This window comes from Sturnira hondurensis, unplaced genomic scaffold, assembly GCF_014824575.4.
Source record: "Sturnira hondurensis isolate 20B ecotype Veracruz unplaced genomic scaffold, ASM1482457v3 Scaffold0014384, whole genome shotgun sequence".
NCBI classification, from domain to species: domain Eukaryota; kingdom Metazoa; phylum Chordata; class Mammalia; order Chiroptera; family Phyllostomidae; genus Sturnira; species Sturnira hondurensis.
In genome coordinates, this window is record NW_028087015.1 from 5,864,017 (window position 1) to 6,152,374 (window position 288,358).

The 288,358-nt window shown below is 40.5% G+C and overlaps 1 protein-coding gene and 1 pseudogene across 1 annotated transcript; one reads left to right on the forward strand and one right to left on the reverse strand.

Annotated features, from left to right (window-relative positions):
* Positions 1 to 30,476: 30,476 nt before the first annotated feature.
* Positions 30,477 to 218,294, reverse strand: ZSWIM6 (zinc finger SWIM-type containing 6). The gene is made up of 14 exons (XM_037062888.1): positions 217,664 to 218,294; positions 102,910 to 103,266; positions 85,316 to 85,464; positions 82,335 to 82,485; positions 57,914 to 58,093; positions 53,956 to 54,132; positions 53,546 to 53,692; positions 49,888 to 50,034; positions 48,678 to 48,938; positions 40,620 to 40,755; positions 37,554 to 37,711; positions 36,765 to 36,928; positions 34,736 to 34,817; positions 30,477 to 33,190 (listed from the first exon to the last, which is right to left on the reverse strand). The coding sequence occupies exons 1-14, from the start codon at positions 218,286 to 218,288 to the stop codon at positions 32,328 to 32,330; spliced, it is 3,597 nt and encodes a 1,198-aa protein (XP_036918783.1). The 5' UTR covers positions 218,289 to 218,294; the 3' UTR covers positions 30,477 to 32,327.
* Positions 218,295 to 266,475: 48,181 nt separating this feature from the next.
* On the forward strand, positions 266,476 to 267,335 carry LOC118998840 (60S ribosomal protein L5-like; annotated as a pseudogene).
* Positions 267,336 to 288,358: the final 21,023 nt, after the last annotated feature.

Consider the following 288,358-nt stretch of genomic DNA (forward strand, 5'->3'; position numbering starts at 1 on the left):
CCGAAGTTAATGTGCCTCCAGCTAGAACCCGAGCACATCCCTCCTATGGACAAGTACTCACTGCCATGGTGAACCACAGAGTCCTCCATTGAAACAGAGAATCATAGCTGACATCAGAGTGAAAATGTGACCATGACCAGCTTACTGTCATTTCTGCTCCAATGGCGTTACCAAACCCAGTGCTGGGGAATCGTGGGACTATTCTTTGACAGAGTTTGTTCACTGACACAAATCCTTTGGCCTGAACCATTTTTAGAAGAGACCCTTACCCTTCTCTCTGCTCTCAAAGGACATCAAACGTGAGACCGTGTCCATAGAAGACATGTTAAAAACCCGTTCAAGTGTAATTTCCCGGTCATCTAGAGCAGAGCTAAATGAAGGAAACTTCTGATCTAGAAGCTAGTTCTTTGTATGTACATTTAATAGATTTACCTCTGGATTTCCCACCATAGGAGAGTCTGAAGTTTGGTTATTCTTGTCACCTGCCCCTCCATTTCCTCAACTAGTCACTGCAGGCAGAGGAGAGTGCATAACCACGCTGCCTCACAAAACTGGCCGCCTCACCCCCATCTCTTCATACCAGTGCTTGGGGGGGAAATGCCCCTGTCCTTATTTGTCTCGTGATATTCTGGCCACCTATGTTTCCCTCTGTACAGAGGGGGCTGGAGACCTGCAAACATTCCCCAGGTCAGTCGCCATTCCAGCTGGCTTCCAGTTAGGTGCTGCCAGTGGTAGGAGACTGGAAGGAGGGAAGAAGGAGAAGGCACCGGTTCTTCTCTTACTGGTGGCCTCATCAGTGCAGTGGCTGCAGTGGCAAGGGAGCACTCATTCCTGGCTTTTTGGCAACAGGGGCAGCAGCTCTGGTAGCTCAGTGCTTATGGGCTGTAGCCCTGCAGCAGCACTGCCAGGGTGGTGGTATTGATGTTCCTAGGCTCTCACAGTGTCACTAAGGGCGCAGGCTCCTGGCTTCCTGCGAGGTGGCAGCGGCAGCAGCAGGTATACCAGTAGTCCAGAAGTCCAGCCATCCTGAGCCGAGGGTAACATCGTGTTTCCTCTTGCAGCTGCCAGCTAAGAGTGGTAATTACTTTCTACAGTTCCTCATGCCTGGTTAACCTTACTTTCCTCTTTTTTCTCTCTTGGCCACTCTAACCTTCTTGTTCAACAACTGAATCCCTGCATTGAATTCCCCGTATTTGACATACCTGGAGTGGTTTTTATTTCCTTTACTAGACTCTGCGGCTACTCAGTAGCGTAAGCACCTACAGAAGACACTGGTCGTTGCCTACCCACTGCCCCTTCTTCCTGTCTTTCCTACAAATGGAACTCCAATTTTTATCCAATCAGCAAAGTTCCCAGATAAATGCCTACTTTCCCAGTTTCCGTTGGAACCAGGGGTGACCATACGGCCACTTGGCCAATGTAATATAAAGGGTCTTCCGGGAAACACATGCTTCCTGATAAGATGATACAGACAAGACCGTGGCGCCTCCCCATGCCTCCCTCTGCATTAAGTGTGGATGTGATGTTCGGACCTGCAGCAGCCCTCTCGCATCCAGGAGTCGACAAACATGAGGGATAAGGGGGTGGAAAGATGGCAAGACCCTGAGCCTCTGCTGGCACTGTGAGCAGCTAAACCCACCCGAGCTCTTGGGTCCCAACCTATGACAGTCCTGAGTTCTGAACTTTCCTCGTGAGTTCCAGTTCTCTTCAGTAACTCCTGCCTTCATCTGACAACATAGGAACACTGGAAAACAGTTCCCAGCTTCTGATTACATAGACACTCATATGGGGCTTCTTCAAAGAGGGAATAAGAGCAAAACTCAGAAAACTTGAAAGAAAGGAGCACTCCCACAAACAGGAGAGCCGGTGAGAGGGGCGTCTGGGCGGCAATCTGCCCAGAGACGCCCACGCAGTATGTGACCTCCCCGTCCTCATTTGAATTGCCCTTTACAAAAACTCACCACGCAATTCTCACTAGACCATCTGTGATAGCTAGAGTAGGTCAGAGGTAGATTATTTGGGTCATGGCCAATAATACAATATCACAAATCCTTTCCTCTCACCCCATTTTTTCCTTTTTCTTTCTTTCTTTTTAAATTTTACCCAAATTGGCTTTGAAGCGCCATCTTGCTGGGGAGGCAAGCTGGTGGTCCCTGCTGACCACAGTTTCTCTTGGCAGTAGGTCTAGTTTGATCAGTACCCAGCACTGCAGGGACTCTCTTCCTGGGAGACACCACCGCCCGACCAGGCTCTAATTAAGTGGACGTCTCGTTCCCGTGGAGGGGGTGCAGCTGCTGGGTTCTGCTGGTATCTTGAAGCCAAATTAGAAATTTTTTTAATCCTTAGTTTTATTTGCCGAGTTCCCTGGAAACTGCATCCCTCGCCACCCACCTTCCCACCTCCCCAGTAGCCGTTGGTCTTTAGAAAGGGTGGCCAAGGGACAGGGGGAGGGGCCCCCCTAGAACTGGTCACTGGCCATGTGCTCATGTCATGTTAATGAGTGAAGAAAGGGAGGGAATGAGGAGAAACCTTATTTCTCTCCTTCGATTTGTTTTTTAATCAAATCAAATTCTTAATTACATTTGGCTGGAATGAAATTATGCCTCTGAAGAGCTTCCATATGGAAGTAGGAAAGTGGCTTTAGCTGCACTCAGCAGCCATTCGGTCAGTAGGAATCACTCGCTACTGAAGGGCTGCCAGCCTGGCCATTTTGCTCTGAGGGACAAGGCGCACCTCTGCCCCATCCCTCCCCCCAAATGTTGCTTAGGGATGTCTTACCTGGCCGGGCTAAGGGACTTCTAAGCGTAGGGTTTTCCTGACAAGCCAGCAGAATGGAAGCTCTGAAAGGCTGTCTGGTGAAGACCTTGTAGGGCATCACCTAACAGGCAGGAGCCAAATGCTGACCTGGCCCTCACCAGTGTGATGCTAGACACTGTGTGCACCACTGCTCTGAGCCTCAGTTTCCCCTGTCGATTTTTCTTACATCACATGATTATTATGAAGATTAGATCACATGCTTTGTGTTTAGCATTTAATTCCTTCTCTTCCCTTGCTCTTCACCTATTTCCTCAGAAACAGGCTGTCCAACACAATTGAAATGAGATCTAAGATGCTGGTTTACATGAAGAGCCTCTGGTTTATGAGCCACCGTTTGCAGGACTTCATGCAATGGGTGGGTGAACAGGATGCCAGTTATTTTAGATCCGGCACCTTCATCTCCAACGGAACCCTGCGCCCCACGTCCTGAGGTCCTGTTCTCCTCAGCCACATGGTGGGGCTTCTGCTGCCTGAGCATTCTCTCTCCTCTCTCTGGTTTCCTATCCATCACCATCTCCTAGAATTTCATTATTTTAATTCAGCAAACCCAATCCAGTGAAAGGAAGACAACGGGTAGTGCAGCCTTTGGGAGCACAGGAGTGATGCTCAGGAATTCCTCCCGGCTTCATTCTGAGCCCCCTAGGCAGGTGGAGGGGAGGGAAGGCAGGAGCAGAGCAGACCTGTCATGTGGAACAGAGGAAACTCAGTTTTAACCATTTGTTCCCTGGATGTGAGGACTTACCCACCTAATCCCAAATGCAGGCTGCCCAGCTGCACAATCAGGCACCCCCAGCACGCATGCAGACCAGGGAAGACGGCCTGGCACCTGGGGCTGAAACCTGCAGAGCAGGGTGGCCCACGCCTCCGTGCTCACATCAGTCAATCTGTTTCCATGGCACATGTCACCATGAGCATACACAAAACCTGCACAGAGGATTTGCACTGAAATGAACTTTTATGACAGTCCATTTTAGATTTTTTTTGAGGGCTCAGGCCAAACCACCCTGAGGGGGCTTCTCTGTTTCTCTCTCGGCCCAGGGATTACCGCCAGGAGGAGCGAAAGTCAAAAGCAGTTCCATTTTCTCAGGGAAAGAAGAGTTTCTGCTCTTTCACACGTTCCCGTCATTGTCGGCACTTTCTAGCTCTAAGTCGAGCTGAAATATTATGAAATATGCTTCTTAATCAGACATTATGAAAATTCCCATTGAGATATGATTGTATGCCTAGCATTGCTGCTCTTGGGTCAGCTATCAATCTCTGGGTTTAATTCACTGGCTTATTAAAAACGGTGTGTACGTCTGAGTTCTTGCACTTCAAAAATTCCAGATGCTTTCCCCGAGCGCTCACTTGGCACCCACTGCAGCACCTTCCTCACCTTTCTCTAGACAGAGGCTGACGGTGGAGATACTCCATTTCCCCAGCCACCTTCCAGCCAGGAAGAGCCACGTTCTGGCCCAGGAGAACTGCATGGAAACCACAGGGAAGCACTTCCGTGTTCAGGTAAAAAGATGAAGCCTCTCAAGGAGGCAGCTTTTGGCTTTCCCCCTTCTTCCTGCCTGGGAGCAGTCTCGCAAACGGCAAGCATAGAGCCGTGTGCTAAGAGTGATGGGAACGAAAGATACAAAGGAACCAATGGCACCCTGAGCCGCTGTCCCCAACCTAGACCGTCCCACTCCAGACTCCCTGTCGTACGAAGGAAATCCCGTGCAACCCAGTGGTTTGAGACTCTTTGAGTTTTCTGTTATTTGTCAATAAAACAAATAACACAACACTGATCCCTCAATTATACAAGGATGACCCCACACAGGTACAGAAGATTCTATATATTTCTCTCCTTCTGACCCTCAAAAAAATCACAGATTAAAGCATTCACACTTGTTTAGATGGGATGGGGAAAGGAACAAAGAGGAAGGGTTCAAAATCGCCCGCTGTCTCAGAACGACACCCAGAGCTGCTGGACACCCAGAGCTGCTGGCGCGGTGGGGTTTGATTACAGACGTCCTCTTCCTTTGTACTGGGGGATTTTTGAAAATTTGGTGTTTAGAATCCTGGATGAGACTCAAGTCTCCTGACACCAAAACATGAATGGTTTCATTTCTCAAACATTTCAGTTGAATGTTTGCCAAAGTTTTTATCTCAGGGAAACTATTTGCTGAGGTTCTAATGTTATGTAAAATACTGAAGCAAGCCTTCCCGCCCTGGGATTATATTACTATTTAGTTTTATATTTCTTCTGATGCCTCCAATAAATCATGAACATCTTCAGAGATGTCAGAGGGCAGCCTGTCTCTCCGACTGCAAATGACAAGCCATGAATAATGCACACAGGTCTGTCTCCCAGAGAGACTCCCACCCCACAGCCTTGGGGCGCTGGCCTGCCCGCAGACGCCCCGCCTCCACAGAGCCTGGTTCCTGCCTGGCGTCAGGTGATCTCTGTGCTGGCCAATCACTAGGGATCCTCAGCCACAGTCTCAGGGCACAGGACTCCTGGGGTCAAGCACAGCACCAGGGAAGCTGGAGGACAAAGAGAATGCTGCAACTCCTAAAAGAATAAAATTAGCAAACTCTAGAGAAGGCAGCCAGTGTGTTCTAACGTTTTCGACCAGACTAATAACTCCTCACTGGCAGTGCTGCTTCCCTACAATTCCAAAAGTAGTGCCTGGGCCCTAATGGTGGCCCAATTAGTATTTATTGTTTGCAAGGATGAATGTATGGATGGATGGAAGGACAGATGGGTAGATGGATGGGGATAGGTGGACTTCCATAGGAGCTGCTGGAAAAATGGGAGAAATAGGACAAATACATAAAATCATAAGCAGTGTAGACAGTGATGAATAAAAGCTTGTTCTTCAAATATCAGGTCAGGAGAAACTTCATTCAATCAACTCTCATGAGCCAGTAATTCCTGGTTCCAGCACACCACTGAGTATCTCTGACATTCCTGCCTCTCAGCACGTTCTAGAATTGAGAGCTTCATGCCCTCAGAATACAACCCCTCGGCATGAAAGGCCCTCACTTCAGCCGAATCAACTGACCCTGGGGTCTTTCTGTTAGCTAAAAAAAAAATCACCCTATTTCAAGATCAAACATCTCTCCAATGTTGCCATAAATCAATTTGTAATCTAGTATACATTATAAGAAACTTACAAGACAGACTTGAAAAGGACTCATAAAGAACAGAGGAAAAGAAATCCTTTTTAGCATGAAAGAGTACAATTTTGGTCTGAATTTGGTAGACAGGCAGTACAAGAGGAAAAGAGGCAATTCCAGGCAGGAAGACTAGATTGAGACCCTGGGGTGGGGAAGACTGGTGTGTTTGGGAGCAGAAGAGTCAAGTAACTGGAATGTAGGCAGGTATGGATGGGTAGAGGGGGGAGTGTAAAAAAGCCAGTGGGGTCAGCCTCGGGTGTGCCATCCGTTGTTTTGCCACCTTCTCTAGCTGCAAGGGGACTTTGTCAGATGCGAGCCTGATGGGGATGACTCTGGAAGCAGTGTAGCCTTTGGATGGGGTGGCAGGACTGTGCATGTGAGTGTGAATGTGTGTGTACTTAATGTGTTAGGGAAATGATGAGGGTGAAAGTGAGAAGAATGTCGGCAAAGACACAATACGGAAATGTGTGACTTTGGGTTTGAGGGAGGTAGCGGATGGAATGGGGGGAAAGCAACGGTTAAGAGACTTCAGTCACCATCAAGATGGCGGCACAGGCAGACATGGCTCACCTCTTCACACAACCACGTCAAAATGACAACAAAAATGCAGAACAACCATCACTCGGAACCATGAGAAATCAAGTTGACTGGAAGTCTGACAACTATGGAATTAAAGAAACCATGTCATCCAGACTGGTAGGAGGGGCAGACACAGGAAAGGCTGATCCCATACCCACATGTGGTGGATAAAAATTCAGGAGGGATAGCTTGGGAGTGAGGAGTCCCAGACCCACATCAGGCCCCCCAGCCCAGGGTTCCAGTGCCAGGAGAATAAGTCCCCACAAATTCGGGCTGCAAAAACCAGCAGCGATTGAGTCAGTGGAAGAAACTTTTGGGCCTCAAGCAGTTCCTCTTAAGGAACCCACACACAGACTCACCTACTCAGGACTCACTCCCTCTGAGCTCCAACACCAGGGTAGCAGCTTGAAAGGCACCAGTGGCACACTGGCAGAAACTGAAGTGTCTGGCTTCAAGGCGAGCAGAGGTCATTGTCCCTTTTCTAAACCCTCCCTCCACAGAGCCACAGAGCAGGCAAGCTAGTGCTATATCTGACACTCCATCAACCTGGGTAACACTGTTTGACCCACCTTGAGTCCTCTCCCCACCCAATTTATGGGCCCACCCAAGCTCCTTTTCCATGCTTCACGACTTCTAAGGCCTTTCAAACAAGCAGTAGCTGACCTCAGTGAGCCCCAGGCCTGGTACTAGCAGCAGCCAGCCTAGATTCACGGCTTGGCTTTGCCTGGGAATTTCAAAGCCTAGCATAAAGAACAGCCATCTCAGATTGCCTTATAGCTCAGGCAGGGTGGCCCCAGGAAAAACACAGGTGGGGGCTGACTTTGGCCTGCACCACCCAGGAAGCCCCAGGGCCAGCGCAACTGGTGGACAGCTACAGATGACAGTGCAGCACCACCATCCTGCCCCTGCACAGCTGATCCTCCACAGAAGGCAGAGGTTGGTGGTAAGTAGTCACAGCCAATCTTTGCAGCTGGCTGGCCTGGATAAATCCCTCCCATAGATCTGCCAATGGCAGCCAAGGCTCAGCTACAAGAGGCCCACACAAAGGGTGTACCTCAAGTGCCCAGTGTGTGTTATAGAGGAGACTGTGCCATGGGACCCTACAAGGGTATTTACTACATTAGGCCACACTACCAAGACACAGAATGAAAACAACTCTACCTAATACATAGAAACAAACATAGAGAGGCTGCCAAAATGAGGAAACAAAGACACATGGCCCAAATGAAAGAACAGATCAAAACTCCAGAAAAAAAGAGCTAAATGAAATGGAGATAAGAAAACTATCAGATGCAGAGTTCAAAACACTGGTTATGAGGATGCTCCAGAAACTTAGTGAGGACCTCAACAGCACAAAAAAGATCTAGTCAGAAATGAAGGATACAGTACTTGAAATAAAGAACAATTTACAGGGAAACAAGAGTACAGTGGATGAAGCTGAGAATCAAATCAATGATTTGCAACATAAGGAAGCAAAAAACAACCAATCAGAACAACAAGAAGAAAAGAGAATCTAAAAAATGAAGATACTATAAGCAGCCTCTGACACAACTTCAAGAGATCCCACATTCACATCATAGGGGTGCCAGAAGGAGAAGAGAACGTGCAAGAAATTAGAACTCTATTTGAAAAAAATAAGGATAGAAATCTTCCCTAATTTGGTGAAGGGAATACACATGCAAGTCCAGGAAGCACAGAGAGTCCCAAATAAGATGGATGCAAAGAGGCCCACTCCAAGACACATCAAAATTAAAATGCCAAAGGTCAAAGATAAAGTGAGAATCTTAGAAACAGTGAGAGAAAAGCAATGAGTTGCCTACAGGGGAATTCCCATGAGCCGTCAGCTGATTTCTCAAAAGAAACTTTGCAGATAGAGAGGACTGACAACAAATATCCAAAGTCATGAAAAGCAGGGACCTACAGCTGAGATTACTCTACCCAGCAGCTATTGGCTAGAATCAAAGGGCAGATAAAGAGCTTCCCAGGCCAGGAAAAACTGAAGGAGGTCGTCATCACCAAACATTTATTATATGAAATGTTCAAGAGACTTATTTAAGAAAAAGAAGATCAAAACTATGAACAATAAAGTGGCAAATATATATATCTATCAGCAGTTGAATCTAAAAATTAACAAGCTAAGCGAACAAGAAGAACAGAGACAGAATCATGGGTACAGAGAGTGTTTTGATGGTTGCCAGATGGGAGAGGGGTGTGGGGGAGTGGGTGAAGAGGTGAGGGGATTAAGAAGTACAAAAAGTAGTTACAGAGTAGCCATGGGGCTATAAAGTACAGTAGAGGAAATGGAGTAGCAAAAAAATGTATACAAATGACCCATGAACATGAACAATGGGGTGGAGATTTCCTGAGGGAGTGGGGGGTGCTGGGTGGAGAGGGGCAAAGGGAGAAAAATCAGGACAACTGGTATAGCATGATCAATAAAATACAATTAAAAGAAAAAAAAGAGGCTTCAGTCAAACTAAGAGATAACTGATTAAGGTTATACCAAGGATGGGAAACTCTGCAAACACTCCTCATACATGATTGTCTGTGTGGGGTACAGGTAGGAACTCACCAGGTGTGGGTCAGAGGTGGGAGTGAAGTGTTTACTGCATTGCTTTTCATACTGCTGGATTATGAACAATACAAATGTATACAAATGTATGCCCAATCTAAAAAACTGAACTAGACATTTTAAAATAAATGCATAAAGCTGGAGTATGAGAGGAAGAAGTATCTAATCAAGTTTCCAAGTTGGTTCAAAAAAGCTCAAGATGTGTCTGAAACATCCCTGGATAGGAAGCTTTTACACACACGAGTCATCAGGGCCCAGGTTGGCCTCTTCAAACAGGTGCAGTGACTATAACATGTGTGCTCGGGAGCCAGGGGAAGGGCGGGGGAAGAAGCAACAGGGGCATGCGTCTGTGAGGGGTGCTCCTTGACTCATCTATGGAAAATCAGAATAGGGTGTCCAAGAGGACTTATGTCTTTCCCTGACACCTCCCTTTAAATCCTCAGTCTCATTGCATTTTCTTTATTATCTGGCAGGGTCCCTTTGTAGCTAGAGAAGCCTGTGAAGCACGAGTGGCCCACCCCAGGCTGACCCCGCTGACTTTCTTTGTGCTCACCCCTCCACCAGCTGCACCTGCCCACGCTCCTGCCACTTGACTCTGCTGCTTCCAAACGCAGCCCATCTCCCCACCTCAGCAGCCCCATCTAGCCCTACTGCCCCGAATTTCCTGTCTACTGAATTCCAGCGGTTTCCTGCCGGCAGGGATTTTCTTTCCTTTATTCTTCACTTCAAAGTCTGCCTTGCACTTTTCTCATAAAGTATACTAGATTGCAGAGTCCTGAAATTAAATGTATCTACTGTGAGTGAACCCCATCTTGTTTCTTCTGACTCAGCACCTCCTTAGCGTCTTGAACATCTGGTGTGTAAGACAAACTGCTATCTGCCCCCTCCAATCCCATCTCTGCTTCTGTCTTCCAGTAACAGAAGGGCTGCCTTTTAATTGCGCACATGTCCACCTAGAATAAAGATCGCATTTCTAACCTCCTGTATGTTAGTGTTTACCCCGTGCCCAAGTCCTGGCCAAAGGGACGTGTACCAAAGTCATGTGCAGTTTCTGGAGTTTGCCCTGGAAAGGAAGGAGTACGCTCTCCTCTTTCCCTGCCCCGCTTCTCCGTGGCTGGAACACAGAGGCTCTGACCAGCCATGTTGGTCCAAGAAGACATGAGTATAGCTCCCAGTAACAGGAGACAAGAAAGAGGGAGCCCAGACTGGATCTCACGGGGCCACCTTCCTAGCTAACTGCGCAACTTGTGCACAGCCAGTTACGCAGAACAAAAACGCTTTCCATGGCATGTAAGCCATGGTTATTTGGGTTCTCCTGGAAACAGCCTCATTCATAATCTATACAAGGTGCTTAATGCATGTTGACTGCATTAAATTATTGGATGATAGATTCTAGGTTTGCACAGAAAATAAGGAATTTGAAGGGCTCTTGCTTCACGTGTCTAGATTTTAAGCAACCAGACCTTGCAGGACTCAGCCTGCGATGCCTCTATCAATGAGAACACTCATTAGAAACCGAACTAGCTCTGCACTTACTTTATTGATTAAAGGCACTTATGCTAAGATCAAACACACCCCAATTGTGCCAGAAATTACCCTGGTGGGAGGCCTGGCTGAGCAAGGCAATTCTGTGTGCCTGGGAGGTTTTGCCACATTGGCGAAGCCAAAATAAACAAGATGGTCACCAGAACAGTGTGACCTGGTGCGGCTTCTTATCATGGCCCCGGCAAGTAGCCTTGCCCAAACTCCTGAAACACAGAGGGTCCTCTGACTTTCTTCGGCGTTCAATCTCTCAGTTTTCTCAAGTGACGGTCTCCCGAGGAGTCAGAGCATCACACCGATGAACAGACGTTTCTGCCTCTGTTAATTCTGCCACTGTTAACCTGCCCCAGGCTGGAGCTGATCCTCCACTGCTCACAGACGAACTCCCACCCACGGAGGATCCTGGGCACGGGATGAGACACCAGGGATGGGACGCGTCCTGTCATTTAGCGGAAGTCACCTAGGCCTCCCTACCCCTGACCACCAGGCTTGCATCATGTTATTTACAGGAATCGAGCACCACATGTCGAGTGAAATAGGAGATACAGGAAATGAGCCGGATTCCTGGGCTTGAGGGAGGGCTCATTGTTCACCAGAGGGGACAGAACAAGGGCAGCCACACATGGCATTCCAAACCCTTGGCACACTGCACAAAGGAAGCCTGTATCCGCCCATTCTAAAGGCAGTCTAAAGCTTGGAGTCTGGAGAGCTAACTGTGTTTCTTTTTCCCTAGTCAAGAAACAGTGAAAATTCAAAGTTGTTTCTCTGTGTGCGTGCATTTCAAACATAGCCGTGGATCAAACAGACTGAAGGTTCTGTAGACATTTAAGAGACCAAGTGGGCTCCCAGCAGACAAAACCAGTTCTGGAAAGAAGTCCGAACGTGAGGTCTGGGAAGTGCCCTTGACTCAGCTATTCAAACCACGTCCCCCGCCCAGCCCTTTCGGAGCCTTATTTGTGGCATTTAAAATTGGGGCGACGGGATCCCTAAGGAATCTGAACATCTAGGTCGGGGGTTTCCCACATAACCTCATCCTCTCCTTCCTCCTCCTCAAACCTGAATCACTGCCCCTTGGGCCCAATTGGCTTAACATCTCTTATTTTCTCCAGTGGTTTCTTCATGACTCTGTGCTCTTTCATCCTCTTTCCCCAAAGCCGTGCGCATGCAGAGCCTCAGCCCCTCCAACAGCACGGGGTTCCCGGTGGCGGGATCTGCGCCATCTCTTTCCTTTCTCACTCCACACTGTGTTGCATGAGGCCTAAGCTGAGCAACTCAACTATTTGATCTGCTGGTTTGTTTTTCTGTGAAAGGGTCCCCCAAGGCAAGGTAATAATGGTGTCCGGTCACCCCACTCTCAGACCCAGAAGGCGCTGGTTAGTATTGGCTCCTGTCCTCAATCATCGGACCACAGGGCAGAGAAACGCCCACACTGAGGTCCCCTCTGTGTGGTCCGAAGCAAACCGCCTTCCCCTCTTTCTCTCCAAATACTCTGCTCCTGGGAGAGAGCCAGAGAACAACCCAGTGAGTATTACCAAGTGTTGTAACAATTACAAGGGAAATTAAATGGTATAAATTACTTCTTCCCCTGTGCTGATAGAAGCTCCGACACAGGAGCACCATCATTACCCAAGCATAGCCGATGGAGACCGATGCCTGGAGTGGGTTGAGCCAGGCCTGCTCTCTCTCCTGGAGAGGCCGGGAACGGGCCGGAGCTCCGGTCACCTCCTCTGGGTGGGTTGAGGGGACCCAGTGGGGGACAGGGACTTCTTCCTACAGGGAGGAAGCCTGGCTGTGCACACAAAATAGCTTCCTACCAGAGCCAGAAGTCTAGCAGCCTTTTGCCTGGTGACACCCGAGTAACATGGACCTTTTTGCTTTTCCGCAGCAGGCAGAGAAGGCATCATCAGCCCCCAAAACTCCAGGAAGTCAAGCCACCTGTCCAGCATGTGAGAGGTGAGCAGCCTGTTTCCTCAGCACAGGTTTCCCTTCGCTGGCAGCAGGGGAGACCAGGGCCCCCATGTAGACGGGGAACACGTCTCCAATTGCCTGCCTCTACCCTCCCGATTGCTCCCTCCTCTGCAGTCACTGCAGGACCCTGCAGGTTCTCAAACAAGACAGGCTTGTCCCAGCCTCAGGGCCCCTGCACTCTGTCCCCATCACACTCCAGCCCCTCATCCAATTCTGTTTAAACATCGCCTACAGAGGGCTCCTTCCTGCAAATTTCTCCCCAGCCCCTTTCAGCGAGGCTTGTCCCTCTTTCTAGTCTCATTCCTCCCTGCCACGCTCACCACCGCCTGCCACGCTGCCACGCATGCACACTGCCTCCTTTCCCCTTTCGGAGCCTGAGTTCTCTGAGGGCTGGGTTGGTCTCTGCTGTATCCTCAGCACCTTCGTCAGTGCCAGATAAATAGGGGATGCTCAAATGTACTTTAAGAATATTTATTAATAATGAAGGAATTATCATCATTGTCATTGTGACCGGTTTGGGGCACAAGTCACCCTTGACATCAGGAGGATTGATAATCCGCACAGGAGCTCACCTACTAGAGAGCAGTGTGACACCCTGGGTCACTGTGTTAGCAAGCTAGGACTGCCATGACATAGGACCACAGGCTGGGCAGCTTTGACAACAGAAATATCTTGTCCTGCCACTCTGAAAGGTAGAAGCCTAAGACAGAGGTGCCAGCAGAGTTGGGCCCTTCGGAGGCCTGTGAGAGAGAGCCCATCTCGTGCCCTCTCCCCAGCTTCTCAGGTGTGCTGGCCACAGCTGGTGGCCCTCTGCTTGCAGATGCATCACCTGGACCTCCACCTGCGTCTTCACTTGGCTTCTCCCTGTCTGTGTGTCTGTATCCACATCTCTTTCTTATAAGGACACCTGTCATTTGGGACTAGGGCCTACCCTAATGGCCTCGTCTTAACTGATGACATCTGCAACAACCCTATTTCCAGAGAAGGCCACATGCTGGGGTACTGGGAAATGGGGCTTCAATCTATGAATTTGGAAGGGGACACACAGTTCAAGTCATGACCCTCCCCATCTTATTGGGAGAAAAAAAGATCACCTTCTGGGCAACATCATCTCTTCACGCCCCTCACAGCTTCTCAAGGGAGGGAACAAGGATGTCAGACGGGGTTGGCTCAAGACCAGCCTATAGTCTGTGTCCCCTTCCTCGGGCCTTCCTCTAAGATGACCATTGTCCAGGCAGGGGGCACCCGCTGAACCGAGATTCCCTGCAGCCGAGAGAGGCACTGTCCTTTGGCATACTGTGGACTCACTGATGTTCCGGCCCTTCAGCTAGACTGTCCCAGGAGAGGCAACTGGAGGCCTATCAGTCCAAGCCCAGCCCCTCACCCATGGCAACAAGTCAGCGCCCAATGCAGACTGGACTCCCACAATGCTCCTTAGGAGCATGTGGATGAAAGCATCCACCCTGAAAAGCCAGACATAGGAAACTGGCTCGGATGACTACTTCCAGCCAGTGGGGGCTTGTGGAAGGTGGGCTCAGGCAGCACGGACCCATCCACAGCTGGGGATAGGCTGGGGACATTCCCAGATAAAGTTACCAGGGCCTGACTAGGAGTCCATGTGCACAGTGTCTGATACAAACGCTTTGAGAAAGGAAAATGACAAAATTTACCCTAAGCTCTAAACAAACAGCACATAGATCTTTGAAAGCCATGGTGGGGGCTATTCTGGAGCTGCTCATTAGCACCAGCGCACAAAAGCTGGTATCAGAGTCTCCGTCACAGCCTGGACCTGGGTATCTTACAGCCCATAGTCCACCGGTGGGATGGGCCCTCGAGAGCCTCACCCAGGTTTTAATTCATATGCATTTGCCCCAGAAAGGGCACCAAAGAACACGAGGATGCTTTAGGTTTTGCAGCCTGTGACATTCTGGTTTACCAGAAGTGGAATGGAACAATTGCAACGCAATGAGGTCAGCCCGGACGCGTGACCTCAGTAAAGCCTGAGCCCCAATTTCCAAATCACACTTCCTTCACACTGTGGCCAGGATTTAGATGAGATCACTTCAGTGCCATGCACATAGTAGGCACTCAATAAATGCAAAGAGATACTGTGCTGAAGAAGGAAAATCTTCCAGCCTTGTGTAGGAGCAGCGAGAAGCACAGTGGGCTATTTCCCCCTCTGGTAGCTGGCAGCCAAGGGTGACTGCCGCAGCCGGAGGCAAGAGACCAGCGGGAGTCAGGGGCGCCAGCATTCCCAGGTGGCAGGGTTCTTCTGTGGCACCTTTCCTCCCACCCAGATTTAAATTAAAGTACAGAATTTGCATTCAATCCCCCCAGGGCCTGCCTCAGTGACCTAAGCTTCAGGTTTGAAATACTCCTGCTCCGGAGAACTGCAGGATCAAATCCCAAGAGGGTTTCTGCTAGGCCTGGCATCCTTCTGAGGCAGATCATTTGAATAAATGCAATTTAGTGAAGGCACACCTTTCAGAGAAGGCCTCTGGAGAGGGTGATGGAGGCCTTGTGCAAGGGGATGAAGGGTCAGAGTTTTATCCCGGTTTCCCCCACATCCTTGCCAAATGTTTAATGTGCGCTTCAGACTTTGGGGAAATCGGAAAAGCTCACAGAGGATCCTGTTCAAAGCCCAGCCCCTAACTGTCTTACCTGTGAGTCCTCTGTTATGAGCTTTCTTCCCACCTCTCTCTGGCCTGCAAGTGGGCGCTTTTAAGCAAAGAAGTACATCTGCCTGAACTCTTTCCCTGATGTGGAGGCCAGTCTCACCCCTTCCAAGCCAGAGCCAGCAGGACAGGTGCTTTTGAAAAATCACTCATACCCAACACGATAAATCTCTCATTCACAGATCCAACTGCTATATGAAGGCAAATATTCTGTTTCTTTCCATGAGCACCCACCACGGACATACAGAACATCTGTTCGTGGATCGGACATACGTTGCCTTTGTGTCTTCTGCCAAGCTGTTCCCTGGATATCGAGGTTTTCAGTCTTCCTAAGAGTCTCACATGTATAACAATGGTGAGCATTCCTATCCTTGGTCTTTGCCCCGAGAGATGAGGAAGGGTGCACAGAACAAGGAGGCATTGGGGTGGATCTGGAAGTCTCTTATTCCAGGCTGGGGGGGTGGGGTGCGGGTAGGGCAGATGAGGACCCGGGACTCAGAAGGCTCAGTGTATTTGGCAGAAGCTTGTCATATGGCTGAGTGCTGATTCTTAACTGGGGACAGTTGCTCCCCAGGGGACAGTGGCAGTGTCTAAAGACATTTTTCATGTCTTTAAATAGCTGCAAGTACTACTGACTGGCATGTAGTAGGTTGAGGCCAGTACTGCTGCTAACCATTTTACAACTCACAGGACAGCCCCTACAATAAAAAATTAACTGGTCGAAATTTTGATAGCTCTGAGGTTGAGAAAACCTGCACTAGGGCTTAGGACGAGGGGAGGGGTGGTAAGTGAGCAAACTGGAACCAGACTCTGAAGGGCCGAGCTGTGAGGTTTCATATCTTCCTATTACCTGCAGGATTTCAGAGCCTAGATTTGGTCAGAAAATTAAAGAATGATCTAGAGTAAGCAGAATCTAATATCAGGGAGACTGCCTGGAAACTGTTGGGACTGGCCATTCATTCATTCTTTTACTCATGACTTATTAAAGACTTAATGAGCATCTGTTATGTACTAGGCTCCGTGTTCATCACTGAGACATAATTATGAGTAAAACAAACCCAGTCGCCTGCCCTCGGGGGTTTATAGTCTGAGGGAAAAAGAGAGATGCTATTTTAATAATCCTGCAAATATGTAAGCACACATTAGCGGGTACAGTGAGGACCAATCAAGGAATTTACCAGAAAGATGAAAGATCCAGGCAAGAGATGACATGAATCTTTTCTGGGCAAATCAAAAGAGAAAATGAGCCCTGGCTGGTGTAGCTCAGTGGATTAAGCACGGGCCTGCAAACCAGAGGATGGAGGTTCGATTCCCAATCAGGGCACATGCCTGGATTGCAGGCCAGTTCCCACGCACGAGAGGCAACCATACATTGATATTTCTCTCCCTCTCTCCTTCCCTTCCCCTCTAAAGATAAATAAATAAAATATCAAAAAAAAGAGAAGATGAGCTGATTCCAGATAAATGTTGGAGGCAGAACCCTTGAGACTTTGCAGGACTTGCTGTCATGGGTGAGCTGGCAAAAGTCAGGGCCCTGCCCAGGTGCCAGGCACTGTGTCAGTGATGGTGGCTGAGGCAGTGTGGGAATGCTGGAGGAAGAGCACACAGGGACTCAGTGGTACCCTCAGGCCTGATGAGAGACAACTGTCTGACACGTGTTGGTTACCGGCTCCCTTTGGGCCCACGACACACTGAAGTGATCCTGTGACGAGCTGCATTCCCACTCCTGTCCATCTTGTTGCTGGAAGAGCCCTTACATGAGGCCCAACTCTGTCACAGGTGAAGCCCCTAAGGCCAGAGGGGCTCAGCGATTTTGCAAAGGTCCCCCAGCTGGTCGGTGGTTTGGCCAAAGCTAATCTTGAGACCACAAGAGAGAAAACACAGAGCCCTACCTCCCATCTTCCCCTCAAAATTTCACATTCCCCAAACTGAGAGACCCTTGGTTAGCTTTGTGGCCAGGGCAGCTTGGACTTGATTGATTTGGAAGCATTTCAGCCTCACTTTGCCTTTTCTCCCACAGTGAGGTCTCTTAGGGAGGCTGACGTGCACCCAGAAAGCAGAGAAAAACTGGGGATGAGGCCTGGAAATGCCACCTGGGAGAGGCGCAGGCAGCCTGCCAGCCCTTCAGACCCGGACACGCAGGCTGACATTGCAGGTGACACAGAGTCCCACTGGGCGTTTGCTTGTCTAACCAGTTGTTAAACAGGACTCTTCCTGTCTCTGAGTAATGCCTGAGGCACCTCAAACTAAGAACAATAGATGCTCAGACCCCACCCTCTGAGTGAGGCCTTGCATCGTCTAGCAAATTAGCCTTCTCTTTTTCTTAGCCTGGAGGTGGTGACGGTAGGGTGCCCACAGAACCGGTTTGGAGTTCAGGGAATGAAGAGGCTGGTAGGAAGGATTTCTCTGCAGTGATCGGACTGTCAGACTGTCAGACTGTCAAACTGTGTCAGAGGTGCTCCACCGGTGGGTGGAGGGCCGGTGAGGAGGTGAGTGAGGCTGTCCTCAAGGAAATGACTCTAAAGAGGAGTTCGATTCATGTCTCCTGGAATTAGGGCGAATGTAGAGACTGACTCCTGACTCAAAAGTGGAGGGCAGTGCTGTGAGTAGAAGGCAGTGCTGTGGCCGACAGAGGTGATGCCTACATCCAGGCCAGGCGCCAGCTTGAGGAGAAGGAAAGAAGGGAGGAGGGGAAGCCAAGAGAGTGATGGGAAAACAGGACGTGTAAGCACTGCCCAGAGCGGGTTGCTAAATGGGAGGTCCCTAGGGATGGAGTTTCCCAAGAATCTGCAAAGGCATCCCACATTTGGGGTAGCCCACAGTGCCCTGACTCCCAACTGTTACCTCGTCATCCAGATTCTGTGTGCTTTTTCTCTGGTGCCCCCTTTCCCATGGCTGGACCCTGAAAGGCCAAAAGAACAGCAACACGGTGAGAGGAGGCAGAAGAAGGGAGAGAGACCTTCCCACTGCAGGCCTCTGAGACCAAACGGGGCCAAGAAGGGGTGTGTGTCTGTGTGTGGTTATAGGGGGCAGGGGGGGGGGCAAAGATTTGAAATACATGAGTGAGTAGAGCTTTGGTTTAGATTGACTACATTTTTTAATATTTGTGGATGCACCACAATAACTAAACTAGTTTGGATGATGAAGCTGAGCTTGAGTGGGAGAGTCAGGCGACAATCCAGAGCTGTGGAAGGAAGCACCAGGGTATAGCACAGATCGATAGCTCGTCCATAAACTGATTACTTTCATTCAAAGACATCCAGAGCCTCCTTCTGGGCTGGATGTGCTCTGAGCAGGGTTAGGGTTAGGGGTAGGGGTAGGGGTAGGGGTAGGGTTTGGGCCAGGCACTGGAGGGAAGGCCAACCCAGTATCAGAAGGAACAAGTGCCAAGTCCTAGAACGCATTGTGGCCAGTAGGTACCGGGGAGCCCGCCTGGAATCCAGGTCACTGCGCCTTTTGGGAATGAAGGCTGGGGTCTCCAGAAAGGAAATCAGGCCCCATAAAGGAGCCAAAGGCCCTGTAGCCGCAGCTCAGCCCAGCCACCAGGAGACCCGTCCCTCTGTTCACACTCTGCACAGGATGTTTGCCTCTCTTCTCTTCCCACATTCCACATGGATAGCTGAGTGGAAATGGCCTTTCTTCCCCCTCTGCTGATGAGAATGTGTTGGCAGCGAGCCTTTTCTGTATGCACTTCCTTCCCAGGGAAGCTGATGCCTTCACAAATGAATTCCTTGCCCTGACACACAGAATAGCTGCTGCGTGCCTCCCCTCATGGAGGCCCTCCATTCTGGGTTCTGTGAGAACAATGCCTGGGGCCACTTCTGTCCCAACAAAGCAGGGACCGGCCAGTGTAGTCCTCGGGGAATGGCCTGGGTTGGAATCCCCCTCTGTCCCTGCAGAACTACTGTGGCACCACCTGGAGAAGGGCTGGGATTGGGGAGGGAGGTCGGATGCAGAGAGGAGGGACTGGGGAAAAATGATACATCATTTACAGATACATCCAGATACATCAGCTCAGATACATCCAGGCCATCAGCTGTGGCCTGCACTGAAAGTGAAAAATGAGTCTATATTGACCAGCAGGGTGATTGTGGAAAAGTGACTTCACATTTCTGAATCTCAATCTCTTCATCCTTAAAGTAAGAATAACAGCATGAACCCCAGGGAGTGGCTGGGACGGTTAAGCAAGAAGTATGGAGATAGCCAAGGGTAGGCAGGGCAGGCACGCAGAAGGGACACAGCAGCAATGCCAACTGAAAAATCAAACCCCACGTGCCTTGGGCAGCTTTCCTTGTTTGCCGCCTCTTATGTCGATGTGCCCAGCAGCTTAACATCCCACTGGCCATTCTCCAACGGCCATGGTGGGTCGGGGAGATGGAAAGACAACCTGGGACCAGGCTGCTGGCTACCCAGCCACCAACAGACCCGCAGTCCTGGATGATGTCCTTCAAGCCTATGATCAGCATCCTGTAGTCATACATCCTGTGGTCCTTCTCAGTGATGGTGACTTAAGCCAGGTATAGGCACAGAGGTGGAAGAGGAAGCGGTGGCCCTTCACAATATCCAGGGTGCTCACAATGCCCTGTCCCAGATGCTGATGTCCCTGGTTCTGGGGCTCTCTCTCCTCTCGGCAGGGGAGCCGCACGGCCCACTCTTCCGAAGGGTGCCCATCTTTCTCAGTTTCCTTGCAGACTGGTCCCCCCTTGGGCCTCCGTCGAGTGTGTTAATAGCACTGATTAAGCCACTGGGAAGCAGATGCAGCTACAGGCCTGGGGAGACCTCAGCACCCTCTCATTATGGGTTGACTTAATTAGTGTGGCTTCCCCAGCCCCCAGCCGACTGAGTGCAGAGGAAAGCCGGATGTGGTCCCCGTCTCCTGAGGCCTCGGATCATCCCTGCCGTCAGCCCCTCAGGAAGCCTCTGCGCAGAGATGGTCTCAGCCAACTGGAAGGGGCCACTCTGGGCTCTGAGTCAGGATGACCGCAGCGCCATGTCAGTGTGTGAGGAAACACACCTCTGGCTCTGTCTAAGCCATTAATTATTCCACAGGTGCCATAGACAAGGCACGACTCAGAGCAAGAATCCTGGGACCAGGGAGCCGCTGCCTCAGATCGAAGGAACGATGAGAGCTCAGATCAGATGCTGTCCGAGTGTGAAGCTGGGTGCAGGCGTGGGGCTGAACTCCACGCTGGAAATGAAGTGTGCTTTTTGCCAAATTGCAGCCATAACCCAGTTCTGTGCCCTGAGTCACTTCATGTTTTCATTGTTAAATCTGGGGTCTGTGGGTAGGAATCCCAACTGCCAGCCCTCACTCCCACCCGGCTCCCCGTGGACAGAGGCTCTGGCACTGGGCCTGGGGCACAGCACCAATCGGCTGCTGCTTCACAACAGAACCCCAGCAGGTAGGGTCCTCCACACCTAGCTCAGACAGAAGGGACTGTGGTGATGCATGGCATGCCCCGACAGTTCAGGGGAATGGTTTGGGGAGCCACTCCCAGTGAGTAAAACTGAACCCTCTCAGGCCTCACACACTGTTTTCTTCCTTCCAGTTTTAGAGCCGGGGTCTCTGAGCAGCAGTGATTCACATCACGTGCCCCTGAGTCACGAGACCTGAGAACGTGAGCTGCCACGTGCTTCACGTTTTACAGCTCACGTGGACATTTAGGAAGTAACAGTTTCCACAACTGCTTCAACTTTGCTGTATGTTTGAGCCTTGCAGAGTAAAAACTTGGGGAAAGAAAACAAGAAAAATAAAAGTAGGGAGGAAGAGGGGCCATTATTCCTTTATCTGACTTTTAAGCAACATAAGATTCTCTGGAACATATAAAGTATTAAACTTTCCCAAAAGGCCACATAGAGTAAGAGTCAAAATATTTATAAGGCAGTTAGTATATATTTGTAAGGCTGTATGTATTTATAAGGCTGCCTGTCAGTAGGTTACTATTGTTCCACACACTGGGGCCCATGCAGAGTCTCAGTGGAGGAGAAAGACCAAAGCAGCCTAGACGCCATGAGAGAGAGAAAAAACTGGACTTTGAGCTACCTCAAGTTCTGACAATCTCTGGGTCCCAGTCTAGGTGGACCCAAACAATAAACACTTCTTCCCAGGTAACTAAGGTGTCTCCATTTCTTGATATGGGAGGAACCCTCATTAAACCATCTTCAGCCAAAGATGTAATGGAGCACACAACAGCTTCTCGTGGCTGTTGCAGTATGAGCTGTTGCCCTCTGTCCAGAATAGGTGAATCTGTAGAGACAAAAAGTGGATTAGTGGGTACCTAGGACAGAGGGTGGGGAGAATTGGGAGGGACTGTTAACAGGTATGGGGTTTCTTTTTGGAACGATGAAAATATTCAAAATCAAAATGATGTTGATAGTTGCACAGCAGCGCAAAATATACTAAAACCATTGAATTGTACACTCTAAATGGATGAATGAATTTTATGGCATGTGAATTTTATCTCAATAAAACTGCTTTAAAAAATACCACGGAGGGTTGAAGCCTACTGGATGCCTATTTGAATGCAATGTTTAGGACTGCTTTCTCGGGAGAGGGGACCGGTTTGACGTACGTGTTGTGGCAGAAAGCACAGGGCTCTGATGACTGGTAGATCTGGACTTACATGACCTTGAGCAAACTGCTTAGTCCTTCTGTGCCCATTTTTAAGACTTTTATGAAGGTGAAATGGGATAGTATCTGTCACAGCTGTTGTACAGATTTGTGGTTGATGTTATATTAACTGTACCCTCCCATTTCCTAGCAGAAGAACAAGTCAGGGTCTCAGCCTTGAAAAGGGAAGACAGTGTGAGTCACAAGACCACAAGGGCAGCTTAGGAACAGGAGTAAAGCTGAAGCCTGTAGCAGCTTCTGCGGCCCAATGTGAGAACTCAGGCCCAGTACCTGTAAAATTCAAGACTTGGGTCCAACCAGCAAACAGACAGTATCACTGAGCCCCAGGCTATGGGCCCGGGGGATTGAACACTTTTTTCCCTGGTTGTGCTTGGTTTGCAATTCACAGGCGGCCTGGGGAGGCAGCGGAGGCTCCAGCTACAGGGAGTAAGGACTTGAGAAGTGCTTTCTATTTGCCCATCCGTCGCCCTGGAACACCTAAAATTTAAAGGGCCCTGTCAATAATACACTCAATATTCAATAGTTCTAGTTATTTACAATTAAATGCATTTATATTATTGTCACCTGCCTGCTTTACAAAGTATCATTTGACCTCCAGCTCTCTAAAAATGTTTGAAAATCAGTGTGCTTTCTTTCTTATTTCCAGCCAGACAGAGCCTTGGTAAAATATATTATTTCCACATTAAAATGATGTGTGAAACTTACTATTTATATTACAACCATAATTTCCACAGATACTGGAGCTTGGTCCAACAGTGGTATGGATTTCATGCTCGCTCCCATCCCTTTTGCCAAGATTTCTCCACTGACCTCTGTCTCGTTGACCAAAAGTTGCCTTTTTGTAGTTTCTTCCAAGGGTGGTCAATGGAGTTGCTGGTCTCACCTAAGTGAAAACACTTTCTGCTTTTATGCTTCTCAACATGTTTGCTGGGTATGAAATTCTTAGGCTCCCCACATTTTCTTTCCACACTTGAAAAAATGTCACCCACTGCCGGGAAGAAGCTTCGTATCAGTTCCCCCTGACAGTTCCCCTCTGCCGAGACTTTGCCTGTTGGTTAGAACGCTCGTGGGATTCTCCGTCTTTGAAGTCTAGCTGCATTACTATGATTTGATGCTCAGTGCATTGATTTTTCTCAGGATACGGTATACGGCCTCTTATAGTAGAAATAAGTCTTTCATTTCTACAAATATTCTTGAATACTATCTTTGATTTTTTTTATTTTCTGTTTGTCTGCTTCCTTTATGGAAATACTACTTAGAGATCTCATTGGACTGATGTCATGTTATTCCTGTCAGCTCTTTTCATGTCTAATTCAGTTTGCTTGCTTTTTAATCCTTTTCTTTGTGTTTTTCTTGTCCTTTCATCTGTGTTTATTTTTTTTGTTGTTCTTATTCCAATGTGTGTTTCCTTTCCCTGGCCTCCCTGGCTCCTGGGCTGTCCACCATAGTGGTTACCAGTGAGGACTGTGAAGCCAGGGGTTGATTCCCCTTATCGGAACATACCTCTGGTTAAGTTGCTTTGGTACGTTTTCCTTAATTTCAGTAAAATGAGAGCATCTGCTTTACAGGGCTGTTGTAAGAATTGATGAGTTAATACATAAAAGCAACCTAAACCATTATGGACACATTTTACATTTTGTTTGTGAATTCAAAAAAGGAGATGACGACAATGACGACGACGACGACGGTAATGACGATGACGACGGTGATGACGATAACAATAACACTACAGTAACCACAGCTGTTCCCTTCCCTGAGCTCCAAGCCTCTACTCTGAGGTCTTAGATCAACTTAACCTTTTTTTGCATTCAAGGTGATATGGTCACAATTTTTATCTATTTGATGGCCACATTTTTCTGGTGCCTGTTTCTTATCACTTGTTTTTCTTACATCCTTCCTCGTGTTTTTTTCTTGTAACCTTTTTTTTATAGATCATGTAGTAATTCTTTTTTTTAAACTTATTACTTATATTTCAACAAGGCTCATTCTTCCAGGACCAGCTTTTGGCAGGAAAGCCCCCTGTGCAGGCCAGCCTGGGTTCCAGACCAGCAGAAATAGTCCACCTGACCACAGAGTTGTGTGAGTGAATATTTTTAAATACCTCCTTAAAAAAAAAAAAAACTTCGGAGAACTTGTCTGGTTTCCTCTTTACTGCACTTGAACAGGGTCAGACAGGGACTCTTGAGTCCCTACGTCAGCAGGGGCACCTGCTACCCGGTGTGAAATACTGCTGATTGGAAAAGCCTTGCAAACACAGGAAGCCACTTTCTCCACAGAGGTGGCTGTGCACAGTGAGACCAAGTCCCAGCAGAAAGGCCTCAGTGGAAACTAACCACTGCCTCAGACACCTCGCCTTTATAAACTGTGTGGTGGAGCTTCGAGGCTGTCAGACCAACTGCTCACTGAGAGAGGCACTTGAGAAGGTCATCAAGATAAAGAGAAATGCACTGTCCTCATTTCAGTTTCACCCGAACCACGGGCAGGAAATTCATGAAAACCCATGGGACCTGAAGGGCAAGGAGACCTTGAGTGTGAATGCTCTGCTGGCAATTTAAAGAAATGTTTTCTACACATGATCATCTGTTTTAAGTCCCCCAAATCTCCTAGAGTGACAGCAATCAAAATTGATTTGGGGAATTTCATCCACAAATTCAATTTCCGTGTTCCCGGTATGGAAGCTCAACGGCTTGGTCTCACTGCTAGTGAGGGGGCCTGAGGATTTGAGGCACAACCTGTAGAAGACCAGAGGCATTGGATCATCTGGCACAGTCCAGTGGGAAAGGAGACACAGGCCCAGCCCCGGCTCTGGGAGTCTGAGCTGCCCGGGCCGTCTGAATGGTCTACCTACTTAGTGTGGTGTTAGGAAGGCTCCCGTCTTCCAAGTTGACTGCCTCGTCTTCTCCAGGCTCACTTGGGTCCTTCTGGGTGCCGTGCATAGGGCCTAATAATGTACTGATTGCCACTGGAAGCCATCCCTACGATTTTGTTTCAAGAGAGCTCTTTTGTTGTTTTCTGACCTCCCAGTTTTCACCTAGAGAAGCTCACCCAGCATCTAGTCACCAAGGTATTGTCTTTGTTGCATGTCCCACCTGCGTGTGGCAGCGCTCCCTGACCATGACAACAAATGCTGTTTCTCTGGGTGACACATGGCAATCACAACGAGAGCAGTGCTCCTACGGAAGTGCTGGCAGAGAAGAGAGCCAGGTGCCGATGTCTGGGGGATGGTCTGGCGTGGCTCTTTCTAGTCCATCTTGTTTCAGAATCCACCCTTTAAGGAGATCTGGAAATGCTGAAGGCAAAAAAAAAAAAAATCTTTAAAGCTGAGCTTCCTTATAGAGACTCCGGTGTCCACCTACTAAGAGGGTCAAGATCAGTGGGTGTGGATTGGGGCCCAGCAGTTAGCAGAGTCTGACAGCCCTCAGGTGGGTCTAGGTAGGCGGCCCATGAACCATGTTGTAATAAACACTGCTATATAAGATGATTCAGATTAAGGAGAATAAAAGGTATTTATCATCATGAAAAAAAAATGAATGGGCTTATACTCCCCCTCCACTATCTGCTCCTAACCCAACCAAGATAGCAGAATCACGATTAGTGGACTTGGACCCAGAGGTGGAAAATGAGGACCATTACGTGCGCTAATAAGCTTCAGTCTTGGTTTCAAACACAAATGTCACACATGCACATACAATTGTACTTCCTGGCTCAGACGAAGGCAAAATTGAGCATGTCATATTGCTCTACTGAGTGGAAATTCAAGATAGTGGTTGAAGAGTTCTACCTGGCTTCATCCATTTTAAAATGTGTTGTGCCATTTTTTCTTGAGGACCAGAACTATGCCTTGTATTTCTTTGGCCCTCCACGGTGCTCAGACCATGGCCTGTGCTCGGTGACCAATTCCATGAGCAGCAACAGAGCCCGTTGCTAACGAGTGTGACTTTGGAGCCAGCTGTCTGGGAGCCCATTGCACTGATCCAAACTGGGAGCAGTGTTCAAACTGTCCCGAAGGATATTTCATCTCTGCTGCATTTACATCATCACTCAAAGGAACATATTTACAAGGCAGTGGCCCATTTCTAATTCCTGAAAGGAATTATCAAGGCCCAAAATACATCCCTGGAGGAAAAGCGTAACTCCTTTGTACGTGGTTATGTCAGAAGGTCCCACCCACATCCTTCAAGTTAGGGTTTATTAGCAGAGCCGAACACTTTTAAAAATTGTTAATACACACAGTGAAATAAAGCAATTTATTCCAGAGAGCAGATCTTTCCTCTTTCCCCTCCTTCTTCGCAGTCCTCCCTACCTGGAGTAGGAGGATGTTTCCAGGGTGGTACTGACGCAGAATGAAGAGGAAAGAGGCTGTTTTCTTCCTTCCAGTTTTAGAGCCGGGGTCTCTGAGCAGCAGTGATTCACATCACGTGCCCCTGAGTCACGAGACCTGAGAATGTGAGCTGCCACGTGCTTCACGTTTTACAGCTCACGTGGACATTTAGGAAGTAACAGTTTCCACAACTGCTTCAACTTTGCTGTATGTTTGAGCCTTGCAGAGTAAAAACTTGGGGAAAGAAAACAAGAAAAATAAAAGTAGGGAGGAAGAGGGGCCATTATTCCTTTATCTGACTTTTAAGCAACATAAGATTCTCCGGAACATATAAAGTATTAAACTTTCCCAAAAGGCCACATAGAGTAAGAGTCAAAATATTTATAAGGCAGTTAGTATATATTTGTAAGGCTGTATGTATTTATAAGGCTGCCTGTCAGTAGGTTACTATTGTTCCCAGCATAGAAAACAGCAAAAATGATGACTGCACTGTTGAAATTCCTCCTCCCTGGAATCACACATACCAGAAATAGGACCCCTGCTGAGTCATTCCTGCATCCTGACTCCCCGCTACATCAGAGGCCAAGCCGTGATGGGGTCTTCCTTGGGGTTTTCCAAACTGTAACTAAGAGAATTATTTGTCTCTGGTAGAGAACTGTAAAGACCAGGGGCTTGTTTTCTATCTTCAGTAAAACAATTTTAAGAGAATAAAATCCAGATGCAGACAAAAAAAAAATGAGTTCAGAGGACTGACTGACTGCTAGCAGCAGATGCACGTACAGGCCGGGAAGGTGAGGGTAGTAGTAGGCTGGCAAAGATCTGTCACAGAAACAGTTCAACCAGGGAAATGGTCATTCTCAGGACTCTGTTTTGGATCAAACTATCTTCATTTACTCCTTCATGGTTACGGCTAACATTTTAAAACTGTAAGAGACTCCCACACTTTTATGCCAAACCCTATCTCTTCTAAACTAATTCCTACTTGAAAACTCCGCTTCGATGTCTGAGAAGCAGCTCAGATTGTGAATTCCTAATCTTCCCCTAAAAACCTTGTTCCCGGCATCTCCTCCTTTTGGTTGCTGGCAACATCTTCCTTCCAGTTGGTCAAGTTTAAAAGTTTGGTGTCTTTTGATGTCTTTCTCACATGTCCGATATAACATCAGGAAATGCCTTACCCTTATCAGGTATGCAAACTCTAGCCATTTGTCTCTATCTCCCCTGACCCCACAGGGTCCAAGCTCCACTGGTTTTTTTTTTTTTTTGCCAGATTATCCCAGCAGCCTCCATGTTTGCCTCGATTCCCTCTTGCCCTCCTAACCACAGAGCAGCCCCCTGAATGTCTTCGCATCTCACTTTTAATTCAGGTCATGACTCTTCCATTTGGATCCTTCAAGTACAGAGTAAAACGTCTTTACTATTCCCTATAATAGGAATACAACTAAAAAAAATTATTCAACTCAACTCCCCTCCTCTTTCACCTTACCTCCACCCACCTCACCATCTCCCACCCCTTCTAGTCCCTTTCCTTTGCTGATCAGAGACCAGGCAGCACGTGCTCACACTTCTACCCCGGGGCCTTTGCACTTGCTCTTCCCCCTCTACCTCAAACTCACACCTGCCAGACAGCAGCATGGCCAGCTCCCTCCCCCACTTCCTTCAGGCACCTGTTCATATTTCACATCTAAGGAGTCTTCCCTCACCATTCCACCTAAAATAGCACCTTTTCCTTGCTCTTCCTTAATATACATTATTTATGGCTTTCTCCCACTTAGAATTCATGCTCCATGAGAATATACATTTGTTGTTTATTACTTGTCTTCTTAGCACCTAGAACCATGCCTATCATGTGGTAGGCAGGAACGAACCCCTCAGAACTCTTCCGATGTATCTCACACTTTGACCCCTTTTACCAACATTGGCTTGGATTGGTCCTCACACTGTTGTAGAACAGTTCATCTGAAGTTTTACCTCAGTCACATTTCATAATGTATCAGGTTACTTAATGTTTCTTTCTACATCTTGTTTTCTCACTGACCACTTATTAATTCCTGAAATAGCTATTTAACAGCTTTTCCAGTGTTTAGTAAAAGCTCAGTTCTCCTTTGCTACTATATTATTATAATACTGTGACTACAATAACTTCAATAATTTTTATTCAACTGATTTAGTATTTGAAAGTCATGACACATTCACTTCCACCCTGAAACTACAGCCTCCAATCTGAAATGAAGTCACCCATCAGGAGCAGTGAAATGCAGAATTCTATAGTCGATTAGAAGTACTTCCTTTCACCTTGGAATTACCCAAGTTTGTCACTTCCGCCACTTCTCGTTCCTGCTGTTCGAATGTTAACAATCTGAGTTTTTTCTAGCACTGGCCCATTGGCAGGTAAGAAATCACGTATACATCAAATTAGTTTATATACTTGACCAGAGTCATAACCAAAAAGCAGATCATGGTGGTCCAAAAATGTTGGCTGAAGTTTAATACTTTCTGCATTTTGGAGATTCTTATGTTGCTTAAGTCAGATAAAGGAATAATGGTCCCTCTTCCTCCCTACTTTTATTTTCCTTGTTTTCTTGCCCAGACTTTTTATTCTGCAAATTTCAAATATACAAAAAAGTTGAAGCAGTTGTGAAACCTGTTACTTCCTAAATGTCCACATTGAGCTGTTAAAACTCGAAGCTGTTTGTGAAGCTCACGTTCACGGGCCCTGTGACTCAGTGTGACGTGAGTTCGTTTGTTCCCCTTGGACATCTGTATTCCACGGGCCCAAGGTAACTAAGATCGCTCTGGAAGGACGGTCAGGGGACACAAAACGATTTCCCACCAGGTAAGATCTCACAGTCCCGGCGACTCCAAGTTGCCTTTGCTCTTCCGTCGATGCCACCCCTCCAGACTTGCTGGCAGTCTAGTTCACTATGAAAAACGTCCCAGGGGTCCTAGTGGACCCACATGAATGTATACTTACCTGAGGCAGCACTATCAAAACACTAAGACTGTCAAGTTGCAAAAAGAAAGAATTAATCCTCACATTATTTTGTAGTTTTGATTTTTATTTCTACTTGGCATTAATGGGATTTTAAAATGTCACCAAGGACTCATTGTTTTTCAATTTCTATTTTTTGACCTAACCTCTTGACATCTGAAATCTACTGTTAAGACTACATGTCAAAGATAATTTTAAAAATATTTCAAGGGATTAAATTCTGCAAACTGTAGCTTTAAAAAAACCTATAAAAACAACTGTCAATGTTATTTCTGGGTCTGTATCTGTAAGAATTGAGAGTACTGAAGAGACATTTGCACGTCCACGTTCACAGCAGCACTATTCACAACAGCCTCTTGGTGGATGCAACCTGAATGCCCATCGACAGATGAATAAACGGAACACGGAACACACACACAATGGAAGACTATGCATCTTTAAGAAGGACATCCTATTGCATGCTGCCTGGATGGACTTTGAGGACACTACGCTAAAGCGAAATCAGTCAGTCACAAAAGGACAGATACTGTGATTTTACATGAGGCCCATAAAGAAATTCATAGAAGAAATCCAAATTCAAATTAAATTCATAGAAACGGTAAGTAAGGGTGGTGTCCAGGGCTTGGGGGAAGGGCCCGAGGAGCAGCTACGTGGTTCTGCACGATGCGGGAGTCTTGGAGCTCTGTTTCTCAACAATGGCAATACACCTAACACCACTGAGCGGTACACGTAAAAATGGTTAAGATGATAGATAAACTTTGTGTTTTTTCCACACACAAAAAGGAAAACATATTTGCATTGTTTGCATGTGGATGTCTGACAAAGATGGGGCAGGACAGCGGCTTGTAGCGCATGTGTAGTGTCTACACTTAGAACATAATTTCCTTTTAAAACACAAACCAAACTTAGCACTCATTAAATACATCTAGTACTGTGCATCCTAAATTACAGTTTATTAATTAGGGAGGAATAACTAAGCGTACAGACTGAAGAGAAACTAGCTATTCTATTTTATCTTTGTGGTTATCTGATTTATGTCTGTCTTCTTCACTAAGCAGACAAGCTCTGGTGTTTAGTTTTGTTCATCATGTTATCTCCAGGGCCTAGAAAGCACTACATATTTACTAGATGAATGAACACAGTGTTAAACATTTGAGGATGTAGTTATGTCCAGATCTGTAATCACCAAATTCCAGTGTAGTATGAGATATACTATTAAGAAGGCAGAATCAACTTTCAAAAAACTAATTTTAATCAAAACAAAAATTGTTGATCATTAACAAGTTTATAAAACAGTGATTTAGTTACATAAATAAATTGATATCAGTGTATCAAATCTTAATTACTTTCAACTTCATGAGCATGTTTACATGGGTGATGAAGTACAACCTTTTTTTTTCTTTTTACCTATTATAATAAATAAAATGGAGCGCATGGAATAGTTCTAAACGAAAATACCTACAAACATACCTCTAGCATGTTCTCTAATGAAGGGAACAGGAGACACTGGACAACTTTTGCACCAAAACATAAAAACTACTTTAAAAAGCACAAGGTTACAGAACCATCAGCTAAAGGAAAGACACTACACTGTAACCAAAGTTGGTATTTAATAATATAATGAACAGTTTGGTAGTTAGATCTCCAGTTTGGTTATTTTAAAGCATTAAGGACAAGGCAAGATAGAAGGCTGCTTTTGTTTTGAGTAATTCTAGAGAAAATAAAATATATTTTTTTAAAAAAAGAAAGAAAACTGAAAAGTAGAACAGTCAGACCTACACAACTTTCTGTCCTGCACAAAGTCAAAATACCTATGCAGAATAGACATATAATATATATAATGTTATTTGTGCACAAAGGTTAGCTTATTAGCTCACTGCAAAGGCGTTATGTATCATATGTCAATTGTTTTGGAAAACATTTTGCGTTTGTGTCAAAAGGATATTTCCTTTAAGTTTCCCAGGCTAGGAGGCAGGCGCCCCGGTTCCGGCATACTGTATATTCTTAATGCTAAGGCTTGCTGCTCTGGCTGTGTACTTGTTGTCTCTCTTTCTTCTAGTGCCTGTTACAAGCATGTGTGGTGTAGTGGTTGTTTTTGTTGGTGGTACGTGTGTCTGGTGTTTGTGTGTATACATATATATGTATATATAAGTTGTGTAAGTATATATACATATATAACTTCTCCCAACAGATCTCAGTCCAACCATGCGATCCGAAAGGTGGCTCTGCATAGATGCCCGGCATGAAGTTCGCCACCTGAGCCCACCCTGAAGCAAGGCGCACTTTTAGTCCTTCTGATAGGTTTTCTCAGTTTTTTTTTGTTTTTGTTTAAAACCAAGCTACTGCAGCTTCAAGTATTTTGCATTACATAGAATATTTTTATAAATTAGTTAATGTTATATTTTCAATATTCAGACATATACTATAATATATATACAGTACAATAAATGCTCTCATTCTTTTTTTAATTTTTTTGATAAATCCCTGAGAATGTATGTTGACAGTCGCTAAGTCTCCACATGCACAAGCATCGTGTGCCATGCTTCTGGACGAACAGCACTGCAAAGCCACGTGGGTCAGCCTTTTAACTATTAGCATTTCATTGTGTTGGTTTGTTTAAATATGCTGAAAATGTAAAGATGAGTTACACAGAAGTAAAGCTGAATCCATTCGAGGTACTTATCACAGGATGGAGGTGTTCTGTTTGGTTTTTAAAGCCATTTCAATTCCTTTTTTTGAGGCTGTGAACGCATACAGAAAACAGGAGAGCTATGTGGACTTTCGCCACTTGACAACATATACTCAGTGTAAACCAAACCTTGTTAACCTCTCTCGCATACAAAATTAAAAAAAGAAAAGAATTGAAAAAATAATAAAATAAAAGGAAATAGAAGAGAAAGGGAAGAAAATTAAGAACACACAAACTTTCACATGACAATTTAGTCTGCAAACGCAATAGAACTATACACATATAATACCGGTGTGGCTCTGTTCTTTAAGTTAAAAAGGGTACAAAGGCAGGCTCAAGTAAAAACAAACCGTCCCTCCCCTCCCCACCCCCACCCCCACTCATACAAGTTCTATCAACCAAACCTCTCCCGAACCAACATCATCAGTTTCTTTTTGCCTTTGTAGATTTGTTTCAGGTTGTCAATAAACTGTGTAAACTGAATGTGTCCGTCATGTGCCATTAAGAAGGTCTCTCGGGCCTTGCTGAGGAACTCGATAAACTCACTATAGTGCCGGGGACTGATGTGTGTGAGTCGTGAGTGCGTCGTGTTGATGTAGGCCCCGATCGTGGCATCCAGAAGCTGCCTCAAGGGGGCTTTGTCCAGTGACATGAGCTTACCGGAGTTCCTCCTTCCATGAAGTCCCACCATGCCAGGGGTGGTCAGAGTGCACCTGCGCAAAATGTCTGACAGTACCGTTGCACACTTGACACTCTTGACCACCAGAGGTATTATAGCTGCAAGCTCATTTTTGCCGAGGGAGTGGCTGAGCGCACAGGCCCACAAAACGTCATTAATGGCAGGGTGCGTGTCCTGATTGTAGCTCAGGTTGAGATGGGTCATGGCCAGGGTGGCCAGCTTGTAGGCCCTCATGGGGTACCCACGGTGCTCCATGTACCGTGCTATTGTGAAGAGCTGGGTGTAGCTCATGCCGGTGGTAGCAGCGTCAAGCACAATTTGGTACGCAGTCTCAAAAGCTATGTGGTCCTTTTCACACAGGGTCAGCGCAGAGAGGGCACAGTTCTGAGGGTCCTTCATGGCACACTGCAAAGCAAGTGTCCGGGCACTGCTGGCCAGCTTTTCCTGCTGATGGCAGTCCAGGTGGAGGCGGACGATGGTGCTGTTGGACATCACGGTGGTGGCAACTATACTTGTGGCCTCAGTGGGAGTGAAGAGTGTAAACCAGCTCTGCATGATGCTGTCCAGGGCATAGACACCTGCAAGCGACACAGAGAATCCCAGTTACTGACAAGGATGCTGCTTATCTTGCCTTATTTCCACTGTATAATCAATGCTTACATTGTAACCATCACAGGACATGAGCTAGGCCAGAAAATCCTGTAAGGTAATGTGCCTGGGAGCAACCTTGTAGAATAAGGTCATTATAGACCGTTACTCAGTAAAGGCCTGAAAGGAACATGAACTTCCTGTAATACAGAAATACAGAACTAATCCTCTCAGTTGCACTGCACTGCTTGCCACTTCAGACAACGGCTTTTTGCTAATGAGTTCACTGGGGCTTCCTGTCAGCTTCCCACTACAGAATCTAAGTCAGGAAAACTATAACCCTCACCACAATAGGTAGTTTTTATGTGGTGTATGTGTTAGTGTGTAGTTTTAAAGCACACAGGACATAAAATGACTAAGACACACGAAGCGGCAGGAAAACGCTCGAGAGAAGAGAGTCAACAGAAGCAGACGTGCAGATGACTCAGATGTCGGAAATGCTGACAACGACTTCAAATGACCGTTTTGAGTACACAGACGTGTCGTGTCTCAGCTGCAGGGAAACCCTACAGGTGAATGAGTTACAGCGGAGACACGACACTGCAGAGGGGAATTAGGCCTGCACCTTGGTGCTGGGCAAGGGGAACTGCATGGCAGCTTCTGGAGGGGATTTGTTCATGGTGTTCCACAGCATCACATCAATAATCTAAATGTCGCTGTTCTGTTGAGACCAAATTCCCATTTTCCAAAATAAACCATTACAGATTAATGAAAGAAAAATAACAAGAAAGACTTTACAGTATCTGCTGTGTCAGTATTCAAACACTGGGGCGGCAGTGACTCTTAGCAAGAGGTTATGTGTGTCCTTCTCTGATGCCAAAGAGGCAGAAAGGCAGCAGCCCCCACGTGTTTGGGCCGGCATGCCCGCTGGGCAGGCGGCTGATGGGTCTCCCAAACTGCAGCTTACAGGCAACCAGGAGTCTCCTCAAGGCTGGCTAGTTTCTCACCCACCTGAGAGCTCAGCTAAACCACAACCGGTGGTCAGCCCTCTGCTGGACACCATGACATGTGCCCTAAGATGATCAGTAAAACACCAGGACATCTATGCAACTTTATATTACATTCATTGAAATGGCCTGAGCCACTAATCCAGTCTCAAGTTAGTTTCAAAGGTGGGCTCCAATCATGCAAGGATTCACTCCGATACCCTTTAATACAAAATGGTAAACTGGATGATCACAAAGTTACTAAAAGCACCTTAATAATGACAGAACAAATGGATAAAAAGTGTTTGCTCGCTTACTTATTCCACTGATAAGAGTTTGGAGCCCTACATACTTGACAGTTTGGAATAGGAACAATGCCAAGTTTGTATAACTGAAGGTTTGAGCGAAGGGAGTCCCTGCAGGTTCCTGGAAAGGGCAGAAGCCTTCCAGAAGTCAAGGGCAAAGACCGAAACTGTGCTTGTGTCTGCCCAGGGGCAGTTAAGCCGACACGAGGCAGCTGGGAAGGCTGCTCCTCCAGAGTGTACCTACCCACTTCAGTAGCACATGTTACCAGCCACCTGACCATCTCCCGCCGTCGCCAATTTAGGGTGGACAGTGTCATTCGCATAACCTATAAAGAAAGAGGATTAATGAAATGTTTTGGAAGATGATCCCAGGTCACTGGAAATACAAAACAAGTCACTCCACAGTATAAACCACAGGGCGCACTACCCTACTAGTGTGGAGGATGGAGAGCCACAGCTAGTGCAAGCGCTGCTGAAGAACTGGACTTGTCCCCAGCTACCCTAGCTGGCCCTGTCCCAGCCACAGAGACTGCAGGTCCGCCTTCTCCTCCTCCTCCTGGTGGATTCGTTGACCAAACAAGGCATCCTGGGCAAGTCACTCCTTCAATCACTTCTCTCACCTGCGAAATCAGGCCTGGACTGAGAGGCATTAAACACAGTCTATGCCCTCTACTCCTCCCCAGCTTCACATTCTATGGTTTTAGATTTCTGAGGCTCCTCTGAACTCATTCTGATTAGAAACCCTCAGATAGCAAAGAGGTTATTTTAAGAATTTTTAAAATTTGATTTAAGAAGGGAACAAGAACGTGAGGAGGGAGAGGAAGAGAGAGAGAGAGAGAGAAACATCGAATTGTTGTTCCACTTGTTTATGCATCATTGGTTGATTCCTGTATGTGTCCTGACTGGGGATTGAACCCACAACCTTGGTGTAGTAGGATGACACCCTGACCAACTGAGCTACCTGTTCAGAGCTGTAAATTATTTTAAAATAATTATTTCTTATTTTTTTTCAATCTCTGGTTGCTCTTGCCTGGAAAGAAATCATCTTTGGCATAATCAGAGATCTGACTGTGTTTTCCACTCTCTAGTAAGAGACCTGGAGATACAATACCCCTCTGTCCCTGCTTCCCCCATTCTCTAAGATTCAGCCAGTCTGGGTATGTAACCCCTGAAACCTTGAGAGCCCCTCTGGGGTTGATTCCCAGGTCCCAGAAGGAATGGGGCAGGGAATAAGTTCTCAGCAATCTGCCATTTATCCAAAATTATTTGCCAGAATTCCAAATAACCAGAAAACTTGTATTAGTAGTATTTTTCCTTCATCATGCTTTTAAAAGGCAAAAAAATGAAAATAAGCCAAATAACATAATTTCTAAAAAGAAACTTCTGAAATGTCATTTTAATGCTTAAATGCCATCAATCTCCTATGCCCTCTACTTCTACCATACTATATACAGTGCATTTTCTTATAATCCAGTTCTTTGTGTAAATTTCATTAATCGCTGTAAGGAGAATCCACAACTATAAAACCAGATTAATTATCTAACCAGGCATTCTACTTCCCATACTTTTAGTAACTAGGGGATAACAATTTCTTCACTTTTCATGGGGGAGGAAAAAAAGCAAATGTAAATAGAGATTCCTTGAGAAAAGTAGAAATATAAACTTTTCAGTTCCTGGTTTGCAATAAGTAATCTTTTCAGAAACTGTCAGGAAGCAAACCCCTACCCGCGTCACTAATGGAAAACGTCCCTGGTGGTGTCTAAGCAGGCCGGAACCCCGGCACTGCACCCTGGCCCCACCCCTCCTTCTTCACTGAGTTTCCTCAGGTTTATAGAAAGGAGCTAGAACCACCCATCTATTATGAAAATGAAATGTCAATAAAAATTCATCCTTCCTCTAAAAATTTACCTCTAACAACAGAATCTTTATTATACACAACAGCTTTATTTAAGTCCCTTATGAGCAATAATTCCTCTCCCTTCATTAAAGGAGAAATGGTGACCTTAAGGCTATAATTAAGAAAAGGAATTTTTAAAATGTGATAGACACAATCAAGCTTCTAAATGTAAATCTGGTCCCTGAGGTAGCAGCTGGTTCAGCTGGGTTTGACCTCACCTCTGAAGCACAGTGCTCTCCTGAAAGTCTGGTAGATCTATGCACTAAACTCATTTACCTGCACTAAAAAAAATCCAAATAAACAGACAGAAACAACCCCAAGATGGTACATGTACTTAGCAGTCCTTGGTACCCCAGGGAGACCACCAGTCGCGTACCTGCAGGCCCAGCTCCAGAGACACTTTCAAAAGCGTGATGTCTGGCAAACTGTCCATGAGCGTTGCTATTTTAAATGCATCTTGGGCAAGCTTGAAGATGTGGGATGAGGAGTGGATGTTTTTCTGAATGGATTCTAATACTGTTTCCAGCCTTCGAACATCGCCTGCAACAAACAAGGACAAACCAAACCAAATCAAATCAAAGCAAAACAAACAAATCATACCAAACCACACACACGCACACACACAGACACACAGGAAGGTAAAAAGGGAAACAAAATAAAACAAAGCACAAGTGAATTTAATGGAAATGGTCACAGCGGGCACAGATGTAACTAAGTAGCTCCAGAGTGACTGATTTATGTATGAATTTCAGCTCCACAAAAAAAGAAACACTGAGACATGCCCTCAATGTTTAAAAACACATGTGACCCAGAACCAATAGGAGATAACAGATAGCTCTCCTAGTTTCTACTTAAGTATTTTTGCTGAATATTTCATGGAGTTAAAAAAAAAAGTAACCTAACTTTTTAATGTGATTCTGAATCTCAACCACCACTGACACGGCGTCGTAACTAAACCTGAACTCTGCCAGCAGCAAGTTTAAGGATGCAGCTAAGTGAGTGAAATGCCAGGCTCAAATGAGTAACACCTGTTTTGCCTCATAAGCTAACACCTAACACCCTACAACCCGATATTAGCACTACCATTGAGAATTTCATAGCAAACATGACCCTTAAAAAAAGCAAACTAACAAAATAATCATGAGGCCCCAGGGCATTCCAGTACCTTTGGCTGCAGTTAGCATGGTGGATGCCAGCTCACACTGCTGGGATTCTATGTGGCTCAGAGTGAACCAACGAGGGTATCGGTTGGGAACAACTGATGCAATGTGGTGGGGGCGGGTAAGGTCTCCCGTTGGAGCAGTAGATTCCAATACTAGCAACCTGTAATGAGAAGAGACAGGACAGGTGGCTCCTAGTTATTACGTGTCTATCACCTTAGCCACAGGGACTGGCCAGTAGCCAGAGGAGTGGGTAGATGCTGGGAGAGATGCTCAGGTCCTCGGTGCAGGAGAGCTGGTACAGGGAGGGCTGGTACAGCTACTCTCAGCTGTCTGATGCCAAAGTCGCCTCATTAATTGCTCATTACCCAACCCTAAGAAATCTCCTTTCTTTAACATCATTCAGAAAATTGCAAAATTCAAGGAAATTAAAATATGTAATAATGACTTTTGAAACTCAGTCTTGATGTTTACCTACTTTAAAATTTTAAAATCTTACCACTCATTAAAAAAATACAAGTCAATAGAAAATGGACAGTGAAGTGAATATTAAGACTGAGATGGTAACAATCAGGGATCAATGGATGGCCAAGATACATAAGCTTACCTTATTAAAATACAAAATAAAAGAAGTAAAATAAAAATGACTTCCTTTCCATTATTCATACTTTCTAAAAAGTTCCTTATGACTTCAGGAATCTGTAGTTAGAAAATGTTCTATGGATCATATCAGAAGTGCAAATGATTCAAGTATTTGTCCCTTGACTGTCTTATAATAAATTCAGTGTGATTTCTCATTTCAATCAATCTTTGATTATGTTGACAAATAAAGAATAATTATTAAAAACCAAGCATATGCTTAGTGATCTCCAAATGTAAATACCAAAGAGATTAGTACAGTAGCTACAACTGAAAGAATTCTTTTATAATCATCACAAAATACTGACCTCCACTCAAATAAGAGCTGGGGATGGAGAGGAGTAAGCAGGGTAAGGGTGTGAGGCTAGCCTTGGGGCCCCACCCAAGAGCAGTTACTGCACTGGTGAGCCAAATGCCTCCTTTTCTTTCCCGTTTTTACTATGGACAGACATGTCAGCATTAGAGGGTGGCAGGGAGGCAATTAAGTAATAATTTTGGTGGGGTTGCTATTTAGCTTGAAAAAAATCAGAATATCCCTATAGTTATCAGGCAGATCTTTTCCAGAGTAGTTGTAGTAAAAACAAGTGAACACCCCTGGGAAGATGAGAAAATGAGTGCTGCAAACACCCTTCCCCAGACCACCACCCCTGCTTCCACAAGGACGAAGAAGCAAGTAAGCTGCAAGCGTCTCCGTCCTGTTCCCCTGGCTGCCCTGAGATGCTCCGCCTCCTCCCACCACCTCCCACGGCAGTCCTTTGGCTGCGGCCGTTGTGGCAGGCAAGAGAGGAAAGGTGGCAAAGCACTTCTCCTGTGCCCTGCTACTATCCCACCAACAAAAACTGTGGGTGGCGAGCAAGGGCAAACATAAGGGAGTTTCTGAGGGTGATAACAGCAAGCCTTTCTACCTGACAGATGGCTTCACGTTAGCCAGACCCAAAGAGAAATGTTATTTTACTCTTAAACTTGACAGTGGTCATAGCGATAGCACCTTGTGGCATAACATTAGCATCCTTCCCTTTATACTGGAGCAGAATTCTTAGATTTGACTAAGTTAGAGCTGAGCATCTGTCTTCATCTGACAATTTCTATTTCAGCTTCCAAAAGTGGGAATAAAAATATAATTGTGTTTTAAAATACAAACCAAGTGGTATAAAATCATTTGGTGGGGAACTTTTGCTTATGTTAGTTTTTAGTTTAGCTTTTGGTATTTTAAAAATAGATAAGAGGTAACTTACAAGGTTTCTCTGATAGGTAAATGAGATTTTATGTTGCCAAGGAAAAGCATGTCAAATAAAAAGGTGTCAGCCTCAAAATACACCGACTCACAGGAACACACACACACACACACACACACACACCCATCACCGCGTAAAAGATCTTCTGAGAGACAAGCTACACACATAAAAAGGCAAGAATTTGTTTTTGAAGCTGTTATCCTGGTTGCAGACATGCGTAACCTTTGATGGAAAGCTTCTATAGAATCAAACTATTCTCCAGAACCTCAAGTTTTTAGGTATGTTCACCATTTGTCTGTAGGTGGCTACAATGGGGTTTGTTTAATCTGCACTCTAACATAGAAGTGTTTTGATTTCTTAAAGGAAAAAGTTCCTGTTTTAAGAAAGGTGGATATTCCTTCCATGCCCCTAGAGTTTAATATGCTACAACTAAGACTAACAAATACAACGTTGAAGTCACTAAAATATTACTCACCGAGAACAAATTCATGATACACATTGTAATTTGGTGAACTGACTTCTAAGAGGAAGTAAGAATCAGATGGCCAGTGGCAGAGACAACGTGCTCTAGTCGCTGCTACTGAAAAGGAAGGACCGAGGGGGCGTGGAGGCAGCCAGCGCGGAGGTGAGCAGGCCCCGGGAGACTGTGTAACAGTGGGGCTGTCAATACTCGACACAGGTTCCATCTCCTGGCACCCTTCACTGGAGCCCAAGGGCAAGTGGGTGACACAGTGGCCTTCCTGCACTACTGATGGAATGTGAAGTCACAGAAGGTGTGGAGGGATCCCTCAATTATTACATGCAGTCAAGTACACTTATTTACTACTGTTTCAAAAATCTAATTTTTCCAAAATAACCCATTATTTAGGAAGATTTCAACTGTTGCTGCCATATGGTTAAACTGGGCCTGAAATTGTTCTCTACTCCCAAATTCTAGCTCCAAGAAAAAGCAGCAAAAAGCCACCATGAGCATGAACACGACATGACAGTCAAGGGCACCATTCTTCTTCACTTTACAACAGGAGCCAAATAAGGCAGCAACCTAACCTCTAGACAATCCAAGGAGTATAAAACTAAGTCGGTTCTTTAGATTTTCTGCTGCCTGCAGGAAACATGAATGAACAAGAACCAGTTAACAGCATCTGTCCCAGTGGGGAATTTGCATTGCATCTGCCCTGCTGGGCTGTGAATACGTACCGCATTGCTCTCAGTGCAATTCTGTATGCCAATTCAGCATCATGAGGTAGGAGGGAGGTGAAGAGATACTTGGCAAATGTGTGCATTGGAACGCTCTCGCGGTGGATTATTTCGCCTAAACCACTATATGGTCCGGCTGTGGGAAGAGAGCATACACATTTCAAATTCCTAAAAAAGGAACTAAGACTTCTTGTAGTGTATATCTTAAAATTGTTATGCAAAATTGTAACATATACAAGCTAATCTAGTTAAGAATGTAATCTAAGTGACGTAGTAGAAAGGAATACAAATTCTTAGCAAAAAATGTTTCTACAGGATATAGTGTCCAATATCAAATTTACTTCAGCAACAACCCCCAACTGTACCACAGTTAAAATGATCCACAGAACTAAGGGGCAGATCCTTTTCACATTCTAATTGCTTCAGAGAAAGAAACCTTCCAACGCACAAAACCTCACTGAACTCAAGAAACATCCTGTCAATGTGTCAGAGCACCCAGATTTCACATGCACTGATGACTCTGTAGCTTTAACGCCGGAACCCGCTGCCAGACCAAGTCAAGCCTTAGGGGTATGGACAAGTTGGGTTTCCAGAAAAGAGTGCTCTGATGGGATGGGGGAGAGTTCTGAATCACAAATCCCAGTACAAGACTTTAAACGCTGTTGCTTCTAGTAAGCAGAAATAAATACTGACTCTCAGAAAGTGATTAATAAATAAAAGGGTAAGTTTACCCATCTGATACTCACCAAAGGCAAAAAAAAATATTTAAGTAACTGGAAATTTACCACTTTTTGGGCTCCCAAAGACCAATTTAAAAGGAAAATTACATTTAAGCTGTCAAAATTCATTCTTTAGTAAGTTATGACAAGGATAGAGAGGCAAAGCTGACTTCCCCTGTGTGCTCTGAATGCTGCCCTAAGAAGGGTGATAACAGACTTTTAAAATAAATTTTGAAAGGAAACCACAGTGGTTAGTTCAACTACTTTCCACTTACGCACCTAGAGGTTTAGTTACTGTAAGGTGTTTAATAAATTAGTTTCCATGTCACCTTTGGGTAAAATCTGTTTACAATTATGAACCATAATACTACTGCTCAGAGGATATAATACGTTTGTTTTCCATGAGAAAAATCAGTTTGGTGAAGAGCTTAGAATGCAAGAAGTGCAGTTCAGAAGAAATGGTGAGAGGAGTTACTGAATTGGGTGTGGGGTAAGAGCATTACATATTATAGATCATTTTAATAGGGGTCATTTTTAAATTTTATTGTTTTATTTTTGGTATTTTTTAATTGTTCATTATTTAAGTACTTGGAAAATCATATACTAGACAACCGATTTTTTTTTTACGTAGGCAAACTAAAATCCTTCCTAGATTTCTAATTTTACCAAGCCTATTATTAATCTGTTTCTTTTAAGATTTTAAAATGTTTTAATGATTTGATATTCTTCAAAAGTTAATACAACAATATAGTTCCACCTTTAGTTCATATAATGAGGCCAAATTATTTAGTTATAGTTATGAACTGATGCATCTTCCACCCCAACTCAGTATGTTCAAAGCCCCAACTCCCAGTGCAACTGCATTTGCAGAAAGGGGCCTTCAGGAAAGGAATGAAGGTTGAAGGGTGGGGGGAGAGCTGATCCAACAGGGTTATAGTGTCCTTATAAGAGACATCTGAGCGCGCTCTCTCTCTCTCTCTCTCTCTCTCTCTCTCTCTGGCAGCTACCCCTAAGCCAGGAGGAGGGACATCACCAGCAAATGAATTGGCCAGCACCTGGCCTTAAACTTCCCAGCCTCCAGAACTGTGAGAAATAAATTTCTCTTTTTTAAGCCACACAGTCTAGGCATTTTGTTATGGCAGCCTCAGCAGACTAAGACACTAACTCTATTCTGCTTAAGGACTAAATACAGCAATTTATAGATTTTCTTCCTTCCTCTCCCATTTCATTCCAATGTTTCCCTTAAACCACCACACCACTTTTTTTTTACTCCACAGAGAAAGTCAGCATACACAATCAACACTTGTTATGACATCTCTGGACAAGCAAAATATTCAGTCAGGTATCACAGAATTATTTTTGAATTAATAATCAGTGTAATTCCAGAACGTTAGTGTACTGAATAATGAAAGACTGAAATTTGGTACTAAGTTCCCCAGAAGTCCTTTTCCAGCATGCCAAGATTGAGGCCAGAAGTGATTAACACTCAGCGACAATACAGGGCTATTGCTTCCTCTTTTTTCAGATACCTGAGGCTGCTATGTTGTCCCTGAAATTCTCAGAGTATAAGTACATGAAGAACTAGGTGCCTGCGTGTAGTCAACTCAACACTTCATGACTGAGTGGACTGCACTTATCTTCTGGAATTTACAGGAATGGACTCCCCCCTTGAACTGTTTCCTGTCCTGCACTGCCTACTCTGTGAGGACCTAACAAGGTCAGGCAAGGAGAGAAAGGTGGGATGAGTCAACCACACTTCTTAGCAGGCACAGTGCTTACAAAAATGTTTAATGGGAAGGTATGAACTAATCAAAGATGAGACACTTAAACATTATTCATGAGTAATGAACATGAAGAACATTTAAAAAGGTAAATGATAAAGAGGTATCAGGCCCCATCAGCACTGAAAAGTACACACCCTCTTCCTATTCTCCAATATAATAAAAATCAAAACTCAGTTACTAGGAGCCAGTGGCAACATAAAAAAAGGTTGTGGCTTATGATTTTGATTATTTCAACAGAGGAAAGTAAAAGAAAACAGTAATGAAAAAACCAAGATCACTTAAAATTTGCCAAGATAGGCTTTTATGTCTAGAAGAAAAAAAAAACATTAGGTGAGTGCTTCAAAAAGTTAATAATAGGAATTTTTACAAAAATGAAGCATACTATTAAATACATTTAAAATGCACTTCTACCCCTGACCAGTGTGGCTCAGTTGGTTGGACATTGCCCCACAAAGTAAAAGGTCACCACTTCAATTCCCCATGTGGGCACATGCCTGGTTTGCAGGTTTGGACCCTGGTCAGGGTGCGTACAAGAAGCAACCAAGAGGACTTCCGCCAAGATGGAGGCATAGGTGGAAACACTGTGCCTTCTCCCGCAACCAAGTTTGAACACAACAAAGGTTTGGAGAACTAGGGCACACCCAAAGACCAGAAAACTGAATTATACGGAAGTCCGAAAACTACGAACCGTTCAAGAGGGACGGTAAGAGAGGCGGAGCCAGCAGCGGAGCTGGGTCGGGCAGGACAGATCCCCCGACCTAGGCACGCAAGCAGCCCGGAACCAGTCGGGATGTGGGGCAGACTGACCTCGGTCCCACATTTGTGCACAGTGAGACGGACCACACAGGCCCCAGGGGGCGAACCGAGTGGTGGAGGGCTGACGGCGGTGGCACACTCGCGTGCAATGGAATGAAACGTGTGGGCCTGGTGACGGTGGTGGCTGCAGCACCGGGGCCAAGGCGGCAGGCGGCAGACTGGAAGCCATTGTCCCTCTTTGACCCCGCCCCCACATACAAGGTCACAACCCAGCGACTTAGCTGCCCTGTTCTAGTGAACACTTTAGGGCTCTGATCCTGCTACGGAACAGGCACAAACAGCCCAAAAGATGGTGCAAGAAGAACTCAAAGTCCCAGAGCCAATAACTCTAAGCGACCGAGAAAATGTCAGCCTCTCAGAAGCACAATTCAAGACACTATTTATCAGGATGCTCACAGAAGTGGTAGAGTATAGTCACAAATTAGAGGAACATAGTCACAAATTAGAGGAACATATGAAGGCTAAACTAATTGAAATGAAGGGAGATGCACAGGAAACCAATAGCGATGGAAAGGAAACTGGGACTCAAATCAATGGAATGGACCAGAAGGAAGAACAAAACATCTCACCAGAAAGGAATGAAGAAATGAGAATTCAAAAAAATGAGGAGAGGCTTAGGAACCTCCAGGACATCTTTAAACGTTCCAACATCCGAATTATAGGGGTACCAGAAGGGGGAAAGAAACAGCCACGAGTGGAAAACATATTTGAACAAATAATAAAGGAGAACTTCCCCAGTCTGGCAAAGGAAATAGACTTCCAGGAAATCCAGGAAGCTCAGAGAGTGCCAAAGAAGTTGGACCCAAGAAGGAACACACCAAGGCACATCATAATTACATTAGCCAAGACCAAAATGAAGGAGAGAATCCTAGAAGCAGCAAGGGATAAGGGGACAGTCACCTACAAAGGAGTACCCATCAGACTGTCAGCGGATTTCTCAAAAGAGACCTTACAGGCAAGAAGGGGCTGGAAAGAAGTATTCCAAGTCATGAAATCCAAAGACCTACAGCCAAGATTGCTTTATCCAGCAAAACTTTCATTTAGAATGGAAGGACAGATAAAGTGCTTCTCAGATAAGGTCAAGTTCAAGGAGTTCATCATCACCAAGCCCTTATTATATGAAATGCTAAAGGGACTTATATAAGAAAAAGAAGATGAAAAATATGAACAGTGAAAGGACAGCAAACACACAGTTATTAACAACCACACCTAAAACAAAAGCAAACCAAGAGGACAGCTAGATCAGGAGTGGAACCATAGAAATGAAGAACACATGTCGAGTTAGCAACAGGGGAGTGGGAGGAGGAGAAGCAGGGAGAAGGCACAGAAAATAGCATAGAGGGTAGGTAGAAAATGGATAGGGGGAGGGCAAGAATGGTGGGGGAAATATAGAATCTAAAGAACTTGAGACACGTGGTTATAAACGAAGGGGGGGAGAATGGTGGGGGAGGGAGTGTGTGGGTGGAGGGGAATGAAGGGGGGGGAATAGAAAAACTGTAATGGTATAATCAATAAAATAAATAAATACATAAATAAATAAATATTTTCAAAAACAGAAAAAAAAAAAACCCCAAGAAGCAACCAATCAATGTTTCTCTATCAGATTGATGTTTCTCTCTTCTTCTCCCTCTTGCCCCCTCTCTCTAAAAATAAATAAAAACTTTAATGCATTTCTAAAAGATACAAATGTATCCCTGGATGGTGTGGCTTTGTGGATTGAGTGCCAGCCTGTGAACCAAAGGGTCGCTGGTTCAGGCACATGCCTGGGTTGTAGCCCAGGTGCTGAGTAGAGAGTGTGTAAGAGGTAACCATACCACCCGCTTCTCCTTCTTCATCCTTTCCCATCTCTAAAAATTAATAAAATCTTTTAAATAATAAATAAATGTATAATGTGTTTGGTGAAATTCTTTCAAATAGATCTTTAGCTTTGGACACATAAAAGAGGTTTCGAGGACTTCCGGCTAAGATGGAGGGGTAGGTAGATACACTTTGCTTCTTTGCACAACCAAAAGAATAACAACAACCAATTTAAAAACAAAAAACAACCAGAACTGCCAGAAAATTGAGCTGTATGGAAGTCCCACAACTAAGGAGTTAAAGAGGAAACATTCATCCAGACCAGACCAGCAGAAGGGGCCTAGATGGGCAGCTAGGGTGGAGAGGACATGCAGCAAGGCAGCTGCTGGCAGACAGGGCAGTCCCACATTCGCATGCACATAAACTGGGAGGAACAACTGGAGAGCAAGATAGACTATGCAACTTGGGGTTCCAGTACAGGGAAATAAAGCTTCAAAACCTCTGGCTGTTAAAATCTGTGTGTGTGTGTGGGTGGGGGGGGGGAGGGGGGATTACAGCAATGTAAAAAACTCCTAGTCTCACAGTAGAGTCTGCTGGAGGGACTCACAGGGTCCTAGAACCTACACAAACCCACCCCACCCAGGAATGAACACCTCAAAGGTGCAATTTGCTTGAGGGCAGCATGGGAAGTGACTGAAAGCAGGGTGAGAGCTGACCAAGCAGCTCTATGACCCCTCCCCCACATATAGTGCCACAACACAGCAATGGCATGGATTGTCCTGCCCTGATAAATACCTAAGGCTCTACCCCTTACTACGTAACAGGTGTGCTGAGACAAAGAAATATGGTCCAAATGAAAGAACAGATCAAAAATCCAGAAAAAGAATTAAGCGACATTGAGACAGACAACCTATCAGATGCAGAGTTCAAAACACTGGCAATCAGGATGCTCAGAAATGACTGAGTATGTTGGCAAAATAAAGGAAGAAGTGAAGGCTATACAAAGTGAAATAAAAAAATACACAGGGAACGAACAGTGAAAGGAAGGAAAACAGACTCAAGTCAACAATCTGGAACAGAAGGAATTAATAAACATTCAACCAGAACAGAATGAAGAAACAAAAATTCAAAAAAAATGAACAGAAGCTTAGGAACTTTAGGACAACTTTAAATGTCCCAACATCCAAATCATAGGGGTGCCAAAAGGAGGAGAGAAAGAGCAAGAAATGGAAAACTTATTTGAAAAAATAATGAAGAGAACTTCCCTAATCTGGCAAAGGAAATAGACATGCAAGTCCATGAAGCTCAAAGAGTCCCCAAAAAGTTGGACCCAGGGAAGCACACACCAAGACACATCATAATTACATCACCCAAAATTAAAGATGAGGAGAGAATCTTAAAAGCAGCAAGAGAAAAGGAGATAGTTACCTACAAAGGAGTTCTCATAAGACTATCAGCTGATTTCTCAAAAGAAACCTTAGAGACAAGAAAGGGCTAGAAAGAAGTATTCGAAATCATGAAAGGCAAGAACCTACATCCAAGATCACTCTTTTGAGCAAAGCTCATTTAGAATGGAAGGGCAGATAAAGTGCTTCCCAGATAAGGCATAGCTAAAGGAGTTCATCATCACTAAACCCTTATTACATGAAATGTTAGAGGGACTTATCTGAGAAAAAGAAGACCAAAACTACGAACAGTAAAATGACAACAAACTCAACAACTATCAATAACTGAACCTAAAAACAAAACCAAAAACAAACTAAGCAACAGGAACAAACTAGAACAGGAACAGAATCACAGAACTGGAGATCACATGGAGAGTTATCAGTTAGGAGGGGTAGGAGGAAAATGAGGGAAAAGTACAGGGAATAAGAAGCATAATTGGAAGGTACAAAATAGACAGCAGGAGGTTAAGAACAGTACAGGAAAGGGAGAAGCCAAAGAACTTATATGCACAACCAAAGAACATGAACTAAGGTGGGGGGATTGCTGAAGGGGTTAGGGGTACTAGGCAGAGGCAGTCAAAGGTGGAAAAACTGGGACAACTGTAATAGCATAATCAATAAAATATCTATATTTTAAAAATTGTTTTTGAAATGCTATTTTCTCTAAATCCTTTCCCTATAAGTAACAGTTCTGAATATAAGATGAAGATATCACACTATATAAAGCCTATCAGTCATAGAGAATTCCATAATAACAGCAAACATATATTAGACAGAAGTAATTTTATCAATTAGAAATCACTTAAATTTACACAAAAGATTAGGATACCATACTTATTACACTTAAGTCTTTTTGATAAAGAAAAAAAAATTTAAAAACATGCCAGCCAAAATGAGTTTGGCCCTTTAGCTCTTAACCTTATAAAAAGAAGAAAATTATGCGTTGCCTTAGAGAGGCTATGAAACTTTCACTTGCTAAATCTACACCTAATGAAGTCTCTGAAACAATGACCACTCACTCCTGCAGCTTTGAAGTCCTTTGTTAGCTCGTGCAAATGACATATTCAAAACCCAGACATCATGTAAGAGCCAATTCAGACGAATGCCAATCAACTTCCGTTTTATTATTTAATTGATCCAGCAAAGAGGAACATGGCTACCAACAATAGCTTACTAAATATCAAATTTGTATTTATCTCAGAAACAACACAGCCAAAATGAAGTCCTTTTCAGAGCTTGTGGCATTAAATGGGCCTGCTCATTTCTAATAGACCACCCTACGTGACCACCCAAGTCAAATGATATAAATGTAAACATCTGTGTTTTTTTATTAAGTGATACTATATTTAGATAATAAACATGCCTATGACATTCACTGACCATACTGACCAACCAAAATAACTACCATATTAAAAACATTCACACAGTACTCCCAACTTAAAGTCTAGTGCCTAAATAAAACTGGTTAACAAAGTGGAAAGCTCTTTATTAAACTACCTTCTAATAGGAAGACTGCTTGCTTGCGAAAAATTTTCACCAGTGTGTCATCCAATTCAATTTCCTGAAGCTTGGAAATGAGCTGCTCCTCATTGCGGCAAACCTTCTCTTGTGTGTACAGCCCATCGGGCATGATGCGCTGCTGCCCCAGCCCTATCAGGGCTGCTTCCACCGCTAGTGTTAAATAGGATTCCCCTTCTTCTAAGAATTTGTGTGCAGGCAGATGCTGGTATTCCAGAGCTCGGCACTGTCCCATGTGCTCTGTAAAACGTCACAAAAGAAATCAGAGTTCAGAAACTACCTTTTTAGGTACATATATTTATTTTACCTGGTATCGTTAATGAATTATTAGCTTAATTCCAAGGTCAGAAAACAAGTGCATAGTTTTCCAATATCTTTTTTAAAATGTCCTTGAATGACTAAATGTGTATGTTTTAGAAAATAAAAAACTGTAAATCTAAGAAGAGATACTAAGAATACTTTAGAGTCGAGAAATTTTTTAATTAAACAGATTTAAAATTATACAACTGCAAATAGTTACCAATTCTTAAAAGCCTGGCATTAAAAAGAAGTGTGCATACTTTTATCACAGTGTTAAAATTTATAATGAAAACAGTAGAGAACACATGTAACCCAGGTCCTTTTTCATTGTCAAAAAGTCATCAGTTATCACAAGAGTAATGAATGATTCTTTGAACATTCTCTTATCTGTTGTCTCTGTCGGAAATTTTAACAAACTTTAACCACTGAACTCCCAAGGAAAGCACATTCATAGTCATACCCTTCACCCTCCTGATAGAGTCCGGGTCACCCATAATCCATGAGGGCAACCACCACAGGAGAACACATGGAGGGAAGATAACTAACCCTCTGAGCTCACCCAGCCATGGGAGCAGCAAAGGGACAGGCCTTCTTCCCTCCCATTACGAGGCACATCCTCTTTTAATATCTTTATGCTAGAAAATAGTCATAAATGCAGGCAAATTCTTAGATTCACAACCACGGACTAGAGACAATAAATATTCGGAAGGTTCTTTATACATGTTATCAACTGAATCTAAGCCTGAAAAGAGTTGAGAGTGCACTTGCTTGCTAATGGCAGGTGTTGTTAACTGCATGGAGTCATAAAATAAACTGAAGAAAAATAATGACCAATGTCATTCAGAATTTAGGAAAAAAAGGCACACGAGACAAATGTCAATAGTTTTACCGGTGAAATCAGAGAATCCAGGAAAGTTTTCATCATCCATGCGGCAGGCTTCCATAAGGCTGCCAAAAAGAGTGCCCACAGGGTCCAGAGGGTGTCCAACCCAGCCCTCCAGATTGGTTATCGAGGTGATGCTTTTATGGGGTAGCTCTGTGTAAGAAAAGGGAAATGAGAGATGGAAAGAAGTAAAGGGAAGAGAGACTTTACCATTTAATAGCAACATCCTGACGAATTAACACTGAATCCGATGAAAAAATGAAAGTATATATAAACCCCAACTTGTGAACTATTTTGACTTTTAAAGATTCACCTGTAAATCAATATAAATGATTTTATATAAACTCCTAGGACAGCTCTCAAACAATTCATGCGTCCAGAGTAGTGGGTTAACTTTAGAACTTACACTATTAGAGTATGTCACATGAGGAAAAATCAATTCCAAATTTTGACCTAGGGACAATTCCCCTCACTTCCTCGGACTGACGTTAGAGAGGACTAAGACGTCCCCCCAGAATCACCACTGGATGACTCTACAACCGTATCCTGAAGAGACTCTCAGAGTCAGTGCTCACTGGACCCTCTAAAATGGAGGCTAGAGAGCGGCGGTAGCCTGGGTGGGCCTTGGACTCCCCGTGACTACTGTTTCATCACTTTCCTACCACTTTATGAAAGTGTTCCATATCACGGATCAGTAGCCACTTAAGGGAGGACCTTTGCCACAAACAGGAACTTTGGCAAAAGATAACATATAATTTGGATGAAACATCCTTTTCACTTTTTCACAGAATGTTAGCACTTTCAAGTTCTTAAATTACAGACTGCTGATAAAAAGCTGCAAATATTTTAAGACATTCCATTATAAATAATGCAGTATTTTACATATAAGCATTTACTAAAATAATAAATGGAAGTAGCTCCTTCTTAAACTATAATAAAATCTATATACAATATAAAATATATAAGGAAAAAAGGCTTGTAAATTGCTATAGAGCCATTCCATGAATCTAATATTCCTTTAGAAGTCTTCTGGTGTTGGACTATCAACTATCAATACATAAAAATAAAGCGGGGCCTGGCACAATGTATAAAAATATATAAAAGCAGGGTCCCAGATTCCTTGGAAAGGCGTTTCCCTTTGGTTTCTGTTGTTGGCTTTCATATACATAAACCAGCATGAGAGAAATAGGAGCCTTACTCATGGGAAGAACCAAATATACACTTGGCAGAGGAAAAAAAATATGTATGGTGAAAGGAAGTATACTTACACAAACAAATCTACCTTCAAGTGATGAAAATGGAAACTGAGGATAAAATCTTACAAACTATTTTCTCTTTGTAAAGTATTTCTTCTATGTCCTCTTTCTTTTCACACAAAAATTAGTGGGGGAAAAATATAAAAAATGGAAAAAATAAAATAAAAAAAGAAGTGTAGTTTTTAAATCTAGAAATTGAACTAAGTGAAATAAGTCAGAGAAAGATAAGACATGATCTCACTGATATGTGAATTATTTAAAAAACATTAGTCCCCAGATACAGAGATGGGTGAACCAGGTGAAACTAGTCAAAAGGTACAAAATTTCAGTTATAAAATAAGTAAGTCATGAGGCTACTAACTGCAGTTAATAATATGTATTGCATATTTGAAAGGTACTGAGAGAACTGATTTTAAAGTGTCTTCATCACAAGAAAATATTTTATAACTATATGTACTTATGATGTTAACTGACTTATTGTGGTGATTATTTTGAAATATATAAATACTGAATCATTATGTTATACAACTGAAACTAATATGTAACTTTTACATGTAAAAGCTGACATATAGTACCATACAGTATTAAAAGTAAACAAGATTAATGTATTTACCGATCTTGTCCATATAACAAGTAACTGTTACGGCAATGTAAAACTTACTGTAAATAGTTAAAAAAAACATATTCTTTAAAAATGGACAAAAAAAGGTAGGGAAAGATATAGGTATAGATATATAATCCCAGTAATATAATACTTGAGAATAGTCTAAAATAAAGGTTTTCATTGCTCCCAAAAGAGAAATGTGTTTCAAGTGGTCTCAAAAATAACCAAGGGAGTCTAACTTAACATGTATTCTAATTTACCGGCATGAACTAACATTTCCACACTCTGCATTTCTTAGACATTGCAACACTTTTACTAAACTCATTTGAAACCATTTCTTAGTAAAGGTTATGATAAGACTTTTAAAGATCAGACAATCAGGAGTTAGCTCTCTTTTTCTAGTATAAAATGTGCTGCACTCCCTCTTAGGTTAAATATTACTCTTTTCACTTTTCAGAAGTAAACATCTTTTGGTCATATATGATGTATATTTAGGGGAAGGAGGATTTCAGAAAAATTTTTCAAAGGGCCAAGCAGCAATTCTGCAAACACATCTGGTAACTAGTGACGACACGAAGAACATGAAAAACTGAATATCAGGGGTGTTCTAATCCAATCCTAAGTGAGCTCCTCTTTCTTTAGTTCAAACTGTGCCTTTCAAAGTTTCTTCCATCATATAAATGATAATGCTAACATTTATAATACTTTCAATATAGAGGGTATTAAAAGTACAAAAAACTCAATCTTAACTCTTCAGCCTGTTTCAACAACTTCTGATAATTTTTAGCTGTATCCAATATAGGTGTGTGTACAATCACCCATGAATTAAAAACAAAAAAACACAAACAAACAAACAAATCTACCAAATCTACCCAAAAAAAACCCATAGCAACTAAAACTATCTTTCTGAATAAGAAATTAAATTCCAGAGTAAATACAACCCTGCCAAAGAAGCATAAAGTGATTTACACCTACAGAAGGAAAAAGAAGTGCAGAAATTATGCAGACAAAGCATATATATTACTTTTTCTGATCAGGCCCTCATGCTGTAATAGAACCCTCTGCAGTTACTCGTACTCAGTAATGGTTATGTAAAATTTAAAACATGAATAAACTGAGATGAAGAGAAGTTAAGTGGGTTCTGTCTTAATTTCTTATATAAATTCTATACATAACACAAAGGTGATATATAGAATTTTTAACAATCCAAGAATTTCTCTGTGATTACCACTTTAAATAAATATCATGCCCTTATGTACAAATTATCAGCATTTTAGAGTGCTTATACAGTATGCCGGGCCCTGCTTTAGTGCTCTGCAGGATTAATAATCTCCTCGAGAACTCGGATGGTCCTCAACTGAGGCCCTTTCACACATGAGGAATCTAAATCACAGAGAGGGCAGGTCACTGCACAAGGTCTCCCAGCTAGAACCAACTGCTAGGATCAAAACACAGGCACTCTAGCTTCTAGATCCCTTACTGTTAGAATTAAAATGCATTTTCATAAAATACCAAAATTGGCTAACTTGCATTTCAGATAATTCAGACATATTAGTCACTCAAACAAAAATAGTAATAAAAATTCTCCTCCCTAAAAAATCAACTAACCTACTTAAAAATCTCATTTTTTATAATAGTCAACCAAGAAAAAAATACCTAAAATTTCTCACTGAACAGCTATTAAATATTTCAAGTGAGTGGGAACTACAGCTATCCCCATCCATCTCTCCCAGAAGAGCACAAAACCAAGTGATGTCATCATCAAGAATCCCAGTCCAAAGGAAACAAACTCCTTCACATTCACCTTTTTTCTGAGTTCGGAACATTTCCAACTGTTTCTGTTGCTGTCGTCTTAGCGTGTTAACAATAGCTATCGCCAGTCTCAGTGCTTCTCTGGGGTACCCATGAGAACGTAACGCATCCACTCTTGCACAGGCTGTAGGAACATGTTCTAAAACAGAAAGGTAAGGGGGAAAGCTGCCATTGTCAGATATATCCATAAAATAGGATTAATAGATGTTTTTCCCCCAAATACTATTAGGCACAAGAAGCCATTTCTGAACTTGGATTTGAATGAGAAACTCAGCTCCTATTGCCAAGCATTCATCCATCTCCCATTGAATCCCTCAGCTCTCCTCCTCCCACTCCAATAATGCTATAGAAACTAAACAAAGAAGTAAGTCATGGAAATGTCTTTCCGGTTTGGCCACTTACCATGCCAGAGGGGCCACCCGCGGGAGTCAAAGAGGGAGTTTTCAGTGTCGTCATGGTAACAGTAGTTGGTGTATAGGTCACTGCTGATGATGTGCTGCAAGTGGCTGTCCTGCCAGTGGAGATCACATGCCTCGATGGCCCGAGTGAACACTGTCCGATGTGGCCTGTTCGGTGAATCTGTTTTTTCCACAATTCAGAAAGCCGTGTCAGCTATTATTCACATGTAAATGCACCAGTCATACCACTCTGTGGCCAGATGTTCATGAGCACACCCACACACATTGTTCTGCACCCCCTAAGGAGAAGGATGAAGGGTGAATACTCTCATGTCCTAAGTACTAGGAAGCAAGTCAGCCCAAAGAGCCACATTCACTCGTTTTATCAAACACAAACACTCTGCAGCCATCAAAGCTAAGGTTAAAGACATCCTGCAAAAAAGAATCATCAGGTCTAGTTTCCATGCCAAATACCCTCAAAGGAGGCATTTGGCACAAAAATCGCATGAAAACTCACTGCTCCCCACCTCAGAGGTGCTGTGGTGGGCTGTCCTGGTGGGACCCACAGCTCTCACAAGCACTATGCAAGATATGCGACACCAGCCATGGAACCTTTCAGAAGATGCAACCAGCTTTTCAAGATATGCATAAGGGTTGTGCTTTTGGTTATATTTTTTAACTATATTGTGCGGTTTTGCACAATTAAAACTATTATGCTTCTTGGGATATAACAATTAAATGCCACTTTATATCCCAAAGGGCATAAACGCATATATTTAACATTTCACAAAGCCACACAACATAGCTACAAAACAAACCAGCGCACTTACCTTGCCCCTACAGGCTGCCTCCTGACTCCTGTGCAGGTTCCATGACTGGTGTGATGTCCCAGCATAGTGAATGCCGGGGCATCACCAAAGAGCAGAAGCATACACTCCGAAGAGGGTTCAAGTTTCAGGACCTGACAGAGAGAAGAAATGTTTGGGGAATAAAGGATATTTTCACCCCAACTCCTGGGACTACTTAGTTTTTCTGAATGACACGGTTCAAATTCTACCTGCACCCCCACCCCCACTCCAGACTTACCTTCAACTATGGCACAAACCTTAGCCTCAACTGAAACCCAGGGAGACAAACTGGTTTTATTTATGTGTAGTTTACTTATCTCACCCTCACTTTACACAGTTATCACCCTCACTGTTCTGAGGTTTAATTCAATGAGAAGCAAAACTTGGAGCTTCCTGGGTTGATACTGTTTAATCTTCCTATCACTGGAGCTTTGTTAAGTACAGACATAAAGGAAATCATAGAATCAAAAAAGAACTGAATCAATAAGAAGGGCTCCGAAAACTCATCCAGTCCAGCCCCTCTATTCTGCTGTCGAAACCAAAATCGAGAGAAGTAAAGTGACTTGCCAAGGTCCCACAGTCAGGCAGTGGCGACCAAGGTTAAACACAGATATCCTCTCTCCAAATTCAGCTTTCAGCCGTGCTTCAGGCTTCTGACAGGTCTTTAACAGAGAAAGACACTACTTTGGCTCTGCCTCAGGTCAACTTAGGTATCTGTATTTATGTGGCAGACCTACCAAAATGCATAAATGACATCAGAGAGGCGTAAACACTGATGTATGTGTTATGGTCCTTGCCCAGACTCCTTGCTAGCAGTAGCTTTAATTGTACACTGTATATATGGAAAGAGTGGGCCTTATGACTATGTCAGGGCTTTTGTTGAGCAGAATAAATACACTCCTACCCAGTAAGAAACTGGTTTCATCACCTCTCCTAGCCAATCAATCAAATATTCCAAAGCCCAAATCTCACACATTTTTAAGTGGCTTTGTCATTTCATTTATTTTGTTTAGCTCAAATCGAAGAAGTATATTTAAAACTAAAAGAACTTTAAACAAGCACCGATGTTATGTATGTGTTAAAAGAATGAGAGTTCTACCTGTTGATTTGGCTCAGTGCTTTTCTTGATAATAAAAGCAAGCTATAGACTAGGATTCCATTTAAAAAATATTTAAATGAAAGTGAGCAAGACAGAAAGCTCTATACTGACATGGGACACATTTTGAGAAGGTCAAAGAAACCACTACCCTTTCGAAGGGTGTAGATTTTAATGTTCTTACTCTTATTGTTAATTAAGTCTAGTAATTAATCTCAGCAAAGACAGGGCTCGATTTGCCCTTCACATTAACTTCAATATACCAACACATACAATTCTGCCCATCATCTGTACTAAGTGTACACTCTACACCCAGCTGCAATGGCATGGCTGCTGGGCTCTGCTGGCCACAGCAGGCTCTCTGCTAGCAACCTGCTCAACTCTCTTCTGACAGCCCTCTGGAGGATGTGAATATTATGCTAAAAGCAGGAGCCTGGTGCCTTTAGGCACAACAGCTATAAATATTGCCTTCAGAAACTAGGTCCTGACTTCATGCCCCTAGGCCAAACCATAAATAAAATGAACTGTTTCATCTGGAAGCTGGACCACTGGTCAGGGGATGTTCTACAGCCAATGGAATATTCCTGTTTAACCAAGGGGAAAGTAACCAAATGGAAAGTAAAGTGCAAAATGTTGTAATGGTGCTCCCAAAAAGCAGGTGGGGAGTGAAAGAGAAAACCCTACAAATACAAAAAAATGAAAGATTGAAGATATCACCTATGTAAATGTAGACATACCCTTTCCTAGCAGTGGAAAAGAACAAAAACTGATTGCTAAACTTGAGAATTCTGAGTTTCTGGAAAAGAATACGGGGTATAAGTGGTACATTTATTTTCTTTAAAGTTATTAAATAAAATCATCATGGGCAATCAAGATATGACAGATCTCAAATATTGAATTCCCAAGACAAATATCTCTAGACAAACCAGAGCCAGACAATCATCTTTCTCAAGTCCTAAAACTTCCTTTTTATTGGACAAGTCCCTATGGAGTGATACATATAATTTTCTTTCTTTATCAAGACTGAGAACACTGCGCTAACTCACATTCACACTCAGCACACCGTCCAGCTCTTTCCAGGAGTATCAACTCATACAGGGCTGGCACATACAGAACGATAATCTTCATTCTGGATCCTTCTGGTTTAACAGTCACCTTGCATCTATCACAACAACTTTAAGTCTTTCAATTTTTCTCAAAAACAGTGTCATAAACTAGTGAATGAAATTTTGATTTGCAACTGCTAACTTCTTTAAGGATTTGATTCTGAAAGAGAGGAGAAATGCTGCAGTAGCTGGGGAAAAAATGAGGCCAAAGAAGATTAAAGAAAAGATGAGATGCCCTGGAGCTAAATGGTGGGTCCAAGAGAGAAACTGAAAAATAAAGCAAACAAATGGCTGTATGCATTTCTTAGTAGTCCCACAGACTGGAGGGCACTGCCAGCCTGCAGTAGGTAGTAGGAAGTATGCTAGGTGATCTTTCACAATAAAGTCTTTTCCTAGTCCAAATGCCAACCACACCTCATGCCCTTCTAGCCCAGTCATAAAATGTTTACTTGCTACATTCTAAAACTAAGAATTTTTAACTGATTAAATTACAAAGTAGCCCAAATATGTATTGACCAAGAGATAAAAACACAAAGCCACTCAAGTCTCTTAATATTTTGTTTTATAAAATGTGACCAACCTATTCCATGATTTATTAAATTTAAAATAGTCAAATTAAATAGTTAACTAGCAACTCTGTATCACATTTAATTTTATAGATTTTAAATAACCCATAGTAATAAGTATAAGTATTACACCCATGTGAATTCTGAGAATATGAAAAAAGCACACAACAGTCTCAGGTAAAAATTAAAACACACACACACAGCCAAAGCATATTAAAATCCTTGAGTTACAGTAAGTTCTGACATGGAGAAAATTATTTTCCCACATACATTGTAAGTTACTGTTATAAACATATATGCACAATTAAGCAGCTATAAAGTGAGAAGAATTTTGCTGTGGACTCACCTTGGTTGGCATTTGCACCCTGAGGCAGAGCATTGGTTAAGTTGGGTAATTCACCGCCGTGATTCCCATCTTCCCATGGGCAGACATCAACACTGTTCCACTTTTTCAGCTGTTTCAGCCAACTGGCCTTCTGCTCCAACTTGCAGTGGGGATTTAAAACTATGCACATCCACAGAGCACCTAATCGAAAGGAAGAGAAGGAAGTAAACTTTAAATAATTATAAAAATATGCAATTCTAATCACTAATAATAAACTATTTTATTCATTTATTTTAAAATTTTTTAGAGAGGGGGAAGGGAGGGAGAAAGAGAGAGAGAGAAACTTCAGCGTACGAGAGCATCATCGATCTGTTGCCTCTCACATTCTCCCGGGGACCTGGCCGGCAACCCAGGCGTGTGCCCTGACTGTGAATCAAACCAGCAACCCTTTGGTTCGCAGGCCAGCACTCAATCCACTGAGCCACAACAGCCAGGGTGCTAATGATAAATTTTAGACTATTTGAAAAATGAGTCCAAATCTGCTATTTTTATAACATAATTATCTCCTTAATCCAAGCCACAAATCTCATGCAGAGTTTAACGGAAGAAGGAAACAGAGTCTGAATTTGAACCAAAGATCCAAACAAACACTGTCATATATGAAGATGAAAGACATTATCAAATGTTAATTGTTAATTATCTTCCCATTTATGTGACATTTTGGACAAAAAAAGTCTATAAAGAAGGTCTACGGTTGTCCACAAGGTCCAATTTGCTACTTTAATTTACAAACAGACCTGCAACAACAAACCCCTCTAAATAATTCCTTTGTGTAAAAATTAAATTTCCTTCTAAGATTACCTTTATACAATAAAATCATAAAGGCATACAATGACCATGAATAGATAATTTTCTAGTTTCATTATTGGCATTTCAAACTTTATTACGTTTATTAATTAGTATATTTATCTATTATGTCAATAATCTTCTAAAAAGAAAATTCACTTAAACATATTTCCCTAAATGATTTAACCAGGAACGAATCTTTATATAACTGAAGTCACTAAATTTGTCATTATGTGAATGAAATCACTAAACTTTCATCAAATTTCATTTTTTCCAAAGGAAAAGCCAAAATAAATTTAGAAGACGTAATTTGAATTAAGGTACTGATAAAATATATTATTCTTTTCTATATTCTTTAAAGAGGTAGCTAATTCAAGCAACTATTCCACAAAATTTTAAAGTTCAAATTTCTGTTTACTACTTTCAAAACAAGCTAGATATCAGTACTCAAAGCCATTCACAATACTTTTTCTTTGAAAAGATAGGTGTGTGTGTATTTTAAACAGTTGTGCTAAATGAATAATAAAGATAGAAACGCCCATGTTTTGTTTGTCCAAACAGATGCTTTACCTTCTTCCACATTTAAAAGTACCCAGCAAAAACAGGAAGAAAGATCCACAGACATGGACAACAGTGTGGTGACTGGGGGGGTGGGGTTGACAAGGGGACTAAATAGTAATGGAAAAAAATACAAATAATTTTTTCTTAAAAGTAGCAAGCTTCCTCAATTACAAAATCTGACATTTTAAATATCAAGTAACTTCTACCACCAGAAAATAACAGTGGCCACAATCTATCGAATATCATTGTAAATATCTAATCTACAGATATTTACAATGAATATTTCCATATTTTTTAAATGCCAACTGAAAACAAAATGTGATCAAACTAGAGTAAGCCCTCTATGGCTTATAACCAAAAAACTCGGAACAAAATAGAAAAGCAGCAATGTAAGGACTCTGAAAAGTAAACAACATCAAGCAGACAGGAAAACAAAACTAGAAGATTCAAGCCATATTAAAGTGATTTCCATTATTTTTCCCTATTGACTTGGGTATAAAATTAACCCACTTGGAGAAATTTTGTAGAGGGCACATTCAGCAAAAACTTTAAAGAAATCTAATCAGGGCGAAAGGACTGGGAAAGGGGACCCCACCCTTCACTCAGGAGATGCAGTGAGGGGACCCTGGTTACTGTGTACAAAGAGGCACAAGTCCAGGTAACATCTCATTTACATAAAACAGATTTTAGGAATCACAGTCAAGGCCTGGAAACTTTACTGACATTATCACCTGTGGAAGGTAAAACAGACCTTATGTTCTGAATCTACGCTGGTTGACTGTATACTGGAAAAAACTAGATTGTATACTTGAAAAAAACAATTAACTCTTCAGGAAGTTTTAATGGGACTCAGACTCTCACAACAGAATATTCCAAAATTACTTAGCTTACAAAGAAACAGGAAAATGTGATCAATTCTGAATGGAAAAGCAACCAGCAGATGCCAATCAAAATGAACCACATGTTAGAACGGCCAGTCAGAGACTTTAGAGCAACTATTTAATGGTGTTCCATGAGATAAAGGTAAAACTATTGACAGAAGGAAAATACACACTATAAAAAAGAACTAAGTGGAAATTTTAGAACTGAAGAAACAGTACTTGAAATTAAAAAAAAAATCACTGTGTGGAATAAAGAGCAGAATAGGTATGACAAAAGGCAAAGTCAGTGAACTTGAAGACAGAAACCTCATCCAAAGAAAAGAGAGTAAAAATCAGAAAATAAACAGAGGCTTTTAAACACAGTCGGGGAAAACAGCAAAATATCTAACATTTGTGTCACTGGAGTCCCAGAAGAAAAGAAACAGATACAGACAAATGTGGAAAAAATGCTGTCTTAACAATTTCCAAATTTGGAGGAAGATGCACTTACAGGTTCAAGAAGCTCGTCTAACCCCAGAAAGGATAAACTCAAGAAAAACCACAACTAAACACACCATAATCGAATCACTAAAAACCAAAGATAAACTCTTGAAAGCAGTCAGAGAAAAATGAAATAGCGTATACAGCAGACTGACCCAAATAATTAGACACTTCTCATCAGAAGTTATTTATGACAGAAGACAGTAGACCATTATCTTTAAAGTGTTAAAATGAAGTGTCAACCCGGAATTCTACATCCAGCAAAAACATCCTTCAAAAATGTTGAAATAAAGGCATTCGCCGATGAGGAAAAACAGAGAGCATTCACTGCCAACAGACCTGGCCGAGAAAAAGTGCTACAGGAAGCTTCTTTGGGCTGAAGGGAAATAATATCCGAGGGAAACTTGGAACTACAGGAATAAAGGAAGATCTATAGAAGTAATACATACCTGAGTAAAGGAAACAGACTATTTTTGTACTTTTAAAGTTTTTTAAAATAAGTACGGCTATTGAAAATAATCTTTGAACACCTGCCTTGTGGCATTTTAAATGTATGTAGATGAAATACACATGAAAAATACATGGTTGTTAAGACTCTATATCCTATTGTGCAAAATATTAATACAATTTAGACTGTTTAAGGTTAGATGTTCTTTTGTAATACTGAAAACATTTAAAAATACAAGGAGATTCAAACAAAAAGAACAATAAATCAAAGTGAAATAATTCAAATAATTAAAAGAAGGAAAAGGTGAGACAGTGAACAGAGAAATAAAAACAGAGAAGACAAATAGAAAACAAATGATTAAATGGTAGACCTAAAAAACTCAACTGCATCAATAATTATATTAAATACAAATGGTCTAAATATACCAATTAACAGATGGTAAATTCAAACTTAAAAACAAGGTCTGACTTTACGCTGTGTGTAAGGAAGATTCTTTAAATATAATGGCACAGATTAAAGGGAAAGAGATATAATTAGCAGACACTTTGAAAATAATGCTCAAGTGGCCACATTAGTATCAGACAAAGTAGAGTTTAAGAAATACTACACAAGGAATTGAGTGAAATATAACATGATAAAGAGGTCAGTTTCCCCAAAAGACATGAGTCCTAAACGAATACTTCACCTAATGTCCAGACTTCAAAATACATGAAGCAAAAACTGGCTGAGCTGAAATGAAAAACAGACAAATCCACAATGATTTTGGAGACTTCAATACTCCAGGTAGATGAAAATACAGCACAGATGAATATGTAAACACCACTATCATCCAACTTAACCTAAGAGACAGGTACAGAACACTCCACCTAACATTAGTAGACAAAAGCTACACAAAATCCTACTCTTTTGAAAATTTACAAAGAGCATTCATTAACACAGTACATATTTTGGGCCATAAAGCAAACTTCTATAACTTTGAAAGCAGTAGCATCATAGAGAGTACATTCTCTAAAAATCAGTAACAAGAAGATATCTGGAAAATCCCCCAATATCTCGGAATTAAACAACAAACTTCTAAATAACTCATGAGTAAAATGACACAAGGGAAACCAAAAAGTATTTTGTACCCAAAGAAAATGCAAACAAAATACTATAATTTGTGGTCTACAGCTACAGAGTTTAGAGGGAAATATATAGTGTTAAATGCTTATACTGGAAAAAAAGATTCAAATCAATAATCTAAGTATCCACCTTAAGCAACTAGAAAAAGACAAGAAATCAAAGCCAAAGCAAGCAGAAGGATGGCAGTAACAGATCGCAAATCACTTAAATTAAAAACCAGCCAAAGGGAAAAAAATCAAACAAAAACCTGGTTCTTTAAAAAAATTAATAAAATCAATAAAACTATAATCAGAATGGAAAAAGAATAGACAAACTGGAAATTTCAGTTTGTAATAAAAGGGCACATCATTACAGGTCTGAGAGCAGCAATTTTCAACTGGTGTGCCACAAGAATTTTTAAAACACGCCCTATCTGACTCTTTAGTCAGGGGCATGGACCTCTTTTTCCTTATGTTGTCAAATTAAAAAAATGACAGCACAACAACAGTCATTTGGTGTGAATCAATCAAAATTATACCTATTTTTTGTCAGATCAGCAGAAAGTGTAATATATTTTTTGGTGTGCTGCAGAATCTTTGTAATTAGTTTACATGTGCCATGAGATGAAAAATTTTACAAATCAGATGAAATAAACAAAGTCCTCCAAAAAAATGCAAACTACCAAAGTTCCCTCACAAAGAAATAACCTGAACAGTTGCAAATTTATCTAAAAAATGGAATTGGTAGTTAAAAATCTCTAACAATGCAGGTTGTTTCCCTGGAAAATGTCACCAAACATTTACAAAAGAATGAACACCAATTCTACACATCTAACATAAAACAGAAGAAAAGGGAATGGTTCCCAACTCATTTTATAAGCCCAGCCTTGCCCCGATATCGAAACCAGAGAAAGACACTGTAAGTAAATACAATTACGAATCAATATTCCTCATGAACAACAGTGTAGTGACTGCAGGGTGCGGGGGGAGGGGTGAAGGTAGGACAGGGTGCAAGGGTATGGATAAATGGTCATGGGAAAAAAGACTACAAAATAAAATATATATATAAAAAGGAAAGTACACCACAACCAAATATAGTTTATCACAGTACTGCAAGGCTGAGGCAACTTTAAAAATCAATCAGGCCCTGTCCAGCAGCTCAGTTGCTTGGAATGCCATCCCATACACCAAAAGGTTGTGGATTCTACACCCAGTCAGGGTGCACGTGGCAGGCAATCGATTGACGTTTCTCTCTCTCAAACATATCCACAGGTGAGAAGTAAAAGAAAAAAATCAATTAGTATAACTCACTACACTAACAAAATAAGGAAGAAACATCATATGACCAATTCAATGGATGCAGAAAAACCAACAAAATTCAACAACCCTTCATAATAAATAAAGCAGTCAATAAACTAGAAAATGACTTGAACTTGTAAAGGGCATCTGAAAAAAAAAACACAAAGCCCTACAGTTAGTTAATATCATAAAGGCAAAAGACAGAATGTATTTCCCTTAAGATCAGAACAAGGCAAAAGTATCTGGACTTGCCATTCCTAGTCAACATCATGCTCAAGTTCTAGCTGGGCTAATAAAGCAAAAAAAAAGGAGGCTAATGGCAAAGATCAGAGAGTAAAAAACAAAATAGCCTCTATCTGTGTACAATTAACCTACAAAAAAACTCCTAGAACTAATTAAGTTCAGCAAGGTCATGTGATAAAGTTCAAAGCAAAAAAATTAACTGCACTTCTATATGCTAAAATGTTATCGAACAATTAGAGATCAAAATTTACCAAGAGCCAAAATTACCTCAAAATAGTTGTAAAATCTAACAAAACATGTACAGTCTCTATGCTAAAAACTGTAACACTGACAAAAGAAGTAAAAGGCAATCTTAAAAAGCAGAAAGTTACTAAATTCATAGATTGAAAATCTCAACAGTGTTATGATGTCAATTCTTCCTCAAATGAATCTATATATTCAATACAACCCCATTCAAAACCCTAGCAGGTATCTATGTACATATTGACAAGGAAAGATATAAAATAGCCAAGACAATTTTAAATAAGAAGGACGAAACTGAAGGCTGAGATTTTTGATCTTCCCATGAAGTTACAGTAATTAAGACAATGAACAAGGGGTGGAAAAACAGGCACAGAGATCAATGGTAGAGATTTAAACGCTCAGAAATAAACCTAAACAAATACCGTCTATTCAAGGTACAAAGTCAATTGAAAGAAGAAAAGTTAAGTTATCTTTTAAATAACTGCATCCGGAACAATTAGACACTCATGTGAAAAAATGAACTAAATCTGTATCACACAATTTATTAAAAAATAATTCAATAAATTTCCTAAAAACTAATTCAAAATGGATCATAGACCTAAATATAAAACAAAACATAAAACTTCTAGAAAAACATATTTGTATCCTTGGATGAAGCAAAGATAAAGTTAGATACAATAGCAAAAATATGATCCATGGAAGATAAAACTAATGAAAGTGGATTTTATCAAAATTAAAAATTTTTGCTTTACAAAAGACACTGTTCAGGAAATGAAAATACAATACACAGACTGGGAAAAAATATGTGTAAACCATACATCCGACAAAGACTTACATCCGGAATATGTAAAGCCCTCTTAAAATTCATCCAGAAAATGTACAACCATATAAAAAATTGGGCAAAAAATTTGTAAAGACACTTCACCAAAGAAGATATACAGATAGCAGCATGCAGATGAAAAACATGCTTGGCATCATTAATCACGAGGAAAATGCAAATAAAAAACCACACAAAATACCACTACACACCTATTATAATAGTTAAAATTAGAAAAAGAAAATTTTTAAATCGCTTTATTGTTGTTCAATTACAGTTGTTGCATTTTCTCCCCACGATCCCAGCCAAACCCACCTCCCTCCCTTGCTTCCGCCCTCCCCCTTGGCTTTGTCCATGTGTCTAGAAAAAGAAATTTAAAACCTAACAATGCCAACTGCTGTCAAGGATATGGAGCAACTGGAATGCTGGTAACTGCTGCTTAGTGTGCAAAAAATATGCCATTTTGGAAAACAGTTCAGCAGTTTCTCATGAAACAAAAATATAGTTTACCTTATAACCCATCAATCCCACCTCTAGGGATTTGCCCAAGATAAATGAAAAATTATGTTAACATGAAAAGTTGTACAAAAATCTTTACTGAATCTTTGTTCATAAATGCAAAAGGTCTAGAAACAACCTGAATGCCCTTCAAATGGTGAATGGATAAACGAACAGTGGTACATCCACACAAAGGAATACTACTCAGCAAAAAAAAAAAAAACCCTAACAGATAAAGTGATACAGTTATTTTCAATGTGTCCATTTCATAATTTGGAATTCTGTATTTCAGTCCATGCCTTTGCGAACTATAATTTATTGTGAAAATTAACTTAAAAAGCACCACCATGCTAAATGAAAGTCAAGATTGTTGGCATAAAGTGAACTTTAAATTAAATGTAGGTTTGAAAAATAGAATTAATCCTCCATGGTCAGAATTAACATTNGAATGGATAAACAAACAGTGGTACATCCACACAAAGGAATACTACTCAGCAAAAAAAAAAAAAACCCTAATAGATAAAGTGATATAGTTATTTTCAATGTGTCCATTTCATAATTTGGAATTCTGTATTTCAGTCCATGCCTTTGCGAACTATAATTTATTGTGAAAATTAACTTAAAAAGCACCACCATGCTAAATGAAAGTCAAGATTGTTGGCATAAAGTGAACTTTAAATTAAATGTAGGTTTGAAAAATAGAATTAATCCTCCATGGTCAGAATTAACATTTCCATGTTAAAGATGAGACCATTAAATCTCAAAGAGATAACAGTCCTTAAAAGCAAGATACTACATATTCTAGGAAACTTTAAACAATGATTTCTATGACTTGAAAAAAATTCATAAAACTCACCTTAGATTTTCATATTTATATTTCCCTAATTAGAGAACTTCTATTTTGCCAAGTGAGAATATATTTAAAAACCCAAGACTTTTATTAAATTGCCTGTAACATCCTTTTATTGCTCACCTTCCTAAGAGTGGTTTCATCATGAAAGAATGTTCTTCATGTTAGATTCAAGTTCAGAGGTATAATAGATATGGCCTTTTATCTTAACAGTCACAATACAAAAGATGTAATTAGCCTTAAAAACCAAGTTAACCAAACTGAGTAAGTCATTCTCCAAATTTTATTAATTCAGAGTCCCACTTTGGGCATTGATTTCCTTCCCCTCCAACACATGCTTGAAACACTTGCGGCTTTAAAAATAAAACTCTTTGATGATCAAACACTTCATTCTGCTGTCTCTTGGAAATATTAACCCCTTTAAGGGCTCAACCGAATACACCAGAATTCAGTGAGCACTTCCTATTTCTAGCACCTAGCAGAGGAGGTAGCAACTAAAAGGTATTACCGGTTCTTTCACAAAGGACACTTAATTATTTGCTATGAGTTACAGTGAAACAAATTCAATACTTTTAAATTGCCTTCCTAGCTTCAATGCCTCAAAATATATAAAGGCAATTATCAAGTCACTGGTGCGTGCATCAGTTTCTGAATTATCCATGGCACATTTCAGCTCTCAACTAGCTTTTCTCCACCATCCAGCATGCTTTTCCTCTCCTTTCCACTATTCTCCCTGATCTGCACTCAGAGGTTTCAGCAAAATGATGCACTGTAACATACAACCCACAGCAAAACAAAACTAGAAAAGAAACTTCCCTGGGAAGATGAAAAAAGGCATTCCTTGCACATGGTTAATGTTTCTAATCCACTGGATAGTCTTATACCTGTTCACTTTCTATACCTGACCAAAGTACTCAGAGAATGTGGATAGAATCACACTAAGGCAGAAGACAAAAAATCATCACAAAGGCCTTCTAGTTACTTCTGCACTACACCAGTAACAATGTCAGTGGACAACCACCCACACTTTCAGCAACTGTAGGTAACAAAATTAACAAATTCCACATGCCCTGAAGTCCTGTCTTTCCCGACAAACATTTAGATGGACAAATCACCACCACCACTTCACCCCACCTCACATACCCACTGTCTTACATTTCCAACTAAAATAAACATCTGAGCAACAAGCTCTGATGTGGAAAGGGCAAGATACAGATTACCAGCTGCAAGAATTTGGGCAAGCCCACTTAATTTCTCTGTAGCAGCAACTCCCTATTTAAACAATAGGGATAATAATTCCTACCTACCTCATAGGGCTGTGTAGACTTAAATAAGATAATACAGGCAGAAAGTGTTTTGAAACAGTCGAGTTCACCCAGGTTCAAAGAGTGCACTTCTCCAAGTCCCTTTGTGTAGACTTCTGTGTGGAGGAAATTGAGTCTCAAAGGTTAAAATAGGTTTGGAGGGCTTGGGTTGCAAGTGATTCTCTGATTTTAACTAGAAACATCTTTTAGTCTCCCCCTTTTCTCGATTTCGAGGATAAGTTTTTAAATGTTTTGTCTTCTCACAGACATTGTTCTATCCAGCCTGCCAGGCTCTACCCCAGGCTCACAGTCACTCAGAGGCCTGAGAGGCCTTGGGTAATTTTATCCCTACCTACTCTCGTGGAGGAGGCCTTTCTCTAACTCATCCCCAACCTACAAGGCTGTGTAACATTTCTGTCCACGCTAAAGGTGGACTGAGATGGCAGTGCTGAAGCCTGTGCAGACTCTCCCTCCAGCCTCCTCCCCCAACCCCCCAGCATCTCTGTCAACACTTCTGGTCTACCATCCATGTTGCCTCCCTTTTAAGAAGCAATGCCCAGGCGCCCACTGTCTTCTATAGAAATTCAAGTTATCAGAACCCAAATCTCTAATTTGGGGGGGGGGGAATGCCAGAAGTCAACCAAGTAAATTGGGCATAGGGAAAATATGAAGGTGAGGACAAATCACTGTTGAACAAAAAATTATTAAAAATGGAGATATAGAATGTTCTAGGGCCACGCTGCGCTATTCCCTAATAATATAGGTTCAATTTTGACAACTTACCCCTTTGTCCAACGTAAGGGATAAAGTTAACTGAAATAACAGCATTTCATTTTCACATATCATCATATTCAACTGTGCTAGAGACATCTGACATTTGGAAAATAACCGTCAGAAGCAGCGTGAAGTATTGTCAAGTGTCAATCACTGTCTTGGTTATCCATTACTACATACAAAACAACCCTGACTCACTAATGGCTTACTACAACAATGTACTGCTGTATCTCGTGATACTGTAGCTCAAAACTCTCTCTTCTCCCTACTCTTCCCCTGCCCCCATGTCTTCTCCATGCAGACAGCACGGGCTTTCTCACAGCATATCTTTTAGCTAGAAGCATCTCCTACCCTGCCTCAGGAGAGCTAGACTTCTGACCTGGAAACTCAGTGCCCCAGGATGGGACCCCCCAAGAGACAGGAAGTGGATGCTGCCAGTCACTTAAAGGCTTGTGCCCAGAAAGTGGCCCAGCATCGGCTCTGCCATTTTCTGTTAGTCACACATCTATAAAGATTGCCCAGATGCAAGAGGACAGAACACACATCCCTACATCTAATGACAACAGCGAAGAATCTGTGGCCATTTTAAATCTGTCAAAATTAGTAGAAAAAAATATAAATTGTCATACAGTTTCCAATCTTTAAATGATTATAAACTGTTAGATTATAAAATAGAAAGCTGAGGTATTCACCAATGAACATGAGAATGTTAGTTAAAATAATCAAATCTAAAGAAACCACTCAACTTATGAGAAGAGCTGCAAATCAAACAAAAAACCAGACAAGTCATTATGAAAACCTAACAGCACAAAAGGCATCCTAACACATGCTGCAGTATTAGGTGCTGGTCTGTATACTAATTTTCAAATCCTAGCATCATCAGGTCACACATGTTAGGTTTCTAATTAGAGTCTACATTTGAAGTTCTAAAATTCTGTCTTTAAGGCCCAAAGATAATTCCACACAGTTCGACTGACATATTTCTAAAAGTGAATGGCACCTTCACTTATCTACTTGACAATAATAGCTGCCATTTATGGAATATTTACCTCTATTAACCCTGTGCAAAGTTACACATACACTATCTCATTTCACCCCCACGAAAAGACTCACTTCACAGTTAAGGAAACTGAGATTCAGAAGTGAAAAGTTGCATTGCTATTAAAAGAAGGGAGCCAGAATTTGTTACCACACTCATGTTCCCCCAAAGCCAATATTCTTAGGCACTATGTTGTTTAGTCTTCTGCCAAGATATATGGTCCGAAATACTTCTGTAAGTTAGAATTTGTACATGCAGCTGTGCATACACGATTTCCAAGATTAATGATTTTAGTCTGTTGACAGAATCATCATTCCCTTCCTCATATTTTAGCAGTATAATACAAGTGACATATTAGTGCCTTAAACTATGAAGTAGCCTTAAATACACAGCTAATAAATCTTGTACTTCAACCATGTATTTTTATATACTCAGAATGACTCTCACATATATAGAAAGCACATTCAACAAAAACCCACACAGGTACATCTAAAAAAAGCCTAATTAAACAAAAGAAAAACTGCATTTTTTCAGGGCGGACAGGCATAGCAAATTAAGTAATTTCACTGTAGATTAAAACAGCTGATAAACAATGCAAAGGCTCAACTTACAATTCAAGAATGATTATTCAAGTCAGAAGAAACCTGTTTTCTCTGAAAATATGACAATGTACTTTGAGGTCTAGTAGAGAGGAGCTACGTCAGCATTTCTGGGCTAACGCACATGAGTGTACTCTGAGGGTTAATGTGAGGAAATATGCCTGCTGGGTGGACCAGTACGATGTGTGACTGAATAAGTCAGCTGGCCATTCTCTATCTGTTGCTACCCCACACAGCCAATAAAACTTGTTTTTAAAGTTCCTTCTACTCCCCAGTTTTTTTGTTAACATACAAATCAATTCAATGGTTAAAATTAAAGCTACACATTTTCAATAAAATCACTTTGAAATTTTTGATCAATGTTGCTCTTTCCCCTATTTGCTAGAAGATAAAACGTGTATAAGGCCACTGAAGAGAGGTGAACATGGGCATCGGCAAGGGGAGGCACAGGAACAGGGCAACCAACATCACCTTTTATTTTCTTAATTTTTCAATTATAGTTCACATTCAATATTATTCTGAATTAGTTTCAGATGTACTGCATAGTCATTAGACAACCATGTACTTTCACCTCCTTTAAAGCTGGGAATAAAAAAGGTCATTGAGTCTTTTTCCTGTTTCAAAGAAGAATGAAGACTTATATGTATGCAAAGTTCAATTTATACTTTTTAATATCATATTTATTTTTATGAAATAGCAGCACTCAAAGTAAAATAATCACTTTTGACATTTCCCAGGGTTCCATGGTTATAAAACAATTCATAGTATTTATCATATTTATTTTTGTTCTCAGAGGCTATTATAAGAGACCAGAATTTCATGCATGATCCAATTAACTAATTATACTTATTTAGAGTCCATGAAATGCCTAATTGCAGTCACAAATAGGAGATCACTGGCATAATTAATTGTGCTAGCAAAACTGTAGTTAAAATTTTTCTTGGGTCAGACCACACAAAAACTGTGACCCTAATCACAGTATTGTCTTCAGTACAACTCAGTCTTAATATGTTAGTCACCCACATTTGAAAAATAAATTCAACTGCTAAAAACGTCTCCTTACTTTAAATTTATTATGCTGTCTTCTAATTCACTGAAACATCTATGGGAAAATTTCAAAATAAAACCTCAGGGATACTGTAAAGATCACTTAGGTCAAACAGGGCTAAAAACCTCAGCAAAAAAGAATACAATCAATTATTTAAGCAAACTCTGAGAAGAGACTGAAGTAAAATAACCATGTTTTTGTTGTCAGGAAAGAAAAGAAGCCACATACACTCTGAAGTGGTTCACTGGTATCCTGGGCGATGTTCCTTTTGGACAAACCTGTGGCCCTCATCGGATGTGCAGTCTTCCTATCCCATTTGTCAGTGCTTTCGTGTCAACGAGCAACAGTCACCACAACAGCCTGACCCCACTAGGAACCTGGTTCTACAAAAAATGACCAGCCAGCTCCTCCACCACTCACCACCCTTCTCCTTTTTGAAGGAGGAAGGAAGGAGAAAAAGACACAGTAACAAACAACGTCTTATTTTGAAATATAAAAAGGGCAGTCAACAGTGAGGAGAAGGAATGGAAACTGGCAATCTACAAAAATATTTTCCATGTGCTCTGCACTGGCTGCTTAACTAGGCTGTCTTCATAAACAGTTCCATGGTTCACCCAACAGTCCTGCCTCCAAGAAATAAATAAATAAATTATATATATATCTGCAAGTACTCTAGCTCTTCAGGATGATTCTTCTCCATTGGAGCCACTATCCTAACATAGACAAAAGACTCTTGGAATGAGAAAGTGGTCTGTATTATTTAAATTACCTTATTTTGGCCTCAAGAATCACTATCATGCTCATTTTACAGATCAGGAAAGTAAGGTTCTAGCTAAGCTAAGGGACATGGGCAGGACTTCACAATAAATATGAGAATCCTCACTTACACTCACAAAGAATGTCTGGCTCCAATCACCCTGTTCTTTACATTCCAGTTGTAGACTGAAAACTGAAAACAGTCCTATGAGCTAGTATCCATTCACCCCTTTGAAAAAAAAGCATGCTTGGTTAAGTGTGACAAAGAATTACTTTTGAATATGTATTACAAAATGATACAGAATAGTGACTTATAATATTAAATGTATTAGATTTATCCTCAAAATTTTCTGAAACACATCGTACCTTATATAACCTCAATTCTTTGGTTGCTTTAGTCTGTCTTGGGCTGCTTTTTACTTTTCACTTACTCATTCTGCTTTCTAACTAGACTGTAAGCTCCCCAATAGCTGTGCCTACTACGGGGCACTGTAAACAACAGGTTCTTACTGACTCATTTGCTGTTCTGGTAGGGCACTCTACTGTATTTATGGGTGTATTTATGGGTGAGTGTTTCCGCCAACTATATTTATGGGTGAGTGTTTCCCTGAGCCACTCACCATAAATACGGTTGGTGGACAGTAGAGTCCACTTACCTGTGAATATGGCTGGTGCACAGTAGAGTGCACTTACCGTAAAAATGGCTGGTGCACAGTAGAGTGCTAGTATAGCAACTTTCCTTTTACTTACCATGGGGAATCAGCTAAGGACAAAAATTAACCAGGAGCCTCACCCAAAGTAATCAAATTCACCAATGGTTATGACTATAAAATATTTTAGCCCTATGGTTGTATGAAAATAGCAAGGAGAGGGGTTTACAGTATGCTGTCCTATTGAAGGTGCAATTTTATTCATAAAACAATTTCTAATGCTCCGACTTTTCTATGGAGTTCACAAAGAACCTGTGATGGGTACTGAGTTTCTTGGAGAACAGAATGTTTCATTTTGCTCTAATTCATCCTATTACTGAATTAAACTTTGATGTATTGGTCTTGACAAGTGCTTCACGCTGATTGTATTGTGTATGATAGTATAATCACTCCCCATGCATTTCCCACTGGCTGGCTGATTAATGCAATAGATTAGCTGCAGCACTGATGGCAAGAGGGGAATCACTGCCTTTCTGTACTCTAAACTATTTGTAGTTTAGTGTGCATGTGTGTGCACATGTGTTTTTCACATGTACACAGGCACCCATTAAGATCTATCTATACACAGGTGGAGGAGACAGGACAAACCAGAAGAAGAGGATGGAAAGAAAAGTGAGGACATAGTGAATATTAATGACTTTCCATCATTATTTTTAGCACATCAAAAATACTCTCTTCTTAAAGCTTCCAAATAGGTGTCTAGCATGCATTCACTTTTTTATTCACAAATATTTACTGGGTACCAACTCTAGCCAGAAACAATTCTTTTCTCACCTTTAAAGGAAAACTTCAAAAAAATGTGTCACGTTCTGTGTTCTAATTGGTGGACAGGAAGGATAAAAGGGGGAGGAATTTTCAAATGGACACCTACACAGGGGTGAAAAAGTACAGATACACAACTCCTTTAAATGTCCCAATAAAGACAAACTATACAGTAAGTAGTTTAGTGGTTTAAAGAACAAAGAAAAATCTCTTGGATTACTCAGTCTTGGAGATCAGACTTTTGTGCCCTTGGTGGCATTTTGAAAGCATTCCTTGTTAGGGAACTTTTCTCCCAGTTCCAGGCTTATATTTGACCCAAGTGCCCTGTTAGGCTCCTCCCATCCAAACCCCTTAGCCCCTGCTCATCCACAAAAGAAGACCGTGACTTCCAATCTAAAGCATTTCAAGACGCTGATCACTTAAAGTCTGCCTATTTTATGATTTTCTAGCAATCTCCTCTCCTCCAGGTCTAATGAAGCAATTTTTAAAATTTACTAGAATAATCCAAAAGAAAAAGGACTGGGAAGCATGACTTCGAGTCAACAAGGTCTAGCTTGGTCACAGCTCAAAATTACAGAGATTTGAATTTCTATTTTGAAAGTTATCTTTGCAACAGAAGGCACAGAGTAGCCACATTCTGGAAAACTACTATCACTATTCCTTTAGCTCAGAGTCTGAGAAAATAGCCCCAAGATCAGTTAATTAAGCCAAGCAATTTAATGTCAGAAGGCACATGTATTTTACTAGAGTCCTGTTCTTACTTCATTTTGGAGTTTTTAAATAAAACACTAAAACAATGTCACACAGACAAGCTTGCAGTAGCTTCACAAAAGTTCATCTGCTGCAAATCATTTACCAGCCTGCCTTCCACCCAAAATATTTAAGAGAAAGTAATTTATATGAATAAAAAAGTTATTCTTTAGTATATCTCTAAGAATAGCTATTTAAGTCTATGAAGATTACTATCAAACATGCATCTTTAATCTCAGAATCCTCTGTTCTAGAAAAACCTTAATGGAAAGCAGAGTGTATAAAGTGGTGAAAGTCACTTTGCTGGACCTGAGAAGGACCTGCTCCCTCCCTCTGCACTTTCCTCCTCCCCACTCCCACCTCACCAGCTCTGTGACAGAGCGTCTAAGGGACAACTGTTATCAATCACTCCCTTGGGCTCTCCCCCCCCCCCCATCATTAACCTACCTAACCTTTAATGAACTGTGATAACATTGCCAGAGCACCTTGTGTGGCACTGGCACACAGAGACCAGTGCATATGTGGCCGTTCCAGTCCTGGGCTTCCACTTCTCTCATTCTAGCCCCTGGCATCCCTGATTCCCTGTGAGGCCCCTGGGAATCTCAGATGGCTTCAAATGAGGCTTCTCAGCCCTTGTTAATTTTTGTATGCTGCCACCTCAGGGTAAGAAACAGTGCAAAGAATCATCCCCAGCCTGTCTCTCTTCATTTTCGCTCTCAGCGCCCCACCTACACTCTACTGTGACAAAACCCTCTTGAGACCCACAATCCAGCCAGGAGACTCCTCCAGCCAGATTTCCCTTTGGTGGCAGTTTCTTGAAGACAAGTGCAATGCTAACTCATTGGAAGTGGAAAAAGTAAGGAGAGAAGTTGCAAAAAAAAAACTGCTGTGAGGAACAACAGGACACATTTTGTCCAGGCTCTGACATTCCTATTAGCCACTAATGTGAGAATAAATATCTACTACTAATGGATTCATGTTATAAAAAGATAACATAAGAAAGTAACTGGAACCCATTCTTGGTACAGATAATGCTATCGGTACAATACATATATAATATAGAACACTAAAGTATACAATGAATCACAAGGCATCTTAACTCCTAATTAAATCTCCATGGTACTTAGAATAGAATTTTATAAAAATATACAAGGGGGTGACCTCAAGTGTTGTTATAAATTATTCAAAAGTACACCTAATACGTTAGATGACTATCATTAAGAATCTCCAACTGGTTAGATGATAGAATTAAAAGATCTGTAAGGATCTCTTTTAATCCTGAGACTACTATTTTCTATTAATACGTACTTAAATTGTCTTCTCTTTATTTCCACTCTTTCCCATACAGGGTACAGAATGGATATTAAACCTTAGCAGCTGCAGTCAAGAGAAGCAGAGCTGATAGCATTATACAGGAAGTATTTATCATAGATTTGCTCATTTCACAGAAATACACATTCTCTTTTGGATACCTTCTGACCCAAACTAGAAATTATTCTGCCTACTCAGAAGCAGAGAGTAAACCTCTCCTTCCCATCCCCACAGAAGAGCAGAATCCAGAGGCCTCTGACACAAGGACACAGAGGTCTCAGTTTTAAGAGACAAAAAGCAGTGAGACCATACAACAGAGAAATAAACCAGGCCCCAGTAATGAGGACCCGGCAGCAGACAGGCATTCTGAGAACAGTGCTAGAGGGAAGCAAAGCCTCCTGAGCAATACAATTGACAAAGCCTCTGTGTATTTAGAGGGAGCTCTGAATAATGAGGGGGGAAGCAGAGACGGAGAGAAGAACGCACAACCCCCATTCCAGAGCGAGACAGCCCAGCCCAGCCAGCCCCTGTGCAGGAAGGGTCTGCAGAGTCTACCAGGTAAATCCGTGCTGACAACCATGTTATCACTAGGGCCTGTGTAGGCTAGGGCAAAGATCGTGACGTAGGGGGCCTCACTGGCTCCTTCGAAAAGGAGACTGAAAAATGAGATCAAACTTCACTGTATCCCATCTGCAATGTGTAATATGTGTTTTACAATAAGCCTGAGTTTACTATATGATAGTTATCAATCCATGGCATAGGTTTGGCTACTCTACATGAATGTGTTTTGTTTTTTAGAGTCTGAAATTAGAGAGTCTGGAAACACAGAGGGGCAACTAGACTAGCTAAGCCCTGCTGACTACTGCAATCAGGACTCTGGGGCCACGGCTACGCAGACCAAGCCAGACATCCTTTACAGCATGGTTTTACCACCACTTAGGTGAGCTTCATTTGGTCCCTGCTCTGTACTTAGCAGAGAGACTGCCCAACAGAGAGGCATTTTACAGTCTTTTAAAATAAGCTGAGGACAGTGTCTAGTTCAGTGGTTAAGTCTTTGAAGTCACTGACACCTGGGATCAAAACTCCTGCTCTGCTGCTGTGACCTCAGGCAAGTTATGTAGTCTCTTTAAGCCTCAGTCTTCTCAGCTATAAAATTAGGGCTAATAACTACTTAAGAATTAAATAAAATAATGCATGAATTGAGTGCTTAGCTTAGTGCCTGATAATTAAGTACTGGAATCTGTGTTATCTTTAGTAGTTGGATCAAAATGGGAAATAAAACAAAGCAAAAATCTAGATCCTCTTTCCCTCTTCCAAGTTAACAGGGAAGAAGAACAAGGGTGAATTGAAGGCAACAGTTTTGATGATGGGTATGAACCCTTTATACCCTCCTTTAATTGAACTCATCCCTGTCTTTGTTCCCGTTATTCCTTCTTTCTGGAGTTTTCTCACTACTTCTTCCCTACAAATCACCTCCATGAACATCTGGTGAAACCATGTTAAGTTCAATCTGCATACATATTTGTATTACTATGTGAATAAATGACCCTATCGAAGTGCTCCTCAGTTCATTCATGCCTGTTCTAATTTCTCATGTTTCCTGATGGCCACAGCTCTCTAATCCAACCTTATTACCAGCACCATCATCACAACGAAATTAAGTATTTCACACTTCTTTTCCACTGAACATACTAAGTGCTTAATATGGCACTGGCCAAAAGACCGTTTTTCTTCCTGTAAGTTGGCTCTTGTAGTGCTTAGCTGTCTTTAACTTAATCCGAAAACAGTTCTGTTAGATTGTATTGTGACAGCTGTCATATAAGTGTGTATTTAAAAAAAGTATCAAAATTGGTGAATTTGTGTAGTCATTTTAATACTGAAGATGGAAGAAAATATGCAACATTCTTCATATATTATGCTTTATTATTTCAAGAAAGGTAAAACTCAACCAAAATGCAAAAAATGATTTTTGCAGTGTACAGAGAAGATGCTGTGACTGATTGAACCTGTCAAAAGTGGTTTGCATAGTTTCATACCGAAGATTTCTCACTGGACAATGTTCTGTGGTCTGGTAGACCAGCTGAAGTTGAACGCGATCAAATCAAAACATTGAGAACAATCAATGTTATACCACATGGGAGATAGCTGACATATTCAAAATATCCAAATCTACTAAAAAAGTTATTGATGAAAATGAAAAATGTATCCTATTTTATAAACTAAACAAACTTTTTGGCCAACCCAATAGACACTGATAGAGAAACTATAATAGGATTCTGGAAAGCAGGCACCTAAGCAGGGTAAGTGGTAAAGCTGTGTGTTCTCCTTACACCCAGGGAAGACAGACTGGGAGGTGACAAGCAACCCCTAATAATGTGGTTCATTGGGATTATATTCTGCAGTCACAGCTTCATAGAAGTTTCCAAGTCTCTACTGACATCTTTTTGCTGCAAGGGGGCTCTGGGAATTGCTGTTTTTCCCATGGCACTAGTAAGGAGGTAACTACTTTAAGACAAACCACATTGGAATGCTTTTTAGTTCGCAATGAGAAGCAATTACTCCTTAGCCCTTCACTAACCAACATCAACTTCAAAATCTGGAGCGCCTGAGTTTGAATTTACCACAGAAACTAAGTAAGGGGCTCAAAACAGTGTGTGTACAGGGACTGGGGGCAGACTTATTAAGCCTGCTACTTTCAGAAATGTAAGAGAGCATTTCCTAGACACTTTCCCATAATTACCTCCAAAGCAGAGCCTTTAGAATCTTATTTCTGGCTGTGCACAAAAGGTCTCCAAATTATTTAGTGTATCCTTTTGAATGTATAACTTTAAGTACACATTTTCTTCCTTATTCAAGAATTACGTGGGTAAGTGCAGACAGAATAGGACCAGAGATGACTACCTGTATCTGCGAATGCGAAAAAACCTTCTCCAGGTTCGTGGAATAAGTAACTTTTACTATTTTAAATATATGTGGTCCCAATATGTGAGCTAATTTCTCTAGTGCTAAACAGATTTATGCTGATTCCAAGTGTTCTGAATCCATACCCACTCAATCTATCTAGCAATATTATAGCTGTTGGTTAATAACAGTGGTCAACCTAACCTTATAATGAAATTCAAACTAGAACCAGAAAACTAATTATGGTTATTTCTGCTCACACAGAGTTGGGCATCCAAATAAAAGGCTTTGAAAATCTCTCTGAGAGGTACCATCTTGTTCATGCGAACTGAGCAAGCACAGCTCAGAGTCACATGGCTCTTGCAATGACATCTCCCTGAGAAAATGCATGCTAAAAAGCAAAACACGTGCCTCAGCTCAGATGGAAGGTTAAGTGTTTAAAATCTGGAGGAAAAATATTAGATAATACTTGAAAATAAAAATTTAAGAATTTTCCCCTGTGATAAAACTGTAATTAAATCTTATTTAACTGTTTCCTCTAATGACATCTATTTTAAGTGGGTTTTAATAGACGGGCAGCCACAACTTATAGTTTCAGGAAGCAAAGTAAAACTACAGTCTAGGAAGACATCTAACGAAAAGAAACCCACCAACACAGATGAGAGCTTACAAAATATCCCACCTCATCCCTAAAGACCCCCACGGTAATTAAGTGCACTGAACAGAGAGCCATTAGGGCTAAGAGTAGGTATGCTCACCACCAATCTGCACTGGGTTTATTCCATGAAATCCAAGTTGTATCTGTGACGCACTTTCCAGAAAATCTGCATGTCAGAGAATAATGAATGCAATTGAAGAGGTGTGTGTTCTACAGCTGTACTAAGTGTCTTGCCTCTAATCAATGCACAGCCTCTCCCACCGCAATGGGCTTTCTGTTCTAAGATTTTAATACACACATTTTCTTATAGCTGATCATGACACAACACCCATCTTGAGAAGACTGCCATATGTTTAAGAAAATAAACACCAGGTAAAGAAAGTAACATTCATATATGAAAAACTTACTGACATAAGATAAATGTATCTGCAAATGAGATGCATAAACAAGAGCATAATAGCATGCATTTGTACTTATTTCATACTACATTATGAAAATCCGAGAGTAAATCACAAAAATCAATGCAGACCAAATGAATATCATAGGCACTTTTAGAAGAGAAAAACTGAGCAAAATTAGTTCCTTAATTAGCCTGTGGATGGGGAAAGAAATTGGGCCTGCTGCTACCTCAGTTTACACGTATTTACTTGAAAAAGAGAAACAGTTACATGAATGTTTATTTTCAATACAAATTTTAAGTCAACATTTAATTTTACTAAGTCACATATACTCAGAATATTGTAAATCTTGGGGAGGGAGCGGTATCTGATAGTATGAACAAAATTAAATTCTGTAATCTGGACAACAATCTGATGCCTCCAATCCCTTCTGCCATGAAGTAGAGTTACTTCGCCAAGATACTCTTACTTTTACACTTTCATTATACTAAAGCTTTCATGCCAGGAAACCTTCCCCCCCCTCCCACACCGTGCTGGTATTGGCCACTGCCAGAAACAGACCCATCGAATCCACTGGTGCTGAGGAGTTAAGCATCTGAGATTTAATTTAACAGTTTTGGCTTTATTAAGCTGTCACAGAGCGGCCCCACTCTGATAGCAGTAGCTGCTCCAATTATGGCTTGGTTTAGGGTTGACAAGTATAATGATTCATTCGTGGCACATGAGAAGTAATAAAAGGTTGTTTTGCATTATAGCTTTAAAAACGTGGGCACTTTTTTCATTTAATTTGTCACTTAGCTTTTGCTAAGAGGACATTTAAATTGCAGTAAAAGGCAAATGGGGCTTTTAGTTTAAATGTAATCCCCATATTTAAATGATCTGTAATGGCGCAGTGTTGGAGTGGGAACACTATTGTCTCACAGTGGGTCCTGATGGTGACATGTGACATTTGTATTCAGGTCCTGTATTATCCATGTGGCTAAAGGGCTTCCAATTTCATTTCACAGCCAGAAGCCTGCAGAAAACACCAATTAACTCGCAGATCCCATTTGCCGACAAAACTCAGCCTCTTCTCAATGTCTGGCATCTGGCAGTGCTCAGCATTTAATTCCAAAGCGGAGCCTTGAAGCAATGTGAGCCCTGTGCAGGGGCACAAAGTCACATTCCCCCATTTTATTAAGAACCAAAATCCTTTCCTTTTGTAGTCCAGAAGCAACTTTTAGTTAATTTTTGGTGAATGGATATTAAGATGTGATAGCTATTGTTACTTCTACATGGAATTCTTCACAGAACTTAGGCCCCCATTAAAATGGCAAGTGACCTTTGTTCAACATCAGAATACATAGGAGAATTTACAGCAATCTAGTAATTATTTGCGGGAGGGGGTGTAAAAAAGGAAAACACAGGGCAAGAATATGTATTCTTTATCCTGGACTGAAATAAACTGGTCCATAATTAGAAGGTCATCGGAAGGTATAACCAGAATCAGCTGGTGGAAACTTCTACCTAATGATAATTTATCCTTTTGAGTAAGGGTTGAGGTACATAATTTTCACAACCAACTCAGAAAAGGTAAATGTGAACTACACAAAGTTTGACTATGCCACTTGTATTTTTTGATAAACAAGAAATTTAGTTGGTTATCAAAGTTGGTATTATCTTCCTAATTAGTCATTTGTAATTCTAAGCTTCTCTAAAGTACCAAAGTTCTTTAAGTTATTTCTTTAATATTAATCCAATAATTTTTCCTTAAGTGGTTCCCTTCCTTATAGCTTTTTAATCCTAGTCGCTTTTTCCATCATAAACCAACTACTCAATTCAACATTTACTGTAACAAAATTGAAGACAGTTTGCTTGGAAAAGCAAAACACTAAGTATTCTACCAAAAGTTGTTTAAACTATGCACTATACTTACGTTTTCCAACTACCACAGCATGTCCCCAAATATCCTTCCAATACATTGGAACTATCTACTGAAGTTCAATTAATTAGAGAGAAAGGCCACTGCTCTTATTTCAGGTGACCCAAGGAAAATACCAAGATTAAGTTGGCAGGTAGGCAGACAGACACACACACACACACACACACACACACACACATGACTTACAACCCACAGCCAAGTTCCTGAACACACATCCATTAATGAGAAGAAGGAAACCTGGATGTCAAATTCTTCACCAACTTGCTGCATAACCCCACATCACACAACACTGTCTTGCAGAAGTCTCCTAACTTCTCCAGGCTTTAGTTTCCTTATCTGTAAAAGAGATCATCTCAGAAAGCCCTTCTAATTACTACACTCATGTGGTATCTTCACGAGCAACAGTTTCCCTTGCTCTAGAACTGACATGGGATCAATTACCATGATGTGTTCTATCATTAGCAAAGACAAAGACAGGTCTGAAAAGATGAAGAGTTCTACTACTCAAATGCATTGAGACTAGGATCTTTTGGTAAATATATTGAGCATATAATTAATGCAAGCACTGATAAGTTATTTGTTAAAAATTCCATTTGTCACATAGATTTCTTAATAGAAAGACAAAATAATAAGCGCATTATTAATTCCCTAGCAATGAGCATTAGGTAACAAGAATTTCCCAATGAACATCCCCCCAAATTTCCCGGTGAACATGACTAGTTGGTTTCTCATTTTTTCAACCACCTGCTGTTAATTAATATCTTTACCACCAAGGATTTGGAAAGCAAGACAAATTAAGAGTTTGCTGTATTTACAATCAACAGTACATCTGAATCTCTAACAGTCAAAATATAAAATGAATATTCAAACTACTTTTGATATTTTTAATGTAGGTAAAAGGAGAAAACAACTAAATATTAGCTGAACTATTCACAATATTACTCTAGAAATAGGTAACTGCTCTTTACAAAATACCTATTTAAAAATTATATAGCTTTTTCCCAAATATTTAAAGACAGACTTCTGTGTTCCCTTTCCTTAAGATCAGGCAATTCCCTCCAAACTCTGCCAAGACTGTTTCCTGCAAAGTCCCTATTCTCCCTATTCTTCTAACCAGTGTACAATGGTGGTAAGTTCATATACGAGCAGTTCTTCCTCAGCAATATCAGACCATGCTGTTTAAACATTCAACGTGGCCTTTATCCATACAACTCAATGGCAATCTGTCAGGAAACTTGTATTTACCCAGCTCATCCCAGAGCTGCCTGTATTTGTCAGTCATCGCAGTGCCTTGTTGCCTCCAAAGTGACAGGCGAGGGTCAGCCATGAATTGCTCTGTTATCAAGGTCAACATGCGGGCCCCATTAGAGTCCCTCATCTTCAACATCTCCCGAACCTAGTGGGGAAAAAACAGACCTTTAGAAAAATGTTCAAAACAAACAGCAATACAGAGACAGAACACATTACTTTTTTCTTGGGAAGGCAGGTAAGTCTGAACAACGACTCTCTTAAGCAAAGTTTATAAACTGGCTTCTATCCTAAATGGTAATGAATCAAAGAACTGACCAATACTTTTTAAAAATAATGTTTTAGAATCCACACAATGAAAGAAATTTGGCTAACTTCTGGATTAAAAAAATTCTGCCAGCCCACAGAAAAATAGTACCAAAACAAACGAGACAATCATTTGGCACCTCCCTACCTCTCCAACTGACTGCACTTACCCCCAGAAGAGCAGAGCCTAAAAAGCAGTCGACTGAGAACTCTTTGGGGATCTTCCTAATTGATCTGATGAAGTTAATAATGACATCTGTCCTTCAGTTTTTTAAAAACAGCTTTCTTGAGACAAAATTCACACACCATACAATTCACCAATTGAAACTGTACAATTCAATGGTATTTAGTATGGTCAGAAAGTTGTGCAAGTCCTCGGTTTTTGAAGTAAATTGGTAATTTCATTAAATTCTCTTTTGCTGAAGTTTTTGACAAAAAGAGCAGTATCTTAAAGGAAATGAACAAGGCTGTAGGTTCAAAAACTGTCTTGGTTCTAAATGAGCAATCCATGAAGCAGGATCATGGCCAGTGACCTAGGAAGTTAACTCAGCATCCACGCTGGAACTTCAAGCTCTGTCCATTTACTCTTGTGCTACATTCCCCAAATTAAAAAAAAAGAAGAAGAAGGAAAAAAAGAAACACAAGGCTAATAGGAAACCCTAAACGAATCCATCCATCCAAAAGTGTATAGCTATGTGTTCTACAGGTAAGAGTCCCAGATGAACACTAGTTCTTCCTATAGAAAATTACTGGAGCAAATTCATGAGCAGTGGGAACAGAGAGGTGGGTCCTTTAATTCAAGACTCTTTCTTGGTGAAAGTCAAGGGGAGGAAATGGCAGACCTTCAATAAAGCAACCTAAATCTCCAAGTCAGAAGAACCTGTGTCAGGCATATACCCTGAAAAGTGGTGGCACCCTCTCATAGGCTTTAGAATTTGAGCCTTGTAAACACAAAAGCATTTCTACAGTAAATCACAAGGGTTGTGCTTTCATGATGGTTATTTCAGTAATCTTATAAAGGAATTTATTAATCTTTTTTCACAAAAAGACGAAGACAGGGAGAAAGAGAGGGACTTGTTATTTACTGGACATTGTGCTTCAGTTTCGTATTTATACTTCCCATGTAATCTTTATACAAAGATTTATACCATACAAAGTATGCCAGATTATAACCCCCATTTATGAATTATAAAATCATGACTCAGAAAAGTTAAGTAACTTGCCTAAAGGACAACAGTAGTAAAGGGGTCAAATACACAATGATGGAAGGAAATTTAAAAGAATCAGAACCCAGACCTGTCTTAACTCTACTTAACCCTAAAAATAATGCCATTTCCTAGATTAGAAGCTGATGTGATTTATATGGCATATATAATGTATACATCATATAGAGAGATAAAAATCGCAGATGTAGGCCTCTCTCACACTGCTTCTATTAGGCTATAGTATACTGTGCTGACATGAGTATGAAATTTGTCCTGTGTGTCTAAATATACTAATCCTTGAATAGTTACCACTGTTATCGAATTTGATTTAATGTCTACCTTTCTAATAAATGTCTGACCTATTGATCAGAGGTAACACTAAAAATAAATACTATTAAGCATATAAAGCAGAAATATCAACCAACACTCAATGGCAGTTCATTTTTAGACTGTTGACTCTGAGGTGTTACAGGAGTTTGAAGTGCCCATGAGTTACTAAAGAATTATTAAATCATGTGTGGAATAGTTTTATAGTTAAATGTACTCCATCGTAAATCTAATTTTCAGAAAATTGGCAATCTATGTACAGTATATGGAATAAATATTAAGAGAGTCTGATGAATCAGAATATACTATTTTCTGGCCACAACCAGTAACAGAGTTTACTCCACTTCTTCTGAACTAAATAAACTTTTAATTATTCTGAATATTAGAGAAGTTATTTTTAAAAATATCAATGAACAGTTATCTGTTCCCTTAAAATCAATCTGAACATATTACCCATAATGATGGCTATGGCCTGAATGAAAAGACACTAATTTAATATTACTAAAAAAAGCATTCTATCCAGTATTTTGATTTGTGTTTATGGTAGTGAAAGTTCTGTATACTGCAACAGGTACAGCTTCTGTTCACACAAAACTTATAACGAAGATAACTTTGTTTCTTAGGTTATCAAGTTCTGGTGATGAAAACTAACATTTACCAAAGGCTAATTACATGTTAGACACTGTTATTATTTAACACTATGACCACGACTTGGGGAGATATGCTCTCATTAGCTAATTTTACGGAGGAGGAAGGGAACTGACATAAAGCACCTTTTAAGGACTGTATTCAAGTTACTGGGTAAAACAATTAAAAGAAGAAAAATTTGAAAAGATGGCATTTAAAATAACACTAAGATATTTATTTTTGGTTTCAGCATTGGAAAGTTTCTCAAATTTGTATAAATTGTTACCATTTCATTAATAAGAACTGAGAGAGAAAAAAAAGGTTCCACACCTTGTCTAAAGACACCTAACACAATATTTGCGTTAAAGCACAGAAGCTTCTGATTAACACAGACTCTACTCTTTAAAAATTTTAGTATGAGAAGTTTTATTACCCTATTGTAAACATGATCATATAAAGACACTTTCTATATGTATGTATTTAGAGTATTTCTATAAAAATAAAAAACCATACCTTTGCAAAGAGCAAATTAAGCTGCTTCCCTGATCCATGGTACCCGCCCTGGGAAAGGAACAGTTTAACCTGTTCTTGAACCTGCTCTTCATCTAAGTGCCAGCAGTTTTCATCATCTATACTAGCACCTGCTGTTGGATCAGGAGCACCTAGAAATAAAAAGAAAAAATAACACATATGCTAGGTAAAAACTGCTAAAAGGCTCTGATAATAAACTTTAAAAGAATTAAGATTATGTGCTTTTGCCTAAACACTTTTTAATTCAATCTGAATTCAATTAATACACAAGAGGCATTCTTGTATTTCCAGGATTTTGCTGATTTTGCTAAGCCAAAATGCTAGATTACTTCAGAACTAAAATATTTCCATTTTTTAAGATCAAAGACTATTTGGAGGTAAGTTTGAAGTTCTTTAGAGAATAAAAGTCACGAAAGCATCTCATTGTAAATATGTGATGTTTATAAAGCTCTACTGAGTAGGACATATTAAGGAAATGTTTTTTAAAGACATGAGAAAAATATGAAACCAAGTAAATTCAGCAGAGTATTTCTCTCTTTACTATGCTAATTCAAGAAGCACTCACCGTTATCTGTTGCTCTATAAACTACATGCTGACAAAACTGAAGATTAAAAAGGGAAACCAAGCCACGCGGGAACAGGCAGTGCAGCTGTTGTACTAACCCAGGCTGTAGTATCATCTTGCCAAACTGCGTAAATATTTTATTGCTGAAGTGCACACAAAAGATAACGGCTATGTAATAAGCCCTGTTCATAGACTGCCTTAGCAATGTTTCATTATTTATTAAGAAAATAAAATAAATGGTATTCAAGGCCTACAGTTGATAATACCAAAAAATGTAAATCTGAATACCTTTCATCAATGTTTCATCCCTTAAAAAGATGTATTTGTAAGTATTGTTTCATATTACTTTTTTTTCCCTTCTAATGCTCTAGTGAGAACTCAATTGGCCAAGGAAATAATCACTAACATCTGCTTAGAACTGGGGTCCATTAGTCCCAAGGACAGTAAGCGGGTCTGTAAACCTCCCTGAAAAGAGGCGCTTTCATTCATTCATTCAGCCAGCATATTTACTGAGTGCCCTGTGCTACATTTGGGTATGCAGTAGTTTACAAAATACACAGAGTTCCTATCCTCACAGAATTTATCATCTACTGGGTTGCCCAAAAAGTCTGTTTACTGTTTTCCATAAAATAAATGACCCATTTCTCATTCTCAGCAATAATTTTACTGATTTGGATATTTTGAGTATGTTAGCTATCTCCCATTATTGGCTTTTAGTGAGTACAGGCCCAGGGTGCTGCTAAACATTTTCCAATGCATAAGACAGCCCCACAGCAAAGAACTTTTTGGCCAAAATGTCAATAGTAGCAAGAAACTTCACAAACCACTTCTGACACATTTGATTACTCACAGCACCTTCTCCATACACTGCAGAAATTTTTTTTAATGCATTTCAGTTGCCTTACCTTTCTTGAAATAATAAAACCTAATACGCTGAAAATGTTGTGTATCATCTTCCATCTTAAATATTCAAATGGCTGCCCAAAAATTCATCAGTTTTTTTTTTAATTTTCAACTTTAAAAAATATATTTTATTTATTTATCTTTAGAGGGGAAGGGAAGGAGGAAGGAAGAGAAATCAATGTATGGTTGCTTCTCATGCATCCCCTGCTAGGAACTGGCCTGCAACCCAGGCATGTGCCCTGACTGGGAATTGAACAGCGATCGTGTGGTTCACAGGCCTGCGCGGTTCACAGGCCCACGCTCAATCCACTGAGCTACACTAGCCAGGGCATATTGGTTTTTTTTAAATGCACACTGATAGCCCTGGCTGGTGTAGCTCAGTGGATTGAGCACAGGCCTTTGAACCACAGGATCGCAATTCGATTCCCAGTCAGGCAGGGCACATGCCTGGGTTGCAGGCCACTTCCCAGCAGGGGACTCATGAGAGGCAACCATACATTGATATTTCTCTCCTTCTCTCCTTCTCTTCCCCTCTAAAGATAAGTAAATAAAATCTTTAAAAAAATGCACACTGATATGACAGCTGTCACGAGACAATTTAACAAAATTGTTTCAAGTGAAGGTAAAGACAACAAAGCACTACTAGAGCCATCGTATGGAAAAAAACTAAGTGAATTTTTTGGCCAATCCAATAGTTCAATGGCTTTCAAACTTTTTTTGACTAAGACCCACAATAAGAAACATAATTTACATCATGTCCAATATATCCATACATCTGAGTGCTTACGTGATCACATCTATCAGTTTATTAATAAGAACCACCGTATAATGAAAAAAAGCCACCCTTACTATAATAAAGATGTCTGACATTTTCTATTCCAGTTCCTTTAAGAGCTTGTCCTAATTTTTAAAACTAATTTCATACCCACAATGGGTTTCGAGCCACTATGTAAAGAGAAACCTTTTTAGTGTGAGATAAATAACAATCTTATAATCACACATAAATTATAATAATATAGTGGAAATAATTGGAAATAAAGAGGTCATGGTCCCAGAGGAGACTATCAGAGGCCCTGGCCTGGCCAGGTAAGGAAACCTTGAGGAAATGGAATTTGAGCTAAGATTTGCTTTAAGTAGATTAGGAGTTAACTAAAGGCAGGAAAAGGAAGAAATGGGTCTGCATATGAGACTAAGACTTTGTGCAAGGTCTCAAGAGAGAAGGGACATGACAGAACATGGATGAAATTAAGAGATTATTCACATCCATGCAACAACAGAGAATGGGGGGGAAGCCATAAAAGACACCCCCGGAGAAGAGAAAGGACCCTGAGAACCCTGGCAAATGAGCTTAGTTTTTCCCCCCTAAGAGTAATAAATGGAATGCATGGCAAAATTACCCAAAGTGAAGGAACAGAATAGTCTAGACAGTCAAAGATGTTTTGTGCTGGTGTACATCAGTTTCAACATTCCTACCATGAACTACTAGGCAGCCATAAAAGTAAATGTGAAGATTCTCTACGTTACAATGAAAAGATATCCAAGATACACTGTTGACAGAAAAAAAGGGGCAAAGAAAAGTAAACATGTATATCACCTTATAAATAGTGAAGTTGTAAAAAATAGCTTAAGTGTTAGTATTTCCTTACATATGCATTAAATATCTTAAAGGAATGTGAGTAACCTAGTTACAGGAGGTAAGAAGACTTCACTGAATACCTTTTCATACTTTTAAAATTTTGGAACCACATGAACATAATTCTATAGCTACAAAATATCTAAAGTATGGATAATGGATTGGGGAGCAAAACTATATGAGAACAGTGAGGATGACATTCTGACGGTCTATACAAAAGATGATGAAAAATGGCAGTAAGAACAGAAATGGAGAACTGGACAGGAATTTAGGACACAAATCAATGGGACATGGAGAAGAAGTGAGTAGTAGGTAAGGTGTGGGAGATCAAGGGTTGAGAGGAACAGGGGTTTCTAGATTTAAACTGAACAAGATACTGGAAACTCCCTGACACAGACCATCAGAGCAGGACCAGGTGTTGGGGTGGGAGGGGCAGTGTTTATCTTAGGTCAGGAGTTCAGATGAGGTAAATTGTGACACACCTTTGAGACAGCCAAGTGAGAGGACAGGATATCAAGTAGGGAGTGGGACATACCGTGACAGTCAGTACAGGGTAAAAAGACCATCTAGGACGGAGCTCTAATGAAAGCCAACATTTAAAGTCGAGGAAAAGAGAATGAGCAAGGGTGGCAACGGAATGTATGGCTTATTAAGAATAGGAGAGACAGACTTCCAGCCAAGATGGAGGCGTAGGGGGAAACACTGTGCCTCCTCGCAAAACCAAGTTTAAAGACAACAAAGTTTTAGTAACAAAAAGGCAACCAAAACACAGAAAATTGAACTGTATACGGAAGTCCAACAACCACAAACCATTCATCCAGGCGGGTAAGAGGGGCGGAGTCAGCGGCTGGCAAAGCAGGGTCAGGCAGGAAAAAGTGACCAGACTGACCCAGGCACGCACAGGCAGAGGTTGGCAGATCCCAGGTGTGGGGTGGCAACAGGCGGACCCAGTGGGGCACAAGGCGGCAGGCTGACCATGGTCACACATTCAGCGCAGATAAACCAGGCGAAGAAGCAAGCAGTGGGACAAACCACGCAGGCTAGGGCCCCAGTGTCGGGAATTAAAGCCTAAAAGCACCAAATGGAAAAACCTTTGGGGTCAAGGTGCCAGGAGAAGCTCCCAGGCTCACAGAGAGTTTGTTGGAGAGACTCACAGGGTCCTGGAGGGTACACAGGCCCACACACCCGGGAGCCGGCAGCAGGGGGGCCTGGTTTGCTTGTGTGAAGTGGCAGAGGGGACAGAAATCCTAGAGAGAGCAGAACAAACACCACTGCCGCTCTCTCACCCTGCCCCCACATATAGCGTCACAACCCAGAGACTGGGTTGCCCCACCCTGTAAACACCTAAGGCTTCGCCCCTCATACATAACAAGCAGAAACAGACCAAGACCTGGCTCAAGACCAGCTCAAAGCCCCAGAGCCAATACCTCTAAGTGACCAAATGATAGCCAACCTATCAGATCAGATGCACAGTTCAAAACACTGGTGATCAGGATGCTCACAGAACTGGTTGATTTTAGTCACAAATTAAATGAACAGATGAAGGCTAAACTAAGTGAAATGAAGGGAAAGGCACAGGGAACCAACCAAGAGTGATGGAAAGGAAACTGGGTCTCAAATCAATGGAGTGGACCAGAAGGAAGAAAGAAACATTCAACCAGAATAGAATGAAGAAACAAGAATTGAAAAAAAAATGAGGAGAGGCTTAGGAACCTCCAGGACATCTTTAAATGTCCCAATATCCGAATTATAGGGGTACCAGAAGGGGAAGAGGAACAGCCACAATTGGAAAACTTATTTGAACAGATAATAAAGGAGAACTTCCCCAGTCTGGCAAAGGAAATAGACTTCCAGGAAATCCAGGAAGCTCAGAGAGTCCCAAAGAAGGTGGACCCAAGGAGGAACACACCAAGGCACATCATAATTACATTGGCCAAGATAAAAATGAAGGAGAGAATCCTAGAAGCAGCAAGAGATAAGGGGGCAGTCACCTACAAAGGAATACCCATCAGACTGTCAGCTGGTTTCTCAAAAGAGACCTTACAGGCAAGAAGGGGGTGGAAAGAAGTATTCCAAGTCATGTAAGACAAGGACCTACATCCAAGACTGCTCTATCCAGCAAAGCTTTCATTTAGAATGGAAGCGCAGATAAAGCGCTTCTCAGATAAGGTCAAATTCAAGGAATTCATCATCACCAAGCCCTTATTATATGAAATGTTAAAGGGACTTATCTAAGAAGAAGAAGAAAAAAATACGAACAGTGAAAGGACAGCAAAATCAGTTATTAATAACCACACCTAAAACAAAAGCAAACTAAGAGGACAGCTAGATCAGGAGTGGAACCATAGAAATGGAGATCACATGGAGGGTTAGCAACAGGGGAGTGGGGGAGGAGAAGGGGGAAGACGGTTCAGAGAATCAGTAGCATAGATGGTAGGTAGAAAATAGACAGGGGGGAGGGCAAGAATAGTATGGGAAATATAGAATCTAAAGGACTTGGGACACATGGACATAAAATAAAGGGGGGGTGGAATGGTGGGGGAGGGGGTGTGCAGGGTCGAGGGGAGTGAAGGGGGGGGAATGGGACAACTGTAATGACATAATCAATAAAATATATTTTAGAAAAAAGAATGGAAGAGACTTTTGGAAGTAAGGCAAAGAAAGCTGTTCCTAGTAGGAACCCAGGCAAGTAATTAGTTAAGCTCCCAGAAAGGAAGGATTTATCTGCCATGCTCACCACTGATTCCTAATACATAAGTCAGTGTTTGTCACTATCAGGCAATCAGGTACTGGAAGGAAGGAGGAAAAGAGGGAGGGAGAAAGGCATGCACACATCCCCTCACCACCAAAAAACAATTGCTGTGTAAAAGGAACCACTGCTAAAGTGGCCTCACACACATTATCTCATTATCTGATTTTCTCCTCATAATGGTCCCCGAAGGTGAGTTCAGATCATGATCCCTATTCTACTGGGGGAGAAACCAGTTCGAAGTGGTTATGACTTATCCACAGTCCCGCTGCCAAATCCAGTTTCCTGATTCTCTCCCCTACAGAAGAATACTCATCGTATATCCCAGGACCTTGGAGCTACAGTTTGAATCCTAGAGGCACCAAGGCAAGGGCTGAACCTTAAATCAAAGGTTCAACCCTAAAGTGTGGATGATGAACCCTAAATCAAAGGTAAATTCAAGGAACGCCACTAGGATGTCTGTAGGCATTTGTAAGAATGATTCTCTTGTAAAGAAAGATTTAAGGACACGACAATGATGTGAAAAGTTTAGCAGGGCTACACCTGTATCCTACAGGGATTCAGAGTCCTTAATCCAACCAACTGCTCTGATTCCAGGAACAGAGAGACAACAGATGGACACATGCATGCACAGACAACTGTTGATTCTTTACCTAAATGCATCAGAAGAGACTTTCAAAACACAACTACAAAGTCTCACCTTTTATATTTCAGTTCTTCCCAGTATCTTCCTAAAATCCTCCCGGGGGGGATCTGGCCTGTCCTTCTTTATCCTCTTAGGGAAAACTCTGACAAAGACTAAATATGCACTCTCCAGTGTTCCTTCTGATAAATGAGCTAATTCCACCTTTAATCATTACAATGGATATCTCCCCCAACTTTAATGATTTTTAAGTTGTTTTCTAATGGTACTTACTGAAGGCCAAAACCTACAAGGAGTCCTGACCCCCTGGGACATGGATGGGGGCTGACCATCCTATGGTATGACGGAGGCAAGCTAACCTTTTGCTGCTTGGGCACAGCCCTGTGAGGCTTGGAGTTTCCATCTTCCACAGAAATATCCAGATATTTTACACAGATTTGAATTTGGTTTGGAGAAAATACCAGTCTTCTCCTTGGCCTGAAGTGGCAAAGGAATGGACACTCAAATACTCTCCCTAAACATCAGGGTGTACTCAACTCTTGTATTTCTCATACTAAGACAAGTACTAGGAAGAATAATCAGGAATCACTTTTATCTGACCTGAACTACACAATAAATGTTTCCTTAAAATCTAGTAAGCTTTAAAACACTATCGTATTTTTAAAATCTATCACAGATTTAAATGTCTTTAATGGATTATTTAATTTACATATATACGGATATTTATCCTTGTCCAGCTTGAAAGATATCTAATAGCAAATGTTTAAACATATGAATTATGTTTCTCAAGTTTTTTTTAAAAAGTAAAGCTATAGTTTTTACTTGAGGGGGCAGGTATGAACTACTATTTAGAATTAACTTAATTCTTGAGCATATGGGAAAGGGAGGAGGCAAAGCAGAGGGAAACTGGCCCACAAATACAATTTTACTGAATATAAGCTAATAAAGTCTCCATACACATTCTAATCCTGGCTTCGAATTCGGAATACTTCAGTTCTAGGCACATTTAGGAAAACTGTCCTCCAGCAAATCACTCAACTTCCTCGGGCCTCCAGTCCCTCGATCTGAAAATTCTGTAATATAGGAACAAAAAAGTAACTGGGTAATAAAAATCAGAAATCGTCACGTGGCTCTGCAGAAAACATTCTCACTTAGTCATAGCAATGCAAACAGAGAAAACTAGTCCGTAAATAAACTTACTCTAAAACTCCTCAATATTTTAGGGATAAGACATATATATTATATATCATAGATCAGAAAATTAAATGTCTGAAATGATAATCTCCCTAAAACAATAAGTTTATGTACTAAACTTTAATGCTAGAGTTTAATAAAAAAAAAGTCTTGACTCCATGCATTAAAGTGCTGCCTAAGCCTTGTATAAAATATGCAGATTAGCAAAATTCATTTCTACTTGTTAATGGCTGTCTATAATCAAAGCAACCCTCTCAGCATTTAGCTTTGAGAAAGGTATGCAGAGAGAAACATTATTCATGTACTTATACACTGGCTATTACACAGTTCCCCCAATGGGCAGGAACCAGAATGTGTGTATATAAATTAAATGGTCCATTTGAAGTATTTTAAAACATACCATATTTTTACTCTTATTTATAATTATAAATACTATAACTTTTATAACTGTATAATTAATCCTTGTGAGCATTTTATTCTTCAAGTTTCAAGCCTTCAGGGAAAGTGAAATCATCTGTTGAAAATAGTGAAACTGTTTAACTGTCTCTCATTTCCAGCTAGAGAGTGTGAATTTGATTTACCCTCCTCCTTAGGTTATGTAATACCATAGGAGGAATGCAAAGGAGGATTCACGGACATGAAAAACCACTGTCAAATCTTATGGCTTCCCCTGTCTCCTACCTGATTTAGTTTGATTTATCCCAACATCAAAACTCCCTTACCCCACAGGTTCTCAAAATTAGGAGCGTATCAAAATTCCTGAGGCACGCTGTGAAAAAAAATGCTTAGGTACCACCTCAGACCAAAGATTCTGAACCAGAATCTTTGCGGGATAAAAGTAGGAGGGTAGAAGTGGAGGGACAACTCTGTATTTGGAAAGAATGTTAAACATGGTGGTATACTGTGGATCTTCGTATTGAAAAGTGTTCGAGGTCCTGACACATCAGAGGCCTCTCCTGTTTACTAAACGAGGCTTATCTGAGACATACTGAATGAAGTATGTCTCCCATCACGGAAACAGTTGATTCGAAGAATTAGGGAAAGACCAATCATTCTGCAAAGTTTAAACTGAGGTATTAAGACATGTTCACAAGTGGCTTATGCTGTGTTTGGTATGTGGCATTATCTACAATATTGGGTTTTAACAGAAAACTTCATGCTTTTTCTTCTCCTCTTTCTCTCCTGGGAAACAAATTCAAAAAAAGAAGTGAAAAGCTTTTAGCTTACATCTTAATCTTAACTATGACCTATCTGCTTTAGTAATTCTGTTGTCCAAATAATGCTTTAACTATTTATATTTATGTAATGGTGTTCTTTCTTGTTAAAATTAAGTCGTCAAACTGAGGCTATATGGGCAGAATGCAGGCAGCAGGTGTCTAGACTGCAGAAGTGATCAAGTCTCTTTTGGGGAGCCTACAGAAGAATGCCATCTCCTCCAGTTCTTACACCCGCTGTTAAAAGTAGGAAACATAGAAGGTCTGTGGCTTATAAAGGCATGGGGACACCTGTCTTATGAGCTGAAGTCAAAATCCTGACATTAACCATTGGCACCTAGATGGAAGCAAGGCAGCAAACTTCAGTGATTTAGACTCAGAAAAGTCTTTCTTTAGAGAGGATAAGAGCTAAAAGACCACTGAAAAATCATGTGCACTGAATTTTATTCTTAATTAAATCCTCACTTCAAAGTAGTGACTAATGCTTTCATTTCAATTTACAATTCTGTGGTAGCTGAAACAGACAGATCCTTCAATAACTTCTATTCTCAATAGTCAGTCCATGTAGTTCTGCCGTGATACAGTGTGGTACCCCCTCCAGGACCCATCTGAAGACCGCCTTTTTCCTTTATCATGGAGGCTGACAGAAGGAGCCCTGGCATGCTCCAGGCTCTGCTCCCTAAACAAGCCACCTTCCCTTCAGCTAAATGCCAAGGAAGTAAAATAAATAATCAGCATATGAAACTCAAATAGGCCAATCAGGGTTTACAGCCCTGATTATTATCTTTCTCTCATCTGACTTTATTACTTATCTCTTATTTTCATTTAATTTACTTCAGAAGTTCAAAAATATACTTAAAACAAGTACAGATATAATCATGTATTTTATACAGATAAAAAGCAATAAAGTAGGTATACATTCTCCAATGCTCATTAAAAAATGCAGACTATAAATGGAGTACATAACAGGTAAGTCATTTTCCATTCATTAGCTAATACATGGTACACAAATATAAATATTTAAAAGGAGGGCTCTGAGAAAGTCTCAATTTTACCTAACCCAACTCTTTCATTAAAAGAGATCTACAATGTCTGTAGTCTTCAACAATAATTTGCTCAGATTATTTCAGAAGATATTTTTAGGTCCTGGCTTGTGTAGCTCAGTGGATTGAGTGCTGACCTGTGAACCAACGGGTGGCCGGTTCAATTCCCAGTCAGGGCATATGCCTGTGTTGCAGTCCAGGCCCCCAGTAAGGGGTGCACAAGAGGCAACCACACACTGATGTTTCTCTCCCTTCCCCTCTCTCTAAAAATAAACAAATAAAATCTTTAAAATTTTAAAATATTTTTAAAAACTGGTTCACAAATATTTTCTTCAAGTATCTAACAGTCTATGAAGACATAGCAAATGCCACATCACAAAGACGGTGTGGTAAGAGCTACTCATATCTACTCTTGGTGATGCTCCTGTCCTGACCTTATGAAACAGGCATTCTTTATTGTCTATGTTTTGTGAAACAGGCACTCTTCATTGTCCACAGTTTACAAATTAGAAAACTGTCAGAGAGGGTGTTATTTGCCTCCCAAAACAGAGCTGAAATCAAATGGGCAGGTATTCTAACTTAGGCTGTCTAACTTCTAAGCTCTTCAACACTCTGAACAGTCTTAGAGTGGGAGGTATAAGAAACACATGTGTGGAGAAGATAGAATAATAAGCCCATCTAGCCAACTCAGAGAGACTTAGGGTCAGTTAAAGCAGAATAGGATGGTGAGGAAACTGATCACAGCTGGTAGCAATCCTCTGTAAATCATGCACGTTGGGGCAATTTCAGAGACGACTATAGGATGTAAGAAAAGGAAAGATTTGGAAGTGAAAAGAAAAGGAGGAAGAGTGCTGGGCTAAAAGTAACTTGGCTGTCTCTGCATCTCCTTAGCAAATTCCTCTTGAGTTAAAGATGTGAATCCTCCAAATTAAGAGACATATCTGTGAGTTCTGATTCTACTTCTCTTTTGGTAATAATAATAATAATATATATATATATTTAGAAAGATTTTATTCATTTATCTTAGAGGGAAAGGGAAGGAGAGAGAGAGAGAAATATCAATGTATTGTTGTCTCTCGTGTGTCCCCTGTCGGGAACCGGGAACCGGCCTGCAACCCAGGCATGTGCCCTGACTGGGAATCGAACCGCGATCGTGTGGTTTGCAGGCCTGCGCTCAAAAATATATATTTTTTACGTGAAGGAAATAATATCACTTGTATGTGATTATATTCCATTGATTTTATTAAAAAGAAAAAACACATTTAAATCATATTATGAAAACACTGTTTCAGTTAAAATTTTAACTGAAATGATTAAAATGTTAACAGTTAAGAGTAAAACTGGCAATTTTTGGAGGAAAATTGGGTAGTAATTACAAAACTCAAAATGCATATACCACTTGCTCTGGCATTTCTACTACTACTATTATTCAAAATTACTTGCACAAACACATACATACACACGTAAACAGGGTGGTCTCAGCAGCACTGTATATAATAGGAAAAAATGGCAACAACTGAAAAATCATTCAGCAAGTTAATGGTTAACTATATCTGTATTATGGAATATTACACAAAATTTACAACAATTAATAGACCTATTTGTACTAACAAAGATATTCACACAATATATCAAGGAAAAGCAAAGTACAGAAAAAATTTTTCAACTGTTTTAAAAAAAATACATACACACGTGCATGAAGAAAACGGCCTCAATGAACATAAACCACACTGTCAACAATGGCTGCCTTGGGGGAGTAGGAGCTATTGAAGACTAAGGGAGGAAGCTATTGGGAGTAGGGAGCCAATGAGGACTTAATCTTTTCACGTTCCCACACTTCTAGACTACCACACATTTTTCCAACATGTGGTCTTATTTTTTTAAGTTTCACACTACTGCACTTTGAGATAACATTTAAAGCAATTTTATTCTCTCCTACAGAATATATTTGCTGATTATATCGACCACCAGCTATTCATACCTTTGTTTCACCAATTGTCAGTGCCAGAATGTTCTACAAGAGAAAAGTATATGCTTGCAATAACTGGATTATCTCTGTAGTATACTTGTAAAAACGGATTGCTAATATAAGCCCAATTACAATGAACATGACCATCCACAAGAAACAAAAGGAAGAAAGATGTGACAAGAGGCCTCGATCAAATGACTGCAACTGTCACTCACTACTTGATTTGGAACATGTATGTGTATAAGAATAAATCTCCAAGTTCCTACTAAGAACAAAACGAACTGAAAAAATAAGTGTTACTTTTTTTTTAAACAAATTTCTTGTGCCAATTACTTCTTAAGTATTTTCCTTAAGGAGGCTACTGAGATACACGGGTCATAGTTTTGCCCTTGGTGGAGCTTATAATCAAGTACACATAAGCCACACAACGAACAAGGGACTGCTGAGTAGGTTTTTGCTTGTGTGGTAATATCTGGGGGAGCCTGAATGGACGGATATATATGTAAGACACAGAGGGGAGACACAGAGGCATTCAGAGGCTACACTTACTGGACAGGCAGGCATCAATGGAGTTTATGTTGTTGGTTTAATAAGAACCATGCTCAAACAAGTTGAAATATCTGATTGAAGAAAAATATACAAGCACACATAGTTAGAAGTATAAGAGGTACACCTTTGCAGTATGGATACTAAATGCCTCCTGAATTTCTGCAGAAATGTCACAAAGAGTCACAGAATTAGAGATTCTGTGTCGTGTGAAGAGATTTAGATGCCATGTGTCAACCTTCATGGACATGTGAATACATCCTTTCTACCTCTGGCTGACTGGGATGGTATCTCTAAAGAATGTGGGCACATGGCAGTAAGGGATGAGTCTAGCCTACTTTTGGAATTGGCCAGGCCTTGGAGTAAAAGGGCCACTGAAACGACCCCCCTTTCCCACTGTTTCAAGTTGGGACCAGTATCACAGCTTTTCCAGTCTCCCCTCTTTGTTGCAGTCTGCCCAAGAGACACTAGCTCATAAAGAGGTTGCTGAAAGAAGAGCACAAGAGACAAAGCAGAAAAGGACATGTGCCAGAAAGTCAGGGAAAAGCAAGCTGACCTCCAACTCTAGTATCATCCACCCCCCACCCCCAACTGTTTTCCTCTCTCTTCTTACCAGGAGTACTTACAGAAATCCTAACAAGAGGTAAGCTCAGTTATATTATTATTATTATTATTATTATACATGTATATGTGATATCATTAAAATTTTTCCAACACTGTTGGAGAAGATAATGATCACTGTAAGTATGAGGAAAAAATCAATCTTACCCAAGATCACATAGGTAATATATAGCAAAGACAATCCTGGACCCTATGCCTCCAGATTAAATTCTATGTTCTGTCCTCACACCACAATTTACTAATCTATAATAAATCTCCTTTAACAGGATGCATAAAGAACCAGAAAAGGCTGAGATGAATTAACTAAGAGAGTGGGTTAGCACTTGGAGATCAGTAAATTTTTAAGTTAATACTTAGCAAAGACACCAGCCTCTTTGTTAAGAGTATGAAAGCTGGAAAGTTATATTAGAATATAAAACCAAGAGCAAACAATTTCACTTAAAAAATGCAAAACTGTAACTGGCAATCTCCTTGAAGGGCCATTAACTAGCTTATAGCCACTATTTAGCATACAGCAGCTAATTTAATAACCTAATCAAAGTTACATAGAAAATGTTATAAAAACACAATCAAATGTAAAAAAGTCTCATGACAAGGACTGAACTATTATGGTAACTAAATATATACTCCAACTACTTTTGTTGAATCTGTGACTTTGGATAAGTCACTCACCCATTCTTGGTTTCTTCATCTAGAAAACTACTGCAATTACAAATTCCCAATGTCTACCTTTAAAGGAAATTGTGAGGAACATGTGCCTGAAATAGACTTGAAGAAGTTTTTAATTCCTTGGGATAAAGTTCTTTTAAAAATAAAATATCAAAATAATGAAAAGCAATTCTGAAAAGCATTAGGATAAATTCACTAGGAAAAAGAAAAACCTACTATCAACACAGTTTGTATTCACTTATAAAATATGACTTTTTCTAAAACAGATTTTGGATAAGCTAAACCTCATTGTCTTTAAGATACCTACTAAGATGCTCAAATCTAAATCCTATCCTAATATTTATCTAGCAAAGTGAAAGTGACGCTTTTCCTTAGAGAAAAATTAACTCTTCCTAACATTCATAGTCAAGACATATTTCTTAAAGAAAAAAATACACCAACAAAACCATACAAAGAAGTACTGCTTTTAAAAGTGGTTTAAACAATGCTTTATATATCAGATGTTTGAAGGCAGGTGGGACCACGTAGTCAAAGAACTGAAAGACATTTTTAATCCCACCCCCTACCAAGTCATTAATCTAACAGTTAAAATAAGACCCTCCAGGGAGCAGATTTCCCATTTTGTCAATTAAGGTCATGGCCTGCTTCCTGCCTCTCCTTTTTTTCTTTTTTACCACTTGTCACTAGAATGAAGGGAAGGAAGGCAGCTCCATGTAATTGGCCCATTTCCAGGCTGGGAGCAAATCTGAAGACAGATTAAGTGCAGAGAAAGCTGACGGGATAAACTGCTCAAGTTCACTGCTCTAGTGAAGCTGTTCTCATACAAATGTTATTTGAAAAATCACGTTCAGTCTAAAGCTAACCTGCATTCTGTCCTTGATATTTACTTAAATATATTTTTCTTCCAACATAATGTTATGTGAACACATCCTGTACCCCCAAATTTAGTTTACAGTGTTTTATGAGTCCCATTATTTCAACACAGAAACAGATTTTAAAAGCTTTAAGATAGGAAATTGGGGGGGCTACTATCCTTCGAAACAAGACAAATACAGAAAAAATGACTGACTGTTGATGTAGACCTCTAGTTAAACTAAAACTCAGAAAAGAAAGTGACCCTAATAAATTAAGGGGGGAAAAAGAGAATGCATGGAAGTTTGAAGAAATGGTACATCCTATTCTTCTGCCTCCACGGAACAACGCTGAACAATTTAGCAGGGAGCCACAAAGGCTCGTGAGAAATCTCTACAATGATTGTTAGCTGGCCTGACTTTTTACAAGGCAACAGGACTGAGACCGAGGATACCACAGAGCAGCAGGCCTACTTGCAGAAGTCCTTGCGCACGTGTGCTTTGGGTGGGTTCAAGGTACTTCTGCGGCAGAGTTGTTTACAATCCTGTTGCTCAACACTGGCAGACTCGACCAAGTAAAATGCTTTACACACCTGAAGTTAGCTACTTCAATAAAGCTGAGCGTGATATGAGGAACATTAGAAGAAATGTGCCTATGTGGATTTTCTGACATAAAAACCATGTTTCAAATATCTTTTGGCATCAGGAGACTTGTAAAAGAATCCTCAAAGCAGCTCTATTCAAAACAAGGCTCATTAACAGTGGAATGGACGAATAAATAGTGTTGTTCTCATACCTAGAATACCCTAGAGCTGTGCTGTCCAAGAAAGCAGTCACCATCCACATGTGGCTATTAAGAACTTGCAATGTGGCTATAGTGTGACTTGAGCTGTGCTGTAAGTGTAAAACAGACATTAAATTTCAAAGACTTATTAATAATAAAAAAGGGTAAACGGTATCAATATTTACGTTTAATTGATATTTATTAATATTGTGATATAAATATGAAGTTAAACCAGTATTTTGGATATATTGAGGTAAATGAAACCTGTATTAAAATTAGTTTTACTTGTTTCTTTTAAAATAAGGCTATTAGAATAATTTTAATTATACATGTGGCTCTTACTGTATTTCTAACTGGACAGTGCTGAGAGTAGTCTATTTGTTGGCCTGGGTTTTGGTTTGCTTTCTTAATCTGCAAATTCACTTTTATGTACTTTTCTGTGTGTTATATCTCACAATTTAATAAGTTTTTAAGAAATGATCTCCACCCCTGGCTGGTGTGGCTCAGTGGACTGAGTGCCAGCCAGTGAACTGAAAGGCTGCCAGTTCAATTCCCAGTCAGGGCATGTGCCTGCGTTGTAGGCCAGGCCCACAGTTGGGGGGACGCTAGGAGGCAACCAATCCATATTTCTCTCTGTCTCCCTCCCTTCCCCTCTCCCTAAAAATAAATAAAATCTTTAAAAAAACCATCTCCAGGCTTGCTCTCCCCCTTGGGAGCACGCCGACACCTTTCCGTTCTCCCTCTCCTTCCCCCACAGGCGGTACCTCCTAAACTCTAAGGGATCCTATGAACTTGCAACCAGAGGAGGAATGGGCATCAGCAGCTCGTCCTGATCCTGTCCCCAAGGCCCCCTTTCTCTGATTCTCCAGTGAGCTCAGAGCTGCCCTGCCTGGGCTCACTTATGTCCTGTCAGGTTTCTAGAGAGCCAAAGCAGCCCCACCTAGACTCTCTCCTGTTCTTCTATCCTAAGCCCTTCCTTGTTTCACTAGCCCCAGCTTTAAAAAAGAGAGAGAGAAATAAAATAATTTCCAACTGCTTTCCTTCAACATTTACATTTGCTATACTAACAAATGAATTTGAAGAAAACCTAAAACAATAGGAATGAGTACTGACTGGCCCTGTATCTCAAATCAATACAACTAAAGGAAAGTAAAAAAATGTTAGGCCCCTGAGCTGCTTGGTCAAGATTGTCACATTCTTCAACATATTTTTAAAAATTAAAAAAATTATGTCTAAATGTTTTAAAAACACAGTAACCTATAATTTAACAATATAGTTTATCCTATAGTAATGTACTATGTGAAATAGGTGATGTGTCCATTTCTGAAAATTTGCACATATTTTCTTGCTAGTCAACATATTTGCAATGCATAGTTGATGAATGTGTTTACAACTAAATGAGATAATGTGTTCAATGTATGAAAGATTTAGAAGAAAACCTTTAGGGATTTCTTATACACAATGCTAATCTCTCTAAACAAGTTGTAATTTTTCTAAGAATAATTTTTCTTTTTTTAAGCATTTACTTACTTTAAATTTATTCTAAAAATTCTAAAAATTTATTTATTGGTATCAGAGAGAGAGAGAGACACACACATAGACAGACAGACAGACAGACAGACGATGCTCTGTTGTTCGGTCCATTCACCCACCCAATGGCTGTGTCCTCCATGTGCCTTGAGCGAGGACTGAACTCGCAACCTTCATGTACTGTATAGGGACAATGCCCTAACCAACTGAGCGTGCTGTGCTGGCCAAGACTAGAATAGTTTATTTTCTTAATTTGAGGTATGCTGTCACAAACTTCCTGCCTTGGAAAATAATTTTTAAAGAAAAAATTTTTAAAATTCTGATTACACACAAGTTAGTTTACTGATAACAGCTGACATGGGTGAATTAACTAACAAAGTGTTTCCCATATGCAATAAAATTTTACTAAATATAAAAGTATAGGGGACAAGTTTTAACAAATGAGAGCTTTTTATAAGCATGAAAGGCACAGTAGCTAGAATGCATGTAGCACTTCTTAAGAAATGTTTATGAACAGAAAACAAAACTTAGTACTCCCTCGGCTACCTAAGAGCAACGCTGATCACCTGATTCACATTGAATTCACTTTTATGAAGAGTTAAACTTATAAACAAAAAAGAATCCAGACAAAATCTATAGAATGAATGGATGTCTATACTCACCATGAACTTGGTTAATTTCTGAATTCTGGGATAAAATTTCATCTGCTAATTTTTGAGCAGTTGGCAAAACTTCTGTGTGGTGTACTGTGATCAAATACTGTACAAACTTTTGTAGTTGGTCTCTGTTCATTTGAAAGAGAGTCTCTGAAATGGGAAGATGCAATTTGACCTGATCTGGCTTGCGGATGCGGTATAAAGACAGTGCCACAACATGAGCACAATAAAATATGTCCTTGTTTCCACAGCTGCAGGTCACTGAGGTAATCTTGCAACGATCAAAGCTGATGGCCACGTTGCAAACAGTTTCTGGCTCCGATTGTATTGCAGGTTCTGTCACTGTGCCACTCAAGTGGAAACCTAAATGAAAGAAAGAGAGGAGAGAGTTTAGCCTTTGCATTCAGATGGTATGAAATATTCTAATTTGTTGAAATGTGAAGTACTTGACAGCACCAAGAAAAAATATGACAGCTTTTATTTTCAAGTAAAAACATTCAGGCCACTCAAACCCCACCCCATTACCCTACAGCTAAAAAAACACCCAAATGGTATTCAACAGACATCTGAAGTATTTTACAGAGCTGTATGAAAACACTTATTGCATATACCACCACCACCATTCCTATAAGAAATTGTCAGGCTCCAACACTAACAAGCCATCATTACCAGGTAGCCATTAGTTTCCTTCAATGAACTCTAACTCCGAGGAGTCTCCCTTTCACAAACATTGACCAGAAAAAAGTTTTAATTAATAATACTTTCTTTAACATGTGTAACATACCCCTAATACAGCAACATGGTTGAGCAGTGTCTGCCGATGGAACTGCAAAGCCTACCAAATCTCATGTATACCATACCACATCTAAGTAACTGACAATGACTATTTTCTTTCATGCTATATAAAGTTAAAGCTGGTACAGATGTAGGCTTTTAAATATTCACATGCACAGGCACACAAAATCACCAAGTGACAATGGGCCTTAGAGGCCTCATAGCATCAACTGAGAACCACACAGGAATCCTACACAACCTCCCTGACTGATGGCCTTGTGGGCACTGCTAATAATGGTCCAAAGACGACACATTCACCCCACACAGACAACAACTCTCCTTCGGAGAGCACGAGCTACAGCATACAGCCAACAAAAAACTGCCTTTTACCACCACCATCACCAGTCAGTCTGGCCTGTTGGGCCAGGGGGCAAATCCTCCTCACAAACCTCTAAATGCATCCGGAAGGTTATCCTAAATTTTCTTTTGGCACACCCACTTCAATTGCAGTTCCAGCTTCCCTCCCTGAAAGCCACATTCAGAGCCCATGGATACACCTTAAGGGGATCTGTATGGGAACCTTCAGGACACATTCCCTAAAAGTCTCAAGTGCCTGACAGAAACCTGAAACTATAAAATAAAGCCTTTGGCTTGCTCTCAGCCTTCCACTACATATACTACTTAAATAAATTTCATCAAGCTCACCACTGTTTCTCCAGTTTCTCCTTCATTCACAAAAGATCTTCAACCATGCGGGAACTCTGCAAAGTTGCAGAGATAGGAAATGAAAATGATGGCTAGATGACACCGGAATTCAAATGTGGGGCATCTGAACCCCACGGACTTCCTGTCTTCTTCAATGGAGGGTGATCAGGTCAGAGAGTTGGGAGAAATACTATTCAACTTACGAAAAATCTTTCAGAGTAATGTAACTTGATCTTGTTAATTCATATTCAACATTTAGTGGGAAAGTGCTATAATAATTATTACCAAGTTAATCAATTTTAAAAGTAATTCCTAAGAACACGTTACTATTATTGCATCACAATAAGAAATTTTGAAAATTATAGTATGATGGAAAACCTTTGCTTTTCTTTTTTCTTTTTTTAAAATTCAAGTATTTTTTATTTTTTTATTTACTGATTTGGGAGAAGAAGGGAGAAAGAGTAAGAGAGAAACATCAATCTGTTGTTCTACTTATTTATGCACTCATTGGATGATTCTCGTATGGGCCCTCCTAACTGGATATCAAACATGCAACCTCCGCATATCAGGACAATGCTCTGAAGAACTGTGCAACCCAGGGCTCAGGACTTAAGTTTTCTTCCAGAGTTTCAGAATGAATATTCCAGTCTCCTTCACCTCCTTGGGTCACGAAGTTTTTTTTTTAAAAACCACAATTAAAGAAAAGATATATAGCAAATATAATCATATATAAAAAGATTTCAAATATATTTTCCTGTGAGGAAAAGTCTAAATACCCAAGACTATTTACTAAAAAGTAAATACCCAAGAAAATTTAAAAAATTAAGAATAAGGTCAGTCCTGCCTTACTATATACCAGAGGTACTGTATGTCTACAATAACTAAAAATATGTGGGACAAGCACAGATTAAGACAAAAAAATCAATGGATCATAAAAGAGTCCAGAAAACTCCCAAGGATACATACTGTACATTTCAATGCAAGGAATCTGTTTTCTACCTGTCACATAATAATGTGTACAAAGAAATCAGTTATTACTGTAGAAAAACAGTTATTATAAACTGCCCATTTATAAAATTGATCCCGCTCAAGTTAACACTATCATGTCTCTTCTTGATCACCAAGTCAACATCTTCGTCCCTCTATGAAAGTGACATTGGAGAACTTCCCCAATCACACGGAGGCAAAGCCAAGACAATGAGGATCCAAGAGTTAAACTACTTAGTATTTAAACAGTCACTAAGGCTGTAACTTAATTGGTACTTTAAGTACCTATTTCACTACCAAAGAAGAGGCCCTTAGGAAAACTGATGAAGTCCTCAAAAAGTTCTGCAAAAATTACTTCTTCATTCATATGATCTGTACAAGAAAGGAGGAAGTATATTGAATTTGATACCACATACAATTTATTATCCAATTTCATTACATTAAGCATTTACTACCCTCGTAAAATTTCTTAAAGAGCAAAGCAAACTATAAAATATTTTGACTGCCAAACAGTTTAAAAAATATATGAGGACACAAATAAACATATACATGTCTTACAGAGTAACACTTCATTAATCTGCTATCATCAACCATTAAGGCATTTCATAAATATTCATTTTCCAAGTAATTCTAGATTATCTTTTATGTACCCAAACTCCTTTAAGAATTCCAACCATTTTTTGGAAATATTTCTGTGTTGTATGTTCTACCTTCCTGCCCTACTTAGCTGACCATGTAGGGCAGGGGTGTCAAACTCATTTTCACTGAGGGCCACATCAGCCTTGCAGTTGCCTTCAAGGGTGAAATGTAATTTTAGGACTGCACAAATGTAACTACTCATTAACTAGAGGCAAGGAGCTCTACATTCAGCCCTTGGAAGACAACCTCAAAGGCTGATGTAGCCCCGGTGAGAATGAGTTTGACACCCCCGATTCAGTATGTCCCAAGTGAGTGGAGCAGCGCTCCCTGTCACAGACCACTACAGGTAGCAGTAATCTCTATGTGCGCCTTTGTGCTACTCTTCTTCATCATTAGCTGGCACAATGGCTCCTCTCCTATACTGCTAGCCTTTTTCACAGCAAATTCTTTACCCGTAGGGTCAGCTGCATCTCTAATTTGACTAGCTTCGTGACAGGGAATTAAAACTTAGACCTATTTGGGGTTTTTTGAGGGGGGACCTGTCCCCCTTGCTTTTAGGTTGGGATGACTGATGTTCCTAGAGATGAACAGCTTTGTTCTAAATACAGGAAAATTACATACAGACTTATAGGACAGCTGGTATGTTACTTTTTGAGACTATGAAATATTGAGTCAATATTTCATTAATTCCATTAAGCCTTACTTCAAGATGGTATAATAATATATTTTGGCTTCTCCAATTTGAGAAATTTTTGAAATTCCACCAATTCACTCCCTGTGGGTCCTAACTCATACCAGAGCACGCACAGGAGAACCGAGGAGAATATTTCTCCTTCAACAACCCCTAAAGGGCTGAAAGACATCTTTCCCCTACATCCCACTCTCCACTACTGGCTAGTCTTATCTCCTAGGTACTACTAGGTAACATGAAACATAATAATGTTCCTGAGCAAGGATTTAGCCTTCCTGGAGTTCTGACAAACAATGACGATCAGCTGTTTTAGGCATAGTCTCCCCTGGGATAGTCAGGCGTTGTATATGACAGAAGTGAGGACATAAAAAGAAGCAATATTCCACTTTATGATAAAACATGCATAATTAACTGTTTTCCTTTCAAAGAACTAAAACTGGAGAAATTATCTAAACCTTTTCTTATAATTATTTGACTTTACAAAATATAATGTCAAAGGTAATCCTGTAAGCACAAATTATTGTATCATCATGTCACCCCAGAACCCAATAAAACCTTATATTCACATTATCAATCTGCAGGAGCTCAAGAAAAACCAAGCAGACACCAAGGCACAGCACTGGACAGGCCCTGGTAATAGAGAGACTTTGACTGGGTTCAGGTTCTGTCACTTAAATACTGAGTGTTCTGGACATGCTAGTATTTTACATCTCTAAGTCTCGCTCTACTTGTGTGCAAAGTGTGGGTAGAAATACCTCTTAGGGTTGTTCTGGGATTAAAATAAAATAACATATGTAAAGCACCTGGCACATAGTAAAAGTGCTCATTAAATTTTATTTCCCTTTCCTTCCCTTCCCAGCTGGAGAAGTAGGGGAGGGGTACTGGGTAAATTCCCTTCATCCATAGCACTTTATTTTTCTATGCTACTGAAATTTTGGGAAGAGGGTCTCTCACTTGTGAGGTGACTTGGGAAATAAGTGTGACCCCTGGGGATGTCTGCAGGGAGAAGGGTGGCATGGAAGGGTAACGGGTGTTTGCTAGTAAAACTGAACGACGTTTGTCAGTTACTCCTCTGCTCAATACAGTTCTTTCTCAATTTTCAGAGTAAGCTCTGCCAACACACAAATAGTTAATTTTGTTGAAGTGTTACTTTCATACATAGGTAAACCAGAAAATGTAAACCAGAAAATATAAGAGACGTTTTTTAGTAACCATTTTATTATTTCTGAAGTGTTATAATGTAAGATTCTCAAAGTGTGGTTAGGGACACCCAGAGATCTCTGAGACCCTTTCAGGATATCCAGAAGATCAAACTTGATTTTCACAATTATACCTAGACATTACTGACCTTTTAAATTCTCTCTCATGAGTGTACATTTAGTAAGCAAAAGGACTGTGGGGTCCTCAATAATTAAGAGTGTGATCAGAAAGATGAAAAACTGCTATTTATAATTCACTGCTAAGAAAGGGAAGAAATAGCTGTTTTTCACTGAATCACCTTTGAAAGGACATTATTTGCACTTGGATCTCACAGTGGGTCAGGAGTTAAGAAGACTCAGCAGAGAAACGCTGAAGGGGCAAATTTCTCACACGTAGCACGTACTCAAATCATCTACATTAATGAGGATTAATTAAGGTTTCTGGAAAGCAAGTATTTCTTCACTGATATTCTGAAATAAGCTTTCCTTGAAAGCTGATTTTCCATATCCAAGTTTAGATTTTAGCTGCATTTTAAAGAGACGTGTATCAGACTGGAAAGATATTGTTTTTAAAATACACAAAGAATTTCTAAAGGTTGGTCATTTTGTGCATTTATGTGTATGTGCGCAGTTAACTGAAAAATGGTTACAAACTCAAAGCATGAGAAAACGTTTAGGCTAAAATAAACTGGTAGACATGAAATTAATATACAGTAAAACCTACTGCTTTCAGGACACATTCTTTTCAGGAAAATATGCACCCTGTGCATGAAGTACTCAAGTAACATATTCTTTGTTGAAAAAGAATTTAACAGAAGCACTGGTGTAGTACCTACACAAATATATATCTTACCCTTTTCTTAAATAAAAAGAACCCCCAGGGAAATTAAAGACAGAAACTAAGGCAATGTAATGTTATGCCTGAAAGGGTGGCAAGGGTTGAGAGGTTTTTTTTTTTTTAAAGCTAAGTCTAAAAAATGCAAAAGTGTTAATATTAACACTCTCATAACAAAGTATATTCATTGGTTAACCAAACCCACTATACAGGCTAAATGTACAGTAACTACTAACTGATTTGCGTCCCTGCTAAAACAGATGAGTTAATCATTGACACCCCCTCAAAATGTAACTTTTACTTTTCCTAACTCTGAAAACTATAGCACACAAAATCCAATTCACTGTGCTGCAATCATCAATTTAAAAAAACTATTTTAATTAAGATTGTGCTTAATTAGCAGTACTGACGTGTTAAGGGTCCAAGGCAGAAGCGATAAACTCAACTCAAAAAAACAACTTGTCTAAAATATGATATTCCTTCCCAACTACATCATTTTCTCAAAAGGAAATCCTAAATTAAAGACTGCATCCTGTGAGCTGGTTAATTAAATCCTCTAGCCCTAATTTCTAATACTAAGCTTAAACAGCTTATAGGAAGACATTAGGAGATTTCACTGGCAATCACTAATGAAGTGGTTTCCGTCTTTCAGAAAATTATTTTTTAAAGGAAAAGCTTTAAGTGTGCCTTAAAAATGCCCATTTGGAATAGAATCACTCCTACACTTCATTAATATTTGAGAGAAAGACAACGGCAAATTAATGCAAAGACCGGACTGTAAACCACAGCACACCATATAAACAACATAAAAATTTACGGAGCATGCACTGGATGGGCCCAGCCAAGAGTTCCCGGGGGCATTCTACTCAGTATCAGTTTTGTTCTCGTTAATGTAGATTCTTGCACCATTTCATATGAGGATCTGTATGATCAGAGTTACTGTTAGATATGAATGGTATTAGATGGCTACTTAAAATTATTTCTGAAAAAAAGACATTTATCCACTAATTTTGCTATCTGCAATCAACACCTAGAAGGGGCACTAGAGTTTAAATGGGATGTGCTAGATTTTGTTTTTAATCACATCACTTCATTTCATCCCAAATTCTAAAGCACTAAGGGTTCCCCACCACTACCATTGCCATCAAGTAATTTGCTAGAACTGAGGGAAATAACCATTGCCCAATCTCAGATTTCGAGTGGATAGACAACGAAGTAATAAACAAGTTAGGTAGAATTTGAGTTACTTTAACAACTGTAAAAGCTGCAAAGTGCTTAAGATATTAAATGATTTGCCCAATCTTTAAAATTCCACATTATTCCACCTTCTATGATGCCAACATGTTCTAATACAAGCAAGGCAGTTCCAGTCCTCTGCCCTTCTCTAAGGACAGCCCAACGCCCCCACCCTTTGTTGTCTGGACGGTCCCAATGCGGCCCCTTCAGTACTCGCTCTCTTTCTTCTCTCTCAGCAGCACTTCTACACACCTTTGTCTTACTTCCCAGGGCCCAGGTCTAATGGGGGGGGGGGGAGAGTTAGAAAAAAATTCCTTTTACCAGTTCATTTATTATTCCTTACAGCAAAACAATCTTCAGAAATGCTTGGCTGTTTGGTTTAGGAGTGGAGGTGAAGGAGAAACTCTGGAGACTTAATTCTCTTCACCAGAACCAAAAGATAAGGAGAAAAGTGTGCTCAGACTGGGAAGGTAGAATGCAAGCCTCAGTAAACAAATTCTGCCACTTATACTCTTGAGTTTTAGCGTGACCCCCAATAGGAGCCCCCACATTTTGGCCCTAACAGATTCCTAAAAAGCCTTACCCAATTCCCAAGCTTTAATAGACTTAATTCTGCAAAGTAGGCATCACTCTCCCCTCTTTATACGTGTCCTTGGAGAGGGTAGAACACATCTGGATTAAGCAGGCCTCTGAAGGACTGGAAGGAACATGGGTTTTCTAAAATCCAAATGATAAATTTGTACAAATAAATCTTTGCATACCACCATATAAATGATTTTAAAGGATATGGCAAATGAACAGATCTAGACACTTGAGTAAACACTGCTAAATCTTAGGACCCTTGAAGGAAGGGAACCTTTTATCTCTGTAACCCAAGGATCCAGCACAGCCCTTGGAATAACAAGTCAGGCCCTTGTAAACTATGTCAAATGAAGGAACTCATGGCTTCTTCCAAGCAATGCTGCCCTGTACTGTAGGAGTCACAAGTGACTCAATGTTTTGACTTCAAGCCCAAGATACTTTAAAATTAAGTAAAAACCATTACTGTGAGTCCACTCCTCTCTTACACAGAGGACTGTGACACCATAGGAGATGGCCAAAGTCTGCAGGTAGCATCGTTACACAGGACTGTCCTGGAGGAAACACTCAAGAGGCACTTGTTATATGGAAAGACATACATATACACAGACCCCTTTTATACTCTTGGTATATGGAACATACAGACTTGTGCTTCTCAAACTAGACTGTGCATCAGAAGCACCAGGAGGTATTGTTGTAACAGATTACTGGGCCCTGTGCCATCATCCCAAGTGATACTGTGGCTGCTGGTCTAGGGACCACTGACCTAGGGATTAGAATTACAGCCCTAACAAGGTTTTTCTAGTCGAAATATTCTCAACTAACCACAGTTAATAGAATAGTAAAGAATATATAACTTGTGATATAAAGAATATATATAATTTCTAGCTTATTATATAACCTAAATGTTCCCTTCCCCATTCCAAGAAGTTAGGAATGGTATGTTAAACTGGTCTGAGATTTAAGAAAAACAAAATTAAAAAATTTTGTAGTAACAAAAATATATTACTATTAAGTAAAACCTTAAAAATCATTAAAAATCTAATAAAATATTAAAAATGATTTAGCAGAGAGTATTTACAAAGAGATTAGTTTATGAGCCCCATAGGATTTCTCATAATTGAGGATTCTTTGTGTATCCAAAATGATTCAATTAATGAATAAATAAATATATTGGCAACAATTTTAATAACATTCTTTTGCATTAGGCCAAGTATATCCTGTAAGAAAGTCACAGGCAACAGAATATGTAGGATAGTACAAGGTGAGGCTGCATTTTAGAGAGAATTAAAACCTAAAATAAGATTGTTTTTCCAACTGCAACATGTGTCTCAGTTCAATGACCTCAGGCAAGTAGCTCAGCCTCAATTTCCATATCTACAAAAAGGAATTAGTAATACCTATCTTGCAGGACATCCCCTAGGATTAGAATTGACAATGTATGTAAACCACAAGAACTCCTTTTATGGAATGCATGCTACCATCATTACTGTGTAAGAAATGCCCTGGCTGGTGTGGCTCAGTGGATTGAGTGTTGGTCTGCGAACCAAAGGGTTGCCAGTTTGATTCCCAGGAAGGGCACAGGCCTGGGCTGTGAGCCAGGTCCTCAGTAGGGGGCCCAAGAGAGGCAACCACACACACATTCATGTTTCTTCCCCCTCTCTAAAAATAAATAAGTAAATAATCTTAAAAAAAAAAAAAAAAGAAATACTGCATGCTTTTGGAAGTTTGGCATTTCCAACAAGTGCACTAAAACCCCAGCCTGTTAGTATGAGTACATATGCTGTTAGAAATGCCAAACTCAAGAGAGCATGCTAGCATTTCTATCACAATAATGGACAAGGGTTTCTTGTTGCTATGATTATATTCTAATATAATCATATTCCCAAATATATAACTTGTGATATAAAGAATATATATAATTTCTAGCTTATTATATAATCTAAATGCTCCAGAGTTCCATTGAACTTCTATCACTTTTTCATCTGTTTCTAATTTACATAGCACATTCCTAAAATGTGATTTGATTCAAAACAGAAAAGACAGGGTCCTAGAAGACTTAATTTTGTCTCAAAATAACTTTTATTTCAATAAGCAACAATTTTTCACTCCTCACTTTGATGATCTTGCTCCTAAAATGTAAAACACCTTTTTCATCCCTAATGTTTGCCTTCCATGACAAGGTATGTAGAATTATTTTTACAGCCCAAGTCCATCTTGTCACTGAGCAGGAGACTAACTGAAAGTTGGATGTGCCATCAAGGAAACTTGCACTTCTTGTGGAAAGAGAAATGCCCCCAGTTTTTCATTTTCAGTAATTTACGGCCTGACAGGCAGAGTGAAGTCAGAATTGCTGCTCTCCTAGAAGAATGCCAAGGATGCCAAGGAACCGCTAGCTGTAGGGCTGTGGGTATCATTATTTCCTGTCTGTGACATCCAGCTGAGAAAATCCTTCCTGCTGTGTGTGTGTCTTTAAGATCAGTGAGATAGACATATACCTTGGTTATGTGGCACATTTTTTCCTGTAAGTAATGGTGAGAAAAGAAAGGCAGAGACAGGGGATCTGTTCAAAATATGGATAAAATTTAGTAAGACATTCCCCATCCATACCTTGGAGCAGTGTGATTACAGGTGACTTTTTCTTTTCCTTATTTTGGTTGATGTGGGGGAAGTGCTTTTTTCTAAAATTTCTACAATGAACACAAATTGCTTAAAAGAATAAAGTACAGTGCTCAAATCTTCTTGAGTGAAGATCTCACCACATAAATGATGTCCAGCACATGTTCTGGGAGCCTGGCAATGAGCATACACCAAGTACAAGCAATGATGTCATCAATGTGGTCACTGCAATACTAACCGGCCCAACTTACTCTGGCCAACGGACATGTCCAAGCTCTCCTTAACCCATGTATGCTCAGTCCTCCTTAAGGCTCCAGCCACACTCCAGAGAAAAAGAGGAAGTATAACACTCACAGTAAGGCAAGGCAGAAAGAGACTGGGCAACTTGTTCTAATTTCATCATTACATCTATTTCCCGTTTCTTCTTCTTTTCTCATGTATTAAGTAAGGGAAATAAAATAGATTGTATTAGATGATTTCTAAAAAGAATTATGGCAGTACCCACCACTAGTGGAGAAATACCTAAGGCAAGATAAAGAATGGTAGTTACCACACTGACTCACACAAGACCTCTCTGACCTGCCATGGCTGCTACAAAGTTTGAGAAATGGTCATTTCAAAGCACTTGGAAGCTATGGCTCAGGGAAGGGGACAAAAAAAGGGTAAAGACTGCTGTAGTTGCAGTCATGTATCTGTCACTGGCATGTGGAAAAAATTATTCAAAGCTTTTGAATTCAATATAAAAGGTAAATATTTAATTTCTATCTACATAATCTTTAACCATCTATAACTGAGATTCTTAAGGCATGATATCTTTTTGCTGTATTCTATAAGTTAAAAATCTCAGATAAATACAGGTACAGTTTATATCTATGCAAAATGTATAACATATAGAGTAACATGGAAACAAAGAATAAAGTCCATCATAAATGACATGAAACAAATGAATCGGATCACCTTGTCTGCCTTCACTACTCAAAAAAAGGCTATTTTCTTTCCCTTACCATCCATTAAGTATTATAAACATGAGCTCATACCACTCAACAACCACTTCCCTAATCCTCTAACTTGGTAAAAGGCAATGTACAAGTCTCCAGGGAAGCATCCCTGAATAACACAGGGTTCCAGTTCAGAGAAGTCTGGTTGGATTACTGGGCAACTGATAGCTAAGAAGTCAGATCAGAGTTGGATTCAGAAGTAAGTAAGAGAAACAGTACAGGCCCCATTTTCCAATTGTGTTCTATGTATGTTAACAGATACTCATCAAAGAGTGGGAAGTCTCTTAAGGTCATTTAAGTTTGGATTAAGTTGCATCTAGCACCACCCTTTTGGAAATTCAGAATGAACATCAGAATGGTACATACAGAAGTCAAAGAACTCATATAGTAAAGGGGGTCCTGTTGAACTCTATTTATCAGAAGTTTAAAGTTTTACTAACGTTTATCAGAATGTTAGTAAAAGGTAAAAGGTCTGGAACAGCTACAGAAAATGCAGTTCAAGATGAGCAGCAGGGCCTGGCTGGTGTAGCTCAGTAGATTGAGCACGGGCCTGTGAACCAGAGGATCGCAGTTCTATTCCCAGTTAGGGCACATGCCTGGGTTGCAGGCCAGTTCCCTGCAGGCCAACTCCCAGCAGGGGACGCACGAAAGGCAACCATACATTGATGTTTCTCTACCTCTCCTTCCCTTCTGAAGATAAATAAATAAATAAATAATAAAATCTTAAAAAAAAAAAAAAAAAAGATGAGCAGCAGGGTTGCTAAACAGAACGAAAAGCTCAACTGATAGTTTAGAAATCAAATCAGCATGAGTCGAATTACAGGAGCTTTTGTGACTTTCCTGCAGGAGTTTTAAGCCCACCTAGACATGTGTGATTTAAAAGCTGGAGATACTTCATTATCAGTGTCCTCCATTTACAGTTAAAGGACCCCTTATTAATTGGAAAAAGTAAGCCTGTTGTTGGAAGTCAATTTTCTTATAATCCAATCCAAAAGAAAACACATAATATTGTCATTTACACCACAATTACAGTTAAAAGTTCACCTGGCATTCCCTTAACTAAAAATAACTTAATATTTGATTCACCAGATTACCACATACTCTTTCCCCATAAAGGGCAAAGAAAGGTGTTTATGATATTTTACCTCCAAATCCTTGAAACATGAATGGCAAGGCTCAAATATCTGTTTGCAAGTCTAACCTGCAAATCCTGTATGAGAGTTTATTCCATAATACAGAGAGAGAGACAGCCTCTCCTGCCCTGCAGAGAGAGCCTGTTCAGGTCCTGAGAACACTGAGAAGTACCTAGAACAGTGCCCGGTATATGATACATGCTCAATATTTATTAAGTGAACAAAGAAAAGGAATAAAAACATAAAAATTTTATTTAGTTCAGCACTTAAATGAAATCCAAATACTCTACTGTAAAGGTGCTCTAGTGTAAGAAATTGGAAGATAGACATGACTGAAAACCAATGACATATATGCCCTAACCAGGAAGCATATGTGAAAGAGAAGTGAGAAACTCACTGATGACAATAACCCTGTTTAAGTGTGACTTTTTCAAAAATCTCACAAGAGTACCACTAATAATAAACACTGCATTAAATAACAACTTGGTTTGATAATATTTATTCCTTCTGAAAACAAAGTGTTTATAATGTTAAATGAACAGATAGATATATTCCATTTTAGCCTTGGAGAGCATTTCTGTTGGATGTGATGATAGTACCATATAGAAAGAAAAAGGAAAGACAGGACTCTAACCACAATTTGTCTTTTAATATCAAATAACTTAAATAAAGCTGTCTATTAATAATAATGATACAGTGATACCAAATTTAGGATTAAAAAAAATTTAATAATGTAAAATAAGAGAACTCCTGTGCCAAATTTGACTACTATTCATTTTAAACAAGAAATGTAAATCCAAATGGCTTCAAATGTAAGAGTGCTAATTAAGTAGCAGTTATACACAGTGACTTAATGTGTGTTTCGGAATCAAAATCTAGATCTGAGGACTGTCAGTATAATGAAATGAGAACTGACCTGGGAGAGGGACTTGTTTTAATCCCAGCTCTGCTACTAATTAGCTGTTTGACCTTGAGTCTTTGGCCTCATTTTCATATCTGGTCCCTTACCTTTTCTTTGCTGTGGGGGGTCATAGGTCCCTAGAGAATCTGAAATGGGGAAACCCCCCAAAATAGGTACAAAATTAATCAGAGTACTCAGAATTTAGGATGTTATCTATTTATTTAGGTTGAAGATTTCCTCCCAGATACTCTTAACTCTATAAACTTTTTAGATTCTAAAGAAGTGAAAATCAACACATATATCTTGGTTAAAATACATGATGAAAACCTAGACTTTTGCCTTAAATTATTATTTTGCTTTGATTTATAATGAACTTTCAAGGACTTTTAAAAAAGAATTAATTTTATTATAGTTAAAATGTATGTTTTGTTTATTTCTAAGACATTTAGAGGCAACTGAAATACCTGCCTAAGTATCCACATTCATAAAGGCAACCACACTTATTCAAGCTTAAGAGACTCTATTATCATCCATTTTTGAGAATAGGGAGATTATTTAAATATAGCTCACATAACCCTGGCATCAAATGATGAAAACAAGAGCAATTCCAGAATATGATTTTTAATGAGAATTGAAGGGGAAAAAATGATAAATAACTAGCATTGTATAATATGACCCAAAGAACTATTTCACCCTAAACTAAAAATACCAGACATATTAGATGCAGACAGAAATACACTTCAGCCCTGGCCAGTGGGGCTCAGTTGGTTGGAGTGTCATCCAGTAACCAAGAGGCTATGTGTCTGATTTCAGGTCAGGGCACACGCCTAGGGTGCAGGTTCAATCCCAGTCTGGGATATGATCCCAGGTCAGGGAGAGAACGCAATCGATGCTTCTCTCTCGAGCATTATTTCTCTCTCCCTTCCTCTCTCCACAAAAGGCAATTAAGAAGTGTCCTTGGGTGGGGATTAAAAAACAAAACAAAACATAGCACTTCAATAATGTAAGAAACCAGTCAAAAGATAAGTGATTTGCATTTTTTAAAATATATTTTATTGATTATGTTTTACAGTTGTCCCATTTCCTCCCTTCACTCCCCTCCACCCTTCACACCCCATCCCTCCCACATCCCCCCCTTTAGTTCATGTCCATGTGTCTTAAGTTCTTTAGCTTTTACATTTCCCGTACTATTCTTGCCCTCTCCCTATTTTCTGCCTGCCATCTATGCTACTTATTCTCTGTACCTTCTCCCCCGTCTCCTCCTCCCACTCTCCGGTTGCTAACCCTCCATGTGATCTCCATTTCTGTGGTTCTGCTCCTGTTCTAGTTGTTTCCTTAGTTTGCTTTTTTTTAGGTGTGGTTGTTAATAACTGTGAGTTTGCTGTCCTTTCACTGTTCCTATTTTTTACATTCTTTTTCTTAGATAAGTCTCTTTAACATTTCATAAAATAAGGGCTTGGTGATGATGAACTCCTTCGACTTGATCTTATCTGGGAAGCACTTTATCTGCCCTTCCATTCTAAATGAAAGCTTTGCTGGATAGAGCAATCTTGGATGTAGGTCCTTGTCTTTCATGACTTGGAATACTTCTTTCCAGCCCCTCTTGCCTGTAAGGTCTCTTTTGAGAGATCAGCTGACAGTCTGATGGGAACTCTTTTGTAGTTCACTGTCTCCTTATTTCTTGCTGCTTCTAGGATTCTCTCCTTCATTTTTAATCTTGGCTAATGTAATGATGATGTGTTTTGGTGTGTTCCTCCTTGGGTCCAACTTCTTAGGGACTCTCTGAGCTTCCTGGATTTCCTGGAAGTCTATTTCCTTTGCCAGATTGGGGAAGTTCTCCTTTATTATTTGTTAAAATAAGTTTTCCACTTGTGGCTGTTTCTTTCCCCCCTCTGGTATCCCTATAATTCGGATGTTGGAACGTTTAAAGATGTCCTGGAGGTTCCTGGAGGTTCTCCTCACTTTTTTTCAATTCTTGTTTCTTCATTCTATTCTAGTTGAATGTTTCTTTCTTCCTTCTGGTCCACTCCATTGATTTGAGACCCAGTTTCCTTCCCATCACTATTGGTTTCCTGTGCATTTCCCTCCATTTCACTTAGTTTAGCCTTCATCTGTTCATTTAATTTGTGACTAAAATCAACCAATTCTGTGAGCATCCTGATCACCAGTATTTTGAACTGTGCATCTGATACCTTGGCTATCTCTTTGTCACTTAGAAGTATTGGCTCTGGGGCTCTGAGCTGTTTTTCTGCTCGAGCCATAAGGTTTTGGTCTGTTCTTGCCTGTTACATATGAGGGGCAAAGCCTTAGGTGTTCACCAGGGCGGGGCGACCCAGTGGCTGGGTTGTGATGCTGTATGTGGGGGTGGGGTCTGAGAAGGGAAAAAATGGAGATTTGCTTTGCTCTCTGTTGCACCCCAGTCTCTCCCACTGCTTCCCCCAAGCAAATTGGGCCTTTCTGATGCTGATTCCCAGGTGGGTGGGCTTGTGTGCATTCTAGGACCCTGTGGGTTTCTCCAACAAACTTTCCTGTAAAGTGGGAGTCTCTCCCTGCGCCTCAATCCCCACAAGTGTTTTCAATCAGTGTTTTGAGGCTTTATTTCCTGGTGCTAGGACCCTTGGTGCACGATCTATCTCGTTTCCCAGTTACCTGTGCGTGAATGTGGGACCACTGCCTGGTCAGCCAGCCAGCCACCTTGCACACAGTGCCCCGCTTCTCAATCACCGCTTCACTGGGTCTGCCCGTTGCCACCTTGCGCACCCAGTGCCACCTTGTGTGCCCCGGGGGTGCCTTGAGTGCCCAATGTCACCGCTTCCCATGCCATGACCCCTCTCCACTCAGCCACAGGACTGCGCCTCGCCTACCAGTCTGGATGAATGTGTCTATTTTAACTCCTTCATTGTCTCACTTCCATACAGTTTAATTTTCTTTCAGTTTTGGTTGTTACTTTGTTTCTGAATTGTAGTTGTCCTTATTTTAGTCGTTCCAGGAGGCAGAGTGTGTTTATCTATGCCTCCATCTTGGCGGAAGTCCCGGTTTGCATTTTTAATCAATCAGAATTGTTATGTTTAAAAAGCTGCTTTCATTGCCTAAAATACAAATATATTGAATGTATATAGTCAAGGAAAATTCCATCATTTAAAACAATCAATCAAACAAACAAAACCTCTGAGAAGTTCACCCTGTGGAACTAGTTTCCAGGCTCCAGAATTTTGAGGGAAAGGCAAATGGCCATACATTTATTAATCAAACACATTAACTTAACAAATTTTCATCGCAATTCAAACTAGTTTCTCCTGCAGACTATGAACCCTGCTACTTGAGGCTGAAATAAATGTCTCTTTTAAATATAAAGATGGTCAGAAATTGGAGGTCTCATCTCCAACAGAAATTTATTTCCCTGCTTTAGAAAACTGACAGATGTTAGGATTGTAAAATACAGCAGAGAGAGGGAAAGACATGATAAACAACAGTCACGGCGTATCTTTTACTGGTCCAACTGGTCCTTCCTTTTCATTTCTCTCCCTTTCCTAACATTCGTTCTTGCAAAGTCTTTACATACTTTCAACCTTCACTAAACACTTTTGTACCTTGCCTCATTCCCTTATCTTTTATTAAGAGCATCTTTTCTGTGGCAGCTATCTTCCCCAGCAATTCCAAACTCCACCATGGACCACTTATAAGCTGAGGACATCTGCAGTTACTCTGAGCCCATAATAGCTTTTTTCTTTGTAGGAAGCTAGCTCTATAGGTCTACTAGGATCACAAGTAGAAGTTTACAGATTTCTTTTTTTACATATCAAAAATCGGCATTTTGTTAAAGTGGAAATCCTGGGCAGGCCAGAGAAATAATATCCCTAAAATATTTTCTAAAAAGCTAGGAAATCCCCACTTTACTCACTTTGATTCTCCCTCAAACAAATTTTGTTTTTTTTCTAAGCAAATATATAAAAATTACATTTACACATTCTTTTTGAGAAGGTCTCTGACACATTACATCTTTCAGTGAAATTGAATTCTCCTAGTGTTACAACATCCACACTAGTGAAATCATTTTTAAAAGAGAAAATAAGAAAGATTGATATCTTAAAGAAAGACTAAGCTGGCAGTAATCAGATTAAATGAGGATCTGATTTTCATGATCATGATCCTATTAAGAACAGTAGTACTTACTATATGCGCAAAAACTTTTGTCTCTTAGTAATTCTTTAGAATAAAAGGTTCTGCCTGAAAAACTAAAGAAAAATTTATTCCTGAAACCAGTATATTCATTTTACCAGTTTGTCAAAATCTTACAAAAATGTATCAAAACTTCTCTACATTCCAAAAAATCTAATTTAGCAGTTGCTTGATGGCTCACGGTTCTCATTATGAATATTTACTGTACTGTGTCCTCCCAGGAATGCCCTCGTGGCCTCCCTTGGCTGGGTTACTGGCCCTTCAGCTACAGAGCTCTGCACCACCCTGCTGGCCCAGTGCCCAGTCTGCTTGCTCTTGCCCTCCTTCTTTGCAGATGTCAGGTGCCCCCCTCCTCAGGCTGACAAAAATTTTGCTTAGTAGTTACATCCCCTCTAGTTTCTTCTAAAATGCTAGTTTACATCTTCTAGGAGTTTGGAAACTAGATAACCATTGTTGTTAAGGATGTATGTAAAGAAGAATAAACTAGGTCTGAGTTTAGGCCTGAGGTTTTCTTCGATAAATTAAATACTTAAGCTTTAGTATGGGGATATTGGTGGATTTAGCTTGGCAGCTTCAGTGGCCTTTTTGTCCTCACTTCATTGTCCTCAATTATATACCAGATAGAAAACAGTAATTTGAGAAAATAAATACACTTCTTTTCCAGTTTTTCACAAAAGTGCCATGAACTCAAATACGTAAATTCTGAAATTATTTCTAGTTACTAGAAATATGTGATGCAGTAACATGTCTGATTATTTTAATCACTACTGCTAATGTTAACAAGTGAAAAAAAGTGAACTTTTTTTTTTTACCTGTCACCATATAAATCTTTCTTTCAGAAAAAAAATGACTTTCAGGATAAAACATTTGTAAATCCAACATAAGAATGCTCTCAGGTTTTCATGACAAACACCTGTGTTTAAAAAAAAAAAACCCAAAACCAATCTTGGTTTCTAAATATCACTCTCTTTAAAAACAACCACCACCTCCCAAAGCTTCTGGAATAAATGGCTGTTTCTAAGGCAGGAAATACTGATAGTGCCAGGAAGAAGTGTGTTAAAAAATACTGCCTTTGGCTAGAGGATACAACTGTCTGAGCAACAAAATACATAAGATTATAATAGGAGTACAACTCAAAGAATAGTTATCTCTGAGCCTATACTTAAACAAACAAATAAAATGGAGATGGGACACATTTCTTACAGAAGACTGTCAATTAATAAACGTTTATACCATGAAGGTAAAAATCATCATGAGAACCACCACAGAAATATTTTCTACAGGCAAGATACACTAACAAATGACAAAAATAGTGGGTGAAACTTACAGGTGTCCAGCCCATGGCCCAGGACAGCTAAGAATTGTCCAAAACAAAAACAAAATCATAAACTTACTTAAAACATTATGAGATTTTCTTTTGCTTAACTGTCTACGTATCACATAATCACAAAATCACAATGGCCCAAGACAACTCTTCTTCCAGTGTGGCCCAGAGAGGGGCCACAGACTTCACACAGACTCAAAGGATCTCCCCACCAGATATCTAACTATGGTGGTTGTAGCACATATCCACAAATTCTTTGATATCCCTCCCTCTAGTAGATAGAACTTAATTCTCCTCCCCTTGAGTATGGGCTGGACTTTTGTGACTCGGGTCTAATGAAAAGCCAAACAGTAGCGGAGATGCTTTCTAGTGCAGACGCCTGTCAGATACCACCCTAAGCAAGTGATCAAGATTAGGATAACCAATAAAAGTCATGGTGATATCATGTAACCCCAGAATGATGCAAGAAGTGTACGACATTAATTCTGTGACATTCCTGCAAAAAATGCACAAGTCAATCTAAGCATGAGGAAAACATCAAATAACTATAGTTGAGGACCATCTACAAAAATACCTGCCTATTATTATTCACAAGTGTCAAGGTCATGAAGGACAAGGAAAGTCCAATATACTGCCACGGATTAGAGGACAATAAAGAAATGTGATGACTATATGTAATATGGTATCCTGGAATGGATCTTCAAAGAGGAAAAGGACTCTAGTAGAAACACTGAAGAAATCCAAAATAAAGTATACAGTTTAGTTAATAGCAGCATACAAATATTTATTTTTTAGTTCTGACAACAGAACCATGGTTATGTAAAAGGTTAAATTAGGGGAGGCTAGATAAAAATCAGGTGGAGTGTGCTATGTTATCTTTACAGCTTTTCTATAATTCTAGAATTATTTCAAAATTTTAGAAGTTTTTAAAAGAAAGTGATATAGTTTTTTAGTTACTTAGTATGGTTATTAGACCTCAGCACAAGTCAGCAAATATCAGACTACGATTCTGTGGGCCACATTAAGGTAAACTCCTAATATTTCCATTTAAAGATGAAGAGGGTTTTTCATGCCAAGAGGAGTGGCTGGGGGGCCCTACTGAAATGCTTGCACATAGGCACCATTAGACACATGAAATGACATTCAAAATAGTGTTTGAATATGAAACTGGAAACCCAAATATCCCTCACCAGCAGACTATGTTGTGACATACTCATATGACAGAATACTGAGAGCTGTGAAAATGGACTACAATCCCATCTCTTTTTTAATTAAGGTATAATTGACTATATTACTTTTGGGTATACAATATAATTTTAGTTTTGTATACCTTGAGAAATGATCACCACAATAAGTCTAGTTAATATCTGTCATCACACATATGTACTGTTGGCCCAAAAGTTCACTTAATTTTTTCTGTAAGATGGCTCTACTAGTGCTTAGCTGTTTTTAACTTCATTAGAAATAATTTTGTTAGACTGTATCATGACAGTTATCATATCAGCATGCATTTAAAAAAACATCAGAATTAGTGGATTTTTGTACAGTTATTTTAATATTGAAGCTGGAAGAAAATACACAACATTTTTGTCATATTATGCTTTATTATTTCAAGAAAAGTAAAAATACAACTGAAACACAAGAACAGAGTTGTGCAGTGTATGGAGAAGGGCTGCAAATAATCAAACATGTCAAAAGTAGTTTGCAAAGTTTCAAAGTAGTTTGCAAAATGGTACTACTAATATTTTGGCCAAATAACTGGCCTCTCCTACTACGAACTAACAGTGGGGGATAGCTGACATACTCAAAATACCCACATCAATGAAGTTACTGGTGAAAATGAAAAACGTGTCTTTAATTTTACGGAGGGGGGCCGACAGGACACTGAAGGGACTTTTTGGCCAACCCAATAGTTAGATTTTTCTTGCATTTGAAATTTATACCTCTTAACCCCCCTCCCCCCAATCCATTTTACCCACTCCCAACTCCCCACCTCTGTCAACCACCAATATATTTTCTGTGTCTATGAGTTTGGGTTTTGTTTGACTGTTTTTTTGGTTTTTTAGATTCCACATATAAGTATATGGAATTACCCAGTATTTCTTTCTCTGATTTATTTCACTTAACCTAATGACCTCAAAGTCCACCCATGTTGTCGCAAATGGCAAGATCCCATTTTTCATGGCTGAGTAATATTCCACTGTGTACACACACCCACATCCATTTTCTTTATCCATTCATTTATCAATGGACTCCTGGGTAGCTTCCATATCTTGGCTATCATAAATAATGCTACAAGGAACATGGGAGTGATATATCTTTTCAAATTAGTGCTTTTGTTTTCTTTGGATAAACACCCAGAAGGGGAATTGTCAGATCACATGGCAGTTCTATTTTTAGGTTTTTTGAAGAACATCCATACTCTTTTCCATATAAATATAGTGGCTACACCAATTTATAGTTCCACCAACAGTGCATGAGAGTTCTCTTTTGCCACATCTTCACCAACATTTGCCTTTTTTATAATAGTCATTCTAAAAGGAATGAAGTAGTATCTCACTGTAGTTTTGATTTGCATTTCCCAGACGATTAGTAATGGTCAACACCTTTTCATGTACCTGTTGGCCAACTGTATATGTTCTCTGGGAGTAAATATCTATTTGGATCTGCCAATTTTTTAAATGTTTTTGCTACTGGATTGAATGACTTCTTTATATAACTTATATATTAACCCCTGATCAGATGTATGATTTACAAATATTTTCTCCTATTGAGTAGGCTGCTTTTTCATTTGGCAATGATTTCCTTTGCTGTGCATAGGAGCTTTCGTTTCATTTTGATGGTAATCCCACTTATTTATTTTTGCTTTTGTTTCCTTTTCTTTTGATGTCAGATTCAAGAAACATTTCAAAAACCAATGTCAAGGAGCTTACCGCCATGTTTTCTTCTAGGAGCTTATGGTTTCAGTTTGTACCTTCAAGTCATTGACCCATTTTGAGTTAATTTTTACTTGTGGTCTAAGACAGTGGTCCAGTTTCATTCTTTTGCATGAGGCTGTCCAGTTTTTCTAACACCATTTATTGAAGAGACTGTCTTTTCCCCATTATATATTCTTGGCTCCTTTGTCATAAATTATTGACCATATAGATATAGATTTATTCCTGGGGTTTCTCTTCTGTTCCACTGTTCTCGTTGTCTATTTTTATGCCAATACCATATTGTTTTGATTGCCATAGCCTTGTAATATATCAACAGTTTGAGATTAAGCATGATAATGCCATCTTCATTTTCCTTTCTCAAGATTGCTTTGACTATTTGGGGTTCTTCTTGGTTCCATGTATATTTTAGAATTGTCTGTTCTATTTCTGTGGAAAATGCAATCACACTTGTTTTGATGAATCTCGAAATACATTATTTAGAAGGGGAAAAACTGAAAAAAAAAGGCAGATTATTTAATGGAAAAATTCTTTTAAAGGTAAGGACATGATTAATACAAACCTCAAGGTGTTGGTGACTTCTACGGAGGGTGAGAAGCAGGAAGTAAGGGGAAAGGGCATACAGAGGGCTCTGAAGTATGGTAATGTTACCTTTCTTTTTAAGGTGAGCAATAGGTTCACAAGTGTAGTGTTTCGCTGTATAACTCATATACATATTATTATATTCTTTTGTATCTACTATACATTGATTTCTAATTATAAAAGGGATAAGGAAGAAGTTTACCTTTTAACAGACACCAGATCCTGCCAACTAAATACAGTTTATTAGGTACTAAATTTTTTTCAATGTCTAGAAAATCCAAACTTAAAAGGTTACATTCATCTTTTTTGAAACAGAAAATGGCCATTTCCAAAAACTGCTGCAAAAAGTATGTCACCAACTCAGGATCTACAATGTAAAGCAAGTTTAGTTAATTAAGTCTGATGTTACATTGAGAAATCTACCGTCTCCCATTTTAAAAGAAAGAACTTTTCCATATTTCTGTTGCCATCCTGGAATAAAGTATCTTCCCTCCACAAAAGCAAGAATTCTGTGTATGCTGAGAAAGATAATAAGGAGAAACCCACTTAAGCTGTAGTCACAAAATTCTGAATTCTAGACCAAAGTTGGCTCAGCCCTCTGATGAAAATGCCTTAGATTTTGAAGTATTTTATTGCATCTCATTTTTCAAAAGCCACAAGTTATTCATAAAACACCCTCAAAATTAAACATCAGGATTTTTTGTTTTGGGATTTCTAATACAGTAGTCAAAAAAGTCAAGGTAAAGCTACTTGCTTAAACTTTTAAATGTATCTCCATGATTGGTAATAATAAAAACAGCAAGTTTTTTCTGAACACAAAACATTAAACTGGCCCTATGCTCAATACCCACACCAAAAACAGTATTGCCAAGACAGAAGATTGACCAAAATCCATCATTATAAGACTGAGCTATGGGATATCAAAAATATGCTTATAAAATGGTCAGTGTTAAACTATTTTTTTAAATTTAACTCACCCTTAATTCACTATGTCCTTACTCAATGAGAAATACTTAAATCCACATGAAAATAATCATTTACTTAATGATGCTTTCTAGTCAAGTTCCGATTTCAAGAAAAAATATTCCCAAACACCCAGAGGATACAAAAGTAAATAACCAAGGTAAAGCTTAAAGATCACATTTCCTTTTGGGGTGAGAGGGGAGATTATTTGCAATGTAAATTTTGCTTTTGAAAACTATAAAATTGAGAAATTAAGATTGCTGGAGAAATCAAAAGAAAATAAAAACTACTTATTAAAAGGTTGTATTACTTCCTACAGGTGTCTTAAATTAAGCAATGTAATTAATAGGATTTTAAGTTAAAAAGGGTTTAGATATTTAAAAAATAAAACTAATGCAGTTAGCCTGTTAATCTAAATTACTGTGACATTTGTACCCAGACTTACTGAATCTAACTAACTAAAGCCTTCCTGCCACGATGCCAGCCAGCTTCCTAGTCAGGCTTCCGGAAAGGACTGAAGAAGCTCAAGTTCCTCCAGTTGAACAGGAGCCAAAGCAGCCACCACTGCAGTTGTTAAGCAGTTAACACTCAGGATGAATCACTCCAAAATCAGTCTTCATCGATCACAATGTCTACCACCACACTAGCCAGATGGTCCGTCTTCAGGAGTCAGGACATACTTTTAAGGTAACAGGAGCTTCAAACTATAGTCCCTGGAAACAGACTTCTTGGAACAACATTACCCTTAAATAAATAAAATGCAATTGAATGAAGTAAAATTACAGATAGCTCTAACAAATGCAATTGACTACGTAAGTGTTCCCAAAATGACCAATGGGAAATGTTCCTGGGGTTCCTCCTCCCTGTCCTCATTTGTTTCTCCCTTGAGTGCAAACTCGTCCCTGCCCCAAGCTTCACCTTCATGAATCACTTTGCTTAGTTCATAAAGTAAGGGTAGTATTTGCTTTGTATACTGTTGTTTACTACTTTGAAGTCCTGCATATACTTGGTAACAATAACAATCAACTGATTATGCAGGTCAAGCATTCATAGTTCAGAGAAGTATAACCATTAGAGCCCAAGGAAGTGATAAAATCTCCAACAGTGGCCTTTACCTACGAGAGGACTTCATTAACCCACTTTAGGAAAGATGTGTTAAGGTGGTAATTCAATAGAGTACATACTTTTTAGCAGCCCTTATTTGGTGTAATACATGATTTTTTTAAATAAATCATACAAAGGAGAAATCATTTAAAGCAGAGTGAGTACAGGAGTCTCTGGGATGCATTCTCATTTAGTCCCACCGCTTCCTGGCAGAATAAATGGGAAGGCTGATGGGTTCAAATCAAACTATCTACAGACAACCATTTTCACTGCCGTCAGGAATACCCATTTCACATGTGGGGCAAAAAAGAATCTGAACAGATCATCATTTTTTCTCCCACATTCCCCTGCTACTACCAGACTGACTAAGGGGAAAATCGAGCAGAAAAGATAATCCAAGAGGAGGGGCAGGAAGAAAGGAGGGGAAGAAAGGAGGGAAAGAAAGGGGCTGAAGATATCAGAAGACAGAAGGCTCCTGGGTGGCTAGTAGGTTCAGCGTTTCTACAAAGCACTAAAGGTATATCAATTTAGACAGCATGTTTTTAAAGTAGAAGCTGTTCTTTCATTGCATCGAAGTATTTAGCAGAGTCATTCCAAACTGTCTGGCACCCTAGGCCATTTCTGTGTGCCTTTCTGGTTAAGCTGGCAGTGAGGTGACTGACTATTCATACTTCAGTCAACCTTCCTTCTTAGTTACTGCCTGAATCACACCTGGAGATCAATCGGGGGACAGGTGTTTCACTGAGACTGACCTCCTATCTGCTTCACACCTGTTCCTGTCCTAAAATAGCCACACTTAACAAGCAGAGAGAGGGAAAGTATGATAGGGATGGAGTGGGTTCAGCACATAGCTTTGTACAGTCAGCATCACTGTTCATCCCAGCTATGCTGGGAATGTAACTCTTAGAACTACGACAACAAAATCCCAGTACAACTAATAAACACCTTCTGAGGTGCAGACTGATGTACTTTAATTAGAGGAGAGTTGTGGGATAGTATATATGGCCTTACTCAAACCTAGGCTATTAAAAACAATCAAATTCTTAGAGGATGGCCAAAGGTATTCAAAGAGGGAAAGAAGAGTGTTTACAAGGGCTTTCAAGGTTAGCATTTTGTGAGGTTTCCCAGCATATTCTCCTTGTAGGAGACATTTTAAGTAGATAATATCAAAATGTCCTGTATATACCAATTACTCTCTATTTCTAGTGGTACTGTGATTTTCTCAGACTACTTCAGTCGAGGCTAGTCTTACTCAACCTCCACTCCCAACTATGCCTTATCTTTTCTCTTTATTGCTAAAATACGCTTGCTTTTGACTTCCACATGACAAATAAGTCTCCTTACCATAACCCCCTATACTTCTCGGTTCAATGTTTTTATTTTACTCTCTGTTAGTCCATCAGATCAGAGTCAGCAGGTCTCTCTGAGGTTGCAAATTCCTTGAACAGTTTCTTTCAGAATGCCTAACCAACACCTCTAATGTCCTTCCTCCCCCAAACAGAATATACACTCTCTCATTCACTAGGGAACCATGGGATTTAGTTAACACAAATATCAAGTTCTCTAACCATTTTAATAAGTAATATTGCCATTCAACAAGTTAATTATGGGGGAGAGAATGAAATAGTGGAGGGAAGGAAACTGATTTAATAGACTATGTTCATTTGTACACAATATGAAACTTTCAAAAGTGATGTCTATGATCTCATTTGATCCACACACTCACTTATACAAAAAGAAAAGGCACTGGGAGCAATAAGAGCCAAACACTGATAAGAGTTTTTACATTTCAAAGTTTTACCACTCAATATGTATTATTTTCCCCCATGTTCCAGGTAGGGAGAAGGAAGCTATGATCTATGATGTTACTGTGCTACTACTAAGTGGCAGTTCATGTGATTCTGGCCATACCATGTTGCCTTCAATCTAGCTTAATCAGATTAAGTCTTCTAAACCATAATTGCAACAAATACAAGAAGAATGATCTACATAATACTCAAACCCTAGGCATACAGAAACTATGGGTCTTAACCAAACGAAAAAAACTGGGCCTAGGCAGTCAGAGAACCTGATCCTTACATACCCCCATCTCCTCATCATGCCCCACCCTACTGGGCTATACAGACTTGGACAGGTAATTCACCCAATGAGGCCCTTAGTTTCCTACATATAAAATGTGAGAGGCAGATTAGGTCATTTTTAAGGTTATGTCCACCACTATTTTATTTCTCTGTGAGAATATTCAACTCTACAGAGTTTTTTTCTTTAATAAATGTGTGAAACATAGGGAGAGGGTTGAAAATCTCCAACTTATAAAACAAGGAGTAAATTTATCTAAGCTTTCCTTATAGTCTCCTGAACACAGATGATTTGCATTTAAGCATTTAATAAGTAGCTCTCAGTGATGAAAGATAAAGTGACTAGAGGCTACCCATGAAGCTATCTTTACATCCAGGAGGAGTTTGAGATGAGTTTGCATAATTTCTAAACTCTGGGTGAGGGAATGGATGAGGGAATGTTATGAGAATGTGTATTTTTAGTGATAAAAAATAGGAAAGGCTAACAATTTCAAACTTGGAATCAGTCCCTATATACGGTGAAGTTTTAACTTTTACTTACAGTATAATCTCATGTACATTATCCATAACCTAGATTAACAAATCCACTAGCTCATGCAATTTCCTCTGCCAAATATGCCCTTTTCTCCCCCTCTAGTCACATGCATGACCTATTTTCTTATGTGCAGAGATGTTTTCATACTGCCAACATTTGAAAAGCAATCTAAATAGCCAATTATGTTGTATGAGTGTTTGGTATCTATGACCTATATTAAATCCATCATTCATACAGTGAAAGACCACTACTACCTGCAACCTTGCCACCCATCACACATACAAAAAACATTTTTGTTCTCCCTTTCATGCACCAAAGTACTTTCTGCGGATTGTTATTACAGTCTCTGAGCATAGAGCACTGCGGTGTATTTTTTTTATGCCTGTCTCTCCCAGGGGACTATAAGCTGTTTTATTCACCCTTGTGTCTCCAGTACCTACTGGGTCAGGCACATGGTTGGCATACATAAAATGCTCACTGAATTGAACAGAACAAAAAATTTCCCATTCACTCAACTAGCATGGCTTTGGGCCTGAACATCCCAAACATTCATGCTCAGACGTATTTTTTGCTATACTGGATGGCAAAAGCAAAGTCCAAGTATCATGTAAACTTCAGTTCCCAGAGAGAACCTGTGGGGAAAAGGTATTTTAAAAAAGCTTGCATACCCATGGAACAGAAGGGCAAAAGCTCTCTTTACCTTGATTATCAGAGTCAAAGCAGGGCTTCACAACTCAGGAGCGGGGGAAAAGTCTTCACATTTCTTATAGATCTGAAGGCCAAGAAAAGTGGAATATTACCAGTACCTTTAAAGTAATGTTCTGATTATTGTTCTTTTATTGCTGATACTCTTTCTCCTTTCTGGGAAGGTAAGAGGAGCTGATTATGTGAAATACTCACTATCTCCTATTACCCACCCCTCAACACATGAAGAGGTAGCACCTGTCCCTCTCTATGAAGAGTTCCTAGGAGACTGCCATTTTTCACACAAAATATGAAGAGATCTGGGCCTCATGCCAAAGGATTGTCAATTTTTCAAAGAAGATTACCCTACCAAATCAGACATCTTTCTTCTTCCATTAGAAAAGAGATTAAAATAGAATTACACTTCAAAATGTGAGCTCGACATTTTAAAACTGCTAAACTTTCTGTAACCTTAATATACTCTAGCTTTTCCCCCCACCTTTTCTTCACAGCATTAAACAAAACTGTAGCATGATTTCCAGTCTCAAAGATCTCTCCTGTCTTCCCCAATTTGTCACAGACTATTTTAATTGCCAGAGTAAAGCACTAAGTCATAATCTAGCACTTCAAGCATATTCCTGCAATCCAGGTTAGGTAGAAAGGACAACTGAACTATATGTTAGGTACATATAACTAACCCCACCACATTCTCGTACGGTGAGAAAACCAAATTCTATGAGAAAATATTTGTCTCTTAAAAAACCACCAATGTGCAAAGTCCTTCAAAAGTCTTTTTACACTGGAACAAATCATTTGGAAGTAATAGTTTGTCCTTATTTCAGTCTAACGCTCTCCCAATTGAGCTATTTTAGCCAGAGGTTTGTCCTTATTTCAGAAAGTTAAAACTACATAACACTAAATAAGTGTGTGTACACATATACAAAAAACACATCATCCAGAACCTTCCTAACATCATTGTCGATAATACCCCAAAACTGGAAGCAACCCAAATGTCCAAAAGTAGGATGGATACACAAAGCATGGTGGAGATAAAAATGTATTACTATACAGCAAAATGAATGCTACAAGTAACCACACAGATAAATTTTTAAAAAGTTAAATAAAAAAGCAAGCAAAAAAAATAAAGTATAATTCCATAACTATCTTTTCAAATGTAGGCATATGTTTTATGTACTATTATGTATTTTATACTTCACAATAAAAAAGCAATCTTTTAGCTTAAAAACTCTATAGTCTTCACACACAAAATCCTTATTTTCATTTCAGTTATAGCACTTGTAAAGTCTGTTTTTCCACCAGCCTATAAAATTTGCTTGAGAGTACAGATTGATTTTATTCATTTTTGGGATCCTAGAACATCATGGTATACAACCGATGCTCAACAAATATTGACTGGATAGATGAATGACTGAATGATGAACACAGGGAAACCTCAAATGGCAAGGAAATCTCCATGAGGCAGAAGAATAAAAGTCACTCACTCTTCTTTTCCCGTATATAGGCAAAGACCAGTTCTTAAAAGTCAGCCTCAAATTTCAACTAGTTAAATACATTCTCAAATGCCTGTTTCTAATAAACGGTTCCATTTTGACACAGTATAGTTTTAGTATGTATTTTATCAAAAATGCAAGATAATTTCTGAGCTCACGGTTCAGTCACCAAATTCTGATTTCCCCTTTTGCAATACAGCTGCCAGATCTGTGGCTGTCTAACTGTATTAATAATTCCTTAATTTAAATACAAAGCACATTCTCAACCCTCTTTATGAATTTACCCCCAAGAGTTCTAAAATGTTTCTCCATTAAAAAGCACATCTCAGCACACATCCTGCTGTTCTTAAAGTTGGAATGCTTTCCTCCCCCCAGTTCCCCAGTCAGTCTCCCATGGACCACAGGACTGAAATTAGCTATTCATTATATGTGAAGGAGCACTGGCTGGAGCGAAGCCCTGCAGAGAAAAACTGCTACTTTACATGTCAATTTCAGAACCAAAGCATCTGCTACCTTACTAATATGTATATTTAATGTCTCTGCATAACGTGCAGAATTATATGCTTTTCACTGCCTATTTGCTCTGATATTAGGTACTCTTAAGTAGCATTATTCTAAATTGTTCTTTTTGAAAAACATGGAACTTTTTATTAGGTCTCTTCTTGGGTGTTGCCTGTAACAGAAGACCCAAAAGAACAGCACAGAGAGTTCTGAAGACCAAAATATCATGACTCAGAGTAAGGTAACTAAATATGACAAGCTTTTGGCCTGTAAATACTAAATTACTAATACTTTACTTTGTATTCTAGGCTCCTTACTCCTGGATAAAGTTTCAAACTGCCATGGTGGGGAGAGGGGGGATTAGATTTTTAATAGCTGTTGGTAAAACCAGAATATTGGAAAATCCGTACACTTATATGTCATATTTCTAGCATCTCTCTCTTACCAACAATTCATTCCAAAGAGACACAATTTTTTCTGTGAATTGTGGTGACACATGTCCACAAATAAGCCTCGTAATGGGGTAGAAGTAGAGAGAGTAGATTTAAGCTATTAAACTATATAATCCTTGCATATAGATTAGAATTGCTTTTGTTCATTAACCTTCATTCTCAGCAGGAAGCTGAGAATGTTCGATATTTAAGAATCACCCTGAACATCACTGTTACACTAGTCAAACCTAAGTGATGCTAGATCTACAGTGAAGACCTAATGGATATGTTAACAGAATTCGAAGTGCCACACTGGCACAATAATCTAGATTGCTTTATCACAGTTACTACTGCTGTGATTAATGACTTGCTCAGATTAATAAATAAGATTATTTTAGCTTTATAAATCTATCACATTTGTTAGTGAATACTCTCTTTGGTTACAGAAAGCAACTAGTAGATCTTGTTTTTGTATGTAGTTGAACACTAGATATAGGCTCTTGGGTTTGGCCTAAAAATTTGGCCTAAACTTTAAAAGATTAATCTATTTTTTTTCTTATAGGTTTAGATTCCAGTATTCCAAGAAAAAAGATCTGCAAGTGTTTGGCCATTGCCACCCAATCCCACACTATCTTTTATAAGCTGCCAAGCAAGCCCAGGGCCTGCCTCCACTTGCCCTTTTTTTTTTTTGCTTGATTTTTGTGGGACTTTACACCAGCTAATGTATTTGGAGTGTGCATTTTGAGGCAGATGTTCATATTCTCTGCAAGGAGGTAGGCAGGGCAAGATCTGGTTATTGGCAAAACAGATGTTAGAAGGTGGGCAGTCGAAATGAGTACAGGTTTCTACAATTAAAACCATTAAGAATATTTCGGGCTGGAAATCATTGTAACCTGGAAAGATGGGCCAAGTTACACTATTTTTATAACGATGAAGAGAACTACCTCTATTTCTGAGGCGCATAAATCACTACTTAAGGTGACTCACCTTTCTGGCACTTTATCACAACAGCAACTTCATATTTATTTGTTATATATTTAACAATTATCTTCCCATTTGAAGAGAATTATGTTCCTATGCTCCAGAGAACCAGAGTCACCTATTTGTCTCAGTACAATGCCTGATACTTAGTAATGGTGACTCAATAAATATCTGTTGTGGATGCATGTGAGCATATATGCTAGAAATAAGTAATAGAATGAGGAAGAACTATAATACGAACCCACTGAATAGAGAGATCCTACCATCAAACCAGGAAAAGAGTAGGTAGTGACCAGGACTTCCATGATTAAGGAGATCCACAGTCTGATGGCAAGATCTGAGGCTACAGAAGCTTTATATGTTTAATAAATAATATGGCACCGACCTAGCAAAGATTTTAACAAATAAATCATAACAACATATATGTAGGAGGAGAAACTAAAACTAAAAACAATATTCTCTAACACTATTAACCTATAAAATTTAAGATTAAGTTTACTACTACTGTATTGTTCAAAGCATGGGTCAGTGAGATGATATCCAAATTACTACTAACATGTCTTTTGGTGATGATTAAATAGTGACTAAAGTTTTTAAAATAAAATATATAGTTGCAGACAACTGTAATTGGACAATAATAAAGTAATTAAAATATATATATTAATATACACATACATACATACACACACATATATATATAGTTGCCCACATCAGCTATACATTTTGGACCACAGATTAGAATATAACTGATGATATCCCATCTTTAATCAGAAGTTTAAAAAAATTTAAGTTCATTGTCATCTAAACAATCACCATAAACCAACAACCTTAGAAAATATAATAAATCAGTTTCTTATTTAATCAACAATGTAAAAATGTAATACTTAACAGTTGTTTAAAATATGCATAACTAGGTTTGCAATAGTTATCCTGATTTAAAGCAAAGCACATCTGTTTATGAGTAAGTAAATAAAGTCTGACAGCAATTTGGAACATCTATCAGAAGGAAATCAACTGCAAGCTTAATAAGCATTATTTGTATTCTGCATAATACTCTATTTGTTCTTTCTAGCCACTGCAGTAATAAAACACACTCAAACTCATTTAGAGTATACTAAATCCAACGTACCTAGGCAAAACACTGAAAATTCCATTTGGATGGTTCCCAGTCCATATAGTCTAACTTTTTAAAGTATTACTACCATCTGGTTACTAGTCTGTGTTTACCAAAACAGTAGCTGCGCACACATTTCTCTAACAGCTGTGTTCAAAAACTTTAAATCAATCCATTTGGCTAAATGAAAACTTCAAGGGAAAAATATATAGTATCTTGAATATATACTTAAAATAGGTTCATTATATTTAATAACATTCCCCAATGACAAAAACACTAAGATTGCAAATGGTATTTGAGATGTCTTAATTATTTACATTTTCAATTATTCACCAAATGATAGAGGTCCTACAGAAGTCAAGTGAATTGCCCAAGGTCAAACACTGGTTAGTAGTTGGACTCCGTCCACATTATCTCCTGGCTCCCAGTATGAGAACCAGTTCCCAGTCTTTTCACAAAATTGTTCCAACCTAATACTGAGATCCTAGGAATAGAACTGTGTCAAGGGAATATACTGTTTAATAAAAGAAGATTAAAATTATTTTAAGTGCATGGAATTTCATAAAATATAACCCCCATCATTAACTATAAAACCTGACTTGTATTTGTTTCGTAACTATGGTAAGAGCTTACACTAGCCTGTGAAATTCACAAGAATTTGAATTTCACAAACCCTTCCCTTTCTTTCTTTTTCATATCCTCCTCCCGAATCCTCCCATAAAAATTAAGTCTACATCCCCAGTCAGGGCACATGCCTGGGTTGCAAGCCAGTTCCCAGGAGGGGACTCATGAGAGGCAACCATACATTGATATTTCTCTCCTTCTCTCCTTCCCTTCCTCTCTAAAGATAAATAAATAAAATATTTAAAAAATAAATAAATAAATAAAAGTAAGTTAGACGTGAAAAAAGAAGAAATTTAAAAAAAATTTTTTTAAATTAAGTCTACAAACCAATCCTATTACCCTGGTCAAAAGGCTAAGCTATTACTTTAGACTCAAAGAGAATTTCTTACCTCCTACACACATCTTAATGTTTCCCATTTTACTATATGCCATGCTGCATGCTTTCTTGTAAAAAACAATGTCTTTTTCTAATTAAAACTATCAAACTTTCAAATGATCCCTTCCCCCACAAGAACAAACCCAATCCCCAAATAGTTAATACAGAAATTTTCTATACCTTTCTAAGAGGAGGAAATTAAAGGCAATAAGCCAAATGTACTTCAATCTTCTGTTGTTAAAAGTATTAACAATTTCTCTAGTAATATATAAGAAAGACAAATTTTCAGAACGTACTGGGGACTACTGTAAGCTTACTTGGGTTAATGAGTCACTAACCTTGCTTTGAGAAAGAAAATTGTTTCCTTCCTTCTTCCTTTTTCATGATACCCAAGAAGAAAAAAATAAACTAACAACCCAACAAACAAAACATGTATAATGTTCAACTTTCAAAGGAAATAACTGGACATTAAATTATTTGGAGGAAAGGATATACAGAAGGGGTGGTTTCTATTTATAGGTGAACTGGTTTTTTTGTTGTTGTTGTTGGCTTCCTGATCCCTGGTCATTTACTTTAGAAAATGAGAACCCAATGAAAAAATCCAAACTCAAAACTTTTATTCTTTTCCTTATATCATATCATGCCCAGGAAAAGAAGTGTTGGTGTCAGCAGACAACAGCTAAAACAGATTAGGGCTAAGTTAACAACACGATTATTGAGACAAATGTACATCCATCACATTATAGGTGCCTCTCATCAAATATCCTTGTACATCCTGTTAATGAAACAGGACAAGCAGTATTATTTCCATTTGACAGATATAGCAGTGATATTTACACTACGCAAGGTCTGGAAGCAGCCAAAGTGCCCATTGGTGGATGAGTGGCTAAAAAACTCATCTCATGTGCTACACTTACAAAATGGAATACTACTCAGCCACAAAAAAAAGAAATCTTACCTTTTGGAGACATCAGGATCTGGAGAGTATTATGCTACATGAAATTAGCCAGTCAGAACAAGACAAGTACCATATGATTTCACTTATATGTGGAATCTAATGAACAAAACAACCCAACAAAATAGAAACAGACTCACAGATACAGAGACATACTGACTGCAATTAGAGGGGAGAGGGGTTGGGAGGCTGGGTGAAAAGGTGAAGGGATTAAGCAAAAGAAAAAACTCAGATACAGACAACAGTATGGTGATTACCAGAGGAAAACTGGGATTTGGGGGTGGGGGTGGGGGGGAAGATAAGGATAAAGAGGGATAAATGGGGATGGAAAGACTTGGGGTGGTGAACATACAATACAATGTACAGATGATGTATTATTATGGCATTGTACCCCTGAAGCTTATATAATTTTATTAACCAATGTCATCACAATGAATTCAATTTTAAAAAAAAGAAACTCACGGAGGTTAGATGACTGCCTCAGCGTTCAAGGGTAGTTAAGTTAGCTGCAGTACCAAAAGCAGTAGTCATTTCACACACCACCTTAGTCCACTTCACTACTTTCTATCAATTTGCAACAAAAAAAAATACAAAGCCATGTACAGTGCCTCACTCTGCTCGCCTACAGTTTTTGGTCTTCCTTTCTCTCTTCCAACATTCTGTGAACTCTATGGCTTAGCTTTGTTTGACCCCAATACCGGGCTGAGAAGCCAGGCATGCACCCCTACACACACTGCAGACTCTACAACCAAAGCCTGTGATGGTTCATTTTGCACAGGTGGTCAGTATTCCATTTCACTACTTCTGTGTATACAACTCTTTCTAAATTCAAACCTAGCACAGGCTGAAATTTAATTCAATGTTTTAGAGAATAGGGAAGCAAAATTGTTTTGAAATTCTCTGTGAAAAACAGCCTGTTGTATTAGAACAAACAGTAGCTTGTTCCTATCATTCCTTTGTTTGACAAGTCTGGGCTGGCTAGAAAGGTCATTTATGCCTCAAAGCATCAAATTAACATTTGAAGACATGAATTTAAAAAATGGGTATTTGCTTCTGTTCTGTGAATGGCTAACATGGTTCAAAAAAGTGTCAGGAGAAAAACCCACTACAGTCTTAACCAAGTCCCCCAAAAAGAATAAAAAACAATAACAAAACAACAGAAAAAGGAAACCCCCAACTTTCCTTAGGCAAAGTGAGCACTGACTTTACGACAACACATGCTGACTATGTCTTAATTAACCCTCATTCTTTAAAACAGAAGAATTAAGAAGGCAGTTTAATGGTTCAACTTTTAAGCAATGGGGGTGGGGGGGTCCACTAATTATTGTAAGATGACTTTTTGACAAATCCCAAAGTTCTTTCCTCTCATCCATAACCCTCTGCTCTCAACACCAGTAATGACTATATAAAATAAAATCCCAATTTATTTAGTACTGTCTTGGTTCAAACACAGTATTTTTTTCCTTAAGTGCCTATATAATTTTCCCAGCATAGATCTAAGTTCCTAAATATCTGAAATATAAGCCATCATTACTAAATACAACCTTTATAAACTATACATTCAAGATCAGAAAATACTTTGGTTTCATTGGAGGGATCAGGGATACGATGTTTGAAATTCACTGTAGTTAAAGAACAATGCAACTCAAAATAATCTCTAAAATGCAAGAGTATTCTTAAATAATTACCTCAACCACAAATAGTCTATGTTATGAAGTTAGTTCACAAAACCATAATCTCAGTAATGCTGCTTCTTCAAGTCACTCTCCTACCCATCCTCTTCTCCCTGCTTAACCCCTTGCTATTTAGCTTCCATTGCAAATATCTCATGGTCAAGGTTCTCTTGGGAGTAATTAATGACCTCATAAATACAAAGGTCTCCTCTCTCAGGCCTTTTGCTCCTTGACCTCTCTGCGATATCTGACACTACTCCCTAACATCCTTTGACTTGGCTTCTGTAACACTGCACTGGAATGACTCTCCATCAAGCTCCCAAAGCACCCCTTCTCAGTACCTTTCTTTCACTTACCATTCAGAATCTAAATGACCCTAAATTTGAGTGCCCTTTGTGCAGATCTGTCCCACTGCACAAATCCTGGGACTCCATTCACAACAATGACAGTGTGATTGATATCCACTGGAGTTGAGCAATGGAATGGCCCTGTCCTCGAATTGTTCTCAGGGTTTACCACAGATAATTCATTCTCTTCCTGAACAACAGCATCCATTTCTACATCTTCTACCACAAAAGACCCCCTGCCCCAACACACACACACATACACCTGGCTCCCTAATCTCTATTTTCTTCTGATGACCAGTCCTCCCTGCCCAAATGGTAGCTATCTCCATGGGGACACCATATTCATATCCAGGAGTACCCGACTCAACCCATCTAACAAAACCGGCACCACTTCCATGCCACCCCAGGCTTCTTCATTTCCCTCATCTTGGCCACCGCAAATCTTGCCAAGGCTTTCTCTACATTCTCGCTCACCTCCGTTGCTTCACCTTTCACTCCTAAATCAGGCTTCATCTCTCACCTTAACAGATGAGCCCCTACCTCCCCGCATCTTGACACTACAATCTAAATTAAAGCACAGTTAGATGCTATGCCAGAATTGTTACTGTATTCTATAAAAAAAAATTAAGGGCTTTGAAAATAGTGACCCCACCTCTCTTCCACTCTCCTACCTCTTTACATTTTCCAACTCAAGTTCTATTCCCTCCATTTTATAAATGTTATCATTGTCTATAATAAATCTAGAAAACTAAAATTTTCCTTGATTTGATCCCACATTAAAAAACATTATAACATGGCCACATGAAACAGATCAGCATTGATATATAGTATTAACCATGCCATTGTGGTCAATGTAAACATTCCCAATCGAAATCAGGTGATTAGTTCAACTGTTTATTTCTAGGTCTGTTTTTTAAAAATAAATTTTAAAAGATAATCATGTCACCTGATTAGGGCTAGCACATCATCAAACTCTCTGTAACAAACCCTACCCCCTTGTGTAAGTTGTGCTTCATGCAAAGTAGACAGTAAACGGCTTAGAATCTGAACGGCAAATTAGTGGGAACACTCAACAGTCCCTCTCACACACAAACCTCTGTTAAAAACAGAGGTTTCACTCCCATCTCAAAACAAAATGGTAAAGGTATAACAAAACCAAGAAATGAAGTAATTTTTTTCCAAGTTATTGAGAATTGGTTTTATAATGGTAACAATGGACCTGTAATAAATCATTCAGTGTTTCCTCTTCCCCTCCTCATAACTAAGAGTAACACAGCCTGCCAAAGTGAGGCACAGGTCAAAGTCATTAAAAAGCAGAAACTACCCAGAAAGCTCATCACAGAGAGCAGATCCAAAAGAAATTTTAAAAAAAAACCTAGAAGCTGGAGCAAGAGGTTTCAACAACATGGAGATATCTAAAGAACTATGATCATGTTCCCCATCCTTTCAAGTATTTCTGGCATCCCTGTAATTTTGAAAAATAAACTAGCCTAAGAGACCTACCCAAATGGCTTTTACAAGTCAGGAAAATGACTAGGGCACTAATTTCAGTTAGGAGAATCAAACTAGGTCAAATGCCTCAGTTCGCTGTAGCATTCATGCCTATGTTTTACCCCCTTTTTAAGTGGCTTGCCTGAATCTAAAAAATTAAGGAAGTTCTATATAAAGCAGAACTTCCTTAGATACTGTCCTTTAGATATAATGTTTCCTGTGGCCCCCCCACTAATATGCTTTAGTTCTAACCATGCTCATACCTAACCTGTCCCAGAGCCATCACCAAGATACAGAGAAACTAAAACAGCCATCTTCAGTAGCTAAAAAAGTCTCAATATGGTATAGGCGGCATGAACAATAAAATCTCATTTTTATGAACTCAGAAAAAAATCATTGTGAATAGAAGAAACTTGAAAATTTAGGAATTTTATTAAAAATTATTTGATTACTATTAGAAAAAACATATACACTGGAATATATATAAACACCAACCTTAAAAAATACAGACAATTTAAACATTTTACAACCATTGTGGTAAAGATAAGTTTAAGCATGAATCATCAACAAATGCCAAGTATAGGGGGGAATTTTGATGTGGAACAGGATATTTTCATGGTCTTCAAGTGTCTCCCTATAGACTGTTTATTACTTTCCAGGAGGAGAAAATAACTATATAATGAAGAAAGTAGAGAACACTTGGAGTGATGATCACAAGTTAACACTACCAAGGAGAGGCAGATGGATTTCATTTGCCTCCAAATATTATGTCCAGGGGAAGGGAGAAAGAGACGCAAGGGAGAGGGAGCACAGGGAGAGGGGGAGGGGGAGGGGGAGGGGGAGGGGGAGGAAAGAAGAGGGAGACAGAGGATGGGGGAGAGGAAGGGCAGAGAGAGAGGGAGGGCTTAATGATAAAGCAAATGGGCTAGAATGTTAACAAGTGTATAGAGGCCAAAAGTTTATGGATATTCTTTGATTATTGTTATTTGCACAATTTTCCTTTTAAAAGTTTGGAATTATGACCAAATAAAAAATTTTAAATATTCAAAGTTTATGAGCATCACTCCAGTATTTTGCCACTTAATTTGGTAAATTAGTGCATTTTCAAACAGTATTGTGAACACAGGATTTCGTATTATTATAATGGCCTGAACAGATTGTGCTGGAGAAAAAGTACCCGTGTCAAAGGTTTTAAAAGCAGCCTCTACACTTCCATAGCTGAGTGTAAACGAACAGATCCGGCTTGGACGAGGCATAACTGTATAATAAAATAGAAAGAAAGAAAAGCTCCTCTGCTCACATCACCCCACTGTTTAAAAGCTCCAGCCACCTGCCCATTACTAACTGAGCAGAATGCAGAAGTCAGATTCCTTAGCTGGACACACAAGACCCTTCACGATCTGGGGAAGCTTACCTCTTCACATTCACCTGCTGCCGCCAGCCCAACCCTACCACACACACACCTTCAACACTGCAGCCATGCTGATTATAAGCCCTGTGCTTCTGTATATGCTTTTCCCTCTACCTGGAATGTTCTTTTCCAATGGTTTTCCGTTTCTGGTGAGCCCTTTCTCACGCTTCCTGATTAAGCTTAAATATCACTGCCTCTGTGAAGTCTTTTGACTCTCCCAACAAAAGTTAGTCTTACTCCTTATACTCTTCTCCCAAAGAATTATGTTTATGTTTCTGCATTGCAAGAAGATTCTCTATTTCTGTGAGTTCCTCACTAACCAGAACATGAGGTCATTCGAAGCAGGAACTGTGGTCTAGAACCAGAGTCTCTTCCACGCAGGGTGCTTCACAAACACTTACTAGATGACTAATTAACTGCTCCAGTAAAGATTCAAGAAACACCACCTAACAGCAAGACCACTTATTTTGTATCAGACACTAGTGTAAGTGCTTTTCAAATACCAACTTATAGCTGTCCCTTGGCATCTGTAGGGGACTGGTTCCAAGACCCCCTGTAGATACCAAAATCTAAGCATGCTGTAGTCCCTTATATAAAATGGCATAGTATTTGTATATAATCTACACACATCCTCCCACATACAGTCAAATCTCGGTTCTCAGACAATTTGGTTCTCAATGGTGTTGTTTGTGGGAAAATGTCTCAATTGTCTAATAAAACTTCGGGTCTAGATTCTCTACCCAACAACCCTTTCATGCTCATACCCATATGATCAGTCAGTCATGTGTCTGTCTTTCAGGAGACAAAGTGGATTGGATTTTCGAGCTGCTTCCTGGTTTTCCAGAATGAATTAAGTTCAAACACCAACATTCCACTGTACTGTAAATCATCTCTACACTATTTGTAATACCTAATATAAATTCTATATAAATAGTTGTTATACTGTATTGTTTAGGGAATGATAAGAAAAAAAAATCTAAACCTGTTCACACAGATGCAACCCACCCTAGGCGTACCTGATTAAATAGGTAGGCATCGACACCAACCTGACTCTTTTTTCAAATGCTACTTTAGATCCACAGTTGGTTGAATCTGTGGACACAGACCCACGTATATGGAAAGCCAACTATACTCACAACAATCCAAAGAGGCAGGTTTTTCTCTATTTTAACCTCTCTGGACGTATCAATAATACAATGTACCATAGTTAAATGGACAGTATATTTTTCTTTCTTGGTGGTACAATCAATGTTGTTAATTTTGAAAAAATATGGCAATTATTCCTAGGTAGTATTCCTTCATATTTAGGTGAGAAAACTGAGGCATAGATGAGAATTTAATTAACTTGCTGGAAGTTGCATAGGAGAGAGTCAAGATTCAATCCCAGGCAGAATGACTATAATATCTACGATGTTATGCTATCTTCCCAACAAAAGTAATCCAGAAGCATAAATACACCACTGGTACCAGTGCTGGAACAAATCCAAAAGTGAGGCTTGCTCTTTGAGGGTACCAATATTCTGAGAATGACAGTGAGTTAAAAGGGACTTTGAAGTACCTGAGGAGAAAGGTTTGGTCTTTCTGGGAAAGACCTGGGCCTGAGTCCTAGCTCTTTCTCCATCCCCAACCCCAGGAGGCATTCTCGACATCTGTATGTTCTCCCTTAGGTTTGCCCTGAAGTTCCTAATAAACATAATTCTCTCAGAGCTAGTAATTACCAAAAAATTACCTATTCGAGTCTTCTGCTTTGTATCTTAACCCCCACAACGTCATTTCTGGTATAAGTAGCTATCTAGCTTCAATTCAAACACTTAAGCATTCCCTTTTATTTTTAGAATGATGGGAAAAGATAGTCCTTATATTAAAGTCCACATCTTTCTAATTTTCAACCACAGTCCTATGTCTTCTGTCCAAGCCCGCACAGCAAATTTTAACTACTCTTCCCTCACAACCTTCTTCTTCTTCGAAAGCTATATTCTTGAGATAATGCAGAGGTACTCCGCTTGCTTCAAAAAGTTGCCATCATCAGACATAATGAAGGCAGAAAGAGCTGGTGGTAACAAAGGCATAATAAGCAAAGTACTAAGGAAACAAGAAAAGTGGCTCATCTGGGGGGAACAGAGTTGGGAGTGGTGACGGAGTAAAGGTCCATAGATTTTGAGGGATAAAATGTTGTCAGCCAGTTTCAAAATTTAGTATTACACTATGGGAGAACTTTCATGGAACAAAAAGCTGAACTTTCAAACATATGAAACATTTTTTATTTCTAACATTCTAACATTTCTAATCATTTTATGGTTCTGGGCAGAAGGCTCACTAGCCTGTACAGTTTGTACAGTGCTGAGTGCATAGGTAACTGCCCTACTGACAGAGGAACATAGGGTTGGGATCAACAGAGTGACACATCATCTGGGGGTGCCATCAAATTTGCAGTAGTATCACTTCACTGCAGATTTTACTTGTATTCTTCACTAACCAAAGGCTACCTCGGGCACTGCTTTCTAGTCACAAGGTAAGAAACTGGCGCAAACGCACTCTGTAATTGCTCCTTAGTGATCAGTGACCAAGTCAGGCTCTCCAGTGCACACCTCCACACACAGCCCACCCCGTCACCGGTAGCCTCTGTTCCACTGCAACGTATACCACGGATGACGTACAATGCCTCAACTCTCTGAGACCAGACAAAGTTACATATTTTGGTAAAAATACTAGAAACTTCACCATAAAAAAACAAAAATTTAATTTTAAGTGATCTTTTTTAAAAAAAAATATTTATTTATCTTTAGAGGGGAAGGGAAGGAGAGAAGGAGAGAAATATCAATGTATGGTTGCTTCTGGTGCATCCCCTGCTGGGAACTGTCCCCTGCTGGGAACTGGCCTGCAACCCAGGCATGTGCCCTGACGGGGAATCGAACCTCAATCTTTTGGTTAGCAGGCCTGCACTCACGCCACTGAGCTACACCAGCCAGGGCTGTCAGTGATCTTTCTTTCTACCTGATGTTATACGTGTCACTTACTAGTCCAGGAGCAACTGAAATGTCTATAAATATTGTCAGAATTTTTAGATACACTGTAAGAAGCTGAGTCACTACTATCATTTTGTCTTTAACATGGTCCAAAACTCAATATTACAGTGCCACTAGACAATCTGCTGATCTTTAAAGCATGTGTTGGCTTCTTTGTATGGTCACTTTCTAGTTCTTTACAAATCAGTTCAGTGTATTGCCTTCCAATCGAAGATGACAAAATGTAAAGATTACTACTGCAAATTAACACTACAGATGTATGTGGTTCCTACATACCATAAAAATAATTGTACAGACTTTACAGCTCATACTTTTCAATTCATCTGACACAACGACCTGCTGCATATCCTCTTCCACGATGAATGCAACCACACTATACTAACATCGTCCCGAGAGGCCTTCAGAGAAACCTGCGTTGTGTACACGCACAATACAACACTAGACCAGAGCTATAAAGGATAACTTTCTACAGTGATCAGTGATGGAAGCTTTCTACACCTAAGCTGTTCAATACAGCAGCCACTAGTCACATGTGGTTACTGAACACCTGGAATGCATAATTGAGGAACTGAACTTACAATACTCTTTAATTTTAATCAATTTAAATGTAAATAGCCACATGTTGTAGCCTTAAGTACAAATGAAATAGAAAATCAAGAACAGTGAGTCCAGAGAGCAGCACTGGTTCATGGGAACTAGAACTGATGTGATACCATCGAAACTAATACAACCAAAAGATAATCGTAGAATAAATCTTTCAATCTTTGCAAACTATCTGGTCACTTAAACCTAATGGGTGCCTGCAGACGTCCAGGCCCATTGATAGTATCAACTATGAATGAAAGGCAAGGAACTCAACTCCATTCTATAGGCCACACTGGCTTTCCTGGGGCAAAAAAAAAAAAAAAGGTTAATCATTCTGCTTGGAAACTAACCCAACTAAATCATAAACAGGAGCTGATGGATGTGAGAAGTAGAGTGCCTTGGTAAATCAAGCATTATTTCTCTAATAACACCACTATATCCATGTACTGAACAATTTAAAGGAGCATGTTACAGGTAGGTCATCACCTTGTCTCTGTCCTTAACAGTATCACATCCCACCCCTATCACCATTCATACCACTCCCTACATTCACCAACCTAGACGCTAGGTTTCATTTAAATAAAAGTAACAGACTAGTCTGGCATCAAATCCTTTGTATTAAAATTATTGACACTTTAAGCCCTGGCTGGTGTGGCTCAGTGGTTTGAGTGCCAGCCTGCGAACCCAAGAGCTGCCAATTCAATTCCCAGTCAGGGCACATGCCTGGGTTGCAGGCCAGTTCCCTGTTAGGGGCTGCTCGAGGCAACCACATGTTGATGTTTCTCTGCCTCTCTCTCTCTCCCCCTCCTTTTTACTCTCTAAAAATAAACAAATAAAATCTGAAGAAAAAAACAAAAATTGAGACTCTCAAAATCCCTAAATAGGTCTTAGGAATCCCATGAACAAAAGCAGTTGTCATTTCCTATTCCTTTAGTTTCATCCATGTTCCAGGCACCTCACTAACACTGATAAGAGAACTGAATTGCAAGTCAAGAGCCTGGCATCCTGGTTGATTCTTTGAACACTAGATGTGTAGCTCTCTGCAAACCACTTAATTTCCTATTGCCTCAGTTTTCTCATTTGTGCATTGACAGAATGATTATATTACATCTAAAATAACTTCCAATTATAGAACTCTACCTGTCTGTAATATCCTCATTGGTTTTTAGCTAGGTTCTAGTATCTTTCTTAGTGCCTCATCTGAGGAGGAGGACTCTTTTTTAAGGAAAAAAATCACATAATTTGCTTATGTAGAAAAAGTGGTAAGTACAATCTGCTTCAAAATTTCACAGACCAACAATCTACTCATTTTCCAAAATTCTGGGTGTACCAGTCCCTCAAGTAGAGAAAAGACATTCATCTCTGGTACATATTTCGAAACACAGATTCTCCCTACCTGTGGAGTTAAAAAGTACATCTTAAGAAGTAAGGATCTAATTACCCAGAACATTAGGGAAAGCATGTGCTAACATCAACTTTTATGGGTTAGTTTTTGCTGGTTATCTTCAAACTCTACCCATACACTGTAGTCACAGCCTCCCAGGCGACCTTTCCTGCTCTTGTGTCCACACTTCTGAACCTGTGTGCTCTACCAATACCTGAAAAAAATATTCTTAAGAAGGAACATACAGCTTTTGTAGCCACGAGAAAGGCTTCTTTGGAAATTTGGATCTATTTACACTAAAAAAAAAAAATGCACTCTTAAAACTGAACTTGAATAACTTTGTCAGCATTTAGTGAGACAGACCCTCTAGCAGAGACGGGCAGTGCATACTTGGTGAACTGAGACTTTTTTGTGTCTAGAACTGCAGTCTGACCTAATTTCACCTAATCCACAAGTAGATGCTAACAGAGGTATACACTATCTGACTTTCTGTCCATCCTTCTTTCATTCTCTTCACGTGTTTACTTCCTTCAACTCATTTTTTCACATGGGCTTTGTGTTTTTCTAGTCTTAGTAACTTATTATTGTCCATTAATCTTTTCAAGTAATTGTTCTGCAATCCATAGGTGATAGCTGGCAAGTCAGCAGGCTAGGGCTGTGGACTACCTGAGGCCAGAGAAGTTGGCAGATCTAAGCTAAATCACTTCCATTGGGATAGACTAGAGAAATCAAACCCTCGATTAATGCCATTGACGTGAGGTCCTAATCACCTGGCTAAAAGGCTTACCTGCTGGTCACTCATCACTTCTGAGACAATCTAGAAGCAGGATGCTACAAAGCCCCAGGAGATCAAAGGTGTTTAAGCTCTGACAGGTATATAATCAGCTAGAAGGGAAGATCAAAAGCAGTATGTTATCACAGGCTATGGATCCAGGAAATCCCTACTAGAGTATCTAAAATTCTTACTAAAATTTTCAATAGTTTCATAGTTTCTGGGGGTATGGGTGAGGGAGATGAAGTGCTGTGAAGACAAGTTTCACTAGTAGGGAAATCCCAAAGATAACTGGAATTGACTCATCTTAAGACGGTCTCCATGAGGTATCATCACGTAGAACAGCACTGTGAGAACCAAGCCCTTCAACTTCTTTTCTCTATGCCTTCCCAGCATCTGGACTCACTGAGCAGCAACACAGGAGTGAATGGCTTTTGTTGTACAAGCTCACATGTAGAGAGCCTACTTCCACCTGCCCTTTCTTTGGTCCCAGTGATTCCTAGGATCTGCATGCTTCTCTACCCGACCCACACATAAGAAGGTTAGACTTAAGATTATGATCTGTGCTTTTGGTTTTACAGTAAAATCAGACTGCTAGTATTCCACGCCCCGATAAGCTTATCTTGAATAACTTAAGCTCCCGTTACCTTTCATTGGTAAATTTTTTATAAAGGCTTTTGCCCTTGAAGTTCTCAGCTGAAGAGAAATGGGGCTCAGAACCTTTATGTGGTTAATTCTAGTTGTCATCTCATAGCCACCCCAACACACAAACATATTCTTATATAACACGCCCTTCATAATACACTAAGTACCTCTAAATTACCTTATAGACTACAACTTCATACACTTCAGCTTCTAAAGTAACAAGCAAAAGCCCATTTGAACTCCACCACATGGACTTCTCTGTAACTCCAGAATGGCCTGCAGGAATACAAAACTTGTTGGTTCTGCGTTCCAGCCACAGAGAACAGTGACTGAAAGCACTGGCTCTGAAGCCAGTCAAACGTTGGTGGAAGTCCCAACTCTGGCATTTGTGGCTCTATATCCTGGAACAAGTAGTAAGTACCTGCAACCTAGTTTCCTCATTTATAAAGTGAAGATTCAAATATCATCTCCACAGCCTTCTATTAAGGATTAATGTTTGGATAAAATAATGCTGAGAAAGTGATCAGCATAGCATAAGGTACCTAATCTTCAACTTTTGCTGTACTCCCTATTATTTGACTCCTGTCAAATAATGGAGACTCCCGTCTCAGTTACTATTATCTCCCATCTCCATTACTAGAGGTCTTTGGTTCTATTATCCTATGGTCCTATCCGGCAGACACCCAGCTTCAAGAAAGTCTTATCTTGTACTAAACCCAGGATTTCCTATCCAATTTAGTCTAATCAGGTATCTCAGCTTTTTAGAGAAAAGTGCCAAATGAAGCATTATTTGTGTTCCACACAGCCACAAATTTATTAAGTAACTCTATTATAAATTTGTAACTAGTGTTAAGGAATATCATTTGAGAATGCCTGGACATAAGTACCAGTAAAGCAAGTCAAGGAAGGTCCTTGATATCATCTGCAGAAACAAAATATAACATCATAAAACATCAACTTTCCAACCTTCTAGCCAGCCAATATAGAAATGTACCAAGTTTGGAACAATGTCCTGATTTTAACACTATTCCAAAAACACAAATTTACACTATTTCTAATTTTCATAAACTAGTCACCTGTTAGGCAAATATGTATAATCTTTACTTTCTACTTCTGTTTTATTTTATTGTATTATGTCTTTTTCTTTGAGCTGCCTAACATCACTTAGGCGAAAGAATCCAAAAAGCAAGCACAGAAACACTTAAAAATCAACTATCCGAAGCACCCTCGTTCTTCTGAAACATAAATAGTCTTCATTTAATTTACCCCCCCAAATCATATTTAATGAGCATAAAGTTCTCTCCTGCTGAGTTCCTCAGTTTGGGCGAGATCTGTTTTGTTTACAACTTCTAGAAGATATTTCTGCTTCCACCAAGGGGATAAAAGTCTCCTACTGTAAAGTAATTCAGTCTGAGGTACTAAGAAACCCGACAAGTAGCAGTTAAAATCCTTCCTCTTCAATTTTTTTATAGCATAACTAATTCCACAGAGCAAAAGAAAATAAAAGATTCCAGCCACTCTACTTACCTTACCCAACTTCTCTGCTGAATCGCTACAACTTAGGTCCAAAACCAAACTCTCAGTTCGTCACACTCAAAGCCTCTCCACTAAACAGCACCCAGCTGTTTAAAGCAGAAACCTGGGGTCCCTTTTGATTATTGCCTCTTCTTCACCCACACCTCATCTAATTCCATCACTAAACGCTGTTTATTTGTCCACTTCTACCATCTCCACTGCCCTGCACCAGTCCAAGCTAGTATTGCCACTGCAATCACCCTCCATGTTTCTATGTGTGCCCCTCACCAACCTATTCTCCCCACAGCAGCTGGAAGGTGGCTGGCCACTACACTCAGAACAAAAGCCAGTTCCTTAGCCACCCCCCAGAAGTGCCTTACAGAATCTTGTCCAGCCCATTTTTCCTACCCCATCTGGCATTCCTCTACCCTGATCTTCCTCTTCGTCACCACCCATGCTGAGTTCCTTTTAGTTTCTTGTACATATCAGATCCTTCTCCTCTCAGGAACTTCCTCCAGACATACTTTATTATCTCTAATTTCCAGTAGACCGTAAGCTCTATAAAGCAAGAAAGCTGTTTTTGTTTTTATTCAGCAGAATGTACCCAGAACCTGACATTTAAAAGTTTGACACACAGTAGGTATTCAAAAATATCTGAGAGTTAAAAAAATAATAATAAAATAAAAATAAATATAAATAAATAAATAAAAATAAAAAAATAAAAAAATATCTGAGAAAATAATGAATGGATGGGAAGAGAAAATAAATTTTAATGATAAACTTCAACCATAAAATGGAAAACAATACAAGAAATCAGCCTCCAGTGAGAGGAAGTTCATAAGACACCAACTCAAATTAATATTTAAGATGAACAATCCTACTAAGAAAACACAGACTCTTTAGCAGTGCTCTTAAAAACCAAGAGATTAACAGAAGAGTTTGGAAACTGAATATAATTTGTCTCTTTCCTGGTTCTGACCATCTGCTTTCATAGCTGAATTTGATCTCTTCAATTTCCTCTCCATAGAAGCCAAAAAGTAGCCCATAAAAGGAATATGCAAATAGTTCAAACACTAACCAGAACTAAGATACAAACTTGCTGCCAGGTACTCCAAATAAGGTAAGCCTTCGAGTAACTATTCCTGATACACAAGGACACAGAAGAGGAAAGAGTCGAAATTAAAGCTCTGAACTATACTAAAATGATACATTATTATGCCTATGCCTGTGCTGTCAGCCTCCACAGGATCAAACCAAGGAAGCTGCTTTTTCTCCCACCCGTTTGAAATAAAGACAGTGCGGAATCTAAAGTATGACAGTTTCAATTCTGACCTACCCAAGAGTTCTAGCACAGTATGGAAAGTATCTCAACTTTCTCTTATGAGGTTTTTCTCTCTTAATCATGAGGTTTAAATATAGGGGGCCCAGTCTCAAAATCCCCAACAGTCTCTGGAAACAAAGTATCTATGGCTTTGCCCAAAATTTCAAACCATCTAATAGAAATTAAAGATGTACTAGGGCAAACTACAAGGTTCACAAACTTCTTTCTTTGGCCCTTGTGGGCTTGAATTAAATCAATTCAGTGTTATTTGAGGTTGTTTGGTATTGTCTGCTGCAATGTTTTTGGCTAATTTTTTTGAATACACAATAATTACAAATGGAAACTATTTGTAGATATACTTTAAAACATGGATTAACTAGACAGACAAAATTTTAAAGGGTTCTTAATAAAGACAAAGTTGGCACTCCCTAAAATATTCCATAGTACTTTTAGACAGGAAGATTACTGCAGTTTTGGACAAAGGCTTCCAAGTAAAGGGTTTTTGACATATTCCCATCCTTAATAACCCAAATTATGCTCGTCTTAGGTGGTAATTAAGCAGATCTTTAAAAAAACAGTTGATTAACTACGTCATACTTTTTTCTACAAAGTCCAAAAATAAACACATCCAACAAAACATAAGCATTTACTCTATGTTTTCAAGAAATTTTTTTCTTAGAAGAAATGATAACTATTTTTGCAAAAACAAAGAAGAAAGAAAACTCTAATTCTAAATTCACACTCAAAGCATTTGCAACTCCTCTGCCAGAACCCAGGGCAGCCCAATGAGGACTCCACAACAGAAGTGCCTGGGCGTTTTAAACAGCAGAAATGGAAAGACCAGAAAGCAGTCAGGCCAGGTCTTCATTTCTTCTGCTGCCCTATTCTTGAGGAGCCCAACCAAACTGTCCTATTTTGCAGAATATTTTTATGTTTTGATAATGGCCTTCCTTCTTGAGTCCTATTATGGGGAAACTAATTAAAAGCTTTTCCCCTGGAGAAACCAAGATACTGCAAGATGAAATGTGATTGCACAGTCATATAATTGGTGACTAATCAAGAATTGATAACCTGTTTCCTAATTCAAAGTTCAAATACCAAATATTCCTGTTGGGTATTCCATGTGTTAAATGGAATAACCCAATACTTGTATTCAATATAACAGAATAGTTTCTAGTTCGTTATGCTTTTATATTTTGAGTATTATTCTGCATGAAGTGTATTATTGCCAAAGTTTAAAGTATAGCCTGATGCTTTAAAAAAATCATCATGATACTATTCAAAATCTCAGAACACTCTTAAATTCTGTGTAACTTGACAATCTAGGTGTGAGCACTTGATCATTTGAGAATTTAGTGCTGACCATGCTGTCTTTTACACCCAGAAAGCCCTGGTTTTTTGCTTTGTTTCTTTTTGCTTTGTGAATTCACCTTGGCTGGGCTGTTGCACACAGGTGAAATTACAGTGACTGACTCCAGAAGGTGAATGCTGTCAGTGCCTAAGAAAATGATCCAGATCATGCAGAAGCAGCTTTTCATCAGAAGGACAAAGAAGCATATGGTTTCCTTTCACAAAAGGCTAAAACTCCCCTCTATTGAAAGTCACTATAACACTAATATATTTGGGGTCCCTGAAACAGTTTCTCAAAGGAAGTCAATTAAATTAGCTATACCAGATAACTTCAGTAGTCACTGGAAAGAATCTTCATTTATTGGGCCAGTCAAGTAACAAAGTTTTCCACAAAGTTTAATGGCTCCTTTTAGATCTTTGTTTATAAACTTGTACGGCACTCCATGCTAACCACCCACACCTCACATTGCTCCACTATCTCCCTCCACGGAAAGCTAGTAAACTTGCATTCCTGACTCTGACTCACATTAAGGAAGAAGCAGAAGATTAACAAAAATCTTGGGTATGAGTAAGCAAATGGATCTAATTAATAGTCAAGAAAACAAATGTTTTTAAAAGTACAATTAACCCGAGAACAGGATGCAAGCAGGTGAAGGGTTAGTTCTAACTATGATCTTTGCAACACGTCTCCAGGAAAATCCCACATTTTTCTTTAAGAATCAGCAGTAATAACCCAAAGTTATCGCACCCAAAGGTGTTTTTAATAGTTGTATAAGTGTTGGCAGTTTCCCACATATTTCTCCTTTTTGATCTTTTGTTTTACAGAACAGCATTTTAGAGCGTTTACTATTTCTTTCTGGTACCAATTCCAAAAACGAAATGGGTTTAAGTAAAAAAATCAAGATCATCATCATCCAGCAAAAGCATTTCTCTAGCCCCCCCACCATCAAAGAATCGCCATAGTTTTCACTGCTCCTCACTTCTCAGAAAGAAAAACAAAATAGCCCATGAAATCTGACAATTTGATATGTAAGTTATGAGTGTAAGTTTTGATATGTAAGGTATAATTTTATGCTTATACTTATTACTTATACTAAAGCAATACAGAGTCCTGGCTTTTGCAAACAGGAGAAAAAGTCTTTCACCTTACTGCAAGAAAAATCTATCATCAGAATTTAGCATCTATTAAGGAACTGCAAGGCCCCCCCCCGCCCCCCCGCGCTGTTCCACCTCACCTCCACTCAGTCAGTCACACAGTGCCGCACGGCCCCCGCCCCGCGCTGTCAGTCACTCGCCTGCCCGCCCCAACTCCCAGGGCTTTCAGTCCTCGCCTCTGGCCCGCGGCTGAACTGGAGCCCTGACGTCAGCTGGCGACCGCGGCCGCATTCCTAAACAGTTCAGACAAACCCACTGGTGAAAAGCTTCGAAAGCCCTCAGCTGTAGTGAAGAAAGCAAAGGCTTGGCTGGCAGCCAGACTCCTGAGCTCAGCATTTTGTAATGCATTTCCTTTTTACTTAACAGCTTGCATAACGCTCTTAACCCTTCTTTTACCTGCACCACACCTTTAACCCCTTCTTTCCCCCCGTGGAACTTCAAAGCAACCTTGGGAACTCAGTCTCCCATAAGGTTTTAATATATTCCACACCAAATCACAACTGACTGATTTTAATATTGCTGAAGGGGCAATTTAATTAAACACACATGCTCCTCCTAAACGGCCCGCTTCTTCCCCCTTAGAGCAATGCTGCTTTTCAAGCAGAGAAACTAAAATGTTTTATTAAAACAATATATTTTAATGTTCAATTTTTTCAATACCCTGTCTTCATAATTTATGTTCTAGAACTGATTTTTTTCAAGAGCTAGTACCTTCAAATGGCCCAAACACATAAGGAACAAAACCATAGTGACAAAATCTCCCTCCAACTCTGTGCCCCACTCGCCCGCTTTATTTTCATTGCATTCACCCAGTTTAGTTATATATATAAAAATACAAATATATTCTATTTTCTCCCTTTTTAAAACAGCCTACATGCTTTTCTCTCCCTGTTGCCTTCTTTTTTAGAACTACATGGAATTCTAGTTTATCAGTCCCCTACTGATGACCATTTAGGTAATTTCCAATCTCTTCGCAATCACAAATAATGCCGCAGTGAAAATCTTATGTGACTATACTTCTAGAATAAATTCCCAGATGGAGAATTACTGAAAAAAAGCTTTTTAAAAAAGAGAATTTAGGGGTCAAAAGGAAACATGTCATTTTAGAGGTGCCTGCAAACTGCCCTCCATTGAGATTATACCTCTTACCTCCCACCTCTCCACGAGCACTGCCATTAGGGTTCCCTTTCCCTCCTGCAGCTTAGACTGTCTCCTGAACCAAGTCTCTCTTTGATTTCATAGCAGCCTTAGATCCTTGGCCAGGCCATTCTTAAAATTTTTTTTCTTAAAACAGATCTGTGAAAAAAAATGGAATCTCAGTGTAGTTTTAATTCACACTTCTCATATAATGAAGTGTCTTTTTATACATTTAAAAGCCATGTATTTGTAGTTTCCTGTGACGTTATGATTTAGCATCATAAATATTTGCCCATTTTTTTCCTATTGGATTGTTCATCATTTTCTTACTGTTTTGTGGGAGCTTCTTATATTTTGCCTTTTGTCTCTGGTTAAGAGTTTGAAAGAGTGTTTTATACAGTAAAAAAAAAATGTTACTTGAGCTGCAAATTATTTTCCAGTTTAGTGAATTGTTTTTGGTGGTTTCTGCCCTACAGAAACAGGGATTTTATATAGCTGCATTGTTATCAAATCTATTCTTTCATGGCTTATGGTTATTTTATCAGTTAGACAAGAACTATCATTCCCCATGCAGTTTATAAAAGAACTCTCCTACATTTTCTTCTAATACTTAGGTTTTCAGTTTCACATTTCAATCTTTGGAGTTTTTCCTTTTTTTTCCTAGATGGATACCCACTATTCCCAACATAATCTATTGAAAAATCTATCTTTCCTCAGTGATTTGAAAGACTACCTTTATTATATTTACTAAATTCTTTTATGTAAGTGGGGTTCATAGGATTTTAATACTGCATTTATCATTAGTGATTATTTTTGAATCTAGTAGAAAGTAAGATGTTTCCCATAGACAACAAAATCTGGTTTCAATAAGTACATTTCAGATTTTTGGAGTGTTATTTCTAAATAAAACTAAATCCTTTTCAGAAATTCTGGCATAAATTAGAGCATAATATCATTAGTTTACACTGAAAGACTACAGTGATGAAATAGTGTCTAATGTGACTTTCAAGTAACTACCTTTTTGACAAATTTCCATTTGTAATTGGTACTCCTGACCAATTATGACAAGTACTTTTAGTCTTCATAAAAACTTTCAGATAAGTAAATGTTAATTATGTTAAAAAAGAACAATATGCATGCACCCTGGCTGGTGTAGCTCAGTGGACTGAGCACCAGCTTGTGAGCCAAAGGGTAAATGGTTTGATGCCCAGTCCAGGGCACATACCTGGGTTGCAGGCCAGGTCCCCAGTGGGGGGTGCGTGGGAGGTAACCACACATTGATGTTTCTATCTCTTTCTTTCTCCCTTCCTCTCTCTAAAAATAAATAAAATCATTTTTTAAAAAGAGCAATATGCAACATTCATCAGATGCTAAAAAAACACAGGAGAATTCTGTTTTGATCAGGGGTAGGGATAGCAGGATGACAGACCTTAAGACATAAGGTTCAAAATATTCAATACCAGCATTCAATACATTTTTTACAAAGCACTCAGTATCATCAGCATCAGTGTGTTAATGTAGTTAAGGAGAGCAGGGGGGCAGAGGAGCAGAATACAGAACTGCCAGAGCAGGGAGAATTCGCATAGCCTGAGAGGCAGAATTTCCCAGTGCCACCCAGGCTGTCTGTCCTCTGTGTTATGAGGCTATTGCTTATTCACAGCAGTCCCAAGTCCCAGCTGTCTCATGACAGGCCTGCCACAAACTCACAAAACCACAAATTGAGTGTCAAGAAAAAAGCCTTTAAAGGTATATTTTCCTTGTGTGATATAGACATCTGCCATGTATGCAGGTTTTCAAATCCTGAAATAAAACTCAAGTAAAAGATTTTATCCTTCTAAGATGTGGTGCACTACAATTATATTCATGCAATTACTCTTTTAAATTCTGAGCCCATTTCCCTATAAAAACTACGACACACAGAACAAAATCCGAAGAAAAATAGCTTCAAAGCTCCTGACATTCTGCCCCTAATCTACTCTTTTCTTTCAAGGAGCCTACACTTTGGCCCTACGGGAGCAGGGCCTGCTGTTTCTCAAATATGCCTGTTGACTTTGATCACATTTTTCGGTATCTGGAACATCCATCCAACAGCAGAAAGTACCAATCTCAAGACTCACACCTCCTTTTAAAGGTTCAATTCAAATACCACCTCCTCCATAATTTCCTGCCCCTCTCAGGAGTCTCCCCCTCATAAACTCCATTAGCCTCATCTAATGATGGTAATGGTAATGAATGTTAAAGAGAAATAACATCAAAGTATGTTTAAAATTCTTATATGAAACTATACTCTCTATTGATGGAGAAAAGATGAATTGTTTTGTAGGAAAACTATATAGGTCTTATTTATTAAAAAATCTACTTAGATATCCCATTTATATGAACAAAGTATATATATATATACATTCTTTACCAGCCCTATCTTTTGGGGGAGGTGGTTGTCATTCCATAAACTTAATTTTAAAAATTAAAAAGGATATAAAAGCAGACACAGCTAATATACTTTAAATATGGTACTATAAAAGCCAGCTCCTACAAAAGGATGATTACAGATAACTGCTCTTTCACTCTTTGAAGCTCTGGCTGTTAGTTCATGGACCCCTGGTACCTGTGGCCCTATCTGTCATTTAAGTCCCACTGGTATTCACTTCTATGATTTAGGTCTCAGAACTCCTGAGCCTAACCTAGGTAGGATGAGACAGGCACCCAAGAGTTCTCAAATCTAATTGGGCATCAAAAGCACTTGCATAACTCAAGAAATATACAAATTCTCAAACTCAAGCCCCAAGCTTCCTGAAGTGCAACAACTGATGTTAGGGCCCAGGAATCTATTTTGCATATATAAAAAAAAGTTTGGAAAATGAGAAGTTGGCTAAGAAGGGAGCAAAGGGTCTAGGGGGCTAGAAGTATTGAGAATCCTTCACCTCTCTTGGAGTTACTTGTTTCTCCTATGTCTCCCCCCAAAGAAGAAGCAGCTACTGGAAGAAAAGAAGAACAGCAAGAGTTGCAGAAATAGTGTTACAGGAGTCTCCTCTTTAAAACCCATCTGCCCCTGTCTACCCTAAGGTCTGCTGCCCAACCACAAATCTGAACCAAAGATAGCCAAACAGGGATGGGAGTTCTGCTTGTAGGGTGGTAACCATGCTTAGAGGAGTGGAGACGATAGAGTTTTAAGAGGGTGACCAAAGCTTTTTGAGGTTTTCCATATGCCTTAATTTGTGCCCTTCTTTGTCTGAAGACTGGGGCAGTTGAAAAAAAATTAGTCATAGGGAACAAGATCAAAAGCGGTCATTTTAAGACTTCAACTGATAATGAGAAATCTGCGGGGTAGAGGAAGTTTCCTGTGGTATTAAAAAAATACTTTTTTAACCCTCCCAGGATGGTTATTCAAAAAAAACTTTGAGGTTACCTAATTCATCTCTTAGCAGACAGGACTACAGCTAATACTATCTAGGAAAAGACACTGAAAACTACACTTCAGGGGCCAAATTTCGAAATAATTTAATTGCTCTGTTAAAAATATGACTTAAATACCAGGAAGCTCACAAGATTGGAAACTAAGAAATAAGCATTAAAGCCTGCTTCCTTTTGTGACAAAAGTCTACACTGGCCAAAAAAAGTGTTCAACTCCTAGCAGAGTATGAGTATGCATTATTTTACACAATTGCAGAAGGTTGTTTGCACGTGTTTTGCCTTCTGATTTTACGCAGAAGATTTTCTTTTCTTTTCCAAGTATACTTGAAAGTCTGGAGATACAGTGTCCCTCCTGCCCGGCTCCATGAGCCCAAGCACCCATGAGAAAACTAAAAAGGCGCTATGAGACCCTCAGGGGTCCTGTCAGCCCACAGAGGACTGAAGCTGCCAGCTGCACACTGCTTAGCCCGGCCCTGTTGACAATGGCTCCCTGCTCTGGAACAGGAATAGGACTGACCGTGTGTCACATGCTTTAGCAACCCTAAGCTATTTTTGTTTTCTATTTTTCTAAAAAATAACATAGTTGTAACAGCCTAAAAGAAGTCTGAACTCAAAAAACTCTGTATTTTTGATAATATGAAAACTGTGTCTCAATCTCAAATTGCTGCCTCAACTGGAGGTTTTTAAACAAGTCCTACTGGTGGTTCAGACAGTCTTCACGGACTAGGAAGAGCTGTCTCCACAAAGATACCAAAGACATGCATCCTCAATTAAGTTTTAAAATCTTTGTTTTTCCTAAATCAGAGTGTAAACTTGGTTAAGTAATTTCACTTGTAAATAGGGCATTATTCCTACTGCAATGCACAATTATTCCCTTAACTTTATCATGATATCACAGTTTCCCATGATATCCCAGATATCTCATTTCCATATCCCCAGGGCCTATCACACAGTATTCGAACATTGTATGTTCAAACCATTAGTAATGAATGCTGCCCAATTAAAGTATGAGCAAAAGTAGTTAATTTCTCTCATTCATTTAGATGTAAGGCTTAAATATGTATGCAAAAATTAGATATTTATGCCCAACCACGCAAATTTTAAATCTGCCCATGAGGACAAAGTAAGTTATTGTGAGAAAAATAACTGTGAATTTCCTAACTTGGGTGCAATTGGATACTACACCTTTAAGGTGCAAAAAGCTTATGTGTTTAATAAAACCGAATACCATTAGAGTTCCAATTTCTAGGTGTACTCCTAGAGCACTATATCCTGGAAACCGTACAAGTATCTTGTCCTGTGCAGAAAGTTAACACTAAAAACACCTTCATTTAGGGAGCTTGTGGACATAGTATTTCCTATATTTAAAAAAAAATGGAATCACTGGAGATTTCATCTATATACTGCTCCTGGAATCCATGATGCAAAAGTTTAAGATTATGAGGTCTGTCTGGAAAAAGTCCAACCACTATTAATATAATGAGAACAATTTATGCAACATCAAAGTAACCTGGCAGTCAAGGTAAATGGACATGCGTGAACACTGACAACTTCACTGTATTAGTCAGTGGGGCTGGTAGAAGCCATTCAGTGAGGATGTGTACTGTGTGGGTGTCACATTCAAATGACTGGGTGAGTAGAGCAATGAAACTATATTAAATATTGCCTTAAGCTTGAGCATTCCTCCACAGAAGCTTTTTGGATGATTCAGGGATGTATGATGAATGCAGTGCAAAAAAAAGTGTGGCACAAATGCTTCAAAGATTTCACAAATCTGTCCAAAGTGATCCACATTTTGGAAGGCCCACAACAAGCAGAACACCTACCTGAGAATGTTGAACATGTGCAGGCTGCAATCGACAAAGACTGGAGACTGACAGTGCGAGAACTAGAAGCTGATCTGGGGGTTCCAAAAACTACTCTACTGTGTTCAAGATTTTGATGCAGATCTTGGCATGAAACATGCTGTGGCAAAATTTGTTCTGCATCTTCTGCTGCTAAAGCAATAGGAACATCGTGCCGCAGTTGATAATGACTTGATTCAAACCGCTACCCAGGACAGAGATTCAAAGCAATTCAGCAGTCCAGAACGAGGAACAGATATAAAATAAGTCACAAAATAAAGATAAATATAAAGCAATGTGCTGCATCTAAAAAAATAAGCTGCTCCTCCATAACATAAAGGCCTTACTCATGAGTACTCATGTGAAAGATAACAGCAAGGATGACACTTACTTGCTCAACACAGCACATGGCTGACTATAAAAGAAATCAACGAACACATCAACTTGCCTATACCATACTAATGAAACTAGGGAGTTTTTTAAACCTCTCAGAACGCCTGTGCTGGTCGAATCCTATCTGAAGTACTATATGCTTTGCTGGAGACCACGTTATAGAAAGCGTCAATGAAAAACTGGAACATTTCAGGAAAGCTAGAATTATTATGAAGGGTCTGAAACTACATCAAAAAAGGCATAGTAGAGAAGGCTTTGGCACTATAAATGGGGGGCCGGGGGACAGACACACAACATAACTCTTGTTCAATATCTGAAGATCTGTCACATGAGAGATGGAAAAGACAGAATTAGAACTATTGAAGTGCTAGGAATCAACACAAAAAAAGCTACCTAACATTAAGTTAGTCAAAACTGCCTTGAAAACCAAGAGTCTCCTATTTCTAGAAGAGAAGCCAAGCCAAGGCTGGATGAAATAGCCAAATAAAGACAGAATGATGACCTGCCAAGGATGCTTCAAGGATGCCTATCAATGCTCTTAAGAAAGGTTGCACGAAACTACAATACTTTCCAACGCTGACCCAGAGAGCTTCTACAGCCCCTGACTACACAGGTAATAAAAACTAAACCCAACCCAGGGAAATGCCTTGCTCAGGTATCACAATCATAGCAAAGCCAGGACCACAGACCAGCTTTCTGGACTGCCAAATCCACGTTCCATCTTCTTACTCCAAGTATCGGGCCACACTCATCCTCACCCACAAAGGAAAAAGTATTCTCTTCCTAAGAGTTCATTCAGAATTCGGGAGTAGTGGGTGGAAGGACCAATCACCTTGTTCTGGACAAGTGGTTTTATTTGTTTTTCACGTATTTTTGTAATGTTCAAAGTTACTCAAATAGCCCAAGAAACACCAATCCTTAAATGGATATCATACATGCTTCCCACTAAGAATTCAGCTGTGAGAGCTTTGCAACCAGAGGATTTGGGACCTTCAGGCCTGAGGAATGCCTCACTGCTCAAACCTTCCACCAACTCAGTTAAGTGCTAAGATTCTGGAAAAAGCAAGAGGATCTTATTTCTTACTTCAGTCAAAAAGACAGATAGAATCTGCACTGGCAAAGAAGGAGTAGATCTCAGTGCTTAAGAGAAACTGGAATGCTAGTGTCAGTAATTTTCTCAATCCAGCCACATATAAGAATTTAAGTCATGGTCAGACAAACTCAGCGTTTCAAATCCAAATACATTTTCAAGTAACAGATGTGGGTTCCTTTTAGAAAGCCATACAACTTGCTCTCTGGCAGCCTCCTGAACTGCCTGCCATTCAGCCATACAACCCAAGGTCTCCCTTCCTTTTCTCACTAACAAGCAAAGCACCCTAATGCAATGAACAAGTTCAGTTTGCTCTCTAATTCAGACAAAACCATTCTCAAAACTTAAAATTATACAATGCCTTAGTTTGATCATAAAGATCACTATCTTAAGGAATCTCTGCTGGGCTGACCAGGTGCCAGATGCTGTGCTAAGTACTTTACAGTAGGTTGATAAAGTAAATATTATTAACCCCATATTACATATAAAGAAAACACGGCTCTGAAAGATTAAGTTATTTGCCCAAAGTTAAGAGCTAAGATCAGGCTTCAAACTCAAAACTCCATGTCCATACAATCTTAACCACTACAATGCTGCTTGGCTCCTTCCTCAAGGAGAGTGATGCTTTGGGATCCAAAGCAAGGGAGAGAGGCCCAAGTTCTTTCAAAAGTTTCCCAAGTACCAAATTCTTTGAAATACTTTTGATATACTATTCTGTAACCAGAGGCTTACATGGCAGGAGGAGAGACAAGGAGTAGACATGAAAATGAACTTCATTTGTTTTAAGGTAAACTGAAAAGCCTCAAAGAGTTACATTAAAGATGGTTACATTTTTATTGTTTTCTCTGCTAGGCATTGGGATCAAACTCCTCTTTTCCCTCTCAATGTGGATTAAGTAGATTTGGACCATACAACTCATTCTCTACACTTGGACTTAGCTAAACAGCTCCAAGAACTCTGTGTGCCTTCGAAGTCACCTCACAAAAGGCGGCTGTCACAAGGTGGGCTCCTTGTACCACCACAGTCCTGGGATGGCCCCCTGTAAGGCTGAGGATTCACGATTCACAACACGTACGAAACAAAACAAACTTCCACTGTTTTCCTGAAGTGCGGATTTAGTCACAACTGCCACTCCCCAGAGCACTTCCCTGATTCCCTAATATAAACAGTCAGGGTGAGTTTGGTTAAGATCAAATTTGTTAGTGGTAAATCCAATGTATTTAATTTGTTGAGTTAAGAAAACCCATTTTATTATTGTTCAATAAAAACATATTGTTGAGGAATATTTTAAGATACATATTACAAACAATTAGAATAATCCTTCATTTTGAGGAAGAATAAACTCAGAATTTAATTTTTTACAGACTGAGTCTAAAATCAATGTCCAAAACTAAATACATGCTCATTTTGTATCACAATCTCAGAAAGATTCCTGACAATAAGGCAACAAAGTCAAAACACCTGGGTTTTAATTCCAGGTCTCTTCAAACTACTTACTATTAGGATAATCATGAATAAATAAAACATTAACTTGTCTGAAAAGCAATCCCCTAAATTATAAACAATTATTTTTAAACTATAAAGGATAAATAAATTTATGCATTTTATATTTATAATGCTCCTAACAAATTAACTACCTCCACTTCAAAATTTTAATAAGGAATTTTTGTATCTCATTTAAACCCTACTCCTTCAAAAAGAAATAAGTATTTTCTGAATATTTTTATTGAGCAGCAAGTAAAAATCTTAACCAAAAAGTTTCATTAAAAAATGCCTTATTAGGCCCTGACTGGTATGGCTTAGAGGGTTGGGAGTCATTCCACAAAGCCAAAGGTCAAAAGTTCAATTCCAGTCAGGCCACATGCCTGGGTTGCAGGGCCAGGTCTGGGGTTGAGTGCCTGCAAAAGACAACAATCAATGTTTCTCTCACACACTGGATGTTTCTCCCTCCTTTTCCCCTCTCTCTAGAAATAAAATCTTTTTTTAAATATCTCATTAATTTACTTATAAATGTAGACTTTTCCTTTTCTTTAAACTAAAACAAGAATTTGACTGAAATTAAAATATGCTATGCCACCAAACACACACACAAAAAGCTAATAGCTAACAATGCCATAATGCCATCTTATATCAATACAGTATTTTGCAACTGAAATAAAATGCTTCACTCAAATTTGAATGAAAACATTCGGCTCTCAAAATTCTCACAATAAACATGTACGGTTAGGAGGGTTAAGCGTTTTTGTGATAATTTTGCAAAAAGTGATAAAAGTGACAGACCAGTAAGACATCTGAGGTGGAGGCCACAGTGGAAGCTCAGTCCTATGGTCCACCCTGCCCGAGATCCTGCCCGCCTCCCTATACCAGACTGTACTTTCTGGTCTCATTGTATGCGGTAGACTTGTAAATAAGCACAAACATTCCAGATATTTTTGCTTCCAAGCAATAATGATTTAGAATGCCTTAAACCAATACCTACCCCTCAAAAAAGCATGCAAAGCTTAGTAAGACATCCAAAGTAGACAACCCAGTGCCCCCACTGAGTAAAGTCATTTTTCTTTACTCCATCTAAATAATTTATAGAGAAACAAATTCTCAGAGAATACTTTAATACAGTAATATAGATTACTAACATAATCCATGACTTCTTGTGTCTTACCTATAAAACTACTTACAAAACTTTGCTTAAAAGGTCAAGTGAATAAAATGTTTTAATTCATATGTCAGGAATTCTAAATCTTAAGCTGTCCGAATACATTTTAAAAATCCAGAATTTTTTAACCAAGTGTTTTGTCAATTTTTGAAGTCCTTTTTATTTTAAAGTCAGGCTTTAAAAAAACTGAGTATTTACTGAGTTATCACCACAGTGTCTAGCCCTGTTTTCATTTAATCAATTAAACAATTGATTTTTATCTTAACTCTGATATTGCTTAACTCAGTACTCAAAGATGACACCCTGACAGATCCATAGCTGTGGTCAGGCACAAATGGGGGGGCAGGGGGGACCAATACACAGCATATGGTCTTTTTTTGCCCTTACAATGACTGTTCTTAACAAATTTTGCATAGCCTGCCATCTGTCCTGTGTTGCACTCTCAGGCAAGACTGTAAGAACACAACCTGTGTCACCCCCTATACAACTGTATCCCTTCACCAGGTTGGAATGCCTGCACACAAGTTTTCTCAGCAATGAGCAGTTACACCACCTGTCTGAAGTAGGTTCCGTTTATAAAAGGAGTCTTTCTGTTCATCTGACAGCCATGAGAGTCTTGAAGGGATGAGTCACATTATAAATGTACTCCCTCTGGTACTAATGTTTAGCACATTCCTAACTCATAAATGGGATTTTATCACTCCATGAAATGAACACTATTGGCTTTCATTTGCTCCTCATGACTGTGCCCATGAATCAGAGCACAAGGCTAATTAAGGCCTTATGTGATGTCCCACAATCACTAGAAGATCAAGTCCAGCTCTGCATCATGGCATACAGGTCCACTAAGGTCTGGCCTGCCTCTACTATCTCCTCTCCTACTCCCACCCTCCTTCCAACACTTAGTGCCAGCCACGGCAACTGTGAAGAATCTGAAACCCAAAAGGGAGGTAACTGTTTCCTACCTTCACACTTTTGCAGGCGCTTTATGCTGCCCAGAATGTATTTCCAACTCCCTCCTCTCATCAACCACCTCTCCCCCACCTAACAGTATTTACCAGGCCAACTCCTATCATTTCCCACCACTGGTTCCAAGTTTCCCCTTCTGGAAGCCTTCACAGATTCCCAGAGACAAACCAATAACTCTCCCTCATAGAGACACTCAGGGATCTTAGTGTGCTGTCAGTCAAGTTACACGCCTTAAAGTCCTCTTACTTTTTCACCAGGTGGGCCCCAAGAAGATGGGGAAGGGGTCTGACACAGCTTTCCAAACCCAGAGTCAGCCAGTGTTCATGCAAATCACTAAGGGAGGGAGGGCCAGCAGTGTTCAGCAGACCAGGGCTGAGTTGCCATCCCAGAGAACTCATCCCAGGGAACCCTTCCCATGCAGGGCCTTCGAGACACAAGCAGTCAGGCCCTGACCTACTCTGGTGAATGGCTGTGGGGAAAACACTGAATGAGCTGGCAATCCATGGAACGGGCCCCGAGATGAGGACACACTTTCTCAAGAAAGAACACTACAAGTGGGCTGGCTATACCATGCAGAGAAGGGGTGGAGAGGCAGATACTCCACGGGCAATTCCACTACCTTGAAGGAGGGAAATTTTTTAATCATAAAAACCTGCCTCTTAATTTATATGGCCTTGTTTCCTGCATTCAGCAGTAAACTGCTGCTTTGTAGTAAAAATAATTTTATCCAACAGAACATGGACATAGAAAAGACTCAAGATTGAAAAAAAAGTCCTGACGTATGCTAAATTCAACCAGCCAACAACTTCTCTATCCTACCCCTGTAACTAGAATACTCCACAAATTTTGACTCAGGAGCTGCTTGCTTTTATTGCATACATCTTACAAGAAGGATGGTTATCTTGCTTCAAAGCTCCCTACAGATTAAAAGCAGCATGCCTGAAAAAAAAGTTTTATAAAGAAAACGAAAAACCATTAAAAAAAAAAACCTCAAGAACCCCAAAGAGCAGCAATCTGGACCATTTTGGCCCTACATATCTGGATATTCAGTCTGAAAGGCCATAGTGCAGATTCTTAAAGCAAAATATCTCTCATCAACTTTCTGGGAATGCTGACCACACAAAATTATACATTTCTTAACACACACTGTCATAACCAAAATGTAATTACACCAAAGTTGATGGTTTAATCCCCGGCCAGGGTATATATAAAATTGGTTTGTACCGATGTAACCTGGCAGCCAAGGACAGTGGACTGGAATGTGCATGTGTGAACAATGATGACTTCACTGTACTAGTCAGTGGGAGAAGTAGGGATGTTGAGTGAGTGTGTGTACTGTGTGGCTGGTGTACTCAAAACAACTGAGTAAGTAGAGCAACAATCTGCATCAAATTTTGTGTTAAGCTTGAACATTCCTTCACTGAAACTATTCAGATAATTCAGAAGGCCTCAGATATGGGCAAGTGGTGACTGACAGCTTCATCACAACAATATGCCTCCTCATGAAACAGCAAATCACCCAGGTAACTGACTCAGCCCCTCTACAGTCCAGATTTCGCACTTTCTGGCCTTTCGCAAAACTAAAATCACCTTTGAAAGGGGAGAAATTTTGGACCATTGATGGGATTCACGAATATAAGATGGGGCTGCTGATGGCGACTAGGAGAACTGTGTGAGGTCCCAAAGTGCCTACTTTGAAGGGGACTGAGGTATCAATATCCTATGTACAGTATTTCTTGTATCTTCTTCAATAAATGTCTCTATTTTTCATACCACATAGCTGGATACCTTCTGAATGGCCCTCATACATCTCAGACAACATTTTAGATAAAAGGGAGAAAAACATAAGTGGGTGTAGGTATGCAGCTAGCCTGCATGCAACCACGTGTTGCTTTCCATCTGCTTTTAGAGAAATAAGCAAAAGGCTATAAATTTATCATTGCAAATTTGTTAGTGCCACTAGAAAATAATGTGTGAAATCTAGAATATTTATGCATAAGGATATCTTACACATAGCTCCAATCACCCTATCAATTTCAAATAGTTTCTTAGATCTGGAAGAAGTATTTCATCAAATTGTCAATGTTAAAACACACAGGCACATCAACCATGAAAAAATATAGTCTTGAAGGAAAATAAATGCAAAATGGAGGTAGCCCTGTAAGCACACTGGGCTGCTAAAGGAGTCTTGGCCCAAGCAGTTTTGAAAATACTATTTTTGAGATTACTCCCCAACTGACAATTCTCATTCCCAAAAATGTTATCATGTATGCGCTGTCCAAGCAAGGGGCAAAGATAAAGGGGGAAGAAGAAGCACAAGGGGATAGAAATACACATTTTCACTTACAAAAAATGTGAAAAACAAAAACATTAACTTTGTCATAAGCTCAGGTTAATAACAGGGGTAAAATAAGGTATCTGAAAGTATTTTAGCTAAAAAAAAAAAAGAACTGTGTTTTGGGCACAATGCTAGTCATATTATTTCTGAATTCCAGTAATTTCCTCCATATAAATAAGGCATAAAAGGATATGAAATGTATGTTAATTATATAGTAACCTTCTTAGTCATAATGAACAGCCCTAAAAGAACTTTTAAAAATAAATATGGTAAAAATAATTCTAAAATGTCATACTATCTTCATTATGGCAGACTAGCTGTCCCTGAATTCTTTTGAGAAGGCAGGGCATACTACAGGTAGGTAGGCAGATTGACCAACACAGAGTGAAGGGAAAAGGGTAAGAAATGAAGAAAGGGGACTTGGTAGTGAAGAAAGGAAGGAAGGAATTGGTTTCTACCTCATGCTGCAGATGCCTACAAGAAATGTCATAATGGCATGTGCTTCTTACAGAGATTTCCCAGATGAGCTAAAAGACTGTTTTTTTTGGTTTCCAGATCAAAACCCACAGGCACCTTTTGTGCATCAAGGTCAGTGCATATATGGCATATGGCTAAGAAACTACTGTCAGCCCAGCATGTCTTCGTCAAGATATGCCCGTGGCCTGCTATAGCCTGTAATGACAGTTGCACAGAACTCTTTTCATTTTGAAAAGACAGTATTCTTACATCTTAAAAATCATTTTATTATGTTGGGAGCTGCTCAGCTAACAGTGGTATTTCAAGAAGTTATGCTCATCAAGCAAAGTTTTGAAATGCAAACTGTTCCTTCATGTTTCAAAAGGAAAAGGAGAAGGAAGAGATAATTACTTAGGAGGTATTTTTGTTTTGTTTTTCATAGTAGTTTTGACAAGCTATTAACTCAAACTAATCTTAAATATATCTGTCCAGTGTTCAACATGTGAAGTGCTTCTGCCTTACAGTTCTAGAGTACAGACTGTTACAAGCACCCAATTAATTAAAAAGCACTTTCCTATTATGTAAGTTATACATTTGAATCTCCAAAGTGTTGCTGTACCATTTTTCTCCTATTTCCTACATTTAAAATACTCCATTATTTTTCAATAGCACAGGGTTATTGAAATGGGTTAAAATAAGTTTCTCTAGCATAAGGCATGGAGGAGAACATGGAATGGACACAATCCTCATTTTCAGGCAACTTGTACAAACACACCTTTTTTGGAGGCAGCAGATTTACTGTACCTTATTTTGGAGGTAGCAGATTTACTGTACCTTATTACTGATATAACCCATTTGTTGATTTGGGGAAAGTGTATATTTCTCCCAAAAGAAAGTGGCCAATCTACTGTAGAAAGCTGTTTTCAGATGCAAGCCACTACCAACAGAAAGGTAAACTCTCAACTGTCAGAATAAGACCCTTTGAATTCATGTCGTGCTTAATGTCATACATAAAACAATAAAAGCAAATGATCCCCTGAAAAAAAAGGTATGTGCCCTTTTCTTAAAGATAAAGGGATCTGCCATAATAATTGAGTTGGATAGAGGACATTTGGCAAGAGCAAATGGTAAAGAGCTTCAAAAGCAATTTTTTCAAAAAATTATTTTATTGTTGTTCAAGTACAGTTGTCTGCATTTATCCCTCCACCTCCACCACCTCCAGCCATCCTTACCTCCCTCTCCTGATCCCAGCCCCGCCTCGGTTTTGTCCATGTGTCCTTTTCAGTTGTTCCTGAAAACACTTCCCTCGCTTCCCCCCATTATCCCCTCCCACCTCCCCTCTGGTTACTGTCAGATTGTTCTTAATTTCAACATCTCTGGTTATATTTTGCTTGATTGTTTGTCTTGTTGATTAGGTTTGTTGGAATACGAAAATATAAGAAAAGGAGAGTTAGTAATATTCTTTGAAAGAGATAGTCAAAGATATGAAAAACATTTTTCAAATCCACACAAACGGATTTTAGAACAGGAAAAAAATCTATTGACCCACAAGTTGTTGGATTACTTTGCTTAAATATACACATTTTAGAAACTGAAGAATCACGAAATATATTCCTGATTAGCAACACTCAAGTTTCCAGCTGCCTTTACATTTGTTCACTTTGTCAAAGCTCTAATTCTACGCCAAAGCCCTTTGTACTACACAAATGCCAGCTCAGCTCACCTTACTGGAAAGGCTCTTCTGGTTTTGTCAGCTGTGCCCATGATAAGCAGCTGGGAAGTATGAGAAAACCATTAACAATTAACTGAAAAAGAGTATGGACATGGAGTTTCACCATTTGCTATAGAAGAGGTTATAAAAAATGTAAATTAAAAATGAAATTAAAAAGGCTATTCATTGCTCCACACCTGCTAAGAAAAAAAGCTTCATCAATCCATGTAAAAAAGTGATGGCTCAGCTGAAAATATTAATCCTTTTTTAAGCAAAAAGAAAACAAAAAACTTGCCAAGACACGAGGCAAAGGCAAAATCACTCAGAATCAGGAAGAGAAAAGTCCACTGATGCACTCACTGGGGACAAACCAAAGGTCTCTAAGAGGTCTGTGTTCTGTGATGTAGAACTTGAAACCAACAGCAAGCTCAGGGCAAACAGACATCAATCTGGAATGTAGGCAAAAGAGCTTTTCACAACTTCAAAGCAGAAAAATGTGTTCTCAATTAGATTCAATTTATAAAAGCCAAATGTACACTAGGCTGCAAATATTTCTCATCTTTAGCTTGACATTTTCCCATCTCTAGCAGCATTTGACTGCTGGATAACAGTGCCACTGTCACCACCCTGGCCTACGCCTACCATGCCCACCACTCCAAGTGGTGTGGCTATCAGGAAGGTTCTCTTCTGAACAGGAGTGCAAACTCCCACCTCTGGAACTGGAAAATTATATCAGAATAGGCACCAGCAATCTGGGGTATCCGCCACTATTCCAAAGACAAAGAGCGAAGTTAGCTGCTCTGTTAAACCTGATAACTGGGCATAACCAGGGCTAGCAGGGTAATGCACTTGCCTGTGACCCTGGGACACGGGCTGAGAGCAGGCTCCCCAAAGCACTGAGATCAGATGCATTGGTGGAGACAAGTAAACTACTTTGTCTGGTTATGTGAGACAGGAGAAAAAGAGAATTACATATTGGATTGGCCAAAAAGTTCATTTGGTTTTTTTCTGTACAATGGCTCTCATAGTGCTTAGTTGTCTTTAACTTCATTTGAAATAATTTTGTTAGATTGTCTTGTGACAGCTGTCATGTCAGTATGCATTAAAAAAACTGATGAATTTATGTACAGCCATTTGAATATTGAAGATGGAAGAAAATGTGCAACATTTTCAGCAAATTATGCTTTATTATTTCAAGAAAGCCAAAAGCAAAACTGAAACGCAAAAAACAACGATTTCGGTAGTGTATGAAGAAGGTGCTGTGACTGATTGATCAAACACGTCAAAAGTGGTTTGCAACAATTCTTGGTACTCCTAACATTTTGGCCAAATTTGCTGTGGGGCTGTCTTATACAGTGGAAGATGTTTAGCAGCACCCCACCCTCTACCTACTAGCAGCCAATACTGAGAGAAAACTGACACACTCAAAATATCCAACTCGATAAAGATATTTCACCAATAAAGATATTAGTGAAAATAAAAAACGTGTCTTTTATTTTACAGAAAAAAAAACATACAAACTTTATGGCCAACCCAACAAATAAATTGCCATGCACTGGCCTAGATACTAGACATATCTAAATTATCTCAATTAATACAACTGAGGCCCAGAGAAGTTAAAAAACTTGGCCAGGTCACAAAGGCAGTTAAATCCAAAGGTAGAATCCAAACCCAAGTGTAACAACAAGACGAGTTCCTTCTACCAAATCATGATGCCTTGTATTGTTTTTATCATCACCATGCTGCCCTGAAATAGTTAAGTTTCCACTGTGGGCATCTATAAAGGTGGTTTAAAACTCAAAAGGAAACTGAACATTTCCCTGACAACCCAGCAGCATACATGGCTTGGAGACCACCTCTAAACACTAAAATGTTTCTATTTTTATCACTTTTGAAGAAAAATTTTCTCAAAATATATAACTGCCTTAAACAGAATATGCCAAACACCACTAACTAGAAGATGGGCCGTGCCATGTTGATGGAGCTCTACCATTGGGGGTGGGAGACTGTACTCATCTTGAGAAATGAAGGGGGTTGCATAGAGCACCTCATCAAACCCTATGACCTCAGGACGTTCCTCATCAGATTTATTCCAAGTAGAGAGCTAAAGTGTTAAAAATATGAAATGAAAGCATTTACATGTGGCCCAATGGATCTAGTTCCTTTAAGCAACTTTGGGGACACAAAGGTTCCAACATGCCACCTAAATTCAGTCACTCCAGCAAATAAATACTGACTGCCAAACTGGCCACCTGTCAATCTTAACATTATAACTCTGTAATCTCATGAATTCAGATTCAAATGTAAAATATTAAAATAATTATGCATAGGTTTTTGAGGGTACGCTACTCTTTGACCCTTTGTGAACCTTTTTTCCTCCCAGCCGAGAGTCACAGAGCTATGTGCACTTTTCACCACTACACTTGTTCTAAAAACGTCTTTTCGGTTTGGGAGATATCAATAAAGATCACAGATTCTCTGTTTTAGCAAGAAGAACAACATTTTAACACTGTATACTTGATCTTTACCTGGCCATTAAAGTAGTACTTTTTCTCAGAAATACTACTGACTCTAGCATCATTTTTTCTTTTTTCTAAGATGATGCATTACTTAAACCAATCCCAAAAGGTATTAGCATGTCTAAGAAGAAAAAATTCATACATCATTAGGTACCAGATTAAAATACGAACTGTTAAAATAATAGTGTTTTGTTAGTATCAACCTTTCCAGGCCTTCATTCACACAAAACGATCAAGATTTCAACTCTGACTGCAGCCAGCTGCTGGAATGAAAAGAAAGCCAGCCAGCCACACATCTTCCAGGTCCATTCTTCTCCCACCTCCCTAAACTGAAGGTGTAGCTTTGACCTAGGGGGGAAGGAACTGCTTGTCAACTGCCTAGTCTTTCTCCTGACTATTTTAGCACTAGGCCTACAATTTAAAAGAAAAAGAAATTCTAAACAGAAACAAAACACAGGATATCTGAATCTTAAAAAAAACAAGATAAATTTATTTTTAAGTAAAATATAAGTTGCATTTTCAAATATTATGCTCCACTAATAAGTGTATTATTTTCCCTGTGACCAGACTTTTGGACACACTATATTTACTGTACCTCCTTCAGATTAAGCACTAGATCCAGCCCTGGCTGGTGGCTCAGTTGGCTGAACACTGTCCCGTACATCGAAAGGCTGTGGGCCTGATCCCTGGTTGGGGAATGTATGGGAGGCAGCTGATTGATGTTTCTCCTTCTCCCTCTTCCTGTCTCTGTAGAGGTATATCCTTGAGTGAGGATTTTTAAAAAACAAACACAAAAAGAACTAGATCCACTACTTTGAATTTAGAGTAACTTTACCCAGAAAGATGTCTGGAGGTTAAAGAGAATCATACAGAGCCTGATATTTTAAAGTAAAACTAATATACTACTTTGGGAAAAGGTCTATCTTACCTCTCCTGACTTTTTAGATATCTTGTCTTCAAATTCATTGCAAATTAGCTTCCGTAATTCCCTACCCACCTCTTCACCTACCGCCAACACCAAATGTCTTTCTACAAAGACAGCATCATGACTACTGCCTATGGTGTAGCACTTCTTGGGAAACTGGAAAAACTGCTTAAGAGAAAGGGGATTGGCTCCATCAGAGTCCAGTTAATGTTGTCACTGACTGCTGTGTAACTACAGGCAAACGCCTAATTATAAATGCATCATCTCTTAAAATTATGAATTTTGATGGGAGGGCCAAAAGAAAGGGCAGTACGGTACTCACAAAATTACTTTGCAAAAATATCATAGAAAAGTTGATTTGGAAAGAATCATCTCTTTCTGTTCAAAAACAGACAAGATGTGTATTTTGGCTATTTTATCACCAAATGACTGGCAACTATGCATACAGACAGGAAAATGTGCGTAACAGAGCGCAGAGTACCAACCAGCAGCAGCCACACTTGTCTATCAGATGAATATGATGCTACTTAGTCCTGGCTGCATTCATCTGGAACAGATCAGCTTCTGGCCTGCGTTCCAGTTCTCATTTTCCTAGCATATCTGTATCACTCTATTTTCTATCCCTCAACAAAGAACAAAAAGTTTAGCAGGTGGACCTTTACTAATATAACACGTTAGCTACAACCACCTTCATCTGTTATATAAAGATATCTTCATTCCACTTCTACATGAAAAGCCCTAGTAAATTTTAAGTTTGTTTTGAACAGATTGTATTACATTTATCCACACAGTAAACTACATAATACACTATAATGGAGGGATCTATTCACTCCACACTGCAGAAATGTCTCAATTACTAAAGAGAAAAAACAGCCCTTCTCGTGGCATTAGAAAGTTGACTATATGGAATTCCAGCTGAACAAGAGGGAAAAATATATCACTCCAATGATCAAAGAGGTAATATACTGCATGCTAGTTTTCCACAGGCAAAAGGCCACATGTCACAGACTAAAACAAAATAAACTGCAGACAACTGCTCACCAGTGAGGCTTGCATGCCTTCCCTCATACTTTAAGATGAAGCCATTCACATGCATCACGTTAGTTACTTTAAGCTCTTTGTGCAGGACACATGTACCTTACTTGATGCAAATTCAATTTTGTCTTACACGAAATATAACTTTGGATATAATTTTCACTTAAAAAAACTGCAATGGTATTCTTCTACAGTAAGTCCTAGAATGATTCCATCTTCAAGTATATCTATTACATGCTATAAGGAATAGTTAAAAGTGTTTATGAACACATGACGGAGTTCATGCTTGCAATGACAATCCAAAACTAGGGACTGGTAATTTGCTGGCACAAAAAACAGTCATCGCTGAAGAAGAGGCGATGGAATGCACAGGAGTGCAACTGCCCTGGGCTCCAGGCAACATTTTCCAATAAGCAAATATTTCTCCAATACCTACTATAATTCCAGACAATCCTACCTGGATCAGCATTTCCTGCACTTCCACCTCTTGACACCCACAAAGGACTCCCAGATTATACAAAGGAGGCTGACCCTGGTGTAACAATACATTCAATACCCTCAGTTTTGTCAAGATGTGAAGTCCTAAGAACTGTGACTGGACACTCCAGTACCACTATTTTCAAAAACTAGGTTTAAGTATGTCGAGAAAACCATTCTCTAGATGCTAATTGTTAGGAACATTTTCTGGAGCTCTACTACTACAAGAGAGTACTTAACTACTATTAACTGTCCAAACTCTGAGAATTATTTAAAGCTACACAAAATGAGCTACACAGTGATACACAGAACAAAATAGTTCCTAAGGCTAGTCAAAGTCATAGAAAATAGGCAAAGCCATTTTCTCATCTTAAATATCACACAAACAGGCTTAACATTTTGCTTACTATCTGTCAGATATAACTTTGCACTTGCATTGCTAATAGTCCTTTTTAGTTCCTTTTAATAGCAATAACTGGGTCTTCTACCAATACTAGGACTTGGACAGCTAGTAATGTCAAGCTACAGATAAGTATACTTTCATAGTCAGTATATCACCAGAGTGTAAGTTTCTGCAGGGGTGGTGTTTACTGTCTTAGGAAGACATTGTATACAGGAATGTTCATCCTTTGTTTTCTCTTTTATTCTGTAAAAGGTAGGTCCATATATAATCTATCCCTCATGAAAGACACCCACAAGGCAAAAATAAATGGAAATTTTAAAATCCCTAAAAAAGCTGTTTTTGGAGTATACAACACTAGAAAATAAGAGCCTCAGTTTCATGTGTGGTCTAATTCTTTGTCTTCATAAAGTTATCAAAGGCCTCTCCAGAAAAATGAAACTTTAAAATGCAATGGATTACTCGACACAAGTAAATGCCTACAATTTTAAAATGACAGTGTGCTTCTGTGCAGTCGTTTAGACAGTAAAGATTTAAAAGAAAAGAGAAGCAATAAAACACACTTCACAAACCCAAAATATTGCTCCCAAGATAGAAAAGGAATTCCCTTCACAAGGTCTAGCCCATGAAATTGAAGATACAAAAACTTTTCTGAATTGACAAGCTGCATGTACAGACTCTACTAACTTCCAAACTGTTCTTTACCTTTTTTAATCTTTATTTTTATTGTATTTTTCCACCACCAACCTTTCTTTTTATTTAATTTTTATGATTATTTAAAACTTTAAAAAACTTGAAAAAGAATGCCAACTGCCAACCTCTCTCAAGGCAACTTATGGTTATCCTTCCCAAAGATGCTATATGCATATACAAGCAGCATATAAAGTGCCCATATATATCTCCCTTCTATTCAAATGGCCAGCATGACACACTATTCTTTTTTCATTTAACAAATATGAACATCACTCCATATCAGTACAGTCTCCTCACTCTTTTTTACAAGCTATTACACTATTTTACACTATTCCATTATGAACCAGTTTTCCATAATGAACATTTAGGTTGTTTGCAGAGTTTCGCTACTACAAACAATGCTTCAGTAAACTACTTCACTACTTGGCCTAAGATAGATTTCTGGATGTGGAACTGCTGGATCAAAGAGGTCTGTGCAATTCTCATGAGTGCTGTCAAATTACCCTCCATAAAGACGGTCTCAGTTCACATTCCCACCAGCAACATATGAAGGCTTATCTCTATACCCATGCTAACAATGTGTTAAATTTTTATTTTATTTATATCAAAGTGATAGGTTTTTAAAAAATGGCATTTGGTGTGGTTTTAATTTGCATTTCTCTTATAAAGTGAGCATCTTTCAATTTAGAGCCAGTTTCATCTCATTTTTGTGAAATTCCCATACACATCCTTTGTCTATTTTCTTACTAAATTGTTGGGGTTTTTCCCCTTGATTTTGTTGAACTTTTTAATACATAAGAAAATTTGCCCACTATCTTTGGTGAGTTGTAAATGTTTTCGCTCAACTTGTATTTTGACTTTGCTTGTGGTTTTTTTTCAATATGTGAGGAACTTTTATGAATCCTTTAATTGCTTCAGAGGCTTACATCAAATGCAGAAAAACTTCCATTCTAAATTATAAAAAGTCTCTCCCTGATTTAGTTCTATTTGTTATGACTTTCACACCAAGTTGATTCACTGAAGCCCTGATTGGTGTTGCTCAATTGTTTGGGCATCATCCTGCAAGGCAGGCACCCGGTCAATGCGGGTCAGGGCACATGCCCGGGCTGGGAGCTCAGTGCCCCGCTGGCAGCTCAGTGCCCGGGCTGGGAGCTCAGTGCCCCGCTGGCAGCTCAGTGCCCCGCTGGCAGCTCAGTGCCCCGCTGGGAGCTCAGTGCCCGGGCTGGGAGCTCAGTGCCCGGGCTGGGAGCTCAGTGCCCCGCTGGCAGCATGCAGAAGGCAGGCAGATCAATGTTTCTCTCTCCCACAGATGTTTCTCTCCCTCTCTTTCTCCCTCCCTTCCCCCCTCCCTAGAATAAATAAAATCTTTTAAAAATACTTAAGAAAAATAAAGTTCATCCACTAAAAATTCATTCTGGTATTAAGTGTAACTTATAGATACAACTTTATTTTTTCTGATGGCTTCCCAGTTATCCCAACACCATTTACTAAATAAATTTCACTGATTTAAGATACCAATTTTATTATGTACTGTATTAGCAGGTCTCTTTCCAGTCTTCATATTTTTTCATTTATCTGTAGATCTGTAGATAGACCTTCATCATAGTTTTAATTAATGTTAGCTTAATTAAATCCTTTAATATCTTACAAGGCTGGTCCCACCTCTTACTACTATTCTTTTTCAGAATGCCCCAGACCAACAATTTTGTTCCACTGCGTATAAATAGTGTTGATTCATGGCTTAATCAAGTATTCAAATTTCGTATTACAATAGATGTCTTCAATCACAAAACAATGGTCTTCCTCACAGGTAATAGTGATGTCTGGCATTAACTTTGCTCCTACAGACAAAAGGGTTTTATGAAAATATGTATAAATGCCAGAAGTATTGTTAAAACAGCATATTCACTGAGTTTATCCATAAATTAAATATAAATAGGAGATAATCCCATGGTCACCATGTGTCTTCTTAAAATGCAAGCTGAAACACAGGAGTAAAGAACTGAAAAAGACAGGTGATCCAGACCGGGTTTTAAGCAACCTTTTTTCTGAACATATCACTATCATAATGGTTTGTTTTATGGACTGTTTTCTAATTTCCTATTTAAGTAACACTCCAAAATGGAAAATCATGTCCATTCTACTCCAACATTCCTACACAACTGTTATCACATGTATAATTTACCATCATGTAGATGAACGCAAAAGCAATGATGGAGGGAAGCAAAAAGTAGGAACAATATTTTATAATATTTACAATTTATAAACACATTAACATACTATCTCATTGAATATATGCATAAATGGGGCTGCCAATATATAAAGAATACATAAAATTAAGAGCAATACTTTTCATAAGCAATGTTTAAAAAATAAAATATTCATTTCTACTACATCCTATAATTCAAATTCTATAGATCCTAGATATCAAAGGACAAAGCTCCTCTCTGTTGAAGTGGGGGGGGAGCAATACGATACTGGATTAAAAGATTTAGGCAGACCCAGATCATGAAAGTCTTGTAGACAAGTAAAAATGTTGGACTTCACCCTTAAAAGGAATTTTAAATACAGAAAGAACACGACCGTAACTGCTTTTTAAAAACCATCTGTGGACAGTATAGAGGATGGGTTAGTTGTAGTGTGGCAAGAGGAGAGAGTGAACAGTTACTGCAATGGACCAGACTAATGATGGTTTGACTCAGGGTGACAGCAGTAGTGATGAAGAAAAGTACTTATTTAGAGATACTGAGGTGATAGAAATGACAACACACCGATGACTTTCTGGCTTGAATAATTCAGTAGATGGTGGTACCCTGGGTATGGAACAAAGAAAAGCAGGTTTGGAAGAAAAATAGTTAAGTCTGAGGCACAAGTGTGATAAGGAAAAATCTTCAATAAACTACAGGAATGTGAAGCTCAGGAGCAGGAAGATTTGAAGCTTGTATGTGTAAGAAAGGGGTCCAGAAACATAGGTAGAAGGTGACTCCACAAAGAAGACCAGAGTTACCAGAGAGGTAAGAGAACCAAGAGAGCCCGGATTTATGAAAGAAAGTCAAGTAAAGACTGTGCTTCAAGAAGAATGGTCAGCTTTGCCGAGTATTGTTGAGCTGTCAAGTAAGATGAAGCATAAGAACCTACTGCAGTCAGTAACACTGATATCCTTAATAGATACAGCTTCAGAGGAATGACAGGGCAGAGATCAGAGTGCAGAAGGTTGAAGAGTGACGTGGGAGGTGAAAAAATACAGTATAATCACTCTCTTAAGAAATTTGGTTATGTAAAAGGGGGAGAAAAAAACAGGTCACAGAAGGAACGGAATGAGGAGGCTCAGTATTAAAGGATTATTTTTTTAAGGTGGAAAAGTTACCACCATGTTGAAATAGTACTTATGCACAATAGTAGTAAGAAAAATTCCTTCTTTTTAGTAATAACCCAAAATAAATATAGGAAACACACTGAATGCTGCTCATTTCTGAGGAGGGTCTCATGGCAGTGGAAATCTGACATCCACAAATGGAATTCATTTGCTCCTAATCTCTAATAAACCAATAACCAAAAGACAGATCTCTTTTGTAAACCTTTATACAGATACAAAAACGTATGCTTACATTTAAAGCACAACAAAACTTCAGGATGCTCATATCAAAATAGAAAATGAAATTCAAAGTTCAAATGCCTAATGTTCAACCAGTAATTTCATAAATTCTGAAATATGCTCTCAAAACCATCAGGTGAGGGAGAATCACCTGTGAATTCAATAGGTCCACTTTCTCTGACTCTTCTCCTGATTACAGATTTTACAGATGCCTGAAACAAAAGGAAACTGATGATTACCTGATGGTTTGGTTATTTACACCCCTTGGGGCTCACACAGAGCACACCTAATGGTTTTGCCTTGTGGCAAAAGATTTCGCAGACTGCCCTTCTAACTGCTCCCCAGACACACTGTACACAAAGTCACGTGACCTCTGAGCTTTGGATTCCTATATAAACCTCACCCTTAGGGAAAAATCACAATTAAGTATCTCATCAACTACTTCTGAACAAATAAAATTGCTTATAATATTCAAAACCTAACAAATCACCATGCCAAACACAAGCTAATATGCTAATAAATTGTGACCTGATTCTAAAATAGAAATAATTTAGATAAAGACATTAACAAATATTTAATCATCATTATACTACAAATAGATTGCCAATTTTAAAATTTCTAACTTGAAATTTCATTCCTGAGGAATGTTTATTATGTCTTCATAATAAGCACAGACAATAGGAAAAGTCTTCAATTTTAAAAGATCTGGAAATATAAAATAAAATCTAGGTGGTATAAGGAGATAAAATAATTTTTAAACCAGAAGAAAAATATTAAACCTCTGAAAAGGTGAGGAAAGTTCTCAAAGTTGAGAAAGAAATGACCATGGGAAAAAAATTTTGAATCCCCCAAAATAAAATCTTCTAAATACCACAAAATGGCAACTAAAATCTCAGCAAGGTGACAGCACCTTGCCCACATGCACCACTCCTGAAGGCAGGTGTGAGGTGAAGACTGAGCCCTGCTCTCCACCAGTCTGGTCCATTTTTTTAAACCAATAGGTAAAGAAGACAATAGGAATAAAATTCATGAAACAGGACACATGACAAGTAAGCAAATATATGGGGAAATATTTAACTTCCTGAATAACCCAAAATGTTCACATTAAAACAAGGTAACTTGTTTGTGGCAAATTTTTGGTAACTTATTAAATTGGCAAAAATATAAAACCATGGCATATCTAGATTTGGTAATTGGTGTGTAAAACTGCTAGGCAATCTGGCAGTGTGCATTAAGAACTATAAAAACATCCTTCAAATAGTAACATCTGTAATAGTGTCAATAATGAAAAAATAACAAGTAAAAAATTAAAATACAGGCAAAGTAGAGGGGTAATTCTCAACTGACATTCATAAAATAAAAACTTGGAAACAACCTCTATGTCCAAAGTAAGAGAATGGTCATGTAAAGTATGATAAATCTGCTGGTTTATATACACAATTATTAAAAATAATTCTAAAATATGACTTCCAGTCAACATGGAGGTATAGGTAAAAAAAAAAACCCACAACACTTCACCTCTTCACACAATTACAGAAAAAAATTACATCTAGACTACAAAATAAGTATCACCCAGAACTGTCAGAAAATCAAACTGTATGAACGTCTGACAACTGAGGATTTAAAGAAGCCACATTCATCCAGGCGAGTAGGAGGGGAGAAAACAGGGAGAGAAGTGGAGAGGTGCAGAGAGGCAGGGAGCCATGAGAGTGGCAGTGGAGGTAGAATGAGCAGTCCCATGTTATTGTGTGGGGGATAAAAATCGGGAGGGATATCTTGGGAGCAAGGGTATCACACCAGACCACGGTTCCAGCACCAGAAAGATAAATCCCCATGACTCCTGGCTGTAAAAAGTAGTGGGGTTTGGGGCAGCAGAAGAATCTACTGGATTATCAGGAGACTCTTCTTCAAGGGCCAGCAGGGACTTAGGACTTACACAGACCAACCCTCTCTGGGATTTGGCACCATAGCAATATCTGGAAGGGCATAAGTGTCATATGGGGAGAAAGGGAGGAGAATGGAAACAGGATGAGTGCTGGAAGACAGATTCCTCCTGGGCAAACCTCCAGAAACCAGGCCGTGGCATTGTCACCTCTCTGAGCCCTACCCCCACACAGAACCACGACGTGGTTAAACAGGTTGCCCCACCCTGGTGAACACCTAAGGCTCTGCCCCACACATTTTGCAGGTCCACTCTTCTACAATAGATCATACTATTAACACAGGGAGTCAGAGCAGCTCTACCTATTACACAGAAACAAACACAGGGAGGCAGCCAAATGAAGGAGACAAAGAAATATGGCCCAAATGAAAGAACACAACAAAACTCCAGAAAAAGAACTAAACGAAATGGAGATAACCAACCTGTAAGATGCAGAGTTCAAAATGCTGGTGATCCGGATGCTCAAAGAACTCACTGACTAGGGCAACAACATAAAAAAAGATCTGAGAAGAAATGAAGGTTACACTAAGTGAAATAAAGAAAAATCTACAAGGAACCAACAGTGGAATATCAAATCAACAATTTGTAACATAAGGGGGAAAAAAAGCATTTAGTCAAAATGGCAAGAAGAAAATAGAATTCAAAAAAAACAAGGACGGAATATGCTTCTGGGACACCTAAAAACGTACCAACATCCATATCATAGAGATGCCAAAAAGGAAAGAGGAAAAACAAGAAATTGGTAAATTATTTGAAAGAATGAAAGAAAAGATCCCTAATTAAGTGAGGGAATAGACATACAAGTCCAGGAAGCAGAGAGTCCCAAACAAGTTGGACCACACCAAGACACATCATAATTAAAATGCCAAAGGTTAAAGATAGAGAATATTAAAAGCAACAAGAGAAAAGCAACTAGTTACATAGAGGGGAATTCCCATAAGACTATCAGCTGATTTCTCAAAAGAAACTTTGCAGGGAAGAAGAGACTGGCAAGAAGTATTCAAAGTGGTGAAAAGCAAGGACCTACAACCTAGATGACTGTATCCAGCAAAGCTATCATTTAAAATGGAAGGGCAGATAAAGTGCTTCCCAGACAAGGTATAGCTAAAGGAGTTCATTATTACCAAGCCCTATTATATGAAATTTTAAAGAGATTTATTTAAGATAAAGAAGGTCAAAACTATGAACATTAAAATGGCAATAAATTCATAACCATCAACAACTAAATCCAAAAAAGCAAACCAAGCAAACAACCAGAACAGGAACAGAATCACAGATACGGAGATCACTGAGAAGGTTATTAGCTGGGAGGGGGAAGGGAGAGAATGGGGGAAAAGGTGCAGGGATTAGAAGACATAGATTGGGAGGTACAAAATAGACGAGGGGATGTTAAGAATATCAGAGAAAATGTGAACCCAAAGAAGTTATATGCACAATCCATGGACATGAACTAAAGGGGAGGACTGCTGGAGGGATGGGGGTACCAGGTGGAGGGTGGCAAAGGGGAAAAGTTGGAACAACTGTAATAGCATAAATCAATAAAAGTTACAAAATAATTCTGAAATGTATATAACATGAAAAATTTCCCATACAATGACAAACCAAAAAGAGCTAGAGATAAGAATGTACAGATGAACAAACCCCTTGTTTAAAGCACAGGAAAACAGAAAAAGGAAAAGCACTAAAACTGTGACTATGGCTGGCTAATGTGTTGATGGTATAAAATGATATTCCCCTACTTTCCTGTAAATGTTTCATAATGTGGTTTAATTACTTGTATTATTTTAATAAAGTTTTGAAAACAGGTCATCACAGAGCATTTGCAAATTTAAAATATAGAACTGAAATGAGTGTTCTCTGACATCATTCCCAAAAATGAAAATTAGTAGTAAAAATGACAGATAATTTCTACTATATGATTCAAGTTCTACTATACAGAGGTTGCAAAATAAAACTATGAGCTTACTTAGAACCTTATTTCATTAGTTATTTTATTTTAAATGCAACTGGAAAGCCATTTGAGTTTTATAATGGGGTGTTTTATTATCTCACTTATTCTACAGCCTCCGTTTTCTAGTTTGTTTTTGGTAAGCTCTGGCATTCTAAGAGCTTAGCAAAATCTCTGCTGTTAAAGGAAGAACCACTTACATCATTCAACTCTTGCTTAATATAAAAAACTAACTTCATTAAATACAAGTCATATTTAACACTTTTCTAAATCTTAATGCTCTTTCCCCTACTAGACTGACAGTTCCTCAGAGAAGACAGGAATTGTATGTTATTTACCAGGGTGGTTGATTCTTGCACAAACATTCAGTTGTGCTTGAGGAGATATAAAAGGGAAAAAAACCGAATGTGACATAATTCAGGATAATCACAAACTACCACTCAAGTAAGCAGGCTGTAAGATACTAAAATATTTCTGAAAAAATCAGGTGGGCTATCCAATGGATAAAATAAAAAAAGTCCAACCAAAGCTCCAAGTCACCTAAGCCTGATGCCACGAAGACTCCATTCTGGCCTACCTTTAAGCACACATTTACTACAACAGACTCTGAGAATGTTTTACTTTTAGTTATTATATAAAATGATGGTCAACACAGAATGCTCATTTATTAGCAGGTGTTAAAAGAATGTATTTCAGCCTTACCACTGTGGCTCGGTTGGTTGGGTGTCATCCCACAAAGCCCAAGGTCACTGGTTCAATTCCCAGTCAGGGCACATGCCTGGGTTGCAGGTTTGGTCCCTGGTCAGGAAGCGTTTGAGAGTCAAAAGGTCAATATTCCCTCTCACATGGATGTTTCTCTCACCTTTTCTCCCTTCTTTGCCCCCTCTCTAAAAAAGAATGTATTTCATGTACTTCGGTTTAATCCAATGATGAAAATATTTTGGCCTACACCAGTAACTCAGGCTTTCACTTACATACGCTCAAAGATCTTTTTAGATTACTATGTGAGATAAGTTCTATAGTAGCAATGAGAGATTTAACTGACCATTTGTTACTAAAATCACCAACCAGAACTTCAGGTCTTGGAACAATGTAAGAATTTATATCCCAAACTCAATGATGGTACATCATTAAAACCACAACAAACATTTGTTTAGCACTTCATGATTTGAAAAGGGCATCATGTATAAAACATTATTTGAAAACTAAAATGTACCTAGACCTTTCTTGATAGCTCTCAAGGTGTTTCCTTCACACATCACATGCCACCTCACATTCAAACCAGTCTTTTAGGTTAAGCAAGGCAGGTATTATTATGCCAAGTTAGATGATGAAACTGAGGCTCAGAAATCTTAAATCTTAAGTGATTCGACTAAGTTCACACAGCTGTTAAATGGCAAAGAAGAAACCACCCTTTGGCGGGAAGGATGCTCTCCTTGCTCTCTCCTCCCCCTCCAAGATTTCCATCAGAGAGCTGACTGACTTGCATCTTGTGCAGACAATGTGATCAAAGGGAAATTATGTGATGACATCCCAGACATATGTCCTTTCTTGGGAGCCAGCCAGCAGTAAGAGTTGTTTCATCTACTGACACCCATAATAGAAAACCCACAGTTCTTTACCTACCCAAAAGGCAAACTGATAATTAAAAAGGTAAGCTTCCTTTGAGCCAAAGCCCAGACTTTTAAGAATTTATTTAAAAGTTCAGGGAAAAAAATACTATAAAGGAAAATCAAAGGCAGACCTCTCAAGGGTTTTGTTTCCCCTTCTTTTCTACTGTTTACCTCAAGGAAGACAACGTCTCAATGTCTAAAATGACAATCATCCTAGCTTATTTTAATAAATGATGTCCCCTGTTTAAATATTTCAAGTAAAACACTTCTACAATTTATTAATCATCTTATCTTCTCAAGTGTACAAAATTACTGGTGTGTCTACTATGAATCATCCCTAATCATCTTTTATATAAAATACAGTAGCTAATTGCTTAACTAAGTTAGTGCTTAACCATGTGATTTGCACTGGGCTATTTACATCAAAGTCTCACAGAATCCTCACAACAACCCTATGATGGAAGTACAAATAAGTTTAAAACCTGTTTTATGAATGTGGAAAGGAGGCACTAAAGATTAGTTAATAAATCAGAATGTAACAGAACTAGAATCTGAGGCTAGAAAGACTAACCACTACATGGTGTTGCCTCCCATGCTCTGCCTACTCTTTAACAGGGGCTGGAGGTAACGGGGAGAGCATGAACTCTGGCATCTGACTACCTGAGTTCAAATCATAACTCCCATTCTTACACATGAATCTTGGCAAAGCTAGAGAAAATATGTCTTTTGCTTTTCTCAACTATAAAATGATTGTAAAAGTGGATATACCCGTTCTTGCATCATGGAACTGTTATGAGAAGACAATGTTATGCTGAGTAACAGTTCAGTGGCTCACACTGAGGATTCAAAAATGTCAGTAAGCCGCAGTAACATGAGATCCTTCAAGGATAGGAAGGTGTTTGGGGTTTTGGTCCCATGCCAAATGGCCTCAAACTGCTCTTGCTCAGTTCTTTATTTTTTTGAAGGTTTTTTTTTTTACCTTTTTTTCAGGTTTTACTTTCTCAAGCTATCACCTTCTCAAACTGGTATGTTTGGCTGCTGACATGCCTATACAGGGCATCCTTTCCTCTCTTCTGTGCCGCTTTCAAATAAACTCAATAACCAGACTTCCTAAAATGATTCCTAAGTAAGAAAATTCAGGTTACGAGAGGATTTGGGGGCCCCTAGTTAGTTAAGAAAAAAACAAGTGCACAGACTTTGTAGCATCTAGTTTTAGCTTTTCTGAGATTTTCGTTTGTTTGGTTTGGTTTTGTGGGTTTTTTGTTTGTTTGCTTTGCTTACCTGGCTTCCTTGTGGGTTTTCAAGAGTGTTGGGGATACCGTGCATCTTAGAGCCCCAGATAAATGTCGTCTTGCTGGAGCACACTAGAATGTGGCACTGCTACTATTCTGTGAGGGAAGACAGCTGCAGGCTAGAATACTGGATTGCTCAAATAATCCATAAAAGCATGAACAACCCTTTTTCCTCTGGTTCACTAAGTGCTAGTGGAAGTTAGAAGTGACAGCTAATACAAGATAGGGTTTGGGGTTTGCGATGCTCTACGAAAGAGAAGCTAATTATCGTGCAGATGTCCTCATTTTAGACATGGTTCCCAAATTACTGCCATATATGGCAGTTCGAGAACTTTTCTCCAACTATGCTAGCCCAATGCTGTCTGCACATGCTTTCTAGCAAGGCAGCAAAGAACTGACTCAAACTTTCAGTCATGAGCCCATTAGACAAACGTAAGTACCAAAACCACTAAGTGTTAGGAGAGAACATAATCACACTGTTTACGAAAAAAATCTTCAGTGGATTAAAATAAAAGCACACAGGAAGGGTGAAAGGGAGGTGACTGCACAAAATGTGTTTGAGATAACTCAAAAATAGAAGAAAAGTTGTCAAGTCTGAAACAAAGTTTAAAATGCCCACTCTTATTACAGCAACTCTCTCAAACACAGCCGGATCTCGGTGTCACACAACCATCACTGCCACTTTCAAATATTTTTCAAACTTCAGCAAGCCATTCATTTCCCTATTCACAGGCTATCTATGAACTACATATATAGGTACAAATCCATGTGTTTAACTTTCAAACCCTTATCACCTATGTTTATGAACATGATATTCCACATTTAGACTTAAATGATTAACTTCAGTAATATAATGTTACACTCCAAAGGCTACTCTTTAACAGGGGTTGGAGATAACATATAGACACCTTATTAACAAGTATAGTCCCCAAAAAAGTAATTAAAAAATATGCACGTGTCAGGGTAAACAAAGTTTTTCTGTAAAAGGCTTGTTCTGTTTTAGGCGTTGAAGGCCATGAAGTCTCTAATACAACTACTCACCTCCGCCACTGTACCACAAAAGCAGCCAGAGACAACGCGTAAAGTAATGACCATGAGTGTGTTCCAGTAAATTTTTATTCATCAACTCTGAAATTTGAATACAATTTTGACGTCACAAAACATTCTCCTCTTAATTTTCTTCCAAACATTAAACTAATGTAAAAACTATTCTTAGTTTACAGGATATACAAAAACTGGTGGCAGGCCAGATTTGGCCCAATGAACCATTATTTTCCAATCCCTGATATAAGTTATCCTCATTTTCAAAAATAGAAATGCAAAACACCAACTGCAATACTGAGATCAGGTTTGCTTCAAATATGGAGGAGGAGTGTGGAATTGTCCATAAATTAAGTAATGTAGTATTATGCTTCCAAAATGGAAAGTATACTACGGAAACTGCTTTAAAATCCTGGCCTTTGAAGCTAATGCCAAAATGGTAAATAAGAGAGTGTGTCTTTTTAACAACCTTTAAAGATCTTTTAGCTTCCCTCAGGAATGACTTGAAACTCTACAGTATTCACATTAGCGTAGCATTTTTAGGTCTATCCTAGCAGAGCTAGGGTCCCCTCAACTTCCACAAGTTAACTAACCATTAACCCAATTATAAACTTCTACAGCACGATAAAAGCTATTTCCTGAAGCTTCATTAGAATAAATGCTGTGTTGGATCTAAAATACAAGAACACGCTGGGATTAAGGGGAGGCTTTTGAGAACATTGGATTAGTCAACCTCCTGTGAGCTCAGCAGAAGCATGCAAAGCAAGCATCTATAAAATCTCATTAGAGTTCTGCTACAGATATGTTCGAACCTGGTACTCTATAGCCTGACAACTTCCACATGTCAGCAGATGACTGACCATATCCCTGCCACTTCTAAATAATAAATAATTCTGAATAACCAAAAGCTTGCTTGCTCTGATTCCACAGTCGCTCTCTCCAAGAGTTGACATGGTACACAGGATAGCCTTTTAAACCATTGTTGTTGCCTATTATGAACCTTTACCATCTGAGTCAACCTCAGTGATCTCTGATTAACCACCTTGCCTATGTGCAGTGCTCCTTGTGGGGTGAGGACAGGAGGACATACTTGAAGCTAGAGGAAACAAGGTTCCTCATTTTAGCAACTCTGTTCAAGTAGACAGAGAGAGATCTGCTAACTGAACATGTGGCAGAGAAAACAGGGCTTTTCATCTTGAACCTCAGGGAAAAAGAGACAAACTGAAACCAGACTGACTTATTATCTCAGGTATTTAAAAATCAGTGATTCACTTGGAACATACATATTTTGTTTTGAGAACCCAAAATCCCTTAAGTCAGGCTCATTTGGAGGAAAGAAAGATATATATATAATATATATAAAATATATTACATATATTATATATAAACATTGCATATATATTATATATTATATATGTATCATATATAATATGTAATATATTATATATGCCGGACATTCTGATTGATTTTACTTCACAACTTTTTACAATCATTAGTAATTCCATTCAAATCTTGCTCAGACAGGGAAAGGGCAAAAAGACAATTTTTTAGGAGGGTTAGTCAGCTAGTGGTTAAGTTAACAATGACCTAGATTAAGAGCAGATACAGCCCAGGGAAAAAGGAATCTGTTCATGTCTTCTTTCATGTTATAGTTTCTTACTGTACTCTAAAATATTTATGTTCTAAAACACACAGGCAGGCACCTCACAACTTAAAATACCTCGAAAACATGTACAATGGCTCAAGAACAGTGATATTCAAATAGCAGGTCATGAACCACTAATAGGGCAGTGACCCAGTGTTATGGGTCACAAAGAACATTTTTTAATGAAACAAAACAGAGCACTTTTGAAAACATCAGCAAGCAGGGCATGCATGTTTTAGGGGTAATTATCGTCTTATACAACTTTTGTTTATGTTGTATATGGTAGTGTATGTGTGTACTGGGTTGTGATATAGAGTTTTTACTTTGAAGTGAGGATGGCAGTCTATAAATGGCTTGAAATACCTGCCAGACCAAAGCAGACATAAGCGGTAAGCAATCAGGACAGAAGTCAGGTCTGGAAACAGAAACTGGGGAGCCACCACTACTTGATGGTATAGAAAGCTTTGGGGGTGGTTGGCATCATCTAGTAAAAAGGGCATGAAAAAGGAGAAAAGAGCCTTGCTTGGGGGCATCACCATTCAGAGGCTAGACAGAGGAGGAACCACCAAAACCAAATGAAGCGAGGTAACAGGAAAACCAGGGAGCTGATGCGGGCATCCTCTAACCCAGGGAAAGCCAGTAAAATGGAACGTTAAAAAAGAGGTATACCTTTTCAATTCCCCATTTTTAAAAAATAAGTGTGAATGAGGAAGTATTGGAGGATGTTTATAAGTAAAGAAGGTAAAACAGATGCTAAAGAGCCTAAAAATGTACTTTGCTGATATATACATATCTAAGAATGTTTGCTTGAAGATATTTTATGGTGGGTGCTAAATACCAAAAGAGGATGTTGGTAACCACCTAAACCCTCTATTTGCACATCCGAAGACAACACGTGGGTAAAATCACATGGAAGTTATTAATCCTTTTATCATCGTCCATTGGTTTCTAAAGATGTCAAAACATATTACAGTGAATCCTGTCCTTAAAATATACTTTTTATTATCTTCTTACTTATGTAACACTAAATTCCCTGCAAAGAAAGAAGGGATTCTTAATCATTGGGAAGCAAATGCTCCCAACAGAAAGTAAAATGGAATTAACAGGGTGGTCCTTTGTTTAGACTGGAGCTCTCCAAAGCTGTTATCCTGAGCCCCTGTCAATAAAAGCCACAGTCCCTAATGTGCTGGGCAGCAGCCTTATTTGGAGGTAATGGGTCTCTCCTTAAAATTCATATGGAGATTTATCACCCTGACCATCTTAAATGCCTTTGCCCTACTTCATAACTTCTACAAATAATGTGCTGGTACTCTTGGTCTTAGTAAAACAGGATGTTTCCTACAGTGGAATGGTAACTTTCTTTTTTAATATTAGAAGCAACTACTGTTCAAGACAACCAGTATGTGACAGAATCATAGTGTTACTGAAATGGGTCCTATGTATTATCTTGCCCAGGTCCTTCATTTAACAGATAAGAAAGTGGGGGCTTTTGAGTCCATTTCTTTATGTGTAAGATAAGGGTAACAACAACCACAAGAGAAATTTAAATGAAACAATATATTTAAAGCATTTAGCACTGGCACATAGCAGGTACCCAAAGTGAGGCCCCCTCCGTCAATCCTCATCCTCTTTTCCTTCTTGCTGAAGGAAGAGTACAAATTGAGACCCTGCTTTGACTCCTCCATGACTTCACAAAGCACAAAGAAGAAAGGCCACATGAACTGTGTACTTGATGTTTTCACTGGTCCTGCTTTAAACATGAAATTAACATTAAGTAGCTTCTTATGTAAGACACTGAAATCCAAACTCAGGCCAAGAGATGGCAATGGGAAAAGAATGAAGAAAAAAGCAAGGAGGCCCAGTGAGGTAAGGAGAAAATGAAGCAAGTCAGCACCACAGAGGTCAAGGTTGGAACTCCATATAAATGAGTATCAGCATCAAAAGCAAGAAATAGATCAAGGAGAAATAAAAACTGAAATATCACTTTTTACTGACTATGAAATCAGTAGTGGCCATGAAGAGAGATTCCAGGGGTAGAAGGGAAAAGCTGAAGCCAATAAGAGATATCAAAAGAAAAATAAGCATAGGATCAGCAAAATCAATGCAAACAGCTGCTCATTTGAAGTACGCAGCAATAAGGGGGGGGGGGGGAATCAAACAATAACCATGTGTGAAAGCAAGATCAAAGTGTAGAAGCTAAGAGCACTGACTCTGAAATGAGTACCTAGATTCACATCTCACTCAACTCTGCCAAGTTGAGGGAGAATTCCCCTCTCTGTGCCTCAGTTTTGACATCTGTAAAGTGAAGATAAAAACAGAACCCAATGTGCTGATTACTTTTTTTTCTTTGGTTCTGATCTATTTGCTGTTGTTACAAAGGGGCTAGAAGAATAAACTACATTTTCCAAACTCCCTTGACACTGACCATGAGAAACGGAGACAGGAGATTGCAATGTAAGAGAAGAGAAAAATGTCTTACTTCCTATTTCTGGTGGTACCTCCAAAACCAGCAGCAGACAATCACAGGCTCCAGTAGCACCTGTGGTGGTTCCAAAGCAGCAGAACCAACGAGTATCTTCAGCAGATTTCTAGAGTATACAGTTCATGCAGCAGCTGTCTGATATCTACGTAACACCCCTTCTTCTTTTTGCTCCTTCAACATACACACACACTTTCTCCTTTTTTCCCCCAACATCTACTGCCCAACACACACTTTTTTAATTTTGTTCTTCCAGCTCTTCCAATGCCACTGCATTTAATCCTTCAGTGCTTAAAATAGCTGCTGCTTCCTATTTTACTGATTGGACACTAACTGGCAGTATCTACTTCTTACGGTTGTCAGTAAAAAGTTTAAAACTCATTTTATACTGACAACCGTAAGAAGTAGATACTGCCAGTTAGTGTCCAATCAGTAAAATAGGCGTCAAGTGTTTACATCAGTACCTGGCCCCTAGAAAGCACTTTTATAAAATGTTAACAAATGTTACTCTGCAAGGACCTTAAAATCCAAATGTCTAAAATCAAGGTCTTTAAGATCCCCCATAGAGACTGTGATTCTGACAATGGCTCCATCACCCTTTTCTTCACATCAATAATCAACTTTCTTCACACCAATAAGCAAAATCCATGAGTTCCCAGTTCAGGGAGCCCTGGCAATCTCCATTCACCAGGTACAAGCTTTCATTATCCCTTATCTAAACAAGATCAGGGTCTTCCCCTCCCTAGGAGTTTATTAGTTTGCAGACTCCAGTTCACTCTACTCTGCCCCTCTTTCTAACAGGGGGGGCGGGGTGTGTGTCTGATCATTACCAGTGGTGCCCAAGGCCATGAGCCTTTTCAGTCACAGAAAGGCCTTTCTGAAGTCAAGCCCTGCCTACTTTCTTAACAGTAGCTCCTACTATACTGCTTCCTACTGACATCCCCAAATCTTGTATCCCAACCACAGCAGAAATCCTTGGCATTGTCAAACTCTGATCCCTCTGTACTTCTGCATAAGAACAGTCCTCTAGATGAAATGCCCTCCCTGCCCCATACCTTCCACGGAGCCTTTGCTTGATCCCTTCCACCTCGGGCAGAACTAACCTCTCCTATTCTTCCCTAGCAATTCTACTATTACAATATAGTCTAAGTGTTGAGTTCCTCAGGAGACTAAAATCCATTACCCCTTGAATATCCTCCATACAGCAGAGCTTCCAGTATGAGAACTGGAAGTTGTAAGATAACTGATAGCTCAGCTCTCTGGGCAGACATGTGGGGCTGCCAGCCCCTATGCCAGGGGTCTTTACCCACCAGCCCACTGACAGCTGTTCAGTAGGTAGAAGTCTCCTATCCCGGTGTACCGTATAAATGTTATTTTCTGTATGAAGTGAGAAGATGCTGGAATCACTACTCTTCGGGACCCAGCTCAGCACCTTGTATACAAAACGGCAGCTCCAGTCTTCACCCTACCTCATGAAGCATAACTCCTCCATAAGCTTTTCCTAGCAGCATTTCCTATTACAAAAACTTACAAGTAAAATGAAAACTAAACCAGTTTCTCACTTATCTCAACTTTTTTCTTAATTTCTAGAATGTGAATACAAGAAAGTTAGTGAATGAAAGCACAGATCTTTCAAAATTAAGAATATATATTCCAGGCTCACTTGTATTCATAAGCATTAGATTTTATTTTGGACAATTGAACACAGAATTGGATTCTGAGACAGTCGACTAGAATTCCAAACAGTCTCCTCAAGGGGGAAAACTGTGGTTAGCTTCTTAGGCTTCCTTTATCATGAATATTATAAAGAAATACTGTTTCAAATAATACTAGTGTCTAGAAAAAATTTCAAAGGATAAGGAAATGCATGACTTTTTGCAGAGATGATCTTCAGTGCCCTTTCAGGGGCTTAAAAGGTTCAAGATACTATTTCTAACTTTACTTTGAAAATCTACAATTTGTATTTTCCTTGTTACAATGCTATTATTGTGACTACCCTTCTGTCAGCCATAGTTTAATCACAACTAAAACAACAAAGGAGAAAGGGGTAGAACACCGGAAAACTAAGGGGAAGATGTAAATACTGAAGGTAAAGAGTACATACAAAAAGGCAGAACTAGCCTTTAAAGCAATGAAAGGGGAAATATGAAAAAACATCCAGGTTGTTCCAGGGAAGATGTCAAGAAAAATTGAGGAAACAAGTTTTTCCATGTCCACCACAAGGTGGCGCTAACAACTGAGAACAGCTTGGTAAAGGCTCAACTTGGTGTGTTAAAATAGTCCTGGAGCAGACATTCAAATGTCTAAGGTAAGTTTCGCAAACTCGGAGATGCCGGCCCCTGTAAAGATCACCCTGGCCCACAGTGAAATTATAAAAGGGCAATTTAGTTTTTATAAAGCTAAAGGTATTCTGTGAAGAAGACTATCCTCTATTGAGATTATTTGGGGGTACTAAAATGCATCTTAATTTTTTAAATTACATCACAGTATTATTTTGTTTTAATGTAAGTACTAGATGTGCCAGTCCTGGGCCTATTGCCACAGATATATGCTTTAAGGGCTTTTTGTCTTAGGAGAGTTGAGACTGCAAACATCATTTCTCAGGCTCCTAGGTCAGCTGGCTTTTCTCTGGGTCAGTCACTGAGAAGCACTGGTGGAGAACTGGCAGGTGTGAGGAACCGAGGAGCCAGGGTATTTCTCCTCATCCTTAATACCTCAAGGCAGCATGCCCAGCATTGGCAGGATTTCTCCCATGACTCCAGCTCCTACCAGGAGACCCCCAACTCCTCAGAGGAAGCTGGCTCTTGAGCTCCCATAAGACTATACAAGAAGTAGTACTGTCCACTATTCTCTTCTTGCTGCCATTAATCTCTATGTCGCCTCACAATCCTATCTTGCTATTTTATCTCCTCCATCATCTTTGTAACCAATTCCCTGTGCTGAATTCCTATTTTAAAAGCTTAAGAGTAGTTTCCCTTTTCCCAGGTGAACCCTAATGAGTGAGTATATTAAACGCCAGCATGTCTATGCACGTATTAGAATAACTTGGGGGGCTCATCAAAACCCAGGTGGTGGGCCACACTGCCAGAGTATTCCAGTCAGTATATGCAAAGTGGAACCCAGAAACATGCATTTCTAAGAAATCCCCTAGTGCTGAAATTATTAAACCAGGGACCATTTTTGGAATCCAACTACAACTGACAAAACAAAGAATTGGCCATTCTACACTGGTCTGCCCCACCTCCTTTTTTCACTGGACAATAAAACCCAACAGACACTTCGAAACTCAAGGAAACACTCCCCCCCTTCTGTTGTCATATGGAAAAAGGAAATCCAATCTTTAAAACAGTTTCCTTAGATTATTACATACACCAACAGGTTTCTAAAAATTTTTTTAAATAAATGTAATGTTAGCACTCACTGTATACCTTAGCTAGAAATAAAATATTGATTTTAAGTATCATACCCAATTCACTGAACTTTTCTATAAAGATGAAATGGATTTAGACTCTTAGATTATTGGAAGTAACTGCCAATAAAACCTCAAAGCTAAAAAATCATCAGTTGGCAGATGTGCTAAATAATTTAAAGAGCAATTAAAGAAGTGTCTGGAAACCAAGGTTTAATCACTATAGGGTGTTTATATTTATGTCGGCAAAAGGTTAAAATCAAGTATAAAAATATCAAATAAAAATATTTTAAAAAGTTAAAATGAAATCATATCTGAACTGTATACATAAACAAAAAAAATGTATTATGAGGCCAAAAGGTCTATACAGATCAGCACTAAAGGGAAAACGAGCCACATTACATAACTTTAAATTTTCTAGTAGCCACATTTAAAAAGACAACAAGTGAAATTAATTTAATTCATACATTTCATTTCACCCCAAATATTATCATTTTAACAAATTATTAGTGGTATATTTTACATTCTCTTTTTCACACTAGGTCTACAAAATCTGACGCATGTGTTACACCTCCATCAACCCGGGCTAGCCACATTCCCAATGCTCACTCACGTGGGTTGGTTGGTGGCTACAGCATCAGACAGCACAAACGCAGGCAAATTCACCAGTCATCCTAATTGAAGATACTGATACTAAGTATAGTAGCCGTGTCCTACCTGTGCTGTTATCACAAATTACTTGTAAACTACATTTCTAAGATTTTGGAGCTTTATGTGTTTGTACTGCTTTCAGGCACTAGGAAAGCTAAGTCAATTTTTGGCTCCTGCTAACTAATATGTTAAAAAATACAGAAGTTTCTCAAGACAATCACACTATAAACAGATAAGCTACCATTAGCACTGCTATTTCACAGAGCAGCAAAGCCACTGGTATCTCAACTCACTTTTCTCTAGCCCAAGGGAAGACCCAGCAGCCACTCTGGGCCTCCAGTGGTCCCCAGGCTGAGGAATTCTCATCTCCTGGGCTTGTGAACAGGGAGCTAAGTCATAACTACAAACCAAATCCCCAAACTGAAGTATGTGGTCCTTTGACAGGGGAAAACTGATGTAACCTCATCACTTTACAGTATTCAATAGCAACACATTTTAACTCACTGGGACTGGTAGAATTGTGATAAACAAAAAATATCAGTCACATTTTTAATGTGCCTAAAATATTTTAATACTAAATTAAAAGTAGAAAGGACAACTGAGCTTGAATCACTACCATTAATTCTTCATGATCTGCAGAATGAGACCAGAGAGATAACCTATATACAAAATCAAAGAATTAAATACACTAAGAAAGAGTTCTTATTTTCAATAGGAAGCCAGAGTACATTTACTGCCTTTAATTAATACACCTGATGATCAAAACAGAGTCCAAGAATGGTGTATATAAAGACACTGAGTACAGGAGCAGACTATAAATCATAAACATGGTGCTTTGAGAAACCCTCTGTATTATCCTTAACATTTGAAAGCCAGAATTTGGTACTGGTCTATCCTAGAATTCAGTGATGTATGCATTTAAATGATACCCTAAAGAAATGCACAGGGCCCCATCTCATGTAGCTCAGTGGATTGAGCACCAGCCTGTGAACCAAAGGGTCATAGGTTCAATTCCCAGTCAGGGCACATGTCTGGGGTTGCAGGCCAGGGTGCACAAGAGGCAACCACACATGGATGTTTCTGTCCCTCTCTTTCTTCTTCCTTTCCCCGCTCTCTAAAAATAAATAAAATCTTAAAAAAAAAGAAGAAGAAGAAGAAATGCACAGGGATTGAAATGATACTTCAAATACCAAACAGCCTGAGTTCCTCAAAAACAATGGACTGTTCTTCACTTATCAGAAGGTGAGTTTTCTTTTGCACATAGAATTCTTGCCATAAGCATAAATGTAAATACTTGTGTGTACGTGGAAGACTAGTAAGATAATTACATACCTTAGGGGCTTAAATACATCTGGTGTCACATCACACCTTAGGTATATAGTTATTTTACTTTGAACCACTCACCCTAGAGAGTAATTACTCATCCCATAATGTGGTCATAAAAAGCAGAGCTTACTCAGTATTTCAGCAATTATACAGCATAGGTGGATTTTTATATGGCACTTTTGTAAATCAAATAATCAAAACATGTACCTTAATAAGTTAAAGTGCTAAAATTATGACAAGTTATATAGACTTTCTAAGCTTTTAACTTTTGACAATTCTACGTAGTAAATAAACAGCAACTGCTGCAGACAAGTCCACTGTGGATACAAGTCAAACACACAGCTCAACAATTACAGGACAGGGTGCAAGTGGCAGCAGGAGTGAGGTCACAAGAAGGCAAAAGTAGCAGTACACATCTTATAAGGAAGGACAGTGTTCTGACTTTACTATATCAGCCAGTCAGACTACACACCCTTACACTGCCTACTCCCAACCAAAAAAAAAATTAAAATCTTGGCATCCTAAACTAGTGGATTAAACCATCTCCAAAAATGTTCTTTTACATATCTCATGGTTACACGTGAGAGAGAATAAGGAGACAGGAAAGACCCTGGATGTTGCCTAGAAAGACGTCTAATCTTTCCTCACCTGCAAACAGAGGAGTTTCCCAAAAACAAGAGGTAAAGAAAATGTTAAGGCTTGCTCTAAGAGTGACAACGGTCTTTAGGCTATAATTTAATAGTAAGAGAATGTCCACAGCATTCCAGCAAACTGCTAAATCTCTCCATCAACAGAGTTGCTAACACAACCCACCAGCACCCGTGGCTGCCTTCCAGTAACAGTGCTGTGTGAACCTCAGCTGCCTCACAGAGCTTCTATTATATTAATCTTCACTGTGAAGTATCTTCTACATACACTGTCCCCAAGTCTCACACTATAACTAAGGAACCCATGAAAGAGAAAAGGGTAATTCTTCCAAGTCAAACTATCGATGTCATCAAATTTTGCGAACGCAAACCAGCAAAGAAAAAATGATATTCAACTGAGTCTAGTATCAGCTCTGAAACAAGAAGGTACTATGGGTCATATATCCATTACTACTATCGTGGAGAAAAAAACTAAAATAGCACATTCCAGAAATTGTGGAAACCTGTTCAAAGGTCAGGAAGCTGAGTGGTGCCAGAGACCTAGGAAGTCTCTGAATGGTTTCCTTCATGCACATCAGGAAGACAAGCTGCCCCCAGCAACGCTTACAAAAGAAGGTGGTACAGTAAAAAGATCCCACTCAAGAGCTAGTGGGCCCAGGTGTTACTAGACAAGTGACTTAGAATCGCTTGTCTCTGTTTCCTCAGCCGCAGAATAGAAAGAATACTACCCTCGTCCTAAAGGCAGTACTCTCTACAGGAGGAGTGATCATACTTGTAAAAGAACAGAACTGGTACTCAAAAGGTGGTCGAGTTATGGACTGACACTATATAAAACAGTAAATGAATACAAGATACTGAAAACAAGTTAACTTGCATCCAAGATGGCTTTAATGGTTAAAAATAACTTTATATGGCAGATACTTGTTTAATATTTCTGACATGCATCATCCTAGCCTCCTACTTTGGAGTTCAATTAACATAAGGAACCAAAGATGAACATGATAAACAATAAAGACTGAAAAAGCTCATAGACAAAATGCACAAAGTAACAAACAGAAAAAAATGCTGCACAGTGACCTACTGCCCACCATGACCCTGCACACAGCTCTGCCCTGCCCATCACCATGGAACATATGGTGTTTCCTCATGCAAGAGGAAAAGGAAAGAAAAGAACTGACCTACACAAGTGGGCAAGAGTCTCCTGTTCTAACTCCACACACTATCATCCTCTCAAACTTTTGGCTACTTGAGTTTCCCCACAGAATACATGACAAACAAATTCCTCAAACCATATTATACAAACCCATATACCAATACAATTGACCTTGAAAAGGGAGCTTCTCAAACTCTAAGAAAGTCCCTCTTACAGCAGGGATGCATGGAAAGGTGCCTTTGAGGAATCTAGGAATGGCCCAAAGCAGCCACAAACACAAAACTGGGCTATTTTTCAAACAGACACATTCTTTATGGGACAGGGATAGATGAAACCACTGAGTAAAAGCAGTGCCTCTCCCTGGAGATTTAGGAAAATATTTCCCAGGTAAAATAACCACGTTCTTCATCTATTTGTTCAACGAGCTTTCTCTGAAAGTCACCTATGTGCAAAGGGTTGTTTGTAACTAGGGGCCATGGATACAAAAGTACAGATAGATATACACACACATTCTAATGGAAGAGACAATCAAAAAATGATTAAGGTTACAAAGAAGACAGCTCTTTGTCAGATTTCTCTGAGCCACGTTGATAATTAAGTCATGAACTAGGCAAAAAAGAACATTCCAAGCAGAAAAAAAGAACATGGGCAATGGGCACAGGCAACTGGCAGGGCAGTCTGGAGGCAGCTGAAAAGAAAGGGAGAAAATGTGCAACAGGCAGATGGGGTCCAGGCCGAACAAAGCCAGGCATTGCAGACCCATGATTACTTCAGTCCTCTAAGCAAAACTGAAGCCACTAAAAATTCTCCACAGGAACTGTAGAAGCAACATCATCTTGGCCCCAATCTGGATTTTAAGAGCTAATCCCTTAGGAGAGTAGGAAGACAGCTACTGGGGGAACAGTGGGGGCGGGGGTGGGGGGACACAGTGAGGGGGTGCAGGGATTGAGAGAAAAATAACTCATAGACATGGACAACAGTATGGTGATTATTGATTATACAACGGGACTAAATGGTAATGGAAGAAAACACAATGAAAATTACATTTAAAAAAATAAAACACTAGCTGGTGTGGCTCAGTGGATTGAGGGATGGCTTGCAAACCAGAGGTCGCCAGTTCGATTCCCAATCAAGGCACATGCCTGGGTGTCAGACCAGGTCCCCAGTAGGGGGCATGCAAGAGGAAACCATACAATCATGTTTCTCTCCCTCTTTTCCCCTCCTTTTCCCTTGCTTTAAAAATAAATAAATAAAATATTTTTTAAAAAAAGATAAGAGACTTTCTCTTAAAAAACAAAAAAGCTGATCCCTACCTGCCCAAAATTTATGAGATGATTATTTCATGTACAAATACATGAAAGTCCACTCTTCCTCATGCATATGTGTACATATATAGAAGAAGGAATATATGATAAAAAGAAAACCTCTATGAGATGCATCAGAAGTACAAAAAGGCCATTAACAGGCCTTCAACTGGATAGCTAGAAAAGAGTATGGAGTGGGTACTCAGGTCACAACAGCAGAGCTTTTCAAAGACAAAGGCTTATAAGATCACCCAAAAACAGAATTGAAGGAAAAAATATATAAAGGCAAGATTTCAGAGTTCATAGTAAGTTCTAAAAACTTCACTTGAAACTTTTCCTGAATACTTTATTTATAAAGATTTTTAAAGTATTTTTTATCGTTGATGCTATTACACTTGTCCCATTTTTCCAGCCCTTTCTATCCCTCCTCCCTGCACTCCCACTCCCACCAGCATCCCCAACATAGTTCATGTCCATGGGTCATATATATAAGTTCTTTCGCTTCTCCATTCCCTATACTATTCTTAACCTCCCCCTGTCTATTTTGTAGCTACCAATTATGCTTCTTACTCTCTGTACCTTTCCCCCAATTCTCCCTGCTACCCCTCCCTGCTGATAACTCTCCATGTGATCTCCATTTCTGTGGTTCTATTCCTCTTCTGGCTGTTTGCTTAGTTTTTCTGTTTTTTAGGTTCAGCTGTTGATAGTTGTGAGTTTGTTATCATTTTACTGTTCCTGTTTTTGATCACTTTTTTTTTCTTAGTAAGTCCCTTTCACATTTCTTATAAGGGGTTGGTCATAATGAACTCCTTTAACTTGACCATATCTGAGAAGCACTTTATCTGCCCTGCCATTCTAACTGATAGCTTTGCTGGATACTATAATCTTGGATGTAGGTCCTTGACTTTCATGAGTCGAGATACTTCTTTCCAGCCCCTTCTTGCCTGCAAGGTTCTTTTGAGAAATCAGCTGACAGTCTGATGGGAACGCCTTTGTAGGTAACTCTGCTTTATTCTTGCTGCTTTTAAAATTCCCTCATCTTTAATTCTGGGTAACTTAATTATGATGTGCCTTGGTGTATTCCTCCTTGGGTCCAACTTCTTTGGGACTCTCTGAACTTCCTGAGCTTCCTGGGCTTCCTGGAAGTCTATTTCCTTTGCCAGATTGGGGAAGTTCTCCTTTATTATTTTTCCAAAGAAGTTTTCAATGTCTTGCTCCTCCTCTTCTCCTGGCACCCATATGATTTGGACGTCAGAACATTTAAAGTTATCCCAGAAGTTCTTAAGCTTCTGCTCGTTTTTTTGAATTCTTGTTTTTTCATTTTGTTCAGGTTGAACGTTTACTTCTTCCTTCTGGTCCAAACCATTGATCTGAGTCCTGGTTTTCTTCCCTTCACTGTTGGTTCTCTATATATTTTTACTTCACTTTGTATAGCCTTCACTTCTTTATTTTACAGCTGTATTCAATCATTTCTGTGAGCATCCTGATCCCAATGTTTTGAACTCTGCATCTGATAGGCTGGCTATCCCTTCATTGCTTAGTCTTTTCTGGAGTTTTGACCTGTTCTTTCACTGGGGCCATATTTCTTTCTCTTGGTGCACCTGTTATGCTTCAGCTATAAGGGGCGGAGCCTTAGGTATTCACCAGAGCAGGACAATCCACTTTGCTGCCTTGTGGCAATGTATATGGGAGAGAAGTCTGAGAGGAACAATGCTGTTTGCTCGACTCTCAGCTGACTTTGAGTCACTTTCCCCACTACCCACAAGCAAATTGTACCCTTCTGGTGCTAATTCCCAGGTGGATGGGCTTGTGTACATTCTAGGATCCTGTGGGTGTCTCCAACCAACTCTCCTGTGAAGCTGGAAGTTTCTCCTGCCGCCACAATCCCCACAGATTTTTATAGCCAGAGGTTCTAAAGCTTTAGTTTTCTGTGCTGGAACCCTGGGCTACCCAGTCTGTCTCACTCCCCAGTTGTTCCTCCCTGCTTTACTACACACATATGTGGGCCCTCACCAGCTGCCCATCTCTACCCCTCCTAACAGTCTGGATGAATGTTTCTTCTTTACCTCCTTGGTTGTTGGACTTCCACATAATTCAATTTTCTGGCAGTTCTAGTTATTTTTTGTTTTTAAATTTGCTGTTGTCCTTTCTTTTGCTTGTGCAAGGAAGCAAAGAGTATCTGCCTATGCCCCCATCTTGGCCAGAAGTCTCTACTGGTAAATCTTTAAATCAGGAGGAAAAAGTCAATTCTTTTTATTGATTCAAGCCCCCAAAAGAAGGAAATATAGACCTTAGTAAACAGTAATGTGGCTTGAGAAATTCAGAAAATGTATCTGCAACTGAGTATTTATTTTTATCTTCTTTCATCCTCTACTTGCCCATGATAAAAATTCAGGGAAGCCCAGACACTAAACCCCAAGTGACTAGGTTAATACACAAACTCCATTCTATTCCTGAATGTCACTGAATTGATCTTAGTCAGGCCTCTTTCCAATGAGCCCCATTCCACTTTAGGGAGAATAATTCTAGAGCTCTGAGTGAAGATAAAATTCATCAATAATTAGGGTCAAAAACAAGGGAGGCATTAAGACATTAAGACCATACCACACTTTGTTAGATAATATATGTTCTGTTCAGTTGCACTGGATCAGGCAACAATTACAATCATAAAAAAATAATAACAAATTAATAGAATAATAGAATAACATCACCATGTGACTAAGAAATGATGCACTCACCGATGTGGCTAACTGCAAGTATCTAAAATGAGCAGTACCTGTGAACATCAATCTATGGTTAAAAGTGTACAAATCGAATTTTATCATTAATACAAACATGTGCCAAAAAAGTTAACATTAAAGAAAAATTTAGCCCTGGCTGGAGTGGCTCAGTTTGTTGGGCACTGTCCTGCAGACCAAAAGGTCACAAGTTCAATTCCAAGTCAAGGCACATGTCTGGGTTTAGGATTTCATCCTTGGTCAGGGCATGTGCAGTAAGCAACCGATCAATGTTTCTCTCCCTCTCTTTCTCCTTCCCTTCCCCTCTCTCTAAAAAATAGATAAATAAAATCTTTTTTTAAAAAATTTAAAATGTACATGTCATTAAATTGTTTTAAAAAGGAGGGAGGAATGCAGGGAAAGGGAATGGGAATGGGGGTGGGGTGGGGCGTGTTGGAACACATCACAATCAAACCAGTAGATAGTGTGAATCTTTAATAATGTCTTCCTTTCCATATGAATGAGAACCCAGACAGAAATCATGTATTTTCTATGTGAAAGACATTGAGTGGAGCCAGATGATAAAGACCACAGATAAGCCAAAGGTCTCCTTTCAATCTTGAACAACGCCTCTGTCCCTCCCTTCCTCCCTCTTGCTGTTGCTCTCTCCCTACACAGAGGGAGTGTGTGCACATGAAAACACAGAGCCTAATTTTAAACAATTTATTAAATGTCCCCTGCTTTCTGAAATACAAGATACAAACTATATGATTTATCATCTGAACTGGAAAACTTGTAAGAGTAAAAATTCATAATTATGTCAGGAAAAGAGGCTTAAAACAAGACTGACAAGGCAAATGTGAACAAGTGGGCATCCAATACCTGAATAACCCATCCCTCTCAGGAACCAATCATTGAGAATACACCCTTATTGCTAAAAGACTGTTCAAAAAACTGGTTGGATTATCCCATTTTACGCAAAACTGAGTCTTAAGCAAAGCCTATCTCCATCAGCATTTTATTAACCAGCTTAATAAACCATTCCTATTAATTAGCCAGTATCTTTTCACAATGTTTAAAATCTTGTGGGATATTTTGAAATTATATGTACTTTGCGAGTTTGCGAGTCATTTGGGAAAAAAAAGTTAAAAAACTAATTGAATTTATTTTTGCCAGTTTCTTTTAAAAAGTGAATAATCAAATAAAATGAAAAACAATGTCTTAACTCCCCAGTGGCATTATAAATCAAAGTTATTTCCTTGGGTAACCCAAAAGTATTGTTCTTAAGTGGGTATGCCCAAATTATTTTCTTTTTAGATGTTCGAACTATCGACCAGCAATTTAAAAAATGTTTTCAGAACAGCAATTTGGCTGATGCTGTAAGTTAAGAAGCTTGAAGAAAAAGTCAACCTCAAATAAGTCAGAAAGAAACCTAACATAGTATCTGTAGGAGTGTCCTGATGATAATAAACCAAGTCCTAAAGACCCATCTGCCCACCTTGACATTCCTTACTCAAAATACCTCTTAGACACTAAGTTAGAAAGCTCAGATTCAGAAAATCAAATAGAAATTATAACTTTAAGCTACTGTTTTCAACTAACAGAATTTCATGCAAGCACTCACAATGACTGGCTTATAATCTAAGTCTATCATTCATTCAAGTGTCATTTCAATGTCTACTATATACACACTACACAATTAATACTATATAATTGGCTGGCCTGGATATATAATTTGCCAGAATTTTTTTTTCAATCTAGCGTATTCATTTTTCACTCCAAAAGGAGACCTTGTATTTAAATACTCTTACTCTCATCCCAAAAAATAACACTAAACATACAGGAAACTCAAAATGACTCCATAATAGTATATGGCAGAATATTTTTACATTTATTTTTACACTTGTTAGCACTTCATGTTTTGAATTATTTTATAGCCAACCATTGCTCCCTCTATCAAAGCTGCTTAGAATCCTACAATTCTACAAAAGGATTTGACTTGGAGTTCTCCTAAGAATCTCTCCATTTCCTGCAATTTTTACATCAAGGGTAAGTTCCACATTTGTGTTCTCAAGTATAGAAAAGGTCATGAATCAGGCCAGTGTCAGTCTCTGCAACAACCCCTCATAGAATTTTAGAAGGTCTATCTACTTTCACTGGAAGAAAACCAGATTATGTAAATGAACTTATTTACTACTTTACCTTTCTTAAAAGTAGTATAATCGTTCTGATTCATCAAGCAAGGCTTCTTGAAAGAGTCAGGACAGAGACACTCCTGGATTCACTAAATAAGGGTTCTTGAACAAGCTGGGTTCAAAGCTCAATTCTAAATGATTAAAAGTTAAACCAAAAGGAGAAAACTAGTTGCTCTACAATTGTACAAGATCAAAAATGGAAATACCAACTCAAGGAGTGAATTTCTTAAATTGGTCTTTTAGAAATGCACCAGTAGGTACATCCCTAAAACCACCGTAAGAGAGACTGTCCTACAGTGAACCCTCACAGATTACATTCTGAACTGTCACTACCTTTCACAGAAGAATGGTGGGTGGGGGGATAAGGAAAAAACAAGTTTTTATATAACAACTTAAATAAGCAGCCCAATGAAATATAAATTCCTAAACTGAAAGAGGGGAAGAAAAAGAACCCTCTACATTCAAAGGTGGCTACCTGAATTTGTGCTTTTCTGAGTTTAACCCACCACCACTGAGCATACCACTACCTTCCCAAAACCCCAACACACATACACCACAGTTTAAAAACTACAAAGCATATCATTATGTCAAAAATTAAATTTCACAGAAGGGCACAGAAGTTTCATGATTTATCAAAATCAAAAGACAAGCCACTGCTAAACAAACTACTAATACCAATTCAGACGTAATATATAAAACTGAATTTTGAATAAACTCACAGTCACTGGTTCTGTTATCAAATATTGGTCCAACAAATAGTATTATGAACTCCACAAATTATAAAAAATAAATGAGCATGAAAAATCATAAAAGAAACTTATTCTTGAAACAAGAATTTTTTCTAAAACATCTGTCCATTTTAAAGTACTCTGCCATAAATTAATGTTAAAATAAATGCCATAAATTAATGTTAAAATAAGTACTTTTTAAAAAACTGTCTTCTCCACCACAATAGCCCTTTTGAAAGCAAAAATACAATATTGTCCAGTACGTTGGAATTTCCTTCTATTTATGAAACAGCTTAAGACAAAATGCTTTTTTAATAAGTTGCTAAGAGAGATCCATGAAAACTGCAAACAAACTGCTCTGACAAGTTCCAATAAGGAACAGCAATAGTCAAACTACCTTCTGGGCTTTGGTTTTAATTAAGCTTGTTATTTAAGCCGGAGCTGACATTTTTTACAAGACCCCCTAAATAAAATCCGTATTAAATTAAGGATCCAAAAGATAGTCACTTACTTACTATCACCCAGTAGATTACAATGTTACATGCATATAAAATTTTACATGCACACACGCACACCATCTGCAGAAACATACATACATACATGAATGGCTTTATCTCCAAGGCACTTTTGGAATGCCTACCATAACCTCTAGCTGCAAAAAGATACCATACAGTATAATTACTATGCTTGACATGGGTCAATATAGTTGATACTGTATCAATACTCTTTCCCTAAGACATTCTGATTATACTTCCTAACGAAATTTTTGTTTTTACCCTAAGTAAGAAATAAAAGGTACAGAGAATAAGTACCATAGATGGTTAGGTAGAAAATAGATAGGGGGAGGGTAAGAATAGTATGGGACATGTAGAAGCCAAAGAACTTGTAAGTATGACACATGGACATGAACTAAAGAGGGGGAATGTGGGTAGGAGGAGGTGTGCAGGGTGGAGGGGGCTGAAGGGGGGGGAATGGGACAACTGTAATAGCATAAGCAATAAAATATATTTTAAAAAAAGAAATAAAATATTCTTGGATCAATAACAGCAAGCTTCCCAACTTGCTCTTAATCCACAATGTAAGAATCACTTTAAAATGTAAGAATTTAAATGAACTGTAACATCTGCCTTCTGTAAGCTGTTAGACTAGCAATTCACCTTTCACTAATCCCTTACACTTCCTTTTTTTAAAATTTTCTTGTCCATTACAGTTGACATTCAATATCATTTTAGTTTCATGTATCAGGATAGTGGTTAGATATTTACATAACTGACAAAGTGATCCTCCTGATAAGTCCAGGACCCACCTGACACCACACATAATTATGATAGTACTGACTATTCTCCGTTTGCTGTACTTTATGTCCTCCTCACTATTTTGTAACCGCCAGTTTGTACTTTTTAATCCCTTCATTTTTTTCACCCAGACATCCAACCTCCCTCCCATCGGGTAACCATCAAAATATACTCCATTTACAAGGCTTTTTGTTTGTTTGTTCATTTATTTTGTTCTTTAGATTCCACATATTAGTTAAATCATAATACTTGTCCTTTTCTGACTTATTTCACTGAGCATAATACCCTCCTGATCCATCCATGTTGTTGCAATAGTAAGATTTCACTCTTTTTATGGCTGAGTAATATTCCACTGTAGATATATACCACATTTTTATCCAATCATCTATTAACGGATACAGGCTGATTCATATCTTGTTTCTTGGCTATTGTAATCAATGCTGCAATGAACACAAGGGTTCACATACCTTTTCAAATTAGTGTTTTGATTAACTTTGGATAAATACCCAAAAGTGGGACTGCTGGGTCAGAAGGTAGTTCTGTTTTTAATTATTTGAGGAACCTCCATACTGTGTCTCATAATGGCTACACCAATTTGCCATCTAATCAACACCACACAAAGGTCCCCCCCTTTTTACCACATTCTCGATTTACAGATGACAGCCATTCTGACAGGTGCAAGGTAATATCTCAATGGGGTTTTAATTTACATCTCTCTGACTGGTAATGTTGAGCATCTTTTCTTATTATCTACCGGCCGCCTGTACGCCCTCTTTGGAGAAATGCCCTCCAAATGCCCCCCCCTTTGGATCTTCCCATTTTTTAATAAAAACTGGTTTTATTTTCACCTTATACTTTCTTAGTTCACAAAAGTGAATTCACCCAATAACTACCTTAAAGACAAAGTGAGAAAGAAAAATCAATTTGATTCTATTTCTAGTTATTTTGGCCAATTATTTTGTACTATCCTGAGAAGGCCATCAGATCAATACACTAACTAAATGTTACCCTGCCGTCCAACAGATCTAAGCACATTATGCCACTATTCATTGAGTAAATGTGTAATTACCATCCTTATTTCTATTCATATTCAGTGTAGTCCATGGTACACTAAAAAATGATCTCTAACCTACCCTCAGCTTTTCCGTGTACCACAATGGAGAGAATATAAATACCGTTACACTTAACCAAAGTCTCTTTCAAAGATACAGATTCACACTGCGACATTTTTATTTCTCTCCAAAATTATTCAAGAATACAACAACTTTTCTTTATGAGAACAACTGATAATCAAGTAAGCCCAAAAGTTCACGTGTGCATCCAAAAGTTTGAAACTCAATTTACAAATACAGTCCACTTAATACTGCCTCTAGTGTACACAAAATCTAGACCCAGATACTGATATTTCAACCTAAACCTAGCTGCTTCCTACAATAAACAGTGGGCTGTTTTATTTGTTAAATATATTCCTACAGCAATCACCTAAACACACACAACGTTGTTAGCAAAGGGAACACTGACAACTACACAAAAATCAGTACATGTATTTTTGTAAATGTCTGATGTTTATGTAATTATAGGTATTTTAAAAACACCTATAATTATATAAACGAATTCAGACTCCACACTTCATCAGCAATGGCAACTCTAAAGACGCCCAAGGCATATTAAATTAATCAAGCAAATTTCACATCTCTTGGTGCTGCCACAAAACCAAAATTGTCAAGCTGAGTATGAGTCTAACCCGATATGGCAATCCTTAAATCTTTCTCCCATCAAAAAGGTATGGTAGTGTGACTACTAACAAAAATGAATCCTTTCTAAAAAATAAATGCACAGCCCATTTTGAAAAACTGAGGTAAGTAGAATATTACAGCACAGAATATGTCTGAAAATTAGTTTAGTTTGATACCTAAAAACTTAGGGTTTTGACACTTGCCAACAGTCCCACAATGTGCTGGCCCTGTGCCATCGTGGCCTAGGGCCAGGCTGACGTAGAGCCAGGCTAAAAATAGCAAACAAGCAGCAGCTGGAACACATAGGTCCTTGTGACCTCAACTTCATTTCCCTAAATCAAGGGAGGTGAGAAGGGAGGGCTTCGGGGATAGAAAGGAATGGAATACATTTTTGTCATTGGTACTTCCTACCTCTTCCAAGTTCTTGCCTTTTTTCCTACCACTCTCGCCTACTTGTCTCTCCCCCAACACCCTTCTCCAAGTCCTAAAAAGGAAGGGAGAGAGGAAGGACAGTAAGAGGGAGGGAAAAAATGCAGCTCCGAGGCAGGTTGGGTTCAGAGGCTATTCCATCTCCTGCCCTCAAGTCCTACTTGATTCCGCCATCATCACAAAGCAGTCATCGGTCATTTCCATCCTCAACTTTCCCATGCATCCAGAGAAAGTATAGAGAAAAGTAACACAGGTGATAATTGGGGGAGGGAAGGAAGAGAAAGCTAGTAAATGAAGCAAGAGTACAAAATCTTAAGTGCTAAGAAAACTTGATGCTTTTATTTTTTATTTATTTATTTATTTATTTATCTTTAGAGGGGAAGGGAAGGAGAGAGGAAGAGAAACATCAATGTATGGTTGCTTTCTTGTGCATCCCCTGCTGGGAACTGGCCTGGGACCCAGGCATGTGCCCTGAACTTTCAGGCAGGGGCCTGAACTTGCCAGTCAGGAGGATTTTGAGAGTCTTAATTTTTGTTTTTTTCTTCAGATTTTATTTGTTTATTTTTAGAGAGTAAAAGGGAGAGGGAGAGAGAGAGAGGCAGAGAAACATCAACATGTGGTTGCCTCTCGAGTAGCCCCTAACAGGGAACCGGCCTGCAACCCAGGCATATGCCCTGACTGGGAATCGAACCTCGATCGTCTGGTTCACAGGCCCACGCTCAATCCACTGAGCTACACCAGCCAGGGCTGAAAACTTGATGCTTTTAAAAAACAGAAAGAGGGCAAACATTTTTTTAAAAGTCCTTATTCACATACCACAATCAGAGTATAAACTTCTGGCATTAGAGTTTTAAAGGTTTATTTTATGACAAATAACTTATAAAATCCACGACCACCTTCTTCATAGAAGTGAATTACATAAAGCAGTAGCAGGATGCATAGGTTCAGCAACAACAAATGTAGTGCCCTACCCTTTCAACTTCTGCAGGTCTTTACCAAGAAAGATCATTAACACCAAGAGGTTCCAGGCTCTGCCCTCTACGCTGTAATTATAAAATACCCATACTTCACGTATAAAAATGCTCATCACTGTCAGCAAATACTAAAGAGGTACAAACATGGCACATGTAGCATTCTAAATTGTATTGAGTACAAAAATTTAACCTTGCTTCTGTAGACTCATTCTACATCACAGGTGGCAAAAACAAGGCTGGAGAGCCAAATCCGGCCCTCCACCTTATTTTGTCCCACCCAGCACCATGTTTCTTCTACCTGGCGGCAGCACCAAGCTCCTTGCCTCTAGCTAAGGAGTACTTACATGCATACAGTCCTAAAATTATATTTGGCCCTTGAAGGCAACCTCCAGGCTGATGTAACCCCCAGTGAAAATTAGTTTGACACCCTTATTCTATACACTAGCTTCTTATGCATTTTTCCATATAATACCTTCCAACATTATGGATCTGACACCAATTAACAATTAAAAATGTTTTAAGTAAACAGACCGTTAAATAAGCCAGGACTAGACAGTGAGTCGCCTGAATTTTAGGCACATTAATTCACTAAATAAGCTTCTTCTAATTTATCTGATCAGCTTATTCAGTCAATAAAAGCTGCAATGTAAAAGCTGGCAGGTTCTACTGAATCCTTCCAATTAACATCCTTCCAACAAACTATCTCTAAAAGTTTTTATCTTTTTACCTTTAATAAGAAATAGTGTAATTTTTAATTATAACCATTAAAAGGGGCCTTAAATGAGATAAATACACAATTTCTTAAATGTCGTTTGAGAAATTACCTTCACTGCATACATATTACAATTAGATCTGGCCTACAGGTTGTCTTTCAAAAGTTAAAAACGTCTGATGGGAGATGATCAGAGGTCACCCCACACAACCATACTCCAAAGCTGAAATTCATTCATAAAAGGCATTTTTAAAACACGGGTTTTCAACTCAAACTTTAAAAATACACATTATAAATCATAGCTATAAATACAATTTAAAATCCTGGCCACTGTGAAAGACACTCTAGAATGTAGCAAGAGACCATAAACCTAAGATGAACCGTTTTTAGGTTCATCTTCTTTCAAGATGATGCATCACAGGCAGTATTAATGTTACAGAGGAGTTCCTGCCAGATAGGTTGTATCTGGCTCCACAGTTTACCAGCCTATGTGACCTTAAGCAAAAGTTACCTGTGCCTTTTTCCTATGCTTCAGTTTTCTCATCAGTAAGATTAGAAAACAGAATTACCTCACAGGGCTGTTAAGAAATATAAAATACTTGGAACAGTATCTGGCACATGGTTAATTACGATGAAAGTATTAACTGCTATTATTACTATTAGTAAATTTTGTTGCAGCAGTATTAGGAGGCTCACCATAAATCATTTTCAGCTCACTGAAGTACCAAACCAAAAAGGCCTTTAAAATTAGAGAGGTTACTAAGTTTTGAAGCTACATCAATTACGTAAATGAAGTGTATCTAGAGGTTACGTGTGTGCCATTTATTGGTGAGAGGACACTGACAACAATAATAAAAATTACACAACAGGTCAAATACAAACACTACCAGGTAAGTTTTCATAACCATATCAAATTTCAGAGCAGTCCAATTTCTTATTGAGTGGGTGTTCATTCCTGTTGTTCTGCACAAGCACTTTAAACTTTCAGTAAATTCATTATTACATGGGTATATGCATATTTTCATGTACATTCACATAATATAGTTACATACAGTTAGCAATCATAACTACCTTTTCTTTAACTTAAATCTCATTTCATAACATCTCTACAATTTCTAAAAATGTCTATAAATATTTCACATTACCATGTATTTAGTATGCTAGAATCACTGCTTTAACTGAAGCCATTAGAATGTGGCCTAAAATTAAAATGCTATCCAGAAATACTTTCATAACATTCAAAAAAATGTTAGCAAATAATCTAACCATCCAGTCAATTTATATCCTAGAATATTTTTCTGATTTCTGAGACTTACCAAACATTTGCAGCAAATTAAGACACAGCCAAGTAATGGAAAAGCAAACACAAAATTAACTTTGCAAATTACTCAACATGTCTGCGTCTCAGTTTTCTCACCAGTAAAATGGAAGAAGCTGGAATTGAGATTATCTTTTCATCTAGAAAATCTACAAGTCAGTAATAGCTATCATGCAAAATTTCATAAAAACAGTTTTGTCATCTGTTAGCATTTTATTTTAAGAAGAAATGGAATAGTGCATCTATAGGTAGAGGTCACTGAAATATACTCAAATGACATCTGGGTTCATTTGTTTCCTTTTCTGCTCATTTGTGACATCAAATTAGTTACAAATATATAAATATATATGCATATGCATTAGCTAACATAAAACTAATAATTATTCAGGAATTCCACAAGTATACAAAATAGCATAGGCTTAATAACAGTTTGCTTCCTATCAGCTGAAAGTCAGTCTTTCAAAATGAAAAGCAGATTTTGCACTGCATTCTCTCCAAAGCTTGCTTTAGCTACCCTTTTCAGATGAAAAAAAATAAAGGAGTCGTCCTATTTTTAAAGAATTGAAAACCACGTACAAAGCATATTCTCGGCAGAACACTAGGCAATGAAAGCAAAAACTGGAAAGATACTCATATTTTTTAAACAAATATAACCAACACACTTTATTTTTGAGACTCTGGCCAGGATTGAGAAAAAAAAGAGTCCCACTTTTCATGGGACAAGACTACGTAACATTTTTTCCCAAATTATCATTTGATACTTATTCCTCAGAAGGAGATAGTCTCTTCTCATCCACTTAAAGGAGGAAACAGCTCATGTTTTCTAATTTACAGTAACACCTAAACATTTAGTTAGATATGTCAAAAAATTAATAAACCAAGAAAATTAAATTAGGCTTTTTTGTTCTGAAAAAGCACCATTCTTAAAATTGTATCATAGTTATCTGAAAGGTAACTAAAAATAGTTTCGTAAATTCCAGGTAGTTCATTACCATTTAAAAAATAGTAGCCTATAATCTGCTTTGTTTCTAAAATGTTTATACTTACCTACAATCTGCTTTCTTTTCTAGGATATTTGTCCTCTTAAAATAACAGCTGAAGGTCAAAAACAGTTCAGGTTTAATGATTACCCTATAAAAACATTTAACACTCGAGTTTGTTCTATCATATATATACATAAGTAAGCTTCTTAGAGTAACAAACTCATTTTGCATCACTGAAGAAAATTTTTCTAACACAAAAATATAAATCATGTAAGGATGTAGGATTAGTATAGATCCAATCGTGTAATTTTTAAAAGGGATAGCTTTCTTAAAAGAAGATATTTTAAAAACCCTTTTAAACATTATCTATTTCTCATACAAAATCCTAATTTTGTTTTGTGTAGAGGTTTTTTGCTTTTAAAATGATAGTCACAAATAAGGAAACTATTTCAAAGCCAAATAAAATTGAATGTTCATTGGATCTTCAGAAAGTGAACACACACATGCACACACAGGAATATAAATGAACTAAAAAGACAAGAATAATGTTTCTAAGATTTGTGTTACAAAAATGTAAGCTTCTAGTTTTACGAAAAACCCAACCATAAGTCAGCCGTAAAACGAAAAGTAAACCCCCCACAAAACCTTGCCCATTCGCTTAACTGCCCTTCTCCAGAAATACCCACTATTCAATGTTTCAAACAGAAGTCACAGCATATTATATGAACAATTGTTTCAAAATAAAATATTCAGGTCACCTTTGCTTGTCGGCCGTATGTATAAATCTACTTCAAGTTTTTCCATGGTTGCATAGTATTCCATGAGTACTTCTTAATCAATTCCCTTCTGATAGAAGTGTAGATGATTCCAAGCTTTTCAGTATTGCAAACCACACAGCAATGAGCATTGCTCACTGTACGGAACACCTCTGTGCACTAATGTTAGTATATCTACAGTATAAATTCCTAGAAACGACAAAGAAATATTGCCAAACAGCAGGAAAGCAGCATCCTCTCCTCCCACCTCCTCCATCCATTCTGACTGAGTACTGCCTACCCGTCTTGTTAGTCTTCATCAATGTGAGAAGGAAAGCATGTTATTTTTACTTATGTCTCTTTATAAGGGAGGCATGTTATCATGTCTCTTTGTGAAGTGAGGTACATTTAATCATGTGCATTTTTCTGTGAACATGTTACCCGTTTTCTCCTGGGTTTATTTATTCATCTCTTTTTTTTTAAAGAATTTTTTGGAGTTCTCTGTCAGCCTTTGGTCAAACATGCTAGACATATTTGCCCCAGTTAGCTGTTTAACTTGGTTTATCATGTATTCAGTCCTGCAGCAATTTTTAGGCATTTGATACAACTGCATTTATGTACTTTTATTTATAATTCAAATTTTAGCTCATATTACAAAATTTTCCCCAGGCAAAGTATTGGGGAAATTTTTGTATGTGACTTCTAAACCATCACTTAAATGACATCAATAATATTTATATACAAGCATCTTCAACAACAGCTCCCATATATTGTCATTTAACAAATATAAGCCAACTACCCTTCATCTAAAACTTTCTATAGCCCTGGCTGGCGTAGCTCAGTGGATTGAGCACAGGCCTTCGAACCAGAGGATCACAGTTCGATTCCCAGTCAGGGCACATTCCTGGGTTGCAGGCCAGTTCCCTGCAGGCCAACTCCCAGCAGGGGATGTGCAAAAGGCAACCATACATTGATGTTTCTCTCCCTCTCTCCTTCCCCTCTAAAGATAAATAAATAAATTAATTTAAAAAAAAAACTTTCTATAATCAACTGATTCAACTGATGGAGAGCTCTGCATCAATTAAATACTGATTACAACTACCACACCAGAAGTTTATTTCCTCTGAATGTCTTCTTAAAATCTAGGACCTGAAAAATAACTACCAAGTATGTTCAATTTCCAGTAAGTCTCAATTCTGTCCCTCAATCCTTAAATAATCTTCAACAGCGTAAATGTAAAATAAAGTTTAAGAACTAGATTTTCCCTATTGTAGCCATAATTTAGTCATCTCTACAAAAGTCAGTGAATACTTCCTATAGAAACTTGTAATCTTGCAATACCAGAAAATTGCTTATGATGCTATCAACACTGTACTTTGTTCTTTCTCATTTAAAGTTCTGAAGCAAAAAAAAAAAAAGAGTTCTACCTCAAATCACAAAATTATAAAATAAGCCTCTTGAGTTAGGATACCAATTCAAACCACCACTTAGAGCTAAATTAGATGTGTAATCTAGCCACTCTCCATCAAAAAAAAAAAAATCTGGTCATACGTTTTCTATCTCAGAGAGTCAGCTCCCAGGCATTAACAGCCTTCCCTCCCTAAGCTGACTGGCACAAGGAACACAACTTGGAAGTTAAGAAAATCAGCAGAACTGGGTCTAGGGCAGGAAATATTTTCCTAAATTTCTGCAGCTTAGCATGAATGCATTTCCTAAGAAGTGGTCAACTCTTCACAACTGTAAGAAACATCATCCTACCTCACGAGAACCAATGCCAACTCCATTCAGTGGTCTCCTTCCCTTTCCGGGACTATTCAAAAAGTTACTATTTTCTTTTACAACTCACCCAGGCCTCTTCACTGATGAAAGCAGGCAAAGCCCACGCTGTGTGTCTGTCTCCCAGAGAAGACTGCATCTTTTATTTATCACTTTGGCTTTATTTTCACAATGAATTCCTGGTTTAAATGCAATCAGCCAAGAAACCCTCCCTGTGTGCTCTCCTGTCATTCCTCACTGCTCGCAAGCAGAATCAAGCACAGAAGGGGAAGAAAAACCTCAACCTTGCCAGCCAAGCCATAAAAATTCGCAAACTCTAGTTGGTTATATTGAGAACCCATAGATGCCTTTCAACCCATTCAACCCAGCAGAAAACAAGAAAAAACTTGAAAGAATGTTAATTAGATCTTTTTTAAAAAGGTAGCCTCAAAAGTTGAACCCCCTTCAAGACAGAAGGAAAGGGTGCTGAACCTAGAAAAGGCAACACTGGAGGATGCCTTTGGAAATAAATGACCATGCAGAAAATCACATTCGCAGGCTGTATTACATTTCAAATTAACCAGATACGATAAAACAAATCTGATTTCTCTCTTGGGGCTCCTGTGCAGACCCCCACCTAACTCCTAAAGATAAAAATAAAAAGGCCTGAGTACGGAAAGAATTAAAAATCAAAGACTGATGCTTCCAAACCTCTTCACATTCGTTAGGTACCCTATTCACCGATACAATTTAAAGTACAGAGCAACAGAGGAGTGAGTAGAAAATATGCCATTTGCAATCAAGAGAAAAATATGGGGAGAGGATACTTTTCCTAATAAGCATTGTCCTTTTCTGTCAGCTTAAATATCCCCATCGCTATGGCTGAAAAAGCTATCTGCACAGGAGGAGAAAAAATAAATCCCTTGGGTGGGGTTAGGGTGGGGAGACAGGGAAAGCTTTTAAACTCGGTATTTGAGAAAACTCTCAAGGTCTGTCAAAGAAAGGAGAGCTGTACAGCTTTAAATCACAAGTCCTCTCTAGCCTTTGTCAAATTTCTTCTACTTTACAAGCCCTGAAAAGAAATAGAGACTCTTTTGTTTGGTTTCCCCTTTTCGAAGGGTGACAGAAAACTGAAAGGGGCACAAATAAACCTGAAAATCAGAACAAAGTGAGGGGTCATGCCCGACTGCCCGGCGGCCGCGGCAGGAGGGACGCGGGAGCGGCCGCGGAGCCCCTCGGCCTCGCGCTCCTGCAGCCGCCGTCAGCGAGCGTAAAGCCCGTAACTGCTCCCCCGCTCGCACCGAGCACCCGGCCACCCAGCGCACACTAAACTCAGGCGGCAACAGCCCCCGGGCACCTCCGCGGCCCCAAAGAAAAGGGAAGCGCAAGCCGCTCCTTCCAAGGCTCGCGCCATTTAATTCGGGGTGTCCTGGGGGCAAGAGATCCCTCGGGAGAAGAGTACAGCCCACTGTCCCCTCCCTCCAGCGCTGCTCTCAAACAGGATAAATGAAGAGAGAAAGAGACATTTAAATCCCCGAGCGGGCGGCGGAGCTTCCTCGGGCCAGACCAGACGCCGCAGCGACCCTGGAGCGTCGCTGCTGCCAGCCCGTCGAAGCCCTAACAGGAGCGGCCGCCAAGTGGCACGAAAATGTACTCCCCTCCCCTCAAAACGAAGAAGCGAGGAAGGGAAAGAGGAGAAAGAGGGGCGAACGACAGACAAGAGGAAAGAAGAGGGAGAGCGTAGCCCAGCCGCCGGCTCGGCACCGACCGGCATTGTCTGTGCGGCCCGCGCCCCCTCCCCCGCCCCGCACAGCCCCGCCACACACCCTATGCCAGAGCCCGGCAGTCCGCCGGCGCCTTTGTCCACATCCAACCCCCCTAGAAGCGAGCAGCTCTCCAGGATGCGCTCCTCGGGAGGTGGGCGGGGAACGGAGCGTGTCCCCAGCACCCGACACCCACCCCGCCGACCCCGCCGCGGGGCGCGTCCTGCTGATTCATTTCCCACTCGCGCTGGCCCGTCCGGGGAGACAGGGGGCGGGGAGGAGCGGGAAGGAAATGGGCGCTCCGCTCGAGACGACCGTCCGTGCGAGTAAGGGCACCGGCCAGGGGTACCGGCGCACGCCGGGCTGAGGAGCTGACCGAAGGAAAGGGGGCACGCACCCCGCCCCCGAGAGACTGACGGACTGACCGACCGGCCCAGGGCTGCCCCGTGACTCACCGACTTGCAGGACGTTGTCGACGCAGCCACTCTCCAAGAGCGCGATGCCCCGGCGAAAAGGAAGCCGTGTCTCCTCGCCACCGTCCGTCGCCCCGGCGGCCCCCACCGACGGGACCCCGGCCCCGGCGGCCGAGGTGGCGGCTGGCGAAGACGAGGAGCTGCCGCTGCCCGCGCCGCCCGCACCACCGCCCGCGCCGCCGGGGCCGCCGCTGTCGTCGCCGGGGCCGCCCGCGGCGCCGCTGCCGGTGTTGAAGGACGAGTACATGCAGATCTCCCGCTCGCTGCGGGGAAAGGACCAGTAGACGATGCGGCGCTGCACCGGCTCCGGGATGCGCTCAAAGCGCTCCTCCACGCGCTGAAACGGCCACTTCTCCGCCACCTTGCGCGCCGCGATGTCCAGCAGCGACTCGGGGCTCTGGGTCTTGCCCGGCGGCAGCAACCCCAGCGCCGCGCCGCCCCCGCACACCGCCCCAGCCCCACCGCCCACCCGCGGGCCCGGCCGACAGACAGAGCTGTAGCCGCCACCCGCTCCGCCGCCGCCGCTGCTGCCGCCGCCGACACCGCCGCCGCCCGGCCGGCAGCACAGCCGTTTCGCGGGAGGAGGCTGCTGTCCGCGCTCCGCCATGACCGCGCCGCTTCTAACCCAACAGCGGAAGTGCCGGGACCCTATAAACGGCACAAGGAAGCGCGACACGCACACGCTGCCGCGACGCCACGCTGCCATCTAGGGCCCGCCGCTCCTTGTACGGGCACAAGAGGTGGGGCCTCCACCGTGACGTCAAGGCTGAGGCGGGGTATCAATAGGGGGAACCTAGGGCCAGGGGCGTGGCCTATGCAAATCGCTGGGCAGAAACATAAATAGAGCGCTCGGCTGACACGGGGATAGCGGGGGTGGCGGGGTTGGGTGCCGGTGGGTTGTGAGAATGTCAGGCTTCCGTGACGCGGTGGGGCGGGACTCAGGTGGGGTTCCCGCGGGAGGGGGCGGGCCTCAGGACCTGGCCAAAGTGGGTGGATCTCTGTGCCCCCTTCCACTCAAGTTCCCCTTCCAATTCTCTACCTCCTTCTGGTGTCCCGCGAGTGAGGGCGCGCCTCGTGGGTCGCTGCGGGGATGGAAGGGAAAATGTGGGGGGATGAGACCAGAGATGAGTCCGGGCTAAGTGAGGGGCGGGGCCGGCGGGCCGAGGCCCCACCCCCCCAGTCAGAACTAGCCCGCCGGGGAAAAAGCCTCTGGGCGGAGGAGGCGCTTTCAAAACAAAGAAATGCGGCGTGGTGCCCAGGGGACGGGGGTGGAGAGGAAGGCGGAGGAGGTGCGGCTGTAGTCGCCGGGCTGTCCGCTTCCCCTCCAACTAGCTCGGGGAAACTCCCCCCCACTGCCAGCCCGGGCTGCGGCGGCGCGGGGGAAGAAGGCGGAGGCTGCGCTCGGAGGCGGTTTTCCAGTTCACTTTTGTAGACGTGGGTGAGGAAGGAGAGCCCCCGCTCCGCTGCCCAGTTTGGCTTCAGCGCACGCAGTCCCAAGTCCGCTCAGTCCCGGGGCCTACGCTGCTGGCCGAGCTTGCCAAGGTATCCGAAAACGGGCATAACGCTCGAAACCTACCCCGCAGCTGGGCTACACGCCTTCTGAGCGGGCCGCGGCCGCCTTGCCCTCGCGCTCCGTCATCTCAGCGAGGAGCTGGGGAACCTGACCCAGCCTTAAACTCCCCTGCGGCCGTGCCGCCGAGACCCTCCTCCCCGGCCCAGTGGAGGATACCCCCGAGTAGTGGATTTAGCAAACACACCTTTGTGAGTACGCGCGCCACGGGGAGCGCGCGCACACGCCCCACGAGCGCGCTCGCATAGCCCAGCCGGCTGCAGACGGCGCGCCCGGGACGTTCGGCGGAGGACAGCGGCTGGGAGCGCTGTCTGTGCGCCCTTAGACCAGCGGCCCGACTTGGCGCCGGGTGCGGGACTGCGGAGAGCCGAGGAGTTCCCGGCCTCGCGCAGCGTTCTCTGGCGCCCTGTCGGCACCCGAACAGCTCGTCCTCCATGGGATAGGCAAGCAGTGGGGAGCAGGCGGACGAAAGCGAGTGAAGAGCGCTGCTCGCTGGCGCGAGGGCGCTGGCGAAGGAGAAGAAGCGAGTACAGAGCTGAACCAGGAACCCTGCGGACATTGTTCCTTGCGCTCCGCGGAGTTCGGTCAAATCTGGGTCCAAGCCACGAACCTAATTAGCACGTTAGAGACATCTTTACCCTTTGCCCTACCTTCTGTTTTTACTGTAAACCGTGTTACTGATACTATCGCTATTGTAGAAGATAAACTATCTCCTTTGGCACTTTCGCACCTATTCAGGTTATTGGCTGACACCTGCATTCCTCGTTGCTTGAATTTAAAGAGATAGAGCGCTTCCGAGTTTTAAAGAAAATCTCCCACTCATGGCCGAGGTGGGAGACCTCGAGCTCCAGCTCTTGGCTCTTCCTCTTGTTAGGCCTTAACAAAGCCTGGAGGTCCCAGAGGGACTGAACACTGGCAGACTTTTCATAGCTGCCTTACTTGTTAGGAAAATTTTGGTGACATTATGTTTTTGTAGATTCCTCTGGTGTTTTTCTGGGCACCTCCTCAATGCTTAGGAAAAGGCCTGGGCAGAAAACTGGAAGAATATCTCTATGGCAGATGGACCTCTTAAAAAGAAAAGTTTTTAAGTTTTTTAAAAATATAGATGATAGGAATACAAAATAAGTTGAAAAGTAAAACACTGTCCTCAAATACAGTCATGATAGGGCTTAAGTTTGTATACTACTGTGTAGATTTCCAAGCATTTTCATACATATATACCCATTGAATCGCTTACACTGGAAAGTTAAAGATGACAAAATTGGTGCCCCAAGACAGGGTAAGTAACTCATTCAGGGTCATAGAAAGTGTTGATAGAAACTAATTCATGCTTAAAAGGAAAATAGACACCTTTGGAAGTGTTGATAGAAGAAATTAATTCATGCTTAAAAGTCAAAGTTATGTTTCCAATATCCTTTGGAACCCAAGAGACTGGATTTAAGACTTTGTCCTACCTTGGAACATATCCAAAGTTATGGTTCCAATATCCTTTGGAACCCAAGAGACTGGATTTAAGACTTTGTCCTACCTTGGAAGCATTTAATTTATCGTGAAGACAAATCCAAAGCCACCAGCTCAGCCTGACCTAGTTTTCCCTCTGCATTCTCTTGCACTGAGACCACTCTCTCCCTTTTTAAGGGTATTACTTCCTTGGGTTTCCCTGACACTCTCCTATCCCTCCAATTCCTCCAGTTTCTCTTTCTCTGCCTCGTTTTTTGGGTTTCTCTTCTTCCAGACAGCGTAATGCTGGGATACCCAACCAGGTGGCAACCAAAGCTCACCTGAGCTCTGCCTCCTGTTCCCTCCCCCACTCACCCACCTCATTCCACGTCTTCCACAAACCCGGTGCCAAAAAGGTTGGGGACCACTGATTTAATGTACACCCTGCACTACAATCTAGTATGGTCCTCTTCTCCATTTTTGCTGACCTACCCCTTGGAGAGCACCCCCGATTTTTCACTCCCAGCCTTAGTCTCTGCTTCAGCTCAGTTATTTCTTCCTGATGGCAAGCTTCCTTTTCTATTGCCAGAAGAGTACGACGCACTCATACCCAAAGTACCACCTTTCCATGGAAACCAGGTTCCTTCCCTTAGATTGTTAATACTGTTGCCACCTATTCATAAGCACTCAACCTTTATTCCTATTTGCCTTTGCAAGTCCCAAATAGGTTTAGTTGCTGTGTTGTCTGTCCCAGCCCCTCTCAGGCTCTATTATTTCTCCTCTCTCTGCAGAGCCTCCTCACTAGTATGTCTGTATAACCTTTCCTCCTCCATATCCTCCCCCACCCAGCTGCTGTGCTTCCTAAAGTGTGATGGTGTCATCCTTTTTGCTCAAGTGCCTTTAAATGGCTCCCTGCTGCCTACTGGAAAAAAGTCCAAACTCAAATATGATCTTGACCAAACCCAACTTTCCAGCCTCATCTCACACCAAAACCCTACAGAACTTGCAGTTCCCCAACAGGAATTTTGTTCATCCCTACAGGACTTCTCCCAGTACCCCAGAAGTCATTCCCACTTTTCTTCTCTGTGTATTTGCTCAGGAGAACCCTGCTGCCTGTAATGTGTCTTCCTTGCAACATGTCAAATTCCTTGCAACATGTCAAATTCCTGCCCTGTCAGATTCCAAAGACTTGCTCAGATTTCACTTCTGAGAAAACCCACCTGGTTGTGTGATCTCCCTCTCCTGGAGCTCCTCTGCCACGTTGGGTGTTTCCTGTAACATTTATACCGTTCTGCCTAGCATTATGGTTATGTTTGTGCTTGCCTGAGCCATCTGTCTCCTCTCTCTTCCCTGGTTAGCTACTCTCTGAGAGTTGGGATTATGCCTCAGCCATCTCTGTAGTCCCAAGTGCCCTGCACTGCACTGCTAGGCTTCTGTCTTCCCAGAGGTCAGCTACATCCATGAGGCAAAGGAGAAGTGACTTTATGTTCTTGTTGGCTAGTATTTGTGCCACCTCTCACTTTTGGAGTATTTACAATGTTTTTTTTTCTGGTGCTCATAGAAATCATTACTAAATTACTTAAAATTACTCTTATAGGCCCCTACTCCAGGGACCAAATCAGGGCTAAATGCCTCTGGTTATGCTCCCATGTTTACCATTAGGCAGTGGTAGGAAATCAAAGTACAGAATGTCTACAGCTTTCCGAATGCAGTGACTCGTCATATCACACCATACCACATCACATTGGCCCATGTAGTCAAGAGCTAGGCTTTCAAGCAGACTTCATAAACATCGACTTCCAGGACTCCATAAACTGATGGCTGCAGGGAAGAGAGACACACCTCCCCCTGCACCTGGCATGTTGCAGTTGGATGCATGAATGAGTAGATGGGTGGGTGGATGGATGGATAAATGGATGGATGGATGGCAAAGGACTATTTGAGAGGGGCAGTGGAGTCCTGTTCAGAGATCTATCATGGCTCCTTCACTTGCCTTTAATTTGAAAATGAAAAGTTTGAATTGAATTCAACAGATATTATCAAATTCCTGGAGCAGTAGTTTTGAGAGAGAACCCCTGAGGATTATTCCCCAGAGCATAATGCACACAAATTTGGAATTGGGAACCAGAAATTGACACACACTCCCCACATGAATCTTCTTTACACTCAAGTCTGAAAAATACACTTTGGTGGTAAGAACTTCACACAGTCCCAGTACTTAGGAGGAGGCATACAGAAAGAAAACAAATAACATTGCCTCATCATTATTGCTAGTCACCTAAGCTAATTAAGAGAATAATTTGACATTAATAAGATTCCAAGACACGAGAATTGGATTAGGTCTAAGGGACCTCAAGTTATTTGAAGATGGACACACAGTTATGCCCATTTCCATGCTCTTCTTCATACTAGGACATACTTTTTAATGTTACGACCAAAGCCAATTATGTTCCCTGGGCTATAATTAATTGTTTCAAGAGAAAGAAAAGCCTACAACAGTACAGTTAATTTGTTGAGGCATTATTCTTCCCTCCCGTTGAATGACAGAGAATTCTAATCTATGTGGTTAAAAATAAGTAAAAATTATAGATGACACTTCATCAAGGCCAAATGTCCAATAACATGGAAAAGTGCTATGAGAATCTTCATGGTCAATCATTTCCACCAAGCAGATTCTTAGGCAAAATAAGAAGTGAACACAGAACCTAGAACTGATCAATTTAAAACAATTGCTCCATCTTTGAAGAGGGGGAAACATTTGATCCATTTCAACTTTGTTAAATTCTAGAGAGTCAAACCACTAATATTTTACTATTAATATTTTTAAGAAAGTGGGTACATACAGTGTTAGGCCCTTTCTTTACAAACAGTAACTCCTTTGGTGCCCCAGTAACCAACACCCCATAAGAAATAAATGAAGAGACAGAAACTCAGAGAAATTTGCCAAATATTTTTCAGCTCTCTTCTGGCCAAGCAGAGATTTGAGGTTAGTCTGTCTAATAATAAATGCAAAATTTTCTCCATTATCCATTATTTGGCAGATCAAAAAATTGCCCTGACTACTTGTTAAAATATATAGATTTCCTTTATCTCTCCTCTGCAGAAAGAATTAGAATAGGCAAAATTAGGAAGCGTCATAATTTGACGCCATATTATCATTAACCCACTGTTTTATTCCTTAAGACATACTCATCTAGAATTTGCTGTAATTATAGAAAGTGTACTCAGCCACTGATCAACCAACCAATTTTTTTCCATATTACTAAGAAACTGTATCCTGTTAAAATGGAAGCCTTTAAAATTACAATTGAGACTCCGGCCAAAATGGAGGTATAGATAGATACACTTTGCCTCCTTGCACAACCAAGAGAAGAACAACAATAAATTTAAAAATGAAAAATAACCAGAACTGCCAGAAAACTGAACTGTATTGATGTCTGACAACCAAGGAGTTAAAGAATAAACATTCATCCAGACTGGTAGGAGGGGCAGTGATGGGCAGCTGGGGTGGACAGGACTACCAGCAAGGTGGTAGCTGGTGGACTGGGTAGTCCCACATTTTCCTGTAGATAAACCGGGGGGAACAATGGGAAAGTGAGACAGACCATGCAACCCAGGATTCCAGCATGAGAACCTTCTCAAAACCTCTGACTGAAAAAACCTGTGGGGTTGAGATGGAGGAAGAAACTCCCAGCCTCACAAAGAGAGTTCGGTGGAGAGACCCAAGGGTCCTAGAATGTACACAAATCCACCCACCCAGGAATCAGCACCAGAAGAACTCACTTTGCTTGTGGGTAGCAGGGGAAATAACTGAAAGCCAGCCAAGAGCCAAGCAAGTAGGATTATTTCTTCTCTGCCCTCCCCCACATATAGCACCAAGATGCAGTTATGTGGGTTGCCCCACCCTGGCCAGTACTTAAGGCTCTGCCCCTTACAATGTAACAGGTACACCAAGACAAGGAAATATGTCCCAATGAAGGAACATATCAAAGCTCCAAATATAGAACTAAGCCACGAAGGAATAGCCAACGTATCAGATGCAGAGTTCAAAATACTGGTGATCAAGATGCTCACAGAAATGGTTGAGTATAGTTGTAAAATAAAGGAAGAAGTGAAAGCTATACAAAGTGAAATAAAAAAAATTATACAGGGAACCAATAGTGAAGGGAAGGAAACTAGGACTCAAATCAATGACTTGGAGCAGAAGGAAGAAATAAACATTCAACCAGAATAGAATGAAGAAACAAGAACTGAAAAAAAAATGAGGAAAGGCTTAGGAACCTCGGGGACAACTTTAATTGTTCCAACATCTGAATTGTGGGGGTGCCAAAGGAGAAGAGGAAGGGTAAGAAATCGAAAACTTACTTGAATAAATAATGAAAGAGAACTTCCCCAATCAGGCAAAGGAAATAGACTAAGCTCAGAGAATCCCAAAGAAGTTGGACCTAAGGAAACATACACCAAGGCACATCATAATTAAGTTACCCAAGATTAAAGATAAGGATAAAATCTTAAAAGCAGCAAGAGAAAAACAGAGTGTTACCTACAAAGGCATTCCCATAAGACTGTCCCCCGATTTCTTAAAAGAAACCTTGCACGCAAGAAGGGGCTGGAAAGAAATAATCAAAGTCATGAAAGGCAAGGACCTACATTCAAGGTAAACTCTATCCAGCAAAGCTACCATTTAGAATGGAAGGGCAGATAAAGTGCTTCTCAGGTACAGTCAAGTTAGAGAAGTTCATCATCACCAAGACCTTCTTGTATGAAACATTAAAGGGACTTATCTAAGAAAAAAATGGTGATCAAAAATATGAACAGTAAAATGACAGCACTCTCACAACTACCAACAATTTAACCTAAAAACAAAACAAAAATAAACTGAGCAAACAACTAGAACAGGAACAGAATCACAGTAATCAAGATTACAGGAAGGCTTATTGGTGGGGAGGGGGAGGGGAGAACTGGGGAAAAAGTACAGGGAATAAGAAGCATAAATGATAGGTACAAAATAGACAGGGAGAGGTTAAGAATAGTATGGGAAGTATGGACATTTTGATGATGTTAATTCTTCCAATCCATGAACACAGTATATGTTTCCATTTCTTTGTGTCTTCCTTGATTTCTTTCTTCAGTGTTGTGTAATTTTCTGCATACAGGTCTTTTACCTCCTTGGTTAGGTTTAGTCCTAGGTATTTTATTTTTCTTTTTGCTATATCAAAATGCCTTTGATTTCTGGATATTGACTTTGTATCCCACTGTTTTGCCAAATTCATTTATTAAGTTGAGCAGTTTGGGGGTGGAGTCTATGGGATTTTCCATGTATACTGTCTCTTTCTCAGAAAACTAAAAATGGATCTGCCTTTTGACCCAACAATTCCTCTGCTAGGATTATATCCTAAGAACCCTGAAATACCAACCCAAAAGAACTTATGCACCCTAATGTTCATAGCAGCACAATTTACAATAGCCAAGTACTGGAAGCAACCTAGGTGCCCATCACCTAGGTGGATGAGTGGATCCCAAAACTATGGTATATTTACACAATGGAATTCTATGCAACAGAAAGAAAGAAGGAGCTCCTACCCTTTGCAACAGCATGGATGGAACTGGAAAGCATTATGCTGAGTGAAATAAGCCAGGAGGTGAAAGATAAATACCATATGATCTCACCTTTAACAGGAAGCTAAACAACAAAACAAACAAGCAAGCAAAATATAACCAAAGACACTGAAATAGAGAACAGGCTGACAGGGCCCAGAGGGGAGATGGGGGGGAATTTCAGGGGAAAAGGGAAAGAAGGATTTACAGGAACAAATATAAAGGACACATGGACAAAATCTAAGGGGGGTAGAAATGGGAGAGAGGTGGGGAGCACTGGGGGGTGAGCCGGGATGAGAGTAAAAGACAGAAAACTGTTCTTGAACAACAATTAAAATAAATAAATTAAAAACAATCAGGACAAAAAAAAGAATTGTATGGGAAATGAAAAAGCCAAAGAACTTATATATCTGACCCATGGACGTGAGCTAAGGTGGGGAAAATGCTGGTGGGAGTGGGAGTGCAGGGAGGAGGGGAATGAAAGGGAAAGAAATGGGACAGCTATAATAGCATAATGAAAAGTATATTTAAAAAATAAAGGTATTATCTACAATTTTGAAAAATAAATCATTATGTCTCACACATATTAAAAAAGCAGGCTGGCAATTTGCTTCAAAATAAGGTTGCTTCAGATTTTGTAATTTGGAGAGGTAAAGGTGTTTGTTTTTTGTAAGTACCGGATAACTTACTCTTACTAATTTTAGAAAAATATTTTAGTGTAAATATAGTCTGTGTACAATTTCAGTATTGTGAAAACTAGCAGACTAGTATCATTCTGCTATTCATTTCAATCCAAAGTGCAGTGGTGAAGGTTTCATAAAATGGAAATTATCTCAGAACCAGAACGTTTAACACACCTCCAAACAAGCTTAGAACAGCGTAATACTAAAAGAAATAGGAAATGCCACATTTAATTATAGCTTTTAGTCTTCCCCCTTTAAATAACTAACTTCTAAGTATTTTGTTAAGTTTGCCACAAGATTGACAGAAGAATACTATTTAATTGGGTAACATGAAAAAATATATTTTCATACTTTTTACCTCTGGCAAATGGGGAAAAACCCTTTCATTTTTAACTGAAAAAATAGCACTATGGAAGGATCCTTATGGAGAACATTAACAATTTGCTCAAAATAGCATCACTCTTTTGCAGGTATCTCTGACAGGTAAGATGGCACATGAAAAACACATATAAGAAATTAAATATTACAGTGTGAACATATTCTCTAGGGAGACAAAAGATGCTCTGACATGTATGGAGAATATGTTTGCAGAAAATGTCATTCCCCCAAATCATGTAAAAATATATAGCATGAGAATTTTCCAAAGGGATCAAATAGTATTTTGTTTATTCTTGTCCTCATCTGGAGGAAGTAAAGATGTACAAGTCAGACAAACACATAACTTTAGAGGGCACCTTATCCTAGACAACTTTAGGGGGAACCTTATCCTAGATAAAGAGCACATGCATTTAAGAGACAAGCATGGAAAATAGAGTTTAAAATGCAAAAGCCAAATTCTTTTTTTAAATTTTATTTTTCATTTAAATGTTTCTTTTTAATTTAATCTTTATTGTATTTTTTCCATTACCATTAGTCCCCTTGTACCCCATGCCCTCCAGCAATCACCACACTCTTGTCTAGGTCCATGAGCCCTTTTTCCTATTTACTTAATCCCTCCAGCCCATAACCCACCCCTGCCTTCGCCCCTCCCTTCCCCTCAAGGCCTTCTTTTTTGCTCTATCCCTGTACCCCTTTACTGCTCCCCCAAGAGCTGTCATCCTGCTCTCCATCTATGAGTCTGTCTCTGTTTTGCTTGTTAGATCAGTTTGTTCATTAGATTCCACATGTAAGTGAAATCATATGGTATTTGTCTTTCTGACTGGCTTATTTCACTTAGCATAATGTTCTCTAGGTCCATCCATACTGTTGCAAAGGGTAAAATTTTCTTCTTTTTTAGAGCCGAGTACAATTCCATTGTGTAAATGTCCCATAGTTGTTTTATCCACTCATCTACTAATGGACACTTAGGCTGCTTCCATATTTTGGCCATTGTAAATAATGCTGCAATGAGCATAGGGATGCTTATGTTCTTTCAAATTACTGTTCTGGGTTCATTCAGATACATTCCCAGAAGTGACATTGCGTGGTCAAAAGGAAGATCCATTTTTATTTTTTGAGGTATCTCCATACTGCTTTCCACAGTGGCTGCACCAGTCTGATCCCAACAACAGTGCAAAAGGGTTCCCCTTTCTCCATATCCTCACCAGCACTTATGGTTTGTTGATTTATTAATGGTAACCATTCTGACAGGTGTGAGATGGTATCTCATTGTGGTTTAATTTGCATTCTCTGGTGATTAGTGACATTGAGCATGTTTTCATATGTCTATTGGCCCTCTGTATGCCCTCTTTGGAGAAGTGTCTATTCAGGTCCTTTGCCTACTTTTAAATTGGGTTGTTTGGGGTTTTTTTGGTGCTGAGTTTTATAAGTACTTTATATGTTTTGGATATTAACCCCTTGTCAAATTTATTGGTGAATATGTTCTCCCATTCTGTGGTTTGTCTTTTTATTTTGTTGATGATTTATTTTGCTGTACTAAAACTTTTTAGTTTGATGTAGTCTTATTTATTTTTTCTTTTGTTTCCCTTGCTGAGGGAGATATATCTGATAAAAAATTTGTACAGGTAGTGTCCAAGATTTTGCTGCCCATGTTTTTTTCTAAGATTTTTATGGCTTAGAGTCTTACGTTTAAGTCTTTTCTTGTGTGTCGTGTAAGAAGGTGATCTAGTATCATTTTTCTGCATCTCTGTCTGATTTTATTGAATCGGCACCATTTATTGAATAAATTATCATTAGCCCATTGTATGTGTGTGCTTCCTCTGTTGAATATTAATTGACAACAAAGGCGCGGGTTTACTTCTGGACTCTCTATTATGTTCCTTTGATCCATGTGTCTGTATTTGTGCCACTACCAGGCTCTTTTTTTCTTACTATCGTCTTATAGTGTAGTTTTACATTAGGTACTGTGATTCTTCCAACTTCGTTCTTCATTCTCAGCATTGCTGTTGCTATGTGGGGCCTTTTGTCATTCCATATAAATTTTTGAAATATTTGTTCTAGTTCTATGAAATATGTCACTGGAATCTTGAGAGGAATTGTGCTGAATCTATAGATTATTCTGGGTAGTATGGACATTGTAATGGTGCTAATTCTTCCTACCCATGAACACGGTATGCACTTCCACTTATTTGTATCTTCTTCTTGAAAGCCAAATTCCATGTACTTATTAAGGGCACTTATCACCTACTACATTTTTAAGTATTCAAGAACTTATTCCTCATCAAGAATAACATTCTGACAATTCAGATATGAAAGTGCCACATCCAATGACTTGGTTCAGATCCAGAATTAGATAACCTGAGAAGACGAAGCAGTCTCCGCAAAATCTGGTGCATCAGGTATTTCTTCTACCTGCAAATCTACGTTAACACCCTCACAGGACCACACAACAGTAAAACTATGGTTACACAGAAACTCTGTAAGAGCCAGCTGACTAAATAATTTCCAAAACAACGGATCTACTTTTCAACTAAAAATCCTTCTAAAAAGTTTAGCCTTGTAAGCTAGAAATCTTTCTAAACCATGACACACTTCATTGACTTCTTAAACATAAGGTCTCCTTACAGACAAATGATGCCCTCAAGATGTACTTAGGCATACAAGAGGATTGTCCATAACTAGAAGCCCCACATGGCTTTCATTCTTTTCTTCCTTCCTTCCTTTGTTTTGTATTCAAGTTTTTTTGTTTTTATGTGTATTTTCCTTTGTTTCTTTTTTAAAAAATTTTGTCCCTTCTGCAATTGTGCCTGTCCCCTGTTACTTTTACTTTTTGTCATATACCACTTGTCCCATCTCCCTTTCTGAATTACCACTTCCCATCTCCGGTGACCTTAGAACCCGGAAATTGTTACAATTGTGTGTAAGATTTAAAAAAAAAACAAAAAGCTAAGTTTTTAATGAGGACCTCCCATCTGGTTAAAATCTGCATAGTCTTTGTCACATTTATTTTGACTTTTTGCAGATTTTTCTGCATCCCAGCTAGATCCCAGATAAAGAGGCAATTATCAGATGGTGAAACTCTGACTTCTTAAAAATATTTTATTTATTTATTTTTAGAGAGAAGGGTAGGGGAGGAGAGAGTGGGAGAGAAATATCAATGTGTGGTTGCCCCTCATGTGTCCCCTGCTGGGGACATGGCCTGCAACCCAGGCATGTGCCCTAACTGGGAATTGAACCGGCAACCCTTTGCTTCATAGGCCCGTGCTCAATCCACTGAGCTACACCAGCCAGGGCAAAACTCTGACTTCTGAAGGGTTAATATAAGATGATAATTGAAATTCATGATGATGACTCTGAGGTGCCTACTGAATAATCATACATGAAATAATATATCTTGAATATGATTTAGATTTAAAGTATTTCATACAATTACAATAATTTGAAACCTGATGGTTCACATCTGGAATTATGGCAACATTCCGATAAGTTTCCGATGAACCAGAAGCTGCCATTCCTGTGTCACACAAGAAGGGCCTGTCATACATTCCTATTATAGCCTGAGTTCACCCCAGAGTGAGGATGGATAACAACCTTAACAAACCCACCCCGTAAGACTCAAGGCTGCTCATTGGGAATGACCTGGAGTCCGCTCACCTCCCCAGTTGTCCTTGCCCGAAGTTCATTCCCCTCACTCTCTGGGGTAAGACTGATTCAGGCAGCTCAGGCCTGCTTTCGGATCCTTGAACACTTACTTTCCCAGAGAGCCTGTGTCCAAGGGTTCCCACTGCCTGGAATGCTCTCACTCCCTGGCCCTGCCATCACGGCCTAATCTCCTCCCACTCAGCTTAAACATACTTCCTTAGGAAGGACCGGCTGCTCTTACCTGTCAGCTCTGCCTATTACACACTCTAGTGGTTACATGCACATCTCCTAGGAGCCCTTATCAGAGCTGTAATTTTTCATTTAGTTGTGTGTAGGACAGATTACCTAGAAAATAGTAGGTGCTCAATAAATATTTGTTTACTTCATGGAAGGGAGGGAGCAAGGGCACTTCAGCCAGACTTGCCTCCTCATTGTGGTTAACATTAAGTCTTGCCAGGAGAGCAATTTCCAACATCTTACCCTCACTTGATTGCTTCCAAGGCCCGTGGGTCTCTCCTTTCCTTTCAAGAAAAGAATAAAATTGACTCAATGAACATTCAGTAGCACAGTGTGAAGCTATTACTGCTACATTCTGAAAATCATTGCATTATTCCAAGCAAAGAAATAAGAAAACCTTACCAAATTTCAAAAAGTTTGTCACACTGTTATACATGCTGCCTATAACGTTTGTCTTTTGTTTGGGGTTTTTTTTGTCATTTTTTTTTCTGGCTTTCATCTCCAGTATCTTTCAAGTTTTGGCAATTTTGAGTCTTGTAGTTAGCACGGAAATAAGAAGCAATAATATCTAAAGATTAAGAGGGGACCTGGCTGGTGTAGCTCAGTGGATTGAGCGCGGGCCTGTGAACCACTCGATTGCGGTCCGATTCCCAGTCAGGCCACACGCCTGGGTTGCAGGCCAGTTCCCAGCAGGGGATGCATGAGAGGCAACCATACAATGATGTTTCCCTTCCTTTCTCCTTCCCTTCCTCTCTAAAGATAAGTAAATAAAATATTTTTAAAAAATAAAATAAAGATTAAGAGGGGAAAAATATCCACTATATTGAGGTTCTAGAGTTTTTCTTCGTTGATAATATTTGTGAATTCTGTATCATCAGTAAGAATTTAAAAGAAGTTAGTTACCGAAAGATGCCAGATGGGGGGATGAGGGAGAGAATGGGTGAAGAGGTGAAGGGATTAAGTACAAATAGGTACTTACAAAATAGCCATGGGGATGTAAGTACAGTATAGGAAATGGAGTAGCCAAATACGCATGACCCATGGACATGAACAATAGTGAGGGGGGTTGCCTGAGGTAGTTGGGGTGCTGGGTGGAGGGAGGCAAAGGGGGGAAAATCAGGACAACTGTAATAGAATAATCAATAAAATATAATTCAAAAAAAGAATTTATCTTTGTGCCTATAATGTGTGAGACATTGTTCAATGCCAGGAGTGCCTTCACCTCCAAATTGTTACACTAAAGATAAACAAACATATCCTATCCTAGATGTAGGTGGTCAGGCTTATCCTTTTGTCAAATTCAAATTATTGAGCATAAACCATTAGCTCTAAGTGAGAACCTCTCCCTTTTCCCTCTAGGAATATTCATAACACGTTCGATACCTTACATAGCTCTTCTGACATGTCGAAAACATGGGTTACAAAGAACCGTACTGTACACTATGTCAATTTTATTTTTTTCTTTCTCTATTTCACAGTTAGATAAAAATTTCTTAACTTTCCCAGCAAGAAAGAAACATCTGATCTTGCTTTTTTTGTTGTTCCCTAGCATTAGTAGTTGATTATTGCTCATACCCATAGAAAGCTTGACCAGTGAAACTGAAAAAGGAAGAAAATCGTCTGTCTCCTTAATAAGCAAATGTCCACAATTTTAGAGCCTATGTGCCTGTGTATGGTTATATAAGAGTTGGTTTTAAACACATTATATAATATCCTGAATTGTAATTTTCCACATCTCATATCACCCGAAAGTTTCCAAGTTCCCTGAAGGACAGATATGGAAGATTCTAACACCAGCTGCTAGTGGGTTTCTGTGTGGAAGTCCAGCCTGCTGCCTCTCCCTCTTCACCCCAGCACATCAGAGACCCTGGCGGACCACTCCCCAATGCACTTCCCCACCCCACTTTGACTACTTTTTTTTGCCTGTACTTCTGGCTTTAGGAGTATTCAGAGGTGATTTAGGTAAGTTTGAAAAAGGCCAAGTCTCTAAAAATTTATAATTCAAACAGAGATTTGGTTCTTTTGGACCTTCAGGAGTTCCTTTGAAAAAAAATATCGATATCCCCTGGAGGGCTAAAACTTGAAATCATTATCAATTTATAATTGCAAGGGATTAGTTAAACTGACTGGGTGGCAATGGCTTCCCCACCCCCACGGAAAATTAAACTTAGGACAGGCCTTGCAGGGTGGTGCTAATAGGCAACAGGATGCTGGGGTGGGGGTCGGGGCTGCTGAATGAACTTCAGCAATTTTACAATGTTATCTTGGCTTTCAGTCTCTTGGATTCACGTGGTTATCCCTGAAGTTCTCTTTTTTTTCTCCCTCCTTGTTCCACCTTTGCCCTCTTGCCTAGGTTTATCTCTGTATATGCATTGTATCTGTGTAGGCAAATATCTGCACGTGTCCTCGGGTCTTTCTTTGTGGTGACACCAAACTGTCTAGCTGTGTCACCATAAAAAAATTAATTCAGATGACTTGCTGGATGATTTAGGTATTTTCAGCTTCATTAACAGCTAATCACCACACAATGGATTACTCAACCAGGGTGTGAAGCGTGCCTCCAAGGTGGCTAGACAAACTAGAATGATCAAGTAAGGGGACTTCAGGAGGGCAGCATATACACAAAGCTATTATGTCTTTGTGGGAACGTGTGTTTGCCTATGAATTGCCTGTGCATGTTTTTGGCAGGTCCCCTTTCTTATTCTCCATTCCCTGCCCCGCCCCACCCCAGCTTCTGCCAGGTCTGCCTACAGATCCTTTCGTCTTGAAACCTCCCAGAGAAAGGTGAGCGCTCCTTTGTGTCCCAAGGTGAGGCAGACAAGCCAATGGTACCCCAGGGTTCAGAGTTGGGCTGGGAGGTCATCATATAGCCAGAAGGCTTGAAAAGTCACCTACTGGGGGCACAGTCAGCTATCTTGCCACCTTCAGAAAACACTCTCTTGCTCTGGCCTAAGGAATAAATTAGCATCAGAGACTGTAGTATGAGCCTGGAGCTAAAGTTTTATGGGAACTCCTTTTCCAACAGCTGAAACTATCCCGGTGGGTATGGAGGCTTGGTTGGTATCGAAGAAGATGAGACCTCAGTCCCCCACCCCACAGCTGCCTGCAAACCTGACTTTGACTAACAAAAGCCAACTTAGCCAGAGTGGTAGCAGATTGGCAAGCCTAGGCATCCACTTACAGTTTCAGTTTTTTGTAGGTCTGGCACAAATCACTTACTCCTCTAGCCATACAAAGTGCTCTGTGGGTAGGACTAGCCCCATTTGCCTTTCTCAGGGGTCATTTTCATAGCTGGTTGAATTTGTTAGGGGTGTGCTGTTAACACTTGTCAATGACCGTTGTCAAGTGTTGCTAGGGTTTCAAGAGAAAGGTTTCACTTGATTGGTTGAGCAACTGGGTTCTGTAACCAATCCAAATGCTGTGCCCAGGGGAGGGGGACTCCACATGATAGAACAATATCAAGCACAGGCAGACACATTCCAGGTACTAATAAGGCGTCTGGAAAAATGGAATTATAGTGTTCAGGAATCCCATGCCCTTTTCCAGCTCCAGTCATGATGTAGCTGCTGTTCAAGATGTTACAGCCTAAGTTAAAGCCATTCCCACTGATGGGAGGATATCAAGATTTCAAAAACAGGGGAGTAGCAATTGTGAGGAGGAAGTAAAACTCCTTGCTCATTGTGTTTTGCAGCCTTCCCTAGTAAAACTGCTGAATTGTGATTTGAAATATTCTGCCCTCTCAAATAAATTAAGTGCAGTCCTTAAAAACAGGAAATGAGAGAGGCACACACGTATTGTCAACGAAACAGTCACAGACCTTGTAGCACAAAGCAAAATTGAAAATCATGGGACAGTCCTCTGACTTCACTTTAGAAGGATGATACCCAGGGTCACCACACAGGCAGTCCGATGCCTCCTCTGGCAGTGCGCTGTGGGGCTGAAAGCCGAATGCTAATCAGGAAACAAATGAAACACAAACATTAACTCAAAGGGAAATTTGGATCTTGCAAGATCATAGATATTCTGAGATTCAGATAAACCTTATGGCTCTAAGGAAAGTTAGAGCAAGCTTGACTGTAACGATGGCTGAACTTTCCCTGCAGAGAACGTAACTGCCAGTCAGCCAGATGCTCCTATGAAACTCTGGCAATGAGTCACAAGCAAATGGCATTATCTTGCCTTAAAAATAAGTTAAGCTTCTGTACAGTGCTGTTTTCTATTTATTTTTCAATAAAATCACCAAACTTTAGCATTTTTATTGTCAGTTCTTATTCAGTCAAAAGAAAATTTAGTCTTCTTGTTGTGTCTCTCGTTTTGAATCCGTAGAAGACCTATTCCTTAGAAGATGGAGCTGTCACCCAAAAATACTAGTGGAATAAAGGGAGGGGGGAGGGAGGGGGGAGAAAGACAGGGAGGAAGGGAGGGAAGAAGGAAGGAAGATGTGACAATGTTTGCTCCCCTCCCCCATCATCCATTTGCCCTGTCCAAACCAGGCTGTTCTGCTCCCAAAGGACCCCACAATCAAGCCAAGTTGCTTGAGCTTGGTTTCAGGTTGAAATGGGGTTTCAAGGTTTTGCATTTAGCTTATATCCACTTTGAAGCACCTCAAAACAAGATAAAAGAATAAAAGATTCCAAGACCGAGTGTAAGAAAATTTCACCTCCCACTTCCATTAGTATAAAAAAGAATATGCATGAGCAGAAAAGGATCTTGAGGAAGGTTGGAAGCAAGACTGCTCTAAGAGTTGCGCAGAAAGTACAGCTTTATGACTGTCTGCAGCAAATTCAAGTACAGTACCCGCTTCTCTCTACCCGCACTGCGAGCCACTGGACCCAGCTAGCTCAGACTTTGTCCAAGATCCTCAAGCACCTAATGGAGATACTATAAAAGCAGGAGTCACTATTCCAAAGGGAAAGAAACTTGGAAAGCACTCCTGGTTCACTTTCTGTTGTATGTGATGCTAATGCAGATATTTGTGCTGTTGGCAACATCTTAGGAAGTGATTTAACCCACTTGCATAGCCAGACGCAATTCATCATGTGGTTCTACGACTTGAACCCCATTCATTTCTCCCTTCTGATTACTTCAGCCATGTTTGTGTATTAATTATTTAGGGCATATCTTTATTTCAGAGGCCCCAAAGACCTACTAGAATTTTCTAACTCAGAACCTAGCCATTTCTCATCCTGACCTTATCTGCTCTCTTTCAGAACAGATCCTGGAGGCCAGAAAAACTTAACCACCCACATCTAATCTTTGCACTCAAGCCACTGGAAGAGGACTGGTGGGTTAGGAAATTCATCGTTATCCTAGATCCTTTCCCAGACCAGCAGACACACCCACATAGTCAGTGGTGAGTATTCTTAGGGTTAGAACTGCCCAGAGCTCTGCAAATTGGTGCTCTCTCTTCATAGTTCATCTTTCAAGATAACTTCTCATGAGAATTGTATAATCAGTAACCAAAATAGTAGGTTATAAAAACCTACTGGATCAATAAAAACCAAAAATTCAACTGCTAATTTTAACCTGCAATCAAACAGGAAAGATCATCCATTTAAGTTTCACCCTTTTTCTTTTCTGAATCACGGTCTCTAACGAGGAAGAAAAATTGATGATAAAAAGTAGAGCACTAAAAGAGCAAAAGGCTCAGGATAACCCACATCTAAATGAGAAGTTGCAGAACATGAATGATCACAGGAGATGGAATCAGAGAGGGAAAGACACTCAAGGGAGTTTGCGTGGAGGTTTGAAAGACCACATTCAGTATGCCCCCTCAAGAACACGTCTAAGAGAAAGTAGGCTGGAATAACAATGAAGTTGGGGTGAAAAAGATGTGAGTTTAGTTTTCAAAATGTCATGTCCGTATTGAGTGTCTTTTTGGTCCAGTGAAGAAACAAAGAGAGAAATCGAACAGCTTCACTGACGAGCAGAAGGGTTGGCTGAGTCTGGACTAAAAAATTGGAGGAAGTTCCAAAGTGCGGCCTCAGGACAGGTTTGAAGAATCACTACATCCCTTTTAGCTGGTCTCCGTTTTTCCAGGTCCTGCTTTTCTCATTACTAACTATTCCCCTTTTCAATCTGCTTTAATTTTGCCCCATGCCATCCCTGACACCTGGGTCTCTCTGTGAATTTTTTTCTTTTAGTTTATTTTTAAAAGCCTTTATGGGAAGACTTTCTATTCATTCACATCAAACCATTTAAAATATGATTTCTCAATGACGTGATTGATTTATAAAAACCTATGTATAGTGCTCGTAAGAAGGGCTGACTTGATACCATAACGAGACCATGCTCGGGTGGTTTTATTGGTGGTGACTCTTCCCACAGATTAAACAGAAGGCTTGTCATTATGTGGCCAAGTGGAAAGGTTGCTCTATTCTCTGGGTGCTCTTGAGAGTGAGTATGCACAGATTCCCGGGTTCTCCTCGGTTGTTCCCAATATGCATGTAATGGATGTTTCTTTAGACACATCTATCACAATGCACCCAGTGACGATTTGAGTTGTTGGTTTTTTAAGATTTGAGTTTTATCGAGCCTACAGTAGATTTGGGAAATACCATTTACTAAGATCAATATGCCTTGTCTTGGTCACTGGAAGCAATAACCATAAAAGAAAAAGGTTGATAAATCAGACTTTATCCAAATAAAAAACTGCTCATCAAAAGGGAGGCCATTAACAAAATGAATAGGCAAGCCATGGCTGGAAGAAAAGATGTGTGAAATGTGAATGCAACAGAGGACCAATGTCCAGAATGTATCTAAAGAACTCTTACTCAAAAATTAGACAAAAAAATTTTTGGAATGGACAGAAGATTGAAACAGACACTGCATAAAAGAAGATACATGAAGTGCAATTAAGCACATGACAGCATGTTCAATGTCCTTAGTCATTGGGAAAATGCAAATTAAAACCACAATGAGATATCACTACACACTCATCAGGACGGTTTAAAATGAAAGGACTAAACATAATAGTCTCCAGTTCAGTCCATCCTGTCAGAAAAAGCTGGAATCCCTGCTTTTTAATCGCTGCATAGTATTCCATTGGGTAAATGTACCGCAGTTTTTTGATACAGTCATCTACTGGTAGCACTTGGGCTGTTCCCAAATCCCGGCTATTATAAACTGTGCTGCTGTGAACATACGGCAGCATAAATTCTTTTGAATTGGTATTTGGGGATTGTTAGGGTATATTCCCAGCAGTGGAATCACTAGATCAAAAGACAGTTCCATTTTGAATTTTTCTGAGGAATTTCTATATTGTTTTCCACAGTGGCTGCACCAGTATGCATTCCCACCAACAGTGCACTAGAGTTTTCCTTTTCTCCACATCTTTGTCAGCATTTGTTGTGTGTTGATTTGTTAGTGATGGCCATTCCGACAGGTATGAAGTGGTGTCCCATTGTGCTTTTAATCTGAATCTCTCTGATGACTAGTGATGCTGAGCATATTTTCATATGTCTATTGGCCATCTGTATGTCCTCCTTGGAGGACCATCTATTCAGGCCCTTTGCCCATTTTTTAATTGGAGACTATTATGGTAAGTGAAATAAGCCAGTTGGTGAAAGACAAATACCATAATGAACAAAATAAGCTAATGAGCAAAATAGAACCAGAGGCATAGAATCATGGAAGAGACTAAAGTTGTAATTGGGAAGGGGAGGTGGGTACTGCCTGAAACAAGGTGATGCTATTAGTCAAAGACAGGAAGGACCCATGGACACGGACAATGGTGTTCAGATGGACTATGGAAGCGGGGTTGGGCTGGGTGGATGGTGATGAAGGGCAAAAATTGGGACAACTTAATAGCATAAACAATAACATATTAAGAACTGTGGGAAATAATAAATGCCATTCTTCAGTGACAAGAGCTGAAAAAAATAAAATAAAATAATAAAATGAAATGACTGAGAACACTAAAATATCATCAAAGATGTGGAGCTACTGGAATTCTTTACACAGCGTTGGTGACAATATAAAATTCCAGCCCCACATTAGAAACAGGAATAGTAGTTTCTTAAAAACTGAACACACACTTCTCCTAAGATTTAGCAATTACAAAAGTAGGTCTTTTTCCAAGGGGAATGAAAACATATATTTATAAAAAGAATTATGTAATAATGCTCCCAACAATTTTATTCACTGTAGCCAAAAACTGGATACAGCCCAGGGGGCCGCGAACAGGTGGCCAGCTCTGCCAAACTGTGAAGTAGTCATGCCATGGAGTACTAGTCAGCAATGCAAAGGATTGAAGTACTGTCACACACAGACATTACTAAACCTCAAAAACTGTATGCTGCATGAAAGGTATCTTACCTAACGGAGTTCTATTTGACTGCACTTACATGAAATTCTAGAATAGGTAAAACTAAACTGTAAAAGTAAAACCAGTGGTTGCCTCTGGAAAGAGGGATAGGGCAGGATTGACAGAGACGTGGCATGGAGGAACTTTCTGGGGTGACGGTGAAGTTCTTTCTTTATAGGCGTTCAGGTACACAGGTAAACTCAGCAAACATACACTGAAGATTCTATATCGCATTATATATGAAGCTTACATCAAAAGAAAAACCTGAATATTAAACTGAAGTTTCTAGGTGGAAATTGGTCGATGCCCACAATTTACTTTTAAGGTCATGAAAAAGAAAAGATGGATTAATGAAGGAGAGATGATCAGATATGTGATAGCGCGAAAACAGTAAATGTTAATGGTAGATTCCACAAGATGGTGGGTGTACAGGTGTTCACTGTAAAATCCCATCCACTTGGGGTCTATCTGGAAACACTTGTAATAAAGCACTGGGGGGAAGTCAGTGTGCTAGTCTGGCCCATGGACCCGTTTCGATTGTTAGATCTGAATGCTCTCTTGTTTAATGTGCATATTAAATTGTACGTGGGAAAGATGAAGGCTTGGATTTGAGAGAATCTCATATCGGATTTCTTTTTCTTTCTATACCTAGTCTTTGGCATCTTTTTATTTTAGCAGACAGAAGAAGGCAGGAAATGGTTATTATGAGAAGAAGGGAGGAAGAGAGACCCACGACCCTAAAAAACAGACACAAAACAAAAACAAACAAGAACAAAACCCTCCTACTGTAAGATGCTGAATCTCAAAAGCAGGCAGGCACTCCAGACTTGTAGAATCAAGAAATTAATGAAAACACTGAGACTACATCATCCTCAGAACCACTGAGGAATGATAATTACAGACAGTATTTCTGGAGCAGACACATAACCTTGATTCCCAGGATACCCCCTAAAGCACTCTAATAGTATGCTATTTGTGGAAGGTTTTTCCACCTTTAATAACAGAGAAATAATGTTAGAAGGAAAGAAATCCCTTATTTAGCCACTGGGGTGTCATTATAAAGCCCCAGATGAAGGCCCCCTTAAAAGCATCCATATGGTAAAAGAACATGTTTCCCCACGAAATCAAAACTGAGTACATCTGAGACTTCTGCGCATCTTTTTGCTTGGATCTTAAAATGGATTTGTGCATATTTGTGAAAAAAAATTTTACGATGTGCGATCTTCCAAAGTGAATGGTTATTTATAATTCATAAAAGACCTGAGCACAGGAAAATTCTTCCCTTTTATTAGCCCTGTAAAGTTAGACCAGCTGATCTTTTAGTACATATTACACACTTTACATCCTCCATATGGTTGAAGATTCTCTCCCTGAACTAAATGCAAAGAGGCAGTGCTACCGAAGCTGTTGTTAAAAAAGATGGTGGGGTCCAAGTCTCTTCTGATTAAATGTTAAACAAACAAACAGACAAAAAAAAATCACTCTCAGAGCCAGTTTCTAAAGACACAGAAGGGAAAATACTTGGAATGCGAAACATGCTTTAGAAATCTTTCACGGCCTTTTGTAAAATACAACAGCATATTTTTTTAGCAAATTTTCTTTTCTGTTTCCAATATTTAACCATCATTTTTTAACACAGTTGCCACTTCATTTCCTCTCAGCTGCTGCTGGCTGCTTGTGAGTCAGGACAAGTTCATGGGCAGAAGTGACTTGAGTTCAGGAATATGGGGACCAGGGATTTGGGACCCACTAGAGGGAACCCTGGTGCCAAGGGTTCCCACCCAGCTGCACCTGTACATCTCTATCACAATGTCATAGATAGCTTTCTTCAAAGAATCCAGCTTTATTAGCTTGCCCTACCAGGGTCCCATCTGCCTTCATTACTGGAGTGCCAGGAGCACACATAAGAGAGTTTCAGAGTTTTGAGAGATCTAAATTCAATCTGAAAATAACACATGGTTTTGCTTTCTTTTATGTTCCCTGCCCTCTAATATTCCAGATGAGCCTTTTGAGCTCTGTTATACTACCTGAACCCACTTCTGGGAATATATCCAAAGAACCCAAAACATTAATTTGAAAAAACAGAAGCATCCCTATATGCATTGCAGCATTATTTACAATAGCCAAGATTTGGAAGCAGCCCAAGTGCCCATCAGTAGACGAGTGGGTAAAACAACTGTGGGATATTTACACAATGGAATACTATTCAGTGGTAAAAAAATAACCACGTGGAGATAGAAACTCTTTCTGTACCCTGACTTTTAAATATCTTAGCTTAAAATACAGATTGCTAACTGCCAAACACAAAAAGCCAACTCACTTATGGAATGAGATCCTTGGTCAAAACGATTGCCTCACATTGCAGGCATAAGGGAGGAATGATTTAAATGTTTTTTAAGCCAGTTTTTTACCATCTGGGGCTATCTGACTCAGAAGATAAGAATGAGGAGATCTCAGCCTCTTAACGCCATGCCAGCTGCACTCTAGTGCCGGCGGTGGAAATGGAAAAGGCAATATTTATTCTGAGGGCCCTGACAACATCACCATGAAGTCATTCGCCTACTCCTAAGTGGTTTGCATTTTACAAGATCCACAGAGAGGTCCATGGGCTGTAATTCTAGGCATTTTCTCCCTTTCCACCCTCACTCTTATTCAACATATTTAAGCACCATTTGGCAAAAGCTAGATAGATGACAAAACCCAAAATGCTACCATGTTTGTTTTAGTTTAACACTTTCAGAATATATTTCTATTTCTATTTCTATTACTACATAAATGAACTCTTTCACATCCTTCCTCCTCCTCATCTACCACCCCAAATATTAAATCATTACATAACACAAATATTAATTATGCACTGTGTCATATTCCACCATCCATTTGTCCATCAATCATGCATTCATCTATTGGTCCACCCATCCTGCAAATATTCCTTGAGTACTTACCATGAGCCCAGCCTTAAGGTGGAGATACAGACATGAGTAATTTTTATAATCCTTACCCTTCAGGAGGTATTGGTCATACAGAAGTTGTCCTCACCTGTGTCTCTTATGCCTTCGTTGAACACAGTTAACTTCCTGTTGTTGTTTCATCAGGGCAAGAAAGTAGGACTGCTTACTTTGCCGAGGCACTACCTCTAGGTTCGTGAGCTTTGCCTATTCCATTTCTTCGCTTGCCACCCACTCTTGTCCACTGAAACCTGATACACAGTCATGAGAAGAACTAATGTTTAGTGCAGTGAAAGTAAGTATCAGGATATAGCTCGGACAAGACACAGAATGGTGTCAAATATTCACTCTGCATGCCTAAAATTTACCCAGCCACTGCCAAGCACAGTGCCTTGAGTTTTCTCTCCTTTCTCTAGGCTAGTGACCCCTCCTCCAGGACTAGGCTTTTGGGGTTATGGTTTTTTTGACTAATGCACCCCAATGCACCCTTCAGTCCAATCATTTTCCTGGTTTCCCAGAGAGAAGACGTGAGATCCTGTCTTTTGGGAGGCCCTAAGTATAGCTGCCTTATCCAACACCCATTGAGCTGAGTCCTCTGAAATAATGTGTGCTTTTTGGGGAGTGGGAAGGGAACTTAACTAAAAAGAAACCTGGGTTGGGGAGATGTCAAGAAAGCACCCAAGACTTCTTTCGAGCTGCATCCCACAAAGCCTCTAACTAAACTAGGGGCTTAACATAAACTAAAACTTGTTTATGGTATTTCATCAATGGACCAGACAAGCTCCCTCGGTCAGAAGTTTCCATTCTTCAGGCCAAGATCACCCTGGTCTGTCTGTTGCAGCTCGCCAAGGCTGTGTTCCAGGTGAGCAAAAGTGTTACAGGTGGATCAAGACGTGGATTCTCTCTGCCCCGGAGCTAGTAGGTCAGAGATGCAGGCAGCTGGGGCAGCCACTGTGAAAGGCAGATCAGCTTTGCCTATGGCTGGGCTGATAAGAGTCTTCTGGAGAAATGACTGAAGACAGAGCCCCAGAAAATTCCGGTCTGCTGTCAGTCCCGTGTGCTGGAGTCTGGTGCAGAGGCCTGCCCGAAGTTTAGCCCTTATCCTCAAAACTCCCCAACCTTCCAGTTCAGGTTCTTCCTCACCCCTCATTTCTTCTTGCCCTGTACCAAAGGACAGCATTTCTGGCTGCTCTGCTGCCCCGTGTTTACGACCTTCACATTGGGTGCCGCTGGCTCTGGATTTCCCCAGCTTCTTTGCCCTCGGTCCCCATCGTGCAGCAGGGTCAAGAGAATAGACCGACACCTACTTATGTCATTTAAAATTTCCTAGTAGTCACATTTAAATGTTTTTGTATCCAAAGGTATTTATTTTAAACAGCTTTATTAAGATAAAATCCACATACCATACAATTCACCCATTTAAAGTGTACAATTGAGTATATTCACAGAGTTTGCTCCAGCACCATAACCAATTTGAAGACACTTTCATCACCTCCTAAAGAAACTCCATACTTGCTAACACTCCTTCCCATTTCCCTCCCAAACCTCCTAGCCCTAACCAACTACTCATCTTGCCCTAACCAACTTCTGTCTCCATGGCTTTGCCTCTGGCTATTTCATGTGAGTGGAATCATCCACGTGTGGCCTTTTGTGTCTGGCTTCTGTCACTTAGCATAGTGTTTTCAAGGTTCATCTATACTGTAACATTCACTTTAACAGAATCTTTCGGGTAGCTCAACCCATCCAAAATACTATCATTCCAATGTGTAGTTGATCTTAACAGTGATTAATAATTTTTTGCATTATTTTTTTCACACTAACTGCGACCTTTGGTGTGTATGCTACACTTAGAGAACTTCTCAATAGGACCAGCCACGTGACAAGAGCCGGTTAGTGGCCTTTGTGTTGGACAGCAGAGCCCCAGCCAGAGTCCTTTCTGTTACTCTTGAATAAACACGATGGCCTTCTCCATTCACCACCGTACACCTGCACGTCCTCTCCACCCTATCAGCACCTGCCACCTGGTTCACAGGTGGTTCTAGGGTTTTAAGGCACATACTGCACTTCCCCTCCTTTGGAGAGAGCCCTGAGCCCATGCGCCCACCAAGGCAGTGGTCCCTGAGGTCAGAACCTGTACAAAGAACCAGAGCTGACACAGCCTATTCACTTTCCTGACCCAGGCACCAGGGCTGATGGATCTTTCTAAACTGAAACTTTAAAATTAAGAATTAATTTTAATAATTCTTTAAAAATTAAGAATTATTCTAAAACCTGACCCACTACACTGGTTGAGGCTTTGGACTCTGGTTGTGCAGGCACTCGCAAGGCAATGGCATTCTGGGAAAATCAGGCAGCCATGGTAGTCAGCTCTGAGGTCTAGGGACTTCCTGTGAGCCTGTTTATATTACCTACCTCCTTTTACTCTACTTGGAAATCTTAACAAAAGAAGCTTTTCTCTTACTTTTAAGAAATAAGCCTGTTGTTTCTTAATTTTTTCCCTGGTACATTTTCCAGCCATTGTTTTGCTAATAATAGCTCTAAGCACACAAAGCTCATTGGTAGTTGCAGATTGGGGAAATTGCTACAAGCTTCCTCACAGCTTTGTCCTCCCCTCCCAGCCATTCCTCCTCCCAAAATGAGCATTTGTCAGTGCAAGCCTGCAGCTTATGAGTCCAGCTCCTCAGCTATTGCCTCTTTCCAGGTTCAAGAGAAAAGACAGAAACCTCTAGCGCTGCCACCAACTGCCAAGGACGCAGGGATCTCAACAAGAAGCTGCACCTTTATGAACTAAGCACATTATTTACCTCAGGATGGCTATGTTTATATGGCAATGTTAAGTTATTTCTCAATGATTGTGAGTCTTAAGCTTAGCACATGGAAATGTTTGTGAAATTACCTTATTGAAGGAAAAGCTTACAAAAATTGGCATTGAGTCCACAAAATGGAAGACTGAGGGCAAGCTTAACATGTACAAATTTAATAGAGATGTAAGAACAGCAATATAAGCACCTCTTCTGTTTCTCCTCAAAGCAGGAAGAGAGAACGGGCTGACGTTGCCGAAGGAGAGACCTTCCTGTTGACAACACTGATGGAAAGAAAACCTCACAGAAGGAGCCTCAGGGTTTTGGTCAACATTCACTCTCCCAACACTTACTGAGCACCTTCTGGGGATTCCTTGGTGTGTGTCTAATTCTGTCCCAGAAATAACTCGGGAAGGTCTCACCCAAATGCTGTTCTAGACTCTGGTTTTCCTATCTTAGTATTTTTTTCTTTCTCTCTCTCTCTTACAACTTTTCATCTTTTTCCTCAGCTGCCTATGAAATGTTACAGGGCCCAAAGCAGTCCTAGAACCTGCCTCCTTCCTCCCCAACCTCCCTAAAAATCTTTAAAAATTAAGAATTATTCTAAAACCTGACCCACTACACTAGTTGAGGCTTTGGACTCTGGTTGTGCAGGCACTCACAAGGCAATGGCATTCTGGGAAAATCAGGCAGCCATGGTAGTTAGCTCTGAGGTCTAGGGACTTCCTGTGAGCCTGTTTATATTACCTACCTCCTTTTACTCGACTGAAACTTCCTTTTGTACAGAAAATGGGAGCACCATTATCATTCAAGAATTCCCTATCTTAGGCTGTCTATCCAGAACAGTTGAAACACCCAGCGCCCCGGGGAATGTCGGAAAATTTCACCCTATTCAGTGACACCCAGTTCAAGAATCGCATAGAGCCAAATCTCCTTATGAGCACCTGGCTGTGACTCATTAACTCAGTGACCTCCATGTGGAATCTGCTTTCCCGTTGTAAGTGGTTTATCCTTCATGAAATGAGGGTGCCTGATGGCTCTTAGGGATGCATGCCTAATTCCAAGCGATGCCAAAATTACTTCAGTTGTTTATATGGCAATTTGGTGTGATCCCTTCTGGTACTGCTGTCATTATGGGACCATTTGAAACATCTTAATAGCCGCCCCCTTTTATCTTTTCCTCTTGCTCATTTCTAAGTGGAAGGAATTCTTATGAGGTAATAGGGTGGTAGGGAGAGAGACAGTTTGCTTGAGCTCCTGCTAGTAATTCCGAGTTATCTTTGAGTGGGTTATGTGTGTCTGGTCCCTATTTGTTAACATCAATGAGCTATGTGTGCATAACTCAACAAGATTATAAAAAGACTTCCATCTTGAATAGTTAACTCTCACCAAAAACAAAACAAACAAACTAAAAACAAGCTATAAACTAGAGACACCAGCCTTGGGAAACCTGTGGTGGGGACAAAAAAAAAGCATCTCTTAAAGTTTCTAACAAAGCCTCTCTGGCTTCAATTTCCCCTCTGCTTTCTAAATAAGACCCAGGACCCCCAGCCCTCCACCCAGAGTAGTAGCAGGGACTGGGCAGGAAGTGAAGTGGCAGATGACCCAAGAACTGGGGGTGTCTGATGTGGAAGGGAAAGTTCAGTGAAGATCTGAAGACAGTGATGAGTGAGTGAGAACCAGTCGTCGATACTCAGGTGCCCACTTCTCTCCAGGGCAGACCGGTCCCCGTGCGGCAGTGTTCAGTGAGTCGGTGAGTTGTCCGGCTAGGAAGGGCTGGGCTAAGTCACTCTGCAGTTCATACTTCAGCCTCCAGGTAGGGCACAAACTACCCCTTTGAAAGACCTCCAGTGCTTTCAAGTTTCTGTTCTCCAAACTCCTCTGGTTGTCTTTTGTCAACACACCTCTCTTTCCCTTTTACTCACAAACATTTTCCCCGTCTGCTATGTTTGGTCCCTTCCAATAAACTGTGAAGTTCTTGAAGCCAAACAGCAGGTCTTGCTGCACCCGAGTGGGCACCTTCACGCCAGTACCTGAGACAGGGTGTTACTCAGTCCACACTGCTGGGCTTGAATTACGTTAAGTAACTATCAGTTTCATTATCAGTCAGGATCAAAGTCCTTCCTTTTAGATTGCAAATTTGGGAGGGCAGTACCTCAATTAGTGAAAAGCTCAGGTGCCTTCCTTGCCAGAGTCAGCCTCGCTGGGAGATGGATAGAGCAGCCACATGTGGGGTGTGGTTTGAGGGTTTAGAAACATCCTTTCATCCTCACCCCCCGCAAGTCCACCAGGTCACACCTTTTCACTTACAGTTTTCATCCCTGTTAAGATATATTTCCCCTGGGAGCAGTCAGTTATCTATGGCTAAGAGTAGGTGAAGGGAAAATGCCAAGCTGGGGTAAGCAGGAGGTATCATGGGGAGGGGAAGCTGGTGTGTCCATCGGCCCGGTTCCCAACACATTCTTCCCAAGGAGGTGTGCTGGGGGCGCTGATTGTCCTCCTTCCAAAGGCCCAGCCCAGACTCCTTACATAGAGACAAAATATGAATAAGGATGGGGGACACTTAGAGAGCACTTACGTACCAGATAGTGCTCTGAACACTTAACAAATAGCAAACCGTTATACAATACCTCACAACTTGCAGAGTTTGGCTCTGCTATTATCCCAGTCTTACAGTTGGGGAAACTGGAGCACAGAAGGTCCAAAAGGTGCACAGCAGAAGGTGGTGGACCCAGGAGAAGATTAAGAATGATCAGCACTTTTAGACAATTAAGCTTGCCTTCCTCGTCCTTTTCCCCCATTTGCCCGTGACTTCCATCCTCCCCCAACCCTTGTGAAGTGACTGACCTCAGACAATCCTAACGAGTACTAGGCATCTAAGAGAGCAAAAACAATGATCTAGGCATAGACAACTCTTCAGAAAAAAAAATGCCAACCAATATAGTGTCATCAACAACACTTTAAAAAGGTACATTGTGACCCAATGCTTCAAAAGTACCCAGGTATTCCTCTAAATTGCAATATGCCCACTGGGGGTGCTTTTCCCCCCACTATCGATGAAGCAGATGATAACCACGGCAACCTGTACATCGCTTGACACACATCCATGGAGACAGCAGTACTGAGAGGGGACACTGCCTCCATGCACATATATGAGGTGTGTATAAACTTACAAGTGGGACTCATCCGACAACTTCATTTCTTTGAGGAGGAGGAGTTGAGAAAGCTCGTCTGGTGTAGCAGACTAGAGAAAATTGACTCCTTAATAATCTTCAGATTGGAAAAATAAAATAAGCATTGGCTTCTGGAATTGGAGGTGATTGCCCAATAATTAGAAGATCAAGTGCAAGGAAAAGCAGATACATAGTAGAGTGGACCCCGTGCTTCATTCTGATAGGTTTGTAGGGTCTCATTAAACAGAAGATGTTGGATGGGAAATTGGGTTGCCACAAGGAAACCCTCACAGTGCTGCTCATGGGGTGACATGACCGGGAGATGACCTTGGGCACCCACGTCCCTGCCGACCTCAGCAGACGAACTCCAGGAACAACTCTGACCGCAGGGGAGCCTGCAGGTCATCCAGGCACTGCTCCACCCCTAGAGGCCTACAAGGGCAGCACTAGCTTTTGGCTCCACGGGGTTCTTCCTGGGAATGGCTCCTAACTCGCCAGCATCAGAAACCAGCAGCAGAGGCCAAACATCTGGGCTTTCCCTCTACAACCCTTCCACGGCCTTTCTTGGGAGCCTGAAGTGTTCTCACACACTGTGTGACTTTAAAACTTTTAAGTGATCTTCACATAGTTCCTATTCAAGAAATAGTTCTTTGAACACCTCTCAAACCTTTAAAAATTGTCTTTATAATTTGAAGGCTTTGGGTTAATTCATTTCTTTGATGAAGTTTGCAGAGAACTTACCAAACTTATTCTTCCCTTTCATTATTATCCCTGGAGGCAACACTTTATGTTCTTGGCCATAGGTAGTATAGGTTCAGCTTGTTGAGATTTGGGCGGGGGGGGGGGGGCTTGTAACTACCAGTAAAGCATTAATAATTACTGTGCTTTGCTCTTGCATTGTAAAAGACAAGCAGTATAGTTCTTACTTTGAAAGAAATTTTACTTTCATACTGACCTTGACCTGAAGCTATATATATATACATATATAGTGTTATAAAGAGTATTAATAGCTGCTTAAGTTGGGCATCTCCTGCTTTTTGTCATTCATGGTTAAAATGGGAGACATAGTAAGGATTCTACCCAGCCCAGACATACCACAGTTAATAACAGTTGGAGGGGTTCTCTTTCATTCTGGAAGGAAAAGGTATTTTTTGTGTTTTGTTTTTGATTTGAGAATGACAGGACCTACACTTGGTAATAAGCACATTTTATGATGGGTTTAGATACAACCTGCAGTGTATTCTTATTCAGATGTACAGATTGCCAGTCATAAAGACAGTCGAGGGGGTGTAAAGCGCGGCACAGGGAATACAGCTAATAATATTGTGACATCTGTGTGTGGTGCCAGGTGGGTGGGTACTACACTTACTGCGGTGGTCACTTTGTGAGTTATACAAAGGCTAATCACTACGTTGTACTGCTGAAGCTCATATAATATTGATCGCCAACCGTAACTAAAAAGTTAAAAAAGAATAAAAAGTCGAAACAACAGAAATTGGAAAAAATAAATAAATAAAAGGGAAAAGAACTGGTGGTAATCCTCACCTAATGGTGGAGGGGGGGGGGGCACTTAACTGTTCACGCGTTCTCTGGGGCACCGCGGAACGCGCCGTGAGGCTTTATTATGAGGTCTGTGTTGGAATGTCAGTTGCTTCCTTCAGGATCTTTAATTAAGGATTCATTTTTCTTTTTAAAAAGTACTGTGTTTAAACACTGAGTCCATACCAACTTATTCCTGGGGAAGACTTGGATTTCTAATGCAGCTACTGCTGAGTGCCTCTGAAGCCGCTGGTGTCTCCAACCTGGGCATTCTGTGTTCCTAACCACATTCGTAGGGTGCAATTTAGTTATTTTCTAGAGAGAAGGGGGGAGGGAGAAAGAGAGAGAAACCTTGATATGAGATGGTTGCCTTTCACACGCATCTGGATCAGGGACCAAACCCGCAACCCAGGCATGTACTCTGACCAGGAATCAAACCAGTGAGTGACCTTTGGCTTTGCCATCCTATAGCAAATTTGTGTAATATCACACCATGTGGATTCTAAATTAAATCCATCAAATTCTCAGTTCTCACAATATCTTCAGGTGAAGGACGAGATCCAGTGGTAAGGGGCCTTCAAATTTGTAAGCTTCTCTGTCTTTTTTGATGCTCCTGGACAGCCCACATACCAGCTGATGCAATAATGCTTGACCAATTACTACAGCCAGGACTGGATAGAATTTTTATGTCAGCAGATTTCAGTCAACAAGTGCATCAAAAATCATGACAATACCAAGAATGACTATGAAGTGTCCCAACAGCTAAAGAGGCATTCATCACCCATGTTGCTGGCCCACTGATAAGAAACAGGGTGAACGGAAAAGTAGTGCTGGCCCGAATGTGGAGTGCAGACAGATGAGACAGCTGATGCTGGCAGAGTCCTGCATTACTTCGAGGGGAGAGCCAAGCTCTGGCTCTTGGAAGACTTGCCCTCTCCACTTGCAAGCAGAGACAGGGCACACAGGAGGGGCCCTGGGAAGCTGGGGCTAGGCTCAGGCAAACATGAAACTCAAGCTCTAAAAACTAAGCCCCAAATCCAAATATGCTGTTACGCAAAACGTTCGCAGATTGGCCTGTGTTTGATTACCGTATGAGGTTACTCGTTGGCATGTGCTGAGTAACTCCCTGGCATGCCCGTCACTTGTCGGTGGCATTCCTCCCTGAGTCACCACTGGGCCAACAGCCTGGCTGAGGGAGCAGGGGCCAGCGTGGTCCAAAAGGTCATCTTTTGGATGAAACCTAACGCCCTCAGTCCCAGTTTGCTGATGTCAGCCAGCACTCTTTTCCATCTTCAAAGATGAGCTGGTAGGCATTTCCAGTCAATGTTTGACAGCCTTGGGGAAACATTTTGGGGGCGGCACATAACTGTTGAAGTGAGGAATATTTATCTGTCATCAGCTGGATGAGAAAAGTTAAATTCCCTGCCAGGACTTTGGAGGCCTGGGGAGATGGCATCTCTCACGGGAGCAACATTAGGCCAATTACAATGCTCAGCATTTTCCCCACACTCAAGGTTTGGAGTTCTTTGTGATCAGTTTGTTTCTTTAGCTGAGTTTCTTAAACACACACCACCCTTTGGGCCTCCACCCAAAAGCTGAAGGATACAAAGGAGAGGAAGAAAAGACAGAGCAGCCGGCTCTACCCAAAGAGAGAAACCAAGCCAAACATTTTAGTGTTTCATTATTCTCCAAAAGCCTGTCGGTGGGGGAAAACCAAGAACAGCCAAAGCGTGCAGCGATAGAAGGTTGGCCACATACAATATGGGAAAATAAGCAGTCATTAAAATCATGCTGTAGATTGTAGAAGAAACTTTAATGATGTGGAAACATAAACAATATGTTGTTAAGTGAGGCTAATTACAAGACAGCATGGACAACATGACTACATTTTGTAAATAAATATGTATATTTCTCTATGATATACACAGAAAGAAAAAAAGACTAAAAGAGTAGAAATTAAAATGTTAATAGCAATATTTCTAGGCTGGACTAGGTTATAAGTGATTTTCTTTTTTTTCCCTTCAAACTCTCTGCAACGAAAATGTTTGAAGCTCATTTACATATTTACTACTATTATTATCGTTATCAAATAAAGCACACTCACAGTATAAAGTTCAAACAATGCAGAAATGTGTAAAGTCTAAAGTGAAATTTTTCTTAATCTTACCTAAGAGATAATCCCTGCAATATACAGCTCTATACTTTTAAAATTATTCCAGGGCACTTGTGCAAGAGAATTACACACAGTGCTTAGTGCATTCCAGTTCCAGGACATGTACGCCACAGCCTCCATTTGCCTTTCTGCACTTAAAGTATCAGGGACAGCTTCTCTGGTATGCATGAGTGCTTTCCTTTTTCTTTTTTTTTTTTTCCTTTTTTAGGTCGATCAACCAGGGCCCTGGCAGGCCAAAAGGGAGTGGAAGTTATAGCCACAAACCCACCCTCCCGCTGCAGATAAGCAGGAGAATGAACGAGCCCTGGAGTCCAAGAACATGAGAGCTAAAAGAGACCTTAACGGAGACTTAACTAACCCACCCCTTATGTGATGAACACACAGAGAGCTACAGATCTTCTAGACTTCTAACTCCATGTCCCATATTGGTTCTACTATACCACGTTGAATAGCATAGAATTGCTAAGGACTTTTTAAAGAGCTCTCATCTTGCCAACCTTTTGTTTCAGCCTCAGAGGGACCTGAGGAGGTTATTTGTCCCATTTTACAGATGGTAATACTAGCTAATATTTCCTAGGCACTTATGTGCCAGGCTCACATATAAGCTCTTTGTCTGCATTATCTCCTACAGTTCTCACATGGACCCTGAGGTGGGTCCTATGGTCATGCTCATTATACAGGTGGGAAACATGAAGGCTCAGAGGCATTGAGTAACTTCTCAAAGTCCCACAGCTAAGTTGTAATGGAGTTATGTTTAGTCCAAGAATCTCTTCTTTTAAACATTACACTCTATTTCTTTCAGGCTTAGCACATAAAGTGTTCACATAAAAGAAGTTTTAATTACTCTTTCCCTTTGCCCTTTATTGTCACCCAGTCCTTTTCAAAGTTTAACAGGAATGGCATTAGAGAATGCAATTTGGTGTCAGGCAGCGTTCAAGGGCCCCACTCAGCGTTCAGGACTTTGAGCCAAGCTCTGGGGTAAACACAAAACAAAACACCCACTCCAACCATAGCTATTCGCACAGTTGGCAAAGGACCCACCTGGCACTTCTCCTCCTAGGATTCTGCATGTCCCATGCAAGGTGGTAAATGGCTTACTCCCCAGGTATTTTTATTTCTTATGTAAGTGTGCACTCGTTTCAACTCAGCCAACACGTTAGTACTTGTAGGAAAGGGCAATTTTTTTTTCAGTCAGACACACAATACACACTGAGTCACATGTACAAAGCCCATACAATGTTGCATTGTGAACGAAGCCTCGAGAGCCTCGTCTCACAATCCTCACTCACGTGTGTGGCGCCCTGATGTGACGCATGGGGCCATCTGCACAGCGCAGCAGGGGTTGGGCGTGCGGTGGGTGAGCTGTCCCTTCACCCACCCAGTGCTGGTGCTCCATGAGCTGGTGGTCCCGAAATTTCCAGGACGTGTATACTACAGCCTTCTTTATAATTTGTTCCCCTTCTTCTTTCTTTACACTCCTAGTGTCCCCCTTTCTCTGCTCCCCGTGCCTCTGTGAAATCTCTTTGCTTTATCCATTTTCTGATTTGTGTCCTGGCAGCCTGCCCTGGGTCCACTACTGATCTGTAAAGCACAGAGCTGGTGCCCTTTCTCTTTCTTCCATTCCCCCCAAAGCCTCTTCTGAGCCCCCTTCCCTGGCCTGCTTTCTCTGCTCACCAGCCTCTCTGACACTATTATGCCCGCTCTCAAGAAATGGGCTGGACCCTTTGCAACATCATGGATGGAACTGGAAAGCATTATGCTGAGTGAAATAAGCCAGGAGGTGAAAGACAAATACCATATGATATCACCATTAACAGGAATCTAAACAACAAAACCAAGAAGCAAGCAAAATATGACCAAAGACACTCAAATACAGAACAGGCTGACAGGGACCAGAGGGGAGGGGAGAGAGAATCACAGGGGAAAAGGGGAAGGACTCTTATGAACAAGTATAAAGGACACATGGACAATAACTAAGGTGGGGGGCGGAAATGGGAGGGAGGTGGGGAGCACTGGGGGGGGGCAGGGCTGGGAATATAAGACGAGAACTGTACTTGAACAAGAATTAAATAAAAAATTTTAAAAATTAAAAAAAGGAAAGAAACAGGCTGGAGCGCCTTCCTGAACATGGGCACTGTGTGTGCTGAAATAATTTCAATGTGTGGGCTCAGGGGCCTGATTTGCTTGGACAATCTTCTCATCACTGCTATTTACTAACAAGGTAAGCTCGAGGAATTCTTCTGGCCTCTCTAAACCGCATGTTCTCACGAAGTTGAAAGAGGATAATGAAAGCCCGTACTTCTTGGAATTATTTCGAGCCTTATGTTAGGCTTTGTAGCTTCATGTTTGGGTTCCAGACCTCTATCCCTTACCATCTGGGTGATCTTGGCTCTGAGCTTTCTCTGCTTCAGTGCCCTTACCTGCCCTATTGATGCATTGGAAAGGTTGGTTGATAAACACAAAAGCACTAGAATAGTACCTGGTGCACAGGCACTATTGTCCATCATGAGACATTTGTTCATGGGTGTAAGAAGCCTAGAATGGCTGCCTAGAACAGCCAGAGACACTCAAGAGGTGGTAACTACTACCCCATTCGCTAGACATCTTTATTCCTCTTGCTCTTTGGCTGCCCATCTCCTGGGAAGCCTGATCATGACCATTCTGCCCAGAGTGTGTTCTTGTAAGAACTTCTCTCTGCACCAAGTCAAGCAAGACCAAGCCATGGAGAAGCCAAGCCTATGAACCTATAACTAATGAGCTGAACAGAAAGAGAATAACATGGTAGCTTTTTATTAAAGTTTACTTTGCTTTTGTGCTGATTTATAGGTGAAATGTCTTTCTTAATAGTTCTGCAATATGACTTTAGCAAATCACATCATCTTTAATTTTTTTCCTTGAATGAAAATATGTGTATTTTCATATTTGAATGAAAATATGTGTAAAGATCTTAGGGCAGGTCTTGGGGCTCCATAAATGGTAATTCTTGTTTGTTTTGTTCTTGTAAGACTAATACAGCCACTTATTAAAAACTTAGAAAGGAAAGGTAAAAACATCCCTTTCCTTAACTTCACCACTACAGTCATTTTGTACTCTCATATCGTAATGCATTGTGAGAACTCACATTTTAAAGGAATCCCACTGAGAAAATTTTGGAAGTAAAGATTCTTTCTCACGTTAGTTTGGTTCTTCAAAATTGCAGGAAACGGATGTGCCTGGATTCTCCTCAGTAACGTGAGGAAGCCCCGAGCACCATCTCCTTGAGTGATCTCCAGGTCGGAACAGTCTCAGCATCTCTTTCGGAGACATTCTGGGTGTCAGTGCCCCCTGGGTTTATATTTTCCAGGAAAGAAACTGATAGGATTCATTTTGTCATGCACTAACTCAAAGGACAGAATATAGCACCAGATCACTTCAGAGGTACTTGAGTTCACTTTTCTTGGAGGCAAGCCATGGTTGTAGGGTAGTGAACCTTCATTACACAAAGGTTAAGACTCACGGATTTCTTTTTGTAAAAGTGAGAGTCACTCAGGTTCCACGTCTACAGGAACTCAGCCTCACATCCAGGGGGCTCCCTCCCAGGGCAGCCGTGTGCCGGCATGTAAGCAGTCAGCCTCCCAGACAGCGCCAATGCCTGGCCAAGCCTGTGCATTCCGCACGTTCATTGCCCCTCCCTGTCCACACTACAACATTCTGTGTACGAAGTCCCAGAAAGCTTTTATTTCATAGGAAGAAAGCCTATGACTATGAGTTTAAAAAAGCTTTCAATTTGGAGAACTCTGCAACACCAATAAAATTGTCAGCTTTTAATAATAAGCAACATTTTCATGGCACTATGTCATTTGCAAACCATCTTTTTCATAGTCATTACATATTTACTCACTTGTTAACTTATTCTTTCAATACCAGGACCACATTTGTGCCCCCTAGGCACTTTTGTCTTTTGGGGTCCCTTCTTCCATTAAAAAAATAAAACAAAAACAAAAAAAACACCATTAAGGTAATTGAATAGATTTTAGGACCCTAAAACTTTTTTTCTGATATGAGGAAAAATTAAAACATTTTCTTCTACTCTGACTGTTCCTTTATTCTTCTAATTTCAAGAAAAATTTAAAATTTTTCATAGACCCCTAAAAACTACTGTCGGCCCCAGGCATGGTGCATACTATGCCCACTGGATAGACCAGGCTGCTCCCGCCCTGCGCCGAAATGGGCTGCGGGCTAGAGATGCGAAGGCGGAAACCCAGGGCTCTGCCTTAAGGGGTTCGTCAGTCCCTGGAAAGCAGCCGAAGGCAAGCCCGTGTGACAGTGCGCTGCAGTGGGGCGAAGGCTGAGGGCTGACAGCAGCCCGATGGGAGTGTGGAGGGGCCAGCTTCTCCCTCTGGGGAGGGCCAGAGAATGGTTTTGTGAAGGAAGCACTAACTACTTGAGTGACTCTTTAAGCAAGTGCTTTTCAGCAATTTTGTGTTTGAGGCCCAGTTTCAAGTTTTAGAATTTCTGGCAGACCACTTGTGATTGTTGAGAAGTGAACACTGGGGCAAAGAAGCAAGTTTCAGAGGCCTGAAAAAAACTTACTATTAGTCTTAGTCGTGTACTGAGAAAGGTTTCTGTATATGGAGAGACACACAATTTTCTACTGTGATCGGTATGCGAGGTTTAATGTCTGCAATACCCACGGGTACCTCTAGTCAGCTCGGGGTCAGCAGGCACTGCCAAGCTGAGTGGTCCCCCGGTGCTGGATGGAGGGCGATGCACCTGGCTGCGAGGGAGGCTGGGATGGGCGGGGCACCCAGCTGGCTCCTAGGGAAGGCCACACCTTCAACAGAGCAGGAGAAACCTTTCCCTCCTGATTCTATAAAAGACCATAATGGAGGCAGATGATAATTCTCAGTGCTGAAGAACAACCAAATGGACAAGGTGAAGACAACGTTTAGCCCGGTTTATGAATAAAAGAACATATATTCGGTGTGAATCAAAATTTGGCAACACCGTTAATAGCAAGGTGTGTAAGCCATACCAGCTGCCAAACTACACTGGTTGAAATCTACCATCCTCGGGACAACAGCAAACACTTAGGATGTCCCAAGGACCATTCTGAGAACTTCGTGTTTGTGTTCAATCTTCATAACAATCCTACTATGTGAGTGTGATTATTATCACCATTTTAAAAATGAGGAAACCCAGACATGGCAACTTCAGATAACTTGGCTTAGTAAGTGGCAGAACTAAGATTCAAACCCACACCTCCTGCTCCGGGATTCGTGTTCTCAGTCACTGCACTTCCCCATCTGTGCAGACACCTCCTACACATCTTACATGGTCACGTATCTAGCCACTGCTGCCTCCGACCAGCCTCATGCAGGGCCTGCTTGCCAGCACCTCACCTTTGGCTTCTGTTTGACCCTGTAGAGTGTAATGGGAACACACCTCAGACCCACGGCACACAGAAGAGCTTCAAGAAGTTATGACCAGGGGGACCATTAACTTAGAGCAACGGGAGAAGGGGATGGATGGCTCCATCTCAAGGCAGATTTCCTGTGGCTTCTCAGTCCCAGGGGTCACACTTAGTTACAGATAAAATATAGGGCTCCCAGTTAACTTTGAATTCCAGAGAAACAACAAAGACTTTTTACTATAAGTATGTCTCAAATATTGTATAGTATATACTTAGAGTAAAACATTCTTTGTTGTTCATTTGAAATTCAAAGTTAACTGGGCATTTCGTGTTTTATTTGCTAGAATGACAACCCCGAGCAGTAGCCATCCTGAGGATACCCACTTCTTTCCCCGCACAGCTCCTCCAGGTCCCACACACTCCCTAGGGTCACATGCACAATGAAGAACTCGCATGGAAGCCTTGTCTCAGCCCCAGCTTCCTGGGAACCCAGACAGCAACCCAAGGAGGCAGGGATTTTGTCAGGCAGAGGCGGAGCCACAATGCTCACAGCCAATCTATGACACAGGCACTGCTCTCATCATCAGGGCACTCAAATGGCAGATAAGGCAACCAAGGCTGCGGGGGGAGGGTCCATCCACTTGCCGGACTCACACATTCAGCTGCTTTTGTCCCTCCAGCCTCTTAATAGACAAGAGCTCTCCAGGCTGTTCCTGAGAGACATCGAAGCATTATTGGAACAAGCATTAACTGGTTTGGATAATCATTGACTCATTTAATNTATGACACAGGCACTGCTCTCATCATCAGGGCACTCAAATGGCAGATAAGGCAACCAAGGCTGCGGGGGGAGGGTCCATCTACTTGCTGGACTCACACATTCAGCTGCTTTTGTCCCTCCAGCCTCTTAATAGACAAGAGCTCTCCAGGCTGTTCCTGAGAGACATCGAAGCATTATTGGAACAAGCATTAACTGGTTTGGATAATCATTGACTCATTTAATAATAGCCTCTATTTGTTGAAAGAAACTCCCCCGTCCTCACACAGTCAAAGCAACACCACAGTGACATATGCCCTGAGAGAATCAGCCTCAAAGCGACCATAGCATGAAGGTGCCCAGTTTCCCCTGGTTCACACTAGTCACAAAGACCACAGTTAACACATGAAGTTTTCATCCTCAGCTCTTCATGGTAAAACCAACAGCATGCTATTATTTCTATATGTAACTGATGATAGTGTGTTCCTTCCAAGGTGATGACTGATTGCAAAGAGATACATTCAGAAAGCCTTCAAATTTTATTTGCTTTTGACTCATATCAGAAACTTGGTTCCCTCTCCCAGTACCATTTTCCTATAGGTTAAACTCCTAAAAAACCTATCTATAGTATCAGTTGAGACAACAGCAAACACTAGAGAAACCCAGGCCGAGATACTTGCACCTGGTGGGTTTACACAGGAATGAAACCTATTTGCTAACTTAAAAAGAAGCCAAACTTTGGCAGCATTAAATAAACCTAAAATGAGAAAGAAGTTGTTGTGGGGTTGTTTTTTTTTTTGTAAACTCCATGAAATAAAACCTCTGTTTTGTTCCTCTTTGTCTGCTGGAATCTTCATTATGGAGGAAGGAAGCTACAAGGACCGAACCATCTGGCAGAGGTGGGAAGTCTTCTCTCTGCAGTATCGCTGGATCTGCTCCTGCAGTCAGCCACCTCTGTAGTTCTCTCTCCAATGACACTTTTTCTTACAGCAGCCCAGGGAAGCAGACGGATTGGATGGCTGGCTCTGGTTACCTATGGCTCTCTGCCCAGTCCCCTGGGCATTCCAAGGCCCCACCTTCCACCTGGCTCATGACCTCTAACCCTGGCCCTGTGGCCAATACTGGCTTGGGGGAAGTAGCGGGGTGTGGGTATCAGGCTGCCGGGGCCCAGGCCACAAATGAAAGAGTCAGTTGTTTTCATTCCTCACGCTCACTTGTGAGGTCCTGGGAGCTGCAGAACTGGTATTTCTCCCAATCCTGGCTACTCACGAGGCTGTGTAGACAAGCTGTACTTACAGTTAGACATGTGTTGTGTGTTGTAAGGGCGGCCGCAGTCTGGCTTCCAGTCCCAGCTCTGCCATCGACTCACTCTGGGACTTTGTCTCTCAGGGGCCTCAGTTCTCTTGTCTATGAAACAGGACAGTTGGGTCCCTGCGTGGCCAGGCTGGGGACTGAGCTGCAGGGGAGGGGGCTGCTGAGCAGGCAGGTCCCCGCCACCTTCCATCATCTCCTCACCACCCTCCCAGAGTCAGCTAAAATCATTCCACTTTTATCTGTCCTATAGTGTGTGCTCTCACATGAGATTTTCTTTGAAAAACGGTTTCGTTGTTTCTGAGAACCAATGGAGTAGGCTATCTCCAAGTAAACTTGCAAATTTATTATTCTATAATTCCATGATTCCAAAACAAAAGTTAGACTTGGCCTTCTTTAAAGGATTGCATGCTGTTTGGGGGGGGGGTGAGAAAATTACAATATATGGGCCAATATGTTTCTGATACTGAAGATCCCCCAGTGCTGCCTCTCCTAGGGGACATATAAAGTTTCCAGAGCCCAAGCCCCCTCCTTTGTTATACCCGATAAAGCCTCACATGTTAATTATTTAGCCCCTGGTGCTAACTGGAACACAGTATATAATGAAACTGCCTTTAAAACATTTTCATGTGAAGCATAGGCTCTTGCAATTTAAACATATTTTTCCTTCTTTCTTATCAGCAGTTATTTTATGGACAGGGTTTAGACGGCTAGCAACAAAGGGCACTGAATTGGTGAATTATTCATGTCATCTACATTTCTGGGCTGCTGTGGGTAATTGACAGGTGTCATGTCACCTTCTCCAGACATCCCACAATTAGGGACTATATATCAGTGTTTGACTTCAATGTAATTCCCCCTTCCTAAGCCAGTTTCATGTTTTATTTACAGCGTGGTGGCATTTTTGACTTGGCTGCCTATTTCTCTCACTTTCAATTCCAAGCCTTTTGCTCCACTTAATATAACCAGGAACATTTAAATAATAAGCCTCCCTCTCGTTTGCTAAAGGCAGTCACTCATCACTGCCGTGTTTTATTCATTCAGCCATTATGATAGTCAATTTCTTGATTTAAGAAACCCGGGATGAAATGCAGCTATAAGGAAACCACGATATAAATCTGTTTTTATGACTTGTTTGGTTCACTGGGAAAAAACTAAAAGCAAGTCTTCCTGAGCTCTGACACAAGTTGTAAACTGTGGGGAAAGTTAGCTAGTTACAGGCTGTGACTGACTCACGGAGCAATGGGACGTTTATGACCATCACCAGAGCCGGAGGGCTTCTGGCCTTAGGAAGAAAGCCAAGCTGAGGTCTGTTTAACCCCAGTGAGAAAAATCAGGTAAGGACATAAACCTAGACTTGATAACCCTGAAGACAAATGAGAAAACATAGCCATAACTTAAACACATAGAGTGAAACAGAACCCTTGAAATGCTCTGGTCCTACCTTCTTACTTTAGCTAACGGGAAGTGGAGGCCCAGAGCACGTGAGGGTTTGCCATCACGGTGCACTAGTTAGTGGCAAAGCTGCAAGCTTGGCCAGCTGATGCCTACTCCAGCACTGTTATTGCTCTGCAGTGTCGTCGATCACTCTTGTTACCTCTTCGGGATCCACTCAACTACTGTGGCCAATACTTACTGTTGTTGTTCCTTGGGAGAATTCACCCATCCTCATTCTCAGCTGCATGATTTGTGTGGAATTGTCTCATGCTTGCTCTAGGGGTAAACATGACTGACTAAGTCTATCAGTGAATCTGTGTTCCCAAATGCATGCTTCAGAAACGGCCGTGTGACCTATGTCAGACCAGCGAGAGACAGTGAGTCCCAGCCCTTGTCCAGGTGCCAGTGGAGGTGGTTTTCTGCCCCACTGCACTGAGTGGTGTCAGGGTGTGAGGTCTGTAGCTGCTGCAGCCATTTTGCTACCACAGGGAAGAGGCTGGAGCGACTGGGAGTGGGTGGAAGGAAATGTATTGTGATGCTGGAGGGTAAATCCTGCCACAAAACACTGATCAGAGAAAGCAAACCTTGATCAAGTAAACATATTATTTATCTTGTAAACTAGGACAACTCTGAGAATGAAACAGGGCAAATTGAGTGCTGAACCAGACGGGATGAATAAACTGGACTATCCTGGGCAAACAGGGACATACGGTCATCCTGTTCTACGATGGCATCATCTGAGCTGCTGGATTTAGCCTCGTCCCTGAGTTAAGCTAGCTGATTAAGCTGGCTTTCTCTGGCCTTTTTAGTCTAGGTGACAATGAACTCACTTCATCGTTGAAGCCAGTATGAGTTAGAGTTTTGTAACTTGTGCATAGTGGTTTTGACTGATACTGATAAGCTGCTTCCTAAATTCGTGCTTTCTGAAATCTTGGCCTGTATCACATATGTGCTTGAACTTTAGTAAATGTTAAAATGTTATATTTAACATTTTACTTCAAATAACAACAATGATCACTTATAGGACCTTTTCACTTTATAGTGAATTCCGAAGTTATCATTTACATCAGTACTCCTGTGAAACAGGTATCACTCATGGTTTGGAGAAGTTACAAAATTTACCCAGATTCAAATAGCTGACACAGGTAGTGGTGACTTGCTGCAGCGGGGCAAATCCTACAATGCCGAGTTGTATTGATGGCCAGTTTCTGTGGTGCAAAGACTCCAGTAACAGCCAGTTTCAAGGCATCAACCTGACATCCCCGAACGTGTTGGGAAAAAAGAGAGATGTTGGCCCTCAAGAATCAGCTTCAGCACCTCACTACATGGAACATGAATTCAAGGCCTCTTACTCCGTTTTTAAAGTTGACTGTATTTTTCAGTTTCAGGTGTCTGGGTATCTGAACTGTGCTCTCTTAACAATGGCAGATGTGCCCCCAGGGCCAGTGGTGCTACAAGGCTTCAAATGAGATTTCCCAGGGGCAGAGCTACAGTGGCCAATCCAGCTCAGATCTTGTGCTTCCTGCCTCTGGGTCTTCAGCATCTGCTCTCTTCCTCACTGAATGTGGCTACTGCCCTGCCCCTCCTTTCCCATTCTCCTCATCCTGCAGCTGGTTTCAGTGACTTGTTCAGACCCTCTGCTCTGCCTCCAGGGCCACTGGGTGGAATGTCTGTCTCCCTTTCCCCATTAAGAAGCTGAAGCTTTGGAATGTCCTTTGTCCTAGAGTCCAATGGGCTGGCTCAGTGACAGCAACTGTCTATGCTATTTTCTGATCACTGCTGTTAGACCTAAGCTTCCACAGAGAAGGGAACACTTACAAAGCCCATTCCCATTCATAATCTCCTTTGAAGGGATTGACTGGATTGTATGCTAAGTGCTTTGCTTCGGCAGAGAGAGCTTGGAGAGGAGTTGAGTCATGTGAAAACCCTGGTGGCAGCAATCTATTTCCAGTCCTGGGGCTTAGGGGAAATTAGCCAGGCTTTACAGGACTTGCTTTCCAAGCTCAAACCTACTGATTCTGAGCAAATGCCAGAGTAGTGTTAATTGTCAAAAGTCATGGAGCTATTGAAGCGCATGGTAAAAGTCGTTTTGTGTCTTTGACACCCAGACTATGTAAAAATTGAGAATAAAAATGTTTTTTAGGAACAGTTCAACTCCAATATTTATAGGCCACTTTTAAATTGGGACTGCTCTTTCATCCCTGTGACTTAGGGAGAAGGGGAACAATGATGACACCACGGCAGTGACAATGGTTGATCCTACTACGGTTATCGCTCGATTGTCCACTCTCAGAAGGATAATTTAAACTGTCATTTAGGCTTCACTTTTGAACGGGATTTTATACTTAGGCTTGAATATAGTATGGCAGAGCATCTGAGCATTCCCTTAGAACAACTTAATGAAGCAAGTGTATGAGGAATTAATTGGGAAGCTGCCCTCTCTCTCCAGCCTGCCCTCCTGCCATGGCAGTTCCTGGGGGAATAAAAGTCATTTTATAGAGTAATTCAAAGGTTTGTACCCATCTAGCTTTCCTTGCAGAAGAAATAATGGTGACTGTGCTTCATCCTGTGCAAAGAAAACAGTTGAAGTGGATCAACCTACACATACATATTTGGTATCAGGACGATGCTCAGACGAGATGCGTGCAGCATAAAGTCACCGTAAAGGCCATGGTCCCAGATCCGTGTCAAAGTTTGTGGTGTGGTTCAGGCACTTACCAGCTAAACAGCAGGAGGTATAATTGCAGTATATACTAAAACGTTCAGATGATGTGAATGGCGAAAACTGTAAATCAGGGATGGCAAACTCACTTTCTTCGGGGCTACATCAACCTCACGGTTGCCTTCAAAGGGCCAAATGTAATTTCAACTCCTTAACAGTTAAAAAGTGGTTACATTTATACAGTCTTAAAATTATTTCAGCCCAAAGGCAACTGTGAAGCTGACGTGGCCTGGGGTGAAAATGAGTTTGACACCCCTGTTGTAAATGTTCAGAAGAATTAGAGAACAGAGAAACTGGGAAAGCCAGAGAAGAATTCAGAAAAAAGGGGAGACTTAATCTGGGCCTTGGGGGCTGGACCGGAAAGAAGGACATCCAGCTGTAGAATGAAAGCATTCTGGGACACAGAGAGGAGGGAGGTCTGGGAAGGGGGCGTGCTGTCCATGCATGAGAACCCTTACACTGCCAGGGCTCTCCCACAGCAAGTACGGGAGACGCTTCTCAGGGGAGGAGGTGTTAAAAGTTCATAAGGTTAAGAATAAGCAGGCTCTGCCGTGAAAGAATATGTGGCAAACCTAGCCACCACTGACTGGGAATCAACCACAGCCGACCTGTATGAGACCATGACTCAGTTACTTTTCTTGCAACATCCATGCATATTCAGATTGAAAACTCCTTCTGATATTTTCAGTGTGAATTGGATGATGCACACAACTGATTTGATTTTCTGTATCATCCCTGTTGTTGTTAAGGTGACCCCAAAAGAAACTAGACACTGAAAAATTCATGAATTAGTTAAAGTTAGGGACTATATGTGGCCGATAGTCTAGGCCCAAAGAACACAAAAGTAATGAAAATGAGGAGCATTACCTATTTCGTCAAGTTTGAGGTGGTTCAGCTGAATGAAGGACAGTGGCTTACACGGCAGGTCCTCCATCCTGTAGGATCTACATCTCCATCAAGTCCATCGCCAGTCTTCCCTTGTAGACTGTGGAATGACCAGAAGTTCTGGATCTTTCCATAGCAATGTATGTCTGTTTGACCATGTTTACGGTTAAAAAATGCTTGGCTTCCTCACATATAGAAACAGGCCGATAGGCCACTCCTGTTCCCTGCAGAGAAACAGGCCCCTCGTGTAGGAAACTGGGCCCTAGGGAAGGAAACCACTCACCCAGGAATGGATTGAGCAGAGCCAGGGTGCAAGTCTCAGACAGAAGTCAAGTGGAAAAGCCAGATGTGCTACCCAGAGCAACTAGAAGAAAGAGGAGAAAACCCCAGTATGTGCAAATGTCAGATAGTGAGGCCTCATGGCAGATGAGTTCCATCGACTCTTTGTGAGAAAATTAAGCAAGTCATTGGAGGAAGTTAGGAACTCTCCTTCCATAAATATTTAGGATTTTAAAATACAGTATTTATTTGAAGACAAGTAAATGGGAACAATAATAAACTGTTTCTGTTTAGTTTCTGTTGAAATTCTGCTCTCAGATGTCTTTCTATGAGACAATAATTTTAAACTTATTGGAAAAATGGAAAAGCCCAAAGTAATCAAGTATAAACTTTGTAACTGAGTGAACACAGGAAGAAAAAAAAGTGCCTGACACATGTTGAGACTCTTGGCCACAAACAACAAAGGTTCTGTCAAGTTTTCCTGGAAAAATGGGAGGTTTACCAGCAGGGTGCACGTGGACTAGAAGCAGACGCAGAAGCTCCTAGGAAAAGCGCAGCTCTGGGTCCGGCTGTGCTCCCCGGCTGTGCTCCCCGGCTGTGTCTGCAAGCCGCCTGACTGGTCCTCTTTTCTCTCCTGACCAGTTTCTTGACCTCATCATAGTATGTCCTGTCTCATAACTAGCTTGGATCTAGTACTATGGTCTTCTCTCTGCCTCCCCCCAATGAAGACTCAGTTTCAGCTTCCTCATACTAACTAGTCCATTCTAGCTACACTTTAACTTCTCAGGAGACTCAATCTGATTGAACCAGGTCATCTGTTGGTGCCAGGTCACAATATAGACCATCATCCAGCCAGTGCCATGGTTGCCCTCGGGTCAGAAGACCGCCACTGATCCAATTCCTCCGAGCAAATGAAGGATGGGGGGTAAAACAACATGATCAGGGCATTTCTCGTCAGAAAGGGCTGGGGCCTGGGCAGGCTTTGCTGTCTCTGTTAACACGTGATGAAAACCGGCTGTTCTTCAGAACTAGCCAAGCGCTTTTAAACTATAGCTTGAGGGAATGCTTTATTATTCTATGTATTCAATCATTTATTCAGTCTGACCTATCTTGTCACAAAACATTTGAGGTGACTTACAATCTAGACCCGATATACAAGGATCAAATAATTGAGAAAAGTAGGCAAATTTCTGTTCTCCTGTTTCTAAAAAAATCAAAAGGCCAGGGCAAAATTATCAGCATGTAGTGTGTAACATTCAACCTTGGAAAATTGCTAAAAGTGGGCCTTGAATTTGTATCTGAACTTGAAGCCAAATGGCAAGTTCAGGGAAAAGCCCTAGCAGAAAATGTCATTTATATTTGAGCAGGTTACTAGCCAAGCCTGTGGAAACCTCTACCTCCAAATAAACAGATTCCCCTCCCTTTTTAAAATAACTTATGGAAGCCCTTGCTCCTCCCACACCACCCGGAGCTGTGCTGGGCCTGCAGGTCTACGGTGAGTTGTGGGCTCAGGAGCTCCATAGGATGGAGTTGGTTAAAGTTGTCCAGAATAAGGCCTACTTCTGCAGTGACATTTAGAAAACCACCACAGGGTAAAATTGATTACTATGCCCAGAAACACTTGGTAACCCAAATAAGTACAACACACCCAAATACAGGACAACAGTTTGTGTAACCAATAAAAACATCATTTGCCAGATTCCTTATGCTTGTATAGAAGGAGATATAATAGTTTATGTAGCTTATGCTCATGAACTCCCAAAGTATGGTGTGAAGGTTGGCCTGACAAATCATGCTAATCATGCTGGTCTGATGCTGGCCCACAGTCTTCTCAATAAGTTTGGCATGGACAAGATCTGTGAACACCAAGTGCAGGTGACTGGAGATGAATGCAGTGGGGAAAGCACTGATGGTCAACCTGGTGCCTTCACCTGCTCTTTGGATGCAGGGCTTCACCTGCTATTTGGAAATACAGCTTTGCGGGCCCTGAAGGGAGCGGTGGATAGAGGCCTGTCTCTCCCTGACAATGCCCAATGATTCCCTGGTTTTGGTTCAGAAAGCAAGGAATTCAATGCAGATTTACATGGGAAGCACATCATGGGTCAGAACATTGCAGATCATGTGTGTTTCCTAATGGAGCAAGATTATGCTCACAAGAAACAAATTTCTTGATACATAAAGAACAATGTAACTGTGGGCATGATGGGGGAGATGTGTAAGAAAGCTTATGCTGCTTTACAAGGCAATTTAAGAGAAGAAGCCTAAGAAATAAGTGAAAAAGAAGAGGTAGAACCATCCCAAAATGCCTCTTGCCCAAAAGGAAGACTGCTCAGAAGAAGACAACCTTCCTCAGGACTCAGGAACTGGCTGCTGAGAGTTCATAAAACAACACCACAATTTTCTATGGAGATTTTTCACATAAAGACAATAATAAACTTGACCAGGCAGGTAGAAAAATAATTTATGGAGCCACCATGATGAGAAAGGAGACCCTAGGTTATGTCCTGAGGCTTCTTCTGGTCCTGGTTTCATAACAGTGGTTGAGATTTTATTGATCAAACAAGATAAATAATTAAAAAGGCCAGATTTTATGTAGCTGAAACCAACTTCCAACACAACTTCATTCCATTGACACTTCAGCCTCAGGTGTCCTCCAAAATTGGAACCATGGAAATGCTCGACGTGGAGCAGTGAACGCATCACACAGTGCACAGGTGATGTGGATGGAATTGTGTGCCTGAAACCTGTGTAATTTTGTTAACCAGTGTCACCCCAATACATTCAGTAAAAAGGAAAAGATTGGAGACATAGTTTGAAAGCTGAAAAAACAGATAATAAATTTCTCATTTCTTTTTTATCATGCATTATAAGGCAAGAAGTACACAGGAGGGCTGGCTCAGTGATTTTTCCACTCTCCAGTTTTTTTTGCCTGTGGCATTTCTGACATTCTCAGATCTTTTAAAGCTCTTTATTTACTTTTTTCTTCTTCTTTGAATTATGGAATAGCAAACAGTCCTAGAAAGCTTGGTCCTGGTGCGCAACAATGGAAGGGCCCTGCCCCGCAGTACCAGGCCAGCCTTGCTGGAGGAACTGCACTGTGGGAGCTCAGGAAGCGAAACGGGATGTTCCCTCTCAGACTGGACCTGGGGGTCAGTCTGTTTAAAAGCACAGCTGTCCTTTAATATTCATTGAGTGGCCACCATGTTCTGAGAGCCATATGACGTATATATGTGATACGGCATTTAAAAAAGAAGAGACTAATTTTAATAGAAACCAGTTACTGCTGATGCTTGACTTGAGGACTGTATAGAAAAGGGTAGAAGGGATTCTTGGTGTTTTTAACTTTTCCTGAGAAAAATGCTAGGTGCCTTGCCAAGATGGCGATCCTGAAAAGCCATTTACAATATTCAATTAACAATAATTAAGGCACTCAGTGGGAAGCTCCTCGCTGACTTGCTAAAGAGCAAAAATTGGTACTTAGCATTCCCAGGGGGTCAGAGAAAAGATAATAAGTACCCAAAATGTAAAGACAATCGAAATGAAACCAATTATGATCAAATTATATTACTCAAATAGAAACACAAGTTGAATCAGGAATATTTAAGTTTTTGACAAGAAATATTAAAAAGAGATATAATAACATTTTAGCCATTAATTGATCGTCTAATCTACTTTAGTTCTGGAAAGGGAGCTGGTTTATAAGCTTTCAAGTTACATATGTTGATAAGGGACCACAGTCTATTATAACAACCTCATATTTTTAGGAGCTCGTAAAGGCTAATATTCTGTTAATACAGTTAATAATGGACCCTAATTGATTCTACTACCAATAGTCTTGAAAAGACAGCTAGTCTTTCAGTCCATCTTTTCTCAATCACATAATCACACACATTAATGCTAATTTGATTTATTATGTTCAACTTTAGTAATTTTAAACTATTCCCCTCAACTAATTTCTATAGTATTAAAACAAGGATTCTTATTTTTAAACTTCCTTACAGAGTAGTCCCCTTATCCTCTGGGATACATGCAAAGACCCCCCCCCCCTTGGTGCCTGAAACCACAGATAACACTGGACCTTAAATATATGATGTTCTTTTCCTACACACACATACATACCTGTGATATTGTCTAATGTATCCATTAGGCACACTGAGAAGTGAACAATAACTAAAAATAAAGGGGAACAGTTATAATAATATTCTGTAATAAAACTTAGGTGAGTGTGGTCTTTCTCAAAACATCTAGTTGCCTGTGCTCACCCTTCTTCCTTTGATGAGCGGAGATGAGAAAACGCTTATGTGATGAGAGAGGAAGGGAGGCCAGCGACATAGGCATTGGGACCTGGCGTTAGGCTGTCACTGACTTTTGGACAATAGGTAACAAGCACTTTGCAGCTTCTCTTTGGCATATCCAAATTGTCCGCATCACTGCTCTTGCACTTTGGGGCCATTGTTAAGTAAAACAAGGGTGACTGGAACACAAGCATGCAGTCCTGCAAGTCAGTCCCATAACTAAGACGGCTACTCAGTGACTAAGCGGCAGGAGCGCGGACGTGATTCGAGTTCTGGACAGGACAGAGGGGGACTCCTGCGATTTCATCACACTGCTCAGACTGGAACGCAATTGAAAACTAATGAATTGTTTATTTATGGAAATTTCCATTTCATATTTTCAGGCTGTGGTTGACTGCAGGTAACTGAAGCTGAGGAAAAGGAAACAGTGGCTAAGAGGGTATTAAGGCATTTTTTCCTCACCTACTGTTAAATTATACTTCACATTCCCATTGATTTTTCCTCTTCCATATATTTGAAATTGTACAATCAACTTCCAATTTACAACAATTCTGCAAGATCCAATTAAGTGTGTGTAAAGGGTTGCCTGTATATGCTTGTAATGCAGTATACCTAAATCATGGAGGACATGAGATTTAATAGAATCCAACCTCTCCATTCCTATGTGAATATGTACGTACCCACATTTTAAATTCACTATCATTTAAGTCTGAAAACCTAGCCTCATCTCTGGCAAGGAAAAACAATTAGTGCGTTCACCATTAATCATGAAAGCATTAGTAAAAGTTCTCTTTCAAATCCTCTCGTCTACTCTTCCGTACGTCCAAACCTCTGTTGGCTCAATTAAACCTTTGCTTTTTAAAACTTTATAAGCCTATTTGAGCAAAATCCTCATATTTATTATCAGAAAGCTAAGCTCAATGAATCCTTTCACATGAAGACAATTCTGAGAAGGACATAAATCATGGTTATTATACAGATGTAAACATACATGTTCCTGTGTATGTACATATCTACGTAAGTATGTATATAAATACATATAAACATGTGTATACAGTATATACAAATGATTTTCAAAAACTTAGCCATACTTTTCTGTGGCCTGCTTTTTTCCATAATATGTTGTGAATATCTTTCCATTCCAATTAATAAATATCAATTTTACCAATTAATGGCAGCATAATAATATGGATGTATTGTAATAGTTTCGCTCACTTCATTAATCCTCTGTTGTTCAACATGTAGGCTCTTCCAATTTGGTTGTACCTGCATCTTTACACACTTGTCTAAGTGTTTCTCTGGGACAAATTTCTGCAGGTCATATATTTAAACCTTTGAATACATATTGACAATTCACCTTCCAGGAAGGTAATTTACCACCAGGAAGATGGCTTCATTTTGCATTGCCAAGGGCAAGGTAGGAAAGTATCAAGTGACTCTCCTGCAGGAGAACTCTGGTTTTACCTTATCTCGCAGATGGAAAGAGGTGTCCTGATACTGCCTGTATTCTTTAGTTACTAGTAAGGTTGGAGGAAATGCTTTAGTACAATAATTGGTCATTTCTCGTTTGTAAATTCCCAGACGATGTCCTTAGTCCACGTTTATGTAGTAAGAATATTGACCCTTTGTCAGTCACATCTACAGTCTTGCAAATGCTTTGTCCAGTCTGTATTTGTCTTTTAAATTTGTTCATAGTATTTCTTTCTGGCTAGTTTTGCATGCTTGTTTTAAAAAATAAATACTAGAATCCGTTTTAACAAATTTCAAAAAATAAACCCATTTTTGAGACTGGGAGGAATTTTGGCAATTTTAAAAAACAGTTTGTAAGTGGCTATGATTTTCAGTGTGGATTCTGGAGTACAGAAGCTGTCTTGCAAGTTCTTTCTTTACTGCGGGCCTCCATGTGAAAGCACGAAGTTGGCCATTGTAGGGCTCTTCGGACGTTTACGCCTGACCCGTCTTCATTTCTGTGTAAAACAAACAAAGCAACTACACCCAGTTGAATGCAAGTGTACAGAAGAGGGTAGGAGAATGGTGGCTTTGGGGCTCAGAGTTTGAAAAACAACGGTGCTTGCATGGAACCTGTGGGAAGAAGCTCAGTTGTAGGTGAGACCGTCCGTTTGCCTCGGAGGCATGACTGCTTTAATCTGGGGATTAGCTGAACGTGCCACCTTCAGTTACATCCTGTGTCTCCTTCAGGATATTGATCTATTCTGATCCAGTCGTGAACTCTCATTTGGACCAGAGCACCCACTTGGTCCTATTAATTCCAGCCATCAAGATTTTTTTTTTTCATTCAAATAAAAGCAACGCCCTGATCTCATGGATTTTACTAGGGAGGACGTCTGCCGACCTCTAAGATTTCCATCAAAATCATAGTTTGCCAAGGTGTAAGCTGACCACATCCTTTATAGGCATGAGGATCAGCCAGCTGGCAAGGGCTCACCACCACTCTCCCCAGGCAATCAGCCAATAGCCCAGCACTACGAGCAAGATTCATGCCCACTGCAACATCTATTTTATTTTATTTTTTTGAGGTGTTAGCTGCATTCTGTTAATTGGGACCTTTTGCAAAGTCTTTCAGGCACTTTTCGGTGTCTATTATCCCATCAATTTCTGCTGAAAATTTATTGTTCTGTCACATGCATCTTCAGCAAGAAATCTGTAAAAAGACTGAAGTCGATTTTTTTTTTTTTTACCTAACTCAGTGTTGCAGAAATGAGGCAGAGGAACTGTCAGTCATTTCTAAGGACGACAATTTTCACTGCTTGACAATCTGAAATATAAAATTCTAGTTATTTGGTGATGTGCCTGTGTATAGCCCATCCCCCAGATGAGAAGTGTGGAAGAGCAGGTTTAGGGCCCTTTGCTTAGGCATGATAATTTAGGGAAATAGTTAGCTCATCAAAATTGGCTGGGCGCCCTGTTTTCATATTATCCAGACAGAAGTCACTGAACCACAACTTTGCTGCTTAGAAACAGACACTAAAAGGGAGAGAAGGAGGGAACTATGAATAGTTAGCCAGTTACCATAGTCAATCTTGAAGTGTACTTTACACTCAAGGACAAACTGATACATGTTAAATTATGACTGAAGAAATGTCTGGAAGAGCACTCAAGAGATCTGCTGGCTGCACGGTGCTCTTGCCCAGTCAGGTGGCTTTAAGCAAGACACTGAGACTCCCTGAATCTGAGCTTCCTCACATGTAACAAAGAGAGTCTGAACTGATGGCCTCAAAATTCTAAAGCTCTGCATTTTAGGGACTTGATTTAAAGGGCCACAACGGTAATGCCATGTTCAGGTATACTCTACTTTCAAAAAGCCGTTCTTCAAAACTATAAACTTACCATCCATTAAGCAGTTGCAAACATACTTGGTTTAGCAGAGCATACCTTGTCTCATCCTAAGAAGTTGATGGGCTCAAAAGGGGTGAATAAAGTCAAGGCACAAACACCCATCAGATAAGGTCACAGAGGCCCAGAGTGCTGTGGGGTTTGGAAAACCAGAGTGATCTTTCCCACGTGCTTTGTGCTGAGACTCAGACTCCATGGTACCTGGTTGGAGACCATGCACGGTGCAACTGGCATTTGATGAGAACCTCGAATGAACGAAAGATTTACAAAGAGGGAGCTGAAGTGGAGGGAATTCTAGGCAGAGAGAGTAGAAGAAACACAGGTGCAGATACAAGATACTTCATACAATATTTAAAGAATTCCTAAACCCAAACACCTAGAGAAAACAAATCCAATGTGTTTACAATCCAAATTACAGTATTAATGTACCTTTTCTACAAATATCGGTACTTACTGAATGCCCATTCTATAGGGCACACCATTCTTGGTGCTATAGGACATCCAAAGATGACTTTGGAAGTTCAAATATAAGTTCAAACAAGGCTTTTAAAAAATAAAAGAGATATATGCATGTTTTACACAAAATATGGAAGACAGAAGAGGACAAAGAGCTAAATTAAAAATTATCTGCCTTATTTAAGTTTATAGACTTTGAAAGTAATATCTAGCACATAGAATCAAAGATATAAATTTGGATAAATACAGAAGCAATCGCTGATTAGCCTAAGGTAACATTTAACTTGACCTTTCAGTGAAAAGGCATTAGAAAAAGCAATCTAAAAGAACACCTGTTTAGATGCACTAAATCATCAATTAAGTTCTTCAGGTAGTGAGCAGTTTTCAGGCCTTCATGCCAATGAGAGGCAAGAGAACTTAGCATTTTTGTCACTATAATCAAGAACATTTAAGGGGGTCAGAGGGAAATATTCATACCCACTTCTTAATCTTAAAGAGGAGGCCAGTCCCTTAAACTACTCACTTAATTAGCATCGGCTGGGCCTGGAGGAGGGGATACTATGTAGGATCCCCTCCTTGACACCATTCTTTAAGAATTCTGAGCTCTAGACTTCAGAGCAAAAGAAAAAAAGAGAACCGGTCACAAACATGTGACTCAAGAAGCCTCAGGCAGTGACTGATTGGCTCAGAGCTGGAAAAGGCAAGGTGGCACTTCCATGTGGCCTCTATTCTGTGGGTCAGTTCTAAGCCAGGATGTCTGCACAACTCCGGGGGGCATCATACACAGAGACAGTGATGGGAATGTCAAATGGGAAAGCTTGTCTTCACTCCTGGTTGCCCCCTCTACAGCCACGTTTCTAGTTATTATAATAAAAATAACAGCTAACATCTACTGAGAGCTATGTGCCAGGTGCCATGCATTTTACATGCAAATCCCAGTGGTTCCTTGCAGCCACACCGTGAGCAGCTAACACTGATATCACCATTTTGTAGGTGGTAGAGTGACCATACAATAAAGCTATTATCCCAACGGGGCACTTCTGAGAGAGAAAAAAGGTGCTATTACTAATGACAGTGGGGCAACAGGTGTAAACCAGGAGTGACTCAGGTGGACAGAGCGTGCGGTCACTCTGCAGATAAGGGTGCTCAGGTGCAGAGTGCTAGCTTGCGCAAGATCAAGGCTACTTCACAGAGTCAGCCTTGGAGTTCTTCCACTGCGCAGCTTTCATCTTTGTGCCAGGGCTTCCTGAACCTCGATGTTATTGTCTGTAAAATGGAGCTAATATAACCTAGATAGTTATCTCAAGATTTAATTTTGGCAAAGTACCTAAACCATGGGTAGGAGCTCAAAGTGCTGGTCAATCAGCCTCAGTTCCCTTCTTTATGGTTGGGCCTCTGAGTGAACTTAGGAAGCCCCTTCCCCTCGCTGGCCCTCCATTGCCTCATTCATACAATAGGATTGGATGAAGGGCAAAACATCTCTTTGGCGTTCTTTCTTCTCTGGCCACTTGGAATCCATCTACATTCACTTACATACAAGGAATACCCCTCCCTTCTGCCTATAGTTCAGAGAAATGGCTCCTTCAGGCTTACTTTCATTGTCTAGTGTATTCTCTCGGAGGTTGAAAATGGTGGATGTGGGAAGACTTTGCTCTCCCCTCTTCCACTCTTTCTGTTGTATTTTGCTGATGCTGGAGCTTCGGTTGTAGATCACTCCTCAAGATGGGGCAGAGTACTGGGGAGCAATTTGACAGGCCGGACAAGAAATCCCCGGATCTGGCTGGCATTTTGGAGCATCACACCTATCATCTTGTCCTTGTGTGACATCACAAAATGTCTGTACAAGGAAGACTGTGAATTCGGAGATCACACAGAGTTTCGGTCTGAGATGGTCCCTTGTGATCACAAATCCCATGGCAGTGTGGCCTCCAGACCAGGCAAGGACACCCTGGTGTACTCTTTCCTTCCCTTCCACCCTCCTCTCTCGCTTCCTTATTTTAACGATATGAACTGAGTACCAACCATGTTGTACATCAGGAATGAGGCTAAGCTCTAACGGTTAAATTAAATAAAAAATAGACATTGTCTCTGCCTTCGCAGAGCTTCTCGCTTCACGTAGCAGTGAGAGATGTTAATCTAATGACCCCAGAGGCCAGGCCCCTGAGGAATGCCGTCGAGGAGGACTCACGGTGCCATCGAGAGGTCTGGCCCAGTTAGGGAGGCTGGGCAAGGTCTCCCTGAGGAAGGAGGAGGCTCGGGGCCCAGACGGAAAGGATGAGTCTGCGTTCCGGGCAGAGGAAGCAGCTGGTGTAAAAGCCCTGAGGTGAGAGGAAGCTTGGTGGGTTTGAAGAACTGAAAAAGGTCAGAGTGTCTGGAGCCTTGAGAATAAGGGGGAGGAGGCAGGATGGGGCTGCAGAGGGAGGAGAGCCCAGACCACACCCGGCCCTGTCTGCCTTTGTAAGCGTTTGGGCTTCTCCTGAAAGCCAGAGAGAACTTCTACAAGTATTTATAGTAGGAAGGGTGAAGGATCAGTTTAAAGGAAATGATCACTCCAGGAAAGTAGATTCAAATGAGGCAAGAAATGAAGGAAGGAAATAATAGGGAATAATGGTAACTCGTGTTTATGGAGCGCATTACTGTGAACCAAGTATTGTCCTATGAACTTCATCTCATTGATCCTCACACAGCCCTATGGACCAACATGCCATTGTCCTGCTCTTTGCACAGGAGACTGAGACACAGAATAACTGGGCCAATGTTGGTTGGCTAGTAAGTGCTGGAACCAGGCTGGGACCTGGACAGTCCATCTCTAGAGTCCTCTGCTTAATTCACTACAGTGGAGGCTTCTTCCTGCCCTTGGGCCAGACAAGAGATGGGGTTGGGGCTTGCTCCAGGCTAGTGGCTGTGGACAGACCCGGGAACTATTAAGTGGTAAGAACTGACAAGACTCAGACCGGCAGCTGGGGTGAGGGAGAGTCCCAAGCTTCTCTGTGGGTAAGAAGCTGGGAGGAAGGGCAGTTCGGGATGCCAGAGAGCCAGGGAGGGGCCAGGTATGCGGTGGAAAGCAATTTTGGTTGACTACTTCTTTACAGCTTTGGATCTATGGGAACACAGACAGCCTTGATCACCCAGTGTGGACGTTTATGTTTTGGGGGGGTTTCACTTTCTTTTCTTCTTTCTGGAAATTCGGTGAGATACACTAAAAACTAACCACTTCAGTTCTCTTCTGTTAAAAAGTAGACCTGTGCCATTTCTTTTCCTGCTTTATTTATTTATACAACTCGGTGTTTAATTCTTTTAGTTTCTTAAAGTTTTACTTTCACTCTGACTGCATTCCTAGAAATTCTGTCTGAAGGTTACTTGGACTCCCAGGCTCATTGATTTATTTTTTTCCCCTTCTCAGAGTCAATCTGAGCAAATAGCCAGTTTTCCAGCTTCCAAACACTTTGTCTTCTGCCAACAACTGACATTCTTAATTCTGACATCGGTCAGCTTTGAGTCTTGGAAAGTATACACCGCTTTATTTCAACACTGTGCTTTAGGTATCTGCATGTTAACATTTCTTAAGTAACACAGACTGTACTCATCTGTAGCTGCCACTAAAAGACATTTTTAAATATACAGTTACTACATTCTTGCCTCAAGATAATTTTTGGAAAACTTGCTAAAGAACAATCTTGTCACAAGTTCCCAACCAAACCAGTGAACTTCAAAGCCCAGCCAGGAAGAACCGTTCTCTGGTGCACATGTGCGCAGGCACACACGGGGTTTAAAAAAAAAAACATGAAGGCATGGACTATTGCAAAATGTATTTAAAATTTAAAATATATCACCATAGAGACAGCTTTAACAAATTAGGCAGAATTTTAATTCTAACTCTGTACAGGGCATTGGCTAATTCCCCCTAATAATCCCACAAAATCAGCAAAGACTCCGTTTACCCTTCTTTATCAAATGCATTTTGAAATGGAGCTTGGTCATGTTACCAAACAGAGGTCCAAGGGGGGGCAATGTTTGGCCCACCCAGGGATGCCAAAAACTGTTACAGAACAACAGGGGCCCCTCCCAAGGACGGTATACTAATACTGTCCTGACCACCTACTGGGCTCATCTGTCCGCCGCCAGAGGAAAGACATCTCTCAATGCCAGAGATTTGTGAAAAGAAAAGAAAAGGTTTATTTAAAGCTATACAGACTTAAAGCAGTGACACAACATCCCCATAGAAATATCAAAGTCTTTTAGGATACCTACAGACGCCTACATCACTTCCTTCTCCCCCTGCCCTAGTCCAGGGGTACCATAACTCAGGAAAAGAAGTACACATCTATGTTTCAGGTAGCTGGCGCCATCAGCTGTCACTGTCCCGGCAGAATCTCTAATTAGTCCAAAGCCATGTGACGCCTTCTCATGGCCTACTGGCAAGAGTTCTTTCACCCTTCTTCCAGGCAAAGTCTCTCCTGCTTCCCAGGCCATGCAACCAAAGGGAGCACCCCAAAGCCCCGTGGACCTCTTCTACCAGAGGTGCAGGGGTCTGTACTCTGCCGAAAGCATGTGGCTTTCTTCTTTGCTTGGCTGCAGGGGTCCCCACTCTGGGAAAGCTGCGTGGTTCTCTCCTTCACCTGGCCAAGAGGGGGTCCTCACTCCGCCGAAACCACATGGCTCCCTCTTTGCTAAAGCTACATGTGATTCTCTCTCACATGGCTGCGGGAGTCCCCATTCTGGCCGAAAGCACATGGTTCTCCCTTCTATGGCTGCTGCATTGGTGTTTAAATTCCCATGCCCATCTTCCTCTGCAGCCCTATTTCCAACTCCTTCCATAATCAGCTACACTTGCCAGGACTCCCATATCCTTCTAGCCTTACTGGGCTGCCATAGTGAGTCGGGACAGGCATGGCCCCATGGCGTGGAGCCAATCATTTCCAAGCTCTCACACAGGTAACGGCTGGGAGTCACTTCCATCCCCCGGCTCAGAGCATAACCACAGCTATTTAACATATCTATGCAGCCAGTTAAAGGTTATAGATATGTTAAATAACCATGCCAGAGGTTAGCCATCTTAATATTTCCTAGACACCTTGAGTTCTGGACCCTGGACCCCATTCCAAATCCCTTTTGGGGGCTCCCCTTTTGGCTGCACCCTGTTAGTCATGCTATCATCAATTTGTGCCATGATTATTTGGCCTTGACCTTGTGCCAGAGGCAGTGTCAGGGGGCACAGCAATGTTCTAAGAGGGCATAAGCTCCATCTGAGAAGACAATCTTGGGGAGGAATTGGAACTAAAGAAGCAATTACGTGACTGAGTTTCTGCAACAAGAGAGCTTAAAGCTGAGACATGAAGTTATCCAGAAGAAGAGAAAAAGAAAAGAGAGTTCCAGGCAGAGGGAGTAGCAATTTAATGACTCAGAGGTGAGCAAGAAAATAGGGCATTAAAACACTTCAAGTTCAGTAGGGCTGGATCTTAGAATGCAAGTGGGTGGTTGACGAAGAGACAAGGTCATGAAAAGTGTTATAACCATGGTGAGGAATCTGAAATTTATCCTGATAGTAGGGGGGAAGCCATTGAAAGGGTTAGATTGAGGAGAAGCTGATGTAATGACACAGAGAACTTGGGGGTCTGAGCTAGGATAGCAGCTGAAGGGGCATAAGGAAGGATAACTGGAAGGTTGACCCTAGAAGACCAGCAAAGGGAAGGTGACCAGACAACTTCCAAGTCTCCGGCTTGGCTGCCTGGATGGACAACAGAGCCATCCCCTGAGACAGAGAAAATACAAGAGGAGACAGGTTTCAACATGCTGAGGTTGGTGTGCCTGCAGGATACCCAAAGTAGACAACTGTTATTTAGTTGGTTAGCTAGTAGTTAGTTGAAAGATCAGAACTAAAGATATAGACAAGGTAACTGAAGGAGAAATGAGTGTCCAAGAAGAAGTGTCCAGTGATTTTAGCAACATGGAGGTCACTCGTGATAGGAGGGGCAAGTTTGGGAGGAGGGTGGAGGCAGAAGTCAGTTTACAGAGTGAACATGGGAGAGGAGCAGGTAACAGGCAGTGTGGCCATCTCTTTCTAGAAGTTTTCTGGAAAGGAAAAAGAGGGTTAGGGGCAACTGCTAGGGGGTGGTTTAAAACCCCAGTGATTGCGGTTAATTTAAATCTCAAAGACAAAGCCCAAAGAGGGACGGGAGGGCTAAAGGTTCAGAGAGGCAGGTCCTGGAGGAGCTAGGGATGGCTTGGGGACAGGGTGGGGGGGCGGAGTGTAGAGGATGGGTGTGGTGCTGGACAGAGTAGAGGCTCTGCCTGGGGATGAGTAGAAGACATTCTGAGATCGTATTTCTTTTTTAGTGGAAGGCAGGATACTCCGCTAAGTATGAAGGGGCAATCTTCAGGATGGAAGGTAGAAGAAACTGTAGGTTTGCTTTCAAGAGAAAAACTAGTGTTTCTTAATGGAAAAAAATACATGCCATAATTTTTGAAAATGCAAGAGTTAAACAGTGAAACATAAGTCTGGGCTCCACCCCAGCAGCCCAGGCCTCAAGCCTTCTCTCTGGAGAAACCACAGTGGCTGCCTCTTGTACATCCTTTCAGAGATATTCCACTGTTACCAGACAGAGGTTCAAGGGGGGCAACACTTGGTCCCATTCGGGTCACCAAAAACGTTACAGAACAACTGCCCCCCCCCAATGAAACAGTATACTAATACCGTCCAGACCACCTGCTGGGCTCATCTGTCTGCTGCCAATTGGAAAGACATCTCTCAATGCCTGAGATTTGTGGGGGAAAAAAGAAAATGTTTACTTAATGCTATATAGACTTAGAGTAGTGACCCATGTCCCCATTAATGTATCAAAGTCCTTTACGATAACCACAGACGCCCACAGCCCTTCCTTTGCCCCCCCCACAATTCGAGGTACCATATCTCAGGAAAAGAAGCACCCGTCCATGTTTCAGGCCACTGGCACCATCAGTTGTGTCGCCATCCAGGCAGGATCTCCAATTAATTCAAAGCCATGTGGCACCTCCTCATGGTCCACTGGCAGAGAGTTCTTTCACTCTTCTTCCAGGCAAAGTCTCTCCTGCTTCCCAGGCCACGTGGCCGAAGGGAGCACCCCAAAGCTGTGTGGGCCTCTTCTACCAGAGCTGCAGAGGTCTGCACTCTGGCCAAAAGCATGTGGGTTTTTTTTTTCACTTGGCTGCAGGGTTCCCCACTCTGCTAAAACCGCGTGGCTCTCCCTTTCACCTGGGCAAAAAGGGGTCCTAACTCTGCCCCAAACCACATGGCTCTCTCCCCAATGGCTGCTATGTTTGGGTTTAAATCCCCGCACCAGTCCTTCTTTGCAGCGCCATTTCCGACTCCTCCTACAATCGGTTACAACTGCCAAGACTCCCATGTCCTCCCAGCTTTACTGGGCTGCCATAGTGAGTCTGGGTAAGTGTGGCCCCATGGCGTGGAGCCAATCTACTCCAAGCTCCCACGCAGACACTGTAACTCAGGGGACCAGCCCCCAGTTACGTCCTGGGTAGAAGCCACTCCCTTCCCCCTGGCTCAAAGCGTGGCCACAGCTATTTAAGGTATCTATGAAACCAGTTAAAGGTTATAGATACGCTAAATGACCATTCCAGAGGTTAGCTGTGAAACTGTTGCTATGCAAAACAGCTCTCAGTGGCCTTGCTCCATTTGTTCCTTCCCCAACTTACACCTGGGTTGGGGGGGGGGGCAAGTGAGGACCTCTTAATATTTCCTGAACACCCTGAGTTCTGGACCACATTTCAAATCCTTTTTTAGGGACCCCCTCCTGACTGTGCTCTGTTACAGTTCTATTTCTATGGAGAACCATGACTCCTACCATGTCCTTGTTCATTTTCTGTGGGGCTGTTGGTCTTTTTCCTATTGATTTTAAGAGTGGAGAAGGTTTGAAGTAGGCTTCATGGAGGAAAGGGAAGGGCTGAAGAGGGCTGACATCAGGGAAGCGCCAGGCTTCTCCCAGTCTGTGCAGGAGCTAAGTACAGAGCTCTGCAGGCATTCCTTGAATTGAAGAGATTTTTCCTAAGTTGTCTGTTTGCAGCTCTGGCCTATGACTTCTTTCTCAAAAAGGTTTATAATTCCCTGAGGCCCCGGCTGACCATCAGGCTTGCAGTCAGAGAAGGAAGGAAGGAAGGCCCCATTCTTTGAGTTCCCATTGTGGCCTGTGAGTGGGTGGGGAGAAGCTGTCTGAATCCCTGAGTCAGCCCCCGGAAGGGACTTGGGGGCCTCCTTGCTGAGCCTCAGTGTTTACTCGGGGCACCAGTTCCTGTACTTGAGCTTTAGTTCAAGTGTGGCCTTCCAGACCTGGAGTGACCAGGAGTGACCAACCCATATCAGCTGTGCTGGCCATCCTCCTTCTGGAGGTTACTCTTGATGCTATGCGTCCCCATCGTCCTTCACACAAAGAGGGTCACACAGCTGTCAGCCACTGTCCTGGTCCACACAGGGTCCTAGGCCCAAGAGCCAGAAGGCAGGGTGCCAAGGAGGCTGAAGATGCAGGGTGGGGCTGGGGCTTCCCTCCTGCCCTTTTGCATTTCCCTGAGTCCCACAGATGAGGCACAGGGCCTGGACAGTGTGAGGAGCCCAGTTATCCCCTAAACTCCTCAATGGGAAGCCAAGAAAACACCTTTTCCCAGGGCAGAACTTGGAGCTTCCTGCTACCCAGGAGCCCTCGAAGTGGTGTGACTTGTTTAGAAAACTGTCTTATCACAACATACAAATCACACAGTTAAAAATGACCTAAGTAGTAAAAGAAACTGTTCTCAGCTTGAAAGCATCTGCATGCTAGGGTGGGATATCTTGGGGCAGATTGCCCCAAGCCTCATCACACATTTCAATCATTTTTTAGCACATGTGATACACCAGGTACTAAACTAAAGGCTTTACAGGCTATGGCCCTTACAACAACCTTACAAGGAAGTAACAAAAATGAGGCTTGGGGGGTGGGTTAAGTAACCTTTCTGAAATCACAGGGCAAGTGGCAAGGCAGGCATTTGAACTTAGCACTGTGCAATGCAGAAATGTGTAAATGTAGCATTAGACTACTCCTCTGTGTGCCCCTCATGCACCCCCAAACAATGTAGCTGGGGCCAGGGAAGTCCTTACTGCCTTGCAAGTACCCTCACAATTCTCAATGTTCTTCAGGCTCCTCTTTTCCTAAAACAGAGGCCTGCCTAGGAGTTCCACTCCAGGATACTGAGACTCATCACAGGTGGTCAAAAACAGACCCTCCTCATTCAGCAGGCACTGTGTTTGGGTCCAGCCGAGCCTCTCTGTCCAGTGATCAGATGAAGGGCCTGGCGGTGCATGGATGATTGCTTATACTACTGAAATAATTTCGAAAAGGGGTCATCTCATTACAGCTCCTAACATTCAAATGCAAGGGACCATCTAGCATTTTGCAGTGAAACTTTCATAAACATTTGTGGTAGATTTCACTTCTTTCATTAAAAACAATTTCTTGTCCTCCTTTGAGGGAGAATGGAGGGTTAGCATGCAGCCAGGCATCTGTGGAGCTTTGACTATGAGTTAACTAACAGGCGCTGGGTGCAGACCCACAACTGGAACCCACAGGGGCAGGTTATGTTCTTTTTCAACTCTCCTGATGCCTGAAGGTGCTAAACATGTCACTGTAACAGCTGAAAAGGAAACGGAACACAAAGGAAAAAATGGCACATCCCTTCACCCACTACTTGAGCAGAAAAGCATTCAAAACATGTGGACTGTGAAAGCCCCCCCTCTTTTAAAAAAATTTTTACTTCATAAGGATTATTCATGGAAGGTCTCACTGAAATTTTTTTCAAAAAGCTTTCACTTTTATTGTTTAGGTTGATGCTGACCTGAAAGTATTACCTTTCTTTTTAACACATACTCTTTCCAGGGACATTTATAGGGACAGAACCACATAGAAATGGGAACATGCTCATATGAGCCGAAGTTACCATAGTCTAACTCCTCAAAAGATAAGCCGATTTTGTAAAATCTTTCCACTATCCATTACCCCTTTGTCTTTAGAGCCCAACATTGAGGGAATTCTTTCAAAATTTCTCAAGCTCTAAGTAGTACATAGCTTCTGAAATGCAAAAAAATTAAATAAGAAAAAAGGCAAAGTAATACTCTGGCATGCAGTTCCTAAGCCCTTACCATGAAGGCCTTCAGCGGGGTAGGGAGAAGTGAAGCTTTTTCCCACAGGCCGTGGAAGTAACGGCAATCATTGTTAGTTCCCAATAAAGAAAAGCACAGGCAATGGAAATGGCCCAAAATAAGTTAGCGTAGAAACCAGCTTTTTAAATTGGTGTAGTCGGAATCTAAAAGGGTGAGTACTTTTCTTAAAGCAATTGTGAACGGAATTGTTTTCTTAGTTTCCCCTCCTGATAGTTCCTTATTGATGTACAAAAATGCAGCTGATTTCTGGATATTTATTTTGTATCCTGCTACTTTCCTGAACTCGTTTCTCAGTTCTAGTCAGTTTTTGGTGGAACCTTTAGTGTTCTCTCTATACATTATCACTTCATCTGCAAATAATGACAGTTTTTCTTCTCCCTTTCCAATTTGGATGCCTTTTATTTCTTCTTCTTGTCTGATTGCTGTGGCTAGGACCTCCAGTACTATGTTGAATAACAGTGGTGAAAGCAGACATCCCTGTCTAGTTCATAATCTTAAGGGAAATTTAACTGAAGATGCAAAAACTTAACCTGTACTTAGAAAATTATAAGACACTAAAGAAAGAAATCAAAAAGATACAAGTGGAAGCACATACTGTATTCAAGTATAAGAAGAATTAACATCATTAAAATGTCCATACTACCCAAAGAAATCTATAGATTCAATACAATTGCTATCAAGATACCAATGATGTATTTCACAGTACTAAAACAATATTCCAAAAATTGATATGGAACAATAAAAGACCCTGACTAGCTACAGCAATCTTGAGAAAGAAGAACAAAGTGGGAAGAATCATGCTACCTGATATCAAACTATACTAAAAGCCCATAGTAATCACAACAGCATGGTACTGGCATAAGAACAAACACATAGCTTGATAGAACAGACTAGAAATAAATCCATGCCTTACAGTCAAATAGTATTGACAAAGGAGGCAAAAACATACAAAGGCAGTAAAGATAGTCTATTTAAATAAAGGTGTTGAGAAAATGGGACAGATATGTGCAAAAAAAAAAAAACCAAACTAAACCACCTTCTTACACCATACACAAAAACAAACTAGAAATGAATTAAAGACTTATATGTAAGACTCAAAACCATAAAAAGCCCAGAAGAAAACATAGGCAATAAAATCTCAGATATTTCTTGTAGCAATATTTTTTTTCTGATATATCTCTTCAGGCAAGGGAAACAAAAGGAAAAATAAACAAATGGGTCTACATCAAACTAAAAAGTTTTTGTATGACAAGGGAAACCATTGACAAAATGAAAAGACAACCCACAGAATGGGAGAACATATTTGCCAATGATACATCTGATAAGGGGTTAAGATTGAAGAACTTATAAAACAATACCATAAAAACCCCCAAACAATCCAATTAAAAAGTGGGCAAAGGACCTGAATAGACACTTCTCCAAAAAGGACATACAGATGACCAATAGACATATGAAAAGATGCTCAACGTCACTACTCATCAGATAAATGAAAATTAAAACCATAATGAGCTATCACCTCACACTTGTCAGAATGGTTATCATCAATAATTCGGCAAACTACAAGTGTTGGCGAGGATGTGGACAAAGGGGACCTTTTATGTACTGTTGGTGGGAACACAGGCCAGTGTAGTCACTGTGGAAAACAGTGTAGAATTACTTTAAAAAATTAAAAAATGGAACAGCCTTTTAACACCACAGTTCCACTTCTGAGAATTAATGTGAAAAACCCCAAACATTAATTCAAAGGAATATGTGCACCCCCATATTTATTGCAGTGTTACTTATAATAGTCAAGATTTGGAAGGCTTCTGGTCAAGATGATGATGCAGACAGACAAGGCTCATCTCTTTGCACAACGACATCAAAATTACAACTAAAATATAGAACAGCTGTCACTCAGGAACATGGGAAATCAAGTTGAATGGAAGTCTGACAACTACGGAATTGAAGAAACCACATCCTTCCAGACTGGAAGGAGGACGTGGAATGGGCTGGCCACACACCCACATGGGGAAAAATTCAGGAGGGATATCTCAGGACCAAGGAGTCCCAGACCCATGCCAGGCCCCCCAGCCTAGGATTCCAGTGCTGGGAAGACCCCACAGTTGTGAAAACCAGTTGTGACCCCACAGTTGTGAAATCCCTTCTGGCTGTGAAAACCAGCAGGGATTGAGTTGGTGGAGGAGGCCCCTGGAGCCCTAAGCAGCTCCTCTCAGGGATCCCACACACAGACCCACCTACTCAGACTCACTCCCTCTGAGTTCCAGCACTGGGGTGTCAGCTTGAAGGGCACCAGTGGTATAAAGGGAGAGATTAAAGTACCTGGCATCGAGGCAAGCAGAGACCATTGTCCCTTTGCTAAGCCCTTGCCCCACAGAGCCGATATGCTGGTGCCATATCTGAGACCCCATCAACATGGCTAACACTGTGTGACCCACCTTGGAAATCCACAGAGGCTCTTCTCCACACAATTTGCAGCCCACCCAAGCTGCTTCTCCATAAGAATGGCTGGTCTTGGCTCCTAAATCCTATCAAACAAGCCACAGCTGGCTTCAGAGAGTCCCAGAAGCAGCCAGATTAGAGTCACAGCTTGGCTTCACCTGGAAATCTTCAAGCCCAGCACAGGTAACAGCCATCTCAGATTGCGTTACAGCTCAGGCAGGGTGCCCCAGGTAAAAACCAGGTAGGGGCTGACCTTGGTCTGCACCACCAAGGAAACCACAGTGCCAGTGCATCCAGTGGACAGCTACACCACCACCCTGCTCCTGCACAGCTGATCTTCCATGAAGGGCAGAGGTTGGTGGTAAGCAGTCTTTGCAACTGATTGGCCTGGGTAAATCCCCCTCATTGATCTGCTGACAACAACCAAGCCTCAGCTACAAGACAAGGGTGTGTACTCAGCCCATATGAAGGGCACACCTCAAGTACCCAGCTTGAGTGATAGGGGAGGCTGTGCCACTGGGCCTTACAGGACACCTACCACATTAGGTCACACTACCAAGACACAGAGTCAAAACAACTCTACCTGATACATAGAAACAAACAAATGGAGGCTGCCAAAATGAGGAGACAAGGAAACATTGCCCAAATGAAAGAACAGATAAAATCTCCAGAAAAAGGGCTGAATGAAGTGGAAATAAGCAATCTATCAGATACAGAGTTCAAAACACGGTTTAGAAGGATGCTCAAGGAAACTAGTGAGGACCTCAGGAGCATAAAAAGATCCAGTCAGAACCAAAGGATACACTAACTGAATTAGAGAACAATTTACAAGGAAACAACAGAGTGGATGAAGCTGAGAATCAAATCAATGGTCTGGAACACATAGAAGCAACAAGCAACCACTCAGAAAAATAAGAAGAAAAAAGAATCCAAAAAAATGAAGATAGCAGAAATAGCCTCTGGGATAACTTTAGGAGGTCCAACATTTACCTCATAGGGATACCAGAAGGAAAAGAGAAAGAGCAAGAAATTGGAAATCTATCTGAAAATATAGTGAAGAAAAACTTCCCTAATTTGGTGAAAGAAATAACATGGAAGTCCAGGAAGTGCAGGCAGTCCCAATTATGATAGATGCAAAGAGGCCCACTCCAAAATACATCATCATTAAAAGGCCAAAGTTTAAAGATAAAGAGAGAATTTTAAAAGCAAGAGAAAAGAAGTTAGTTACTGGAAGGTTGCCAGATGGGAGCGGGGAGGAGGAAATGAGTGAAGAGGTGAGGGGATTAAGGAGTACAAATAGGTAGCTACTGAATAGCCATGGGGATGTAAATTATAGTACAGGAAATGGAGTGGCCAAAAAATTGTATGCATGATCCATGGACCCCCCAATAATGGTGGGTGGATTGCCTGAGGGAGTAGGGGGTGCTGGGTGGAGGGGGGAAAGGGGTAAAAGTCAGGACAACTGTAATAGCATAATCAATAAAATACAATAATTTTTAAAAAACATTTGGAATTAGCCCAAGTGCCCATCAATAGATAAATGAATAAAAAAGCTGTGGTACATTACACAGTGGAATACTACTTGGCTGTAAAAAGAAGAGAAAGAAATTTTACCTTTTGCGACAGCATGGATGGACTTGGAGAACACTGGGCTAAGTGAAATAAGTCAGTCAGAGAAAGACAAGTATCATATGATTTCACTCATATGTGGAATCTAATGAACAAATAAAGACAGACTCACAGATGGAGAGCAAGATGACAGCTATGGTGAGGGGTGTTGAGGGGTTGAAAGAATAGAGCAAAACACAAAACCAAAAAAGGAAAAAACTCATGGACACAAACGACAGTGTGGTGATTACCAGGGGTAGGTGGGGTAGGGGAGGTGGAGGAAAGTACGGGGTGGACAAATCGTGATAAACAGAGACTCAGCGTGGTGAGGACAACAGAGTGCACAGATGATGTGCTGTGGAGTTGTGCATCTGAAACCTGTATACTTTGCTAACCTGTAGCACCCCAACAAATTCAATAAAAAGGAAAAAAATAAAAGGACGAGTACTAATTTACAAATGGCAAGTCACACAGGAAGTTAAAATAGGCGTAACCTTCAGGAACACAGAGTGGTACCCACTGGTCGGTCCCTCTTAGAGCAAGACATCAGTGGCTGCCCGTGTGGGGCTCCTGTATTTGAGGAATACACTTCCTACTGTCCTTAATTTTTAAGGCGGGTGGGTGGATAGGGAGGGGAAAGCTAGGAAAGGAATAGGGAGAAAGGAAAATACATTTTCAAGTTAGACAAACTTCATGGTGTAAAACCCCAGTGGACATGAACTAAATTTCACTGGCAACTACACCCACAGTCAGAACAACTAAAAAAGGTCACTTCCAGAGGAAAATTCCAAGTTCTGGAGTGCCAGGATTGGAAACTAATGGCAACTCATTGAAGTTCCAAGAGATGGTCTTCAGTTCTCTTCCCTCCTTCATTTTCCAAAACCCTAGCCTCAGTCTTAGGTTAAATTATAATGTGATATTAAGAAAACCATGGCGGAGGGACATGTCTTCCACAAGAAAGGTATTCAATTACATTACAGAGAAGTCAACAAGGTCTTTGGAGTGAGGCCCAGGTACCCATCCTGACTCTTGAGTTACAAGCTGTGAGATGAAGTCAAGTTCTGTGACCTGA

Excerpts from the sequence above, each read along its gene's own strand:
- ZSWIM6 (XM_037062888.1), bottom strand. The coding sequence starts at position 218,288 with ATGGCGGAGCGCGGACAGCAGCCTCCTCCCGCGAAACGGCTGTGCTGC. Across the intron at positions 50,035-53,545 it reads GTTCCGAACTCAGAAAAAAG|AGCTACCCCATAAAAGCATC; the intron begins GTGAATGTGAAG and ends TTTCTTACACAG. Across the intron at positions 33,191-34,735 it reads AACATGTGCTACTGAAGTGG|GTGTCTATGCCCTGGACAGC; the intron begins GTAGGTACACTC and ends TGTCGCTTGCAG.